This window comes from Chlorocebus sabaeus, chromosome 2 (genome assembly GCF_047675955.1).
Source record: "Chlorocebus sabaeus isolate Y175 chromosome 2, mChlSab1.0.hap1, whole genome shotgun sequence".
Lineage (NCBI taxonomy): Eukaryota > Metazoa > Chordata > Mammalia > Primates > Cercopithecidae > Chlorocebus > Chlorocebus sabaeus.
The window spans coordinates 32,665,101-32,952,146 of NC_132905.1; the positions used below are offsets into that span (position 1 = coordinate 32,665,101).

General features: G+C 42.3%; 6 protein-coding genes, 1 long non-coding RNA gene, 1 other non-coding gene and 2 pseudogenes across 13 annotated transcripts; 5 read left to right on the forward strand and 5 right to left on the reverse strand.

Annotated features, from left to right (window-relative positions):
- The first annotated feature begins 22,007 nt into the window (after positions 1–22,007).
- On the forward strand, positions 22,008–75,575 carry FERMT1 (FERM domain containing kindlin 1). Of its 3 annotated transcripts, none has more exons than XM_008018604.3 (16): positions 22,008–22,378; positions 24,653–24,787; positions 25,898–26,066; positions 29,323–29,556; positions 33,073–33,219; positions 35,155–35,368; positions 38,047–38,149; positions 50,552–50,659; positions 51,151–51,282; positions 53,208–53,257; positions 62,163–62,287; positions 63,357–63,463; positions 66,094–66,315; positions 67,215–67,339; positions 70,957–71,098; positions 73,145–75,575. In XM_008018604.3, exons 3-16 carry the CDS (start codon positions 25,916–25,918, stop codon positions 73,316–73,318), a joined length of 2,034 nt encoding a protein of 677 aa, XP_008016795.1. In that variant the 5' UTR covers positions 22,008–22,378; positions 24,653–24,787; positions 25,898–25,915; the 3' UTR covers positions 73,319–75,575. The 3 variants fall into 3 exon arrangements, with proteins under 3 accessions (XP_008016795.1, XP_008016785.1, XP_037846622.1); XM_008018594.3 differs by having other exon boundaries at positions 22,009–22,378; positions 25,895–26,066; XM_037990694.2 differs by lacking the exons at positions 22,008–22,378; positions 24,653–24,787 and having other exon boundaries at positions 25,966–26,049.
- A 20,448-nt stretch (positions 75,576–96,023) lies between these two features.
- LRRN4 (leucine rich repeat neuronal 4) lies at positions 96,024–107,818 on the forward strand. The gene is made up of 5 exons (XM_008018652.3): positions 96,024–96,397; positions 97,445–98,101; positions 99,272–99,476; positions 101,825–101,962; positions 104,577–107,818. The coding sequence occupies exons 2-5, from the start codon at positions 97,450–97,452 to the stop codon at positions 105,793–105,795; spliced, it is 2,214 nt and encodes a 737-aa protein (XP_008016843.3). The 5' UTR covers positions 96,024–96,397; positions 97,445–97,449; the 3' UTR covers positions 105,796–107,818.
- Positions 107,819–108,751: 933 nt separating this feature from the next.
- On the reverse strand, positions 108,752–141,413 carry CRLS1 (cardiolipin synthase 1). 2 transcript variants are annotated; one of them, XM_008018673.3, is made up of 7 exons: positions 140,969–141,413; positions 137,647–137,784; positions 131,814–131,943; positions 116,027–116,112; positions 115,337–115,405; positions 112,781–112,872; positions 108,752–109,720 (listed from the first exon to the last, which is right to left on the reverse strand). In XM_008018673.3, exons 1-7 carry the CDS (start codon positions 141,272–141,274, stop codon positions 109,636–109,638), a joined length of 906 nt encoding a protein of 301 aa, XP_008016864.2. In that variant the 5' UTR covers positions 141,275–141,413; the 3' UTR covers positions 108,752–109,635. The 2 variants fall into 2 exon arrangements, with proteins under 2 accessions (XP_008016864.2, XP_072863092.1); XM_073006991.1 differs by lacking the exon at positions 140,969–141,413 and adding an exon at positions 139,611–139,629.
- A 139-nt stretch (positions 141,414–141,552) lies between these two features.
- On the forward strand, positions 141,553–147,247 carry LOC140709144 (uncharacterized). Its single transcript, XR_012089535.1, has 3 exons — positions 141,553–141,660; positions 146,374–146,488; positions 147,094–147,247. It is a non-coding gene; the product is annotated as an uncharacterized lncRNA (long non-coding RNA).
- Positions 147,248–152,207: 4,960 nt separating this feature from the next.
- On the reverse strand, positions 152,208–201,540 carry MCM8 (minichromosome maintenance 8 homologous recombination repair factor). Of its 2 annotated transcripts, XM_008018729.3 has the most exons (19): positions 201,208–201,540; positions 194,073–194,225; positions 193,704–193,808; positions 191,908–191,990; positions 191,343–191,492; positions 189,336–189,439; positions 187,841–188,039; positions 183,575–183,660; positions 179,332–179,483; positions 178,893–179,088; positions 174,879–174,909; positions 173,694–173,834; positions 169,512–169,653; positions 164,057–164,252; positions 162,091–162,310; positions 160,956–161,165; positions 159,728–159,804; positions 153,101–153,290; positions 152,208–152,494 (listed from the first exon to the last, which is right to left on the reverse strand). In XM_008018729.3, the coding sequence occupies exons 2-19, from the start codon at positions 194,218–194,220 to the stop codon at positions 152,402–152,404; spliced, it is 2,523 nt and encodes an 840-aa protein (XP_008016920.2). In that variant the 5' UTR covers positions 194,221–194,225; positions 201,208–201,540; the 3' UTR covers positions 152,208–152,401. The 2 variants fall into 2 exon arrangements, with proteins under 2 accessions (XP_008016920.2, XP_008016930.2); XM_008018739.3 differs by lacking the exon at positions 173,694–173,834.
- Positions 201,541–201,695: 155 nt separating this feature from the next.
- On the forward strand, positions 201,696–214,908 carry TRMT6 (tRNA methyltransferase 6 non-catalytic subunit). Of its 2 annotated transcripts, XM_008018698.3 has the most exons (11): positions 201,696–201,949; positions 206,251–206,378; positions 207,937–208,046; positions 208,588–208,679; positions 208,811–208,894; positions 209,159–209,283; positions 210,051–210,409; positions 210,799–210,884; positions 211,483–211,585; positions 211,689–211,775; positions 214,014–214,908. In XM_008018698.3, the coding sequence occupies exons 1-11, from the start codon at positions 201,822–201,824 to the stop codon at positions 214,203–214,205; spliced, it is 1,494 nt and encodes a 497-aa protein (XP_008016889.3). In that variant the 5' UTR covers positions 201,696–201,821; the 3' UTR covers positions 214,206–214,908. The 2 variants fall into 2 exon arrangements, with proteins under 2 accessions (XP_008016889.3, XP_072863083.1); XM_073006982.1 differs by lacking the exon at positions 207,937–208,046.
- A 3,239-nt stretch (positions 214,909–218,147) lies between these two features.
- LOC103246824 (exosome complex component RRP4 pseudogene) lies at positions 218,148–219,457 on the reverse strand (annotated as a pseudogene).
- A 6,197-nt stretch (positions 219,458–225,654) lies between these two features.
- On the forward strand, positions 225,655–227,264 carry LOC103214254 (KN motif and ankyrin repeat domain-containing protein 1 pseudogene; annotated as a pseudogene).
- Positions 227,265–230,021: 2,757 nt separating this feature from the next.
- Positions 230,022–244,017, reverse strand: CHGB (chromogranin B). The gene is made up of 5 exons (XM_008018771.3): positions 243,716–244,017; positions 239,003–239,049; positions 238,456–238,549; positions 231,278–233,040; positions 230,022–230,412 (listed from the first exon to the last, which is right to left on the reverse strand). Exons 1-5 carry the CDS (start codon positions 243,762–243,764, stop codon positions 230,335–230,337), a joined length of 2,031 nt encoding a protein of 676 aa, XP_008016962.3. The 5' UTR covers positions 243,765–244,017; the 3' UTR covers positions 230,022–230,334.
- Positions 244,018–262,778: 18,761 nt separating this feature from the next.
- Positions 262,779–262,940, reverse strand: LOC119621515 (U1 spliceosomal RNA). The gene has a single exon (XR_005238072.2). It is a non-coding gene; the product is annotated as a U1 spliceosomal RNA (small nuclear RNA).
- Positions 262,941–287,046: the final 24,106 nt, after the last annotated feature.

Sequence of the window (287,046 nt, forward strand, 5' to 3'; positions counted from 1 at the left end):
ATAAGGCTGCATACCTACAACTGTCTGACCTTTGACAAGCCTGACAAAAGCAAGCAATGGGGATAGGACTCCCTATTTAATAAATGGTGCTGCAACTGGCTAGCCATATGCAGAAAACTGAAACTGGACCCCTTCCTTACACCATATACAAAAATTAAGTCAAGATGCATTAAAGACTTAGATGTAAAACCAAAAGGTATAAAAACCCTGGAAGATGACCGAGGCAATACCATTCAGGATATAGGAATGGGCAAAGATTTCATGATGAAGACACCAAAAGCTATTGTAACAAAGCAAAAATTGACAAATGGGATCTAATTAAACTAAAGAATTTCTGCACATCAAAGGAAACTATCAACAGAGTAAACAGACAGCCTACAGAATGGGACAAAATGTTTGCAAACAATGCATCTGATAAAGGTCTGATATCCAGCATCTATAAAGAGCTTAAACTTACAAAAAGAAAGAAAGAAAGAAGGAAAGAAGGAAAGAAAGAAAGAGAGAGAGAGAAAGACATCAAAAAACAGGCAAAGGACATGAACAGACACTTCTCAAAAGACTATATTCATGCGGCCAGCAATCATATGAAAAAAAGGTCCAGGTCACTGATCATTAAAGAAATGCAAATCAAAACCACAATGAGATACCATCTCACACCAGTCAGAATGGCTATTACTAAAAAGTCAAAAAATAACAGATGCTGGTGAGGTTGTGGAGAAAAAGGAACTAAAAGAGTTGGTGGGAGTGTAAATTTGTTCAACCATTGTTGAAGACAGTGTGGGGATTTCTCCAAGACCTAAAAACAGAGATACCATTTGACCCAGCAATCACATTACTGGGTATATATTCAAAGGAATATAAATCATTCTATTATAAAAACACATGCACACGTATGTTTACTGCAGCACAATTCACAATAGCAAAGACATGGAATCAACCTAAATGCCCATCAGTGACAAACTGGATAAAGAAAACGTGGTACATATATACCATGGAATACTATGCAGCCATAAAAGCAAACGAGATCATGTCCTTTGCAGGAACATGGGTGAAGGTAGAGGTCATTACCCTTCACAAACTAATGCAGGAACAGAAAACAAAATACCGCATGTTCTCACTTATAAATGGGAGTTAAATGATGAGAACACATGGACACAGAGGGGAACAACACACACTGGGGCCTGTGGAGGGTAGAAGGAGAGAGAGAATCAGGAAGAATAACTACTGGATACTAGGCTTAATACCTGGGTAACAAAATAATCTGTACAACAAACCCCCATGGTACAAGTTTACCTATATAATGAACCTGCACATGTACTCCTGAACTTAAAAGTTTAGAAGATTGTTTACAATAATGTAATATAAAAATCTGAGATTTCTATCGCCAGCATAGTCCCAGGTACTACTGTTACTGTGTTTGTTGCCTGCATTTACAATCAAAGGAAATACTAATTTTCTGTTAGAGGCTAGTGATTTTTCCCCAGGTGAAGTCACACTGAGTTTGGCTTAAGACCTTACTTAAAACCCTGTAATCAAGGCACTTACTTAATTTTTAAAACATAACAGCCAGGTGTGGTGGCTCACACCTGTAATCCCAGCATTTTGGGAGGCCAAGGTGGATGGCTCTCTTGAACCCAGGAGTTCGAGACCAGCCTAGGCAACATAGGGAAACTCTGTCTCGAAAGAGAAAAGAAAAGAAAGAGCCAGGCGTGGTAGTGTATGCCTGGAGCCCAGCTACTTGGGAGGCCAAGACAGGAGGATTGCTTGAGCCGGAGACGTTAAGGCTGCTGTAAGTTGAGATGGCACCACTGCACTCCAGCCTGGGCCACAGAGCGAGACTCTGTCTCCAATAAATAAATAAATAACTTATACTCCAGCAAGTTAAAATGAAAGGGCACTATCCTTCTCAAATCCATAGAAACTCCCCTTTTTCAACTCAATTCAAACGTTACTAAGCACCTACTGTGTACAGACCTTTGTATGCTCAAAAGGGGCAAGAAAAAAAAACAAAAGTAATGGGAAGTCGGTGGCAACATAAAATAAAGCAAGGATTCTAAGAATTTATATAGGAAAATCTGTCCTCCAACTTAAAAATGGACATATTTATGTTCTAAATCTAATGAAATTAAACCAAGGTGGAAGATAAGGAGGGTTATAGATTTACAAACGTGACCACAGCGACATCTAGTGGGAGCCATTGATAAAGCACCTCTAGTGTTTTACTGCAAAGAAGCGCGCACAGACAGCCACGTTCATGAAATATTTACTACACCTATTGTAAATTAATATCGAGTCAGGCCCTGGCCGGCAGCCCATCCATGTTCTTTTCTCCTCGGGCTGCATCCCACATCATGAGTGGTCTCATGCACACGCACCTCAGCCAAGTCCCAGATAGAAAGAAGGTAAAGAAAATGATTCTGGCTCTTTTCTTTAACACAGACTAATTGGAGATTCCGTGCCAAAGTAAAAAGTCATGCAGGTATTAAATGACCAAACCTAGGCAAGGGATATTTTTCCATCAGAACAAAGAAAAACATGTGTATTGAAGTAGGCTATGATATTGGAGACCCAGGGTAGGGTCATTCAGTTCCACAAACTGCTTCCACGTTCTCTTTCTCTTGGATTATTCGTTTTCCTTCCTTCACCAAATCCAGAGTGCTTTACAGGTAGTGTAAGAGCAGTGAGAGAATGGGGGAGAGGCGAAAGGAGCACGGATCGTGTTTGAAGGAAAGTGAGGCCCCCTTGGCCACCCATCAGACCCAAAAGTACACACATTTGTGTCCTACTCCTAAGGGCAGGTTGAAATCTCGGTGGTCAGAGTCAAATGGCCGGAGAAGATCCCGTGCAGTTCCTGGAAACATGCTCAGGGTCATTTGCACAGGGAATTCCTGAGTCCCAGGTACCCAAAGTGAGGTTTAGAAGAGCAGAGGTAGACTCCAGGTGAACACTGTCCTCTGCCTGATGGACTCCCTAGTCAGTGGCACAGATGTGGCCAGAAGAAGGCCATGGAAAGGGGCCTCTACATTGTGGGTTCTTGCCAAAATCTAAGGGTAGTACTGCTCTTATCTGTCCTGCCTTTTTGCACATTTCCTGGTTGGAACCATTTTTATGACGGCAGCCAACTGTTTAAACATGTACGTAGTGTGTGTGGAATAATAATGAGAGAGACGGACAAACCACACACGTCTTTCTAAAAGCCCTCTGTCAGCCAACATATCTTAGACTTCATTATGCACAGCAATCCCCTGGGACCTTCTCGGAATGCAGATTCTGGCTCACTGGGTCTGGGGATGGGGCACCAAAACCTTCATTTCTAACAGATCCCAGGTGATGCTGCTCAGGGACCAGTAGCAAGGCTTCAGTAGACATGATTTTTGTCTACTCAGCATCCTTTTTTTTTTTTTTTTTTTTAGAACTCAGTCCTCTCCTATTCTACAGAAAGTCCACTCAGTCTATGTGGTTCATTTGAGGCTGGTTCCATCTCCCCAAGAGCAGGCACGTGCTCAGGCCAGGCTGTGAGAAGCCTTCCCAGGACATTGCAGAACCATTGTCTCCAGCTGTGCGGTTTTACTGGGCTGGAGCTGCTGTAGGTCATCCTTTCCACCAGGTGGAGCCAGCCTGAGAATGATGCCACCACAGAGAAGAGAACCAAAGATGGCAAGAAAGAGGCAGGTCTTGGGTGAATCCCTGGATCCAGTCATGCCTCCAGACTTCCCAGCTATGGCCAATAAACTCCCTTTCTTCCTGAGCTAGTTTGAAATGGGTCTCTTCACTTGCAATGAACATTCTTCCTGATTTCACTCTTGATCTAATGAAAGATGAGGATGGCAGCTGATTTCCAAGTGGAGAAGCTCCCTGCCCCCATTCTAAGGTCCACCATTCCCAGGAGCCTCCCCAAGCCCTTGCATCAGAAGTGAGCCCTCTGCACTGAAGCCGGTCCCTCTTGCTGCTTAGTCCCCTTGTTTGGAACTTTTCATTTACACCAATAACAAATCATAACCCCACTTACATAGCATTTTCCAGTTTCAAAACCTTTTTCAAATATATAGTCCAGACAAGAGCTAAGCTGCCTGGGTTTAAATTTCATCTTCGCCCCTTCTTTTTAATTTTTTTAATGTTTATGGCTACATAGGAGGTCCATATATTTATGGGGTACATGAGATGCTTTAATAAAGGCATGCAATGTATAATAATTACATCATAGACAATGGAGTATCTGTCCCAAGCACTTATCTTCTCTATTACAAATAATCCAATTATACTCTTTGTTCTTTTTAAATGTACAATTAAATTATTATTGGCTATAGCCAGCCTGACACTTCTTAGCTGTACAATGTTGAGCCAGTTATTTGGCTTCTCTGTGCCCGCACTGCCTCATCTGTAAAATGGGGATAATTGTGGCTCCTGACTCATGGGGCTGCCATAATGTTAGGTTAGTTAATATGTGTTACAATCTTAGAACAGTTACCAGCTCATGGTAAGATCTATACAAGTGCCACTATTACTATACCTATCATTATAGTTATTATTTTATCCCCAAAACAAGCCCTCAATATCAGCATTATTTTTATCCTCATTCCTATTTTGTAGATGAGCAGACTAAAAATGATTGTGTGACAAACTCATATAGTGAACAATATCACTGAGATAATTTCAAGTCATCTGAGTCTATATCCCTATCAACAATCTTCCCCAAGCTGTAATATGTAGACTCTTATTATGCTATCTTGTGTTATTTTATTGCTATACCAATTTAAATGTGTATGCCCTCTTGTTAGCTAACTTACAATCTTAACACTAGGAACTCTGATAAACACGTCTTTAACTTGGAACCAACCCAAATGCCCATGAATGATAGACTGGATAAATATGGCACATATACACCATGGAATACTATGCAGCCATAAAAAAAGAGTCCATGTCCTTTTCAGGGACATGGATGAAGCTGGAAGCCGTCATTCTCAACAAACTAACATAGGAACAGAAAACCAAACATCGCATGTTCTCACTCATAAGTGGGAGTTGAACGATGAGAACACATGGACACAGGGAGGGGGACATCACACACCGGGGCGTCAGAGGCTGGGGGGCAAAGGCAGGGAGAGCATTAAGACAAATACCTAATGCATGTGGGGCTCAAAGCCTAGATGATGGATTGATGGGTGCAGCAAACCACTATGGCACATGTATACCTGTGTAACAAACCTGCACATTCTGCACATGTATCCCAGAACTTAAAGTCAAAAGATCTTTAAAATTCCTTAGCAAGTACCATAACACTAGAGAGTAAGCAGATACCCATTGACTGATAATATTTAATAGGATAGAAATGTGTACATTAGCCCTTTACATAGAGCAGTTTACAAAACAATATAAACATGACACTCCATTATTGTCAAAAATACTTTTCTATGTATGTTTGTCTACATGTAGACAGGAAAAAATAACTGAAAGAATTTATATCAAAATATTAGCAAGGTTATCATTTCTGGGTAGGGAGAAATGGATAACTTGTTTCTGTATGTCAGGGACTTTAAGAGGCTTCCGAAGACTCAACAACTGGAAAGTGTGGGGTGTGAGGTTGCTTTGACCTCCACCCTCCCCACTGCTACCTGAGGGCTGTCTGATTCCCAGCAATCACATTACCTGGGAAGACTGAGGGAATCTTCTTGAAGCTACAGTCTGTATTTGTTCATATCCTCCACACATGCCCACCTGCCCCAGTGTCTCTCAGTTGGGTTCTAAACTGCTGGACTGAACGTCTCACCTTCTAGACGTGTCATAAAACTGCCTTTCATTTCCCTCTGGTGTCTTCTCAATAATGGATGGTTGGAAGGCCATAGAAACAACTTGGGGCTCCTTTGGGAGCTCTCCCAAAAAGTGGGTAGAAGAATCCATGTGGTCCCCTGAGGAGAGGGGAATGGGTTTCCACACAGGTCTCTCTCATTGGGTATTCTTCATCTTCCACCACCAACACACCAGTTTTTTGTTGTTTTGAGATGGGGTCTCACTCTGTCTCACAGGCTAGAGTGCAATGGTGCCATCACAGCTCACTGCTTGTCCTCCCCGGGCCAAGCAATCCTCCTGCCTCAGCCTCCCAGATAGCTGGGACTATAGGTGTGCACCACTGTGCCAGGCTGATTTATTTTTTTGTAGAGGTGGAGGTCTCACTATATCACTTAGGCTGGTCTCGAACTCCTGGGCTCAAGTGATCCTCCCACCACAGCCTCCCAAAGTGCTGGGATTATAGGCATAAGCCACCACACTCAGCCAACATGCATCTTATAATACAAGAAAATACATTTGTAAAGCAAATATTTATTTAATACTTGCTTTAAAACGTTGCCAGGCAGGTTGTAGGTGCTCATTTGTGGGTAGTTGGAAAATATACTCCGAATTGTTTGTCTCCATCCTGCCAAGCTTGGAGGTGTTGAGAATATTCTTTTCCTAGTATTTGTTTCTTATATACTAGTATTTCTTATATCCTTTCCTGGTATTTGTACATATTTCTTTGGGAGTCCTTAAAACTCAATCAGTTCTAAATTACCAATTCTGGATCCTTCAGTCCACACATCCTCTATGTTTCCTGGGATGATTTCCTACCTCTGCTATGGCTGGCATAGAACAGCTAGCTGCAAGAATCTGTAAAAATAGTACTTATGGTCTTAATTTCTTTTTTTTTTTTTTTGAGATCAAGTCTCGCTCTGCCACCCAGGCTGAAGTGCAGTGGCACAAACTCAGATCACTGCAGCCTCCATTTCTGGCTTGAATTTTCCCAGGAGTGAGAAGTCTCCCGGGAGAATTGAAGTGATTCTCCTGCCTCAACCTCCTGAGTGGCTGAGACTACAGGCACTCTCCACTATGCAAACTAATTTTTGTATTTTTTTTTAGTAGAGTCGGGGTTTCACGATGTTAGCCAGGCTGGTCTCGAACTCCTGACTTCAAGTGATCCTCCTGCCTCGGCCTCCCAAAGTGCTGGGATTATAGGGATGAGCCACTGCACCTGGTCCTTAACTTCTTTTTAAAAATGATTTTCCATAAACATTTCAATGAGTCAAAACACAGAAAATGACAGAGTGATTCTGACCCCTCTTGATCATTTAGCAAACATTTGTTTTGTGCCTAGTGGGTAACGGGCTCTGGGGATAAAGTGATGAATTGAAACATACACTCTTTGTGCCCTCCAGGATTTTAGAATCTAATGGACATAAATCCCACTCACCTCTGGAAGTGATGTTCTTTTTCTCCGATCCAGTTATCTTTATACGCTAAGTGCTTTGTACATTTTCCAAAATCAAAGCTTTCAAGTACACCAAATAGAGAGGGATTTCAGGAAAAAGCACATTAGGAGAGAGGGAGAAGAAGCCTTGCCTTTTATCTTCCTAATTATTGGTCTAATGTCTGCTTTCACACATGCATTGCAAAGTTCATAGGGCAATTTGTCATTTTATCCCCACTTTTATCCATCACTTTTATCTCCAGCACCTAGAAAAGTGTTTGGCACTTAGAAGACACTCAGCAAATATTGATTGATTGAACAAATTAGTGAATGAGCCTAGGAATATTGCTAGGCAGGCCATAGGTGTTCGTTTGTGGATAGTTAGGTAGATGAACAGGTAATATAATAGATAAGTGGATAAGCGCAGAGGCAGATGAATTGTGAATGGGAGAGTAGAAGGGTAAATAGGGCAATGGGTGGGTGATGGGTAGGTGAGTAGATGGATGGTTGGATTGATATGTGTGGAGGGGGTGATTTTAAAAGTGGAAAGACTCAGAATAGTGATCTGGATCCTTGTGACAATGTTCATTTTGTAAAGAAATGTTCATTTTCTCCAGTGAAAGAAATCACAGACGCACCACCAGGGTTTGGACGTATTTATGGCATAGTCCCTGGCACACAGGAGGTATGGAATGTTTTCTGAATGAATGGTGAATGAGAGCAAATGAATAAATGAAGGAAGAATTAGCTGGATCATGAGACTTCTTTCTCTGTGTTTCTTCTTTAATCCATTTTCTTAACTATGAATAAGATTGAGGAGGAGAGAAGGGAATAATTAAGGCAGTTGTGTCCTTAATAGCAGATTATCATAGAAACCACCAACCAGCTGCACCCTCATGATTATTGCAGTGCTTTCCACAATAACTAAGACATGGAATCAGCCTGGGTATCTAACAACCGATGAATGGGTTTTTTAAAACGTGGTATATATACACAATGGAGTACTATTCGGCCACAAAAAAAGAATGAAATCCTCTCATTCACAGCAACATGGATAGAACTGGAGGATATAACGTTAAGTGGAAATAAGCCAGGCACAAAACAGAGGATACTAGAGGCTGGGAAGGGGAAGGAAAGGATAGGGAGAGATTTGTTAGAGAATACAAAATTGCAGCTAGTTATTAGATGGATGCAAAAGTAATTGTGGGTTTTGTTATTAAAAGTAATGGCAAAATGAGCAATTACTTTTGCGCCACCTAACAGATGGAATAAGTGTTAGTGTCATATAGCACTGTAGAACGGTCTTCAGCGACATTTTTAAAAACAAAAAAAGTAACTATAAAGACAAGAATATATTCTATAATTTCAAATAGCTATAAGACAGATATTGAATGTTCCCAACACAAAGATATGATGTGTTTGTGATTATGGATATGCTAATTACACTGATCTGATCACTATATATTATACATATCAAAACATCACTATGTACCTCAGAAATATGTACAATTATTGTATGTCAACTTAAAAATTAAAACTTTTTAAATAAAAAGAATCCACCAATTGCCAGATCACACACACACACACCCCCCACTGTCATAAACACCGACTGCAGCCTGCCCAGGCTCCCTTCACCAGGATGACGTGCCCTTCCCTTCCGCTTTTTATGCTTCTGTGTCCTTTCTGAGCTGCGTCTTTTCAGAGCTGCATCCTTTCTCCAACAAGACCCCTTGACAGATGGGCACCACCTCCCCCAAAAGGCTGTAACTTTCCTCTCTCCTGGAGGTGGCACACAACCACTGACTGATGCAGGGGTCCAGAAGGCCAGCCCGTTCATCTCAAGGAGAGATTGCTCCACAAGCCCAACCTAGACTTTACAGGAGTCACACCCTGGCTTGGTTCCTTCCCCTGCCTGTCCTGCTCTCCTTGCCCACTCTCCCTTGAGAGCCATCAATAAACCAGGTGCTCTTGGATCCCTGTCTCAAGCTCTGCCTCTAGGGAGCCTGACCTAAGGCAGTCTCTAACCCCGTTATCATGACCTGCATAACGTTTTCCAGACATAGAGTAAAGTTCATGGCTTTGTTGCTTTCCTTATGCTCTAACCAGGGACCCCATTTCTCTCTCCTGTGACAGCAACATCACCAACTGTTCCAAGGCGGGATGTTTTCAGGAGGGGTGTAACAAAATGATACAGCAAAGGTTGCTGCCTGGGCATTAGAAGTAGAAAACCACACCCAGATGGCCCAAGCCAGTAGCTGGGGATACAAACCTCACCATGTCTTTCCCACCTACCAGAATAGACTCCCCGCTTTCCTGCTACTTCCATTAAATGGACCATTCAGACATTTGCCTGTGAATTTCAAGTGAGCCACGTCCTATTCCCTAATAGATATTGTTAATTGCTGCGTGTGCTCACTCACTCTCTCTTTCTCTATCTCTTTCTGCCTGACTCTTCCTCTTCATTTCTGCCTCTCATGACCCAAGGATGGAGGGCCATCAGGGCCAGTAAGTAATAAATCTTCAGATTTATTTCCTATCACGATGGTGTACTGAATTTGCATCTTCCATCTGAATCAGGGGCTACTCCAGGCCGGGTTTTTCCTGGGATGCCAGGGAGAACATGAGGGCAGGCTCCCAGGCCACAGCAATCGTCAGTCAGGCAGAAACTGGATACAGGTCAGCAAGAGCTGCAAGGACACCTGCCAGTATACACAACTTTCTCATGTGAAACACACCCTGGTCACAGTCAACACAACTAAGCATTAGGTTATCGGCCGTGTAAAAGAAGTATCCAGTGCACAGCACGTGTAGACACCCATGCTCAGCTCCCCTCCATTTCCTGGCAGGGCTGCTAGCTGCTCTGGTATTGGAACCCCAATTTAGCTGGGGGCTGTTAAAATAAAGGGTCCATGCTACCTCATATCCAGCACCATAGTTATGTTGGCCTATCTCTTGGAAAAGTCAGTGTGAGGGATGTGGAGGCGGCAGGGCGTTCTGAAGCCCTTACTGGGCACATTCATACAGGCGAGTACTTTCTCTGTGCTTTTCAGCAGTTGTGGCAAAGCACATCAGCACCACTGCAGGGTTACTGGGTGGTAGACCACCCATACACAGACCCTGAGGCAAGAATTCAAAGCGTATTTGGGAGGTGACTCATCCCAGGGTGTATTAGTTCATTTTCATACTGCTATAAAGAACTGCCCAAGGCTGGGTAATTTACAAAGGAAAGAGGCTTAATTGACTCACGGTTCAATATGGCCGGGGAAGCCTCAGCAAACTTACCATCACCGCAGAAGATGAAGGGGAAGCAAGGCACCTTCTTCACAACGCAGCAGGAAAGGTGCTGAGTGAAGGTGAAAAGCTCCTTATAAAACCACCAGATCTCGTGAAAACTCACTCACTATCACGAGAACAGCAGCGAGGAAAACGCCCCCATGATTCAATTACGTCCCACCTGGTCTCTCCCACACACGTGGGGATTGTGAGGATTACAATTCAAGAGGAGATTGGGATAGGGACTCAAAGCCTAACCATATCACAGGGAGCACCTGAAGCAGGTGGGAAACTGAGATAGGGAAAGGAAGAAGCCAGTCACAGGTGTGTTCATGAGCAGGTTATTGCAGTGGACCGTTGGAGTCCAGTCTCCAGGAAACTCTGGGGAACTGTGAAGAATTAATCTCAAAGTTGTTCCCCCTGTGGACAAGGATGCTAGGTATTGATTCACCAACTGCTGTATCTCATTGGCTAAGGGCTGCTCCTGGGAGTGTTAATTTCCCCAGTATTTTGGCCTGCTCTGCCTTTAAGCCAAGAAACTTCCTAGCTAGAGACCCCATCAGACAAAGAGCTGCAAATATTCGCCATTGACAGCCGTGGGCATGAGGGAACGGTGGCACCATGGGAACGTGGTCTGCCACACTGGCCCACGTATCCCTGCAGGTGCCACACCACGCTATCTTCTTCATTCAAACACCTTAGTTGGTGACACAGGTGCAGGAAGAGAGGGATCCAGGAGTCAGGATGAGGAGTCGGGGAGGGAAAGCTCCTCGTTATAGAGCAGGCCTGAGTCAGGGCAGTTGAAAAGGAGCCAGAAAGGGCTTCAAAGGCACAGAACAACCACTCACCCACTGGAACTTCCAGTCATACGGGACTTGAACCAAAGAGTACCCCATGGAGCAGAAAGAGCCTGTGTATTTCCCAATCATCATTCCAGGTCGTGAGACTCCAGCAGCACACGTGGGTTGGTGGGTTGGTGCTGGGGCATCTCCTGTTCTTGCTGCCTTCACCTATTCTCCCTAATCCTGGCCACAGCCTCTCTTTACCCTGTGGAGAACCACTCACTCCTGCAAATATGATCCCGTGCGTGAGAACAAGCTGGGCCCCTCAGATGTCTGCTCCTTGGAATTTGAACCTGGAGCAGAGGGATACTGTTTGTCTCCAGAGATGCTGTAACAAAGACCACAGATTGGGTGGCTCCAAACAACAGAAACTTCAGGAGGCTGGAACTGCAAGATGGAGTTGTCAGCAGGGCCCTGCTCTCTCTGAAACCTGTAGGGGAAAATTCTTCTCTTAGCGACCGAATGTTTGCTGTCATGTGTTGAAATATAATCCCTAATGGGATAGTATTTGGAAATGAGAGGTAATGTGGGCAGATCCTTTATGAATGGGATCAGTACCTTTATAAAAAGAATCCAGGCTGGGTGTGGTGGCTCACACCTGTAATCCCAGGTATTTGAGAGGCCAAGGTGGGTGGATCACCTGAGGTCAGGAGTTCGAGACCAGCCTAGCCAACATGGTGAAACCCCCATCTCTACTAAAAATACAAAAATCAGCCAAGCATGGTAGTGCATGCCTCAGGTCCCAGCTACTCAGGAGGCTGAGGCAGGAGAATCACTTGAACCTGGGAGGCAGAGATTGTAGTAAGTTGAGATTGCGCCCCTGCACTCCAGCCTGAGCAACAGAGGGAGACTCCATCTCAAAAAAGAAGAATCCAGAGACCTAACTCACTGCCTTTCCACCGTGTGAAAATGCAGCAAAAAGGCAGTGTCTGCAACCTGGAAGAGGGCCCTCACCAGAACCCAGCCCTGCTGGCACCCTGATCTTGGACTTCTCAGTCTCCAGAAATGTGAGAAATAAATTTCTGTTGCTTACAAGCCATCCAGTTTATGATATTTTTTACACCAGCCCAAGCTGCCTAAAACACCTTCCTCCATCTTGTAGCTTCTGATGTTTGTAGCCAGTCCCTGGAGTTACTTGAGTTACAGAGGTATCACCCCAGTCTCTGCCTCTGTCACCATGTGGCCAGCTTTGCCCTGTGTGTCTCAATCTCTTCTCCTCTCATAAGGATGCCAGTCATATTGGACTGGGGTTCACCTTACTCCAGTACGACCTCATCTTAACCTGATTATATCTGCACAGACCCTATTTCCAAATAAGGTCTTATTCACAGGTACTGGGGGTTAAGATTTCAACATATCTTTTTGTGGGACGAAATTCAACCGATAACAGACATGAATCCTGAAACCATATGGAGCCCCTTCATCCCCAAAGAGGTGCCTGGAGGGGACTCCCTGGATTTTCAACTTGCCTTGGTTCCTGTGCTTTTCAAAGTCTACTTGGAAGGTTTTCCTTGATTCTGTGAGCTATATCTCCATATCCTTATTATAAGCTCCTTTTCATTTTGTTTTTTTACCCTCTTAAGACAGAGTTGGCCGCATAAACCTATAAAAAAAAAAAAAAGAAAAAAAAAACTCCCCCAGGGCTTCGTATGCACATTATAGTTTGAAAAGCCTTGAACTATGGTACCTGAAAATGTTTTGTAAGCTGTAAAGCAATAAACACATACATTATCAATACTTTATTTTCAATTGTTTGCTATGTCTTCCTGCCCAATTTCACTTACGTGTCAAAAGCAGTATCCCAAGGGCCTGGTAGAGCACTTGGCACAGTCCAAATATTTAATACAACGCAGCGTCTGCTAACAATATATACCGATCTTAGAGGAGGAGCTCTGACCCGTGGCTGGAGAGAATATTAATAGGTACAATCTTTTCAGCAAGAAATGTGGCAATTATACCAAAACTTCTTAAATACACATAATCTTTAACCAAGTAATTCCACTCCTAAGAATTTGTTTTAAGGAAGTAATTAAGCACATGCACAAAGATTTAGCACAGCCTTATATTGGAGGAAAAAATGGAGATAATTCAAAAAAATAGGCTCAATGGAAGTAAGATAAATCATTTATATCCAAACAAGACAAAGCTCCACATTACATTAGGTATTATGGAAATATATTTATCACCAGTACACTGACCAAGGAACACTCCTGCCGTGTTATTAAAAAAAAAAAAAAAAAAAAAGCTATTTTGCTTACCCTTCTGCCTTTTGAGACAGGAGAAGGGGTATTTATTTTCCGCTCCTTGGATGAAAACCAGGGGTAGCTTTCATGAGACATCTGGGCTCTCTTAGATCATGAAAAGTGCTCCGGACACTGCTGGTCATTAAAAAAAAGAAAGAAAAAAGAAAAAAATCTCAGTTTGGTAATGGTTAGTCCAGTTCAATGTAATCATTAAAATGTCAATCTTTACTCAAAGTTAAAATTTCTTCTACCTCCAGCTGTTGTTGCCATAGCCTCCCTGCAGTGCTAGTTCCTAAAGGATGGGTAGGAATTCTACAAGAGGAAAGGAAGGGGGAGGGCAGTCCAGATGGAAGGAACAGTCCAAACAAAGAGGAAGACAACAAAGGGCACACCATCCTTGGTGATGCTGAGAGGAAAGGATGCCCTCACAATAGCAACACCATTTCAGAAGCTGCCAGAAACTCAACCTATTAAAACTAAATAGAATTAGAAATATGCAAAAGAGACTGTGTGTGTGTAAACAATCTTGTGAGCCATTGAGGACAATGGTTTGGAAGTTAAATGGGGGCAAATTCAAATCCTAACTTTACCATTTAGTAACTGGGTGCCCTTGGGCAATTTCCTCAAATTCCCTAAGCTTCAGTTTCCTCATCTGTCAGATGAGGAATGACTCTTAGGTTATGAGGATTAAATGAGATAATGTATGCAAAGAACTAGGCACTATACCCGGGACATAGAGAGTGCTTACAAGCGGTAATTGCTGAAGGCTGCCTGGGTGAGCTAGAAAACTCTAGGTTTGAGCTCATGCCCCTCTGCCCCCCACCCCCACCTCCACCCCTACACCCACCCCCTGGGATGCCACAGTTGGAAGCAACTGTGCCATCTGCAATTTCTACTACACAGTTGATATGGCCCCATGCCAGGAACCATCCCCTTCCCAGAACCATGATGAGAGGGAGGTGGCCTTGGGAGCCACAATGCAAGACTCAGGCCCAAACTGGGATCAGAAGGAAAAACAGACACTTCCTTCAAGTAAGCGCTTAGAAAAGACGAAGACTTTCAGAGACCAGTGGGAACTGGAGTCCACAGACCCCTTCCAGAAAGCTCTGACTTTTCTAAAGTAAAATTGGGATCTTCCTGAGATGCTAGAGATTGGGAAAGCGAGACCCAATAATGACAAATTACATTTCTCACCAGCCCACTGGGAGGAGGGGAGGAGGGCTGGGAGAGGGAGTGGATATCAAATATTTTTGAAAAATTATTTCATTCTAAACAGTCCCACACCCCTCTCCTTCCCATCCAGCCTCCCATTCCCCAGAGGCAACTATTTCTAATTCTTTTCGCTCTTTCTTCTGGGTGTTAAATCTGTATCTCCATAAAGTCCGTCCTCGTTACTCAAAATTTCATATTTGTGAATTTACCTACTAGGTAAAATTTATTTGTAGCTCCAAAATCAGTACTCACTGTGCTTTTGTAGTTGGTAGCAAAAACACTGAGTCACCTCTAATGTTGTGCCCAGCGGAGATGGAGCAAGGCAACATTTCGTCTTCTTGTTCCTGCTCTCGCACAGAGATGTCCGGAGGATGGAGACTGTGGGCAGCATAGTGCGAGAAGCTCCAGCGCGGGAGCCACTAGGCAGGGTTTGAATCTCAAATCTGGCATCTGTTAGCGGGGTGGCCTCAAACCAGTTACTTAACATTTCTAAACTTGGAAAAAAATGTTTAATAAAACCTAGCTGGGATCCCATTTTTGTTTATGGTAGGGGGGCTGGTGAATATTTATTCTATTCTATGGGCTATAATCCATTACTGCCATTAAATATTTTGCTGCTCCCATTGTCCCAGACTGGCCCTTAGGAGCTCCTTGCAGGTGCCTCCCGTGTCCTTCTGACATGCCTCTGTGGGTTTTCAAGGGCATCTTCATTGACTGGCATCACAAGGTGTTCCAGACTCATCTTGTGCTTTTCCATCCCACCTCCGGAATCAACCATCTCCTCAAGGCAGAGCAATCTTCCCGTGGTGAAAGGCTGAGTATGGAAGAGCAAACCAAAACCACGAGCAAATCCTTCAAGCCTCTGCTTGTATCACACCTGCTCATTGGCCAAACCAAAAGACATGGCCAAGACCAAAATCAAGGTGCAGGGAAGTGCACTCCACTCCAATGGGAGGAACTACAGAGTCCCATGGTGAAAGGTATGAATGTGTAATTCCAGTGTAGACGGCATGTCAAAGTGGGGAACAACATTCCAATCTCTCACTTTCCCCTTACTTCCTGGCCTTTATTTAAAGCATACTGAACTATTTGCTGGGCTACAAAAAGTATAAACCTGAGTTGCCCTCAAAGCAACCATGCTAGCAGTTGTATCCATATTCTAAACCCAGTAGTCAGGTAGAAATATAGACAGCAGCAGACACCCATAATAATTATAATAATGTATTACTATAAATCACAATAGCATTTTGAAGGCATGCTACACATACACGGGCTCTTTCATTTACTCTCATAATATTGCTATTATAATAAGGGTTTTATTCATTTGCCTTCGATAGCTACTTATGCCAGCTTTGGTTTGAATAAAGTGGTAGTTTGTTTTCTCAGCCCAAATTATGGGCTCTCGGTCAACTTGGACCTCCAGCTGCAGCAGACGGCCTCTCCTGGCAAAGCAGTTTCTCTCCTTACCTCTCTTGTCAGCTGGCGGACTCTGGTCTGGGTAGAGCTGCTCTATCAAGACTGCTGAAAGAGCAAGAAGTCATCAATGTAAACCAACATTCTGAATGCTCCCCACTATTTCCCCTCTTATCACAGCCTCACCCAGCTTGCAGTGTGCATCTTCAAGTATTGTATATAGTAGTTGAAGCAAAATTTTGTAGTTGAAGCAAAATTTTGCCACGGCATAACAAGAGTCACCAGCTTTCCAGCCTGTAATGTGTGTCCCCTCCTTGCTCAAATCCCTGCCTGCTGCACTTAGTCAATTCTACTTTTAGTGTTGTTCCTTGTAGCATCCCACTTCTGGTACCACATTCTTTGTCAGTAAGAGCTCTTAGGCACAAATAACAGAATCCACGATGGCTAGCTTAAACAGAAAAATAATTAGGCAAGTCATCATCATCATCACAGATGACAGGGTCTTGCTCCGTCCTCGTGGACATAACCTGACAGGCCAGCAGGAGAAAGGGGCTTGGAGCTAAGCACCAAGAACAGAGTCTGAAATGATGCCATAGGACTAACACGAGAAGGGAATCACCATTGAAGAATCTGAACTTGACTTTACTGCCCCTACTACTGCCACCCACCAGCACTGACATCACTTCTGACTTGGGACTTTAACCTTGCAGCCTCCAGAAAACCATCGCCACTGCCACTACCACCACCATAGTCATTCCTGACACCACTCACACCAGAAAAGATGGAAGCTCCAAGTACATCCTGTCTCTGCACCTCACTCACTCCCAAATTAAAGTCATGCCTGAGTGCATCTGAATGACACAGCCTAGGTCATAGGCCTGAGCCCTGGCTGCAAGCAAGGTTGGGAATTTGAGTTCTGACTTCTAGACTGGGATTAAAACATAAAGATTTCCACAAATATTAAGGAGGCCATTCCAGGGATGATGGGCAGCCATGAATATGACTGATAGTTGCTACAATCATCAAGATACTTTCAAGTTAGAAAACCAAAATGCAGAACAATATGTATAGACTACTATCACTTGCATAAGAAGCAGAAATTGTCTACATGCACAGACTATCTCTGGAAGGTTTCAGGGGAAACAGGTAACTATTATCTCCAGGGAAGGGAACTCAGTAATCAAGGATGGGAGGAAGATGTAATTATCACTGTATACTCCCTTGTACCCTTTGATTAAGGATGCAATGTAAGGAAGAACAGGGGATGGAGGAGAAGAGGGAAGGAAGGAGAGAGGCACTGTGTTTCTTGCTTCTCTCATTCTTACAGGTGGGCTCCAGCACGGCCCCCAGCAAAGCCATTTTTACTCATCTTTGCTCTTTCTCATTCAGCCCTGTAAGTACATTGAGACACACCCTTTTCACCCTGGCAAGGAGAAAACTTTAGAACTTGCCTGGGCATAGAAAGTGCTCATTATCCATCCAGTTGGGGAGGAGGGTGTAGCAGTAATAGGCACATTCTGCTTCTTTGCACTGAGCAAAATGTGTTCTCTGCACATGTGAACACAGCTGCCATTTTGTATGTGCCAAAGACTCAATGCAAATAAAGATATATTTTAGGTGTCTGTTGCCATTTCTAAGTCATCAGACATCTAGCAGGTTTATAAGTTGAAAACTTAATAGAGAACTTTATATTGAGTAAATGTTTATCAAAACCATCAATCAGGAAAAAAAAATCCACTTCTCTTCTCCTTCAAGCAGCTTTCTTATTCCACCTAAATTAACTCTATAGAATTTTTAGTGAAAAGGTGCTAGAGGAAAAAATCACTTGTGCTTAACAAGTTAAAGTAGCCGAGACTTTCAAAGGCCTCTACTCATTTATTTCCCTTTTGTGTTCAGTAAATATGGAATATGGCCACATCTCTCATTCAGTCTAATCTACCCATATCCCAGACATGATGTGACTTACTTTTTTTTTATTTAAACTGAGACAGGGTCTTGCTCTGTTACCCAGGTTAGAGTGCAGTGGTGCAATCATGGCTTACTGCAGCCTTGATCTCCCAGGCTCAAGCTATCCTCCCACCTCAGCCTCCCAAGTAGCTAGGATCACAGGCATACACCACCACACCCAGCTAATTTCTATTATTTTTTAAATTTTTTTTCTTCAACTTTTATTTTAAGTTCAGGGGTACATGTGCAGGATGTGCAGGTTTGTTACATAGTAAACATGTACCGTGGTATTTGCTGCACAGATCATTGCATACTTTTTTTTATTATTATTATTATTGGTGGAGATGTGCATCTCCTTATGCTGCCTGACCTGGTCTTAAACTCCTGGGCTCAAGCAATCCTCCTGTCTTGGCCTCCTAGGTGTTGGGATTACGGGCCTGAACCAACACACCCAGTTGATTTACCTTTTTGAAGGTACTAGTTCAAAGGTGAGTTTATCAGTGTATGGGTAATTGATAACAGGTCTCTTTTTTTTTCAATATTTGCACCTTGAATGTATAAGATTTCAAAGTCAAGAGATAGAGCTTCTCTTTGTCTTCCACCCTTTTGTTTCCTGAAGCACAACTATCTGCTAACTAAATATATATACATATATATATGTATATATAAATGCCTTAAAACAGTTCTCTGGAAACTTCAGGTTATTATGAGCAACTATGAAGCTCTTATCCAATGTTTCAAATTCCATCTCAAACATCATCTCCTTTCTGAAGCCTTTTTTCATATTTCCTACCACTCCAAACACCTGGTAGAAGTAGACACCTTCTTCAGTATTCCTTAGCATCCCTCCTACCATTCGAAGATAAAGTGCGTGCCCAGTTAATCTGAGTATTTTCAACATATATTATGGTGTCTAGTTCACAGTAATACAGTGACTAGTGAATAAATAATCCATTGGTGATTAATATGCATGAATGAATTAAACAACAGACTCAGTGAACGCTTGTTTTTTAAGGGGGCAAAGGGTGTGCATTTTTTTAATATATATGTATAAAATTTTGAAGTTTGAAATACACTTTTTAACCCACTTCTAACCCAGGATCTTAGGGGATGGGTTGGACCTGTGTCACACCAACGACAGTAACCGTGTAATAAGTAAAACATAAAATTAAATTGAAAGCCTAGGACAGCCGGGCATGGTGACTCACGCCATGGTGACTCACGCCTGCAATCCCAACAGCTTAAGAGGCTAAGATACGAGAATGGCTTGAGTCCAAGAGTTCAAGACCAGCCTGGGCAACAAAGTGAGACTCTGTCTCCCCAAAAGATAAATTTAAAAATTAGCCAGGCATGGTGGTGCACACCTATAGTCCCAGCTTTGGAGGCTGAGGCAAGAGAATCACTTGAGCCTGAGACATCAAAGCTGCAGTGTGCCATGATAGTGCCACTGCACTCCGACCTGGGGGAGAGCAAGACCCTTTCTCAAAAAAAAAAAGCCTAGGACACATAATACGGATGAAACTCACAAACATAATGTTGAACACAGGAAGCCAGACACGAAATAATGCACATGGTCTGATTCCATTTATATAAAGTACAAAGACCAGCAAAACCCCTCTAAGGAGTTAGAAGACAGGATAATGGTTATCCTGGGCCTGGGGTAGCGGGATGGGCCGGCAGCGGTGATCAAAACTGAAAGGAATAACTAAAAGGGGTCACTAAGGGGCTTCCGAGGACTGGCGATGTCCTGTTTCTTCAACTGGGCACTCTTTATACACTACTGTCTTTATATACTCTGTACACAGGTGTGTTCAGTTTGCGAAAACTCATCAGCTATACATTCATGATTTGTGCTCTTATCTATATATAATGTGTATATGTATGGGTGTGTGTATATATAATACACATTTATATACACACAAGTCACTACATATAATTAAAAGTTTAAAAATTAACCTAGGCCAAAAAGAAAGCTTAAAACCAGTTGAATTCTTCAGCACAATGCAGATATTTTCAACTGAAAAGAGAAAAGCCCATATTAGTATAAATAGATAGAGCCATAATTCAAGGTCACACATAAAATCTTGACCACAGGCTGGGCGCGCTGGCTCACACCTGTAAGCTCAACACTTTAGGAGGCCGAGGCAAGTGGATCTCAAGGTCAAGAGATCAAGACCATCCTGGCCAACATGATGAAACCTCGTCTCTACTAAAAATACAAAAATTGTAGTCCCAACTACTTGGGAGACTGAGGCAGGAGAATCACTTGAACCCGGGAGGCGGAGGTTGCAGCAGTGAGCCGAGATCGCGCCACTGCGCTCCAGCCTGGGGACAGAGCAAGACTCCACCTCAAAACAACAATATATATGTGTGTGTGTGTGTGTGTATTTGTGTGCATGTGTGTGTGTGTGTATTGACCACAGTCTAAGTTCTAATGAGCCATGAGCAGGGTTTCCAGAGAGCAAACGTTAAATACTTTCTACCCAGGATGAGAGCAGATTTGCTCATGGTGTTAAGAGGTAGGGAAGTGGGACCAGATGACACTTCCCGTCATCGACAAACTCTACCAAATGAAGACTTTCTGTTTCAAGTTTTTAATGATTTTATTTTAATTATAATATCCTATATTTGCCAACAGTGTTCAACTAACCTTTTTAAATGTACTTTCAGGCCGGGCGCGGTGGCTCAAGCCTGTAATCCCAGCACTTTGGGAGGCCGAGACGGGCGGATCACGAGGTCAAGAGATCGAGACCATCCTGGTTAACACGGTGAAACCCCGTCTCTACTAAAAAATACAAAAAACTAGCCGGGCGAGGTGGCGGGCACCTGTAGTCCCAGCTACTCGGGAGGCTGAGGCCGGAGAATGGCGTGAACCCGGGAGGCGGAGCTTGCAGTGAGCTGAGATCCGGCCACTGCACTCCAGCCTGGGCGACAGAGCTACACTCCGCCTCAAAAAAAAAAAAAAAAAAAAATGTACTTTCAAACCATAATAATTCCTGAATGTGGTAATGTTTAAGCAAAAACAGATTCAACTTTCACATTTTATAACTTTTTTCACAAGGCTTTTCACAAGCCTTTTAATGCAAATCGCTGAAGCCTGTATTATATTGCGTGAAATTCCTCCGTGGGATGGCAGGCATTCTATCTCTCTACCTATTTCACAGATGAGGAAACTGACGTTTCCATGTCTGTTCTATTAACCACAGTATTCTGGGAGCCCAGGCCCATCCGGAGGCCTGTAGAGCAGTAAGCACTCAACAAATGTGCATTAAATGAACAAAGGAAGCTTGGGGAGGTTGTGTAAACTGCCCAGGTCACCCACCCTTCCTGGGTGGCCCCAGCCCTCTTTGAAAATAAATCCAACAACAGGAAGGCGACCGGCGGGACCGGTGGTGATCCTGAGGTGAGCCACACCAGGTGTGCCCCAGACTTCCGCATGCAGCCTGCCCTTGGGTCTCCTGGAGTCTTCCCGGGTCGGGAGCCTCAGCCTTCTGGAGACTGACATCACCCTCTTACTCAGAGACGAATCTTTTTGTTGTTGTCACACCTCGCAGACCACAGGTGCTCCGGGGCTCTTTCTAAGGGAGACAAGCTGTTCTAGCCGGGAGGCTGGAGTCTCCTGCGCCTGGACGCACCCCGGGGTGTGAGGGATGGGTATGCCTGAAAGGAGGGGAAGTGGCGCGGCTTTAATCATCTGGGCTAGTCCCCGGCGGGCCTGGGGTAACAGTGAAACTGGAGGCTGCCTTAAAGAGGCAGGATGAGACATCGCAAGAGGAGCTGCAGATAGTGAGCGTGCGCCCCGGGTTCTCGCCGCCTTCTCACCGCAGAGCAGCCCTTCGGCCACCCTTTGCCCTTAAAAATCTGCAGACTGCGCCTCCTCTCCGCGGGAGCTAGACCTAGCAGGCCCGCGCTGGGCGTGCCCTCGCCTGCCCCGCGGCGCGCTGCCCTCAGCCGGGCCGCTGGGGGCCGTGCAGTGCACCGGGCGCGCGGCGCCAGGCTGGGGGCCGGCACTGAGCCTCCGCGGGCGGTCCCAAGGCAGCTTTGCCTGCGCGCCCTGGCTCCAGCCGTCACCTGCCTCAGCCTTAGCTGAGCAACCGCCGCCACCGAGCGCCCCCCGCTCCCCACTTCGCCAGCGCCCGCTCCTCGGTTTGGCTCGGGGTAGTTTGTAGGGACGCAGCTCTCCACGTGCGCGACTGCGAGGCCGGACGCTACAGGCTCCTGGAAAGGAGGTGGGTGCTCCGGGGCTAGGGCTGGGGAGCTGGAGGTTGGGAGGCTTTGATGGGCACCAGTGGCTCCTGAGCCCCCTTACCCCCTTTCTTTCTGCAGCCTCTTGTACTCAAATGGCTATTGATTGAAAATAATTTCGTCTGGATGTGACCACCTTCTCCGGCCCTCTGCATCTGGCCGCAAAATAAATTTTCAGTTCAGCCGCAGGTGCTGCCTTAATGGGAGTAAGGGGCAGGCTTATCCACCCAACATCCTCCCCAGGATCCTGCAGAGCTGGCAAAAGACAGGTTCAGTGGCCTTCGAACACCAAGCACCTTCAGATCTTCCAGGGGAAGGGTCGGGGACTGTTTCCCCCTCATCTTTCCTCCTTCCTGCTCTCCATCCCTCCAGCCCTCCTTCCCTGCTTTCCTTTCTTTGATTTTCGGTGAAGGGCTGTTGAGTTGCACTCTGCCGGTAGCTTTGCTTCTTGTTTTGGTCTCCTTAGATGCGTTTTCCCGGCTGAAGTTTGCTGCTATCCTTAACAAGTAACAGCTTGCTGCAGACTAGACATTCACTCAAAAATGAAGGCGCAGAAAGATAGGAAAGGAATGCAGGAAAACCTGCTTGGCTAATTTTAGCCCGCATTTTGTTGTAAGGGGAATCAGCATCTATAGCCTAAATGAGTAGTGTTTTGATCACCCAGGTTAGGAAAAGAAAAGACCTTATATGGGATTGCCCCGTAAGGAATCACCTTTAAAAGTTATTTTCTTTATATACAAAACATTTTAAATAACTAGACCTCATAATCATAGTATTTGAGAAATTGTAAGGATCTTAAAGTCGAACAGTTCAATGCCGAGTTATGAGTCTGACGATGAAAGGGTCTCTTTTTTGTCTCCTCACTGCGCAAGATTTGTGTTGATAGAAATGCTTAGTAAAGGCTACTGAGAATTGAGTTCATGTAGTTTGAGGAGTGTTCTTTCATGTTGGCATTGCAACATTATCAAAATGGTTTCCCAGTGTGGTGGATAAGAGTTTGAAATAGAAAGACTTGGATTTCCGTCTGGGATCCAGCATCTAACTTGCTTTGTGACCTCGGGCAAGTTGCTTCATCTCTCTGAGGCTGAGTTTCCTCATTTCTAAATGAGATTGCTGGGAAGATGATAAAGGGATAACAGAAGACAGGAGTTAACACAGAGCACATCATACAGTCAGTAGGTAATAAATGATACCTGAAGTTGATAATGACAGAGGCAGGCAGTTAGGCCTAATGCAGTCACTGAATGGCACTCCTCATGCAGAGGGTTCTGTGTGTATCTCTGTGCACAGGGAGGAGACGCATTGCATCGTTGCATGCTTCTGACTATAAAAACATAAGGAGCAGCCGGGCGCGGTGGCCTACGCCTGTAATCCCAGCACTTTGGGAGGCCAAGGCGGGTGGATCACAAGGTCAGGAGTTCAAGACCAGCCTGGCCAGCATGGCGAAACCCCGTCTCTACTAAAAATACAAAAATTAGCTGGGCATCGTGGCACACGCCTGTAATCCCCGCTACTTGGGAGGCTGAGACAGAGAATTGCTCGAACCCGGGAGGCAGAGGTTGCAGTGAGCCAAGATCGTGCCACTGTACTCCAGCCTAGGCGACAGAGCAAGACCACCACAAAAAAAAAAAAAAAAAAAAACATAAGGAGCTATTTCTGAACTCTTACATTTGATCCTCACCCATAAAATCTGTCCTAAATCTGTTCAGATTTGCAGTATTCAATTTATCTGTGTGGCGTATTTTGAGATTCTTTTATGCTTACAAATGAGTTGTTTCACATGAACACTCAGAACAGATATGACACTGGTTGTTTAATTATTATTAAAAGTAATGTTCCTCGGATATTACCGTCATCCCTGGTTTAATATTGTTCTAAATAGGTTGAAGGGAGGAACTGAGTATAGCCACAGACCAGCAACATCTGGAGTCTGTTAAGAAATGTATGGCCCGTCCCTATAGACCTGCTGAATAGAATCTGCATTTTAATAGGATCCCTGGGGGAATCCTATTAAATGAGATAAATGGGGATACACCCTCAAAGGAGCCCTTTCTTAGGAGTTTGAGTGCATTAAATGTTTCTCAAAAATAGGCCTTATGAAAACATGAATTTCTCACAAGCTGGATTTACATAGTAAAGTAAAAAAGACTCATTATCATTTAAATAATTTTTACTTTAAATGTTTAAAACGGCCAGGAGCAGTAGCATTATTTCTGTTTAAAAATAAGAGAGAACTGACATCTCAAGTTTTATTTCAGTGCTGCCAATTTTGGATTCCAGTGTTCCTGTTACCCCCTGAAACATTTCAGTTGTAAACATTCTTTCCTGCTGGCTTCTCCAATGAGGGGAAAACTACGGCTTTGAAGTTCACACCTCCATCTGCACTTTGAAGAGTGAGCTTTTTATATCTATTACTCCTGTTTTTAAATATTTTGCCAAAGATGTATCCGAATACGTCCTGGCGCGGTGGCTCACGCCTGTAATCCCAGCACTTTGGGAGGCAAAAAGCAGACAGATCACGAGATCATCCTGGCTAACACAGTGAAACCCTGTCTCTGCTAAAAATACAAAAAAATTAGCCTGGCTTGGTGGCAGGCGCCTGTAGCCCCAGCTACTCGGGAGGCTGAGGCAGAAGAATGGCGTGAACCTGGGAGGCGAAGCTTGCAGTGAGCCAAGATCACGCCACTGCATTCCAGCCTGGGCAACAGAACGAGACTCCGCCTCAAAAAAAAAAAAAAAAATGTATCCAAATACTTAATTGGCAAATTTAGATAATCAATTTTTACATGATATAGAACAATAAGTAAATCAAATACATGGCAATAATTATTAATGACCTGTATCTATATACATTTAAGGTAAAACTATATATTATAATGAATGAAATAGGAATTATTTTGTTTTTTTTATTTTTTGAGCTTTATTATGGGAAGATATAAATTTTTGTAGGAGGAATATAATAATATACATGTGTTAAAGATATTAAAGATAAGAGGCTTTAATGACATCCTTTTTAAACATCAACTTTATTGAAGTATAATTTGCATACAACAAAACATGTTGAACTATAGTATATAAAATCTGCGCATTTTATTACATGCAAATTATACCTTAATAAAATTGATTTTTTAAAAGGCAACATAGAAGATTGCCTATTGCCAGAATAGTTGAGAGAAGGGCAAAAAAAGTCAACAGAGAGAAAATGAAGATTGAAACATTGAGTGGGCAAAGAAAATACATAGCCAAGTAGTCTTGGGGGAGTGGGTGAGTGGAAAATAAAGTATATAAATTCAGATGGTTTGAGATCATTTTTATAAAACTTTTTGTCTTTAAAGTTAAGATGCTGAATTTAATATCTGGAGCACCGGGAACCTTGCAGAGTGTTTTGAAGAGGAGGTTACAATGAAAAAACAAAACAAAAAAGAAATTTGGCTCTGCTAGTCTACTGACACATCCCGTTTCCTTCCCATATTCCAATCTATGTCTGTCTTTGTGTTCAGCAGACACCAGCGTTTGCCACAATGCTGTCATCCACTGACTTTACATCTGCTTCCTGGGAGCTTGTGGTCCGCGTTGATCATCCCAATGAAGAGCAGCAGAAAGACGTCACACTGAGAGTATCTGGAGACCTTCATGTCGGGGGAGTGATGCTCAAGTTAGTAGAACAGATCAGTAAGTTACTCTTGCTTTATGATTTCGCTGTATTTGAAACCCTGTCTGTTGCCTCACCATTAATCGCTGGTCTAGGTTTTTCTGATCATTTATCTTATAATGGCCTGGAGAGCAATCCCCCACGCCTCATCCCAGAGGAGCGAAAGAAATAGCCCAGGCCGGGTGCCGTGGCTCACACCTATAATCCCAGCACTTTGGGAGGCCGAGGTGGGAGGATCACCTGAGGTCAGGAGTTCAAGAACAGGCTGGCCAACATGGCAAAATCCCATCTCTACTAAAAATACACAAATTAGCCGGGCGTGGCGGTGGATGCATGTAATCCCAGCTACTTGGAAGCCTGAGGCGGGACAATCGCTTGAACCCAGGAGGCAGAGGTTGCAGTAGGCCAAGATCACGCCACTGCACTCCAGCTTGGGTGACAGAGCAAGACTCGGTCTCGGGGGGGAAAAAAAACCTGAGTCTTTGGTGGCAAGCTAAAGTTCCCAGTAGCTACAATGCTGGACTTCAACAGGGATGGGACCCAATCCACTGGTGACATCTAATGTGACTTTACGTAGCTTGGCATTAGACTACTGTGTTAATTCTCTGTAAATACTTGATAGCTTAGTGATGAATTGGTGCTGAGGAGTCTTTTAACACTTATCCACCATTTATTATGTTCACTGTTTAAACAAAGAAATCTTCAGCGTTACACTCTTCACATCAGGAGTCAATATTGTCAACCTAGAATTTAATAACATTCTATTTTCTTTGTGCTTCTTTTCCCTTCTATTTAAGGCCTTAGATGCTGGCTTTTCATTTGCTCTAGCGAGATAGTTTTTTGTTGTTTGTTTTTTTCAATAAGTCCTTATTGACATATAATATACATACAGAAAAATTCACTTATCATAAACAAGGCTTCACTTATTATAAACAGTTAAATGGATTTTACAAAGTCTTGTAACCACTCAGATCAAGAAGTAGAACATCAACTGTTCCCCACCCAAGCCGCATACCCTGACCCCTCCCAGTCACTACCACCAAGGATAACCACTATCCTGATGTCTAACACCACAGGAATCATTGCTTGATTTTGAACTTTAGACAAATGAAATTACAAAGGATATACTCTTACACATCGACTTTCTTTCACTCAACATTATGTCTGTGAGATTTATCCATACTGTTGCATATTGTTTTGGTTCATTTTCATTGCCATATAATAGTCCATTGTACGGATGTGCCACAATTATTTATCCATTTACCTCTTAATGGACATTTGGGTTGTTTCCATTTTCATGCACTTACAGACAGAGCTGCTATAACACCTGTCTTTCAGTGATCATTTCTGTTGGGTGGTATAGCTCAGAGAAAAAAATGCTGATTAATAAGGTTTTCCAAAATAGTTGTGCCAATTTATGCTTCTACTAACAGCATTAAGAGGAGCGTTTTCTGGCCGGGTGCGGTGGCTCACGCCTATAATCCCAGCACTTTGGGAGGCCAAGGTGGGTGAATCACCTGAGGTCAGGAGTTCAAGACCAGCCTGGCCAACATGGTAAAACCCCATCTCTACTAAAAATACAAAAATTTCCTGTAATCCCAGCACTTTGGAAAGCCGAGGCGGGTGGATCACGAGGTCAGGAGTTCGAGACCAGCCTGACCAACATGGTGAACCCCTGTCTCTACAAAAAATACAAAAATTAGCTGGGTGTGGTGGTGCATGCCTGTAATCCCAGCTACTCAGGAGGCTGAGGCAGGAGAATCGCTTGAACCCGGGAGGCAGAGGTTGCAGTGAGCTGAGATTACACCACTACACTCCAGACTGGGTGACAGAGTGAGACTCCGTCTCAAAAAAATATTAGCCTGACACAGTGGCGCGCGTCTGTAATCCCAGCTACTTGGGAGGCTGAGGCAGGAGAATCACTTGAACCCAGGAGGCGGAGGTTGCTGTGGGCTGAGATCATGCCACTGCACTCCAGCCTGGGCAACAGAGGGAGGCTCCATCTCAAAAAAAAAAAAAAAGAGAGAGAGTTTCTAATTTGAAAAGAGAAAGAAAAAACATTTAAAGAAAAATAAGAAAACAAAGATACTGGTAGCTCTTCATTTTGCAAAATAAAAGACTAAAAATTGACTCCAATATTGATGAAGGGGAAAGATTCTATTTTAATACCAACGTTAAAGGAGGGGAAAGATAGACATTGATGCTAACACTGAGAGGGAGAAAATACTTTAACTCTGACTTCAATTTAGACACTTTGGATATGGCGGTGCTGATAAAGAGTTGGACATGACTGAGAAGAATGAAATGTCAGTTGTACCATACTTCTGTGTGGACTTTGATTGGAGGCTATTGCTACTCCCTTGTGACACAGTGGTATAAGGATACATTTCTATAACAGAAATAATCTTGATTAAACAAAGTCAGATGCTTTCAGCCTTCTCAGAAAGGGCCATGGCACAGAGAGATTTTAGCGAAGAGAACCTAAGCATTCATTGTGAACACATGTTTATTTTTCTTTTCCTCCACAGTATCTAAACGTAAATGATGGTAAGGTTTAGTCCCTGTTTTTTTTTTTTTTTTTTTTTTTTTGAGACACAGTGACAGAGTTTTGCTCTTGTTGCCCAGGCTGTAGTGCAATGGTATGACCTCGGCTCACTGCAACCTCCGCCTCCTGGTTTCAAGTGATTCTCCTGTCTCAGCCTCTGGAGTAGCTGGGATTACAGGCGCCCGCCACCACACCTGGCTAAGTTTTGTATTTGTAGTAGAGACAGGGTTTTGCCATGTTGGCCAGGCTGGTGTCGAACTCCTGACCTCAGGTGATCGCCTGCATCAGCCTCCCAAAGTGCTGAGATTACAGATGTGAGCCACAGCACCCAGCCCTATCATTTTTTTTCTTTTTAAATTATTTTATCTTTAAATTTTTTATTTGATTTGATTATTTAAGTGTTTTTTATTTTACTTCAAGTTCTGGGATACATGTGCAGAACATACAGGTTTGTTACATAGGTATACACATGTCATGATGGTTTGCTGTCCCATCAACCCTGTCATCTACAGTAGGTATTTCTCTTAATGCTATCCCAGTCCCTATGTTTTCCCTAGAGACTTTGGAAAGAAGCCAAAAGTTGTTAAGCCTTGGATCGTAAAAGGCCATGGGGAACTGAAGATCAGTTGTTGGTTTACATTTTCGCACACAATGAAATTGACTCTGCAACTCCAGAACCCTCCAAGCTGGGCTCTCTCTCATTTTACTTAGTTGTGTTTTCATTTTTGCAGACATATCCCAAGACTGGTCAGACTTTGCTCTTTGGTGGGAACAGAAGCATTGCTGGCTTCTGAAAACCCACTGGACCCTGGACAAATATGGGGTCCAGGCAGATGCAAAGCTTCTCTTCACCCCTCAGCATAAAATGCTGCGCCTTCGCCTGCCGAATTTGAAGATGGTGAGGTTGCGAGTCAGCTTCTCAGCTGTGGTTTTTAAAGCTGTCAGTGATATCTGCAAAATCCTGAGTAAGTACCCAGGAAGGGCCCCTGTGCCCTGTAGACTCTTGTAAAGGAAGACAGGAAAATTATGTGTGCATTCTGCCTACTTCAAGCAATTGGCTAGAGAACATTCACCTATTAGGAAGCACATGCTTAAGCCCTTCTGGGTATTGCAGCCATTTAAGTGTAGTTAAGCCAAGTAGAACATTATTGACATAAATCAGGTGCATCTCCACAAAGCTTAAAACTATTCCAAAAGAGATTTGTAAATAGACAAGATAAACCATTAAGATTGCCCTCCCCATTTATTGATCCAAGCTATACTCAAACATTTTGTACAGTATTTAAGATTAAAAAGAATTGTATTAAATACTTAATCACCATAGAGTTATGTGTCTTTATTGTTTTTGAGATAATGGTGTTCCAAAGTCTTAATTGCTTAAGACCTGGCTCAAGTAAATAACTCTGTCCACAAAAATCACTTATGAAGTGATTAAGCAGAAAAGTATACTTAATTGTGAACTTAAATCTAATTATTTACAGATTTGGTATCCTATAATTTAATAGTCAAAAAGACAACACTACCCAAACCAATTTTTCTTTATAAAACTCCATAAAGAGAGGGAAACACACCATAAAGGTATTCTCATTTTATAATTTTTGAAAGTATTATAGGCATATTCATTGGTCCCAAAATCAAAAATCAACATTTGAACCCAGAATAGATAATATATAGTGATATATAGTGAGTAATCTATTTTTCCCATTAAACCATAAACTATTCACTCATTCAGCAAATATTTATTGAGCACCTACTGTGTCCCAGGCATTGTGGTGAGAGCTAGGGATATAGTAGCAATACAGAGCTAAAATCCCTGCTACCTGGAGCTTGCATTTTAGCAGGCAGAGACAGACACTAACCAATAAATGTAAATGTAACAAATTTTAACATATAAATGTAACAAGTTAAAAAAGAATATAAGAGGTTAAAAGGGGATGGATAGTACCCCAAAAAAAGAGAAAAAGCATCAGCAGGATTGGGAATGCCAGGGTTGGGCAGTGGGGACTGGTATGGTAGATGAAATAGGGTGAGGGCAGAAACTATTTCCTGAGCATTTCTGCATTCCTCACTCCAGTCACAATGCCTGGCACACAATAACTATTGAGTGAACAAATGAATGGAACCTTTCATTACAGAATGTAAGTTGCAATCTTGTCCCTGGTGTGCAAATGGCAAGCATGAGGACACTTTGTGTTTTTGGTAATATTCTAATGAGGATTTGAAAACAAAGTAAATGATTAAATAAAATACTATATTCCACACACCACAGTGGACTTGGAAGCACACATCATAGCTGAAACTAAAAACGTAAAGTTTTTTTTTTTTTTTTTTTTTTTTGAGGTGGAGTCTGGCTCTGTCGCCCAGGCTGGAGTGCAGTGGCCGGATCTCAGCTCACTGGAAGCTCCGCCTCCCGGGGTTACGCCATTCTCCTGCCTCAGCCTCCGGAGTAGCTGGGACTACAGGCGCCCGCCACGTTGCCCGGCTAGTTTTTTGTATTTTTTTTAGTACAGACGGGGTTTCAACGTGTTAGCCAGGATGGTCTTGATCTCCTGACCTCGTGATCCGCCCATCTCGGCCTCCCAAAGTGCTGGGATTACAGGCTTGAGCCACCACGACCGGCCAAGTTTTCAAATAAACAGAAGCAATCAGATGTTCTCTTTTCCTGATTATCTCTTTGTAATAGTTTTAAAGGCTCAACTTGGCATTTCTAATCATTGCATTTTATATCTTATCAACTGAAGTGAAATCAAATGCAGCAGTTTCGTGGCTTTTCCCTTGAAGAACAGAAAAGACACAAATCTTGACCTTGAAGATAAGGTGTTTCTGTTTCATTGTTTTGCTTTTTGTGCTCACAGTGAAATTTTTTATTCATGACCGGGTTTGTGTATAAATTATGCATTTGGAATGGTCACAGGTGTGTTGCAACCTGACAGTCCTTGGCTACTGGGGAGAGTCAAGTTAAACTGCTAGGTTCAGTCTCAGCACCGAGCAGTATATGAATGAAACGATGACAGAACTTAATGGAATCAGTGCACTTACCTTCAGCAAAGCTGCTCAGAGACTAAAAGTCCAAATTAATTGACTTTTACCTGGAATGATAGCCACTAGTGCAGTTAAAGGTTATCAGCAATTCTGATCAGCAATTATAAATATATTCGATTAATGGGGGAAATGGGGATTATCATAGTTTCAGTTCCCAGAAGCAGACCCTGAGATAAGGATTCAAGTACAGATAGTTCATTTGGGAAGTGATGCCAGGAAATACTGTTGGGGACAGGGAAGTAAGACTGAAAAGAGAAGTGTGTCACCAATCAGGTTACACTGCAGCAGCTGGCGACCTCTGGGAGACAGTGTAGACACAGCCTCGGGGTAAGGATGCTTATGCAGCATCCTGGACAGTCACCGAAGGCCGCTCTTGGGGAGTGTTAATTCCCTGAATGTGTAGGCTGTTGCAGTGCAGACCCTGGCAAGCCATCAGAGCAAAGCCTCTGGCAGAAAGACGCATGGTCTAGATTCCACCAGAACCCAGGTGTGCTGAAATGGTGAGGACCAAGAAGAAATGGGCAGGGCATGAGGGCATCGCCACAGGGATGAAATGAGCTGATGGGCAGTGTGTAAAAGAAAGACTTTCAAGATCTGTGGTCTATAAAGAAAAAAGGAAGCAGGACCCTTGTTGGTTGTTTAAAAAACTGGAAAAAGGAAAGGGAGAGGGAGCAACAAAGGCAAGTCTATTAGTTTGTTTTCATGCTGCTCATAAAGACATACCTGAGACTGGGCAATTTACAAAAGAAAGAGGTTTAATGGACTTACATTAAAGTCCCCTCCACATGGCTGGGGAGGCCTCACAATGATGGTGGAAGGCAAGGAGGAGCAAGTCACGTCTTAACATGGATGGCAGCAAGCAAAGAGAGAGCTTGTGCAGGGAAACTCCTTATAAAACCATCAGATCTCATGAGACTTATTCACTATCACGAGAACAGCACAGGAAAGACCTGCCCACATGGTTCAGTTACCTCCCACTGGGCCCCTCCCACAACACATGGGAATTCAAGATGAGATTTGGGTGAAGACACGTCCAAACCATATCAGGAAAAACGGGGAGAGGGAGGTAAAGTTGGTGGTAAATAGGTAACAAGAATAGCATAATGCTAACTAATAATGACTGAAGCTGGGGAACACATGAAGGGGACATTATACCATTCCTTTTGTTTTAGATACATTTGAAATATTTTTATAATAATTTTTCTAACTAGAAATTTCACTAGACTTAATCTCCCTCCACTATTTTCTCCCCCCACCTACTTTGGAGGTCTCCGTTCCCCTTTCCCCTTCTATTTCTTCAAAAGGGATGCAGTTTAGTCCCATTTACTTTTCAGAAATTTCCTTAGAAATGATTTCAAATGCACAAAATGACTCTGAGTCTTAGAAGGATTTTTCTTTTTACTTTTTCTTTTTCTTCATTTAAAAAAAATTATTTCTAGATATTAGAAGATCAGAAGAGCTTTCCTTGTTAAAGCCTTCTGGTGACTATTTTAAGAAGAAGAAGAAAAAAGATAAAAATAATAAGGAACCCATAATTGAAGATGTTCTAAACCTGGAGAGTTCTCCAACAGCTTCAGGTTCATCAGGTAAGATTTGTGACAGGTGTTTTGTTGTTTGAACATACAGTAAAACTCAAGAGAGAAATATACCTCTCCTCCCACGCCCACCAAACAAAGGAGAAATAAAATTGCAGAACTGATGTGATGAGGAAAGTCTATCTAGTCAAGTTTAGAATGGACAGAAATGTGTTTCAGACTTTTTTCCAAGCATGTTTAATAACTCATTATTTGAATTGTATATCTGATGTTGCCGATGAATGCAAAATTTTAGTACCACTGACCACAAATTTGGGATAAAAGAGTGATATTTAGAAAAAAGGTAAGTGGCTGGGTACAGTGCCTCATGCCTGTAATCCCAGCACTTTGGGAGGCTGAGGTGGGTGGATCACTTGAGCTCAGAAGTTTGAGACAAGCCTGGGCAACATGGTGAGATCCCATCTCTATTAAAAATACAAAAAATAAATAAATAAATAACCTGGGCATGGTGGTGCATGCTCGTGGTCCTAGCTACTCAGAAGGCTGAGATGGGAGGATTGCTTGAGCCCTGAGGGTGGAAGTTGCAGTGAGTCAAGATTGTGCCACTGCACTCAGCCTGGGTGACAGAGCAAGACCCTGTCCCAAAAAAAGAAAATAAAAGAAAAAAGTTAAATCACTTAAATACACTTCTCTCTTCATGATTCTATCATTGTGTGATTCTTTACTGAATCCGATTTTTTTTATGGGGTGTGTAAGAGGAGGGCAGGTGAAAATTCTGGAGAAGAAGTATCCTTTTCTTTTTATATCAAAACAATCAAATCTCTAGCTTGCTTGCAAGATTGAGGGCTTTCTTTCTTCCTTTTTTTTTTTTTAGAGTCTTGCTCTGTCACCCAAGCTGGAGAGCAGTGGCACAATCTCGGCTCACTGCAGCCTCTGCCTCCTGGGCTCAAGCGATTCTTGTGCCTCAGCCTCCTGAGTAGCTGGAATTACAGGTGTGCACCATCACACTTGAGTAATTTTTGTGTTTCTAGTAGAGACGGGGTTTTGCCATGTTGGCCAGGCTGGTCTCAAACTCCTGGCCTCAAGTGTTATCTGCCTGCCTCGGACTCCCAAAATGCTGGGATTACAGACATGAGCCACCATACCCGGCCAAGACTGAGGGCTTTCTTGCATAGTATATTCTAATGAAAAGGACAAATTGTACAAATTAGAGCCAGCTGATTTGTAAATCATCAGCCTACTGGATTGTTAAAAGTGGCGAGTCCTGCTGTTTGTTTATGGGGCCATCTGAAACATACTGGGTACGTGCATTCTGTGAGGCCTCCAGTTCTCTAATAGTACCAAGACTCCTACTGAAGTAGGAAAACTTTGAATTATTAGAAAAGAGGTGGTCTCCATTAGCCGGGTGTGGTGGCAGGTGCCTGTAACCCCAGCTACTCAGGAGGCTGAGACTGGAGAATCACTTGAACCCAGGAGGTGAAGGTTGCAGTGAGCCAAGATCACACCACAGCCCTCCAACCTGGGCGACAGAGTGAGACCCCATCTCAAAAAAAAAAAAAAGGAAGAAAGAAAGAAAAGAGGTGGTCCCCAACATTTGTCTGATTTTTGTAGGCTTTTATATATTTGTGTTCCAAAGCTTTTGAGAGCTGAATTTACAGATAAGACCATTACCTGTGTATTACTAATCTCTCTACCATCATGATCCGTATTATTTTGCAGGGTTTTTTTGGTTTGTTTTTTGAGATGAAGTCTTGCTATGTTGCCCTGTCTGATCTCAAACTCCTAGGCTCAAGCAGTCTTCTGACCTCAGCCTCCCAAGTAGCTAGGATTAGATGTGGGCCACAGTGCCCAGCTTGACTTATATTATTTTAAATGGTGCCAAATTTAAAGTCAAAACTCATTTTAGTGTAAGTAATGTTAATATTTTCCTGAAGATTTCTATCCCTGGATTCTCATATCATAGTTCATACTCCCCTTGCCTTGCAGTAAGTCCTGGTTTATACAGTAAAACCATGACTCCTATATACGACCCCATCAATGGAACACCAGCGTCATCCACCATGACTTGGTTCAGTGACAGCCCTTTGACGGAACAAAACTGCAGCATCCTCGCATTCAGCCAGACCCCCCAGTCTCCGGAAGCACTGGCGGATATGTACCAGCCTCGGTCTCTGGTTGATAAAGCCAAGCTCAATGCAGGGTAAGGACACAGCTCCATTTAGTTCTCCCTGAGCTAGTGCCGACACAGTAAGAGATGGGGTGTCATGTTTCATTTTCAAGTTGGTAGGCCTAGGGATTGTACTTTATTTGCAAAAGTTAGTGCTGATTTTAGCAACAAAGGGGAAAAATTCAGCCTTTGGTCATTTCAGTATACTTAAAGTGTGCCTAAATTTACATGTTTGGGTAACTCAGTAGATTTACTATCTGTGAATACTAATTCTTTGCCACTACAGATATGCAAAGTATATTTTATGGGATGTAGGGTAGTTAATAAGTGTGTTGGTCCCCATGGGCCAGTGGGGGAGATCCAAGGTGACCCACCAGGCTTACATTGTCTTTTGTAGAATGTCACTCTTTTCTCTCTCTCTCTCTTTTTTTTTTTTTTTTTTGAGATGGAGTTTTGCTCTTATTGCCCAGGCTGGAGTGCAATGGTGCAATCTCAGCTCACCACAACCTCTGCCCCCCAGGTTCAAGCAATTCTCCTGCCTCAGCTTTCCAAGTAGCTGGGACTACAGGCATGCGCCACCATGCCCAGCTAAATTTGTATTTTTTTTAGTAGAGATTGGGTTTCTCCATGTTGGTCAGGCTGGTCTCAAACTCCCAACCTCAGGTAATCTGCCCGCCTCGGCCTCCCAAAGTGCTGGGATTACAGGCATGAGCCACCGCGCCCAGCTGTTGCTCTTCTCTTTAGGCATTCTAATGAGCAAGTCCTTGAGTTCTGTTCGAAAATACACCCAAACAATTTCTGAAACTACCATTTCTGTTATTCCCCATTGCCCACCAGATAAAGTCAAACTTGTCAACAGCATTCAACTCCCTAGAAGATCTGGCCCCAACAGGTGTCTCCATGTCCTCCCGTGTTCTCATGGCCCCATGCCGCCCAGGTGCACACTCACTCTTTCTGTCACTGCCTCACCTCCAGGACCATTCCCCTTTACTGACTGGTCAGTCCCTACCTGCCCTTTAAGGCCCAATCACATGCCGTCTCCTGCTCAAGTATTACCTTCAAGATCGGCCCCCTCCTTGTAGCTCTGTCCCGACACACTTTGCTCACTCCAACATCACATCGTCCCTTTGTTATGGGGCTTGGTCTCCCCCAACAGACTGTCAGCTCCTTTAGGATGGTGATTTCATGTTGGTCATCCTCTTTCCCCGGTTTTTATTTCTCAACTCCAGAACTCTACTATGGACTGTACAGGAACCCCTAGCCACATGTGGATGTCTAAATGTGGACTGGATTTTAAATTAATTAAAATTAAAATGTGGCACTAACAGCCACATTCAGCTGGGACCGATGCATCAGACAGCACAGATATGAATATGTCCCACATTGCAGAAAGTTCTAGACAGTAATACAGAGCTGGCACTGGGGTGAACCATCTGGTAAAAGGAGAAGTGGTGTGGGCAGTCAGGACATATGGATTCTCAAGCTGGCCCCATCACCAGGCCTGTGAACTTTTTTGTTTGTTTGTTTTTTGTTTTTTTGAGACAGAGTCTCACTCTGTCACCTAGGCTGGAGTGCAATGGCATGATCTCAGCTCACTGCAGCCTCCACCTTCCAGGTTCAAGCAATTCTCCGGCCTGCCTCAGCCTCCCAAGTAGCTGAGACTACAGGCATGTGCCACAACACCTGGCTAATTTTTGCATTTTCAGTAGAGACGGGATTTCACCATGTTGCCCAGGCTGGTCTCAAACTCTTGACCTCAGGTGATTCGCCCACCTTGGCCTCCCAAAGTGCTGGAATTACAGGTATGAGCCCCTGCACCCGGCTGAGGCCTGTGACCTTTAAGGATGATCTAATGTCACTCAGACTAAGTCTCTTTGTCTACAAAGATGAGGTAGTAAGAACTGCCCCAGCCCCTTCATTGGATTACTTTAGAGTATCCATGAGAAAAAAATTCTATAAAGCACTTTGAAAACTATAAGACAAAATGCATATATAAGCTATTATTATGTGCTTACTGATTTTTGGTTATACAGGTTGAGTATCCCTTATCCAAAATGCTTGAGACTAGAAGTGTTTTGGATTTCAGAATTTATTTTTTACATTTTTTAAAGTTTGGGGATATTTGCATTATACTCACCAGTTGAGCATCCCTAATCCAAAATCCTGAAATTCAAAATGCTTCAGCAAGGCCGGGCGCAGTGGCCCACGCCTGTAATCCTAGCACTTTTGGGAGGCCGAGGCAGGCAGATCACCTGAGGTCAGGAGTTCGAGACTAGCCTGGCCAACATGGTGAAACCCCCTCTCTACTGAAAATACAAAACTTAGCTGGGCATGGTGGCATGCACCTGTAGTCCCAGCTACTCGTGAGGCTGAGGCAAGAGAATCGCTTGAACCCGGGAGGCAGAGGCTGCAATGAGCTGAGATTGCACCACTGCACTCCAGCCTAGGCGACAGAGCAAGACTCTGGCTTAAAAACAAAACAAAACAAAAATGCTTCAGTGAGCATTTCCTTTGAGCATCAGGTGTCAGATTTTGGAGCATTTCAGATTTCCAAATTAGGGATACTCAGTCTGTATTGCATACCCTGATTTTGTTCAAGGATATATATATATATAGAGAGAGAGAGAGAGTAGAATATATGACATAATAATATAACGTGTATATATATGTAAAATTGATTGGCTTCTAAAACTCATGCTGTCGTTTTCTAGTTGGCTAGACTCCTCGCGCTCCCTTATGGAACAAGGCATCCAAGAGGATGAGCAGCTGCTGTTACGATTTAAATACTACTCTTTCTTCGACTTGAATCCTAAAGTAAGCAACTTTTTCTCTTTTGTCTTTCTCTTTTTAATATGAATGCATGGAAGTATAAAATTGAGGCGTTTGGTTATGAAAATGAGGATGAATTTATTTGTGTGATCACCTGTTTAGCCCTGCAGGGTGAGACTGATACATGGACCCTGGTCTCTGAATTTTTATCCTTTGGTTTCTACTGGGCACAGTAAGCTGCTACGTAGTTAGCCGGAGTCTCTGGGGATCTTTGCACCTAGCGTGGCATGCACTGCCCACTCCATTCACAGGAATGGTCAAACAAGATGAGAGCGACTCACAGAGCTGGAGTTCTTTTTTTTTTAATTGAGACAGAGTCTTGCTCTGTCACCCAGGTTGGAGTGCAGTGGCACGATCTCGGCTCACTGCAACCTCCACCTCCCGGGTTCAAGCAATTATTTTGCCTCAGCCTCCCGAGTAGCTGGAACTACAGGCTCATGCAACCACGCCCAGCTAATTTTTGTATTTTTAGTAAAGATGGGGTTTCACTATATTGGCCAGGTTGGTCTCGAACTCCTGACCACATGATCCTCCTGCCTCGGCCTCCCAAAGTGCTGGGATTACAGGCATGAGCCAACGCATCCGGCCAGAGTTGGAGCTCTTAATGCTGAGGAAGGAAAGGAGTTGTCAGAGGTCAGGATTAAAGGCAGGTTCCCATGAACAAGCTAGGACCACATGATGGTGCACACAGGACTGCACTCCAGTGCTTGCTTACTCTTTGGAATTGAGGAAAAGGGATCATCTATGTAATCCCTTTTTCTTACCTGGTCACCCAGCTGGTCGCCAATTCCATTTTCACTGCACATCTCCCCCTGGAGGCTATTAGAATAACTAATGAGGGGTGAAATAAGTTCTTTGAACTTCTGCCTCGTCCTTGCTCCTGATGAGCCCGCTTGCAGAGCTGAGAGTCAGTGGTACAATGGCCCAGTGTCGACAATATGAACTGGATGACTGGTCCTTTGAGTGCGCAGGGTCCCCATGTGGCAGCTCCCATCACTGTTTTGTGCTTGTTGCTCTTTTCCATTCACTGCCAGACACTTGGAGGAGCTTATCTCGGTCGGCCTTTCTGTACAGACCCTTTCTCATCTACAGCAGCGTTTCCACTTCTTGTAAGAGGCACTGTCTTCTCCTTCATCCTGACTTTAGGTCTGGTCTGCAAAGGCTCACCTCAGCTTTCACTGGTTCCCCAGCTGGCATCTTCAAAACAAACCTTGTTCCTTATCATTTCTAAGGAGAAGTTCCTGCTCAGTCCTTGATTTTTATCCCGTGGACCAAGCTTGTGTCTGTAATGCATAAGTGAATCATGACAAAAGCACAAATTTTGGCTTTCCTTCGATAAAATCTTCAGGAGAAATTACTGTACTGCTTCTTCTACACAATTGGCTTAGCTTTTTTTTTAAGTGTACTGTGAATTATGCAACTGTCCAGGTTTTTTTGTTTTTGTTTTTGTTTTTGCATTGTCTGCTAAAACCAAGTCCATACTTTTATGTGATTTTATTTTTAAGCCTCATTCATGACTCAACTTTAGTGTTTCCTTGCTTAACTCTTAATTTAAGCTATCCTGTTGTATGCCATCTGTTCTAATAAGCTGCCTTACATGTTTTTTGAAAATAGGTAATACATAAATAAAATATGCCCATGCATTTTCCAATTACTAAGTCAGTAATTTGGTCCTGTCTTATCTATTCAAATCTGTGCCCCATCTGTTGTTTGTTTATGTGTTTATTTATTGAGCAACTACTGTAGACCAAGAACTAAGCTGGGTACTGAGAACTCAAAACCGTTGTATATTAAAATGATGTTTTCAAATTAATAAGATAAAATACATAGGACTACAAAATGAAACAGTTATATTAAACTGCAGTGGCCAAACCCTTTTTGAAAATGTATATAGTAATATATTTTTAGTTAATTGAATAAAGAAGATCTGGTGGTAGTTCTTATAACTACCGTAATTTCAAAGTAGTGATGTGGGTGAGCATTGCTTGAAGACAGAAGCAACAACTGGCATACAGAAGGAAAAAAAGTCTTGATTCTGGTGGTCACAGAGTGACAAGTCCTCTGCAATGCTGTGGATTATGGCTCACGCTCATCCTGAGAGGAAATGCTATATTTCCATTAGAAGTCTGTGCAATTGGAGAGGTTGTGTTTCCTCATACGAGCTCGTGGACCACCTGGTAATCAAACTTCCAAGTCCAAGAACTCCAGAATCAGAACCCCTGCTCTGAGGCCACATTCAGGTTCCACTCTTTCCAGAAAGGAGCTTTCCTCTCTACTCTCGGTCACATGGGCCTTTGCCTTCTCTGAGCCACAGCTGAATACCATACAATTTCAGTACTCACGCCGTGTCTGTGGATTTTTTTCTCCAAATAGACAACCAAGTCCTTGGAGACAGAGACCGCATCTGGTACTTTCTTTGCCCCTCACTCCACATGCTGTGAGTCAAGTTTTCCTAGTTCAGGCACCTGATCGATGATAGGATCACTCAGCCCAAGGACTCATAGGGTCCTTGGGGACCCTTCCAGCAGTTTCTTTGCCAAGAGACTCCCTCATTCAATCCCCTGTCTCAGAACTAAGCTTGAGCTAAAAAGAATGCAGCTGAGTCATCTGCCCCCTGAAAAACTGTCAGGAACATGTAAGTGACTTCATAGTCAAATAAGCCAGATAATGGCAGACTATTAGCATAAATGTAGAGGAGCAGGGTTAAATATGTATTTGTCTAAAAAGTGGAAGAAATCAAATGAATTATACTTCAGAAGGGGACAAGGACACGAAGCTGAGGGTCACAAGGGCTGTTGTCTCTGGCTCTTTGGCCTCTACCCTCTGCTTGCTTAATTGGTGAGGAGCTCCCTCTTCATAGCCTAAAAAGTGAAACCTATTTGAATCTAACAGCCACACAGAAACTGTCAACCCAAAGGTGACAGGAAGACTTAGGATAGCAGGACATGGTTTTGGGGGACCCTGTGATCCTCAACCACTTTAGTACTTATGGCGATATTCCCTTCCCCGTCTCTTACAATTATGCGTACTATAGATAAAATCCAGTTTAAGACTCCTACTGTGTGCTGCATAAATATAGAGGGATATAGAAATTTAAGATGTAATTCGGGTTCTCGTGGGAGCTATAATCAAATCTAAGAAGAGGAATGAGCACCCATGAAGCCCCTGCAAATTTACAAGGCACCCGACGAGTAGGAACTAAAATCTACAGTGAGGACTAGGGAGCTTCTCTGGCTTTCAGAGAGATTTGTACTGGCCACAGGTCCTTAGTAACAGGTGCTGATTAAAATCTCAGATATATAAAATGCTAGAATTCAACATTTCAAAAATAATAGACTCACTGGGAGTAGGTGCTTATGCCTGTAATCACAGTACTTTGGGAGGCCAAGGTGGGTGCATCGCCTGAGGTTAGAAGTTCGAGACCAGCCTGGCCAACATGATGAAAACCCATCTCTACTAAAAATACAAAAAATAGCCAGGCATGGTGGCATGTGCCTGTAATCCCAGCTACTTGGGAGACCAAGGCAGGAGAATCACTTGAACCCGGGAGGCAGAGGTTGCAGTGAGCAGAGATCACGCCATTGTACTACAGCCTGGGTAACAAGAGCAAAACTCTGTCTCCCAAAATAAATAAAATAATAACAATAATAATAATAGACTCAAAAAATGAAAAATCCAGAAAAGAAAAGATTGGTACATTTTAATAAAAAATGAAAATTTTACACCTGGCCAAAAAAGAAAAAAAAAAAACTATAACAAAGTAAAAGTCTTTACAACACATGCTACAAACAACAGACGAAATTCTCTAATATGTAAAGAGCTCCTAAAAATCAATAATAAGACGACCAACAACCCAGTAGACTAATGAGCAAAATGTAAATATATAGTTCATAGAAAAGGAACTATAATGCTTTATAGTGGCAAAGATCAAAAAGTTTCACATACTTTCTTGGCAAGAGTGTCAGGAAATGTGCTCTCTCATAAAATGCTTGTAGGTCAAAGTAGAAATTAGTCTATGGAGTGCAATTTGGCAGTATCAGAATTACAATTCTATATAGCTTTGATTCAGCAAATCCACTCCTAGGTGTTTATAGCACAGCTATACTCACACATGCAAACTGATATGTGGGTATACAAGGGCGGTTATTATATTGTTTTAGGAAAAGATTGGAAACCACCTAAATGTCCATAGCTAGAGAATTGGTTAAATACATTATGATACATTCATACCATATTGTTTTTAAAAATAATGAATCAGTTCTTTTTTGATGTGAAACAGACTCCAGGTGTATTATTAAAAGATGCAAAACAGCCCATAGAGAAGTTGCCATTTCTGGAGGACAAAGTAGAGAGGGGGACTAACTTTTTATTGAACACTCTTTTGTCCCTTTCAAATTCATTCATAATGAATTCATTTATCATATACTCTTTTGCCCCTTTTTAAATGTGTTCAAAATTTGTGAATTAAAAAAACACATTTTAGAACTCTGATAGTTTATAGTATTTTAGTGCTCAGTACAGGAAAAGCACATCTGTTTTAATAAGAGGCCTGGAGGATACTGAAAGCTGCTCCTGGGCCAATAGACAATCTTAAGTAATTAGATCTAAATAGTAACCCCTTCTTAAGAAAGAGCAGGAAAACTATGACAAGTAGGTTTTATTATTTGCTCTTATTGTTGGTTGTTGGAATGACGGACAAGGGTGGAGGGTTTACTGAACTGACTAGACCGGGAGAAACAGGGATTCAAGGAGTGGAGAGGGGGCAGAACCCATGTGGTTCCAGCTTGGGGTTTCTATTTTCTATTTTTTTGTTTTGTTTTGTTTTGTTTTGTTTTTTGAGACACAGTTTCACTCTGTCACCCAGGCTGGGGTGCAGTGGCACAATCTCGACTCACTGCAACCTCTGCCTCCCAGGTTCAAGCGATTCTCCTGCCTCAGCCTCCCGAGTAGTGGGACTACAGGCATGCACCACCACACCCGGCTAATTTTTGCATTTTTAGTAGAGATGGGGTTTCACCATGTTGGCCAGGCTGGTCTCAAATTCCTGACCTCAAGAGATCCTCCCACCTTGGCCTCCCAAAGTGCTGGGATTACAGTCGTGAGCCACCATGCCTGCTCTATTTTCAATTAAGCAAAGAAAAGGGCCAAGGAGAGGGTATGAGTAGCCAACCCCACCAAGGAAAAAAATGTGTTTCTAAGTCACTGGAGAACCCACTGAAAGAGTTCTCGGGTGGGAGTGTCGGGGGGAAGTCCTATAGGATGCCTGTTAATGACCTGTGAAAGATCTGGAACCTTGTGATGCAGCATTGTCTGCATCACAGACAGAGAAATGGGAACAGGCTTCCAGAGAGCAAACTCCAGAGCTTTGCTGGATGCGTCAGAGAAATCCTGTTACTTGGCAAGAGACAGAGCTCATCCTGTAGCTGGTTAAGACATCTTATCCCAGACCCTGTTTTTCTGTAAATGTAGATAACTTTTATGTAATTCATGTTCTTTCAAAGAATTGTTTTATTTGGCTTGTAGAGGGGTGTTAGGATGTTCAGGTATGGAAGATTTTATTAATTTTTTAAATTTTTTATTCACTGCATTGAGAGAAGCCTTACTGAGTAACTTAACTTCCCACTGAGACTCCTACAGCATTAGCATTGTAAACACTGGGGCTGAGTGACTGACAGACAGCTAGATATGACAGTATGTCAATTCCATTCAGATTTTAGTGGCTCCACCTGCTATTTAGATTCCATCTGTAAACTGAATTATAGCAGGGGTCTTTTGGGGAGAGATTGGCTGCATTGGTTTTTTGGTATGTGGTTTTTTAGTTGTTTTATGTCTTGATTGCACTATAATTTACATGCCATAAATTCACCCATTAAGTATACGCTACAATGATTTTTTATCAGTTTATACGGGTGTGTAACCTTCACCCCAATCCAATTTTAAAACCACTTCTGGCTGGGTGTGGTGGCTCACGCCTGTAATCCCAGCACTTTGGGAGGCCAAGGCAGGCGGATCACCTGAGGTCAGGAGTTCAAAACCAGCTTGGCCAACATGGCAAAACCCCGTCTCTACTAAAAGTACAAAAAATTAGCCAGGTGTGGTGGGCAGTCGCCTATAGTCCCAGTTGCTTGGGAGGCTGAGGCAGGAGAATCACTTGAACCCGGGCAGTGGAGGTTGCAGTGAGCCGAGATCACACCACTGCCCTCCAGCCTGGACGACAGAGCAAGACTCCGTCTCAAATAAAAATAAATGAATGAATTAATTAATTAATTAAAATAAAATGAAACACCTCTTCCCCACAACCATTTTTGGTCAGTCCCTGGCCTCAGCCTCAGCCCCAGATGACCACTGGTCTGCTTTGTGTCTTGAATTTTGCCTTTTCTAGAAATTTCATACAGATGGCCTCATACCACATGCAATCTTATGTCTGGATTCCTGCACGAGGCATCATGTCTTCGTGCTGTATATGTTGTTGTGTGCATTCATAGTGCATTCCTTTTTATTGCTGAGTGGTAGCCCATTGTATGAATGGCACCACATTTTATTTATTTGTTCACTAGCTGAGGGACATTGAACTGTTTACAGCTTGGGGCTATGACGAATAAGGCTGCCATGAATATTCTCATGTATGTTTTGTTTTCATTCGTTTTTGGAAGATTCTGCACCAACTCCTCAGGTGTTCCATGACACCTGGCAAAGTTTGTAAAACATGACAGACTTTAAGATTTTTACCATTTAAGTGCCCTAAATCCCACACACTTGGTTCTGCATTTGTCTTCCTTTCCCTGAAGCCTTAGAAGTGCTGAGAAGGGCTGGGCGTGGTGGTTCACGCCTATAATCCCAGCACTTTGGGAGGCCGAGGCGGTCAGATCACCTGAGGTCAGGAGTTCAAGACCAGCCTGGCCAAATAGTGAAACCCTATTTCTACTAAAAATACAAAAAAATGAGCCGAATGTGGTGGGGCCCATCTGCAATCCCAGCTACTCGGGAGGCTGAAGCATAAGAATCACTTGAACCCATGAGGCGGAGGTTGCAGTAAGCCAAGATCACGCCACTGCACTCCAGTCTGGGTGACAGAGCACAACTCTATCTTTAAAAAAAAAAAAAGTGCTGAGAAGGAGCATGCCTGTGCAACAGGTCATATTTCCCCTTTATCTGATAGCAACACTGTTGGCTGGTTTTGGCTTACCTCAGATTTTCACATTGCTTATCACCCTTTTTCTTAGAATGCATAAGGTTAATACGAAAGGTAAAACAAACCAATGCTAATCAACTCACGATAAATCTGCTTAGGTACTCAGAGTATCTTTCTAGTCCTCTTCCATGTTTTCTTCAACATTAGTATTTTTTTCCAAAGGATAGGTTAGGTTGGTACAAAATTAATTGCGGTTTTTGCCATTGAAAGTAATGGCAAAAACCGCAATTAATTTTGTACCAACCTCATATTAAAATGTATATTCACAGTAAAAAAAAAAAAAAAAAAAAAAAGGGGGGGGAGTTTAATGGGTCTACAGTTTCAGTTGTGCAAGATGAAAAAGCTTCTATAGATGGATGGTGACGACGGTTGTACAACAGTGTGAATATGCTTAATGCCACTGAACTTTACACTTAAAAATAGTTAAGATCAGGCCTGGCATGGTGGCTCACACCTATAATTCCAGCACTTTGGGAGGCCAACATGTAAGGATGGCTTGAGGCCAGGAGTTCCACATCAGCCTGGGCAACATAGTGAGACCCTGTCTCTACAAAAAAAAAGAAAAAGAAAAAATTTGCCAAGTGTGGTGGCTCACGCCTGTAGTCCCAACTGCTGGGGAGGCTGAAGCAGGAGTATTGCTGGAGCCCAGGAGTTCGAGGCTGCAGTGAGCTATGATTGCACCACTGCACTACACCCTGCATGACAGAGTGAGACCCTGCCTCTAAAAAACAGTGGCGGGATGGTTAAGATGGTAAATATTATGTTGCGTATGTTTTACTACAACTAAATTATTTTTTAAAAATCAAACATAGGGTGGGCACAGTGGTTCATGCCTGTAATCCCAGCACTTTGGGAGGCCGAGGCAGGTGGATCACCTGAGGTTGGGAGTTTGAGACCAGCATTGCCAGCATGGTGAAATCCTGTGTCTACTAAAAATACAAAAAAAAACAATTAGCGGAGCATGGTGGCGGGCACCTGTAATCCCCGCTACTCAGGAAGCTGAGGCAGGAGAATCACTGGAACCTGGGAGGCAGAGGTTGCAGTGAGCTGAGATTGCGCCATTGCACTCCAGCCTGGGCAACAGAGCAAGACTCCATCTCAAAAATATACAAACAAACAAACATAATAAGAAAGAAATTTTTTAGAGTAAAAATGGAAAACAGTTCTGTACCATGACCATTCTCCTAAGAGGCAGCCACAGTTAACAACTTCGTGACCAACCATCCTTGCAGACTTTTGTAGACATGTTTACAAACATATTTTTGAACAGATTTTCAAGACTTTGTGTTCCCTAGATAAGCAGGATCACCTGTTTGCTCTGTAGCTTGTTTCTTGTTTCTTCATAACATATCATGGCTATCTTTCATGTCAGTATAAATAAGTCGGACTCACTTTCTTTAACCAATGAAAAATAATCAAAGGAAAGGCTAAACTGTAGTTTATCAGGACTTAAATGTGCTGAACATTCTTGTAAAAGTATCTCACAAGTGCTTGCATTTCTTTGGAACGGTAACACTGGATGTGCTTATCAAAGGGCAAAATGATACTAAAACCTTTATATCACCAAATTACCTTTCTACTAACAGCATCTGTGAAAGGGCTGATATCCCCATATCCTCACCAACATCAAACATTATCAGTATTTGTAATGTAGGTAGATGTGATAGGAAAATGGAAATTAGGTCATCTTGCTTTAATTTGAATTCTCTAGTAATTAGTAAGATTGAGTATCTTTTCTAATGTTTTTGTGGCCATTTTGCTTCTGTGAATTGCCTGTTTATATATTTGCCACAAACTCTATTGAATTATTTATACTTTTCATATGATTTGTAGGAGTACTTTGTATATGATGGACATCATTTTTTATATTTATTACAAATTTTTAAAATTATTCAAATATTTCAAATATTTTTTTCAATCTCTATCCTACATTTTATACATTTATAACCTTCTTTAGGATTTTGTTTACCATTAAAAATGTTTAATTTTAGGTTGTCAGGGCAGCCTTATGCATCATAACTTTTAGGCCTCTTGTCTTGCTTGGAATAGACTTCCGCATTTAAAGATTACAGAAAGTATTCCCTCATGTGTCTATCTAATAATAGTCATGGTTTTTCTGTTTAGCTGTTTTCTAATAGCTTTTTGAGATGCAATTTACATGCCACACATTTACCTGTTTAATATGTACAATTCAGTGGTTTTTAGTATATTCATAGAGTTGTGCAACCATTAACCACCATCTAATTTCAGAACATTTTCATCACCGCAGTAAGAAACTCCATACCCATTGGCGATCACTCCCCAGTTCCCTCCTACCCTCCCAGCCCTGGGCAATCATCCGTCTGTTTTCTGTCTCTGTGGATTTGCCTATTCTGGAAACCTCCTATAAGTGGAATTACACAAAATGTGGTACTTTATGAATAATTTTTTTCACTTAGCATAGTATTTTCGGAATTCATTCATTCATTCCTATTATAGTATGTATTATATTTTATGTCTTTTTAATGCTAATATTTCCTTGTTTATGTATACTACACTCATTCATCAATCAATGAACATTTGGATTGTTTTCACTGTTTGACTATTATGGATAATACTGCCATGAACATTCATGTATTCGTTTGGAATTTTTTCTTTGATTTTTTATTGTAAAATATACATAATATTTACCATTTTAACCATTTTTAGATGCACAATTTAGTAGCATTAAGGATATTCACAGTGTTGTGAAACTATCACCACTATCTATTTTCTCTCTCTCTCTCTCTCTTTTTTTTCCTGAGATAGAGTCTCTCTCTGTCACCCAGGCTGTGATCATAGCTCACTGCACCCTCAAACTCCTGGGCTCAAGCAATCCTCCAACCTCAGCCTCCTGAGTAGCTGGAACAGGTGCATGCCACCATGCCTGGATAATTTATTTTATTTTATTTTTTTGTAGAAACAGGGACTCATCATGTTGCCTAGGGTGATCTTGAATTCCTGGCCTCAAGCAATCCTCCTGCCTCAACCTCCCAAGTATCTGGGACTATAGGCACAAGCCACTTTTTTAAAAAAATAGAGACAAGAGTCTTGCTATGTTGCCCAGGTTGGGCCACTGTCCATTTTCAAAACTTTCTTATCATCCCAAAAAGAAACTCTGTACCCAATAAACAATAATTCTTCATTGCCTTCTCTCCCTTGCCCCTGGTAACTTCTATTCTACTTTCTGTCTCTATGAATTTGCCTATTCTAGATAGTTTTATAAGTGAAGTCATCCAGTATTTGATTTTTTGTATTTGGCTTATTTCACTTAGCACAGTATCTTCAAGCTCATTCATATTGTATCATGTATCAGAATTTCATTCCTCTTTTTTTTCTTTCTTTTTTCTTCTTTTTTTTTTTTTTTCTGAGACAGTCTCACTCTCATTGCCCAAGCTGGAGTGCAGTGGTACAATCTCAGCTCATTGCAACCTCTGCCTCCCAGGTTCAAGTAATTCTTCCACCTCAGCCTCCCACGTAGGTGGGATTACATGCGCCTGCCACCATGCCCGGCTAATTTTTGTATTTTTAGTAGAGTCAGGGTTTCACCATGTTGGCCAGGTGGGTCTCAAACTCCTGACCTCAAGTGATCTGCCCACCTCTGCCTCTCAAAGTGCTAGGATTACAGGTGTGAGCCACCGTGCCCAGCCAGAATTCCATTCCTTTTTAACGCTGAATAGTGTTCTATTGTATGTGTACAGCATTTTATTTATCCATTCAGCTGTTGATGTACATCTGGGCTGTTTCTACCTTTTGGCTATTATGATTATTGCTGTAAACGTTGTTGTACAAGTATGTGTTTGGATGCCACTTTCAGTTTGTTTGGGTGTACATGTAGGAGTAGGACTGATGGATTATATTCTATGTTTAACTTTTTAAAGAACTGCCAAACTTTCTACAGAGGCTGCATCATTTTACACCTAGCAGTGCACAAGGGTTCCAATTTCTTCACAGCCTCACCAACACTGGTTTTTACCTGTCTTTTAGATGAGAGCCATTCTAGTAGGTGTGAAGTAGTATCTTATTGTGGTTTTATATGTTTAAATTATTTAATCCATCTGTAATTTATTTTTGGATAGTGTAAAGTTATTTTTTTGTTTCGATTTGTGTTCCAAGTGGCTAGGCATTTTCAACACTGTTTATAGTGTTGAATTCTTCCTTCCCCTGCTGTTATAAAATGTCATTTTTATATTTTAATATAAAATTAATATTTTATATTAAATTTATATACATACCTAAGTCTGCTTCTAGGTAAGGTTTTATTGACACTTTACCAATCGCTATACTAGTACCATATCATTTTATTTACTGCAACTTTATAATAGGTTTTAATGTGTGGGAGGACAAGTGCTTTACTCAACATTGTTCTTTTTCAATTTCTTGGCAATATTTGAACATTGTGTCTTTCAACCTAACTTGAGAATCAGCTTGTATAAAGTTTCATTTAAAAATTCCCATAAGATTCTGCTTGGGATTGCACTGGGCTTGCGGATCAGCATGGGGATCCCTTCTGTTACACTGTTTATCTACTACACTGTTTATCATATGAACCATTTTTACTATCTATTACTACCAATATGTAGTAATAAAAGAGAGAGAAAATAATGGAATCAAAGTTAGGTTGTGAAGAAGCAGCAGCAGCTCTGGAAAATGTTTGAAGAAAGTCAGTTCTGAATTCAGAAGTAAAATGGGCTGGAGGGCCAGGCGCAGTGGCTCACACCGGTAATCCCGGCACTTTGTGGAACTGAGACGGGTAGATTGTTTGAGCACAGGAGTTCGAGACCACCCTGGGCAACATGGCAAAACTCTGTCTCTACAAAAAAATACAAACATTAGCCAGGTGTGGTGGCACATGCCTGTAGTCCCAGCTACTTGGGAGGCTGGGGCACAAGAATTGTATGAACCCAGGAGGCGGATGTTGCAGTGAGCCAAGATTGCACCACTGCACTCCAGCCTAGGTGACAGAGTCCCCTGTCTCAAAAAAAATAAAAAATTAAAAAAAAAAAATTTTTATAAAAAGGCTGAGTATTTGGCACAATAGAAGTATTCCTTTCAGTTACCTGAGCTGAAATTTGCTGCATCTGATTAACAGAGAATGGCCTCAGTTGTTTCAGAATTTCTGTATTGTGGGATGTAAATATACCTCGTTACACACACACCTCTGTTTTTATCTCTAGTACGATGCTGTCCGAATAAACCAACTCTACGAACAAGCCAGGTGGGCCATTCTCTTAGAAGAAATTGATTGCACAGAGGAAGAAATGTTGATCTTTGCAGCTCTACAGGTATGGGGACTTCAGTACCTTTTCTCTGGAAGGAGACAAACCAAGTTTGTTCTGCTTAAAGTTTCATATGCTTCATACTAGTTTTTTTTTCTTTGAAGAAATATCTGAAAATAAAGAGAGCAATTTTTTTTCTGTATTTTTTATTTTGCTTTCTTCTTCAGAGCAGAACAAATTTTTAATTTAAAATGTTCCTCATCATCTACACACGCTCACATCCTATGTAAGACACTGGTCTTGCAATTATTATCTCTTCCCTACTGTAAGCACAGTCAGTGATGAGAAAGAACCAGTTGTAACATGACTAACCATGAACCTTAGAATGATTCAGGTTAAAATGTCATTTTCCCCACACGGGAAGGAGATCTCCTCTTAGAAAATGTTCAGTATTCCAAGGGAATAGTCCTCAAAGGAAAAAAAAATGGCTAATGGATTCATTTATATGTATAACATTTCTGTTTACGACATTTCTAAAACTTCTGTCTTCATTTTAGTACCACATTAGCAAACTGTCGTTGTCTGCTGAAACACAGGATTTTACAAGCGAGTCCGAGGTTGACGAAATAGAAGCAGCGCTTTCTAATTTGGAAGTAACCCTAGAAGGTGGAAAAGCAGACAGCCTTTTGGTATGAACTCTTTCCGATCACCCAGAACTGTGGCTTTCTTCTAACTGATTGACAAGTATAAATGAACTTTTCTTTATTAGAAGTAAGAGAATATTTCATCTGATTTTGAAAAAAAAGATTCTCTTCATCTAACAAGCTTCAACCTAGCAAGAACTAACTAAGTTTTCACGGGTTAGCTCTGTAAGGGACTATATTTTCATTTCTACTAAAGACAATACTTTGGTGTTGTATTTCTTCCTAGGGATAAGTTGGCATGGTGTGAAGGAGCCACTGCCGAGGGCTCCACTTCACTAGCATGGAATGTGGAATTAGTCCCTAAACTTAAGTCTAGAAAATACCACCCTGTCTATTGCATGGGGCAACTGTGAGAATAGAATAGAGAAAATTGTTTCTTTTTTTCTTTCTTCTGAGATAAACTGAAGTACAGTAGTGCAATCAAGGCTCACTGCAGCCTCAGCCTCCTGGGCTCAAGTAGTCCTCCCATCTCAGCCTCCTGAGTAGCTGGGACTACAGGCACACACTACCAGGCCTGGCTAATTTTTGTATTTTTTGTGGAGACAAGGTTTGCCATATTCCCCAGGCTGGTCTCTAACTCCAGGACTCAAGTGACTTTCCCGCCTCAGCCTCCTAAAGTGCTGAGATAACAGGCATGAGCCACTGTGACTGGCCAAGAAAATTCTTTACAGATAAAAACCTTATTTGTATTTACTTTGTCATCCATTTCAACTAGACAAGCTTGACAGAAGTTGTGGCCTTTTTCCGGAACATTGCAAAAAGTTTCTGAATGCTTTTGACTTCAGGAGATAAACAAAAACCCTCCAATAAAACAAAGATAACTGTTCTGTCATCTCTTTCTCCTCACCCATGAAAGGTGAATGTCAGCTTTATAACTGAAAATTCCCCTCCTGTTTAATTCACTCATGAGGTGCCACCCTTTTATTTAACTTCAGCCATGGGAATAATTATTAATCACATTGAATCAGAGAGGTGGGTCCACCATAATTGGATGTAAACAGTAATCATGGATTAGATTGTGTTACTATATTCTTCTGCATTGAATGTATGTTCTCTTATCATTAAATGTCCTAAAATAAGAAATTGGTCTCATTCAGGAGCAAATACTTAATGCAAACTAAATGCCAATATTCTTTAGAGATGCAGGGCCCTGTCTCATGCTTACAGAAGACACAGGCCCCATGAACTTGGAGTTCTCTGTTGTCTACTTTCTCCACTGAATAAATACAACCGGAAAGTAATTCTTTTTAGAATAAATAAAAAGTTATGTCCTCCCTCCCTTAATAGTTTTACACAATGCTAACAATAGGCTTTTCAGTTTGAAAACAGGCACCAGCCTACATTCCAGAATGAACTTTGAACTAGGTTCACTTTGAAAGTTTAATCAGTGATTAGGTGTAGCAGGAGTTACCCACTCTAATATAAAAATTATAAAGTCTTCTGTTTGCATATAAAAGTAGTCATTTCTAATTTAGATTTTTAACTTGAATGACAGTTATAGGGAGTACTTTATCCATTTTTTCATTTTTTTCATCTCTCGCTTTTCATTTTTGTAATCTATGACACAAACAGAAAAGTGAAAAATACACATATGCGCAGCTTAACAAATGAGTATTCAATTGTCACCCAAGTCACCACCAAAATCAAGAAATACAATTTTGCCAGCCACCTAGGGGACCTCAACAGGGCCCCCATTCTCCTCCCAGCCCTCCTCACTCCCACGCCCAGTTAACTATTGGAAATGTGGCGAGTGTAACTGAAGAACTGAGTTTTTCATTTTATTTAATGTGAATTAATTCAAATTTAAATAGCCACATGTAGCAAGGGATTGCCATATTAGACAATGCAGGTTGAGTTTCAGCATCACTTATGAAGTTCCTGCTTTTGAAACATTATTTGTTTTTTCTTAGGAGGACATTACTGATATCCCTAAACTTGCAGATAATCTCAAATTATTTAGGTAAGTAACCTTTAATGGAGAAAAGGAGTTACTCATAACAAAGTCTTGAAGATAAAGAGTACAGAGGTTTAAATTGTATATCCCTGAGGCAGGTTCATGGTTGAAAGGTAAAATGTGGGCTTTGCCATCAGACAGACAATGGATTGAGTGCTAGCTCTACCACACACACCAGCTAGGTGACCTTGGGCAATATATTATGTCTCTGAGCCTCCATTTTCCAATCTATAAAATGGGAATATACCTCCCCTTGGGCTTGTTGGGAGGATTCGATGAAATAATGCATATGAAGCATTGAGCGTGGTACATGGTGCATAGTACATGCTCAGTGAATGGTGGCGTGAACCCTCAGTGAATGGCTGGGTTCACGTCAGCAATAATAAACACATCTGCCAGACTAGAGCTTCTGGTAGGATCCACCTGGGAGACTCAGTACTCTGATACCATTTGGAGGCTCTCTTATAGTTTAAAAGTCATTTCTCTCTAGAACTTTGATCCCGGGCTTACAGAGAGTAGTCACCTTAGTTTATCTACCTGTTTAAGTACTTCTAATAAACTCCCCCATCACCTCAGGTTGACGTGAAACTGCTAAAAAGGCAGAGAAGGAGTTTTTGTTTTCATGGAAATAATGGACTGCCACCTCTACGATGATGCCAAGGTGTGTCAGTATGAAAGAAACAAGGCTCTTTGAAGTCCTATCAGTTCCTTATTTCCCTTTATGGTTTGTTGACTTTTCTTAACCAACTGGCACTTCACTGGGGCAGTTGGCTTTAAAGGAAACACAAGTTGCTTTTGATAGCACATGATGCAAAGAAAGACTTAGAAAAAATGAACAGTGAAGCAGGTATCAATGAAATACAAGTGTCCAAAGGTAACAATATTTGTCACTGGGTTTCTGCAGGTTTGGTTTTCGGGGTTTTTTACTGTGATTATAGGGTGTGGTCGCAAACAATAGGGTCATTCTTTTTTTTTTTTTTTCTTTTCTTCCTTTTTTGAGACAGAGTCTCACTCTGCCTCCCAAGCTGGAGTGCAACGGTGCAATGTCGGCTCACTACAACCTCCGCCTCCTGGGTTCAAGCGAATCTCCCGCCTCAGCCTCCCGAGTAGCTGGGAGTACAGGCGCCCATCATCATGCCCAGCTAATTTTTGCATTTTTGTAGAGACGGGGTTTCACCATGTTGGCCAGGCTTGTTTTGAACTCCTGACCTCAGGTAATGCACCCGCCTCGGCCTCCCAAAGTTCTGGGATTACAGGCGTGAGCCACCACGCCCAGCCAGGGACATTCATTCAACTTCCCTGGCATAAATGGTTGTAACCACATTTCACTCATATTGTTATAGTCAGAGCTACAGGAAAAAAGTAACCATTTGAATCCACAAATACATCTTAATAAAGTATTCATAATTGTTCCACAAAAAAATGAGTTGCCATATTCTCTGTAGAGGGCAAATCAAGCCCTTCACAAACCAAATGGTGACTGTAGCCTTCCTATGGACATTTCTGATGAAGAAGGTGATAATTCTGGAGTTGAACCCACATCACTATGCTACCCTGAACTGTCACAGGCTTTTGGTGTGACTTAAACTCTCAAAATTGCCCTCATATTTGGCCAGTGGATACTATCTAAGTTCTCAAGATGTCGCATTGAATATAGAATATAGTTCATGGAAGGAAGAAACAAATGAAGGAAGGAGAGAGAGCTCGTAGGAGGGAAGAGGGGAGGGAGATAGGAGAGTGGAACTCTATTCTGGTAGGGTGGGGCCTCTGACAGGCCCTTCATCTCCTAGACCTCCTTTCCTCATCAGTACGAGAGCATTGGACTAATCCTTTGATTTTTAAGTTTTTTCTTTTACAGTGAAGCTCTTTAAAAAAAAAAAAATCTATTAAATGTATTATGTAAATAGTGGACTTCAGTGTCTAGCAACAGGCTATCAGCTCTAATGCAAACTCTAATCTTGCTATGAATACATATGCATGCTAGATAAAATAAAAGAATTATAAATACAGAATTAATCATGAAGTGAAACAGAAACGCCAACTTACAGGAAATGAGGCAGGAATCTAGTTCTACAAATGCAGCATCAGCCACACAGAGGGATTTAGGGAATAGAGACAGGTTGTCATGGTTTGAGGCTAGGATTGTGATTCCCATGTAGGGATAGAAGATGAAACTTTCAGTCCTGTGTAAAGCAGGAAGTGAAGCGCCTGCCTAAAGGTGGAAACGTGCAAAGGCTGCCCTTCTGTTGAATGAAAAACAGAAAAACTACTCATTAGCCAAAGAAAGCAGTAAGGAAGTTCATCCTTGCATGGGCTTCTGTGTGGAAATGAAAGTATCTCTTGAGAAATCAGAGCCAAGGCTGTGTCACACACAGATGTAGATATAATTTTTTTTTTTTTTTTTGAGACAAAGTCTCGCTCTGTCACCCAAGATGGAGTGCGGTGACATGATCACAGCTCACTGCAGCCTCAACCTTACAGGCTCCAGCAATCCTCCCACCTCAGCCCTCTTAGTGGCTGGGACTACAGGCATGTGCCACCACGTCTGGTTAATTTTTGCATTTTTTGTAGAGACAGAGTTTCACCATGTTGCCCAAGCTGGTCTCAAATTCCTGGACTCAAGGTCTGCCCTTCTTGGCCTCCCAAAGTCCTGGGATTACAAGCATGAGCCACCATGCCGAACCTAGATACAAATTTAAATGTTTTATGTGTTTATGTAATAAAGGAATCCTGAAAACATAAAATAGAAACAGATCCGGGATGACAAAACCTATGAAGCCCTAACATGTAGTTGCAAAAATACCTAGAGGGGAATATCCACAACCAAGCAGGCATGGGCCTTCCATAGAAAACAGCAACCTCCTGGCCGGGCATGGTAGCTCACACCTGTAATCCAGCACTTTGAGAGGCCGAGAGGGGTGGACCACAAGATCAGGAGATCAAGACCATCCTGGCTAACACGGTGAAACCCCGTCTCCACTGAAAATACAAAAAAATTAGCCGGGAGAGGTGGCAGTAGCCTGTAGTCCCAGCTACTCGGGAGGCTGAGGCAGGAGAATGGCGTGAACCTGGGAGGCGGAGCTTGCAGTGAGCCGAGATCGCGCCACTGCACTCCAGGCTGGGCGACAGAGCGAGACTCCACCTCAAAAAAACAAAAACAAAACAAAACAAAAAAAAACAATAACCTCCTAAAAAATAAACAAACCTCTAATAAAAATTACTAATCATGTGAGTTAATAAACCACCATGAAAGACATAGACCCGACAGGCAAGAGGATTAGCAGTTTCAATAATTTCAGGTAATAGAACAATCTGAAGAAACCATAAAATGAGTACGTTTAGAATCATTAAGTAAATTACAAAGTAGAAATTATAATAAAAGAGAACAGGCAGTATTGAAAAAGAACCAAAAGAAATTCCAGAAATAAAAAATATAATCATAGAAATTTAAAATTGATGAGGTGTATTAAAAACATCAAGTTAAAAAGCACAGTTGAAGAGATGACTCAGAAGTGATTTCAACAGAAGGAGAAGGTTCAACAAACATCTACTAGGAGTTCCAGAAGAAAAAATGAAGGAGAAGTAAGCATTCAGAAGAGAAGGCTAGAGAATTTTCCATATTTGTTAAAAATAAAAATCTGTAAATTTAGGAATCACAGATCTCAAAATAAATTTACTATAAATATGCATCTTGGTAATGCCAACCATTAATAAGACAAAGAAAAAAAAGACAAAATTCTTACAGAGGAGCAACAATGCTGTGAGCAGCAGACTTCTCATTGGCAATAAATGTAGGCTGGGAGATACGCAGAAAGTGCTAAGAGAAGAGAACCATCAATCTAAAATTTTATGCCCAATCAATCTTTCAAGAGTCTTTTTTTTTTTTTTTTTTTGAGACGGAGTCTCGCTTTGTTGCCCAGGCTGGAGTGCAGTGGCGGGATCTCGGCTCACCGCAAGTTCCGCCTCCCAGGTTCACGCCATTCTCCTGCCTCAGCCTCCGAGTAGCTGGGACTACAGGCGCCCGCCACTACGCCCGGCTAATTTTTTGTATTTTTAGTAGAGACAGGGTTTCACCGTGTTAGCCAGGATGGTCTCGATCTCCTGACCTCGTGATCCGCCCGCCTCGGCCTCCCAAGTGCTGGGATTACAGGCGTGAGCCACCGCGACCCGCCCAAGAGTCTGCTTTTTGCACACCCCTAGGTATGAACCAGACAAGATACAATCCTACTAGCAAATTACATATTTAATATCAACAATCATTTATGCCAAAACTGTAAGGTAACCACTATTGGAGAAACTACTTTGAAATAAACAAAATGACTTCGCCACAAGGTTATAGAGAGAGACCACACATAATGTCCATTCATTGAGTCATTTATAGGCAAGTTACTGTTTCAGTCAGACTTACACAGTGGGCTACAGGAGATATCAGAGTGATTCATTTTATGGAAACAAGAGTCTTAAAATATACTAGAATCTTTATAATAAATAAAAAGATGGTGAGGGATCATGAAAATCTTTGGCCTCACAGTAAGGATCACTGGTTTTCATATGGAAAATCACCTGTAAGGAGGGTTATACATTTTTGTTATTCCAAAAAAATGAGGCCGGGAGCAGTGACTCATGCCTCTAATCCCCAGCACTTTGGGAGGCTGAGGCAGGACTCGTCTGAGCCCAGTTTCCCTACCCCTAGCCCCTAGTAACCACTATTCAACTCTCTACTTCTGTAAGTTTGTGTGGTGACCCGTGCCTATAGGCCCAGCTATTTGGGAGGCTGAAGTGGGAGAATCACTTAGGCCCAGGAGTTTGAGACTGCAGTGACCCTGATCGCTCCACTGCACTGCACCCTGGGCAACAGGGCGAGACTCTGTCAGAAAGGAAAAGAAAGGGAAGGGGAGGGGAGGGGAGGGGAGGGGGCAGGGAAGGGGAAGGGAAGGGGAGGGGAGGGGAGGGAAAAGAAAAAGGAAGAAGGCAGGAAGGAAATAGAAAAGAAAAAAAGAAAATACATAAAAAACAAGTGTTTCAAATTGATGACCTTTCTGTGATGATATGTGGCCATCAGTAGTAAGACCCTTGATGTTTTCAAAATAATAAACACATTAATCTCTCCTTTAAGAAAAGGTTACTATAAAGTAAGTGAGAACGTAACTGGTTTTTGAAAGATTAATTCTGTACACACACTAAGGCTGTGAAGAGAGCCTTTTGAAAAGTTATTTGGAAATGTTTCTGTGGTTACATGCCTTCTGGGGAAGGGATGCTTAAAGGGTAGAAAGTTTCGGTTATGCAAGATAAATGAACTCTGAGCTCTGCATACTGGCTTGCACCTGTAATCCCAGCTATTCAGGAGGCTGAGGCAAGAGGATCACTGGAGGCCAGGAGTTTAAGACCAGCCTGGGCAACATAGTGAGATCCCCGTCTCTAAAAAAAATCATAATAATAAATTTTTTTTTTTTTTTTGAGTCTCGTTCTGTCGCCCAGGCTGGAGTGCAGTGGCACAATCTCGTCTCACTGAAAGCTCCGCCTCCCGTGTTCACACCATTCTCCTGCCTCGGCCTCTCAAGTAGCTGGGCCTACAGGCGCCCGCCACTTCACCTGGCTAATTTTTTGTACTTTTAGTAGAGACAGGGTTTCACCATGTTAGCCAGGATGGTCTCGATCTCCTGACCTCGTGATCCACCTGCCTCAGCCTCCCAAAGTGCTGGGATTACAGGCATGAGCCACCACACCCGGCCTATAATAAAATTTTAAAAGATAAGTAAGTTCTAGATATCTACTGTACTGCATAGGGCAGTTTACTAAACGGGTAGATCTTATGTTAAGTGTTCTTATCACAAAAAATAAGAAGAAAGGAAGTGGGAGGAAACTTAGAGCTGTGTTGGCTGTCTATGGTCTTAATGGTGGTGATGGTTTTACAAGTGTATACTTATTCCCAAACTCATCGAGATACACACATTAAGTATGTACAACTCTTTATATGCCAATCACACCTCAATACAATGCCTTTTTTTTTTTTAAATCTACACTTTTAAAACTTGGAGACAGAACTTTTCTGTGTTAAATATCATCCAAATTAAGAGTTCTGGCCGGGCACAGTGGCTCATACCTGTAATCCCAGCAATTTGGGAGGCCGAGGAGGGTGGATCATTTGAGGTCAGGAGATCGAGACCAGCCTGGCCAACATGTTGAAACCTGTCTCTACTCAAACTACAAAAATTAGCCACATGGTAGTGGCGTGCGCCTGTTATCCCAGCTACTGGGGAGGCTGAGGCAGAAGAATCACTTGAGCCTGGGAAGTAGAGGTTGCAATGAGCCAAGATTGCACCACAGCACTCCATCTAGTCTGGGCAACAGAGCGAAGCCCTGTCTCAAAAAAAAAAAAACAAAAAGAAAATTTCTAATGAGAGCCTGTCTCGCTCGTTCTTAAGCACATCATTCACCACTCAGCATCTCCTCCACTCCCCCTTCCCCTACCCTGCCCAGGCTTTGATGCATAGAACAGCAGCAGTGATTAGCTTTGTTAATGTGTCAGAAGCATCCTGAAAGATGAACCAAACTTCCAGGCAGGAGACAGGAGGAGGAACTTGAGATCGCTTGATACTCTTAAGGCCCAGTTAAAACAGAGAAGTAGGGCCTCATTCTTACGCCCAAAGAAAAATATGTAGCTGCCCAAAATTAAACCAAGACCTTATTACCTGTATCTTTTGGTTAAAGGTTGTGTCTTTATTATTCTGAAAACACTATTCATTTTGGAGAATCTGAGTATTAAACAACCTTCTAAATATGTTCCTTAGAACTGCTTGGGCATGGAGGCTTACCCCTGTAATCCCAGCACTTTGAGAGGCCGAGGCAGGAGGATCACTTGAGCTCAGGAGTTCAAGACCAGTCTGGCCAATATGATGAAACCCCAGCTCTACTAAAAATACAAAAATTAGCCGGCCATGGTGGTATATACCTGTAGTCCCAGCTACCCAGGAGACTGAGGCATAAGGATCACTTGAACCCAGGAGAAGGAGGCTGTAGTGAGCCAAGATTGTACCACTGCACTCCAGCCTGGGTGACAGAGCAAGACCCCATCTCAAAAAAGAAAAAAAAAGAACTGTCTTAACTACAGCCCACAACATGATAAATACTAGTTTTTTGTTGTCGTTTTGTTATTTGTTTTTTGGATTTTTTTTGAGATGGAGTCTTGCTCTGTCACCCAGGCTGGAGTGCGCGATCTTGGCTCACTGCAGCCTCCGCCTCCTGGATTCAAGTAATCCTCATGCCTCAGCCTCCCTGGTAGCTGGGACTACAGGCTCACGCCACCACAGCTGGCTAATTTTTGTATTTTTAGTAGAGCCAGGATTTCATCATGTTGGCCAGACTGGTCTGAGACTCCTGAGCTCAAGTGATCCACCTGCCTCGGCCTCCCAAAGTGCTGGGATTGCAGACATGAGCCACCGCACCCAGCAAATAAATGCTATTTTAATAGTGTTTTTTCTTAATCCTGGAAATGTTAACTTCATATAATGTTTTACAACTTTATTTTATAACTTGTAATATTCTTCTGTAATACACTGAAGGGATTTTGTTGGGTTTTTTGTTTATTTATTTTTTAGAAACAAGTCCTCACTCTGTCACCCAGTGTGATCATAGCTCACTGCAGCCTCAACCTCTCAGGCTTAAGCAATCCTCCCACAAAGCTGGGACTATAGACACACCACCACGCCTGGCTAATTTTTCTTTTTTTATAGAGATGTGATCTTGCTGTGTTGCCCGGGCTGGTCCTGAACTCCTGACCTCAAGCAATTCTCTCACTTCAGCTTCCCCCAAAGTGCTGAGGTGATGACACTGCACCCGGCATATACTTTTTTTTCTTTTTTAATGTGCACCTTCTTTCATATCTTTGTGTTAAGGATAACATACGTTTAGCTAAGGAAAGACTAGTACTGACATGTTAAAAAAAAATTGCCCCAAATTACGTATGAATGGTTCCTCTCTTCTCCCATTCTTGATGCAGAAACCCACCCCTCTGGCATGAGATACCCTGATCTGCCCCTAGGCTGGATTTCTTCCACGGAACCGCATACTAATAATTGCTTTTCTCTGCCTATCTCCAACCCCTGTCCTCCCCCTAGCTCATTCTCACATTTCCTATTTTGAATGACCCAACCTTTAGGCCTGCCATTGGCACCACCAACCTTGTCTAGTCTGCTGTATAAAGTTTTCCGGCCCCAACAGATACCAATACCACTGTTGGATACCTTCCCCCAAAATAGTTTTTAATAACAGTAGAGTCTGTATTGACTAGCTGTAGATACCACTGATTTCCGTGGCTCACTGAGAATTCTCTCATAGTTTCTCTTTGTCAAAAGGACACTACAGAAAATGCTGCTCATGTTTGTATCTGACTTGTATGCATGATAACTTGAAGTTTGGGCTGTCCATATGGACAGCTTTTTCAAATGTAAAAAGTATGCCGAGATTCCACATGTCACCAGATTCATGTCGGTTTCTCACATACACCATCACAGTTTAGCACTTCAGCTGCGTCAGGCGCTGTGATAAGCTCTTCATGTAAATGACCTCATTCTGTCCTCACAAAAGCTCTGGGTTCCCAGACTACAGCTGTCCCCACCACACAGAGGCAGTGCATGCAGCCCAGGTAAGTGCAGGATCTTTCCCAGGGCACACGTGTAGACAGCAGCAGAGCCAGGTGTGGCCCCAGGTGGAGCCTTGGTGTTAAAACCTACATCTCATATCAGCATTTCATTTCTAGTAATCAGAAATTAGCAACTTGAAAATTATTTTTGGAAAAACAAAGTGTGTTTTGTTTGACAGGACCTCCAGAGCATGTGATCTGCTTGAAATTTGCAATGTGTCCTACATTTCTGGATGGTGGTTTAAATGTTTACTATCCTTTAATTTGCAGGCCCAAGAAGTTACTACTAAAAGCTTTCAAACAATACTGGTTTGTCTTTAAAGACACATCCATAGCCTACTTTAAAAATAAGGAACTTGAACAAGGAGAACCAGTAGAAAAACTAAATCTTAGAGGTAAGAGTACCCTATATCTTGCTGTGGCTCATCGTAAGTCAGGGCAGACGCCGTGGCTCAAACCTGTAATCCCAGCACTTTGGGAGGCCGAGGCGGGTGGATCATCGGAGGTCAGGAGTTCAAGACCAGCCTGGCCAACATGGTGAAACCCTATCTCTACTAAAAATACAAAAATTAGCCAGGCATAGTGGCGCATAGTCCCAGCTACTTGGGAGGCTGAGGCAGGAGGATCACTTGAATCTGGGAGGCGAAGGTTGCAGTGAGCCGAGATCGTGCCACTGCACTCCAGCCTGGGTGATAGAGTGAGACTCCATCTCAAAAAAAAAAAAAAAAAAAAGGAGCAGATTAAAGGCAGGGTTCCTACACAGTGAGGCACGGGTTACTTCTAGAGGAACCACCATAACCATGTCACTGTTTTCCAAATGACAACCTGGCTGCAGCTGCTCTTCAGAGCATAGGCCTTGAATGCAGTCTAGTAAACATGGTTATTTGCATTTTGCTGTTCCATCTTTCCCGGTACGTCTAGAGTTTATGATGTGGTGGTAATTCATCTGCAAGAGTATAGCACATGAGGTGCTGCAAGATCCTGAAAAGCCTTCTGTATTCCAGAACAGTTATATTTAATTCAGTGTCACTTTAATGCCTATTCTAATTTCTGAAGGTCACTGTGAGCGTCCTGATGACCATCTATGAATTGAAATATTTAATTAACCAGTACACTCAACTCTCATTATTGTGGCAATCAGAGAATTCCTTCTGCTTTGATTTAAAGTTCATATACATAATTTTTTCTATGAGTTTGGAGAGCCAACATTAACCTGAAAATGAACTAAATTGACTTTTTGATTTAAGAAAACCATAAAAGAAAAGCATTTTTCTTTATCTGTTAATTGTTCATAAGATTTATCTAGTTATCCATTAATTAATGTTATCAGCTTGCTCCTCCATTTTTCAAAACCGAACCACATCTGAGGGGCTTATATTCAAAGTCTTTATTTCAGATACACACCTGATGTTTATCTAACAGACGCCTCAGAACTCAGTTTTTTCCCTGATCTTTGTCCTTCAGGCTGCGAAGTTGTGCCCGATGTAAATGTAGCAGGGAGAAAATTTGGAATCAAGTTACTAATCCCTGTTGCCGATGGTATGAATGAAATGTATTTGAGATGTGACCATGTGAGTAAAACCCCAAGAATGTTAAGTCACTTCACCTCTACTAAGCCTAAGAGCAAAACCTAAAAATGTTTTCACAAATTTAGAGCACTATTGTGTCAGTCAGCTATTGCTTTATAACAAACAATCACAATGTAACAAAATCACAATGACATTCAACAGTAAACATTTGCCATGCAGTGGCTCACGCCTGTAATCTCAGCACTTTGAGAGGCCAAGGCGGGCAGATCACCTGTGGTCAGGAGTTCAAGACCAGCCTGGCCAACATGGTGAAACCCCATCTCTACTAAAAATACAAAAATTAGCCGGGCATGGTGGCAGATGCCTATAATCCCAGCTACTTGGGAGGCTGAGGCAGGAGAATTGCTTGAACCTGGGAGGCAGAAGTTGCAGTGGTAGCGGGTATGGCAGCACGCATCTGTAGTCCCAGCTGCTTGGGAGGCTGAGGCAGGAGAATCACTTGAACCCAGGATGCAGAGTTTGCAGTGAGCCAAGATGGCACCACTACACTCCAGCCTGGGTGACAGAGCGAGACTCTGTCCCCCCCAAAAAATAAAAACAATAAACATTGTTTTCTGAAAGATGTGCTGAAAGGTAGGCTGGGGATTGGATGATCCAGGGTGGTGTCAGCTCGTCATATGGGTTTGGAGACACAGGTTTGGCAGGACTGTGCCTCTGGTTGAGCTGATTTTATTTATTCTGGGTCCCAGGCTGCCTGGGGAAGATCTCCTCTTGATGAGGGCAGATGTGTGAGAGAGCACATGGCAACACATGCACCTCCTAAAGCTTAGGCCTGAAGTTGGCACACTGTCACTTCCACCCACATTCCACTGGCCAAAGCAGATGACATGACTAGCCGGCAGTCAAGGGATGGGAATTGCACTGTCCCTGGTGGGAGGAACTGTAAAATTATATAGCGAAGGTTATGGATGGCAGTGCAGGTGTGTATTAGTCCATTCTCACATTGCTATAAAGAACTAACTGAGACTGGGGGAGAAAAGAGGCTTAATTGAGTCCTAGTTTCACAGGCTATACAGGAGGCATGGCTGGGAATGCCTCAGGAAACTTACAATCTTAGCAGAAGGTGAAGGGGAAGCAAGCACATCTTCACATTGTGACAGGAGAGGGAGAGAGTGAAGGGGGAAGTGCCACACACTTTTAAACCATCAGATCTCATGAGAACTCATTCAATATCACGAGAACAACAAGAGGTAAATCCGCCCCCATGATCCAATCACTTCCCACCAGGTCCCTCCCCCAAAACTGGGAATTACAATTCAACATGCGATTTGGATGGGGACACAGAACCAAACCATATCCGCGGCAGTAAAGATTGAGGCCAGTAATTCAATGTTCCTCACCCACTGTCGCACTGAAGAACGCCCATCTTTAACTGCATCCCCTGCACTTCTGAGGACCACTCCTGTTTACTCCCTGAAGTCAGAAATAAAACACAGACATTAAACAACAATAGAAGCCACCACTGACTTGTTAAGATCCCATAATGGCCATGATTCTAACCTTAGACTCTAACCTTAGAGTTAGAGTCTTTACCAAGGACAGACAAGGGTACAAATAATATAGGAAATCAGCTAATTTTTTTCATCATTTTCTTTTGTCATAGAGATCAGATGTGATATGAAGATGGAAATACATATCAAGGAAAGTTCTCTGATAGTTTACAGTTTCACCACCTATCTGTGCCCCATGGCACTTCTTTGTGTCCTTGGATCTTTTTTTTCCTTTCTTTTTTTTTTTTTTTTGAGATGGAGTCCCGCTCTGAAACCAGGCTGGAGTGCAGTGGTGCGATCTCGGCTCACTGAAACCTCCACCTCCTGGGTTCAAGCGATTCTCCTGCCTCAGCCTCTCGAGTAGCTGGGACTACAAGTGCCCACCACCACGCCTGGCTAATTTTTTGTATTTTTTAGTAGTGACGGGGTTTCACCATGTTAACCAGGATGGTCTTGATCTCCTGACATCGTGATCCACCTGCCTTGGCCTCCCAAAGTGCTGGAATTACAAGTGTAAGCCACCACACCCAGCCTTTTTTTTTTTTTTTTTTTTTTGAAGACAAACTATTGTTCTGTCGCCTAGGCTTGAGTGCAATGGTGCAATCTTTGCTAACTGCACCCTCCATCCCCTGAGTTCAAGGGATTCTCCTGCTTCAGCCTCCTGAGTAACTGGGATTACAGGCATCTGCCACTATGCACAGCTAATTTTTGTATTTTTAGTAGACACAGGGTTTCACTATGTTGGCCAGGCTGGTCTCAAACTCCTGACCTCAAGTGATCCACCCACCTCAACCTCCCAAAGTGCTGGGATTACAGGCATGAACCACCGCACCCGGCCCTTGGATCATCTTTAATGCAAAATTCCCTGCATGCAATTTATCAAAGTTGACATTCCTATCCTCTAGCCTCCCAGCATCTAGAAACTCAATGCAGGACTCAAAAGCCACTGTCAGGTGTTACATTAGGTGATGAGCAGTCACTCAAAACGTGTGCCACTTCACTTCTTGCTTGGAAGGTGATGGTTTTGCAATGTAACGGGGAAGAAAGCCCAGGTCCCCCGCTGTGTGCAGCAGGGGGCTTTGCACTTGAGCGTGCTTCTCAACCTTCTGCTGTTTGTTGCAGGAGAATCAATACGCCCAATGGATGGCGGCCTGTATGTTGGCATCGAAGGGCAAAACCATGGCAGACAGCTCCTACCAGCCAGAGGTCCTCAACATCCTTTCCTTTCTGAGGATGAAAAACAGGAACTCTGCATCTCAGGTGGCTTCCAGTCTCGAAAACATGGATATGAACCCAGAATGTTTTGTGTCACCACGGTGTGCAAAAAAACACAAATCTAAACAGGTACTGTTCATCGTGTTAGGGCAATTGTTTGCAGTAAATTCTTTATGCAAACAAAAATAAAAGGAGGATTTCCAGCTGGGCATGGTGGCTCACGCCTGTAATCCCAGCACTTGGGAGGCCAAGGTGGGCGGATCACTTGAAGTCAGGAGTTCAAGACCAGCCTGGCCAACATGGTAAAATCTCTTCTATCCTGAACATACAAAGTTAGTGAGATGTGGTGGTGCACACCTGTAATCCCAGCTACTTGGGAGGCTAAGGCAGGAGAATTGCTCTAGCCCAGGAAGTGGAGGCTACAGTGAGCTGAGATTGCACCACTGCACTTTAGCCAGGGTGACAAAGCAAGACTCTGTCTCCAAAAAAAAAAAGGAGTAATTCCATCTGATTAAGAGTATCATCATGAAAAAATCAGTTGATGGTGAAATTTGACTATGTCCTGAATATGAGATGATGTTATGAAATTATTGTTAATTTTGTTAGAGGTGACTGTACTGCTGACTAAACATGCAGGTATTCCCAGATTGAACTTAATGCTTTAGTTCTCACAAATTAATAAATCAAATTATGCTTCTATAGGAATGGGTTAAAAGTTGCACAGATGAGCTGATTCATGTAGAACCATTGTCTGTGGCCACTCCGCGGACCTCAGAAAGAGGGATCCCAGAGCTCTCCAACTGCACCAACTTTAGAAGTTTATGTGTCGGGTGATCCTTTTCCTGCTTCTCCCAGTGATTGTTGTATCTTGTAGAAAAAGAGAGAGAACGAATGGATGAGAATGGATTGTCTTTGTAGAGCACAATCGGGCCTTGAGTGTATGGTTCTTACGGGGGATCCGGAGCTAACAGGGTGATTACAGAGCAGCCGGTGCCTGTGAGGAGAGGTTCATGTCTGTTTCTGTTCAGCTGGCTGCCCGGATCCTGGAGGCGCACCAGAATGTGGCCCAGATGCCCCTGGTCGAAGCCAAGCTGCGGTTCATCCAGGCATGGCAGTCACTGCCTGAGTTCGGCCTCACCTACTACCTTGTCAGGTGATTACAATGTTCACTTGTTTCTCACACTTTCCATTCAATTTTAAGTGGCTTTTGGGGAGCCCCAGTTTTCTTATTTAGTGTAGAATATAGAACGCTTTTTATTTGAGAATATTGCCCTTTTACAAATAGCCCTGATACTTTGGGCTGCTCATAAACATTTTCCATACCTTCTAAGTGCCAACACCCCTGAAACTCAGCTAGATGTGGGAAAGGAAATTTTAAAAGGAGGTTCTTTTAGGATAACTACATTTCCAACACCAGACGGTAAACATCACATACTGATTTTATGAAATCTGTAACTTCTTTTCTTTTTTTTTTTTCCCCCAAGAGATCCAGGTTGGGGGTGTCTCACTTTGCCACCCAGGGTGGCCTCGAACTCTTGATCTCAAGCAGTCCTCCCACCTCAGCCTCCCAAAGCGCTGAGTTTACAGGCATGAGCCACCACACCTGGCTATGACTTTCTTTCATGTCAGCTTTCTCATTTTTGTATCTCATACTGTGTCTCGTGGTGTGGCTTTGCAGAATTTTTAGGTTTTTAGAGAGGCCCCAGCAAGCTCTGTCTTATTTCTACCTAGCTTTATCAGGTAGCAACCCTGTTCCCCCTGGTCTCTGAAGATTTCTGGATCTGAAGGATGCATACGAGGCCCATCTATTGCCCCCAGAAAGACAGCTTAAGTGACTTGTCCAAGTTCACCCCCTAGTCCAGGGCACACCTTGGCATAAAGCCCTGTGTCCTCATTTGTTATCCCTGCCCAGCACTATGGCTCTGCCCCACTGTATACAATGGATGGTTTCCCAAAACATATCCACAAGCATGCTTGTAAATCAGATTACATTTTTCAGTTCAGTAAAGAAGACTGATGCTTAAGCAAAATCTACACCCAATCCTGCAGTACAGCAAATACTGTCACTTTCTCATCTTATAATTTGGGGGTGGGAAAATTGGTTTGTATTTTTAAGTGTTGACAGTTTTTGTTTTCTTGGCCCTTTCCAAAGACTCCATTTCTCCATTACTTCTAACAGGGGAGTCTATTCAGAATTTCCAGCCGGGCGCGGCGGCTCACACCTGTAATCCTAGCACTTTGGGAGGCCAAAGTGAGCGGATTGCCTGAGCTCAAGAGTTCAAGACCACCCTGGGCAACATGGTGAAACCCATCTCTACTAAAAACACAAACAAATTAGCTGGGCGTGGTGGTGTGCAGCTGTAGTCCCAGCTACTCAGGAGGCTGAGGCACTAGAATGACTTGAACCTGGGAGGTGGAGGTTGCAGTAAGCTGAGATCGTGCCACTGTACTCCAGCCTAGGTGACACAGTGAGACTGTCTCTAAAACAAAAACAAAACAACAAGAAAAAATGGACTTTCCTATTCACTGAAATATCTCATTTAACATCAGTCCCCAACGTTTGTCCCAAACAAGCAACTCCTTCTGCTTTACTTACTCCAACAAAGGAGTGAGGAAGGGCAGAGTTCTACTGGATCCCCACTATGTGTGTGCATACATGTCCATGTGCAGACACACACACACACACACACCCCTACCTGTAACTCTGAAGTCAAGTCAAGCCCGCATAGTGAAAACCACAAAAATACTTGAACTGACCAGGCCCAGCTTTCAGTCGCACCTCTGCCTCTGCTAGTTCTGTGGCCTGGGCATTTTTGTTGCCCTCCCCAAGCCACAGCTTCTCCATGTGTTCGATGGGCATTCCAAACCTACTGTGTTGAGAGAATCCAGCGCAGCCTGCAAGCAAAGTGCCTGATATGTAGTGAAGCGTGGTGTGGGCCTGAACAAGTTTCTGGTGACAACTCCTCCTTTACCAGCTATTTCCCCCCTGTGCCTCCCTCTATCTCTAACACCTGTTTATGGAGGTGAGGCTTTGAGGCAGTGGCCCTGGGTATGGCAAAGATCTGCTTTTTCCAAGGCCAGAGTCAAAGGCTGGAGCAGCCCTGCTATGTATAAGATGACTGGCAGAATCAGGATCTGCTGATACCCAAGAAACCTAGGTCTTTGCTTCACCGCTCCCTGGATAATGGGGAGCAGCCCAGGGAATTCCCATAGGTTAGAGAGAAGCAGGTGGAGTAAGAAGTGGGTTAACTTCTGATATTAAGCATTAAGGTGGTGAAATGAAGGAAAAAAGTGGAGTAAATTTTAATCAAGGGTGACATGCAGAAGATAAGAATGATCTGAAAAGTGACATATTCAGCTAGGATTTTTTTTTTTAATTATGCTTTTCTGTCTCCTGCAACATCAATTTTCACATCAGTATCCCCTTCTTGCATCCCTCTCCAGCTGCCGTCCCCATTCACTGCCCTACTTTACAGTAAAACTTCTTGAATGTATTGTACTTACCCACTACCTCCAATTCCTTTCTTCCATTCTCTCAATCATGGCTCACTATAATCTCAAACTCCTGGGCTCACTTGGTCCTCTCACCTCAGCCTCCCAAGTAGCTGTGACTTGTGAGCCACCACACCTAGCTAACTTTCTTTTAGGAGATGGGATCTCACTATGTTACCCAGGCTGCTCTCAATCTCTCAGCCTCAAGTAATCCTCTTGCCTCAGCCTCCCAGAGTGCTGGGATCTCAGGTGTGAACCACCGCACCCAGCCAGGCCTCAGTTCTTAAAGCATTCTTGGTCTTCCTGCCTCGACCCTGGTCCCCCTAAGTTTTCAACTTAGCAGCCACAGGGATCCTTTTAAAATCTTAAATCAGATTTTGTGAAGTCTCTGCTCAAAACCATCTGGGACAGGTGTGGCGGCTCATGCCTGTAATCCCAGCACTTTGGGAGGCAAAGGCAGGAGGACTGCCTGAGTTCGGGAGTTCAAGACTACCCTGGGCAACATAACAAGACCCTGTCTCTAAAACACACACATACACGAAATCTGAAGGATTTCTTATCTCACTCAGAGTAAAAGCCAGATCCTTACAGTGGCTTACAAGACCTTTGCTCTTGAACTCACATTTCTCTCCCCTCCTTCACTGTGTCAGCCACATGGGCCTCCTGGCCAGTCCCTAAGCACATTAAAAAAAAAAAAATTTTTTTTTAAAGTGGCTGTGCCCTCTGCCTGGAATACTCTTTCCCCAGATATCCACATGTCTCACATTCTCATGCATATCCATTTTTGATCAAATGTCACCTTTTCACTGACCTTGCTGTTTTAAACTGTAGCCACCTCATTGCCAGTGTTCCCTGTAGCCCTTCCAACTTTATTTTCCTTCATCTTATCTGGCATATGTACCTCCTACTCATGATCTTCTCCCTCCCACAGTCAGAAATTTTCCATCCATTTAGTTCACTACGATATCTCCCATGCCTAGAAGAGTGCCCTACACAGAGTCAGTAATCATTTTGAATGAATTTATTTGATTCCGTCTTATTTTATTTTTCTCTGATGTCAGTTTTACTTAAAGACCATCTGCAGGGTAGCCTTCATTCTTTTTTCATGTTCCCTATATCACAATAAAAATGCCCCCCTGCAGAAAGTTAATTCTTCATTTTCCATTCCTCTGAAATGATTTAGAAATACTGGTAGTATTTTTAAGAAGTTATATGTGAATGAACATTGTATTATAGGAAGCAGTTGCTTCTCTTAACTAATATTATGATTCTTTTCAGATTTAAAGGAAGCAAAAAAGATGACATTCTGGGAGTTTCATATAACAGGTTGATTAAAATTGATGCAGCCACCGGGATTCCAGTGACAACATGGAGATTCACAAATATCAAACAGTGGAATGTAAACTGGGAAACCCGTCAGGTAAAGTGAAAGTTTTGCTCTTCAGTGTTGAGCCTATAATGTGTGTTCCCTCAGAATTGCAGATTATTCTGATTTTTGAAAGGTATTCTTCTATTTGAGCTAAGAAACCACAAGTATGTGGTAATTGTCTGCTAAAATAATCATATGCAATTCTGGGCAGCTTCCTAACAAGCACAGGCCAAATGCTCTTGCATTAGCACTGCAAGTTGGCGTAGTCTCCACGCAGACTGTCAATACAGACAGGTTCTAAAATTACTGAGCAATTGCATTAATTTTCATTGACTCAGCATAGGATTATATAGGATTTAGGTTGATGATTACTTACCAGAAACTACTGGAGATGTAACTGCTACACAAAATAAATCCAGAAAAGCCCTCATCTGACTGGCTGCCAAGAAACCCGATTGAGGACTTGAAGATTCAATTGCTCACCTGGAGAGCATTCCAGGCTCAAAAGGGAAAAACTGCTGAAGCAGCAAGTGAGGTCCATAGTGATGACTGAGAAAAGCTTCACCTTTTAAAACCAGGAGCCCTCAAACCCTTAGCCTGTGTTACAGCCTCCCATTATCTCCCATCCTAGGAGCTAAGTTCAGGAGCTATCATGGAAAATTCTAGATGAAGTTAGAGGCGCCTTAGCATCCTGCCGCTAATTTAAAACATTCTGCCCAGTGCTTTGGGAGGCCAAGGTGAGAGGATCACTTGAGGCCAAGAGTTCGAGACCAGCCTGGGCAACATATTGAGACCCTGTCTCTACAGAAAATTGAAAAATAAAAAATAAAAAAAGGCGAACTAGCGGTGTGATGGCGTGCACCTGTAGTTTCAGCTACTTAGCCAGGGAGGATCACTTGAGGTTCGAGGTTACAGTGAGCTATGATTGTGCCACTGCACTCCAGCCTGGGTGACAAAGCAAGACCCTGTTTCATTCATTCTTGAATTAATTAAAACAGTCCAATGGTGCTGATATAGACTCAATCTTCCCTCATTCCTTTGGCATTCTCATTTTCCAATAGAAAGTAGAGGGATGGTAAGAGACTCACACATTTGCTAAGAACCCTGACTTCCTCTCAGCAGTATTGATAACCATCTGGGTGCTTATTTGTAAAATCAAGTTCAGAGATTAGATGCCCTCTAAGGCAGTAGCTCTAAAGCCTTGATGCATATAAGGATCACCTGGGGAGCTTTAAAATACCACTGCCCAGAACACACCCAAGGCCAGTTAAATCTGAATCTCTGGGAAGAAGAGCGAGGTATTAACAATTTTTAAAGGTCCACAAGTGATTTCAATGGGCAGCCAAGGTTGAGAACCAGCAAAGTCTCTAAGTCTTTCTTCTAGTGCTTAGAGTTTATGACTTTCAGCTAGGAAGGGGTTCGGGGCGGTGGCTATAAGAAAATTCAGGCAGCCTTTTATTATTCATTAAAGAGCCTGCAGGCCGGTGCAGTGGCTCACGCCTGTAATCCCAACACTTTGGGAGTCCGAGGCGTGAATCACTTGAGGTCAGGAGTTCAAGACCAGCCTGGCTAACATGGTGAAATCGCGCCTCTGCTGAAAATGCAAAAATTAGCCAGGTGTGGTGGCACACACCTGTAATCTCAACTAATTGGGAGGCTGAGGCATGAGAATCGCTTGAACCTGGAAGGCAGAGGTTGCAGTGGCCTGAGATCGTGCCACTGTACTCCAGCCTATGTGACAGAGAGAGACTCCATCTCAAAAATAAATAAATAAAAATAAAGTGCCTGCGAAGCACCCTGCTCCCCAACATAGGGGGTGCTTGGGCAAAATCCTTATATCTAAACTATAGACAGAAAATGTGCTGGGAGTTTTTAAAACCAGATGTGCAGCAAAGTCAACACCACCAGAGGGCGCAAAGAGAGCAAAGATATTTCTGGAAGTGTTTAATGGAAGTGATGGTTTTCTGTGCGTTTTAGGGGGATAGCCATCTGTCATCTACCTCAGCAGCCCTCAGCTCCAGGGGCCAGTCCAACAAAGCGCCTCTTTCTCATCATTCCTTGTCAGAGTTTAAGCTTCTCTGTGCCTTCCTCTTCCAGGTGGTCATCGAGTTTGACCAAAACGTCTTTACTGCATTCACCTGCCTGAGTGCAGATTGCAAGATTGTGCATGAGTACATTGGCGGCTACATTTTCTTGTCTACCCGCTCCAAGGACCAGAATGAAACACTCGACGAGGACTTATTCCACAAATTGACCGGCGGTCAGGATTGAAGCAAGCATGCATGCTCAGCTCACACCAACAGGGCAAGCCAAAGGTGCCCCTCCCCGGAGGGATGGGATCCATAACTTGCCCAGCATGTAGATACTGGACTAACAGACAACATACGTTCGCCGCTGGTCACCCAAGTCCTCACCTCATTCAAACCCACTGCTGGCACATCCCTTTCCTTACTTTGCCCTGTGCTGCCAGCCATGGAAGGAGCCTCTCATTTTTTTCTAGAAAATGGGTGAGCAGGAGAAAAGGAGGTGCCCTAAGGTTGCTCTAAGGCCCAGTATGTGGTTACAGTTCTGTGACTTGCAGAACCTGCCAGGTGGATGGCTACAAGTATCCTTGTCCTGATCTGTCTCATTACTAAGTCAGTGGAGAAGACAGAAAGGTAAAAATCACGTGAAGAAAGAACAACTCTTATTTCACAAACTCAGGTATGAAACTAAATGCCTGTCCTTCATGGAACTGCTTTTAGCTCTTGTCTTTTCAAAATGGCAGAGGGAGTTCCTACACACACTTTTTCCCTGGAGGTGAAGGTCTAGGGGTAGAAAGGAGAGGGATGGGGCAAGCAGGTAGCAGTTGACGACCCAAGGTCAGAGCAGTGGCCCTCAGTGTCATCTGTCCACAGTGATACCTGCCAAGATGACCACTGACCCACATCTGGTCTTAGTCATTGGTCTCCTCAGGTTTCTTGGGCCACCTGCAATCCCCATTCCATTCCTACAGATCTCTCAGCCACCTGTAAGTCCTTTGTGAAGACGTGGGTGACACAGGGGGACAGGAAAACCCATTTCTCAACCCAGATCCATGTCTCAACTGCTTCTACTCTGGGTTGGGATTCAGGAAGACAGGCACAGTCCTCTCTGTCCGTAGACACACCTATCAGCGTCAAGGATTCCAGTCAAGTCTCTATCCCAACTGGTCAGGGAGAGAAGGGCAGACCTATTCTCAAAGACCACCATGTCCAAGGTCTGACGGGAAGCGTCCCTCTTACTGCTGGTCTGTGTTCTCCTGGATTTGGGATCTGTGTTGGTATGACTCCTGGCCTTTTCTCTAAAGGCCTTTGGCTTTTGTAAATCATGAGCCAATAATAGACTTTTTTCTCCCCCCCTGTTTTTTGCTGTGTCATTTCTGCCTTGAGACAGCGCTTGCCTTGAGCGAGTGAGCCAATTAACAGCTGCCTGAATTGTCATTTTCCATTTTGGTTTGTTAGAGGTGGGAGGGGTGGGTTTTGAGGTTAAAAGCAATACCAGAAGTACAGGGAAATATCAGACAATATTTGATTATTTTTTCATAGATGTTCAGCCACACAAAGAACTTGGGTTGCAAGGATAAGGCAAAAGCTCCAATCCCATTTTTCAGTTCTCCTAGGATGTATCCCCTCAGGGGGCCTGGCCAGAGTGCCGAGGCCCACGAGTGTCAGTTGTTGCTTTATTTTCCAGTGAAGCCCTCTGAGAAATGAGCCCTCAGCAATTCCGGGAGCCACACAGAGACAGACTGGGCAAGGGACCCCCTGGTTCTGAGCCAGTAGCTGCCTTCTGGAAATTCCTCTTTTAGCCTCTCCTTAGAGGCGAATGTGAATGAAGCCTCCCAGGAACCCGCTGAATTTCTGAGGCCTTGCTTAAAGCTCAGAAGTGGTTTAGGCATTTGGAAAATCTGGTTCACATCATAAAGAACTTGATTTGAAATGTTTTCTATAGAAACAAGTGCTGAGTGTACTGTGTTATACTTGGTGTTGGTCATTTCTCAGTCCTATTTCTCAGTTCTATTATTTTAGAACCTAGTCAGTTCTTTAAGATTATAACCGGCCCTACATTAAAATAATGCTTCTTGATGTCAGATTTTACCTGTTTGCTGCTGAAAACATCTCTGCCTAATTTACCAAAGCCAGACCTTCCATTCAACGCGCTTCCTTAGCTTTCATAGTTGTCTGACATTTCCATGAAAACAAAGGAACTAACTGGTTTTAACCAAACTTTGTTTGGTTACAATTTTCAGGGGCACATTTCTTCCGTGACACACACAGCATCCCAAAGAAATAAACAAGCGTGACAAAAAAAAAAACCCCTAAATGCTACTGTTCCAAAGAGCAACTTAACAGTTTTTTTAATATTGAGTGCAAAAGGTCACCCAGCTTCCTATGATGAAATTTTAAATTAATGGGCACCTTTCAACATCATTTGCTTCCTTATCTACACTGGATTCCGAAATCTGCATTTTTTATTCTTTTATATGACTTTTAAGTAAAAGATTTGTACGGACTTGAGTACAGTCCTGTTGTGTCCTCTCCAACCTACTGTCTCCAAAAAGGTGACTGTTTCCTCTATTATGAAAAGGGATTGCAACTCTGAGGTCTAACATGTATCTCTCCTCACAGCGCCAAAAGTCCAGGTCATTCCCTCCCGTGGTTTGGGGAGTGGCAGATTCTGGGGGTCCTCAGAGAGCCACTTAGAAACCTCACTTACCCGCTGGTTTCAACTCCTTTCTCACTGACTTGGTCACAGATTTCCTGGCATATCCTGCCTTATCGTGAGCGCTTTTGTCTCCTTCCAGATCCATATTAAAACACACACACACACACACACCAGCAAGCAAAGAAATATCCCCAGCAGCAATAGAACAGCAGAAGCCTCTGATTCCGATGGCTGAATGTTGAGGGCACTTTGCTTTAGTGACACGCAGTTTATAGATATCCCGTTGTGCAATTCTCATGTCAGCCCATAGAGGGTAGAAGAAAGGCTCAGAAGGTGAACTTGCCCAGGGTCACACCGCCTCATAATGAGCAGTGTTTGTCTTGACTCCAGAAGCCACTAAGCTTAACCCGGCAAACCCCACCCTTCCTTCCCTAGCCTTGCCCAGCCTTGAAATGCCCCTTACCCCAGCTCCAGAGCAGGCGTTCCCAAGCTCAGGCTCAGACCGGTAAAAGAGAACCAAGGGCATTAACAGCAGTTAGCTATGGGAGGAGAGGCTAGACCGAAAACGTCTGGGAGCCAGAGAAATGAGGTGCTTAGAGTGTTGGGGTTTTTTTCTTTGTTTTGTTTTTTGTTTTTAGTTTTGTTTTTTGAGATGGAGTTTCACTCTTGTTGCCCAGGCTGGAGTGCAGTGGCATGATCTTGGCTCACCACAACTTCCGCCTCCCGGGTTCAAGTGATTCTCCTGCCTCAGCCTCCCAAGTAGCTGGGACTATAGGCATGCACCACCACACCTGGCTAATTTTGTATATTTTTTAGTAGAGGCGGGATTTCTCCATGTTGGTCAGGCTAGTCTCAAACTCCTGACCTCAGGTGATCCGCCCACCTCAGCCTCCCAAAGTGCTGCAATTACAGGCGTGAGCCACCACACTTAATTCTGGGAAAGTTTCATTTTTAGTCCCAAGGTCAGAAAAGTAAGCAAATGAGGAACTTTAATTTGAAAACTCATTTAACACAGGAAGTCAAGATATTTTGTAATATCTGTCTTTTAAAGTCACTTAAAAATTTTTTTTTAACTCACAAGGTTTCTTTTTTTGGGGCTGGGCATAGTGGCTCACCTTGTAATCCCAGCACTTTGGGAGGCCAAGACAGAGGCTCACCTGAGCCCAGGAGTTCAAGAATAGCTTGGGCAACATGACGAGACCACATCTCTACAAAGACTTTAAAATTAGCTGGGCGTGGTGGCACATGCCTGTAGCCCCAGCTACTTGGGAGGCTGAGATGAGAGGATCCCTTGAGCCCCAGGAGTTCAAGGTGGCAGTGAGCTATGATCATGCCATCACACTCCAGCCTCAGTGACCCTGTCTCAAAAAAAAAAAAGAAAAAATTGGCTTCTACATTTAGTATCTCTATATTCATTTTTATTATTTTCTCACATAGCGTGACTTTCCTGCCTCCTCCCCTTCCACCGCTGTCACCCCAGAATCTCTCAGGGGTAGGAGAAAGAAGGGGAGCGTTCCTCTTTGTTATTTCACTCATCTTTCCTTCTCATGCACCCTACATCCAAGGACTCTTGAAGTCCGGGAAATCATAACTGGAAAATCTGAAAAGGTGAAGCCCTTGGCCTTCACTTGCATTAAAGTTTTTCCAATTCCTTGAACCTCACTGGAGTTGTGTGGAAATATTGAGTGCTATCAGAAAGAGGGGAGGCCGGGCGCAGTGGTTCATGACTGTAATCCCAGCACTTTAGGAGGCCGAGGCGAGCGGATCACCTGAGGTCGGGAGTTCAAGACCAACCTGACCAACATGGAGAAACCCCATCTCTACTAAAAATACAAAATTAGCCAGGCATGCCCATAATCCCAGCTACTCGGGAGGCTGAGGCAGGAGAATCACTTGAACCCAGGAGGCAGAGGTTGCGGTGAGCCGAGATCATACCATTGTACTCCAGCCTGGGTGAAAGAGCAAGACTCCATCTCAAAAAATAAAATAAAAATAAATAAATAACTATAGAAAAGAAAAAGCTACCCTGACATTTGCCCACATATTTCATGTTGCATCAAGACTCAGTGATTGGCCGGGTGTGGTGGCTCACATCTGTAATCCCAGCATTTGGGGAAGCCAAGGCGGGAGGATTGCTTGAGCCTAGGAGTTCAAGACCAGCCTGGGCAAAACCAAGACCCTGTCTCTATTTAAAATAATCATGATAATTTTTGTAAAGGCTCAGTTATCTCAGAGGAGTCCCAATTTTTTAAAAACCTGAATGAGAATGCTCCTGACACCTGTGGGGAAGATACTTTCCGCTATAACGATTTATCCCCTTTCTCCAACTCACTGTGTGAGTTCCAAAAACACCCATAATTCCCCATATGCCTCAGTATCTTCAGTCATTACAGAGGAAAAAATCCTATAACCACTTCTCCCCAGCCACTGCAAATGACATACGCTGTGTGGGGTCTTAACAGGAGAGTGTCTCTCTTCTTCACCCCTGGAAGTTGGGCAGGGAGGCCTCTGGCTGCTCTCTGACATACCTCAGATGGAAAAGTGGACCATGGAGAGAAAGCAGAGACCTGTGTAAGAGAAGCAGAGGACCTGGGGGAGGGAGGGCCCAATGCCCCAAGCCTGTGCCCTCTGACTCAAGAGATATGTTGATGGACATAAATGGGGCCAGTAACAGGGAAGACAAATGAGGTTCAAAAATATAGACACCTATGACTGCACCACTGGACTCCAGCCTGGGCAACAAAGCACAACTCTGTCTCTAAAAATAAAACTTTTAAATAAGTATATAAATATATACTTATAAAGATATATATATATATATATATATATATATATATATATATATATATATGTCTTTAAGGAAAGAGTAAGGCTTGCAACAAGGCCTGGGGTCAGGGCTCAGTGCATAGGCTCTATAGGTTCTATTGCTGGTGATGGGGTAGCTGGTTTGGGCCCAGCCCCTGGCTGGTAGAGGAGGCTATTGGAAGAGAGCAAAGACCACTTCCAGGCAGTGCTACAAAAGTCAGGAGGCAGAACTAACGGTGAGATATTCTGGGAACCCAGGAGGGTTGGGGATGAAGGTCTGACCAGGTGCTTACAAAGGGGCCCTGAATCTCTGTGCTACCAACTTAATTTCCTGAAATGTTACTAAAGAACCAACATTACTGGTATCCAGCCCAGCCCATGTGATCCAATGTTATTTTTTTTAAAAAAAAAAAAAGAAAAATGTAGCAGAACCACTGCTTCCTTTCTAGGAGTTACAGACATCCAACTTCAAAATGGAAACACCCTCATTACTATTGAGGGTGAGACACCAAGCATTAAACCCACGCGGACTGCAACTCAAAGTGTGGTCCTTGGCCCAGCAGCACTTGTTAGAAACGCAGAATCTCACAGGGCCAGGACTAGGGTGGCACAGGTGAGGCACCCCAGGCACAGCATTTAAGGAAGTTCTCACTGTCAGAGTCATACAGGGCACCTCCTCAGCTCACCCTAGTCCCAGCACCAAGGTCCACTCAGACCTTTCTGAGTCAGAGTCTGCCTTTTAACAAGACTCTCAGCGATATCTATGCCCAGAGAAGTTTAAGAAGCTCTGGCCTTAGAGATGTGGCATGGATTTGGCAGGGAGGATGCCAGACACCAGAGGAATTGTCAAGAAAGAGTATAGATGCCATAAATTCTGCCAGCCAGTGTACTGAGTTAATGGTGTCCCCCTGAATTCACATCTACACAGAACCTGTGAATGTGACCTTATTTGAAAATAGGGTCTTTGCAGATGTAATCAAGTAAAGATGAGGTCATACTGGATGAGGGTGAGTCCTAAATTCAATATGACTGGTTTCCTTAAGAAAAGGAAAAGATAGGCTGGGCGCGGTGGCTCACGCCTGTAATCTCAGCACTTTGGGAGGCCGAGGTAGGCGGAGCACCTGAGGTCAGGAGTTCGAGGCCAGCCTGATCAACATGGTGAAACCCCATCTCTACTAAAAATAGAAAAATTAGCCAGGCTTGGTGTTGGGCGCCTGTAATCCCAGCTACTGGGAGGCTGAGGCAGGGGAATCGCTTGAACCTGGGAGGCAGAGGTTGCAGTGAGCCAAGACCGTGCCATTGCAATCCAGCCTGGGCAACAAGAGCAAAACTCCGTCTTAAAAAAAAAAAAAAAAGAAAGAAAAGAGGTACAGAGCAGGAAAGGCCATGTGATGATGGAGGCAGAGACGGGGTGATGCAGGTGCAGGTCAAGGAGTCCCAAAGACTGCCAGCAAACACCATTCCTCCCTGCGCCCTTCAGAGACAGCATGGCCCTGCCGCCATCTTGATTTTGGACTTCTAGGCTCCAGAACTGTGAGAGAATAAATTTCTGTTTCAAGCCACAAGGCTTATGGGAATTTGTTACACCAGTTCTAGGAAAATAATACAGCCAGAATCTTCACATCTTTAAAAATGGGGATGCTGCCTTTCCACTCTGTCACTAGAAGGAATATGTGAGAGAATGATGCAAATATGCTTTTAAAACCATAATATGCAATACAAATGTAAAGTGTTATTTTTAACAACATATTTTTAACTAGAAAAGTACTTTATCAGCTTATTTTCAAATAAGTGTGATGGTTTGTGTGACAGTTTGGATCACTGTTGAGCAAATATTTGCTCCCCTCTCCTCTTCCACCGTGGGTAGCATGTACTACCTGCCCGCTTGCTGTTGGGCTTGGCCATTTGACTTCCTTTGGCCAACGGGATGTTAGTGGGCGTGATGTGAGCAGGGGCCTCCCCTGTGCTTTTGCAATCCTTTCGTACTCCTGCCTCCACTGTGAGAACAGCATTCCCCAGGTCATCACCTGAGCCACTGAATGGAATCCATGCAGCAGATCTAAATGGAGTCCACAGCCTGGAGCCAAGCGAAGCTAGATCAGTTGGCCCACAGACAATTTGTGTTGGAACAAATTCTCATTATTGTAAGCCACTGAGTTCTGGAGTAGTGTGTTAAGTAGCATCATTGTGGAATAGCTGACTAATGCAGGATGAGATATCCCCAAAAAGGAGAATAAGAAATCGATCCCATTCTAGCATAGCAGTATCCTAAGACACACCTGATGGCATTTCAGAGTGTGTCTTTCTCATCTTTATACCATCCTGTCTCCTGGTTTTTGTGTTTGTATTTGCATAAGCTATCTATTAAGCCATTTGAAATTCATGGAAATTGGCCGGGCACAGTGGCTCACACCTGTAACACCAGCACTTTAGGAGGCCAAGGCAGGTGGATCACCTGAGGTCAGGAGTTCGAGACCAGCCTGACCAACATGGAGAAACCCCATCTCTACTAAAAATACAAAAATTAGCCGGGTGAGGTAGAGTGCGCCTGTGATCCCAGCTACTTAGGAGGCTGAGACAGGAGAATCACTTGAACCCGGGAGGCAGATGTTGCAGTGAGCTGAGATCACGCCATTGTACTTCTCCATCGATTACAGTGCATCTACACCACAATCAGGTCAAGATATATCCCCCACTCAGGTGTAATAATCTGGGACCTTTGTACCATGCATGTGTTTTCTTTAGAGACTCCGGTGTCTCTCTGCCAACACAACCCCATTATTCCGGCCAGGCCATGAAGTTAAGCAATTTGCCAAATTTCAGCGTGGGTTGACAGATTGCCATGGCAGTCAAATAGGTCCCAGGAGCAACAGGGATACCAAAAGGGTAACCGGCTTTGCAAACCAATGACAGAGCAAGTGAAATTAGCTCCCACCTCTCCAAAAAGCAGTCTCAACAATAATATAGCAAACATTTACATGGCTAAAAGAATTAGAAAGCTCATAGGTATTAAGGGCTATCACTTTTTTCTCCTATGAGTTCTCTCAATTCATCCCCTAGGTAAGGTAAGTATTATCAGCCCACTGTACAAAGTAGGAAACATGCAGTGGTACACCAGTAAATGTTTACAACTCTGTGGGCTAGGGGAACACTGATTTGCCAGTTCCCATGGTGTAAAGATTCCCACCACAGCCAACATGATGTCAGTGGACACAGAGTTGGGAAGAGATGCAAACATCCGTCTCTCCAGTGGGGATAAACCAGCTCTGGCACACATTGGAACTGTGCACAGAGAGGTCAAGCAACTTGTCAAAGTCACTCAGCTACTATGTGGGAATCAAGGATTTGTATGAAAATCTTCTGACTTGAGCGTGCTCCTCAGCACTACTCTTGATTTCCCATGAGAATGGCAAGGCCTCCCGAGCCAAGGACCCTAGATAACCTTTACTCGTGACAATGTCCTTGAGTTGGTTTTTCTCAGAACATGTTTGAGAAAGACCTACAGAACTCCATAGACACTTTTTTCTTCCAGTTACTTTACACTAGGTTTCAAATGCCAAAATAGTGAAAATTTCTGCTAAAAAGTTCTCCAATTCCCACTGGGTTGGTCCAATCTGACATTTGCTTGCAAATCTGGGTGAAAGGTGGAGTTAAGAAGGGGAGGGAAGAGTTCTACCTTTTTCCTGACAGAGACAACAGACAACACCAAACCAGAGACCTTTCCACCCCTACAACTGGTTGGCCCAACTCTTACTAGTGCATGGCAATCGTTGGTGCCAAGGCCCACCAGAGAGAGGTGACTTTTCCTTAGGGACTGAGTTCTGTTTCTAGAGGCTGCATGAAATGCTTTTACCCTGACCTTTTCCTCCTTTTATAAGGTTCTTTTAATCAGGTAGACATCAGGAGAGCAAACAGGCAGCCAACACTTGGCAAGAAGCTGCGGAACCCATTGCATGTAACTCAACCAAAGTTCACCCTTTTAAGATAAGGGGCTGCACACGTTACTGTGTGTGGGGGTAAGAAATATATGTGGGCACAGTTGGTCAGATATGAGACCACAGGGATTTGTGAGGCTCGCCCTTAGTATTTGCGACTTTGGGTTTTGTTTTGTTTTGTTTTGTTTGAGATGGGGTCTCTGTCACCTACGCTGGAGTGGAGTAGTGCCATCTCAGCTCACTGCAACCTCCACCTCCTAGGCTCAAGCAATCCTCCCACCTCAGCCTCCCAAGTAACTGAGACCACAGGCACTCACCACCACACCCGGCTAATTTTTTGTATTTTTGGTAGAGACAGGGTTTTGCCATGTTACCCAGGCTGGTCTTGAACTCCTGAGCTCAGGCGATCCACTGGCCTCAGTCTCCCAAGGTGCTAGGATTACAGGCATGAGCCACCACACCTGGCCATTTATATATGGCATGAGCCAATATGCCATACCTAAAATCAGCTGCCTCAGAACTAAAATGAGCAGATTGCAACTGTGGCCAACACCATTTTTACCTGAAACCATCTTCCCATCTTCCTTGCTAACAGAACTTGATTTCGGCTGAATCAATGTGTCCAGATCAGTGATCTATACTGGTCTATGCCAATTATCACAATCGTGTTCCCTAACTTATTGGCTTCCTTTGCAGGTTGGTGGGGCCGGGGAGGGGCTGTGGGATCCAATTCTGACCAATGAGGCCTAAGGGGAAGTACACTGTGGAGATTTCTTGGAAAGCTTTTTCTATTCTAACAAAAGGGAAAGTCAGCTGGCTTCACCCTTCCCCTTCCTATTCTTCCTGCCTTGAATGTGGATGTGACTTTTTGTTATGTAAGAAAAATAAACGAATGTATTTAAGCCATTGTTAGGTGGGGTTTCTGTACCTTATAGCTGAACTCATTTCTAACTGGTCGTCGTGAGCAATGAAACAAATGAATTTTAGAGTAATGGAGCAGAGGGTCAACTTGACCCTACAATCTTTAGTTTGACTAATTGAATGAATGGAAACCCAATTGGTAGATAAATATAAAGAGTGTCAGAAGGAGGAGAGGTCAGAGGACATAGATAAGTTTTATTTGGGTGACTCTAAGACCTCAGTCATGCCTGACGTAATGGGATTCTGTGATGTATGTGTGGACCTTTGCAATGGAGCTGCTCAGAACATCCTTGGAACCCCCCTTTGGAAATTCTCAGCAAAGCCTGATTCACCTTCTCCATAATTTCCTCACTGTTGATGATTTTTCAGTACTTTCATAAGGGTTTGATTTTTTGAAATATCTGAGACTAAGTAAGGTGAATTGTGAGATTAGGATAAATAAAATATTTGGGTGAGTGATTTAATAAATAAACATAATCCTGATAATTGTGGAGTGTGTGTGTGCGTGCGTGTATCAGAAACTCCTCCTGAAAGCAATTCCAGAACATAAATTACAAACATGATTTTAACACTGGAGGCGTCATATGCAAGAAGATTTCACCTACTAAGTAATTTTGCTGAAGACTAACTTTTGCCAGATAATCTTTTTTATCTCCTTAAGAGTTGGCAATCCAAACATTCTCTCAAGTAAAACAAGCAAGTATTCTCCATGTTCTCAACACTCCTCCCTCAAAAATGTTCTCAGAGTTCTAATCTTGGGTCCTTTATCAGATTTGCTTTATGAAATTGAATATAATTTCTGCAGCAATAAAATGGAAATAATAGCATTTGCCTCCCTCCTAAAAGAAGTGTGGTAAACAAGACTTGGTCAGCAACACCTAGAATGTGGAGTATATCTCATGGGTTCCATAAATACTTGACATAATAATTGCTAGTAAAGAGATTGTGTTAATATATTATTAAGGATTAATAATCATGTATTATAATCTTTTCGGAAGTGACAAAATGTCATCACTATTAAAATCTGCTTCAAAAAAATACCTAATGTTCCAATTCTCCGAGATTACTGTCCTACCCTCTTTTCTTCTCAACCCTTCACATCCACCCATCAGCTGTTGAGCTCACCTGCACATTATCGAGCAGCGTGAAGTCATCCTATGGGAACAGCCTCATCTTTTCACTGTGCACCTGTCCTCACCATATCTTATTTCCTCCTGTCCCAGTGAGGAGTGCCTTCGGAGTATTGTCCCCTTGTGGCCTCTGAAGGACTTTATTCCTGCAGTTTCCTCTTCTCTCTTCTGCATCATTCACCTCTCCCCGCTCCCTGGTGCCTTCTTATGTAATTTGTAAATATGTTCTGTATCTGTGGGGGGTTTAAGCACGGCTGCAAATTCCTTGACAGTCTTCCCATCAAGAGGGAAGATCTGGCCGGGCACGGTGGCTCACTCCTGTAAAGCCAGCACTTTGGGAATCCGAGGTGGGTGGATCACTTGAGTTCAGGAGTTTGAGACCAGCCTCGCCAACATGGCAAAACCCCATCTCTACTAAAAATACAAAAAATTAGCACCTGTAATCCCAGCTACTGGGAAAGTTTAGGTGGGAGAATTGTTTGAACCCGGGAGGCGGAGGTTGCAGTGAGCTGAGATTGCATCCCCATCAAGGTGCCAGGCATGTGAGTGAAGCCACCTTGAGCCCTCAAAACCAGCCCTTTCAACCGCTGAATACCACCAATGACCCCAGTCCATGCTGCATGGAGCAAAACAATCATCTAGGGGGTCGCTAACCAAATTCCTAACCCACAAAATCGTGGAATCGAATACAGCAGGTCCTCAAATCATATTGTTGTATTCAATATCATTTTCTTATAATGTTGATGAGAAAACAAAATTGGTCCACTGTCTCTGTGAAGTTTGCAGGTTGTCCCCAGGTCTACCTGGATTTTCTCCAGACATTCTGGTTTCCTTCCACATACTCAAAGCTGTACATATCAAGTTCATTGGTGTGTCTACATGGTTCAAGGTTGAGTGAGTATGTATGTGTGTGTGAGTGCACCCTGCAATGGGATGGCATCCTGCCCAGGGCTGGTTCCAGCCTTGCACCCTGAGTTGCTAGGATAGGCTCTGGCCACCTGCTACCCTGAACTGGAATAAGCAGGTAAATAATTATCTTACTTGTTTTTATTAATCTTTCTTAAATAATTATCTTACTTGTTTTTATTAATCTTTCTTAAATATAAAATATATGTATAACTCACATTTATTTTATTTTATTTATCATTTTGAGATGGAGTCTCGCCGTCACCCGGGCTGGAGTGCAACGGCACAATCTTGGCTCACTGCAACCTCCACCTCCCAGGTTCAAGTGATTCTCCTGCCTCAGCCTCCCAAGTAGCCAGGATTACAGGCGCATGCCACCAAGCCCAGGTAATTTCTTGTATTTTTAGTAGAGACGGAGTTTCACTATGTTGACGGGGCTGGTCTCAAACTCCTGACCTCGTGATCTGCCCGCCTCGGCCTCCCAAAGTGCTAGAATTACAGGCGTGAGCCACCGCACTGGGCCATTTATTTTAATATTTAACATTAGAAGTGTTTTGGTCTTTATTTATACATTTGGTGACCACAGGAACTTAACTCTTGTTTATATCAATTCACCTATAGTAAAATTGGTTTCATTACACATAGCTTCATTTAAAGTCACAGTTTCCAAGAACCTATCAACAACATTAAGTGACGACATACTGAATAATGACTTGTTTTAAGCCACTAAGTTTTGGGATACTTGTTAGCAAGAAATAACCACAACAATGTCCCCCACCTTAAGCAGTTTTTAAACTCTACCATGTCCTATTTTTCTGCTCCATCTCACTGCAGAACTTCTCCAGAGAGTTAAGAAGGCTAACACACTTTCCCATGTTCTAACTCACTCCCCTCCTGCTTCCGCCTCAACCCCTCAGTAGACCCTGCCCTTGTCCAGGTCATAAATGTCTCCTCTTATTTAGTCTGTAAAAACCTCATCAGCCATGCTCTCCTCAGTGAAACACAGGCCTCTCCCCTTTCACGATACCAAACTTTCCTGAGTTTTCTTCCACCTCCCTGACTGCTCCTTCTCATCCCCCTCAGCTCATTCCTCCCCCTCTGCCCACCTTCAAAGGATAGAATGATAGCTTAATCTCCTTCTCTTCTGTCTCTATTCACGTTCCCTAGATGACCTCAACCCGTCTATTGGCTCTAAGCACCACCTCACGCTGATGCCTCCCAAATGTAGTCCCAGCTCTCCCCTGAATTCCAGAACTGGAAGGCCGATTGTCTCCTCAACATTTCCTTTGGAGACCTGACAGACATCTCAAAACTTCACATGGCCAAAACGAGCCTGTGGCTTCCCTACCCCTCATAGGTTGCTCTCTCGGATTCCTCTATCCCAGGAAATGGCATCTCAATCCAGCCAGTTCTCAGCCAAAAGCCCAAGGATCCTCCTTCATGCCTTCTTTCCTCTCATCCCTCATGTATTAGTTTCTTGCAGCTGCTTTAACAAATTATCACAAATTTGGTGGCTGAAACCAACCCACAATATTTGATATGGTTTGGATTTGTGTCCCCATCCGAATCCCATGTTAAGTTGTAATCCTCAATATTGGAGGTGGGACCTGGTGGGAGGTGATTGGATCATGGGGGCGGATTTCCCCCTTTGGTGCTGTTCTCACGATGGAGTTCTCACGAGATCTGGTTGTTTGGACGTGTGCGGCACCTCCACACTCTCTCGCGTCCTCCTTCTCCAGCGTTGCGAAGAAGCTTGCTCTGCCTTTGCCTTCCGCCTTGAGTAAAAGCTCCCTGAGGCCTCCTCAGTCATGCTTCCTGTACAGCCTGTGGAACCATAAGCCAACTAAACCTCTTTTCTTTGTAAATTACCCAGTCTCAGGTATGTCTTTATAGCAGTGTGAGAATGAACCAACACAATACTGTTCAGCGGTAAAAAGAATAACATCTTGATACGTGCTGCAACATGGATCAACCCTGAAAATTATGCTTAGTCAAGCCAGAGACCAAAGGACAAATATTGTATGATACTACTTATAGGAGGTACTTAGTATAGGCGAATATAGAGACAAAGTAGAACAGAGGTTACCGAGGGTTGGGGGAAAGAGGGAGTTATTGTTTCATGAGTACAGAGTTTTCGCTGGGGATGATGAAAATGTTTCAGGTATAGATAGTGGTGATGGTTACCTAATATCATGGTGAATATATTTAATGCCACTGGAGTGCACACCTGGCAGATGGTTTAAATGATAAATATTATGTCATATATATTTTGCCACAATAAAAGTAAAAACAACGACATACACATTCATCGTCTCAAAGTTCTGGAGGGGAGAATCCTGAAATCAGTTTCAGTGGGCCAAAGTCAACGTGTCACCAGGGCCACACATCCTCTAGAGGACCCCGTCCACTTCCTTGCTTTTTCCAGTTTGAGAACGGCATTCCTTGCATTCCGTGGTCCCTTTCTCTATCTTCAAAGTCATCCATGTAGTGTCTTCCTTTGATTTTTGTTGTTGTTGTTTTACTTTTCTGAGAAAGGGTCTCGCACCATCACCCAGGCTGGGAGTGCAGTGCAATCACAGCTAGCTGCAGCCTCAGCCTCCCACCTCAGCCTCCCAAGTAGCTGGAACCACCATGCCTGGCTAATTTTTGATTTTTTTATACAGACAGGGTCTCTCTCTGTTACCCAGGCTAGTCTTAAACTCCTGGGCTCAAGTGATCCTCCCACCTTAGCCTCCCAAAGTATTGGGATTGCAGGCATGAGCCACCATGCCCCCGCCTTCCTTCTGTCTTCACATTGCCTTCTCTGTAGTAAGATCTCCCTCTTCCTCCCTCTTATAAAAATAGTAGTGATTACAGGACAGACGGGGTGGCTCACACCTATAATCCCAGCACTTTGGGAGGCTGATATGGGCGGATCACCTGAGGTCTCGAGACCAGCCTGACCAACATGGAGAAACCCTGTCTCTATTAAAAATACAAAATTAGCTGGGCGTGGTGGTGCATGCCTGTAATCCCAGCCACTCCGGAGGCTAAGGCAGGAGAATCGCTTGAACCTGGAAGGTGGAGGTTATGGTGAGCCGAGATTGCGCCGTTGCACTCCAGCCTGGGCAACAAGAGCAAAATGCTGTCTCAAAAAAAAAAAAAAAAAAAAAAAAAAAAAAAGGAGGGGACCGGAGTGATTACATTCAGGGCCCACAGGGATAATCCAGGATAATCACCTCATTCAGGGTCTTTAATCATATACACAAAGTTCCTTTTGCTATATAACATTTACATGTTCCAGGGGCTAACACATGGATATCTTTGGGGATTATTTATTCAGCCTAACATACCTCACTTCCAATTCACCAATGGATCCTATTGGTTCTACTTTCAAACCGTATTTCAAATCTGTGTACTTGTCTTCGCTGTCACTGTTATTACTCTCAGGGCAACATCATCACCTCCCCATGGGCATTTTCAGCAACCTAAAACCACAAAGGTTTATTTCTCATACTATATATGCATTGTGATCAGCCCTGGGGGAGCTCGGGTCTTCCTTGGGATCCAGGCTGATGGAGCAGCCACCATCAAATAGTGGCGACTGGCATGCCAGTGAGGCAGAAAGAGCTCTGGAGGGCCTCATACTAACAACTGGATGGCATTGTCTGGAAGTGACACACATCGCTTCCTGTTGCAAATCATTGGCTAGAACAAAACATGGAAACGTGGCCCCACCCAACCACAAAGGGCCAGGCAGTACAATCCTACCAGTAGCCAAAACAGGGAAAACCTGAACTATATGCTCAATAGCCTTAATGACTACCATAGAGCCTTTCACAAAATGATCCCAAATAACCTTTCCAATCTCTCCTCCCTACACTCCTCCTCCATGGCCCCTACCATCCTTCCACCCTCCCACCATATTGAGCTAGCTGTTTGCTCAACACACCATGCCTTGTCAAGCCTCCATTTCTTTCACATACTGGGCCCTCTGCCTGGGATGCTGTTAAGACGTAACCATTATTCTGACCATTGATTTGTTTTGCCTGTTCTTGAATGTCATAAAAATAAACCCAAATAGTATGTACTCTTTTGTGTTTGGCTATGAGAGTCATCTGTGTTGTTAAGCATGGCAGAGTTCATTCTTTTTTGTGGCTATATAGTAACTCATTGTATGGCTATACCATGATTTACGTATCAGTTTTTCTATTGATAGCCTTTTATGTTGTTTCCGTTTTGGAGCATTTACAAAGTTGCTATAAACATTCTTTTGGTAGCTATACACACTCATTTATCTTGAGTGTAAACCCAGGAGTGTAATTGCTGAGTAATCGGTTAGACATATGCTTAGCATTCGTGGAATCTGCCAAGCAGTTTTCCAAAGTAGCTATACCATTTGACATTCCCACCAGCAGTGTATGAGTTCTAGCCAGGCATCATTTGAGCCTAGGAGTTTGAGCTTAGCCTGGACAGCATAGTGAGCCCCCCCCTCAAAAAAAAGTTACATTTGCTCCACACCCTTGGCAACACTTGATATTGTCAATCTTTTGAATTTTGGCCATTCTGGTGGGTGTACAATAGTATCTCATTGTGGTTTAAATTTGCATTTCCATGATAAATAATGATGTTGAGCACATGCTCCTATACTTATTGAACAGCATGTATTTTTTCATTCAACAAATGTTACTGAACATCCATGCTGCATCTGCATGTTTCTATAGCAATGGGGAATAAATAACACTCGAGCTCCACAAGATTCCAAATCATTGCTTTGTTTGTCAAGCACTTTTATTTTTGAAAGAATTTTCGTTAACATATTAGAAATCTAAATAAATGCACAGACAAACCCTGACTGCTCTTCTGAGGAAAATTCCAAATAAGGGAATGTAACTGATCAGAAACAGGAGAAGGACAGGGCACAGTCACAGTCATTCATTCAGTAAATCTCTCTCTCTCTCTCTCTCTCTCTCTCTCTCTTTATTCCTGTATGAGACGGAGTTTCGCTCCTGTTGCCCAGGCTGGAGTGCAACAGTGCAATCTCAGCTCACTGCAACTTCTGCCTCCTGGGTTCAAGCAATTCTCCTTCCTCAGCCTCCTGAGTAGCTGGGATTACAGGCACATGCCACCACACCCAGCTAATTGTTTGTATTTTAGTAGAGATGAGGTTTCACCATGTTGGCCAGGCTGGTCTCCAACTCCTGGCCTCAGGTGATCTGCCTGCCTCGGCCTCCCAAAGTGCTAGGATTGCAGGTGTGAGTCACTGTGCCCAGCCCAGTAAATCTCTCTTAAGCATCTATTGTGTGCACGTGCTGCCAGATACTCAGATACAGCAGTGAACAAGCTGGACACACTTCCAGGACGAACAGAGCTCACAATTCAACTTTTTGTGATGTGATAGTGTGCTCACACTCTGCATGATTTCTTTCTCTCTTCCACCCCTTCTAGGCTGGGAACTGCTTGAGGGCAAGGTCCAAGCCTTGTTCATCTCTGACCCCCCGTGTTATATAGTGAGCACCAGGGTCACTTATTAGCATGGTCTCAAGATACATGTGCTGAACTGCTAAGCCAATTCATTTACTTTACAAATGAAAAATATGAGATAGACAGAAGCTTAAGAACATAGACAGAAAGCTTAAGAACACTACCAGAAAGATGGTAGTGGTGTTGGAATGAGAATCCAGCATCTTGTGTTAAGGTCCTTTCCCTTAGTAGGCTGCCTCTGGCTGTGGTAAATTCCAGAATATAATTTATAAATGTTCCTATCTACTATCCCATCCCACTTTCTACAGTGACATGCAAAATAAAAGTGGCAGGTTAGAGTCTGACCTCACATTTCTGTTTGAATCTTTTCCACTATGGATTTTAAAAGGATCTGAAGGGGTATTTTCTAAAATTCTAAGCATTCTGTCCATCCTCATGCTGAAACCTGACTTGGTGAGTGACACTTCAAAAAGAAAAGAAACGTGAGTCTCAACCCATTACTACCTTATTTCCTCCAGATCATTTCCTCACAGGCAGGTCAGCCACGTCAGTGACCCCACTCAGATGTCTTGGTTTCTACCCCTTGGAAACTTTGTCTCTACATTCCATTTCGGGAGAGCTGGTTCTTCCCGGAGACTTGACAACCTGGTACCGTCTCCTCCCACCATCACCCTCCCATTCTTCTGGCTTATCTCTGGTGTCAGAGAAGAATGTAATCTTTAGGCTTGTACATTCTGACTCCCGTATTTTGGGGAAAACCTCTCAGCGTAGCTGACTGGCATCTGGAGGGCAGGGCAGGGCAGGGGCAGCTGGTTGAGCAGTCACCTGTCACCTGGGTCAGCCCTCATCACCCCATTGCAGGCTGCAAGAGTTGTAAAGAGAGCTGGACAGGACCCACTTAGAAGATACCAATTCTGGGTCTCTGGGGCAGTCTGTGTTGGGAGTATTTATTCCTGGAGTTCTGGGGGTAAGATGGGAACAGCTGGAGTCAGAGCCCTTGAAACTGCTCAGTGGCTTGATGCTTACCAGGTGTGTTTACTTAGCCATACCTTCAGGGGAAGACTCACATTGCTAATATCAGGGCAGGTGAGACCTGGTCAGCTGTGCAAATAAGCCCAGAGCCAGAGTGGAACAGTGAGAATTAGATCACCCTTCGTTTTCACCGGGTAATTAGGAACTCAACACTGGGTGACCTCAGACAAGCCAATTTCCCCCTCTGGGGCTCATTTTCTCCTAAAGTGGACAAGGAGGGATGGGACCAGACAAGTTCTAAAGTTCCTTCTAAGGCCAAAGATCCATGACTCTGATTTTTATCTAAATCCATAAAAGTGTGGCCAAGTATATAATTACTGGCTCTTTCCCGCCCTCCCTCCCCGCCAACCAGCTGCTGTAGGTTTACTGTCAGTCTAACCTTGTAATCTTCTTCCAAGAGATTTTTTTTCTCTCAAAGATCCTAACAGTGTAGGGAATCTGAATTGGAAGGTTTTCTGGGACTCAGTTTTCTTCCTCCACTTCTGCTCACTCCTCCGTCTCAACTCTCACCTTCGCCCTTCTCAATGCTGGGATGCTGGAAGACTTGAGCTGCGAATTTCAGGAACTTGAATTTGATTTTTACTGTTTTGAGTCCTGCCCCAACCACTGCTGGGCGCTGTGGAGAACACCATGATCCTCCATGTACACTGTCGTGCCTTTTCCCATTCATTGGTCAGAACATTTCTCCTGTGTGCCAGACGCCACCCCAGGCACCGGGGCTAGGAAATAAATCACGTGACCCAGTTATCAGGAAGTTGAGTCCTAAATTACAGAAGAGCCACGTCACTCTGCTTGATGGCAGGTAGCCAATGTTCCCTAGGAAAAAACACCAAGGCAGGCACTTAATTTGCTTGGGGGCATCTGCTTGGGTGAAATCTTGAAGGGTGCTCTAGCAGGTGCTGTCAGTGCCCTGCCTGTCCCCTTAGCCCTCCGTGGAGTTGCTTGATCTGTGTGCCAGGAAGTTAAAGCCACAGGAAGAACCCTCCAACCAACAAAAAGCAGAAGCTGGCGGAAAGATATCCCCTCTTCCTTGCCACTTGATGGAACAATCCTGAGGTATGCTCTGTACGGTCTCGCAGAGGCCCCCAGCAAGATGGAGCCCCAGTAGTCCACAGCAGTCTCTGCTCATCAACACATCATTAGCACCTTTCCTTCCCTGTCTCACATCCTTATTCCATCTGCGTACTCCTTGAGATGGCCTCCCAAATAAATTACCTGCATGGCACCTGGGTCTGTATCTTAGGGTCTCCTTTCAAGGGGACCCACACTAGTAATCAAATAAATTAGCTGAAATGGAGACTAAGGCAATCTAGGGGGGCATCCAGGCAGAGGAAAAGCTACAGTAAAGCCATGGAGGGCAAGCATGGCACAGCACTTGGTGTGGCAATTGAAGGATGCATATTTGTTGGTTCCAGGATTGTGATGCAAGACCTTAGCATTCTTCTCTGGAGAGGACAAACACTTTAGTCCTCTTGTCCTGATCTCCAAGAAGTGCTAGAAGAGGAGAAAAGGCTGGAAAAGAGGGCTGAGCTTCTCTGAGAGGTGCGTGGTGGACCCTACCCAGTCATCCTCCTCAGTCTTGGGCCCACAGTGACCCAAGAAGTCAGCTCTGTGTATTTTGAGAATGAGCTGCTCAACTATGGAGGAAAATTTCCCAGTGTGTTGCCTTCTCACACAATTTGGGTCTAAGTATTTGGAAAAGATTCTCTTGTGCTTAAGGGCATATTATAGTATCAGATGCTGAGGTCTATGGACGGCAATATAAGACAGTGGTTTGGCTGGGCACGGTGGTTCGTGCCTATAATCCCAGCACTTTGGGAGGCCAAGGTGGGTGGATCACTTGAGGCCAGGAGTTCAAGACCAGCCTGGTCAGCATAGTGAACTCCTGTCTCTACTAAAAATACCCTCCAAAAATTAGGCAGGCATGATGACACATGCCTGCAATCCCAGCTACTTGGGAGGCTGAGGCATGAGAATCGGTTGAACCTGGGAGGTGGAGGTTGCAGTGAGCCACGACTGTGCCACTGCAGTCCAGCCTGGGTGACAGAGGGAGACTGTCTCAAAAAGAAAAAAAAATAAAGAAAGTGGTTAAATCACATAGCTCACTCCATATGTTCTCCAGAATCTAGAGCAAACCTTTGTGAGCCTCAGTTTCTTCACCTGTAATATAAGTATAATAGTAAGTACCTGGGGAGGATTAGATGAGACCATGCATATGGCATTAGGCTCTGACTATAGTAAGTGCTCAATTTTTAAAAAGGGGATGATGATGCACACAGAGGGTACTACCCACTGAGGCAAGGTCAACCCTCTGTCCCAGAAAGACCGATAAGCAAACCCTGCCATGCAGACTCTGCCATCAGCCTCCCCAGCTCAGAAGCTGAACGGGACAGCCTGCCAAGGATGTGTGTGCTAGGGTTGGATACAACCAGGGCAACAGGGCAGTCCAGAGGGCCAACCTCAGGTCAGCCTGGCCAGGCCAGGCCCTTGCCACCACTGGCAAACTGGCCAGCAAGCAGCAATGGCAAGAAGTTGGCTCAGAGGGCCTGGGCCACACAGGATGGGCCACTCCAGGCAACCACAGGATGATGCCTTCAGGGGGATTCCTCAGCCAGGGCCACTCCAGAACCCTCGCCTATTGGTACACAGAGGAGTAGCACCCCGACATGGCTCCCCAAGGTCCTGTTTCATAGGCCTCCGTGGTGAACCAGCTTCCTTCCTCCTCAGGGTCTCTGTTCAATCCAGGCATGTTTCCATGGATTAGGCTCCCTCTCATCTGGGAAAGCCCTGCCTGGACTCCCCACACCCCTGCTGACCTCAGCGTGGTCAGTCGCCTCACATGGGTGGACCTAGCTGGTTTAACTCTGAGGGAAACATGGTGTTCTAATTCTTTTTGTTTGTTTGTTTGATAGAGACAAGGTCTTGCTATGTCGCCCTGACCTGTCTTGAACTCCTGCCCTCCTGCCTCAGTCTCCCAACATGCTGGGATTACAGGCGTAAGCCACCATGCCTGGCTTAATGTTTTAATTCTTGGGCATGGAGCTCTCCATGCAAAGGCAAAGAGGAAGCAGGCTGCCCACTGGTCTGCATGCTGACTCCACCTCTAAGTTGAACCCACTTCTTCCTGACTTCTTCCCACCTGGCCTCCTGTGTCTCCATGGCATGTATTTCTACCTCTGGGGCCGGGGCCCAGGCTCCCTGGGAGGTGACTGCATGAGCCTCAGGCTGGGGAGCACACAGCGGCCTCTGCCTGCCCTGCTCGGGCGGAGGAGCAATGCTTCTGAGCAGCAGGGTCCTAGCTGGCACTGAGACCAAAGGATCTTCTTCAGGCTGTGGCTGGAGAAGGCCTCAATGGAGATCCTCAGGAACTTCCAATTAACCTATCAACCCTAATAGGCAAGTTTCTGAGGTATCCTGGAGTTCCTCAGGGCTGTCCAGATAAGGAATGACAGGAGGAAAAATACGTAAAGTTCTGGTCTCAGTGTCTATCACACAAAGCTGCGGCTCATTAACCCTGATGAACTCTCAGACCGGGCTAGGCGGGATTGGGGGAGGATGCAGATCGAAGGCCCTCAGAGGAAATGACCAGGCTCTGCCTTGGGACTTTGGGGGAGAGAAGTGCTGTCTGCTCTAAACAAAAGCGCTCTAAACAAAGCTCACTCAAGCATCACATCTTCGGGAGACCTGGGGCTGGTAATCAGGACCCAACCTCCCAGGCATGGAGCGGGAATGTTCTTTCTGCGTTTCCGCCCTCTGTTTATTCTCACTCCTTGTGAGAGACAAACGTCCACATTGTCACTGAGCGGGCTCCCAGAGCCACCAAGCAGACTGTCCGCGGGGCCTCTTGGGTCTGGTTTGAGCCTGCTCCTGCCCCAGACCCTTCTGAGGATCCTCTCTCCTGCCACTTTTTCCTGGAAATCCCTGCAAGCTTCCTCTAGACTCGGATGCCTTCCCTCTGGGAGAAGTGGCTTGCTCCCCTCGCTAGCTCACCATTTAGCCTCCAGCCAGCCCGGGAAATGGGAGCCACGAGCAGGAAGGATCAAATTCCTGAGAGGTGACAGCGCTGCTCTGCCTCACTGCACTCCACTAGCCCTCATCGCTGACTCCTTTCATTTCTCCAGCCTGGGAAAGGTGGTGTTCAGAGAGGTGAAGATGGGGAGGGCTGGGGGAGGTGCCAGGCCTGGAAAGGGGCAGGCGTGGGCCCTAGTGGGAGAGGAGGGAGCTGAGCAATGAAGGTGTTGGCTAAAAACAACAGTGTCTTGATGGGAAAGGAGGAGCGATGGGAAAGACTGGAGTGTCTCAGGCCCTCTCAGTGGATGGGTGTTGTGGGAGAGAGGAGGCTGGGAGACAGGTCTCCCTCTGGAGTTCAGAGCTGAGTTGCTGTCCAAATCAGTGGTCCTTGGAATCTATAAAACAAAACTGAGGACTTCAGAGGTGCATCCAGAGGAGCCACACTCCAAAAGGACCACTTCCAGGTAAGCATGACACACTGCTGGATGCACACGCTCCTGGCTTCAGGTTCCAGGATCTTTCTCACTGCCTTCATCCCCAGCTAGCAATAGGGAGACCCTTCGCCTGGCCCCTGCGTGGTGGCTGGGAGATCTACTGGTCAGCACAGAGAGCTGGGAAAGGAATACACATCTGCAGTCATGAGGGATATTGAGCAGTGACCTCATGGCCAGGGCCTGGTTAACAGTATCTTTGCCACTGCCAAGCTAGCCCATGGCCGCTGGATCTTCCTCCGCTTGATCTCCTAGCTGACCTGTGCAACCCTAAGTACTCCAGAAATTCCACAACTAGCAGCTCTCAGCCATCTGTCCTGGGCAGGGCTAATACTGGGGGCTCTGGTTTTGTTGGAACCTACATGGGACCAGGAAATGTTTGACTCCAGGGTTCACAGGGCTTTGTTCTTCTGCTGAAGGCAACCCCGGGCATGCTCCCAAGAAATGGACTCCAGGACTTATTTTAGGCAAACTAGGATTCCCCTGTGGCTGGGCAGGTCTAACGGGGAAAAGCGGGGTAACCGAGAGTCGTGGAACTGACAAAATCTTCCTAGAGTACATGTTTCTATCCCAGCAGAGGTTCTTCCTAACTGAGGGCATTCACGTTTATGGAGCAGTGACTGTTTACCTGGGGAGAGTTTGCAGCAATAAAGGGGACATCCCTTTCCTGTAGAAGCTCACAGGATAGGGGCACATAAACGGAGGGAGTTATTGAGAGATTCAGGCCCAGACTGGACAGATGAGGAAGGCGTCCCTCTCACAAGAAGAGGGAAAGGCGTCCCTGAGGGGAGGAAGAACAGGGGGTACCACGGTGCTCCTGGGGGAGACGATAGGGCAAAAGCAGATAGGGGCGAGGTCACTGCACACCAGGCGACTCTGGGAACGTCTCCCTGCCCTTCAGGGAACATCCAGGACCTGTGCGTCTCCTCAGAGCCCTGCAGGTGGGTTTGGGACGCGCATCTGCCCCTTTGTTCGGAGGTTCCTGTGGATTTGATGGGCATCCTGCTGTTCTCTCTCCAGACGCCATGCGGCAAACCCTGCTGCTGCTGCTGCTGATGGTGCTGCGCCCTAGCTGGGCAGATCTTCTCCAGAAGGTCCCGCTCTTCCGGGTCACTCAGCAGGGCCCCTGGGGGAGCAGTGGCAGCAATGCCACCGACTCGCCCTGCGAGGGGCTGCCCGCCGCGGGTGCGACGGCCTTGACCCTGGCAAACCGCAACCTGGAGCGCCTGCCCGGCTGCCTACCGCGCACACTGCGCAGCCTCAACGCCAGCCACAACCTGCTGCGCGCACTGAGCGCATCCGAACTTGGCCACCTGGAGCAGCTGCAGGTGCTGACCCTGAGCCACAACCGCATCGCCGAGCTGCGCTGGGGCCCGGGCGGGCCGGCGGGGCTGCACACCCTGGACCTCAACTACAACCAGCTGGCCGCTCTGACGCCGTGTGCCGGTCCCGCACTGAGCAGCCTCCGCGCCCTGGCGCTCGCCGGGAATCCGCTGCAGGCGCTACAGCCCCGGGCCTTCGCCTGCTTCCCCGCGCTGCAGCTCCTCAACCTCTCCTGCACCGCGCTGGGTCGCGGCGCACAGGGGGGCATCGCCGAGGCGGCGTTCGCTGGAGAGGATGGCGCGCCTCTGGCCACGCTCGAAGTCCTGGATCTCAGCGGCACGTTCCTCGAGCGGGGTGAGTCCGGGCGCCCCGCGTTTTCAGCAGACCTGAGCGCAGAGCCAGGCTGCGCGTGCGCTCCTGAGGGCAGGGCTGCATTCTTCCTCGAGAGGTGACCCAGGTGCCCAGCTCGCAGCAGGGTTCAAAAAAACACCAGCTACATTTTTCGAGCAAGCGGGCCCAGTTTGAAGCTCCACACAGGAGTCACTTTCTTGAATCCTAAGAGATGGGAACTGTTACCATCTCCGTTTTACATACGAAGGAACCAAAGCACAGAAAGGTGAAACTTGGTCACACATTAAGCAAATCTGAACTCAGGCATTCTGGGTCCAGAGCCCAAAACTTTAACCACTCTGTTCTACTGCTTCCCAGCATGACTGGATAAGTGTTTGTGGAATGGGGAAGTGAGTGCATGCTTTGGGGCTGATGAATGGAAAAAACTGAGCCGCAAATATGCAGTTAGCTGAAGTGACTGAGGCTTCCAGGATGAATTCACTGATTTCTCTACCTGGTTGGGCAAAATAGTTTCTGTGAATGTTGAATCACTCAAACAAGCCACAGGAGAGTGGCGAGGATAACCGGTCTCCTGTTCCTGGTGTTCTTTGATTCACAAGGTTGGTTTTACTATTTTTTAAAAAACACTTCACGTGTCTCCAACCACCTGTTTCATCAAAGACAAAGAGGAAAAACAGCTAGAATGGGGAATACCAAAGGGAAGGGGCACGTTCTCCATGTATCGGGAGAGCCACAAAATTAGGTTTCTGGGGCCGCCTCGCCTCCTTAATTACATTCCACAGAAGTTCCCCACTCCTGACAGACATCAGAGCAAAGTCTGGTTATTTTTTGTGTGGACTTTAATGAGAAGGTGAGGCAGCAACAGACTTGGAGACAGTGTCCTGGGTTCAAGCCTTGTCTCTGCCCCTTTCCAGCTATATGGCCTTAGGCCAATCAATCCTCTCTCTGGCCTTGGCCGACTCAGATTGGAAGAAAGGAAGGACTGGTTATCCCCGAGCACCCTTCCAGCTCAAATGACCACAATTCTGAGATTCCCAGAGCTGCTAACTGTGCCCATGCCCAGCAATGACCTTCACCATTCACCTTGCCACTCTCGTTCTTTCCTTCATGCCGTGCTGGCCTCCTGGGTTGGTGCGTTCTGGAGTGGTGGGCAGTTTCCCTTCTGTGTTTCAGTTGAGTCAGGGTGGATCAGAGACCTGCCGAAGCTCACATCCCTCTACCTGAGGAAGATGCCTCGGCTGATGACCCTGGAGGGAGACATTTTCAAGATGACTCCCAACTTGCAGCAGCTGGACTGTCAGGACTCCCCAGCACTTGCTTCTGTCGCCACGCACATCTTTCAAGACACTCCACATCTACAGGTCCTTCTGTTCCAGAAGTAAGTGCTGCTGAGGCACATCTGAATCATGTGACTGATTTTTGCCCATTACGCTATGTTGAATTTTATAGAACAAACCAGACCATAATTTTTCTTCCACTGCTCTTCCGAATCTTCTCTGGGGCTTGGTTTTCCCCCACCCTTTGGGTGATATCTTGGGTAGGTCCCAGATAGTCCACCCACCCATCTAACCTTGCAACTCAGTCCGGTTCAGAGTAGTATTAGAATGCCAAACTCCTATGCCTTTAAAGTTTATTTTAAGCCACACTTAGAAATGTACAGTGGGAAGAAGTGAGGAGGACCTCGGGTCTACTCTCTGTCTGGATCTGCTTTCTTCCCCACATGTCATGCAAGTTCAGTCCCTTCCAGAATTTGAGTGGGTCTGGGGATGAAAGTATTGATATTGTTAGAAAATCCCTTGGAAGTCTAGGGGCAGGCCCTGTTAGTCCTGTTTTACTCAATGCAGTCACTAAAGATGGAATTATTCTTCTAAAAGGATAAACAACTTTTCAAAGCAAAGGCAGAACCATTCACTCATTCTTTCCTTTATTCAATAAATAGCTATTGAGCACACAATGTTGTGAGGCGAAATGCTTTGTATCTCTGGCTCAGACTCCTTTGAGCTCGATAAAAACCCAAGAACTGTGTAAAATGCCAGGATACAAATATCAAGTAGTTTCTTTATCTGTAAAATAGAGCTATGACAATAAAACCTCGCTTTGGGGTTTTTCATGAGAAAAAAGCATATGGTTTATGTAGACCACTTAGCTCAGTGCCTGGCTTATGGTATTTGTCCTCTAAAATTAGCGAAGATGATGGTGGTGGTGATAATGGAGATGCTGATGGTGATGACAGTGATGGTGATGGTGTTGATGCTGATTGATGTCAGTGATGGGGATGACATTGGTAGTGATGGTGATGGTGATGATGATGGGTGATGGTGCTAATTATAATGGTGAGGATAGTGATGATTGTATGATAAAATAGTGGTGGTGAGGCCAGGCATGATGGCTCATGCCTGTAACCCCAGCACGTTGGGAGGCCGAGGTGGGTGGATCACCTGAGGTCAGGAGTTCGAGACCAGCCTGGCCAACATGGTGAAACCCCATCTCTACTAAAAGAAATACAAAATTAGCCGGGCGTGGTGGCACGTGCCTGTAGTCCCAGCTACTTGGGAGGCTGAGGCAGGATAATCGCTTGAATCTGGGAAGTGGAGGTTGCAGTGAGCTGAGATTGCACCATTGCACTCCAGCCTGGGTTTGGCCTTGTGATTTGCTTGGGCCAGTGGGTCATTAGCAAATGTGATGTAAGAAGCTAGGAAAGCAATTGAGCACTGAGACCCGCCCTCTCCTGCTGTTGGGGATCCCTCCACTACCATGTGGATAAGCCCAGGTTAGCCTCCTGGGTGATGACAGACACATGGAGAGCAGTCCCAGCACACCTGGTTGAGCCTTATCCATGAGGCCATCCCAGATCGTCTGGCCCCAGCTGAGCTAATCCAGACCACAAGAACCACTGAGCTAACCCACAGAATCATGCCAAAGAATAAATATTTATTGTTTTAAGTTACTAAGTTTGGGAGTTATTCTCTACTTATCAAGAGTTCACTGATGCACTTAAATGAGGCATCTTCCAAAGGACTGGCGTTGAGTGTCACCAGCCATAGTGCAATAACACTGGTCCATAATAACAATATCTGCTTGTATTTAGAGATTTGCATTTACAAACACTTTTATCATCATGTACTCTTTTTTGTTTCTGTTTGTTTGTTTGTTTTGTTTTGTTTTTTGAGACAGGGTCTCACTCTCCTGCCTATCCTGGAGGGTAGTGGTGTGATCTTGGCTCACCGCAACCTCTGCCTCCCAGGCTCAAGTGATTCTCCTGCCTCAGCCTCCCGAGTAGCTGGGATTATAGGTCCACCACTACTGCCCGACTAATTTTTGTATTTGTAGTACAGACAGAGTTTCACCATGTTGGCCAGGCTGGTCTCGAACTCCTAACCTCAAATAATCCACCTGCCGCGGTCTCCCAAAGTGCTGGGATTATAGGTGTGAGCCACCGTGCCCAGCCAACACACACTCTTTGATACAACCATCGGTCATGGGAATATTGTCCCCAGTTGATATGAAGTATAATATTTCCTGTTAGGTTGGTATTTCCGTTTTACAACAGAGGACAAAAAATGAAGTTTGAGGTCATTAAGAGTTTTGCCCAAAGCAGTATTCTCCAACCCCTATCAGAATGCTTCTGATACCATGGGCATGGTTCTGACACCATGCCTCTCTGGGAATATCTTTGATCCAATTGTAAAAACCTGACTTAATTCATTTTTTGTGTGTGTATTTCAGCTGCAACTTGAGTTCCTTCCCTGCTTGGACCCTGGATTCCTCCCAGGTCCTATCGATCAACCTTTTTGGCAACCCCCTCACTTGTAGCTGTGACTTGTCTTGGCTCCTCATGGATGCAAAGAGAACTGTCCTAAGCAGGTAACACATTTACAAAGCATATGGCTGAGGGGTGAGGCTCGGCCTTCAGGAGCTGAAGTTCTCCAGCTTAAATCTTGCTCACGTGACTGTGGTTGGTACTTTGGCCATGTTGGGCTGGGCAGCCTTCCCCATGTAGTCACACTCAGGGATCCAGGTGATGGAAGCTACCTCCATTCCAGCCAGCCAGAAGGGGCAAAGAACATGGAGGAGCAGACATGGGAGGTTTTTAGTGAGCCAGGCTGGGAGGTGATACTCCTCACTTCCACTCACATTCATTGGCCAGGAGCCACACCTACCTGCAAGGGAGGCTGGGAAGCATGGTCTGGTTTAACCACTGGGTTCTACTGAATCCGCAAGATGGAACCTAGCCTCTGCTCCCGGGTTATCCAGTCCTAGGCCCATGGGCTTACAGAGCTCTTCTGGGAAATTCCTATGAAGGCTATTGGCTAGAAGAGCTGTTTTTGCAGTGGGGAGCCACATTTAGGCTGGCCACCAGGAGACAGTGGGAGCTGGGGGGCTGGGAACACCCCCAGTCTTGAGCACTTTCAAACCAGTTCCACCAGGTAAACACTACACCTTGGGAGGCAACCCTCCATCACCACCATTCTGCAGAATTATTTCTGTTTGTTTGGAGACAGGGTCTTGCTCTTTTGTCCAGGCTGGAGTGCAGTGGTGCGATCATGTCTCATTACAGCCTCAACCTCCTGGGCTCAGCGATCATCCTACCTCAGCTTCTAGAGTAGCTGGGACCCCAGGTGCAAGCCACCACACCAGGCTAATTTTTTAAAATCTTTTTGTAGAGATGGAGTCTCATCATGTTACCCAGGCTGGTCTCAAACTCCCAGACTCAAGGGATCCTCCCATCTGGGCCTCCCAAAGAGTTGGGATTCCAGGCGTGAACCACCATGCCCAGCCAATATTCTTTTCTCATCTCCCACCTAAGCTGAGCTGTGAAGTGGGGCTCAGTCTGCCCCCCAACCCCACATTCCCTCCAAAGAAAAGCACCTAGGCCCTTTGCAGTCGAGGGTCTCATCATGGTATTAATGATGAAGCTGAGAGTACAGGCTCTGAAGCCAGAGAGTCCAGCTTCATCCTACTTACTACTATTTTATTACTTTTTTTTTAGAGACAAGGTCTTGCTCTGTAACCCAAGCTGGAGTGCAGTGGCATGATCACGGCTCACTGCAGCCTCAGACTCCTGGGCTCAAGCAATCCTCCTGCCTCACCCTCCCAAGTAGCTGGGACCACAGCCATGCACCACCATACCTGGCTAAGTTTTTGTTTGTTTGTTTTGTTTTGTTTGTTTTGGTAGAGACGAGGTCTCACTATGTTGACCAGGCTGGTCTCCAACTCCTAGCCTCAAGTAATCCTCCTACCTGGGCCTCCCAAAGTGTTGGGACTCCAGGCATGAGCCACTGTACCTGGCCTACTTACTGCTGTTGATTTGAGCTGAGTTATTTCATCTCTCTGAGTTACTTCGGCCTCTACCTTCTCATCTGTAAAATGGGGTAATAGAGTCTACTGCATAAGTAGTGCAGACTAAATTAGTTGACACAGTAGAGTGTGAAGAATAGCCCCTAGCACGTGGGAAGCATCAGAAATGGTAGCTAGTATGAGTACTTTTTTTTTTTTTTTTGAGACAGTCTCCCTCTGTTGCCAAGGCTGGAGTGCAGTGGCACAATCTCTGCTCACTGCAACCTCCGCCTCCCAGGTTCAAGCAATTCTCCTGCCTCAGCCTCCAGAGTAGCTGGGACTACAGACATCCGCCACCATGCCCGGCTAATTTTTGTATTTTTAGTAGAGACGGGGTTTCACCTTGTTAGCCAGGATGGTCTCGATCTCCTGACCTTGCGATCCGCCCACCTCAGCCTCCCAAAGTGCTGAGATTACAAGCCTGAGCCACCACACCAGGCCCGAATGTTTTTGTTGTTGTTGTTGTTGTTTTAGACGGAGTCTCGCTCTATCACCCAGGCTGGAGTGCAGTGGTGTGATCTTGGCTCACTGCAAGCTCTGCCTCCTGGGTTCACACCATTCTCCTGCCTCAGCCTCCTGAGTAGCTGGGACTACATGTGCCCGCCACCACGCTTGGCTAATTTTTTGTATTTTTAGTAGAGATAGGGTTTCACTGTGTTAGCCAGGATAGTCTCGGTCTCCTGACCTCGTGATCCACCTGCCTCGGCCTCCCAAAGTGCTGGGATTACAGGCATGAGCCACTGCGCCCGGCCGACTATGGTTTTTATTACTAGTGCTCTCTTGCCAGGAAGCAGACAGGTGAGAACAAAATGGCAAATGACAGTCAGAGAATCTGGACTCCTTCTCACAGTGCTTGCCCGGGGATAGGCTCTGCTATTGCTAGCTATGGTGTCTTGGCCAATTAGTTCCTCCTTCTAAACTTCCGTTTGCTTCTCTGCCCAATGGGAGTGAGGACAGGAGCTTCCTCCAAAGTTTCCCCAGAATCAATTAGGTGATGTGTGCAGCGTGTGTGCCCTGGGGTGTCTGGCAGAGATGCGTTGATGGGCTTGGTAGGGGGTGACGTTGGCAGTGAGGATTCAAAGCTCTGCCCAGAAGCGTCCCTAAAGCCAGACGTCTTCTAACTGGTTGGCCTCCCCTCCAGGGCAGCAGACACTGTGTGCACGCCAGCTGCAGGATCCAGCGGCCCCTTCTCAGCCTCCCTGTCACTCTCCCAGCTGCCCGGAGTGTGCCAGTCGGACCAAAGCACTACTCTCCGAGCTTCACAACCACCCGGCTTCAACCACCCCACCTACGCACAGGGTCCCACCGTGGCGCCCAGCGCAGCCCCTGCCACCCGGCTTGCGGGAGGCCAGCAGAGTGTCTCCAAGGCCCCTAACGTGGGCTCCGGCACGAGAGCTGCATGGCCGCACAGCGATGCACAGGAGGGGACTGCCTCTTCCACGACCAACTCTGTAGCAGGTCACAGCAACTCCAGCGTTTTCCCCAGGGCTGCCAGCGCCACCGCATCCCAGCACAGAGGAGAACATGCCCCCGGGCTTGTCGTTGAGCCTAGTATCTCAGCTGCCTCCACTCCACTGGCGAGCAAGCTCCTGGACCCCTTCCCTACCTCGTGGAACCGCATAAGCTCGCCTCAGCCCGGCCAGAGGACACAGGCCACACCCCAAGCCCCCAACCCGAGTCCTTCTGAGGGCGGGATTCCAGTCTTGCTGCTGGACGACTACAGTGAGGAGGAGGAGGGGAGGAAGGAGGAGGTGGGAATGCCTCACCAGGACGTCCCCTGTGATTACCATCCCTGCAAGCACCTACAGACCCCGTGCGCTGAGCTGCAGAGGCAGTCGCGGTGCCGTTGCCCCGGCCTCAGCGGAGAAGACACCATCCCAGACCCGCCCAGGCTGCAGGGGGTGACGGAGACTACGGACACGTCGGCTCTGGTCCACTGGTGTGCCCCCAACTCGGTAGTGCACGGGTACCAGATCCGCTACTCTGCGGAGGGCTGGGCGGGGAACCAGTCAGTGGTGGGGGTCATCTACGCCACGGCCCGGCAGCACCCTCTGTACGGGTTGTCGCCGGGCACCACCTACCGCGTGTGCGTGCTGGCGGCCAACAGGGCAGGCCTGAGCCAGCCGCGGTCCTCGGGCTGGAGGAGCCCGTGCACCGCCTTCACCACCAAGCCCAGCTTCGCGCTCCTGCTCTCCGGGCTGTGCGCAGCCAGCGGCCTGCTGCTCGCCAGCACCTTGGTGCTGTCCGCGTGTCTCTGCAGGCGGAGCCAGACGCTACGCCTGCAGCGCTGCGACACGCACCTAGTGGCCTGCAAAAACCCGGCCTTTGATTACCCGCTGGAGCTCCAGACCGTCAGTTAGCCCAGCTTCTGGGCAAACGCCTCTAACCGAACTGGATCTGAGCGCAGAAAGGTACAGAAGGTCAAAAACGACCCCATCTGCTCGTAGGGTTTCTAATTCCCGTGAAGCCAGAATGCCCTGGGCATACACGGAACTTGCCACACTGAGTGTCTCAGTCCAAGGAACGACTGCCCTCCCTTCCTTCTACTTTACTCTCTGTTCCCAGAAACCTGATGGTCAATGCCAGATCGCTCCCCACTGCCATCAGGCCTTCTTGTGTGTTGTTTCGTTTGGGGTTTTCAGCAGTCAGTGCCCTTCTATACAGTAGAATAGTGCATGGAAGTAGGAAGGGATGAAACAGGGAAATTGCATAACCCAGCCTCTTGGATCGTTAGAAATGACATCCTCAGGTCTTTCCAGCGGAAGCTCCTTCATGGTCAAGCTCTAAGGCATAATGAGCTCTGTTATTCAAGAAATCAATTCCAGTGGATTTCCAGTTCCAATTCCTGAGAACCCAGGTTAGGGGGAGAGCTAATTAATGGTTGCTTCGTAAGGCCTTCTGGGTTTATTAGTTCCATTTCAGGACATGACAAGAAAATACACTTCCCGCTTTACAGTTCAAACCAGTTTTCTGGGAACATTTGTCAAACACAGGGAAAAGCTGTCCTTTGAAGTTAGTGTTTACTGTATTTCACCTAAGACTAAGTGGACAAATGAATTATAAATTCATTTTTTAGGAAGCATAATAAACTTTGGAAATCTTTTTTCTTAATTAGAGGGGAGAAATGAGCTAAAGAGAACCCAAGACTCTAGCTAGAAGCCCAAGTGTTTCTCTGCCCTAATTGCATCAAACAATGCCTTAAAATCTGTCTTCATGTGGGAGGCATCTACTCTGCCCTCTACTTTTTCACTTTTATACAAACGCAGGGGAAACTCAGGGGAAAAAATGATTCTATGAAATTATAATTAGAGCCATATTTCTAGATTTTAATTTTCAACATTAGCATTAATTTCCTGCAGCTGCCGTAACAAGTTAGTAAAACTGGCTTCAAAGAACATAAATTTATTTTCCTACAGTCCAAGTCAGAAATCCCAAATCAAAGCATCAGTGGAGTTGGTTCTTCTTGCAGGCTCCAAGGGAGTTGTTCCATCTTCTCTCCCAGCTTTGGATGGTTGGCAGCAATCCTCAGTATTCCTTAGCTTGCAGACATCATTCCAATCTATCCCTCTATCATCTCACGGCATTCTCTGTCTCTCTGTTCACATTTTCTTTTTTTTTAACAAAAAAACCTAGTTATTTGGTTAAGGCCCATTGTAATCCAGTATGACCTAATTCTAACTTGATTGCATCTAAAAAGACCCTATTTCCAAATAAGGTCACATGTACAGTACTGGGGGTTTGAATGTGAACATATCTTCCTTGGAAGATGCAATTCAACCCACAAGAGCATTTACTTCTACTGTAAGAAGAAAACAAATCAAGTTTAAATCCCATGTATCTTGTTTCCAAACCATGCTGCAGAAACTAAAACTGAATTGCACTATATATTTCTAGGTGTTTGAAGTTTTGAAAGAGCTTCCCAAAATTTTAAGGTAGATCCCTAGTTTCATCATAAATGTAACTAAGAGAATTGGATAAATTGGTTTCAAAGATCTCCACCAGCTCCTGGTTAAAAACTGCAAAGCTATGATGTGTGTGCTTGTAAAAAAAAAAAAAAAAAAAAAAATACACACACACACACGAAACTGCAAAGCACGGCTGGTGTGCACCTGTAATCCCAGCTACTCAGGAAACTGAGGTGAAAGGGTCACTTGGGCTCAGGAATGAGGCCCCTACTAAAATGCATTGCAAAAGCCCAAAATCTAATTAGTATAAAATCCTCAGACATGTACCTAAATGACACTAATGCTTTATTTTTAAGCTTACTGTCAAGGTTAAGCCTATTCTGTGAAGACACTGAAATGAATTTTCATCATGTTTTGAGTCTATAAACAAGTATGTACTCAGACATGTCTAAATACAATTCCAATGTTTTATAAACTGGCAGAATTGATGTGTTTTATAACAATTCAGTATCCAAAAGCCTGAGGAGACTTGGATCATTTCTCTAACGGTTGAAGTGGAAAAAGTTTATTAACGAGAGCCAGATTGAGACCTTAATAATAAAAAGATTATGGGTCCAAGCCCTAAGTCACTCCAAATGGCATCAACATTAAACCATAAATAAGCATAACAAGGTGCAAAGTTCTAAATTTTCCCATAGCTACTTCAAGTCCTCCCTTTTTAAAACATTATTCTTATGAGGCTCACCCATTACTAATGCAGAGACGCACTCAGTGTGCCTCTTGGGTAGTTCAGCAGTGGGAAGTCCACCTTCAGCATTACTCCTAACAATGAAGCTGTTCTCCAGAGAGCAAGAATAGCCAGCCACATGCCCCCTTCTCTGCCTCTTCAACCCCCTCCATCTGATTCAATGGTGTTGTCCCTGGCTGCAGGCTTCAGTACGCTCCAAGCCAAGTGCAGCTCAGCCGCCGGTCTGAGAACAAAGAAGCCAGGACCAGCAAGCCACAGAGGGACACACTGGTGCAGAATGCCTGGCCAAGAGGCATGAGTTTTACTTATAGCCTCCCATTCTAATTTAATGCAGCTCAATAGGCTGAGAATGGATAATCTCACTGCAGTATTCTGTAATAGGCTTGGATTAAAACCAGGGACAATGGGCAACAATAGGCCTCTACTGTTAAGCAGCAACAACCGGTTACCCCTGGACTGTTGTCTTCTCTCATTCCCCATATCCCACATTCTCCTAAATATGATGTATTTGTAGCAAGACTCTTTTAAAGTCAGATGGTCAGACTAATTATTTTTACAATTTAAGTGTAAGTGACGTACATGAATGGACTTTGTGAACTGGAAAACTTACGTAACAGCAGAGAGTAAGTATGTTACATGGAACAACCCGAGTTGAAGGTACAATTGTTTTTCCAGCTCTTTTATTCCTTTAACTTCTTAACAAAAGAAGAGTCTCCAAAGTTTAAAAAACCTTTGAAAAATATACAGCTTGATATTATTTACATAATACATGAATCCAGGTTCCAATATCAAACATTGCTATGTCAGAAACACAGTGGAAGGCAGGAATGTAACTCACTGCCTTTTAGACGCAAAGACTAATAGACATGTTGTCGTATCTCGACTATCTTTGTTACCTGTTATCCTCATACATAAATTATTAGGCACCTGAGAGGTTGGAAGACTACGGAAAATGAACTTCATACCTTCTATTCTGTTTGATTATTATCTTAAAAACTTACTGCATTTTAAATCTCTTTTATAACTTTACTTCATCTACAACTAACTTCACTTTCATTATCCCAAATGATCAGGTATTAACTACATGAACTGTTAATGTATACACAGACCTAAAAATCAAACAAAAATGTATTGCCCAGTTGTGTAGGATATATATTTGAACCCCACGACATTTCCTAGTGCTTTGTGAGTAATCCAAATTTCACTTAAGAGAGGTGTCAATTCTGCCCATGCTCTGGACTATGTTTGTAGAAAACATATAAAAAAGACTGACAATAATTGATCTCTTATAAATTAATCAAGAAACCTAAGATTAAAAATTCTAAATTATAGTTTTATTTGTATTTAAAAATACATTGGAAATTCTGCATATTCCCATGATCAACCTTATTTTCAATGCACATTACTTAAATTTTGATGACATGGTTGGTTCTGACAAGTCCTTTTTCAAGCTGAACACCAAAATAGGGGAACTCCTGTAGATTTCCACGGGCCCTGTTCCCATTGATGTATACTGCTTCCTTATTACCGGTGATAGATGGCTTTCATCAGTCTTTTATCACCTGAACAGTCTTCCGACCATAATGATAATAACTGTAAGCTGATGCAGCTGTGGTGAAAGCTGTAAAACACCTTTTATGGAAGAAAAGAAATAAAATTTAGTTGTCAAGTCTAAAAAACAGTAGCAATGGGAATCATAATGAATACATGCAAAAGATCTATTTAAAAAGCAAAAAGGCTGGGTGCAGTGGCTCACGCCTGTAATCCCAGCACTTTGGGAGGCCGAGGCGAGCGGATCACGAGGTCAGGAGATAGAGACCATCCTGGCTAATACGGTGAAACATCATCTCTACTAAAAAAATACAAAAAATTAGCCGGGCGTGGTGGCGGGTGCCTCTAGTCTCAGCTACACAGGAGGCTGAGGCAGGAGAATGGCATGAACCGGGAGGCGGAGCCTGCAGTCAGCTAAGATGTGCCACTGCACTCCAGCCTGGGCGACAGAGCGAGACTCCGTCTAAAAAAAAGTAAAAAGGGCTCTGTGGTGTAATTTTTCTTAACTACAAGAGTCTAAATACACTGCTTTTCTTTAAGACTTCATTTTAATTAGTAATGTCAAACAAAATTATTCTAGGTAATGAGCCCTACAAATAAATACTACTAGCAACTGTCATTTTTTACTCAGGCATCCTCTAGGTGTCTTACATTCTCATTTTATTCTTACAACAAACTTATCCTCCAGAAGGGGGAAATGGAAGACCCGGAGAACTTGCTCAGGGCTTATCAAAGAACTATGTCTGAGCCTGACTTGGTTTCAACTCTAAAGCCCACATGCTCCTTCTACTGCTCCATGCTGCTCAGGGTACCAGACTCTATTTCCTGTAGCTTTTGAGAATTCTAAAGTTATCCGAGTAATTTTAAATAAATTTCAGCTTTCTTTACTAAATTACCCTTAACTGGATTCTCCTTGAAATGACATCAACTGACGCCCGTGGCATGCTGAATGCCCACAGCTAGGAGATTACTTTTTAGTGCACCCACGCACTTTTGCTTTTATTAGGTGAGGCAGAATCAAGATTCCCTTTTGTTGGATCTTGAATCTGTTCATGCCACTTTGATATACTAAATTCATAAACCAATGAAATCTATGTGTTAGAAAAATTGCTATTTCTAGCTGGATGCAGAGGCTCATGACTATAATCCTACCACTTTGGGAGCCTGAGGCAAGAGGATTGCTCGAAGCCAAGAGTTTGAGACCAGGTTGGGCAACAGAGTGAGACCCTGTTTCTACAAAAAATAATAATATAAAAAATTAGTGGCTGGGCGCAGTGGCTCACACCTGTAATCCTAGCACTTTGAGGCCGAGGCAGGTGGATCGAGGCCAGGAGTGCGAGACTGGCCTGACCAACATGGTGAAATCCTGCCTCTACTATATAAAAATTGGCCAGGTATGGTGGTGGGTGCCTGTAATCCCAGCTACTCAGGAAGTTGAGGCAGGAGAATGACTTGAACCCGTGAGGTAGAGGTTGCAGTGAGCTGAGATCAGGCCATTACACTCCAGCCTGGGCAACAGAGCGAGAACCCATCTCAAAAAAAAAAAGAAAAACAAAATTAATTAAATTTAAAAAAACCAAAATAGCTAGGTGTGGTGGCACATGCCTGTAATCCCAGTTACTCAGGAGGTTGAAGTGGGAGGATCGCTTGAGGCCAGCAATTCAAGGTTACTGTGAGCTATGATCATGCCACTGCACTACAGCCTGGGGACAGAGCAAGACCCTGTCTCAAAAAAAAAAAAAAAAAATTTTTTTTTTTTTAAATTGCTATTTCTGAAAACTACATTGGATGCTTTATAAAAGACTCAATAAAGGTGACTTGATTTAAAAAAAAAAAATACTGTCTCTGCTTTCATGGGTTCCTAGGGAAAAAAAGTACTGTCAAAATAAATAGGCAAGATGATTGTGAAAAGACTAGGGAAAAAATCTGAACAGTTCTTAGACTGCTTTATAAATGTTTTAAGTTCTTGCATCACCTTAAAGAAGTAAAAAATGAAAATCAGAGAGGTTGTATTATGGATGTAGTTTATCCAAGAAAGGAAAAACTCCCACTGATGGACCTACATTCAAAAAGTCTTCATCCTATATCAGAAGGTATAAGATGAATTGGGATAAATATACACTTAAATATTTTAAATTAAAAAGTTTAGAGTAGTTGTCATTTTAAAAAATTTTTTTTTTAATTTTTTGAGACGGAGTCTCACTGTGTCGCCCAGGCTGGAGTACAGTGGCACGATCTTGGCTCACTGCAAGCTCCGCCTTCCGGGTTCACGCCATTCTCCTGCCTCAGCCTCCCCAGTAGCTGGGACTACAGGCACCCGCCACCACGCCTGGCTTTTTTGTATTTTTAGTAGAGACGGGGTTTCACCCTGTTAGCCAGGATGGTCTCAATCTCCTGACCTTGTGATCCGCCCGCCTCAGTCTCCCAGAGTGCTGGGATTACAGGCATGAGCCACTGTGCCCGGCCGAGTAGTTGTCATTTTCTAAAAGCTTCCCTGGCTTAACTGACTGTGATTAGCCACCACTTTCTGGTCCAGACTGTACCAAGCAAGATAATTTTAATTCTAGTTAAAATTGTGCCAAAATATAATACTCCAATATCAATGTGACATATTTTGAACTCTGAAAGCATGAATTTGACACACTTTTAAGATGATAAATAAGCAATTAGTATAATAAAATTCAAACTCCTTTCTCCAGTTTTCCCTCCTACAACAACCCTTTCAACAGGCTGGACTCAGCTTCCCTACCCTCTCTCCAACACTCTGTCACTTGGCTTAGGCCCTGTCTTTCACCTAGTGGCCTCCTCTCAGTCTCTTCCTACACACAATCCACCTATACTTCATGCATCAAACACCACCTCCTCCCTGAAACTGTCCCTCTTATTCCTATGAAGTTATCTCTTCCTCCAAAACCCTAACACATGATCAGTACCTTTTATCCCTTTTAATTTGTATGAAAGCTAACTTCTACATCTCATACTTGGCAGGAAGTGTCTTAACAATGGTATCAATCACAAAATATAGCCACAGCTTTATCCAGTCAGTGCTCAATAAATGCTGTAAGAACAAGGTCATTCTAGGGCTATTACAATAAGTCATTCTGTTGACATTCTAAGACAGTGATTCTAAATTTAGCTTACCACAGTATCTGAAGATAAATGCTGTCAGCATAGTTGAAAACTGGAGCTGCCAAAGAAGCTGCCACCAAGATTAACTGGACTGCTGTATTTACCTAAATAAAAAAAGAAAAAGTTCTAAGTGAATAGTGCTAACTGGATCCTATTTCAAGCGTTCAAGACAAAAGCACAGCCCATCACACTATAACGTGACATACCCTCAGCATGCTTGCGGTTCATCTACACTATCCCTGCCCAAGAAGCTTGCATTCACAGGTGAGCACACACAAAAGGGTCAACTTCACTAACTGACCCATCTGTCTGCACAGCTGCCCTTAAGAGTGAGAATAATGACAACTGTCAGAAAATACCACTACCTTGAATTCCCACAGCAACTCAAAAATGTTACAAAATTATTTGCCTTTTTTCCAACTGCCCATTAAAATAGAATATGAAAATAACTAGGCTACCTCCTCATGGGTAAAAGAGTAAGGAGTTAGGTGACTTGCCAGCAGTCACAGCAGACAACAGAACCAAAACTGGAACCTAGATTTCCTAGGGCCTTATCATAGGATGTTCCTTTCTTGCCTAACTGTCAAACCTTGTGAGGTCAGAAAATTAAAATGCACTCATCTCAGGACAGATGCAGCGGTTCATGCCTGCAATCCCAACACTTTTGGACGCTGAGGCAGAAGGACTACTTGAGCCCAGGAGTTCAAGACCAGCTAGTTAAAAACCAGTCAAGCATGGTGGTGTGCACCTGTACTCTCAGCTACTTGGGAGGCTGATGTGGGAGGATATTTTGAGCCTGGGAAGTCAAGGCTGCAGTGAGCTATGATTGCGCCACTGCGCTCAAGGCTGGGCGGACAGAGCAAGACCCTATTTCAAAGAAAAAGCACTCATCTCCATAAAAGAACCTCTCTAAAGGAGGAAATCAGTAGGCTTCCCTACACTAAAAGACAGCACTGGGGAGAAAAAAAAAATAGAACAAGAAACACACTGGACACTCCCTCTATCATCATGAGAAGCATTCCATGGAAGAGTCTGTGAAGTATGAAAAAGGGAGTGAAGCAGACAAGCACCTCTGTTCTATCACCCGTTCTCCAGCCAAATGACACTTCATTTTAAAAAATAAATAATAGCCGGGTGCAGTGGCTCATGCCTGTAATCCCAGCACTTTGGGAGGCCAAGGTGGGTGGATTACCTGAGGTCAGGAGTTTGAGACCAGCCTGACCAACATGGTGAAACCCCATCTCTACTAAAGAATACAAAAAAATTAGCTGGGTGTGGTGGCGCATGCCTGTAATCACAACTGCTTGGGAGACTGAGGTAGGAGAATTGCTTGAACCCGGGAGGTGGAGACTTCAGTGAGCCGAGATCGCATCACTGCACTCCAGCCTGGGCAACAAGAGCGAAAAATCCATCGAAAGAAAAGAAAAGAAAAGAAAAGAAAGGAGAGGAGAGGGGAGGGGAGGGGAGGGGAGGGGAGGGGAGGGGAGGGGAGGGGAGGGGAGAGGAGAGGAGAGGAGAGGAGAGGAGAGGAGAGGAGAGGAGAGGAGAGGAGAGAAAATATAAATTTTATCTGAAGGACTTCCTATAAGGGTTTAAGGCACTTGTCCCTGCACCTCTTTAAGCCACTTTCCATGTAGTGCTACACTCAAATTGCCATACAATATAAATACAAGTCACCTGAAGCCAAACAAACAAAAAACAACAACCAAAAAACCCAAACCCTATGCATGTATGTAAAAGTCCACCCCAGGGAGTTCTGTATAAAAGCCACCACCCTTCACTCCCAAAAAGGATGGGCATTCTTAACCTGTTAAATCCTTGACATTAAAGATGGGACAAAAGAATGAACTGAGAAAACTTACCAAAACTACTAGAAAAACAAATATGGTTTGAGAGGCATTAACAGTATCATTTTTGTGTGCAGACTGGCATATACTTACTGCCCTGAATGCTCAGGAAAACAGAATGGACAACTTAAGAGTAGCAGTTGTTTATCAGTGAACAAAACTTTTTCCTACTTTCCTATGCCTTTCCACTTAACTGTCAATCCTGAAAATGAACGGCCATTTGGTGTTTTCACCACAGGGAGGAGGGGAGTGAAACCACAAGGGACTCTTCATAATCTGAGAAACTCAATCAAGAAGCAATTATAGCCAAGCTTGGTGGCTCACTCCTATAATCCCAATAATTTGGGAGCCCAAGGCAGGAGGACTGCTTGAAGCCAGGAGTTCCATACCAGCCTGGGCAACAAAGTAAGACCTTGTCTCAAAAAAAAAAAAAAAGGAACAATTACATTTCAATTCCCTTTCCCTGAACAGTGGCCCAATGACCTCATTCAGAGCTTAAACTCTCAGACCACCAACTCAAGGTACAACATGTAAAGGATGATCCAAAAAACACAGAGGACAAAAGAACTGGGTTAAAGTTGCCTGCCTAATGCCACTCTCTAGCTTCTATACTCTATGCATTTAAATTTGTCTCATTTTCAGCGGTTCTTGACTGAGGTTTATATCCCATATAATAAAAATTTACAAAGGGATAACTTAAAAGAACATTGCATTTTCTTACCTTGCTGATGAATGTTGGTTTTAACCTAGCTGTGGCATAGCAAGGATTGAAATACTTGGCAAGTGTTCGCTGGCAGAGGACCAAAAAAGATAAATTAATTTATTGTTTAAAATAGACATTTTTATTTAAAATAGACATTTTGTTATTATAGTTAGGGAACAACATAATTTTATAAATCATACATTCAATATATACTGAAAACTGAGTTTTAAAAAATTTATAGATTTCTCAATTGCTGTAAAATTCAAACACAATACCTATAAAGTTGCTTTATAAAATTTTACTAAACTCAAAATTCCCTTATTCATTATTTTCTTTTTTGAATTAAAAAATAAAATGAACGAAATACTGCTCTATTTTCAGTAGACTGGAAGCCAAAAGAGGTTAATTGCCACGCGTCTGTGCTCAAATATTTATAGAGCTCATGAATAAATATGCAAACAAATCGTTCCATGTTCATACAACTGTGATTTTTAAAACCAATTCTAGACTATCCTTGGTAGAGGTTAGACAATATGTCTCAGACCTATGTGAAACACCTTTAAAGAATATGCTTCTAGGGATATGGGCTGGCTGGTCTGGGTTTCACGTGCCATCAATTTAAAAGAGGTTGACTTTAAAAAATGTCTTTTTGTTTTTTCCTTAAATCATATACAATGCTAAAAGAATACTTTTTGGAAACAAACTCACTGGTGTTGGAAGAGTTCGGTATCTGACATAAAAAACAGCAGCAATCAACATTACATCTCTTGAAATGATCATATAAGTAAGCGGAACTGAAAATCAAACATAAAATAATTTTAACTGGGATTCTGAAAATTACTAACATATATTATGAATATAATAATATGTCATTCAGCCTTACCACAAACTGCTGTTTTCAATGAACACCTATTGATGGTTTAGGGTTCCCTATAGCAAACTACTGATTTTTATATTCTTCTTTAACCCGCCCTCAAAACAAAGTGAAGTACAGACTATAGCTTTGAAGTCTGTATCTGCATTTCAGTATGCCGATCTTCTCATCTGATTATGTTTTTTTCTTGCATGTTTTTAAGCTGTTGGTCTGAAGTTGTCAGCATCAGCTCTACTCAGCACTCTCTCCTCCTTTGCTACTTCTTAGCTCTGCACATTTGAAAAAAAAGATCACCATACTCAGAATTACATGGAAAGAGATGATAAAGGGGTGGCGAAGGATGTGGGAGGCCTCAAACTCTTCTGGAATCTCAGGAGCTTTGATTGCTTGTTCTGCATTTTAGACTATTCTTTGAAGAGTAAAATTTGCTGTTATGTGCAACTAGTAGAGGAAACAGAATTTTTTTTGTTTTTGTTTTGTTTTTTTCTTGACAGGGCCTTGCTTTGTTGCCTAGGCTGGAGTGCAGTGGCACGGTAATGACTCACTACAGCCTTGACCTCCTGGACTCAAGGCAATCCTCTCACCTCACCCTCCCAAGTAGCTGGGAACACAGGTACATGCCACCATGCCTAATTTTTTTTTTTTTTGGTAGAGAAGGGATTTCACCATGTTATCCCAGCTGGTCTAAAACTCCTGAGTTCAAGTGATCTGCCCGCCTCAGCCTCCCAAAATGCAGGGATTACATGCATGAGCCACCGTGCCCAGCCTGAAATATTTTATACTTATCCAGCCAGTTCCTTTCCAGGGATTGCTGTTTTTCTCCTTGTCCATTCAATGAATTCAGCTTATCAACAGTTCCGTCATCATTCCTCAGATTTTACACTATGGTCCCAGAGCCATAGCCAATAGAAGGATATTTTCAAATAAATAACTAAGGAATCCCTATTTCCTTATTGAATGGGAATGAGATGGCAAAGAACTTGCTTCACTTTATATCCTTCTGCACCGCAGAAAGTTTTTAACTGTGACTATATCTTTTATAAGAAAAAAATTATTATTTTTAAAAAGGGGGGAAAAACCCCTGAGTTCACTCGGTTCAAACACTATTCAAACTATTTCAAATAAATAAAGATAAAAATAAAAAGGATCATGAATATCCCTTCCGTAATACTTTCAAACAAATCTTTTATGAATTATTGGAGGCTGTACTTATGGTCCTCTCCAGTTTTGACATTCAACTGGCTCTGCAATTTGAAGAAAATCTCTAATTAATTACAGATTTAAAATTTAAATCTCTGCTGGTTATAGCTATGATGTAAGTGTTGATCCTTGGCCGAGTCCTTGATGGATAACACTATTCCAAAGAAAAAGTGCATATCCACTCAAGTCATAGCATTTGGAGTAAACAAGATACAGCTATATGAGCCAAGCATGAAAACAGTAAGTCATAATTTTTAGGAACATTTTTGTACCTGTAAAACAAACTTTTCTGTAGCAATCATTAGCTGGCAAAATCTAACAACGATCATACTTTTAAAATGCAGCAAACCTGCGCGGTGGATCAAGCTTGTAATCCCAGCACTTTGGGAGGCCGAGGCAGACAGATCACCTGAGGTCAGGAGTTCGAGACCAACCTGACCAACGTGGAGAAACTCCATCTCTACTAAAAATACAAAATTAGCCAGGCGTGGTGGCGCATGCCTGTAATCCCAGTTACTCAGGAGTCTGAGGCAGGAGAATCACTTGAACCCAGGAGGCTGAGGTTGCAGCGAGCCAAGATCACGCCATTGCACTCCAGCCTGGGCAACAGGAGCAAAACTCCGTCTCAAAAAAAAAAAAAAAAAAAAAAGCAGTAAATCCATGCAAATTAAAATCTATGTATGCATGGAAGAACATGCAAGATTGCATTCAACCAGGAATGTAGGCCTATGGAATTCAGACTATGCTTGGGCCAGCGCACTAGGTTCCAACCCAACAGTGTGACCTAACAATTAGCATCTCTGGACTCAGTTTACCATCTGTAACCATCTGGTAGGGGAAAGAGCTATTACAAAAACAAAAAACAAAAAACAAGGGTTCCCCAAACTGACTGTCCATCCAAAAGTCACCTTGAGAGAGTTCAGTAAAAGCCCAGATGAAACTCTCTTCAGGGTGAAAGCTCTCTTCTGGGTGACTCCTATGCACAGCAAGGCTGGAACATTTCTGCACCAGATGGTCTTGAAGGCCTCAGCCAACTGAAAGATACGGGCTCCTACTGTGGTTAAAAAATTTTATCCTATTTCCTGGCTTTCCCTCTTGGCCTTCTCTTCTCTTCTACAGTTAAAACAGCTTTCATTTTGCCTACTAGAGTAAGAAAATGATGGGTAGGACAGTGTAAAATGTGTCAAGGATTTCTCCAGGTTTTTCTCCCTACTTGCTAACTCTGAAACATGAGTAATATTTGCAACGATATTTCCAGTGTCTGTAAGTAAAATGTTATTAGAACACATTCTATACTCACTAATTTAAATATTTTCTGTGGCTGCTTTCACACTATAACAGCAGAGCTGAGTAGCTGTGACTGAGATCACATAGCCCACAAAGCTAGACATCATGGTCAAGTTTTATTAGCATTAAAGGGAAATATTTCATAAAATCGTTTACATATTAAAAATGGTTAACATCTACACCATAGGTTTTTACACTGAAAACAATAAATTTAACAGAACATTCTAGAAATTGACTTAAGCCAGAAATAATAATTTAACATATGGTAAACCAGAAACAATATAATAATACAAAAATATGGCAGAACAAATACACACAGACCTAAGTTCAGTGGATATAAATCTAAGTAGAAATTAACTTGGATTTGCCTTCCACTCTCTAATCAACATATAAGCCAAAGAATTTGTTTTCATCCTTCTCCCCCTCCCAAAAAAGACCAAAAAGAATAGCAGAATGATTTATTATTCTAGCAAAAAAGGAAAGCAAGAAGTTTCTTGACCTCCAATCCTGCAGAAGATATTTCTTACTCTCAGAGAAACAAAGGTATTAAAATGAAGGTAGATGTGACTTTTAAAAAATGCAGCATAAAAGTAGGAACATGCAAGACTGCATATATGCATCATTCTACTTTCCAAAACTCTCCTAAAATGACAGTAAAGAAATGAAAGGATATAAAAACACAAAGAGAATGAGTAGAGGAGACAGATTTCAAAGTTTTAACCAAGCTTATTAGTAATAAGGTGGGAAGAGCTGAAACCTAAGTTCTTCAGAAACGAATTCCCACGAGAAGCAACTCCACAAGAGAAACTCAAGAAGTCCATATAAAGAGCAGTCAGATCCCTGCCCCAAGCCTTCCCTAACACCTTACTGCTAGGGCTGTGGCTCCCTGTGGCTAAGAGTGATTTTTACATTTTTTAATGGTTGGGGGAAAAAAGTCAGAAGACCAGTATTTCAAGACACATGAAAATGCTATGAAATTCAATTTCTAGGCTGGGCAGGGTGGCTCATGCCTATAATCCTAGCACTTTGGGAGGCTGAGACAGGCGGATCACTTGAGGCCAAGAGTTTAAGACCAGCCTGGCCAACATGGCAAAACCCCATCTCTACTAAAAACACAAAAATTAGCTGGGCCTCGTGGTGCATGCCTGTAATCCCAGCTACTCAGGAGGTTGAAGCACGAGAATCAGTTCTTGAAAGTGACTGGGAGGCAGAGGTTGTAGTGAGCCAAGACTGTGCCACTGCATTCCAGCCTAAGTGACAGAGCAAGACCCTGTCTAAAAAACAAACAAAAAACAAAAACAAACAAAAAAACAGGCATGGTGGCCCATGCCTGTAATCCCAGCACTTTGGGAGGCCGAGGCAGGTGAATCACCTGAGGTCAGGAGTTCGAGACCAGCCTGGTCAACATAGTAAAACCCCGCCTCTACTAAAAATACAAACAATTAGCCAGGCGTGGTGGGTGGCTGTAATCCCAGGTACTCGCGAAAATGAAGCAGGAGAATCACTTGAACCTGGGAGGCGGGGGTTGCAGTGAGCCGAGATAGTGCCACTGCAAGCCAGCCTAGGCGACAGAGCGAGACTCTGTCTCAAAAATAAATAAATAAATAAATAAAATAAAATAAAATAAATTTCCAGTGTCCATAAGTAAAATTTTATTGGAATACATTCACATTCACTCATCTATATATTTTCTATGGCTGCTTTCACGCTACAATAGCAAAGCTGAGTGGTTGTGACAGAGATCACATTACCCACAAAGCAGGAAATATTTATTATCTGGTCCTTTGCAGGAAAAGTTACCAACCCCCACTCTCTGAACCAAGGGGCACTGGAGTGCAGTAGGGATCAAGCGAAGGTCTACATACTGAACAATGAGACCCCAGCCTCCTCCCACAGCTTAGCTCCCAAAACCCTGATGGGAAGGCCTTTATAATTCCCAAGCAGCAGATGGAGAGCTAGGATCTACAGAATAGGCTTAAAGATACTGAGAATTCAGGCCCTGCACCCCAGTGCCTAGGGAGCTCCCAATGAACTTTTCATGCCGCATTCAAATATAAGTTAGCAGCCAAGGATCACCACACATTTCAATAAAGTCTCCACCATAAAAGAGAGGCCAAAACAAACAAAAACTAGAATCTGAAGGAAAGAGACCCAATAACAGAGGTTTTTTAAAAAATAAATAAATAAATAAATACAAGTATACCTCAGAGATATTGAAGGCTCTGTTCCAGACCACTGCAACAAAGCTAATACTGCAGTAAAGTGAGTCGCACGAATTTTTCAGTTTCCCAGTGCACATGAAAGTTATGTCTACACTACAATCCATTTTGTGTACGGTAGTAGCACTAAATATATATATATACACATACACACACACAAACACACACACCTTAATTTAAAAATACTTTACTGCTAAATCATGCTAATGATCATCTGAGCCTTTAACGAGTCATAATCTTTTTGCTAGTAGAGGGTCTTACCTCAATGTTGACAGCTGCTGACTGATCAGAGTGGTGGTTGCTGAAAGCTGGTGTGGCTGTGGCAATTTCTTAAAATAAGACAACAATCAAGTTTGCCACATAAATTGACTCTGCCTTTCACAAAAGATTTCTCTGTACCATGCAATGCTATTTGATAGCATTTGCCCACAGAACTTCCTTCAAAATTGAAGTTAAGGCCGGGCGCAGTGGCTCACACCTATAATCCCAGCACTTTGGGAGGCCAAGGAGGGTGGATCACGAGGTCAGGAGATCGAGACCATCCAGCTAACATGGTGAAATCCCGTCTCTACTAAAACTACAAAAAAATTAGCCGGGCGTGGTGGTGGGCGCCTGTAGTCCCAGGTACTTGGGAGGCTGAGGCAGGAGAATGGCATGAACCCGGGAGGCGGAGCTTGCAGTGAGCCGAGATCATGCCACTGCACACCAGCCTGGGTGACAGAGCAAGACTCTGTCTCAAAAAAAAAAGTTGAGGTTAATTCTCCCAAGTCCTGCAGCGGCCTTATCCACTAAGTCTGTGTAATATTTTAAATCCTTTTTTGTCATTTCAACAGTGTTCACAACATCTTCACCAGGAGTATATTTCATCTCTAAAAACCTCTTTGTTTAAGAAGCAACTCAGGAAATTTTTATCATGAGATTGCAGCAATTCACTCATCCTCAGGCTCCACTCTAATTCTAGCTATCTTGCTATTTCTACCACATCTGCAGTGACTTCCTCCACTAGTCTTGAACCTCTCAAATCATCCATGTGGGTTGGAATCAACTTCTTCCAAAAATCCAGTTAATGGTGATATTTTGACTTTCTCCCATGAATCATCAATATTCTTAATGGCATCTAGAATGGTGAATCCTTTCTAGAAGGTTTTCAATTTACTTTGCCCAGATCCATCAGAGGAATCACTATCTATGGCACTTATAGCCTTGGGGAATGTATTTCTTAAATAATAAGACTTGAAAGTCAAAATAACAAGGACTGAAAAATGGATGTGTTAGTAGGTATGAAAACAACATTAATTTTCTTGTTTATCTCCATCAGAGTTCTTGGGTGACCAGGTGTGTTGTCAATGAGCAGTAATATTTTAAACTGAATCTTTTTTTTCTGAGCAGTAGGTCTCAACTGTAGGCTTAAAACATTCAGTACATCATGTTGTAAACAGACATGCTGTCATTCATGCTTTGCTATTCCATTTCTAGAGCACAGGTAAGAGGAGATTTAGCATAATGCTTAAGGGCCCTACCATATTCAGAATGATAATGAGCACTGGCTTCAACTTAAACTCACTGGCTTCATTGGCCTCTAGCAAGAGAATCAGCCTGTTCTTTGAAGCCCATGCACTGACCTCTCTCTAGCTATGAAAGCTTTAGATAGCATCTTCTTCCAATAGAAGGGTGTTTTGTCTCCATTGAAAATCTGTTGTTTATTGTATCCACCCTCATCATTAGCCAGATTTTCTGGATAACTTGCTGCAGCTTCCCCACTAGTGCTTGCTGCTTCACCTTGCACTTCCATGTTATGGAGATGGCTTTTTTCCTTAAACTGCACAAACCAAGGTCAGCTAGCTTCCAACTTTTCTGCTGCAACTTCTTCACCTCTCTGTGCCTTCACAGAATTGAAGAGAGTTAGGGCCTTCATCTATTATAGATTAGGCTTTGGCTTAAGGGCATGTTTTGGCTGACTTGATCTTCTATTCAGACCATTCAGACTTTCTTTCCATAAGCAATAAGGCTGTTTTGCTTACTTAACATTTACATGTTCACTGGAGTAACAATTTTAATTTCTTTCAAGAACTTTTCCTATGCATTCACAACTTGGCTAGCTATTTGGCACAAGAGGCCTAGCTTTCAGCCTCAGTTTTTGAAATGCCCTCCTCACTAAGCTTAATAATTTCTAGCTTTTGATTTAAAGTGAGAGACATGTAACTTCTTCCTTTCACATTGTAGGGTTATTAATTGGTCTATTCTCAATATTATTGTGTCTCAGAGAATAGGGAGGCCTGAGGAGAGGGAGAGAGATAGGGGACCCACAGACTGGTGGAGCAGTCAGAAGATACACAACATTACTCGATAAAGTTCACTCTGGATTAACAGGATTTTGGAAAAAGTTGATTCCAACCCTCATGGATGACTCTCACGGGTTCACTGCATCCCAAAGCAATTAGACAGTAACATCAGGGATCACTGATCACAGATCACCATAACAGATTTAATAATGACAAAGTCTGGAATATTGGCAGAATTATTATAACGTGACAGAGACCAGGTGCTGTGGCTCATGCCTGTAATCCCAGCATTTTGAAAGGCTGAGGTGGGAGGATCACTTAAGCCCAGGAGTTCGAGAGCAGCTTGGGCAACATAGGGAAACCCCATCTCTATAAAAAATTTTAAAATTAGCTGGGTGTGTGGTGGCGCACATCTGCAGTCTCAGCTACTCAAGAAACTGAGACAAGAGGATCCCTTGAGCCCAAGAGGTCAAGGCCACAGTGAGGCATAATTATACCACTGCATTCCAGCCTGGGTGACAGAGCAAGACCCTGTCTCAGGAGAAAAAAAAAAGTGACAGAGAGGCAAAATGGGCACATATGTTAGAAAAATGGTGCTGATAGACTTGTGGACATAGGGTTGCCAAACTCTGAATTTGTAAAAAATGTCACTTTGCAAAGTGCAATAAAGTGAAATGCAATAAAAATGAGGTATGCGCATGTATGTATAGATATCCTGAATGACATTCATCCACGATATAAGAATTTTTTTTTTAAACGAAGATAGAGAACATGAACTCCTGAAAATTCAAAATGAGAGCCAAAAAAAGTCAACAGAAGGGGGGAATGGTAATGTTGGGGGAATCTTTCAGAAGAAAAAAAAAGACAAAGATTTTTAAAAGAAAATCTGAAAGAAAAGAATCAATCCATGAAGCTCAGTTATGATGGGGTAACAGTAGCCAAAGCCCAGAGCCCTCGAGGTTGGGCTCTGATAAACCATCTCCTAGCTTGCAGCTAGGATCTGAATGACTATTCCTACAGGGTTGAGAGAAAAGATGGCCCAAAGTAAAACAGGACTCCCAGGACTGTCTCATCACCTGGTGGTCTATGTGGTCCCAGACTGTTAGCATTCCTAGGCACCTGGTAGAACAAAAAAATCTTCTCTGGTGAGTAATGCCATGTTCATAAGAATCAAATATTCCTCCAAATTATTTTTCAAAGAATATATCTAAACAGAAAAAAAAAATAACAAATAATTAAAATACCATGAGTAAGAATCAACAGAAACAGTGGACAAATGAAAGAGACTACCAAAAGATGTAAGATTTTTGAATCACCAGAGTCTATAAAAACAACTAAGCTTAGCATGTACAAGGGGATAAAAGTCAATATTGAAAACTTCAGCATGGAACTGAAAACTATAAAAGATGACTTAGCAAGTCCAAAAAAGAATAAAATAGGAGTTCTATAGTTAGAGAATACAATAGAAGTTAAGATTAAATAGATTTGGCATGGTTAAAGAGAGGTAATGAAATGAAAAATAGTAAACCTATTAGTACAGCCAGAATGGAGCTCAAAAAGATAAAATGAGCGAACACAGAAAAAACCCACTGAGATGTAATGGATACAGAGAGAACGTCTAACATAGGTATATTGCAGTCCCAAAAGAAAAGAAAGAATACACAACAACATTTAAAGAGATTGTGGCTGAGAATTTTCTAGCACTAACTTCAAGATATAATCCACAGACTTAAAAGTCCAATAAATCCCAAGCAGAATAAAAAAGAAACTTGTAACAAGAAATATTATTGTGAAACTGAGAAAAACAAAAGACAAAGAAAATCTTAAAAACAGCCACAAGAAAACAAAATTGCCTTCAAAAAAAGCAATATGGCCAGGTGCAGTGGCTCTTGCCTGTAATCAGAGCTCTTTGGAAGGCCAAGGTGGGTAGATTGCTTGAGCTCAAAAGTTCAGCCTGGGCAACAGGCGAAACTCCATCTCTAAAAACCATATAAAAATGAGATGGGCACACACCTGTAGTCCCAGCTACTCAGGAGGCTGAGGTAGGAGGACTGCTTGAGCCCAGGAAGCAGAGAATGCAGTGAGCTAAGATCATACCACTGCACTCCAGCCTGGGTGACAGAGCGAGACCTTGCCTTGGGAAAAAAAAAAAAAAAAATGGATTAACAGCTGATTTCTTATTATCAACAATGGAAGAGGATGACTGAGTTAACATCTTAAACATGCTAAGAAAAACTAACACCAACCTGGAATTCTATATACAACAAAAATATTCTTCAAGAATAAAGACAAAATGAAAACATTTTCAGAGAAAAAGAATTTACCAGTAAACCTACAATAAAAAGAATTCCAAAAGAACATACTTCAGACAAAAGGAAAATGATCTCACATGGGAGGTCTGAAATACATCAAACAATACAGACTAACAAAAAGTAATAAATATGAAGATAAATTTAAATGAACATTATATAAACATATCTGTGAGTTTAAGGAACATATAAAAGTATGACAACAGTAACCTAAGCTGAGAGAATAATTGGAGTTCAAGTATTCTAAGGTGCCTCCCATGCCCAGACTGAGTACAGAATTATTAAGATCATATTTTTATAAAGATAAATGTTTTAATCTGGAGGAAAACCGAATGGAAACCCTGTAAAACTTTCAAACTAGTAGAGTGAAAGAAAATACAATTTAAAAATACTAAAAAGGACAAAACATATGTGTCAAATAAAATACTTCAAGTAAAATAAAAGACTGAATGAAACATCTATCAATCACAATAAATATTAATGGGTTAAATGCTTCTGTTAAAAGACGATATGGGTTAAGAGAAAATGGGTTTTATTTTAAATATGTTATTTACATATATATTTACATAAATATATGTTATTTACAAGTGATATCTAAAAAGATGCAGAACTGTAGAAGGTAAAATATTTATCAAGCAAACACTACCAAAAGCAAGCCAGCTGAGCTTAAGTAATAGCCCACAAAATATATTTTAAGGTAAAAATCATTACTAGAGCTATAGAGGGTCACTTCATAATAAAACATTCAATTCACCAAGAAGACATAACAATTTCTAATTCATACTCACTTTAACAACATAACTTCAAGACATACAAAGCAGGCCAGGTGTGGAGGCTCACACCCGTAATTCTAGCACTTTGGGAGGCCGAGGTGGGCAGATCACTTGAGGTCTGGAGTTCAAGACCAGTGTGGCCAACATGGTGAAACCCCGTCACTACTAAAAATGCAAAAATTAGCAGGGCATGGTGGCATGCACCCGTAATTCCAGCTAGTGAGGAGGCTGAGGTAGGAGAATCGCTTGGACCCAGGTGGCGGAGGCTGCAGTGAGCCGAGATGGTGCCATTACACACTAGCCTGAGGGACAGAGCGAGACTCCGTCTCAAAAAAAAAAAAAAAAAAAAAAGATACAAAACAAAATCACAACTACAAGACAAATACTGGAAAACTAGGCACACAGTAGGAAACTCTAACTGCCGAACAAACCAAAAGCAAAAGAACATTCAGTGAAGAAACAGAAGACTTAAAGAGCAGGATTAAAAACTTGATCTAATAGACCTATGAAGAACATCATACCCAAGAACTGTAGAATATACATTCATTTCAAGTATTCAAGGAATATTTATAAAATCTGACCGTACTAGGCTGAAAGGCTGAAATCACAGAGCATGTTCTCTGAACACAAGGTTATTACAATTGAAATTGTAACAAAAAGATAATTTAAAAAATCCCCCCCAAAATGGCAACAAATTAAGATATATTTATTTTTAACCTAACAGGTCAATGAAAGAATAATAATAGAAATAGGAAAATATTGTATACTGGACAATGACACACTAAAACCAACATAGGAGATGCAATTAAAGTGGTAATTAGAGGAAAATATATAGTCTTATATGCAATCTTTAGAAAAGCTGAATAACAAGTAGCCACCTATAGCTGCACAGTTCAAAATACACACTAGACTTTGAAGGTGTGATAGGAAAAAATTCTCATTAATTTACTGATTTAGGTTAAAATGATAATATTTTTGATAGTGGATTACATAAAATATATCAATTTTCATGTTTCCTTTTTTAAAAAAAGTTACTAAAAATTTTTAATTACATAAGAATCTCCATTTTATTTCTAGACAGAATCGATTAAAAGAATTTAGAGCCAGGCATGGTGGCTCACACCTGTAATCCCAGCACTTTGAGAGGCAGAGGCACCTGAGGTCAGGATCACTTCAGGATCACCTGAGGTCAGGAGTTTGAGGCCAGCCTGGCCAACATGGTGAAACCCCACCTCTACTAAAAATACAAAAAAACTAGCCGAGTATGGTGGCATAGGACTGTAATCGTAGCTACGCACGAGGCTGAGGCGGGAGAATAGCATGAACCCAGAAGGCAGAGGTTGCAGTGAGCCGAGATCAGGCCACTGCACTCAAAAAAAAAAAAAAGAAAAAAAGAAAAAAAAATTAGAAAAGGAACAGCAAAGAAAACCTGAAGAAGAAAAAATAAAACAGCAAGATTTAATGAAGCAGTAAACAGCATATCAGAGAGGCTTGACAAAACCCAAACTTAGTTCTTTTTAAAGATTCATAAAACTGACAAACCTCTGGCAAAAAAAGATTAAAAAAATAAAAAAAGGGATAAAAAATAATCAAGAGGAAAAGAAGGACATTACTACATATCCTATAGACAACAAAAGGTTAATGAGAGCTATTCTGGGCACACTACCTATGGGGTAGCCCTGCTCCACAAGGAGTAGAAAGTCAATAAAGTTAATGAGAATACCATAAATACCATATGATAAATTTTTTATAATGTAGATCAAATGGACAAATTCCGAGAAAAACATCACAACTTAAAAACTGGTCAAAAGATACAATATGGAGTGAGTTGGCTGAAGGTTAAAAAAAAAAAAAGATATACTTTAAACCTGAATCATCCTGTTAACAATTAAAGAAAATGAATTAGCTATTTCAAAATTTTTCCCTAAAGAAAACTCCAGGCCTCAATGGCTTTAACAAATTCTACCAAACTTTTAAGTAGAAATATTCATAATGAAACATCTTCCAAGAACAGAAGAAAAAAAAAAGTTCCCAGTTCATTTTATGAGGCTAATTATAAATCTGATATGAAAACTTAACAAGAATATATGAAGAATTCCAAACCAATCTCATGAATTAAAATTTGAAATCTTCCACAAAATATTAGCAAGACAAATCCAGCAATTTTTTCATAATATATCATGGCAATGTTGGATTTATAACAGGAATTGCAGGTTGTTTTAACATTAGAACTAATATTGCATTAACATGTGTAATTCACCACACATGAACAGCTAAAGGGAAAAACAATACGACCATAGTAATACACAAAAGGAGTTTGACAAAATTTATATCCAGGCCAGGGGTGGTGGCTTATGCCTATAATCCCAGAACTCTGGGAGGCCAAGAGTTCAAGATCAGCATGAGCAACATAGCAAAACCGCATCTCTGCAAAAAACACAAAAAAATTCAGTACTCAATTGTGAGAAAAACTCTTAAACTCCCAACAGAAGTGAACTTCTTAACTTGAAAAAGGATACTTACAAAAACCAACAGCAAACATCATCTTTAATAGTGAAACACTAAAGGCTTTTCTATGAGATTGGGAACAAGACATTGACACTACTCCTTGCCAACACTGTACCACTCAGTGCAGTAAGGCAAGTAAAAGAAACAAAAAGTAAAAGGATTGGAAAAGAAGAAATACATTGTCATTAATTACATATAAGACATAATTAAGCATGTAAAAAATCCAAGCGAATTTATATGTATATTGTTAGAATACCAGTTAGCAAGTTTCACTAGACACAACAATCAACATTAGAAATAGTACCGACTTTTTCATATGAACATGGAGTTATTAGAAAATAAATTTTTTTTTTTTTTTTTGAGGACGGAGTCTCACTTTGTCACTCAGGCTGGAGTGCAGACATGTTATCTCGGCTCATTGCAACCTCTGCCTCCGAGGTTCAAGACATTCCCGTGCCTCACCCTCCTGAGTAGCTGGGATTACAGGCACATGCCACTACACACGGTTAATTTTTGTATTTTTAGTAGACGGGGTTTCGCCATGCTGGCCAGGCTACTCTTGAAGTCCTGATCTCCGCCTACCTCAGCCCCACAAAGTGCTGGCTTACAAGGTGGGTAAGCCATTGTGCCTGGCCAGAAAATGAAATTTAAAAGCTACCATTCATAAAAGCACCAAGAACTATCATGTACTTAGGAGTAAGTCTAACAAAAATGTTTATTATCTTTCTGGAGAGAACTATAAAACTTTGACAGATACTAAAGAAGACCTAAATAGAGTAGATACAGCATGTCTGTGGACTGGAAGACTTAAAACTGTAAAGATGCAAATTCCTCCAAACAGATAAGTTCATTGCAATCCCAATCAAAATCCGAACAGATTTTTCTCTGGAAAATTGCTGATTCTTGGAAAAGTTGATTCTAAAATTTATAACAAATGGAAAGGGCTAAGAATATCCAAAGTGGAAAGGACTTGCTCTACCAGATAGCAAGATTTTTAGCAAAGCAGTAAGAAGGGTGCCACTGATGCAAAGACAGACAAATTAATGGAGAAGAAAACAATTTAGAAATGACTTTGCTCTGAGTCTGAAAATACCTATTTTTCTATAAAATATGCTGGGATAACTAGGTAGCGATATAAACATTAGAAAATGAATTAAGAGAGATAACTTTTTAAAGAAAACATCAATTGGGAATCACATTTTCTTAAAATCCTAAAAGCTTTCCAATATAAAACACGATCAGATGTAAAGGAAAACGTATCAGAATGATAAGAGACTGCTCCATAGCAAGTTGGAATCTCCAAGTCTATGGAAGAGGGTCTTCACAATTCCAAATTAAAATCATCTGCAATTTAAAAATTATGCCTCCAGCCTGGGCAATGTGGCAAAACCCTCTCTCTACAAAAAATAGAAAAATTAGTCAGGTGTGGTGGTGCATGTGGTGGTAAGTTCTTGGGAGGCTCAAGTGGGAGAATTGCTTGAGCTGGGAGGTCAAGGCTGCAATGAGCTGAGACTGTGCCACTGCACTCCAGCCTGGGTCACAGAGTGAGACCCTGTCTCAAAAAGAAAGAAAAGAAAAAGAAAAAAGATTAAAAAAAGTAATGTCTACTTCAACTGTCAATCATGTATGGAAGACAAAATACAGACATTGAGATGTCTAAGACCTCTAAAAATCTGGCTGCCACACTCCATCCTTCTACAGAGTAACTTAATGCAAAGGAAGACAAGGGAGCCTGGAAAAATAGACTCAACACAGAAGAAAGAAAATGGAAACTCTAAGATTCCCAGTGAAGGGAAGTCTCAGCTTGGAAAGCAACCTACACCAATTATATAAGTAAAACTCACAGCAACGTTACTCATAATTCCAAAAAACCTGGAAACAATTTCTATGTTCAATAGAAAAATAACTGGCCAACCTTTGTAAAACAATACATCAAAATACAACGTAACTATGAAAAAATGGGAGGGGCCAAGCAAGGTGATTCAAGCCTGTAATCCAGTCACTTTGGGAGGCTGAGGTGGGAGGATCGCTTGAGCCCAGAAGTTCGAGACCAGCCGAGGCAAGAAAACTTACACACACCCCAATCACATACACACTTCAATCTAACTTTCAAAGAAGCACATAAAAGTAAACATTAGTCCAATTTATTTTTTATTTTGGTACGAGAACTTAGAAGACTAAAAGCAAGAAAGAAAAATAATTTCAGTTGGAGGGGACTACACTAGACTGAAACGCCACTATACTTCTTTCTACCAAGTGTCAATAACAACATGATACCGAGGGACCATGTGGCAGCTTCTTTGTTCTAAGATACGATTTCTTTCTTTCTTCCTTTTTTTTCTTTTCCTAAACCTCAAAAATGCAAACACTTAGACTGACAGTGAAGGGAAGTCCCAGTGTGATCAGATATGATTCCTAGCTCTTGGGGAAAAAAACAGTTTAACTTCGTCTGAGGGAGAACAACTGAGAAATACAACTGAAGTAGAAAATGAACAATCAGAAAAGCACATGCAAAATACAAAGCAAAAAATCATAAAATCTTATGAGAAAAAGTATTCATATAATGTACAAACTATATGTATGATTTAAAAATTGCCTAATAGGGTCTACATAATGTGAAATTTTATAGACATCTTCAGGATTTCAGAGTTCTCACTTATTATGATTAAATGATATTAATAAAGATAATAAACATAAGAAAACTAAATTGCTTTCAAAAAGCTAGGCACTAAAAATATATAATATAGCACCAAAAAATTTCAGAGTAATATGAATTGGCACTGTGAAATATTTGTTCGATTTTAATTTTAAACAATCCTACTAGGAAAGCAACTGATTTTACTAGTAAAACAAGGACATAAATTCTAAAATCCATAAGTAGTTTGACAAATAAAACAGTTCAACAGTTTAAAATTAGGAAAACAGTTTAAAGTTGAAAACTATATTTTTGGAACAAAAATTATTTGTGTCTCAAGAGAAATCCTAAGCTGACTAATGTCATTCTTCCCTGTACTATTCAAAAGTACGCATGACGCGTTCTTACCTGGAATAAGATCTGCATAGGTCAAGCTAACATATAAGATACTGATAAGTATTTTATCAGCAAGTGGATCAAGAGCACTTCCCAAAGCTGATTTTTGATTGGCCCAGTTTCGAGCAATAAATCCATCCAACTGAAAATAGAAGTTTTTTTTTTATATAAATGTCATAACAGGAACAGAGTAGATATTCTGAAGCTTAAGATATGCCAGAATAACAATTATAACCTCATAAAATGTTAACAAAATCTCTTCTGTTTCTTACCCCCAAACATTCTCATTCTTTCACTGGTATACATTTTGCTTTTAAATTAGCAACTGGTCTTAAAAGAAATGCACATTTATTTTCTTTCCCCCTCAAGGCCTTCTGGTTATTTCTCAGTATTTTCACAAGGCCCCTTTGGTGGATGAACCCAACACACATTTAAAGATATGGTTAGTGATGTATTTAAAGCTATAAAGAACCCAAAGAAAACTCAAAGAAAGCATGCATGGCAGAACCTGGACTAGAGTAATATAATTCAACTCTGTTAAAACTTACCATTTTTCTGTTTTTCAATTTATTTTGCTCAATACCACTGTTTATTCCTTATTCTGACTGTATCAGCATTACCCACATTTGAGTAGAAAACTCAATCCTCTTTACCTGACCTAGTTAAAATTCTGATACTTAAATTATTTATTTTTATATTATTGTGATAAAAATAAACTATATTTAAAGGATAAGTCACATCTAGTTGCTAGTGGGCCAAATGGGGCCTGCAAGCTGGTTCTGTTTGATCTACCAGAGCTTTTAAAAACTGTAATTAGTTATCTACATTTAAGTATTCAATTCTTCCCATAAAAACCCAGATCTCCATCCTAACTTGAGAAGGGAGGGGTCTGGCCACTCTGGGGCCACAAAATGGACTGAAAAGTATTGTCTATCCACATTAAACAAGGCACGTATTTTCTGGTTTATCCAAGTCCCTTCCTGGCTTTTACTCATTTAACTTCAAGTTTCAACAAATGTTTGAGTTCCCTAATACTATTTCTAAGGGGGAAAAAAGATTAATTTAGACATAATTAATCATGGTTCATTTTAAAGAACAAATAAGTTGTCCATATCTCAAGTACTCCAATGAGTTGGAGGAGACAGCAGGAGTTCAGGACCATGGTAAAAAAAATGTGGTCTTTGTAGCAGAACAAAAGCTGTTCAAGTCCTGGCTCTGCCACTTACTAGCTGTGTGATCTTGTATAAGTTATTTGACCTGACTAAGCCTTAGTTTCCTCATCTGTAAAACAGAGATAAATTAACTACCTCAAAAGGGTGGTTGTCTTCAGCACATAATGTGATTAATACTTGTTCAGCACTCAACACTTAGTAAATCCTCAAAAAAAGCAGTTACTAGCTATTACCATCGCAACTGAAAAAAATCTATTTTCTTCTTAAGCATACGAACAGAAAAGTACCTAGCCTGAGGAGCTGGGACCTTGGAAGATCAGGTTTAGTTCAGTTTCTGACCTCAGGGAACTTAACCTTTCACTTTTTCACCATCATCACCCTCTCATCTTCACTATTCCTCTAACCCACACTAGATTACAAGGACATCAACATCATTCCTTTACAAACATCTGTAACTCCCCTTCACCCCACTCTCCTTCAACCCTGCTTAAAAACAACTCTCCATGTACTCTGGGCCTGCACCTAAGAGCTGAACAGTGCTTAAGGAAAACACACAAATGGGAAGACTGGTCTCACTTCAAACTGGGGACCACAAATCTCCCATGGGCACCCAATACTGCCTAGCAATCCCACATTTGCTTACTATATTTACCCTCTCTTTTCACATTGTCTCTTTCACACTGTCTCTGCTCTCACCTCAGACCTAACTCCATCTCTTTCGCACAAGGTCATGTCTGTATTTTCCTTAAGAAAAAAGAAAAATGTAGTCAGCCCGTCCTCATATTCCCATCATCAAATCCTCCACCTACCTGCCTCTATTCATTCTCTCTGCTTTCCTTCATCCGTTACCATGCCCTGTCACCTTCTGTGACCTGCCTCCCTTCTTCCCCATCTCGCCTTGCATCATCAATCTCTCCCTTTCATTTAATCTCTCTACCTGATCATTTAATTAATCACTTAACTAACAACAAAAATTCACTGGGCACAGTGGCACACCTATAGTTCCAACTACTTGGAAGGCTAAGGTGGGAGGATTGTTTGAAGCCAGGAGTTCAAGGCCAACCTGGGCAACACAACGAGACTTATCTCAAAAAAAAAAAAAAAAAAAAAAGACCAAAGAAAAATTTCCCTGTATATACATATACTCCAACATATATATTTTTACATACAGGATTAGATACATAGATAGATAGATAGATAGATAGATAGATAGATAGATAGATAGATAGATAGAATTCCCCAATACATATCTTTTTAAAAGACCCTTCTGTGATCCTATTTCTGTATTTCCCTACAAGGCAAAACTGCTTCAAAGGAACATCCAATGTCATTACCATCTCACATCTGTTCATCAACCCACTCCAATAATCCCCACCCCTCCAGAGGTGAAGCTCATAAAGGTCACCAACGAATTCCGCATTTTTAGAGTAACGACCTCGACACAACTGAAGCACTTTCTCCACTTCCTGGGAAATCTCACTGCCTAATTTTATTCCTTCCTCGCCAGCTATTCCTTCCCAAGGTTCCTGACTGGCTTCTTTTCTGGTGCTCTACTTGTTGCTCATTTCTCTGACCCTTCATTTCTGTTACCTCAGTCTGGATGATTTTACCCAGATCCAACCATCTATATCTGACAGCTCCCAAATTTCTCTCTATAACGATGACTTCCTCCAACTCCAAACTACTAAACTGCCCAAATGATACTTCTATGTGGATAAGCAACAGAATTCTTAGTATTTTCCCTTAAACTCTGCCCTATTCCAGTGTTGCCCATCACAGAAAATGTCATTTCCATGAACCTGGTTTTAGAAGAGAATTTTTTTTTAAAGTAACACCCTAGTATTCATATTTGACTCTTCCTACTGTCACTCCACATCTAATCCATCAACATATTACTTCCGTCTTTAAAATATATCTCAAACCCACATACTTCTCTCCAACTCCAAACTCCAACCACAGTCTAAGTTCCTACCACTGCTGCCATGGATCACGGTCAGCCCCTAACCAGTTACTTTCCTTCCACTCTTGCAAGATCACAGTCAGCCCCTAACCAGTTACTCTGCTTCCACTCTTGCTAGATCACAGTGAACCCCTAACCAATTACTCTGCTTCCACTCTTGCTAGACTACAGTGAGCCCCTAATCAGTTCTCTGCTTCCACTCTTGCTAGATCACAGTGAGCCCCTAATCAGTTGCTCTGCTTCCACTCTTGCTAGACTACAGTGAGCCCCTAATCAGTTACTCTGCTTCCACTCTTGCTAGACCACAGTGAGCCCCTAATCAGTTACTCTGCTTCTACTCTTACCTGTCTATAATCCATTTTCCATGCACAATGCAATCAGACTTTGTCATTCTCCGGCTTAAATTGATGAGTCTGGCCACCTCCCAGTGGCCAATCGAAAGGCACTAAAATCTCCATGGAACCAATGTGAAATGTGGCACCAGTTAACTCAGGTTTCCATAAACATCATGTTATATATTTAGAAAAATGTTAATGGGGCCTCTCTAACATTCCATTAATACTGCAATCTCATGTGGCAGCTTAAAAGAAAAAAAAAAAAAAAACGGAGCAGACAAAAAAGGAGACTACAGTAACTGAAAAAGATCTTGTCTGTTACGTTAAAAAAAAAAAAAAACTGTTACCAGTGTAACGGCCTTTGACAGACTTGGAGACAATATTGAAAATGAGTGGAGGCTTTGAGAGAAAAGAAGGGACAGGCCGGGTGCAGTGGCTCATGCCTGTAATCCCAGCACTTTGGGAGGCCGAGGCAGGTGGATCACCTGAGGTCAGGAGCTTGAGACCAGCCTGGCCAACATGGTGAAACCCCGTCTCTACTAAAAACACAAAAATTAGCCAGGCGTGGTAGTGCGTGCCTATAATCCCAGCTACCCGGGAGGCTGAGGCAGAACTGCTGGAACCTGAGAGGCAGGGGCTGCAGTGAGACAAAATCACGCCACTGCACTCCAGCCTGGGCGACAGAGTGAGACTCCCGTCTCCAAAAAAAAAAAAAAAAAAAAAAAAGGGAGAGACAAAAGGAGAAGGATTGTGAGAATGGGAAGAGGCGGTGACAAATATTAGTAGAAGCTAAACTCTGGAAAAAGAGAGGTAAAGCCAATTTGAGAGACTACGTTTGAAGCAGGTTTGGAAATGCCATGTAACAGTGCAAATGCTCTCTTCTGTCTGCACTCCAAAATCTTCAGTTAATTCTATGTTGCCTACCAATGCTTCTGCTACTAGGCACGTGGAATTTTGTTTCTATGAACCTCAAAGACAACGGCTGATGTTACAAAGAAAGATGCCATGCAACTTTTATTAATATAAAACTAGTTTTTCTCAAATCTCACTCAATAAATATTGAGCAAAATTGATCAAAGCTTTTCAAACATAAATTAGTTTGAAGAGGCACCAAAGCACCGCCTGTCTGGATGCTCATATAGATCTCAGACCAACCTTGTACCTGAATATAATGTATCTATTTCTCCTAACTTCGCCCTGGTTTAAAATTATTCCCTCATCTTTTCCACACTTCCCTCAACTACATTTTTATACAGCATGAAGTTTTCCCTTTTTTTTTTGTTTTTTTAACAGACAAGGTCTTGCTCTGTCACCCAGACTACAGCACAGTGGTGAGATCACAGCTCATTGCAGCCTTGAACTCCTGAGCTCAAGCAATCCTCCTGCCTCAGCCTCCTGAGTACCTAGGGCTGCAGGCGTGTGCAACCATGCCAATTTTTAAATTTTTTGTAGAGATAGGCTCTTGCTATGTTGTGCAGGTTGGTCTCAAACTCCTGACCTCTCAAAGCACTGGAATTACAAGTGTAAGCCACTGTGTCCAGCCAGTTTTATAAGGCATTTCAAAACTTTCATGAAATAAAGTTGGTAATACAAATAATGTCATACATGATGATGGCTAGCCAGTCCACAAAAGCCTATTTAACGTAGCCTTTTGTTATAAAATTATTTTCCAGTTCTAATTTGAGATCATTTGAATAAATTCTCCTCTCCTCTATCAAAACTAACATTGTGGTATCAAGGAGAGTTTCTCTTCTTTGTCCATCTGCTGAGGGAGGAGAAGAAGGAAGGATGTTCAATTGTCAGCCCAGAGCATTCTGCAGGGCAGCCAGAGGGGAGTAGAGCAGAGATCAGAAAATAAATCTGTGGGGGTACCTACAGCCTCCTGCTAGCATGAAACCTGAGCAAAGCTATGAGTTCTACATGCTCCCTGGTTACATCCTAGTTCCCGGGGTCCTAACAACTGGTCCAGTTTCCCTCTCCGCTAGGAAAACCAATTGCAGATCAGAGTACTCCTCTTTATCACAATACATAGAAAAGTCATCTCAGATCTCCTCTCCCTTATTTCTATCCCTAAAGCAAGCACTCAGCTCTTTGGAAATTTCTAAGGGTGTTTCTTTCACTCTTAAAAACCAAGAGTGCAAAGTATCCCCTCTTTTACTTCCCTACAACCTTCGCTTCCTCCCTGAAATCATATGAAAAAAAAAAAAAAAAAATCCCATATAGATGCTAAAGACAAAGTCCTCACAAAAAGTACTACATCAAATTCATCTTGAGGATTTCCTCCCAAGGAAAAGCAAGCTAAGGCTATACTATTTCAACTTAGTAGTACAGATGAGCATTTGGAAGGACAGCAAACTGGGAGTGCATTTACAACTTACCAAATCTGTTAGCCCAGCTAAAGCAAAAACTCCTAGTGCAATATTAAAATCTTCTTCAATAATCAAATAGCCCAGAACTGGGGCCAAGCCAATTCTCGTCATTGACAACATGTTTGGGATTGTCCATGGGTTTTCATACTGAAACACAAAGACAACAAAATTTAAATAAAATACTATGAATTCATACTTTGAATAACTATATACATTAGAAAAATATACTTCATCAGCTTCAGTCAGAAGCTGCATAAACTTTAAATTTAGTACATTAAATTGAATTTTAAAATCCATTCAGTTCTTTTTACAGATATCTCCCTAAAATCTTCTTTCAAAAATACAGAAGATGGCTGGGCATGGTGGCTGATGCCTGTAATCCCAGCACTTCAGGAGGCCAAGGCAGGAGGATCCCTTGAGCCTAGGAATTACAGACCAGCCTGGGAAACATGGAGAGAATCCCATCTCAATTTTTTTTAAAAAAAAGAAAAAAAAAAAGAATACAAAAGATGAAGATGTATCATGTACCCAAACACGGAGTAAGGCATCTTACATATTACAGGTTTCCTTTTCTCTTTTCTTTTTTTTGAGACGGAGTCTAGTTCTGTCACCCAGGCTGTAGTGCAGGGGCATGATCTCAGCTCACTGCAACCTCCACCTCCCGGGTTCAAGTGATTCTCCTGCCTCAGCCTCCCGAGTAGCTGGGATTACAGGCACCTGCCACCACACCCAGCTAATTTTTGTATTTTTAGTAGAGACGGAGTTTCACTGTGTTGGCCAGGCTGGTCTCGAACTCCTGACCTTGTGATCCGCCAGCCTTGGCCGACCAAAGTGCTAGGATTACAGGCGTGAGCCACCACACCTGGCCTATTATAGGTTTTCTTAAGAGAGGGAAGACAGAACACATGCATTATCTGCCATATAAGCTAAGCTTTTCACATATAACTTCATTGGAAGAACTCGGAACTTTTAATACTCTGCTTTTAAAGGTGAAACTTCAGGAAGATCTTCTAAGTAGACAAATAGTGTCTACTTACAAGTAAAAGTGTCAGGAAAAAAAGCCAAATTATCAACTCCAGGCATTCACCTTGAAATATTAACTGCAAAGAATCTCCCTCACTCCCTTACACATATCTAAAGAACGCTAATACAGTGTATGGAGGTATGAACGAAGAGAACAAAAAAAGATTGAATTCTATAACCTCATCACTAAGTCAGAGAACCGCTAGAAGAAAATGGAGATAGGAATAGAGATTGTGATATTTGGAAATGGAGAAATTTTGTAAATTTGTTCAAAACAGTCATGGAAATGTTAAGATCCTCAACTAAAAACCAAGGGCTTTCACAGTTCCCATCTGGGGGCTTTGCGATTCCTTGACACTTCTTTTGGAGCCAAGCTGGCTGAAGTTGGCACTAACAAAAGAGCTCTTCGGCAGCTGTCTGAAGAACATCCCCTTCTTGCCAAACAGAATCTGACTCATGAGAGGGTATTTGAGCTTTGAAAAGCATCAGCCCCGTGGAGCTAAGACAACCTGCACAACAGGGTACAGAAATAAAGACAAGAAAACGCCTTTCCCTAAAGCCTAGATTTTTTTTCTCCACTGAGTCAAGCCTGCCAATTCTACCCCATGGGATTTTCTCTTCACTAGAACCCCATTTAACCTCTTTCTTAATCAGTACTAGCCAACTTGCCTGAATCTTAATTTTGGTTGTAAAAAAGTTGGCAAAGTCCATTTCTAAAGATATCTTTTAAAATTCTATGAACTATCCTGTTAAAAAAAAAAAAAAAAAAAGGATTCTCTAAAGACACTATGTCTGTGTTTATAAAAGAAACCCAGCAAGAAAGCACCTTAGCTTGGAGGGATAATTAAGTAGTTATCCCTGGGGTGAGGTGGCAGACTACTGTCATTGAAAGCTACAGAAAAACTTCACATTATCAGAAGAGCAATCACAAAACAAGAAGCAATACAAACCTCTATTCTGAGATCTTTTACTGAAAGTAATCCACATTATACAACGAAAACATTCTTGGAATACATCCCAAATTCAAGTTCAAATATCAGAGTGTTTCAGAGTCCAGAGAAAAAAGGTAAGTCTGTTGACCAGACTATGGTAGAGAATAAGTCAAATACTGATCAAAGGTTACAGCAACTCAAAGGGAAGAGTGGGAGGGGAGAAGGTTGCACATGGTTGCGAAAAAGCAGTAAGCAAAAGATCAGAAAAAAGGGCCCCAAATTAACTTCAGAAATTATCCACAGGGCAAAATTAAAAACAAAGTTGTAAACAGAAACATCATTTCATTTGGCGAATTAACAAACAGAACCGAATGTTGCTGGAACAGTGGAGTTCTTTTTAGCTCCACATAGAATATTTCAGTTAAAGTGTCTCATTAATTTGTAATCATTAAATTTGTAAAAGTTTCAAAGTTAACATTAGGAGAGCTAATCTCAGATTACTCAACCAGATAACCTGTGGCATAGTCGACCAACTACTGCCGTTCTGGGAAGGTCTTCAGTCAGGATATGGCAACTTCAAAGTATCCAGCATTCAAACCCCAACATGCTTTAGCTATTAGTGGAGTTGAGACCCCTGCCAGGATCTGGCCACCTCAACCCATGCTGTACAACTGATGAAAGCAGTACAGGGGCCACTGAAGACATAACAATTGAAGATGTAATAATTGCATGAGTCTTGCTAACATGACATCAAAAGCTCTCCCACACTCATGCTCGGGTGTCTTCTGTCTGGGCAGCATATCAACAGGTAAGTGGACAAATACTTCCCTCCGTTACTTCAAGAATAGTTTAAATCTTTTTCTATAATTAAAGGTTAAAAGATCTTTTAATTACGACCTAAATTGTTTAATTAGCCTTCATCCTATAATGTGTAAGGTTACCAAAGGTCAAATGATGGTGAACGAAGCTTGCACAAGCAAACAGAAAGGCCTGTATACCTTCCTAAAGATTCCCAGAGACTTGGCCTAAACACTGGGGATTCACTTCAAAAGAATTAAAAATAGTCTTTTTAATAAGACAAGCGAAGGCCACCTTTACCAATGCAATATGCAGAGGCGGCCCTTCCAGCAACGGGTGCAGACAGAAGGGGGATGAGAGATGATTTCTAACTTGGCCACAGAGATCGTAGGTGGACCCCGCTGGTGACCCTGAAATTCATCCCGACCGAATGACCTGCCAGTAACTTCTCTTCAGGGAACAGTCTAAAAGTTAGGAAACGGAAGCGTCCGAGCTGCACCACCCAGAGCATGTTACTCGAGTTCAGGGGCGGCGACCCCAGCCCAGGGCCGGCCCGCCGCCGCCTCATCGGTACGTACCAGGCTGGGGGTGCTCGCCGGGCCCCACTGGCCGCCCGGGGCTTCGGCGGCGGCGCCCGCTCCGGCCGCTGGCCTGGGGGCCGCCTTCCCCGCGCCCGAGCAGTGGTTCCGCTGGCCGATCCCGGGCAGCCGCAAGCCAAGCGCGGCCGGACGCAGCCTCCAGCGTTCGGCCAGGCAGCCCAAGCAGCATGGCACGGGCGGCAGCAGGGCCCAGCAGGCGCGCCCCTTACTCGGCCGCGTCCCCGGAGCCCAAGCGGCGCCGCGCAGGGCCCCCCACGAGCCGCGCGCCACGCGCAAAGCTAGCATGGCCCTGCGGCCGCGCCGCGGGGACTCGGGCGGCGAGAGCTTAGCAGCCTGGGACACTGGCGAGCCGCTTCTCCATGGAGACCCAGCAACCACACAGAAACTCTGCCACCGCTGCCTCCATACTACTTTTCACAACCCAGCACGCTCCACTTATACAGGTGGCAGGGAGCCGCCAAGGGCGGACGCCTTCGCGACGCTTTTACGACACCGTCGCCGTCGGGCTTCCCGGCGCCCCTGGCAAGCCAAGGCCAGCGGGGAGGGAAGGAGAGAAACGAACAAGGTGGGATGACTGCGCAGCCGACGAAGCTGCGAGGAGGCATGAGCCACATCAGGCCCTGGCCTGAAACCCTCCGAGGCGGGTGGCCGGCAGAAGGGCCCCCTCCAAGGTGCGTGCGGCGCCCTACCGTTCTTGTGGGTGGTTTACAGTATCTGGTGCAGAAGAAATGATTAATAAATATTGGTTCCATAATCCTCTCCTTTTTGAGCATTGAAGGAAGATGCATATGCCAAAAATATAAGCATTAGAAAATGTTAATAGCAATGGCTAATTGTTTTGCTGAAAACAGTAATATATTATCCAGAATCAATGTTAACCTATGAGAATTGTGCTTTTAAATAGTTTTTAAATTATCTTAGATGTTTACATTGCTAGTACAAAAGTTTCAATTATACTATATAACCAGGCTATAGTGCATCATCAGGTTTAATCCTCCCAACCACTGCAAGGTGAGGGTTCCATTATTACTTTACAGATAAGGAAACTTAAGTGTAGAAAGGTTAAGAAACTTGCCTATAATACTCCAGATAGTTATGAATCAGTTCACCATTAATTAGCTGATTAATATATTCAGATTAGTATATTAAATATATTGATATATCAGTATTAATTTGCAATGTTACAGTTTTTTCTTGTTCAGTGTTGAACTGAATTTGAATGGTTCTTGCCGCCTCTCCACTATCCCCCCCACTAACCCCATCTATGATGGCTGAACTACCTTACAGTTGAGTTTAAAGTCTTAACTCGGGTAGTTAGGAAAGGGAAAGGCCAACTGAAAGTGAGCAACATGGTAGATGAAGCAGCGGGTATTTATCCAAAAATCATTTTATCAAAACAAAAATCTATTTCTTACATTGAAATCCTGACACTGACGGAAAAATGGAAACTTTTGTACCAGCAATGTAAAAATTTTTTAAAATTTAAAAACTATTTAAAAACACAATTCTCATAGGTAAACATTGATTCTGGATAACCCTGGCAAGAGGGAGTGGGCAGGATTACAGTTTCTCCCTTCCTTTCATGAGATTGCCTTTATTCACTCTCCGCTTCCTGATTTAAGACACTCATTGTCTCTTGGGACTTCTTAGTATTCCCTCTATTCAGTCAGTACTTCATCTGCCTCTAATCCTTGGCACTGAGGACACAAACTTGCTTTTGTGTGTTTTTTCCGTTTGTTGCTCTGATAGGTTTTATTTCTATTACTTATGGTATATGTCCAACCTTTTCTTAATTTTTTCTAAATTAATTCTAGTTACTGTGTTGATTTCTTCAACTTCTATACTATTTATGGTAATCTAGTTTTATCCAGGCTTTGTGTCCTCAAGAATAACACCATTACCTGAGCTCTTCACTTATTTGCCTTATTGTTTGGAGCGAGCACTCATAGGTTTCTGTTTTAGATACCATTTTAGTTGTATATATTTTTATATATTTCAAAATATGGAATTAAATTATACTGTTATCAATGTTTAAAATAGAACATCTCCAAAATTATCTATGTAGCAAATTTTATGTTCTTCCTATTTTTCACTTCAATATAAAATTAGAGAAAAACACTCCAAGATACAATAGAGCCTGCCAATTAAAAAATAATAAACTGTTTTGTATTAAGAAAGCCAGCTCTACTACAAACTGCTGATGGCTAATTAAGTCTTTAAAAAGTAGGGAAATAAAGTGGCTGGCATTTTGGCCTGAGGGACAATGACTGCTCAATACTTAGGACTAAAGAGTAACATGCTTTTAACAAACTGTTTCCCTAACATTTTAAGATAGGAGAACATCCAGCTATCAGTCTTTGATCTCATTTTCTAGAACTTGACAGAAGTCAATAAATGAACAGGTTAATCTGGGAAAAAGGATGGAGAAAATGCAGAAACCCAGTGAAGTAGGGTTTAGAGCAGGGCAGGGGGCAGAGGAAACCAAAATATTCTACAGTTAGTAACTGGTTTATAATGCTCATTTCCTGTTTTATGAATTCTGTAATAATTTCTATCTAAGCAGATAAACTAAACACACAGGCACCTCATATGTGTGAAGGGACTGGGAATTTCTGTCATTGAACTTTTTTCCCAAAATGGGGAAAAAATTAGAATAGTAAGTCTGTAATAAAAATAGAAATAAAAATCCATATATAAATTCTAAGTTTTATGAAGTTCATTTCAAATTTTTATCTCTCCACCCTTGTATCAGAATTATTTTCATAAGTAACCAAAATGTACTGGTCAGGTGTCTTTCCCAGCTTCTGTAGTCAATCATGTAAGTGCTTACACCAAGAGAATGTGGAAAGAGAAAGGATTGTTCAATCTTGAATAATTAGCCTGCTATTAACTGTTTAGTTCATCCTTTCATTCATCCTTTGCTGAGAAGTTGTGAAAATAAAAATTCTGCCCCTAGAGGGTAGTATTGTCTTGCCACGTTTAACGTTTTCCTTGGTAAGTTGCAAAGTGCTGTGTATGACTGTGCTGTATATTGGAACAAACTACCTCTTTGCTACAACTTCTTGGAATCTGTTTTTAGGCTTTCTGGGTTTTTTTGTTTTGTTTTGTTTGAGATGAAGTCTCGCCCTGTTCTCGCCCAGGCTGGAGTGCAGTGGTGCTATCTCGGCTCATTGCAACTTCCGCCTCCCAGGTTCAAGCGATTCTCCTGCCTCAGCCTCCCAAGTAGCTGGGATTACAGGCAGATGCCACCACACCCGGCTAGTTATTGTGTTTTTAGTAGAGACAGGGTTTCACCATGTTGGTCAGGCTGGTCTCAAACTCCCAACCTCAAGTGATTTGCCCACCTCGGCCCCCCAAAGTGCTGGGATTACAGGTGTGAGCCACCATGCCCAGGCTCTTTTTAGGCTTTTGAAAATTCTGCAACCCAATCATTCTTTCTCATTTATCACTTCTATTTGAAGTTTAAGCTTTTTGAGAAGGAAATTTTATTCCAAATCTATTATGAGTATTTTCTGCCTAGGGATAAATGAACAAAGTCTAGAAATATGTGTACTGCGTTTTTATATCAGATATGCAGTGTAATGTAGTGTTAGCTACTTGTGTTATTTAGTCTAGGACACAATAAACTTGAGCTACTTTTTGTTTCCTAAAACCAAAAGAAGATAATGTAAAGAAGGTAGTTTTGCAAATGGGTCTTATGTAAATATTAATGATTGGAAGTTAAATCAAGTTAAAACAGCTGGATATGGTGGCTCATACCTGTAATTCCAGCACTTTGGGAGGCCGAGGTGGGTGGACTGCTTGAGCTCAGGAGTTCAACACCAGCCTGGGCACCGTGAGGACACTCCCCCCGCTGACCCCCGTACCCCACCTGCTCCCCCCGTCCCCCCCTCAAGCACCCCGCCATCTCTACCAAAAATACAAAAAAAATAGCTGGGCATGATGGTGGGTGCCTGTGGTACCAGCTACTCAGGAGGCTGAGGTGGGAGGATTGCTTGAGCCCAGCGGGGCAGAAGTTGCAGTGAGCCGAGATTGTGCCTCTGCACTCCATCCAGCCTGGATGACAGACCAAGACCGTATCAAAAACAATTCTCTAGGAATCAATGAGAGTTAAGTCTTACAGGAGTACGCTGTACTTACAGGAGTACTGTACCGGGCACTAAACCCAAAAGTGTGTTTTGAATAACTAGTAATTCAAATAAGGCACAGGTTTCAATCATTGTAATAAACACACCATCCCACAGCCTAAATAGGAAAAAACTAAATGATGGGATTTAGATTTGAAACACATGTAAGCAAGAGTGCATTCCTGGTAGGGCCAAGCACCTTGGGTATAGCGCCTCAGGACTTGCAGAGATTAACTCCACCTAAACCCTATAATTTAGATTACTGTTTAAATTATCAAGAGATCTAAACTAATTCTCTTTTTCATTTTTATTATTTTATTTTTTATTTATTTATTTATTTTTGTTGTTGAGACAGAGTCTCGCTTTGTCACCCAGAATGGAGTGCAGTGGCCGGATCTCAGCTCACTGCAAGCTCCGCCTCCCGGGTTCACGCCATTCTCCTGCCTCAGCCTCCTGAGTAGCTGGGACTACAGGCACCCGCCACCTCGCCCGGCTAGGTTTTTGTATTTTTTAGTAGAGACGGGGTTTCACCCTGTTAGCCAGGATGGTCTCGATCTCCTGACCTTGTGATCCGCCCATCTCGGCCTCCCAAAGTGCTGGGATTACAGGCTTGAGCCACCGCGCCCGGCCTATTTTATTTTTTATGTGAGACAGGGTCTTACTATGTTGCCCAGGCTAGAGTGCTGTGGCTCTTCACAGGGGCGATAACACTACTGACCAGGACGGGAATTTTGACCTGCTCCATTTCTGGCCTGAGCAGGTCCACCACTCCCAGGAGATCAACATGTTGATACCGAACTTAGTGTAGACACCCTATCAGCAGAGCACACTATAATAGCCCAGAATTCCTGGCTTCAAGCAATCCTCTTGCCTCAGCCTCCTGTGAGCTGGGACTACAGGCATGTGCCACTGCACCTGGCTAAACTAATTCTTATGTCAACTTCTAGTGCCAACCTTTCCACATTATTTCCTGAAAAAGTACTGATGTCACTAGAATATGTGAACAATTAAGTCATTACTAAGTTTTTATATGGTTCTTTTGGAATCTTTAAAAGAAACAACATTCTCATAAGGCAGGCATTATCTACAAATAAGAAAGTAAAATGGTTGGTTTTAATATTTTTTTCCTCTCTGCTTGCAATATTTTAAAGGTGACAAAGGGATTTTTAACATCATTTAGTATACAACTTGCTTTATTTTCCATTCCATTCCTCCTTCCTGTAAAGATTTAAGAATCTTGTTTTCCTTTCGTTACAGGAGTCCCCAAACCCTGGACCAGTACCAATCCATGGCCTGTTAGGAACCAGGCCACATAGCAAGAGGCGAGCGGCAGGCAAGCGAGCATCACCACCTGAGCTCTGCCTCCTGCCAGGTCAGCAGCGCATTAGATCCTCATAGGAGTGTGAACCCTATTGTGAACTGCACATGCGAGGAATCTAGGTTGTGCGTTCCTTATGAGAATCTTAACTAATGATGACTTGAGGTGGAAGTTTCATCCCGAAACATCCCCCCACCCAACTCCGTGGAAAATTGTCTCCCTTGAAACCAGTCTCTGATGCCAAAAAGGTTGGGGATTACTGCTTCAGAAAGCCTTGTTTTAATGTCACATGCAACTGTCCTTTCTATTCAGAACATGTGACTGAATTTTGAAAGGTGGTAGACCACCTGTTTCCCTCTGTCCCTACCAGAAAAAAATTATACCAGTACTGTGGTCTCTTTAAATGGTTTATTTCTGAGAGGAACCTTCAAATGTGAGCACGAGATAATTTTTCCCTCCAAATCCTAGGCATTTTAGTTAATTTAAAATGGGTTTATGTAATACCTGCAAATGGAATGCAAACATACCATTTTTTTCTTCTCTCAGCCACATGAAGAATTTTGTTTTTGAACATGGTAAAATATTCTTCAGCTATTAATATCCTATACATACCTCATAGTCCTTACTGTTTATATTTTGGGTTTTTTGTTTTGTTTTAGAGACGCTGCACTCCAGATAGACTCGCTGTTACCCAGTCTGGAATGCAGTGGTGTGATCATAGCTCACTGCAGCCTCAAACTCCTGGACTCAAGTAATTCTACTGCCTCAGCCTCCTGAGTAGCTGGAACTACAGGCACATGCTGCCATGCCCAGGTATTTTTTTTTTAGAGATAGGGTCTCCTTGTATATTCCCTGGGCTGGTTGGTCTCCAATTCCAGACCTTAAACAGTTCTCTTGCCTCAGCTTCCCAAAGTGCTGAGATTACAGATGTGAGCCACTATGCCCAGCCCTGTTTACATTTTTACAAACCATGTCACCACACAACCCAGCATTTTGTATTCAGTTAAATCAGATTGTTTAATAACCTTAACTGTGAGGCCGGGCAAAGTGGCTCACATCTGTAATCCTAGCACTTTGGGAGGCCGAGGTGGGCAGATCACCTGAGGTCAGCAGTTCAAGACCAGCCTGATCAATATGGTGAAACCTCGTCTCTACTAAAGATACAAAAATTAGCCGGGGGTGGTGGCGCACACCTATCGTCTCAGCTACTCAGGCTGAGACGGGAGAATTGCTTGAACCCAGGTGGCAGAAGTTGCAGTGAGTCGAGATCTCACCATTGCACTCCAGCCTGGATGACAGAGCACAACTCCATCTCAAAAATAAAAAAACAAAAACAAAAACCTTAACTGTGGTGTACATACTGAGATGTAAAAAAAGATTCTAGAGCCACCCACAGTCCTTGGCTGAAGGCCTCCTTCCGTCATCTGCAAAGCCAGTAATGCTGCATCTGTGCCTTCTTCTGTAGTCACATCTTCCTCTGGCTCTCTTTGGCCTCCCTCTTCCACTTTAAAGGTTCTTTCTAATTATATTAGACCCATGCAGATAATACAAGATAATCTCCCTGTTTTAAGGTCATCTGATTAGCAATCTTAATTTCCCTTTGCTATGTAACCTAAGACATTCACAAGTTCTGGGCATTAGGATGTGATGTCTTGCAGGATGGGTGCTATTCTGCCTAGCAAACATGTGAATGCATGAATGCAGTGTTCTGAGGTGCTTCTCAGGACTTAGAAGAGTCATTTTAATACTAAAGATAATACACATTCTCTAAGGAAGAGGAGTTTGCAGACTATCCAGTGTTTTCAATATATCTAGATGTTTCAACCTGAGGAAGCTGATTACTATATACTATATATAGTATATATAGTGTGTATATACTATATACATAGTATATATAGTATACTATATAGTGTAGAGTATACTGTATAGTATATATACTCTATACTACAGAGTATATATAGAGTGTATATAGTTATACTCTATATAGAGTATATATACTATAAAATATATATAGATATATACTATATCTGTATAACTATAAAGTTATATATACACTATATATCAGTGGAACCCAATTCACATCTGGAAATCTACCTGCAAAGGGAGTCTGGGAAATGTGGTTATTTTCTCACCTTCCAGCCTCTGCATTATAGGAAGGCACACTGGAGAGCAGAATGAACCCTGAATACCAAATCACCGTATCATTGTATCTACATTTATCTACCTCTTTAGCTAGTCAGTATCCATACAGTTGTTTATGAATTCAATGCATTCATAAATAATATACGAATATTGTTTAATATTCTTCTGTATAACAGCAGCAACTATGTTAATGGAAGTACAGTATTTCCCTTTATCAAAGAGGAGCTATAAAGATCCATCAGTCACAGGGTGGTGTTTATTCCTCTCCTCGTTCAGTTATACTTTCACCTTGATATCCTCTAGCCTAAAAATGAAATGACCAAGTTGATTACCACCAGTACAATTTACTTAACACAATATTGGAAAAGAGAGGAGGCTGGGCATGGTGCCTCATACCTGTAGTCTCAGCTACTCCGGAAGCCCTGGAGTTTGAGACCAGCTTGGGCAACAAAGGAAGACCTCATCTCTACTAAAAATCAAAATTAGCTGGGCATGGTGTTGCATTCCTGTAGTTCTAGCTATTCAGGAGGCTGAGGTGGGAGGATTGCTTGAGCCCAGGAGATCAAGGCTTCATCATGTCACTGCACTCCAGCCTGAGTGACAGAACAAGACCCCCATCTCTTAAAATTTCATCTCGCAGCTAGGCGTAGTGGTGCATGCCTGTAGTCTCAGCTATTCAACAGGCTGAGGTGGGAGGGCTGCTTGGGTTGAGGAGTTCAAGTCCATCCTGGACAACATGGCAAGACCACCATCTCTTAAAAAAGAAACTTTCGGCCCGGCACGATGGCTCATGCCTGTAATCCCAGCACTTTGGGAGGCCGAGGCAGGCAGATCACCTGAGGTCGGGAGTTCAAGATCAGCCTGACCAACATGGAGAAACCCCGTCTCTACTAAAAATACAAAATTAGCCCGGCATGGTAGCACATGCCTGTAATCCCAGCTACTTGGGAGGTGGAGGCAGGAGAAACACTTGAACCCAGGAGGTGGAGGTTGCGGTGAGCCGAGATCGCACCACTGTACTCTAGCCCGAGCAAAAAGAGTGAAACTCTGTCTCAAAAAAAAAAAAAAAAAAAACAAGAAAAAGAAACTTTCATGATGTCATGTTTTCTTGTTTTGCATGTTTCTGTTCTGACATTTGTACTTAGGATTTGTTTTAATCAGCAACGGTGACACAGAAACAATTGCCTATAGAAAATTACTTTCGTCTCCCAAGAGGGCATGCCACACCACACCAGGCCACATTAGGAAACACCACAGTCAGTCAGGCAGTACAGAAGCAAGTGAAAAGCCTAGGCCAGAGCTTTGTTGCTACAGTGGTTGAAAGGTGTGGGGACACACCCTATCGGGCAGGAAGTGAAATACTATATATTGGGGTTTGTGGTTGGAGGGACTGTAATGTGATGTTTGCATACCCACAAAAGCTGGATGGTAAGGGAAAGCTAAACAGCATTTGTTAGTTTGGCCCTGTGATTAATGGATGCTAAATACAGAATCTAAGGAAACATGGAACAATTTCTTCTGAAAATGTACATTTATGTCTTTTAAAAAATAAATGTATATAATATCCTTAACCTTTGAGACTTATTTTCCTCTTTGAACAATAAATTAGTACATTTCCTCTTCTGTCTACCACTTTATTTTGGTTGATATTATTTATATGTTGACTTTCGTGAAAAGTTTTAAATTCTATTAATAGATTTTTTTTAGCTTTAAATATCTCTTATTTAGTTTGGAGAAAGAGTCTTACTCTATTGCCCAGGCTGGAGTACAGTGGTGTGATCTTGGCTCACTGCAACCTCTGCCTCCCGGGTTCAAGCGATTCTCCTGCCTCAGCCTCCCTAGTAGCTGGGACTACAGGCGCGTGCCACCATTCCTGAGTTATTTGCTTTAAATATCTTTTAACCCCTAGCTTTTAAAGACTTCACTATATTTATGCTACTATCTACTTTCTCCTTTTTTTTTTTTTTTTCCCCTGTAAGAGACAAGGTCTTGCTCTCTTGCCCAGGCTGGAGTACAGTGGTATAATCATAGCTCACTGTAACCTCAAACTCTTGGGCTCAAGTGATTGTCCTACTTCAGCCTGCACGGTAGCTAGGATAATAGGCATGCACCACCATGCCCAGCTAATCTATTTTTTGTAGAGATAGGGTCTCAATGTGTTGCACAGGCTGTTCTCAAAACTGGCTTCAAGTGATCCTCCTGCCTCAACCTCCCAAAGCTCTGGGATTATAGATGTAAGCCACTGCGCCTAGCCCCTCTTTTTATTCCTGATTTCTTCTTCCTCACTTAGAAAAAAAATTTACATTGTGGTCTGTAACAATAGTCTCCACATCTTAGTTTTGGTCCTACAGTTAAACATCTGATATATACTGCCAGTTCTTTTTATTTACATTTTCCATTCATCTTCTGGTTTGCTGGAAGCTGTATTTCAGTAGATTCTCCAACAATGGTTATTTCCTGAGTTCTTGTATGTTACAAAGTGTTGGTTGGATTTATACATGATTGATAGTTTGGCTGGCAACCCTGTAACATTTGAATCCTCTAACAACATATGAGAAATTCTGGTCTTATTGATCCCACCACCCAAAAGTAGAACCAGGAAAACTCCCTAGCAGCCTATGAAAGGGGCATATAACATAACCTTTTTCAGTCAGATGTCTTTGGATGAGACTTCTTTTTTGAATTCAGCAATTTAGGGAGGCGCCTCATGGAGAATCCTTTTGTTGCTGTTCTGGTGTGGGTGGGGGCATTCTTCTATTCTTGCTGCAGAAGTGGCAAAGGTAGGGCATGGTGGCAGTGTAGCACTTTCTTCCAGTGCCCTGTGTGGCAGCAGTGTCAGCAGCTTCTTCCTTGGTCTAATTCTAAGGCATGGTTTTACAAATTGCTGCTGTAAGCTTACCCTCCTGGTTCACCTGCCTTCTAATAATTCCATGAGCTAACCAAAATTCTTTCAAAAAACTTCTCCTGCTTAATCAGTCTGTTTCTATTGTTTGCAAGCAAGACTCTATTATAAACTACAGCCTGTAGAATAAATGAGGCCTATTATTAAATGGCTAAAATCAAAAATCGGGGATTTTGTATTCTTGACATGGGAAAACTATGAAATTCAAATTTTAGTGTCCATAAATATTTATTGGAACGCAGAATACGTAAATGTTCATTGGTTTATGTATTTGTCTGAATGCCTACATTTGATATGCAAAACTATGAAATACACATATAAAAGGCAGGTCAAAAATATAACTATAAAAAATTTATAAGTAATTTTAGCCTTTTGGAGAATTTATTTAACAATTAACACATGGCTACCACTACAATTTTTTTTTATTTTTTTGAGTCAAGAGTTACTCTATTGCCCAGGCTGGAGTGCAGTGAATGGTGTGTTCGTGGCTCACTGTAAGCTCAAACTCCTGGGCTCAAATAATCCTCCTGCCTCAGCCTCACAAGTAGCTGAGACCACAGGGATGTGCCACCACACCCAGCTAAGTTTAAATTTTTTTTTTTTTTTATAAAAGAAATGGGGTCTTGCTATGTTGCCCAAGGTTGGTCTCAAACCCTGGTCTCCAGCAATCCTCTCACCTCAGCCTCCTGAATCGCCGTGATTACAGTGTGAGCTACTGCATCTGGAAACTTTATCACTTCTTAAATTAGTTTATTATATTTAACGCTTTTTTCTTATAATACTTTCGGGACATCATTTTTCAGAGAACAGTATTTGAGTATGTGTATGTGTGTGTGTGTGTGTCTGTGCGTGCACACATATTTTCACTGAAATGGCTTTAATATGCTAATAAACCCAGAAGGCCCTAACTTGGTGAAGTCCTTTTACATAGTTTGAAGCTGGTAAACTTTTGGGCCTTTTTTCAAGAGGTAACCCTGGTCATTTAGTGATCCAATAAAGTTTTCAAAATCAGCAACCTGGAAGAAAACATCAAAAGGTTTAGCCCATTAAGTAACATGTCAAAATATTACTTTTAAAATAAATCTCTCAAACAATAATATGTAACTGTAAAGTTTCGTTGCCAAATAAAATTATATTTACTTCTTACAGAGCAAACTGCCTATATTTGAGCTCTGGATTCTATAAAGCCTAGATAAATAAAAAATAAAAATTCCAATAGGCAGAGAATATTTTACATTTGTTTCAGGTTAGCTGAAAAACAAAAATCAAACTAATTTTGAAATTAAGAAGTTAATTTTCCATAATGTGTAATAGCATGTTTGAAGTGCTATTACGTTGATTTTCACAAGAACTTTGAAGTAGGAATAGCAGGTATAATCATGTCCATTTAACAGATGAGGGAACTGAGGTTAAAAGATACTGAAATGACTTATCCACAAGAAACTGTCAAAAAAACATACAGACTGTGTCTTACTACAATGTTTACCTCTATCAAGATGCTGAAAAGCCTTTGAGAAGAAGCAGGTATGAATTTTAAATAAGTAAAAACTGTTTCTGTTCTACTATATATTAATAAGGACCTCCTGAAATTATTACAAAAGAGATTAACTAGTTTAACATACCTGAATGTTTAGTTCTTTGGCAATCTGCCGAAGTTGGTGAAATTGAAATATATTATTATAAGTTCTTTCAGCAATGTTGTTGAGAGCAGAAATAAATCTTTTTGCTGTTGACCTGTTGCTCATTCCAGAACCATGCTGGGATCGCTCAAAATCTAGGTTCCCAAATTCATCAGAGTAAGTTCCTAGCATGCTTAAAAAGAAAGGAAGAAAAAATTACCCAATGTGGCACTGCCATAGAAATTGTTGTCCTGGGCTTTGAGGTTACAGAAGAAAAATTTGGAAGTAGCCATTAGGCTCACTTAGTAAACATTTCAACATGTGTTGATTGAGCGGCCACTTTGAAATTCACTATAATAAGGATTGATAAGGAATAAAAATATTTTGGACACAATTACTGCTTTTAAGAAACTTCTAAATTTGAAGAGAGAAATGCATAAAAACACAAAATTGATAAACTACAATATAAATACCTGGGACATTCTTTTTGATTCACGAAGAAAAGAAATTCTAAATATAATTTAGACTTTACTGAGTAAAAATGCATCCTATCACCTGGAGCAACATCTGGCGGCACCAGTATTTTAAATAAAAGGTATGTAAAATACTATAGGAATGAACTAGAAAGGTTATGGTGAGTTGCAGTGATAATGGTTAGATATTAAAGGATGCACCTATTACTGCCAGATTTCTTCTGCTTCCTCTTATTTTCCCAATATCACCAAGGAAAGAAATACGTACTTGATAGTGCATTTTAGCTAGAAGTCTGAAAACACCAGTTAGAAACACAATTAACCATCCTATTTAATCCAACTCTATTGCTGATTCCCTGCTTGAACAATGGAATAGCTGTATTTCACAGCCAGAATAACTGACAAAACTGTTATTTAACCAGGAATTAATTAATTAGTCAAATACATACTGGTCACCTGCTGGGCAATAGGCTTATAGTGGTGAACAAAACAGGTATAATCCCTCCCCTTAAGGAGCGTGCAGGAATGATTTTAATGGGTTATAAACAATAAAGCTTCCCTTTGTTCCTTTAGTAGTTAAAAGCCTACATTATACATAAAAGCCTACATAGGAATGAGTCATTCAAATAAGACTATTAAAAATGATAAAACAGTAAGATGGTGTTTTCCTCTGAAATACAGCATAATCTCTTGTATGATGAACCTCCCATATGCTTGTTTCTCATAAGAAAGTTGTTAAAAATGCTTTTGGTTAATAAGAAGAAGTAAAATTTATCTTAATTATATTTATTTACCATAGGCTATCCCACTTAATCCTCCCAGCAATCCTGTGATTTAGGAACTATTTTTATTCCCATTTTATGGATGAAAAAACATTCTTATTAGGTTGGTGCAAGAGTAATAGTGGTTTTTGAAATTTTTTTTTCTTATGGCGAAAACTGCAACTACTTTTGCACCAATCTACACTAAGATTAAAGTGACTCACCAGAAGTTACACAACTAGTAAGTGGCATATCTCAGATTTGAATTTGCTACACTGCTTCAGATTTTAAAAAGCTATGTAGGCTGGGCGCAGTGGCTCAAGCCTGTAATCCCAGCACTTTGGGAGGCCGAGGTGGGCAGATCACAAGGTCAGGAGATCGAGACCGTCCTGGCTAACACGGTGAAACCTCGTCTCTACTAAAAAATACAAAAAAACTAGCCGGGCGAGGTGGCGGGCGCCTGTAGTCCCAGCTACTCAGGAGGCTAAAGCAGGAGAATGGCGTGAACCCAGGAGGCGGAGCTTGCAGTGAGCTGAGATCCAGCCACTGCACTCCAGCCTGGGCGACAGAGCCAGACTCCGTCTCAAAAAAAAAAAAAAAAAAAAGCTATGTAAAATATTTGAGCTAGTTTCCTGAAACAGAAAAAACTCACAGTGATCTCTCACCTTTGAAGGTGGCTGTGTTCTCTTCTGCTACCTAGTATATTTTCAATTTTAGGAGAAAGCTTACGTGAACTGTTTACTAAATATAAGCATTTAGTTTTTAAAATAAAGCTAAGTGCTCTGGTAACTCAGACAAGCTATGTCACAGTTTAAGAATTTTCTTATTCAACTGTCGGCTTCCCAGTTAAAATGTAATCTTAAAATGTTTAAAACCACATTAAGGGCAAAAATTGAACAAAGCTGAAGAGATGAAAACCCTGAAATGGAAGACTTAATGAATGAATGAATGATTACTAAGGTCAATTTTACAATCAATGCAGGACATTTACTGAGGGCCTACTTTATGGCAGGCTTGATTCTGGGCCCTGGGAATATACTGGTAAATGAGTCACATAAGGTCCCTGCTCTCATGAACTAAGGACAGAATGCATGTTAAGCATAACAAACAGGTAATACATAATCTAATTTCATTGTGTTTCACTGGATCTTGATCTCTACCATGGAAGTAGTGTCAGGTAATTCCAATGAAACTATTTTCTTTTTCCTGAAAATTTTTATGAATGCCAGTAAACATACTGAGACAATTCAGGGAAACAATCTGGTAATGTCATGTGGGTACGCGGTACCGTTTACACTTAATTATAAGACCTCTTTTTTTCAGGGGCCCAGATGTAAACTGATCTGAAACTTGTTCAAATTTACCACCAAAGCAACTCTGGGAAGCAGTACGAATACAGAGTTCCATGAGACAACACTTAAGAGTTCCTCCTGGATAGGAAAGCACATGCAAACACTGTCCAACATGAGTATTCAGACACGCAGAGAAATCTTATACCAAGTATAAGCCAACCAAAAATGGGCAACATAGCATTTTTATTGAAAAGGTAATTATAGCCTAATTTACTCTGCTTAAGCATGATGCTCAGGAGAACTAATCTACCGTGTCCACAGATCAGTGAATTTATTGTGGAGAGACACTAGACAGTTGAGGTGATGTCTGTGGTCTAAGGCCTGCAGAAACTGAGCAATGATAAAGCCTCAAAAGGAGAATGTTAATTCTAGTAAGAGAGAAAAGGAGCAGGGTAGTGTACCCCTTAATTTGCTCAACAGATGAACAGTCTACAAAGTAGAAACGTGATATTCAGGAGAGCCAGGCACCAGAAGACCCAGAGGTCATTAAAAGGAAAAGGAAATCAGGAGTGGGAATCTCAGCCACACTCCCAAAGGTGGAGTGTTCAAGTGCAGGAAGCAGAGAAAGCAAGATGCACACATCCTAGACTGTAATCACCTTCTCATCATTAAATAAGAAGTACCTATTTTTAGTCTTTGTTTTTGTTATAGGAAAAAAAGTTAAAATAAAAAAAATTCTGAAATTTTGGTTGGGTTGTGACTTACTTTCCTAATGGGAAAAAATCTCTCTGCTAGGTCAGTCTCTAGTCTGGTCTCTCAGAAAGCCATACCCACAAGAAGTCAGGCAGACAACTAGATTTTGTGGCCATTCTTTTACTTCATATGCTAGCACGCCATACCCCTAGCAGCAAGTTGTATGAGAAAGTCTAGTAAATTTCTAGACTATCTGGTTGCTTATAAATGGCAACTGAAGGGTCTCCAACATATATTGAGATCAACTGGAGAGGGACTAAAGCCAGGCTGGCAAAATTTCCAGCTACAAGATCCCTCAAACCCTAGTACTGAATCACATAAAGAGAAAATTGATGGATCAAGCACTGTGTGATGCCAGGCGCAGTGGCTCCCGCCTGTAATCCCAGCATTTTGGGAGGCCAAGGTGGGCAGATCACCTGAGGTCAGGAGTTCAAGACTAGCCTGGCCAACTTGGCAAAACCCCATCTCTACTAAAAATACAAAAAAAATTAGCTGGGCATGGTGGCAGATGCCTATAATCCTAGTTACTCAGGAGGCTGAGGCAGAAGAATCGATTGAACCCGGAGGCAGAAGTTGCAGTAAGCTGAGATCATGCCACTGTACTCTCTAGCCTGGATGACAGAGCGAGACTCTGTCTTAAATTAAAAAAAAAAAAAAAAAAGCACTGTGTGATGCCATACCAATAGGATACTTAGACACAGAAGGTGAGTTGTTAGAAATTAGCTGAAAGGGGTCGGGAGTCAATAATTATTAATTTTTCTTATTATGAGGCAGTTACTTTGGTGCCACCAATAAAAAATTAAGACCTGTCAATTCTAGAATCTTTAAAGCTTTCAAAGACAGCCAGTAGAACCTCACTGCTGCTTACAAACTGAGACTGAATTAAGGAGAAAGGTTCCTCTTCTTCCATGGACTCCCTATAAGGGCAGGAAACAAGCTGCAGATGATTGCACGTTCAGGAGGTGACATGGGTGCCCTTCTACCCATATGCATACTTCCAGAGGCAGCAGAGAGAAGACAGCAGCCTCCAGGGATGGGCCAGTACCAGGCTGGGGTCAAAGAGACAACTAGGTAAAGTGTCTCCCTATGAGGAAAAGACAAGAAGAAAAGGATCTGCAGCTAAGACATACTGCATAATTTAGATGGAGGGCATTGAGGACTAGAACATAAAAATTCTTTGAAAAGGATAATTTTAGAAACTTCTTATCTAGGATGAGATCTGCCAGTTTTTGAGGCCTTCAGTTTATGGTATAACTCAGAGAAAAGGGGATCTGCTCAGTCTCATCTGAATATCAACAAAACTTGCACTATCAGGCCAGGCGTGGTGACTCACACCTGTAATCCCAGCACTTTGGGAGGACGAGGCAGGCAGATCACTTAAGGCCAGGAGATGGAGACCATCCTGGTCAACATGGTGTAACCCCGTCTCTACTAAAAATACAAAAATCAGCCAGGTGTGGTGGCATGCACCTGTAGTCCCAGCTACTTGGGAGGCTCAGGTAGGAGAATCGCTTGAACCCAGGAGGCGCAGGTTGCAGTGAGCCAACATGCACTCCAGCCTGGGCCACAGAGCCAGACTCTTGTCTCAAAAAAAAAAAAGACTTGCGCTATTGATAGTAAACAGTGTTTACTGAGTGTCCTCTAATGTATCAGAACCCTATTTATCACTTTATAGAGCATCACTGCATGACACCTCAGAGCACAATCCTTTGTGGTGTGTTTTACAGCAGAGGAAACTGAGAAGCAGTGTGTAACTTGCCATGGCAGCTCCAGGTTGGACTCCAGAGCCCTTGCTCTTCCAGCTATGCTGCACTTTTGTTCACAGCCAAAGGGGAATAGCTGGGCAAAACCACCTGGTTCTGACACCACGCAAGCCCCTGAATCAGCAGCTACTAGGACAAAAGAATTCATCTACCTTAGAAGAATCAGAAATTACTTAACAAAGTAAGATAAATAATTTCATCTTCAATATATTTTTTGGTCTTGGAAAAGTAGATTCCTAACAGATATGTATTTTCATTGCTATGAGAGGATATTAAAAACGCATTTTAAATGAAAAAAACAAGGTATAGTATGTATATGGTATGTTGTTATAGTTACCATTTGTCTACAAAGAGGAAAAAAGAATATATAGATACATAGTCACACAAAAAACTGCTAATAATTGCCACTGGCTAGCAGGAAGAACAGGGTAGCTATTAAATAAGCAGAGTAGGAGGAAACTTTTTCCACTATATACTTTTTTTTTTTTGCTCAGTCACCCAGGCTCGAGTACAGTGGCACAATCTCAGCTCACTGCAACCTCCGCCTCCCAGGTTCAAGCAATTCTCCTGCCTCAGCCTCCCAAGTAATTGGGATTACAGGCGCACACCACCATGCCTGGCTAATTTTTTGTATTTTTAGTAGAGACAGGGTTTCACCATGTTGCCCAGGCTGTTCTCGAACTCCTGACCTCAGGTGATCTACCTGCCTCAGCCTCCCAAAGTGCTGGGATTACAGGTGTGAGCCACTGTGTCCGACCTATACTTTTTGAACTTTGGATTTTTGAAGCTTATGAAAGTATGGACCTATTAAAAAATTTTTTAGCTGGAATAAAAAACCTACCTAAAATAATATTTCTGATTTTTAAAAGTCTATGTCTAAGGTAAACATATATGCTCAATTAATTTTTCTTTTCTACCTTCTAGCAATCATTATCTACTAAATGATATAAAATGCAAAGGATACAATTTACCAATATTTATCAAAAACCTATAGTATTTACTGTTGAACCCAGAAATATCACTTCTGAGAATTTATCATGTAGGTGTACAACTTACCCATGTATATAGTATCTTACATAGAACATTACTCATTGTAGCATTATTTAAAAGCACAAGAATGGAAAATATCTATGTGTCAATAGGGAACTGATCAAATATACTATATAGTATATCTACACTATAGAATACTCTGTAGCTATAAAAAAAGAATCTCTAATAAGAAAAGATCTCTGAATATATTGTTAAAATTCAAAACTGATACAGAAGAGTGTAATCAGTAGACTATTTATGGAAAAGCAATGGGTTTCTGGGTGAAGGGCGAGTAGGTGGTAAATAGCACAGGAGCTAGCTCTTCTCCAATAGGTTTTGGAACTGATTATAGCACTATGTAAATGTATTACTCATTCAAAAAACATTTTAAAGATTATTTACACAGTGAGAAATATTTTAAACTAAGAAATGATACTCTGTTCAGGAAGAAAGTAAGTGACCCAATGGGCTAAATAAAAGCAGCCTTGGCCTATTGCCTAATTTGAGATGGGAAGATAACTGGTATTTCATTTAAAACTACTTGATATTTTTATCTTACCTATATTTCATAATTTCCACTATATCCTCAGCATCTTCTTTGGTTGCTTCCTCTCTCAATTCCAACCTTGCTCGTGCCTTTAAAAGAAAACACCATTTTCAGATGACAAAAGATGAATATATTGACCATAATATGTCTAAGCTTTACTTCATTTACTAATTTTACACAAAAACTGACCTTTAGATGAGGAAGATCATAACATCAGAAGTCAAAATATGAAAATAATTCTCTGGGCTGGCGGTGGTGGCTCATGCCTATAATCCCAGCACTTTGGGAGGCCAAGGTGGGAAGACCACTTGAGCCCAGGAGCTCGAGACCAGCCTGGGCAACAAAGTGAGGACCTGTCTCTACAAAAAAATTTTAAAATTAGCTGGGTGCGGTGGTGTACGCCTGTAGTCCCAGCTACTTGGGAGGCTGAGGTGGGAGGATCGCTTGAGTCTGGGAGGAGAGGCTGCAATAAGCCTTGATCATGCCACTGCACTCCAGCCTAGGTGACAGAGGGAGACCCTGACTCAGGGCCAAAAAAATAAAATAAAATAAAATCTGAAACCTTGACTATGAAAATTACAACTCACTTAAAATAAGGATAAAACTCGTTTTCACTTATTAATGTATCTTTCTCAGTATTCATTTCAGGAGATTGGATGATAAAATACACTTGGTTTTCCCTTGCCTTTTACTTTTAGGAAATCATGCCCAACCAATATGGTAAAACAACAAAGAGGAGCTAATCAGATTTTAGGAGCTAAAAGTCCAAACTCTAAGCTAGCTAATCTTAACTGCTGGAGTTCTCTTAGTATTTCACAACTGTGAATAGATATTACTGCTGTTAAAAACACAGGCACTATCCTTGTGAACCTGTCATGTAATAAAATAAAATACTCAAGATATGCGACACCTTCCATGTTCCCATATACTCAACTTGGGATCTCAGAATCCTAGTTAACCTAATCACTTTTCAGACATTCCAGGAGTCTCCTAAGAGTCAGTCAAAGAAAAACAAAAGTTGCATGCTAAGTAATTGATTGTATGACTAGAAAGAAGTAGCTATACTTTGATATGTTACAGACATGACAAAATCTTTTTAAAAGCTTTCATCCATCCATTTCTAATGTCTCTCAATAGAAAGAAAAACGGAGTCACTTATGCAGACAATATTTCAAAAGAGAAGTCAAGGCACACCCTTCCCCTTTAAGCCAAAAAAGCATGACCATAAAAAGAAACAAACCTCTGTCAGACGAATCAAAGATTCCAGCTGCCTGGTAGTGATTGGTGAGCTATTTAACCTCTGGCTCTGTTTCCGGAGCTCAAGGTAAAAATCTTGAAGAACTTGAGCAGCTTCTTTGGATAGCCTTGGGTACACATATTGTCGAGCATAGCCAATGTACTTTCTCAATAGCTGGTGGGGAATGGGATCTATTGTTTCTCCAGGAACCACCTGAAGCATGATTAAAAGGCCCAAGATAACAAAGATAAGTGGCAAATAAAATCCTTCTGCTAAAATAACTTGTTTAGGCCAGGTGCAGTGGCTCACAACTGTAGTCCCTGTACTTTGGGAGGCCAAGGAAGACACATCACCTGAGGTCAGGAGTTCAAGACCAGCCTGGCCAACACAGCAAAATCCCGTCTCTACTAAAAATACAAAAATTAGCTGGGCGTGGTGGCACGTGCCTGTAGTCCCAGCTACTTGGGAGACTGAGGCAGGAGAATCTCTTGAACCCGGGAGATGAAGGTTGCAGTGAGCTGAGATCACACCACTGCACTCCAGCCTGGGCGACAGAGTGAGACTACGTCTCAAAATAAATAAGTAACTTGTTTAGATAAATACATAATTCTAAAAGACTCTCCAAATCAACCAAACACTTTATCTGTAGCTTTCATCTTAGCTGACTTAGATTCCTTTTTCTTTTTTTTTTTTTTTTTTTGAGACGGAGTCTCTCTCTGTCACTGAGGCTGGAGTGCAGTGGTGTGACCTCAGTTCACTGCACCCTCTGCCTACTAGGTTCAAGCAATTCTTCTGCCTCAGCCTCCTGAGTAGCTGGGATTACAGGCACACGCCACTATGCCCAGCTGATTTTTGTATTTTTAGTAGAGACGGGGTTTCATCATGTTGGCCAGGATGGTCTCAATCTCTTGACCTCGTGATCTGCCTGCCTTGGCCTCCCACAGTGCTGGGATTACAGGCATGAGCCACCACGCCAGGCCGACTTAGATTATTTCAAATGAAGTTTACATAAACTCTAGTATTGAAATATTAAAAAGTTCTGATAAAAAAAGTTTATATCCTGCTCTACAATAAGCCACACACTGAACTTTGACTTTCAAACAGAACCAAACTGAACAAGGAGAAGAAACATTTATACCTTTAGTCTTTCTGATAATGGTTTCTCAGAAACTACTTCAAGTACCGAAGTATTTGAATCTTGACTATTCATACGAGCTACTGTGACACTGCTAATGGTTCTCTGCTTTCCAGCTCTTATTGCAATCACATGTTCAGAGAGTAAGTGATCATGATGCTCATTTGGAGTATCTAACAGGATAAAGACCAAATCAAATCTGGATAGTAGTGCACTCCCCATTCTACGAAGCATGAAAGAAAGAAGAAACAATGATTGGAATCAAAAGGAAAAACTAGAAAATTGTTTACTCACTTGTTTACTACTCAAGTTCCATGTAGAACTTGAAAAACCAAGATTTAGGTTAAAGAAATAAGCAAATAGCTTCCTGGATTTGATATATCCACCCACTGCAACATGGGCACAAGAATTACACGTATCTACCCTGGGTAGGTTGAGGACATGGCCCTTTCTCACACCACCAAACCCACTGAATTCTTCTTTATGTCCTATTATCACTAATTAGCAATACTGCTACATGACATATCAGAGGTTAGCTAGTTCAGTATTTTGTTCATGATACCATTAAAAAACAGAATCTAAGTCCCCTGGATTTTTGTTCAATAGATCTTTCTGATTTTTCTAATATAGCACTTTGTCATTTTACTAAAGAAAAACTACTAGTAGGTCGACTTTTTTGGTGGTGGTGGTAAATACCCTAAATCTCCAAGTACAAATTGTGTATTTCACTATGTATCAAAGACTGTTTCTATATTGATACATTATTAAACAACAGGAAATTAACTCCACCCCTACTAGGCTTAAGGCTCTAATTTTTTAGGAGGCACTCTTTTGTCTTTTTCTCACTTTTGTATCACTTATTTTTCCTTTTCCACACATTTTGTCCAAGGGGTACAGAATGAATTAGAAGAGAAAACACAGATATAAACATTGTTTTTGAAAAAAGCGGGATCACACCACATATTTAAGTATGTTAATGTGCTCTTCTCACTTAATAGTACAGCACAGACATGTTCCCCCATTAGTACATACAAAGCCATTTTTGTTCTCATAATCACTACAGTCTTACTATAGTTTTAAGGTGTTTCCAATTTTTGGCAGCAATAATGCTGCAATACCATGCTATAAACCTGTCATTGTGCACTTGTATGACTATTTCTGTGAACAGTAGTCCTAAAAGTAGAGTGGCTATAACAAACAGAATGTGCATTTAGAATTGTGATTAACATACCAAGGGGTCCTTCAAAATAATAAATTGTGTATGTGAGAAACAATTTCTTTTTTTTTCTTTGACATGGAGTCTCACTCTTGTCACCCATGGGGGCTGGAGTGTGGTAGCACAATCTCAGCTCACTGCAACCTCCACCTCCCGGGTTCAAGCAATTCTGCCTCAGCCTCCCAAGTAGCTGAGATTACAGGCGGCTGCCATCACGACTGGCTAATTTTTGTATTTTTACTAGAGACGGGGTTTTGCCATGTTGGCCAGGCTGGTCTCAAACTCCTGACTTCAGGTGATCCAACCGCCTCAGCCTCCCAAAGTGCTGGAATTACAGGCGTGAGTCACCCGCCCAGCCAGTGAAAAACCATTTCCACACTACTTTGCCAATAATGATTAATATTTAAAATGTTTGCCAATCTGGTGGATCTCATTGGTACTTCATTGTTTTCCAGCCTCCCAAAGTGCTGGGATTGCAGGCATGAGCCACTCGCCCAGCCATAGAGAAACCATTTCCACACTACTTTGCCAATAATGATTAATATTTAAAATGTTTGCCAATCTGGTGGATCTCACTGGTACTTCATTGTTTTACTTTGCAGTGTTTAAGCACATTTTTGTGCATTTATTGGACATCTGTAACTACTGTGAACTATCCATGTATTTCCCATATAGTTCTGTGAACTATTTCTTTTTCTTATTGAATTAGAGTGATTCAATATATTAAAGGTATAAATATTTGAAGAGACTTACTTTAAATTCTCAGAAACTGTTTTGGCTTTATTGTAATGTCCTCCAACTGGATTTGCAGCAGCAATAATGGAAGTTCTTGCAGGAAGGCTACAAACCACACCAGCCTTAGCCAGACTAATACTTTGCTGCTCCATGGCTTCCAACAAGGCTTGATATTGATTCCCCATCTTATCAAATTCATCGATTCCACAAATACCTACAATCAAAATAGAATAATGCAGACAAAAACATTTTTTCTTTGGTCGAGTTCCAAATTTTATAGGATAGAAATTGTTTGACAATAATTATTGCCATTTGTTTCAGCAGTTAAAATTATAAAATGTCATACAATGGAGAATTACTGTTTGTTTCACCACAAGTAATGCATTTGTCTTATTTAACTAAGTTTTCTGTAATAGTTATTCCTTTAGCATTTTTCATACGCAAGGCACTGTGTTGTGAGGATTACAAAAATGAAGAGGAGGTAAGAGTAACCCTCAAAACGTTTAAGTACTTAAATTCAAACAGGTGAGATTTTACACACACACACACTTTATTAAGTATACTTCAAAACACATATAAGTTTATTATGTTTAATAAGTATATTTCAAAACCTATACCAGGTATTGTCTATACACTTCTATGCACTTATAGGGAAATCACTTAACCTCTTTAAACGTAACACAATGCACCACCACTAACTAAAGGCACTGTATGTACCAGGAATGTCATGTCTATTGCATTAAGTTATTGGAGATTCTCTAACATTACCTTGTAATATTTGGCTTCCTTTCTCCCCACACCAGTTAGGTTAGTATCTGGGGGTCACATCTGAAGGGCTTTGCTGTGGTTTAACCCCTCCATATCTACTCTACACCCAAGTAAGCCTTGCTAGCACAGAGGAGTATATGGAAAATAACTGCTGATTAGTCTTTTTGACCCCCAGCTGCTAACCTAACTGGTATGAGGAGCAAGGAAGACAAATAATACAAGGTAATGTTAGAGAGTCCCCAATAACTTGTGCAATAGACATGACATTCTTGGTACATTCAGTGCCTTTAGTTTATTTCAACAGATTTTATTCTATCCTTGAATCCATTTCTGGTTTCATGTTTGGGTTTTCTACTTCACGGAACCAATTATGTTGAATTTCCTTTGTTCTCTCTGTTACTTCCCCTCTAATTGCATTAAGCTTTGTTCTTTTGCATTCACTGTGATTATCTCAAGCCTCTACTCTTTATAATTTCTCATTCAGCAGTGTCAATTTTACATATTAGTTTAATAACATTGTTAGTCATCAATTTGTCTCTCATATCCTTATCTTTTTGTTTTGAGCTATTTCATTAAATTTATGTTCTTATCAAACATAAAACACTCACGGGAAATTTTCATTTGTTCCTTAGATTATAATTTTGTCTAGAATGAGGTCTTTTATTGGGCATATTAAATGTCTTTCTTTCTTCCTACATTATTTCTTCATAGCTGCTATGCTGTCTCTTTATCTTGCTCGTGTATAACAATGGCTGCTCTGTCCAAACCTATTTTTTCCGACACAGTATACAAGAATTCTCGTCAATACTCTTTTCCCAATGTAATTTCGTCCCATTTTTTCCTTTCCAGCTACAGTTTGCACTTTTCGGTAACCTAAATGATTTAGGAGGGGGAAGCAAGGGGGGGCTTTGTTGAACTTTGTGCCACTTTTCTTGCTGACCTCTCTTCTGAGGGTTTACCCCCCTCTATTGGGAATGTGTCCCATATTCATGGCAGGGGATCCCAGTGCATTAGCCTGTTCCTGCTGTTCAATGTGGAGCTCTGGGACATAGTGAGCCTACCCTGCCTGTGCTAAGATCCTAGCAGTGGTATACTCATAGGCTTTATCTCCACCTTTCCCTAGGCTGTCTATTGCTCTGTCTGCCTATACCTCTCTGGATTCACGGTATTAATGGAAATTATCAAGATTGCTAATACAGTTCCTCAGAGATGGGGATGGGGTAGGAACAAAGTCAAGCTACTCCCTACTCTGGCTGTCACTGTTCAAAGTGGAAAGCAGGAGCTGGCAAGCCTTTTCTGCAAAGATGCAGAAGTACATATTTTAAGTTTCACAGGCCATGCACAATCTTACATATTCTTGGGCTTTTCTGTTTGTTTGTTTGTACTTTACAATCTTTTAAAAATATAAAAGCCAGTTTTAGCTTGTGGACTGTACTAAAACAGGCTGCTGGCTGGTTTGACCTATAGACCAAAGTTTACTGACCCCTTGTTTTAAAGCATAAAACATAAACTTTGAACCTTTTTTTTCTTTTGAGAGACAGTTTCGTTCTGTTACCAAGGCTGGAGTACAGTGGCACCATCATGTCTCACTGCAACCTCCATGTCCTTGGTTCAAGCGATTCTTGTGCCTCAGCCACCTGAGCAGCAGGGATTACGGGCATGTGCCACTTCACCCAGCTAATTTTTGTATTTTTAGTATTTTAGTAGAGATGGGATTTTGCCATGTTGGCCAGGCTGGTCTCAAACTCATGGTCTCAAGTGCTCCGCCCGCCTTGGCCTCCCAAAGTACTGGCATTAAAATTTTTTTTAAAAACCTCCAAATCACCTTCTACTTCTAGTTAATGAAAAGTTGCATGGTTTCATGAGTATCATCTTTTTATTACTATATTTTACCTGGTACTTAGCAAAGATATTCTCACTTCTGATGAGCTATATAATAACCAGATACATGTTTTTGGTATTTATTTATTCAGCAAATATTTACTGGATATAAATGCAATAAATGTATAAATTCAATAAACTGAATGCCTTCTATATAAAAGTACTATGTTCTAGGCATGCCGGGTATGGCAGTGAAAAGATAAAATTCCCTGCTCCTGTGAAGCTTACGTTCTACTCAGCCAATATGGGGGTAGGCAATAAAAAAGTAAATAATATAGAAGGTAAAAAGTGCTATGGAAGGAAAAAGTAGATTAGGGTAAGGAAAATAAGGTCTGCTAAGGTGGCAGCAGGGCAGGAGAGGTTATAAGTTAAAATACAGTATTTAGGGAAGGCCTCACTGGGATCAGGACAGTTGAGCAAAACATGAAGGGGGAAAGAAAACAAGCCTTTGCAGCTCTATCTGGGGTAAGAACATTCCAGGCAAACGGAACAGCAAGTACAAAGGCCCTTATGAGGAAATGTGACCTGCCTGGTGTGCTGGTGGTGTCCAAGGTAGAGCCGCCAGTGGAGCTAGAGAAGAGGAAACACGGGAAGCAGCAGATAAGGAGGCAAAAGAGGTGAAACACCAGAACATGAATGGCCCTGGGCCACTCTCAAGACTTGGCTTTTACTCTGAGCGAGACGGGCAGTTACTGGAGGGTTGTGAGCAAAAGAGTAACATAATCTAATTTTTAATGAGATTACTGTATTAAAAATAACAGGAAGGGGTAAGGGTGGTTGCAGGTATGCCAATTAGGAGATTACAGTAATAATCCACGTGAGACATGATGGTGCCATGGACCAGGGTAATGAAGAAGTGGTTAGATAGCGGATATATTTTGACAGTAGAGTCAACAAGATTTGCTGACAGATTAATATGGGGTATGAGAAAAAGTCAAGGATGGCTCCATGTTCTCTGATTTGAGCAATTAGAATGAGAGTTGTCATTTACTGAGATGAGGAAGACTATGAAAATAGATTTGAAAGGCGAAATCAGGATTTTAATTTTAGACATGTTAAGTTTGAGAAATTTGTGGAGATACTGTGTAGACAGTAAGAAGTATGTGCCTGATATTTAAGGGAAAAGAGATTATAAATTTAGAATTTTTCACAGATAGTTAGGTAAAGCCAATGAAACAATACAAGATCACCAACAAGGTAAATACAGATCTAGAAGACAAAAGGTCCAAGAACTACACCTAAGTTAACAACAGGTAAGAGGGTGTGGAGATCAAGAACCAGTAAAGACTGCGAAAGAAGTAAAGAATGAAGTAAAGTGGCCTGGAAACCAACGAGAGTTAAGGGTCTCAAGTAGGAGGGAGTGATTAACTGTGTCAAATGTGGCTACTAGGTCCTGGGTTCAGAAAAGTGGAAGTCACTGGAAAACCAGAAGGAGTGAACAACCTTAACTTGACTGGAATCTGGGCACTGCCTGACAGGAACATGTTTTTCCAGTAAGATGAAGGCATCACAAAGAGAAACTTAGGTGGCAAAGCCCAGTGTAGAGGTTTCTTCTTGCTGGGCCCTATGCCTGGATTTCTTATCACCTATCACTCAAATCCTCAAAAAAAAACAATGAGTTGGTTTACAATACAGCAAAACTATTCATTCTGAAGTAGGCCATGTGCGGTGGCTCATGCCTGTAGCCTGTAATCTCAGCACTTTGGGTGGTGAGGTGGGCGGATCACTTGAGGCCAGGAGTTTAAGACCAGCCTGGCCAACATGGTGAAACCCCGTCTCTACTAAAAATACAAAAATTAGCTGGATGTGGTCATGCACACCTGTAATCCCAGCTACTCAGGAGGCTGAGGCACCAGAATGGCTTGAACCTGGAAGGCAGAGGTTGCAGAAAGCTGAGATTGCACCACTGCACTCCAGCCTGGGTGACACAGCGAGACTCTGTCTCATAAAAAGAACAAAACATCTAAAGTAACAGCTCTAATCTTTTTTTTTTTTTTTTTTTTTTGAGACGAGTCTCTCTCTGTCTCCCAGACTAGAGTGCAGCAGCCCGATCTCGGCTCACTGCAAGCTTCGCCACCTGGGTTCATGCCATTCTCCTGCCTCAACCTCCCGAGTAGCTGGGACTACAGGCGCCCGCCACCACGCCCGGCTAATTTTTTTGTATTTTTAATAGAGACGGGGTTTCACCGTGTTAGCCAGGATGGTCTCGATCTCCTGACCTCATGATCCGCCCGCCTCGGCCTCCCAAAGTGCTGGGATTACAGGCGTGAGCCATCGCGCCTGGCCGCCAACAGCTCTAATCTCTTATTGCAAGTCCTCTGTGAGCCAGGGATGACATCCACCTTTTTGTCAGTGCCAAGATTTTTAAACTATTTAGAGCTAAATAATAGTAATGCATTCAACAAGTATTTACTATGCCCCTATGTACTAGGCAATGGGAACATGGCAGTCAACAAGACATCCAAATCCCATCCTACAGGGAGCTTACTATAAAGCTTCAAAATAGGCTTTAGAAAAAAAGATCACAAACGTGACAAGTGGTATGAAATGGGATGTGTAGGGAACTACACATATTTATTTGATTTTTACATATACTGTATCTGCTATAAGATTCTGAAAATGAATGACATTAAGTACAGTTTCAATTCTGTAGTATAAAAATGATGATACTGCATTTCCAATGATTATTTCTGACAGTGTCAACTTACTGGTTAGGACTGTGCTATCTAAATGTCTCTTAAACAGAATGTAAAGAAATTAACTGAAAAGGAAAAAGCTTTTTAAAAAGTCCCAGAATCACTAGTTATTCCCTTTGGTTTCTCACCTTGATCACCAAGTACCAGGGCACCAGCTTCCAAAGCAAAATCTCCAGAGGAACTATCTTTTGAAAGAGTTACCGTCAGACCAGAGGTGGTCGTGGTGTTACCACAAACATACACGCCACGTGGAGCAACATTGCACGCTGCCTAAGGAAACAAAAAGTTTAAGAGAATCATCCAAAGTAAAAGGGAAGTAATAGCTAACAGGAGTTGCTCACAAATGTTAGGTACATGCTAGGTATTCTTTTAAGAGCTTTACTGTACAAGGTGCACCATCACCATCAGAGGAAGGTATTATTATATCCTGATTTACTGATGTCAAAACCAAGGCCAACAAAGAGTGAATGAGGAACTACACAGCTATGAAAGTGGAAAGTCAGGATTCAGTCAAACCCAGGCAGTCAGATTCTGAAGTCTGTGGTCATATAAATACTCAACACAATTCTAATTTATCCTTCATTTTCTAGTTCGAAAAGCAAAAACATGAGTACCAATTTTAATTTTGAAGGTTCCAATGCTGCTTTAAACATCAGTTAATAAAATGGCTTAATACATGCTCACCTTCTGAGCAAACATGCTATAACAGGCCAGAAAAGTAAACAGCATAAGAGTTAAAAGCATAGCTCTCTGGAGTCATGCAGATGTGTTTAAATCGTGGCTCCACCATGCACCAGCTGTGTGGCTCTCAGACCTCTCTGAGCCTCAGCTTCCTTATGTTTTATCACAGCATTGCCCTGAACAATAAATGAAATCATGTATGCAAGGCACTTGATTTGGTACCTGGCACATAAGGCTTGAATGGCTTGAACCTGGAAGGCAGAGGTTGCAGAAAGCTGAGATAGTATTCACATCTCAAACACCCACTGTTATCTTATGCTGCTGGCTCAATAAATAGTAATTACCATTATTTTTGTTACTTATATAGTCTTTTTGAGAAACCTTATAACACACAGAGTATGATGATTTACTAGGTCAGAAGAAAACACAATTAAAAATACAAAGTAAATGGTTCACAACGGTTGGTGTTAGCCTAATTTTTATTTTGTTTTGTTACATTTATTTATTTATTTATAATTTTTGAGACAGGGTCTTACTCTGTTGTCCAGGCTGGAGTGCAGTGGCACAATCCTAGCTCACAGCAACCTTGAACTCCGAGTCTCAAGTGATCGTCCTGCCTCAACTTCCCTAGTAGCTGGGACTATAAGAGCATGCCACCATGACTGACTAATTCATTTTTTGTAGAAACAAGGTCTCACTATGTTGCCCAGGCTGGTCTAAAACTTCTAGGCTCAAGTGATTCTCCCACTTCAGCCTCCTGAGTAGCTGGGACTATAGGCACATGCCATCACACCTAATTTTTTTAAATTGTTTTTAGAGACGGGATCTCACTATATTGTCCAGCTTGGTCCTCCTGCCTCAGCCTCCCAAAGTGTTGGGATTACAGGCATGAGCCACTGCACCCAGCCTGTTAGTCTCGTTTTTAAAAACCCTGGCTTTGTGTGGCTTAGATGTCATACTCTATGCTATTCAGAATGTTTAATTTCCACTAATATTACAGATTCTATTTTTAAATTGAGCCAAAAGCATTATTCCAGGTCTGAAAAACAAGAAAAACTGCCAGTGTAACTTCTTGGTATTAACACTTTCAATACCACTACATATATTTTAGAACAACTATCTGCCAAGAAACATTGGAAAAAAAAAAAAGAGCAAAAAAAGGAAGTTTTATATACTGCAAACAATATGTATAAATTATGAGATGTGTACAGATAAGACACTCCAGGGGTTAAAGCAGGCTCCCACCTATAATTCACTAATTCCAAAGTTACACACATACGTGTACACCACCACAAAAGACAGAAAAAAAAGTTGTAACAATTCAGATCCCCACATGCATCTTTTCCGACATATTCTAAATATACTATTTTCTTTTCTTTTTTTTTTGAAAAGGAGTCTTGCTCTGTTTCCCAGGCTGGAGCACAGTGGCAGAGTCTGGGCTCACTGCAGCCTCCACCTCTCGGGTTCAAGTGATTCTCCTGCCTCAGCCTCCTGAGGAGCTGGGATTACAGGCGCCCGCCACCACACCCAGCTAGTTTTTGTGTTTTTAGTAGAGACGGGATTTCACCATGTTGGTCAGGCTGGTCTCGAACTCCTGACCTTGTGATCCACCCCCCCCCCCCTTTTTTTTTAAGACAAGGTCTTGCTCTATTGCCCAGGCTGGGGTGCAGTTGCACAACCACGGCTCCCGGCATTCTCCAACTCCTAGGCTCAAGCAATCTTCCTGCTGCAGCCTCCGGAGTAGCAGGGGCTACAGGTGTGCGCCACCATGCCCAGCTAATTATTTTATTTTTTGTAGAGATAGGGTCTCACTTTGTTGCCCAGGCTGGTCTTGAACTCCAGGCCTCAAGTAATCCTTCCGACTCGGCCTCCTAAAGTGTTAGGATTATAGGCGTAAGCCACTGCACCCAGATTCTTGTTCATTATGAGCTTTGTTTCACCTATAAGGGGTACCCTGAGCCTCTGTTGTCAGGCTACATTGTAGCGAGGTCTCAGAGCAGAATTTGTTTTTTAAAAAGTAGCCCCAGCTGGCCAAAAGGAACCAAACATAGATGAAATGTCTTAATAGGAATTAAAATGACTGGTTTAACACTCAACCACAGGCAATAAAGGATAACTCAGATATGAAGGACAGTGGGTTTATAGTGTAATGACAAGATCAAAGCAGTTCGCAAGTCTGGCTACATATTAGAATCATCTGTGGACTGTTGTACACACATAGACACTAGGACTCTAACATGGAAACTCTGAACTCAATTGGCTTGCAGTGGGCTATGGTATTTTCAAAGAGCTCCAAAGGTAATTAAGATGTACAGCCAGGTCCCAATCCTCGGACAAAGATTTAGGAGACACAATACTACAACTTACAAAAGGGCCAGAGAAGCCCTGGTCAATTTTCCACATCGAGTGAAGAAGGGGGTCACAGGCATTTTTAGAAAGTACACTGGCTGAGCGCAGTGGCTCACACCTGTAATCCCAGCACTTTGGAAGGCTGAGGCAGGCAGATCTGCTTGAGCCCAGGAGTTCGAGACCAGCCTGGGCAACATGGCAAAACCCCATCTCTACAAAAAAAGCATTAGCCAAGCATGGTGGCGCATGCCTGTAGTCCCAGCTACTTGAAAGGCTGAGTTGGAAGGATTGCCTAAGCCCAAGGTGGAGGCTGCGGTAAGCAAAACTACACCACTGCACTTCAGTCTGGGCAAAAGAGGGAGCCCTTGTCTCAAAAAAATAAAAGTAGAAAGCACATTACGGCTGGCTTACTGGGTGTCACTTTAAGGAAACTACAAGCATACCAATAAGCAGCACCTTCTAGAGCCATCATAAAACCCAGGAAAGGAAAACCATTAGGCTCTGACTGGCAGAGGCAGAATCTTCTTGGGGATCTACAAATGACTGGTCACAGCAGTTGCCTTGCTTTGGGCTGGGCGTGGTGGCTCACACCTATAATCCCAGCACTTTGGGAGGTTGAGGTGGGTGGATCACTTGAGGCCGGGAGTTCAAGACCAGCCTAGCCAACAGAGCAAAACTCCGTCTCTTCTGAAAATACAAAAATTAGCTGGGCGTGGTGGTGCACACCTATAATCCCAGCTACTCAGGAGGCTGTGGCACAGGGATTGCTTGAAAGTGGGAGGCGGAGGTTGTAGTGAGCCCAGATCACACCATTGCACTCCAGCCTGGGCAACAGAGTATGACTCTGTCTCTTAAAAAAAAAAAAAAAAAAAAAAAAGTTGCTTAGCAGACTGTTCTTAAAGCCCAATACAGTGTTTATGTACTTGTACGAGGGAGAATAGGTGACCCTGTTTTAACTCCCTTGAACTATTCTGTTCATAGGTGAGGTCACATAACGATGACAAAGACTAGCAAAACAATGGTTAGAGAAATGGTTAATATTTCCTAATAGTTGATGTCTCAACAGACCAGGATGTTTGTACAGCCTATGTAACAGGAGACTGGCTCAATTCAAAAATATGGTCAGATATAAGTTACATATTACACAAATTCCAATTCACTTATGCCACCTAACCATGTCCTCTGGAACACACACAGTACACGCTTTGAGAAAATCCACTTGTGAATTATTAATGCATTTTACAAGCAAAAGAACAAACACTAAATGACTGATTTTCTACCTGTAGCATCTGACTTTTTCCTAGGCCTGGATCTCCAACAACAAGGATGTGTGGGTCTCCTCGAATTGGAATTCTGTTTTTGTCATCTGCAAATTTCTGGCTTCCTCCAAAGAGTGCTAATGCCAAACCTGCTTTAACAAGCTCAAGTGCAAAAAAAAGAACAAAAAACAAAAGTAAGGAAAACATAAAGGTGACTAGTAAAGAGGGTACTCCCCTCCTTCTATAACATTGATTTGTTTGGGGATTGCTTTAAAAGCCTGATTGAATGTTAATTTTTTTCTAAGAAAAGGAAGTCTAAAAACAAACTTCTATCATGTAAATGATTAAAAAGTAAAAACTTGAAAGCATACAAAATCAGAGAGGTATTTTAGAAATTGCTAAGACCTACCTTGCAAGGCATAAATCCATTCCACAAAAACGAGAAATATTTTTTTTCTGCTTTAATACTGGCAGTGTCTAGTCACTTTAAAAGCCCATTTCTTACCAAAAGTAGCTGGGTGTGGTGGCACGTGCCTGTAGTCCCAGCTACTCAGCAGGCTGAGGTGGGAGAACTGTTTGAACTTGGGAGATGGAGGTTGCAGTGAACCGAGATCACACCACTGCACTCCAGCCTGGGCGACAGAGCAAGACTCCGTCTCAAAATAAATAAATAAACAAATAAAATAAAAGTCCATTTATATTTACTCTAGTTGGTAAAAGTTTTTTTCTTAAAAGGAGCTATATGGCTGACACCTATAATCCCAGTACTTTGGAGGCTAAATTGGGTGGATCACTTGAGGCCAGGACTTAAGAGACCAGCCTGGGCAACATGGCAAAACCCCATCTCTACAAAAAATACAAAAAAAGTAGTTGCACATGGTGGAGGATGCCTGTAGTCCCAGCTACTAAGGAGGCTGAGGTCAGGAGGATGACCTGAGCCCCAAAGCTCGAGGCTGCAGTGAGCTACGACTGCGCCATCACACTCTAGCCTGGGTCACAAAGCGAAACCCTGTCTCAAAAAATAAAAAAATAAAAATAAAGGAGCTATAGTTTGTTTGCCTCCCATATTATTAGTTTACAAATAAAGATTCATATTAAAATATAAATAACTGGCCAATAGAAATTTGCTACTTTCTGGAAAGTCTTTATATGTTATTTTTGCTAACTTTATATACTTTTTGAGTAAAAACGAAGTAAAATACTTACTTCATGACCAAAAATGACAGGGCAAAGCGAGCTGAAAAACAGAACACAACTTATAAATTCAATTTATACTTCATTGATCCATTAGATCTCCTTTACAATTTGTTTAACTTGCTTAATATCAACAAAGACAAATGTAAAAAATTTACATCCCCTCAACTCAAATTTTATTCTTACAGTAAATTTCTCAAAATTCTTGGTTAATCTATAAAGGTTAGAATGTTTTAAAAAAACTCTGCCTGGATAAGGAAAAGAGGATACTTGCAAAGCATCTTAAAGTAACCAAATACAATGCTGTTCTTCTTGTACAACTGGCCTTAAAATGCATCACAATCATGGTCTTCCATTTTAGGATACAGGATTATATTGTATTTTATGTGAATAGACATATTGAGACTGTGAAGCCAAGACATTGACTGGAGACTAAGAAGTGAACTCAGTATATAATAGTGTAAGATGTGATAAAATTTCCTTTTTTTCAATTCAAGTCAAAAGGTCAAATTAAATAAGAAAATGAGGCGGGGTGCAGTGATTCGTAGAACCAGAAAGTTCAGAAAGGTGGGATAACTCAAAGCATGGGCCTCCAGGCTACAGGTAAATCTAAACATTTTCTGGTTGACAATTGGTTGAGTTTGTCTAAAGACCTGGGATCAACAGAAAGGAATGTTTGGGTTGCAAGAGGTTGTAGAGACCAAAGTTTTACCATGCAGATGAAGCTTTTAGCTAGCAGGTTTGAGAGAGAACAGGCTGTAAAATGTTTCTTATCAGACTTAAAATCTGTGTTGATGTTAATGCCAGAGAGGTATAAGGCATGTCGGACCCCCACTTCCCTTCGTGGTCTGAATCAGTCTTTCAGGTTATATCTTGAAAGCCCTGGCTGAGGAGGAAGTCTGCTGAAATGGGTGGGGGGCCTTAGAATTTTATTTTTGGTTTACAGGTTCATGCCTGTAATCCCAGCATGCATTCTGGGAGGCCAAGGTGGGAGGACTGCTTCAGCCCAAAAGTGCAAACTAGCCTGTGCAACAAAGTGAGACCCCAATATCTACAAAAAAAATTTAAAAACTGGCCAGGCGTGGTGGCACACACCTTTAGTCCCAGCTACTTGTGAGGCTGAGGTGGGAGAATAACTTGAGGCCAGGAGTTTGAAGCTACAGTGAGCTATGATTGTGCCACTGCAATCCAGCCTAGGCAACACAGCAAGACCCTGTCTCTAAAAAAAAAAATTTAAAAAGAAAAAGAGTATAAAGCAGTACATTTATATTTGTCAATTTATAAACAAGGAACAAACAAAAATAGGGTGGGAGAGAAAATCAGGAGTAAAATGTGAGTCTTCATTCCCTTTTAATATATGTAAACACAGAAGGAGGTGGTGGTGTGCTCGTATCCCCTTGGCACTCACTGTTCAGTATGTTCCGACTTCCTACTGGCACCTGCACCTGTCTGCCAAAGACCTTTCTATGGCCACACAAGCATCATCAGCAGGCAGGATGGACAGGCCAGAAGTGCTGAGGTGTTTAATACTCCTGGGGGCAGTCCCAAATGTAGGCCCTTAAATGGAGAAATATTGAGGCTGGCTTTCCACAGTGGAGTGTTCCACTGGCCCAGGAGGATTATGTCCCAGATGCTAGTGGGTCACCTGTTCGTTAAGGCACCTACACTGGCTGCAATCACTTCCCCATTTCCCTACCAGTAACTCCAGAATCACCTCCCAAGTAAACTATGTTGACCCAAATCATTGCTTCTGAAGGAATCTAAACTAAAACATAAACTTCCACTGTCACCTAGGCTGGGCTGACAAACTTTTTCTTAAAGGGCCAGGAAGTATTTTCAGCTTCGCAGGCTATACTGTCTCAGTCACAACTACTCAACTTGTAAACCTGCAAGCAACTATGAACAGTAAGGTAAGTAAACAGGGTGGGGCTGTATTTTAATAAAACTTGACTTACAAAAACAGGCAGCCTGCCTAGTTTGCCAATCTCTGCTAGACTGATAATGGAGGACCATGTTTTGATGCTGAAATCACAAACATGGGGGTGGGGGAAGCAAACTGTGGGAAGAAAACTAAAGTTTTCCATACTTTTCTATAAATATGGGAGAAGAGGGACCACTAAAAAGGTTGTTTTAATTTAATTTATAACCATTAAAACGAACCAAAGATGTTTGGATTCTCAACCAGGTTGCTTCCTTGGCCACCTGCTCAAAGGACTCACTCCCAGACTACCCCAGCAACCCTAGATTAGAGCAGCCTCTCTTCCAGGGTGGGCTGGATGGCTATTTATTCAGAGGGAAGTAGGATTTAGGGACAAAAAGCCCCTGTGGAGCACTATTCTTTACTCAGTCGGCTAATTAACATATTAAAGCCAGAAAGAAAAAGCATCAACTCCTCTTACAGACCTGAGCCTACTGAACAGCAAAGCATGACAAAATCACTATTTTTTAATTTTATTTTATTTTATGAGACAGAGTCTTGCTCTGTCACTAGGCTGGAGTGCAGTGGCACGATCTCAGATCACTGCAACCTCCACCTCTCAGGTTCAAGAGATTCTCCTGTCTCAGCCTCCCAAGAAGCTAGGATTACAGGTGCCCGCCATCATGCCCAGCTAATTTTTCCATTTTCAGTAGAGACAGGGTTTCACCATATTGGTCCGGTTGGTCTCAAACTCCTGACCTCAGGTGATCCACCCGCCTCAGCCTACCGAAGTGCTGGGAATACAGGCGTGAGCCACCGTGCCTGGCTAAGATCACTTTTTATAATACAATGTATTTCAAAACATTCTCAGTTTTTCACCTCTCTTAGATATATCTATTATTCAGTCTCTCTCATTTTCTCCTATTTCTTCAAAATTACCCCACAATTGTCAAAAAATTATCAAAAGTAACAGTATGTTGCAGTAATTAAGTACATTATAAAATCCCACTTAATCTTTAGAGCAACCTTCTGAGGTAAGTCTTACTATTTCCATTTTAAGGTGATACAAATAAAGGGGAAATTAAGTAAGGTGTCCCAGATCACACTGGAAGTAAATGCCCAAAGCAGGAGTCTAACTTAGGTTTGTCTCCAAAGAAAAGCTCTTAACCACTAAAGCAAAAAATGCCTATACTTTGCCTTCTTCTCCACGGCATGGCAATAGCATGGAAATAAAATTATCAAATATTTATTGAATATATATTACTTCTATTTGAATCCCTATGAACACCAACCTACATAGAACTAATTGAAGTGGCTTTGGAATTCACTGTCACCTCACTCTTCTGTTGAGCAACAAACTTCTTGTGTAAGATAGTAAACACTACGTACTGTTTAAACTAGAGATCAGCAAATTTTTTCTATAAAAGGACAATGCAAAAATATGTGAGCCATGTATATGTTCTCTGTCACAACTATTCAACTCTGCCACTGCAGCACAAAAGCAGCACACTATGTAAATGAATGAGTGTGGCTGTGTTCCAATAAAACTTTACTTATGGACACTAAAATCTGATTTTCCTTTTTTTTAAAGACAGAGTTTCACTCTTGTTGCCCAGGCTGAAGTGCAATGGTGCGATCTTGGCTCACTGCAATCTCCATCTCCCAGGTTTAAGTGATTCTCCTGCTTCAGCCTCTCAAGTAGCTGGGATTACAGGTGCCTGCCACCACGCCCGGCCAATTTTTGTATTTTTAGTAAAGACAGGGTTTCACCATGTTGGCCAGGCTGGTCTCAAACTCCTGGCCTCAAGTGATCCGCCCACCTCGGCCTCCCAAAGTGCTGGGATTACAGGCATGAGCCACCACATTCGGATGAAATCTGAATTTCATATAAGTTCATGTGTTGTGAAATATTCTTTTAAATTTTTTCAACAATTAAAAAATATAAAAACCATTCTCAGTTCAAAGGCCACACTCAAGTGGATGGTGCACTGGATTTGGTACACAGACTGTAGTTTGCCAACCATTTTGACTAGTTTTTTGTTACCTGTAGCCAAGAGAACCCCCAACATGCATGTATGTAGTAAAATTTCAAATGACAGCGTACATACTTGACAATGAGTTTAAACAGGTTTTCTTCAGCTTGAATCTCTTGGATGGCATAAAGGTCTTTAAGTGAGAACTCCATCAACATTCCATGCTTACACCCATCCTCAGAACTCTTTGTTTTCTGTCCTTTGCTATTACTAATAGAATTTGCTTCAATGTACAAAAGGAACATACACTTGTCATTCTTATTTCGAGAACCTGTAAATTAAAAGTTTTAAATGCAATAGTTGGTATTTTCATTTTCCCTATAATGACTCAACTAGAATATAAAACAAAGTCATAGTGAGCTACAAATAAATGTTTTTTTTTAAAGGGAATGTTTTATCTTATGTAAGCAACAAGAAATTCCTCAAATTATTTGAGATTCAGGAGCATCTTAGAAAAGATGAATGTTGACAAATCATTATTGAGAGACAAATAATGAAAAGAGTTGTACCATACCTTCTTCTGCATTTGAGACTTTGACAATTCCAGTAACAGTTACTGTGTCTCCCGGGACACAGCTATCCACAAGATCGTGAACAAGCTCACATTCTATTGTTCGTGGAATCCGACCTGCTTCTCTCTGATCATCAGACATCAACTCCTGAATTCTAAAAAGTTTAAATAGTTTTCAGTTAGAATACTTACTTTGGATGGTTTCTGCAAGACATTAACTATTCAGAGTTCACATGATGCTGAGCAAGATAAAGGCAGATTTGTTTATTAACAGTTTAATGGTGTATCTAAAATTACTTCAGCAGTTTCCAATTCAAGATAGCGGAATGAGTGTATGTATTTGCCTAGCCTCCCTCTAAAATGTCCATCAAAATGAGTCACTAAAAATTTGGGGGTATGTAGAGGTATCATCAGAAAATGAGATATTAATGAAATTTTTGAAAACAGCAAATGGTAAAGTATTGATGGATAAAACAAAATGAAGTTCGGAATACACATAGGCAAAAGCTACAAGTGTACAAGAAAAGTGGGACCCAGTGTTCTTAGCAGAGCCCCAGAGGAGCTTCCAAGTTGGATGTGGCAGGAATGGAGAGCAGGAGTGGATGGCTGGAAGAAAACAGGGTTATCAATTGAAAGACAATAGTTGTTGAGAATTTTTGGAGAAGGTGAGTGGACAGTGGGTAGGGGAAGAATGAGTACTTTATCATCTGGCAAAAACCAGAGCACTGTTCTAAGGAAACAAACCCATCTCCTCTGTGAAGGGAGCTAAAGTGTGCAGTGAGAATATCAGAGCTTCAGAACAAAGACTCTTCATTCTACCATTTGAGAAACCCAATTCCAATTCAAAAACACATTCATAAAGCAAAATCTGACAGCCCAAACCCCTATCTTTGTATTCAGAGGTGAAGTCTTATGAGAAAAACTACCTCAAAAATTGCAAAGGAAACCTATCCTACCTACTTCAAATGCTTTCTCATTCCTCATCAGATATTTGAAAACTAAATGGCAATAATTCAGGAGCATTAAAAACAAAACTGCCTAAGAGTTTTGAGAAAATATTGCCATCATAAAACAGGAATAAGCTGCTATAAAGAGGGAACCATGGGAATACAAGTACAAAATCAAGAAAATTTAAAGTATGTATATAAAAATCAAACATTTGTAGAGAAGATATAAGAAAAAGCCAAAGAAATCTAGAAAACAGCACAAAGAAAATGAAAGAATGAGGAAAAAGTTAAAACAAATGAATAATCCAAGGACTGCCTCTGATAGGAAGCTGAGAAAACAGTCAGATATTCTAGAGTTGAAGACAAAAGACCCTGCTAATCAAGCAGCATAGAGACAACTAGATACACTTTCACTGTTTCAGAGCATGACAGATAAAATGGTTACAAAGAGGAGGAAAAGTCCAGTCTTCAAAGGAATGGGAATCAGACCAGCACCAGACCTCTCATAAACAGCAGAGAAAATTAAAACCAAATAGACTTCAATAGGTGGCAAACTCTTAGCCAGACTAAGATCCAAATAAAGACATTTTCAGACATGCAAGGGCTTAGAACTTTTTACCTGTCATGTATACTTTCTGAAAATTTACTTGAGAATACTCCTTAGAAAAACAAAATGTGCAATGAAGCAACATCCCAGGATGAAGCAGGAATGCAGGCCTGGAGAACTACTGATCCAGACTCAAGCAGAAGGAAGGTGTGTTTTTTTGTTTTTGTTTTTTAAGAATAAAAGGTGGATTCCATGTATTCCATAGTATATTTAAGAGAGAATGGAAAATTATGGTGAAATGGCACAGGCATACTCTAAAGAAGTAAAACCAGCACTTAGAAGCCTTAGGAAAAATAAAGTACTAAACAGCAAAGTTACAGTCCAAATATGATGCACACTAAAATGTGGGATAATTCCAAATAACTAGCAGAGTATAAGAAAAGATAATTTGATGCTTGGGTTATTTTCATTTAAGGGGTAAAAACCAACAAAACAAAACTACAAAACCCAGTGACATAAATTACATCTCCTTTGCTTGGCATTTGATCACCTCACTTGGTTCTTTGTTGAGCTATATTTACATTTTTTATGTTAATAAAATGGCAAGGGAAAGGAGTAGAAGGACCGCCATAATGAGGACTTATCAGACGAAAAGGGGTGTTCAATATTGGGACAAAGCTGGAGGTTTTATGTTAATTATTGTGGTAATAAAGTTATTGGCCCCTAAAATGGAAGAGACACCTGCCAAGTGGAGCGTGAAGATGGTCAGATCCACAGAGGCTTCTGCATGTGCTAGGTTTCTTGCTAAAGGGTTAACTGTACAGCCAGATCCAGCACCAGCTTCGACTACTGAGGACGCAAGTAGGAGTAGAAATGATGGTGGGATAAGTCAGAGGCTCATATTATTTATCTGGGGGAATGCCATATCGGGCATTTTTATTAACATAAAAATGCAAATGCCTGTTTATTGTTGTTGTTAGACATGACCTATAAATAAAGTCTGGAAGACAATTATAATTAGAAGACAAAAGGTAAACCTTGACAATTTAAAGCAATGTCGAAACTGAGAAAGTCTAGAAGTGGAAGATAAAAGAACAAGTATGTTTCTAAAGTCCTCAGCTCACATAGAATGAATGCAGTAAAGCGAAGGATGAAAGACATGCAAGAATGGTATCTAAAGTTATGTATAATGTAACAGCAAGCTGTGGGGACTGTGCCTTTCCACAATGACTGAATTTTTAAAAACATGTACATGTTATCACATTAAAGCATTTTTTACTTAATAATTAATGTAAGTACAATCATTGAACATTAAAATAATAACTTTGGAATACATTCATCATACATCTAGATTACCTCTCAATGTTTTTCAGGTCATGGGCCAGGTGCTGACATCCACCTAACCTGCACGACTTCAAAACCTGCTCCAAGTTCACTCACCACCTTCACCATCAATTCACCCCCCAAAACCCACTTTTTAAAGATAAGTCATGTGCAGTAGTGAGAAGGAAGGAAAGAGTAGAACAAGGAGTTTGATCTGTAAGTGACTGTGAATAACCAATGGAAATAACTCACTACCTCCAGACTAACCCTTTGTCCCTCTTAAGTGGTAAAAGTCCCACAGACTGGGTTGGAAATCAGGCTCTACTATACTCACAGGCTACACGATCATACTCAAGAGTCTTAAACATTTCCTCTCATAAAACAGGGTGTTTGTAAAGATCTCACTATAGTACAATTATTACACAAGTTGGTCTTAATTTTTCAGGGAAGAAGGGGGTGAAGCAGTTAGTAGCAGACCATCTTATCTTTTCCCTAGGTTCTTAGTTTTTAGGACCATCTCATTTCAGCCAGGTTTCCTAGAGAGCACTGACTTCAAAACCATTCATTATTTTATATTTAGGGATGAGCTATAGGTCTACAGCTAGAAAAAACGGAATCAATTACAGGATGAAAAATACATACACAAAACTCTGACTTGCAAAAATAAAAAAAGCTATTAAAAAAAAACCTATAGTAAAATGCCCCATTGCAACATTGAGAACATAAAATGAAACATGCCATTTCAAAGGAAGTCTTCATCTGAAAACTTCAAAACAATATTATTTCTATCACAGCTTATTATGGAATGAATCATACAACTTTGCTTATGGCCTATATCCAGTTCAATTAATCACATAATTGAGATATATAATCAACTATTTCTCAGTAGGACACAATATTTGCATAATGAATCCTTTCTGGAATCTGACAGACAATAAATTTCAAATAAAGACAATTATTTCAGCCAGGAGTGGTGGCTCATGCCTGTAATCCCAGCACTTTGGGAGGCTGAAGCGGAACGATCACAAGGTCAGGAGATCAAGACCATCCTGGCTAACACGGTGAAACCTCTAAACTAAATCTCTACTAAAAGTACAAAAAAATTAGCCAGGTGTGGTGGCGGGCGCCTGTAGTCCCAGCTACTCGGGAGGCTGAGGCAGGAGAACGGTGTGAACCCGGGAGGTGGAGCTTGCAGTGAGCCAAGATCGTGCCACTGCACTGCAGCCTGGGCAACAGAGCAAGACTCCTTCTTGAAAAAAAAAGACAATTATTTTAACATACAAACTCTTCATCAAATAAACCGTCTACTATACACTATTATACACTTTGTCATTGTTTAGATAAAACGTACAATATAATACAGCAAAATTAAGGATTTACTCAACAGTGTGACATCTAAAGCCTGCCATTTACATAACAGATTGCTTACTTGATTGACTGCCAGTCCATTGTAACTGTGAGAGGAGAGCTGCGGAGAGCAGTAAATGACCTGCCTCGACATGCAGGCACAGGACACTGAATGAAACAAAAGTAATTCACATTCAGATTTTGATAAACTATAATCACACCTCAGGAAAATTCAGTTAAAACATTTCATTTAACATTGTTTTGAAAGTTGGTCTCACGATGCTAGTAAAGCAAAATCCAAGGACTATTTTCTCCTGCAACAATTTAATATCAAGAGCTTTTGAGGCACTTTCCAACTGATCCTTCTCGCTTCCTGTTCTTATCCTGCTATGGGTATGCAAGGTGCTTTCCTTGCCTCCCACAGGAAGCACTTACTGCTTCCTCTGTGCTCATGCCACCTCTCGCTCCTTGAACACCCCCTCTCATTCTGTCCCACATGCCCAGTGCCAATCCTCTCCTTTTCAAAAGGCTTTCCAGAGTTTTCTTTAATCCCCAGCTTTCTCATCTAGGCCCCTTTTGCACTTTCTGTATAGTGTAATACTTATTACACCACACAGGCACTTGTTTGGTGTTTGGATCTCAAGAAGCATTTATAAATTCAGACTGTGGCAGACTGTATTTGCCAAATATGATTGCAACAATATTTCTCTTCAACCTTTTTAGAACCTTGCTACTCCTCCATTAAGAAAGGGAAGCTAATTCCTTCTCCTGGAATTTGAGAAGGTTTGTGACTCACTTTGTAACCAACAGAATGTGACAGAGTGATGTTGCACAACTTCTGAGATTAGCTCACAAAAGGCAAGGCCATTTCTGCCTACAAACTGGACTTCTTGCCTTGAAGCTGTCAGCAGCCACATAAGCAGACTGAGCATCCTGAGCTGCTATACTGTGTGCAAGAAGCCCAAACTAGCCCACACAGCCACAGGGAGAAGAGGATGCCTGGCCAGTCCCCAGCCACCTTGCTGTACTCCAGCCACAATCTGACTGCAACTCCATGAGAGGCCTGGAGCTAGAACTAGCCAGTTGAGTAGTTCTTCCAAACTCCTGACCCACAGAAATCATAAGAATAAAATGATTGGCTTTATTTTCAGCCACTGAGTTTTGGGGTGATGTGTTATGCAGCAATAGTGGCTGGAATAGAGATCAACTGAAACAGCCATCTTTCTGTCACTTCAAATTCCTACAGTTCAGACAAATGAAGGACCTCTTCACGACATCACTCATGAGTCAATGCTACTACCTACTTTATTAGAGGGCATGAAAATACCCTGTACAAATGCTGTCTAGAAAATATCTGATTTAAGGAGGTCGAGGCTGCAGTGGGCTGTATTCATGTCACTGCACTCCAGCCTGGGTGACAGAGTGACAGACCATCTTCAAAATAAAAGGAAGAAAATATCTGGTTTAAATCAGGATTTAAATTCTGGCCTCTGAGCTCAAGGCTGTACCTTGAACCTTAAGCCAAGACAAACACCAGATGAAACCCATCTGTCAACACCACTGATTATTTAGAACCAATAGCTGAATCTCACATACCCTCTTCTTCCAGTAAGAGAAAGAAGCCTTAGGAATTTCAAACATCTTACATTTCCCTTTTTAATTCTTCAAGGGATTATTTACCTCACTAAGGATTCAACCCTTTACGTGAGCAAAAATTTAGCAAATGTTAAATTTATGAAAGCCCAGTGGTAATAACGATGACTCAACCACCAAGAAAACATTATACATTCATGGTAATGAGGGCTTAATTAATAAATGGTGTCAGGACAAATAGCTTTTCACCGAAAAATTAGATCACTAGTTTGTTTTTTTAAGAGATGGGGGTCTCACTATGCTGCACAGGCTAGTCTCAAACTCCAGGGCTCAAGCGATCCTCCTGCCTCAGACTACTGAGTAGTTGGGACTACAGGCACATGCCCCCATGCCCAGCTTAAATTCCTAGTTTTATGCCATTCACCAATGCCTTAAATTCCAGATGGACAAAAGATCTAAAGATAAAAAACAAAACTTAGGATTATTAGAAGCAAATGTAGGAAATATGTTTATAATGCTTGAGTGAAAAGGGCTTATTTATTTATTTATTTATTTATTTCGCCCTTGTTGCCCATGCTGGAGTGCAATGGCGCGATCTAGGCTCACTGCAACCTCCACCTCCCAGCTTCAAGCGAGTCTCCTGCCTCAGCCTCCCGAGTAGCTGGGATTACAGACACGCGCCACCACGCCTGGCTAATTTTGTATTTTTGGTAGAGACAGGGTTTCTCCATGTTAGTCAGGCTGGTCTCAAACTCCTGACCTCAGGTGATCCACCCGCCTCGGCCTCCCAAAGTGCTGAGACTACAAGCATGAGCCACCACACCCAGCCGAAGAATGGCTTCTTAAGCAGGGCATAAAGTGTACAAGTTACGGAGGAAAAGATAACAATTTGATCATGTCAAAATGTAAAACTGTACAACAAAAAAACCCACAAAGTTAAAAGCCAAACCAAAGACAGGCAGAAAATATCTAATGTACATAATCAACAATAATTAGTATCTAGAATGTATAAAGAACTCCTATCAATAAACTAACAGAACCAGGCACAGTGGCTGGCACCTGTAGTCTCAACTACTTGGGAAGCTGCGATGGGAGGATCACTTGAGCCCAGGAGTTCAAGGTTGCAATGAGCTATGATCATGTCACTACACTCCAGCCTGGGCAACAGAATGAGACCCCATCTCTAAAAAACAAAATTAAAGAATAAACCAATAAACAGGAAAATGAACATGAGATATAAATAGAAAATTCAATAAAGAAAGAAACTGAACGGCCAGTAAAGATATGAAAAGATGCTCAACCACAACAGAAATCAGAAAAATTCACATTATAAATGCAGTATTATTTATACCTACCAAACTGTCAAAAATGTACAAGTCTAACAATACCAAGTGTTACTGAAAATATGGAGAAATGGTAACTGCTTAACCCTACCAGCAGGGATTTAAGCTGGGAACAATACTCTGGAAAGTAATTTGGTAACACCTAATACAGTTAAAAATAAGTACAGCCGGCCAATCCCAGCACTTTGGGAGGCTGAGGCAGGCGGATCACGAGGTCAGAAGTTTGAGACCAGCATGGCCAACATAGTGAAACCCCGTCTCTACTAAAAATACAAAAATTAGCCAGGCATGGTGGTGCGTGCCTGTAATCCCAGCTACTTGCGAGGCTGAGGTAGAATTGCTTGAACCCGGGAGGCGGAGGTTGCAGTGAGCTGAGATCGCACCACTGCATTCCAGCCCGGGAAACAGAGCAAGACTCCGTCTCAAAAAAAAAAAAAAAAGTGCAGGCTACAACTTAGTGTTCCTCGGCTAAGGAGACATGTACAAGAATGTTCTCTGCAGTATCATTTGTAATTATAAAAAACTGGAAAGAGCACAATTGTCTACCTCCAGGAAAATGGATGAATAGTGGCTATTTATTTAAAGCAACACTCCACAACAGTAAAAATGAAAGAATTCGATATGTATTAAAATAGGTAGAACTTCAAAATAACCAAGTAAAAAAACAGTTGCATGTTATATTCAGTATACCATTTATGTAAACACAATACAAAAAACTAACGCTACATACATAGTCAAGAATAAAAATGTACACTTGAAGAACACATGCCAATTTCAGAATAGTGGTTCCATCTGGGGAGCAAATAAAGGGACTAAAACTGAGGAGAACAGAGAGACTTCAACTTTATATAATCATATTTTTGTTACAAACTAAACTAAAGTAACAAAATATTAATATTTGCCAACTCATAGAGTAGATAAATGTTAATTACATTATTCTCTGTACTTTTCCATAGTTTTAAAATCTAGTTTAATAAAGGCTAATTAAAAAAACCCATCACTTCTAAATAGTAGAAGAAATGAAGGGAAAAAAAACTTGGTGTGTGTATCTAGAAGTCAACAGAAATATGAATAGAAGGGATGCATATTATAATAACTTCAGGATAATGATCATCCCTGGGAACGGTACAGGTAAAGGGTAAAAAACAGACACTAATTGTGCCAGTAATGCTTTATATCATTAAAAAATGTATGTGGAGCTGAAAAATGTAAATTTGGGGTGATGACTAGTGGAATGTTTTATTTATTTCTATATTTTTCTTACCCTGAAGTATTTCATAATATAAAAGCAGAAAATCAAAAATAAAAAATAAAAATAAGCTCTGTGTTCAGGAACATTGGGAAACGTTTTCTGTATTCTGATTTGCCTTCTTCACCAAGATAAATAAAGAAGCAGTTCAAGAACATATTACCTTTGTGGGAAGACTGTATTTTCCATCTGTAAGAGGAAAACTCTGAACTTCTCCACATGCAGCACAAAGAAAAGCCATCTTGGTGCAAAGAGGCTTTATATTACTGACACGAACCACTGTCCCTCTTAGAGCAATGTATTTTCCATAGTAATTTGCTCGGACATTCTTGAGCTGTGTCAAAGGCTCATAGTTGTACACCCTAAAGACAAAACAGGAAGTAACGAACAGAAACTTGATGTTTTTTACATTTTCACAAGTTCCTTTTAGGAGCAACTATGGAATTCTTAAACCAAATCATCCTTTTGATATATCAGAAATCTCACAAGAACTAAACCATTCTTGTTTTGTTTTCTCGAGACAAGAGTCTCGCTCTGTCACCAGGGTGGAGTGCAGTGGTGCGACCTCAGCTCACTGCAACCTCTGCCTCCCGGGTTCAAGCGATTCTCCTGCCTCAGTCTCTCGATTAGCTGTGACTACAGTTGCGTGCCACCACACCCAGCTAATTTTTGTATTTTTAGTAGAGATGGGGTTTCACTATGTTGGCCAAGATGGTCTCGATCTCTTGACCTAGTGATCTGCCTGCCTTGGACTCCCAGTGCTGGGATTATAGGCGTGAGCCACCATGCCCAGCCAAACCATTCTTAGAAAGAAACAACACTAAATCTTCCTTTTTCCTCTTATCTCACAGGCTGTTCTCAAGAAAAAAGAAAAAAAAATTTTAAGGAAAAAAATAATGCCAAAAGGAAAATCTATAGATTCAAAAACCTTTGGGTTTCTAAGTTCTTTTTAAAGAACTGCTAGGAGATTGCCTTCTATAAATTCTGGAAAAGAAAAACAAAACTCCGATGATTACCTTATAATGAATTCTGCTAATGAATTTAAAATCATAAGGATGAATTCAAGAAAAACAAAATAATTTCATTTATTCCCTTGTATCTAACAGAAACCTAATAATTGAACAAAATACACACCACTTTGTATATTACAGACTGAGTATATCCCTTATCCAAAATGTGTGGGACCAGAAGTATTTTGGATTTTTTGGACTTTCAAATATTTGCAATATTACTAGTTGAGTATCCCTAATTCAAAAATCTGAAATGCTCCAATGAACATTTCCTTTCAGTGTCGTGTCAGGGCTCAAAGTTTTGAATTTTGGAGCATTTCAGATTTCAGATTTTCAGATTAGGAATACTCAACCCATACATGGATTATTAAACTTACACAGCAGGGTCTTGATGAGTTCACATCCAAAATCAATGTTTACAAAAATTTGCAGGTTAGAAAATCAACATTTTCGTCCTTATTTAGGAAGTATCTGTCATGATGTCTTTGAATAATTTTCAACGAGTTTACTTCAGTGTGATCAGTGAGATGGCAAGGAACTCACGTCCTTTTTACCAATTTCTCTGTTCTTATAAAATGAGGATTCTCATTCTTAAATGGCCTTCAATGTCCCATTCTAAGTAATACTTTAATACAGCAAATTCCTCACCTTGCATGAATATGTGGCACATTTACCATTGTTTCTCCATCACTAGACAATCCTTCCTGGGCTTGTAACTCAGCTGCATGCCTTTCAAGGTCCTTAGTTAATACCTACACAGGACAGACATTTACTCTGAAGTTGGAAAACAAAATATCCTCTTTATACAGAACTCTATTTTTATACAGAATATAAAGTTTATGGACAGAAACAGAATAAAAACAGAAAACTTTAACAGCCCTTTAAAAATCTAATATTTAATTATGACTACTTACTTTATAGTGGATGTTTTACTTTGGATTTTGCTGTCCTTGGACTGAAAAACTCCAGCATCCCAGTCTGCTACTTTCTGTCCCAACTAAACCTAGCATTAAAAGCCCTTATAGCAGTCCCCAAAACCATCACCTCGATTCTAATTAAAAAAAAAAAAAATGCATTCCTATTTCTCTATATTCACTGATCAGTCAAGACAGAGAAAATAAAAATGGCCTTTAAAATATCTAATACTCACTCCCTTGGCATTTAACATTAAATAATATAAACAGGCTGGGCACGGTGGCTCACACCTGTCACCCCAGCACTTTGGGAGACCGAAGTGGGTGGATCACCTGAGGTCAGGAGTTTGAGACCAGCCCGACCAACATGGTGAAACCCCATCTCTACTAAAAATACAAAAATCAGCTGAGCGTGGTGGTGCATGCCTATAATCTCAGCTACTTGGGAGGCTGAGGCAGGAGACTCGCTTAAACCCAGGAGGCAGAGGTTGCAGTGAGCCAAGATGACACCATTGCACTCCAGCCTGGGCAACAAGAGCAAAACTCCATTTCAAAATAAATAAACAAATAAACATTTAATACCACTTGTGTACCGCAGTTTGCTGACAACCTAAGAGGCAAAATAAGATGCATATATATAGCTGTTAATTGTTATAAGGACCATAAAGATGTACAGACAAAATACCATGCAAGTTTTGAAAAGTTGTCACGAGAAAGGTTTTACAGAGAGACAACTGAGCTAGGCCCAAATAATCTGTCTATGTGAGGGGAAGGGGATTCTACGTTGAATGAATAGCACATGTAAGAGGTAGGAGAATGCCCCTCTGAATGCCCCAGCACTTTGTGTATGCCTGTCCTGAGATTTACTACACATTACCTTGAAGCATTTATCTGCTGGCTAGCCTCAAAAATGTTTTTGGCCGGGCACAGTGGCTCATGCCTGTAATCCTAGCACTCTGGGAGGCCGAGGCAGGTGGATCACAAGGTCAAGAGATCGAGACCATCCCTGGCCAACATGGTGAAATCCCATCTCTACTAAAAATCCAAAACTTATCTGGGCATGGTGGTGCACACCTGTAGTCCCAGCTACTTGGGAGGCTGAGGCAAAAGAATCACTTGAACCCGGGAGGCAGAGGTTGCAGTGAGCCGAAATCGTGCCACTGCACTCCAGCCTGGCAACAGAGCGAGACTCCACCTCAAAAAAATAAATAAAAAATAAATTTTAAAAATTTAAAAAATTTAAAATGTTTTCATATACGTTGTATTACCTGACCCTGAAAAAAACTCAGGCAGGCACAGTACAAATTGTTATTCACATTTGACATACAGGGACACTCAGTGGTTTGCCTCATGCCACAGAACCTAAATCTAAGGTTGCTCTTTTTTGCTCTAAGTTCATAACTGATAACACCATGATTCCTTGTCTTATCTTCCCTATGAGACTGTATAACTTCTTGAAAGGAGGTTTAATTTCTGCACAGTCTTTAGCAAGATTAAGCAAATCCAAATGAGTTAGAAGTAAATATTTCATTACATAAGCTGTTGTATATAGAATGAATGGTATCTTTCAGAATGGAATTGCAACCTCTCAATTCTAGCCAACATCTTTTCGTAAAAGCTAAGTATCTCCTATAGAAGGTACAGTCACTGTAAAATCTTCCTTTAAACTTAGACAAGGTGTGCATGTGTGTGCAAACGTTAAAAAAGTTTAGACAAAAGTATGCATAAGACATATAGTTACCTGATGTATTGCCAAACCCATGCAAGCCAAAGTTTTCTCAGGTGCATCTCTTAGTTCATTTGCTGTATCTGGTATCAAGTTAGTTACTTCATCATCTTTTATCAGTTCTTTAAAATCCACCAAAATACTTCCCTTTCTTTCTATTTCATCCTATAAAACAGAAAGTATGAAAACAATAATTGCTTTTCTGTAGTCAATTACCATTAACTGAGCATTCTGTTATACACTTTGAGAAAGCATACAAGGTTTATATGTGATAATGGTAAGTACCACAAAAGTATAAGCTTTGTGCCAAGCATGGTTCTGATATTTCAAATATATTAATGTATTGATGCCTCTCAACAATCCTTTAAGGTAGGTATCTATACCTCTATCTCCAAATGAAAGAAAAGCGAGGCACAGAGAAGTAACTGATTTAATCAAAGGCCATACTGCCGGTAAGTGGCAGAACTGAGGTTTGAACCAACGCAGTCTGACTCCAGTGCCTGTGACCATAATCACAAGTACCTCAAATACATTGATAAGATGTCACACGACTGGCAGCTTTGCTGTAGAGGAATCTTACCTTGTCATACAAATAAATATGCCTTGTGAAAAATTTTTCAAATGCTTGAATCTTCTCAATCAAAGGAGAGCTATCGCTGTAAACTAATCCAACAAATATGGCATTAGCACTATAATCACACATGTACATGCGTATTTTTCATGAGACAAAAGCAGCACTATATACATGGTAGATGATTTTTTTCTAATTGCTTTGTATTTTGATTGCATTCATATAAAAACTGGTATAGAATGTAAACTTAAGATTCTAAAACAAATTTAGGTTTGCATAACGTGAAATGCAGACAGAAACTCTTCTCTCTCTAAAAGCCCCACTATCTGAGAAACTTTGTTTTGCATCTTTGACACCTAACAGGACATGTTAGTTCAAATAATTTAGACAATAAGCTTAAACCAAAAATTACAATAAAGTCAAAGCCAGACACATAAACTAAGCTCTTATTCTGAAACAGAACTGAAGACAATCACAGTCTTTCCTGAGATCAGGAGACAGACCAACAACGCTTGGCCGTGGTGGCCAAACTGAAAAGCATTTTTTTTTTTTACACTCTAAAGTTCTACATTTTCAAATATGTCTCTCACAGAAGAACAGTACAATAAAGTAGCTTGGAAGAACAGATGGTGAAGGCTAAAGCACCACTTGAACTCCATCTTTAGGACTGTCCAAAAATCACTTATAGTGTTCTGAGCTACCTGCCAGGGGAACAATGTGAGTGCCGGTGATCACATGAAACAGATTCTACTGAAGGAAAAAAAAGAACAGGTTTCCAATAAAGAAAACACTTGTAAAGTATTCTATTCATTCACAAAATGACTACTGAGTGCCTGGTACGGGAGGGTCCTGGACCTCAACAATCTAGTGATTAAAAAAAAAGTATACACACACACACCCCTTATGAGACCTAAGAAACAAATGGGTATTTTAAGAGCACAGAAAAGACAGTTCCCTGCACCTATACAGACTGATGTAGGTTAACTGGTATTCTTAATTATCAAAGGGAGATTCCTTACCTGTGTTTCTACACAAAGCTCTATTTGTTATTGTTCCTTGATTTCAAGCCCAGTTCTTTCTGCTCTGTGATGCTATAATTCAGATCTGTACCCTATATGTCTCAGATTCTCTTTAAATTCTGCCAGTTGAAGGCACTTTAGAGTGTAGAAGGTGGCAGGAAGAGAGAAAGGAATTTATTATTGTTTGCAATTTTTTTCAGCATCTCTGCAGCTGCATAAGATAACGATAGTGCTAGCCTCCAGTTCCAAGCACCACTGAGTCATGCCCCCTCAGTTACCAGTGGCAAGCACCTTCATATGCCTTAGTGGTCTGAGTACAGCTCTGTAAGGTAGCCTTCAGAAGTCTAAGCATAGGTTTGTAGGGTGCCCCTCAAAAGTCAAAATAACAGCTATGCTGTGACCTCTCCAACCTTTGAATTCCCACATTCTGGTAACCTCAGAACTTCTTTTATTCTCTTAGCTATAAGGATGGTTGCTGCTTCCTCAAGTTACTACTTTCTGGGGGGTTACCTCAATATTTCCTTTCTACTCTTTCAGTCTTCCAATTTTGTATCCAATTTCTTGTATTAAGTCCCCTTTTTGAAATATCCCTATGGTTTCTGCTTTCCTGACTGATACAAAGTCTAAAATGCTTTTGAAACATAAACATCATTTAATTGTTTGGGTGAACTAAGATTAAAGCAGGTATATGTTAGTAAGTGAATTATAGTAATACAAGATATAGCATCCAAAGACAAGTTAAGAAAATATGATTTATGGTGCTTTTTAGCACTTTTTTAACCCTACCTTCAGAGAAATAAAGCTTCCAGCCTTTATATGGTATGAGCTGATCCAATGTTGACTGCATTGACTGTGGGGTCTTTGTTGAAAGCAAAGACTGTGGGGTTTGTTCTGAAAAAAATAAAATACTAGGTTGGTAGAAACAGAGTCAACATTTTTCCAATGTGCTTCTCTTTCCAAATGAGACTCTCATTAATAGAATATACAAATTAGAGGTTTGAGTAAGAATCTGGGACGTCGATGTTCAAATACTTACTAAGGAGTAGCATGAAATAAAAGACAAACCGAAGTATGAGATAAACCGCCTTGTATGATAGACACGAATTGCTTCCTTCATTAAGTGAAAAAAATTCATCAATCATTGACCTCACCTACCAGAAGTATGTTTTCCTGTGGTTTTACTCAGATCAGGTCTGTGTCCTCTTTCTCTCCATTTTCCTGAGAAGTTCCCGCCACCTCTTCCTCTTTTCCAGCTTTGAAATCTTCCTCGTCCAAATCCTCTGCCTCTATACTCTCTATTCATCTCTCCTAAAAGACAGATATTAAAAAGGTCTTCACCAAAACTATAAGGAAAAGTGCTCCTAAAAATGTATTAATGTAATAAAAAAGGAAAAATTAATGTATTCTAGGTTCAAGACTAGCAAACAGGCTTGCAAAGTTGTGCACCTGTGATACAAGATCCAAGTTAAGTTTCTAATCTCTATCGCTTTTTAAGGTATACCATAATAGTTTAATAACTATTAAATATGGTTTAAGTATACTAGACGCTCCTAGGTTAAAAATAAGGACAGGTGGGGGGCGGAGCAAGATGGCCGAATAGGAACAGCTCCAGTCTCCAACTCCCAGCACGAGCGACACAGAAGACCGGCGATTTTTGCATTTTCAACTGAGGTACTGGGTTCATCTCACTGGGGAGTGCCAGACGATCGGTGCTGGTCAGCTGCTGCAGCCCGACCAGCGAGAGCTGAAGCAGGGCGAGGCATTGCCTCACCTGGAAAGCGCAAGGGGGAAGGGAATCCCTTTTCCTAGCCAGGGGAACTGAGACACACAACACCTGGAAAATCGGGTAACTCCCACCCCAATACTGCGCTTTAAGCAGACAGGCACACCAGGAGATCATATCCCACACCTGGCCGGGAGTGTCCCACACCCACGGAGCCTCCCTCATTGCTAGCACAGCAGTCTGTGATCTACCGGCAAGGCAGCAGCGAGGCTGGGGGAGGGGCGCCCGCCATTGCTGAGGCTTAAGTAGGTAAACAAAGCTGCTGGGAAGCTCGAACTGGGTGGAGCTCACAGCAGCTCAAGGAAACCTGCCTGTCTCTGTAGACTCCACCTCTGGGGACAGGGCACAGTAAATAATAACAAACGCAGCAGCTCTGCAGACGCAAACGACTCTGTCTGACAGCTTTGAAGAGAGCAGTGGATCTCCCAACACGGAGGTTGAGATCTGAGAAGGGACAGACTCCCTGCTCAAGTGGGTCCCTGACCCCTGAGTAGCCTAACTGGGAGACATCCCCCACTAGGGGCAGTCTGACACCCCACACCTCACAGGGTGGAGTACACCCCTGAGAGGAAGATTCCAAAGCAAGAATCAGACAGGTACACTCGCTGTTCAGAAATATTCTATCTTCTGCAGCCTCTGCTGCTGATACCCAGGCAAACAGGGTCTGGAGTGGACCTCAAGCAATCTCCTACAGCTACAACCTACAGCTGAGGATCCTGACTGTTAGAAGGAAAGCTATCAAACAGGAAGGACACCTACACCAAAACCCCATCAGTACATCACCATCATCAAAGACCAGAGGCAGATAAAACCACAAAGATGGGGAAAAAGCAGGGCAGAAAAGCTGGAAATTCAAAAAATAAGAGCGCATCTCCCCCGGCAAAGGAGCGCAGCTCATCGCCAGCAACGGATCAAAGCTGGACGGAGAATGACTTCGACGAGATGAGAGAAGAAGGCTTCAGTCCATCAAATTTCTCAGAGCTAAAGGAGGAATTACGTACCCAGCGCAAAGAAACTAAAAATCTTGAAAAAAAAGTGGAAGAATTGATGGCTAGAGTAATTAATGCAGAGAAGCTCACAAACGAAATGAAAGAGACGAAAACCATGGCACGAGAAATACGTGACAAATGCACAAGTTTCAGTAACCGTCTCGATCAACTGGAAGAAAGAATGTCAGCGATGGAGGATCAAATGAATGAAATGAAGCGAGAAGAGAAACCTAAAGAAAAAAGAAGAAAAAGAAATGAACAAAGCCTGCAAGAAGTATGGGATTATGTAAAAAGACCAAATCTACGTCTGATTGGGGTGCCTGAAAGTGACGGGGAAAATGGAACCAAGTTGGAAAACACTCTTCAGGATATCATCCAGGAGAACTTCCCCAACCTAGTAGGGCAGGCCAACATTCAAATCCAGGAAATACAGAGAACGCCACAAAGATACTCCTCGAGAAGAGCAACTCCAAGACACATAATTGCCAGATTCACCAAAGTTGAAATGAAGGAAAAAATCTTAAGGGCAGCCAGAGAGAAAGGTCGGGTTACCCACAAAGGGAAGCCCATCAGACTAACAGCAGATCTCTCGGCAGAAACTCTTCAAGCCAGAAGAGAGTGGGGGCCAATATTCAACATTCTTAAAGAAAAGAATTTTAAACCCAGAATTTTATATCCAGCCAAACTAAGTTTCATCAGTGAAGGAGAAATAAAATCCTTTACAGATAAGCAAATGCTTAGTGATTTTGTCACCACTAGGCCTGCCTTACAAGAGACCCTGAAGGAAGCACTAAACATGGAAAGGAACAACCGGTACCAGCCATTGCAAAAACATGCCAAAATGTAAAGACCATCAAGGCTAGAAAGAAACTGCATCAACTAACGAGCAAAATAACCAGTTAATATCATAATGGCAGGATCAAGTTCACACATAACAATCTTAACCTTAAATGTAAATGGACTAAATGCTCCAATTAAAAGACACAGACTGGCAAACTGGATAAAGAGTCAAGACCCATCAGTCTGCTGTATTCAGGAGACCCATCTCACACGCAGAGACATACATAGGCTCAAAATAAAGGGATGGAGGAAGATTTACCAAGCAAATGGAGAACACAAAAAAGCGGGGGTTGCAATACTAGTCTCTGATAAAACAGACTTTAAACCATCAAAGATCAAAAGAGACAAAGAAGGACATTACATAATGGTAAAGGGATCAATTCAACAGGAAGAGCTAACTATCCTAAATATATATGCACCCAATACAGGAGCACCCAGATTCATAAAGCAAGTCCTTAGAGACTTACAAAGAGACTTAGACTCCCATACAATAATAATGGGAGACTTCAACACTCCACTGTCAACATTAGACAGATCAACGAGACAGAAAGTTAACAAGGATATCCAGGAATTGAACTCATCTCTGCAGCAAGCAGACCTAATAGACATCTATAGAACTCTCCACCCCAAATCAACAGAATATACATTCTTCTCAGCACCACATCGTACTTACTCCAAAATTGACCACGTAATCGGAAGTAAAGCACTCCTCAGCAAATGTACAAGAACAGAAATTATAACAAACTGTCTCTCAGACCACAGTGCAATCAAATTAGAACTCAGGACTAAGAAACTCAATCAAAACCGCTCAACTACATGGAAACTGAACAACCTGCTCCTGAATGACTACTGGGTACATAACGAAATGAAGGCAGAAATAAAGATGTTCTTTGAAACCAATGAGAACAAAGATACAACATACCAGAATCTCTGGGACACATTTAAAGCAGTGTGTAGAGGGAAATTTATAGCACTAAATGCCCACAAGAGAAAGCAGGAAAGATCTAAAATTGACACTCTAACATCGCAATTAAAAGAACTAGAGAAGCAAGAGCAAACACATTCGAAAGCTAGCAGAAGGCAAGAAATAACTAAGATCAGAGCAGAACTGAAGGAGATAGAGACACAAAAAACCCTCCAAAAAATCAATGAATCCAGGAGTTGGTTTTTTGAAAAGATCAACAAAATTGACAGACCACTAGCAAGACTAATAAAGAAGAAAAGAGAGAAGAATCAAATCGACGCAATTAAAAATGATAAAGGGGATATCACCACCGACCCCACAGAAATACAAACTACCATCAGAGAATACTATAAACACCTCTACGCAAATAAACTGGAAAATCTAGAAGAAATGGATAATTTCCTGGACACTTACACTCTTCCAAGACTAAACCAGGAAGAAGTTGAATCCCTGAATAGACCAATAGTAGGCTCTGAAATTGAGGCAATAATTAATAGCCTGCCAACCAAAAAAAGTCCAGGACCAGATGGATTCACAGCTGAATTCTACCAGAGGTACAAGGAGGAGCTGGTACCATTCCTTCTGAAACTATTCCAATCAATAGAAAAAGAGGGAATCCTCCCTAACTCATTTTATGAGGCCAACATCATCCTGATACCAAAGCCTGGCAGAGACACAACAAAAAAAGAGAATTTTAGACCAATATCCCTGATGAACATCGATGCAAAAATCCTCAATAAAATACTGGCAAACCGGATCCAGCAGCACATCAAAAAGCTTATCCACCATGATCAAGTGGGCTTCATCCCTGGGATGCAAGGCTGGTTCAACATTCGCAAATCAATAAACATAATCCAGCATATAAACAGAACCAAAGACAAGAACCACATCATTATCTCAATAGATGCAGAAAAGGCTTTTGACAAAATTCAACAGCCCTTCATGCTAAAAACGCTCAATAAATTCGGTATTGATGGAACGTACCTCAAAATAATAAGAGCTATTTATGACAAACCCACAGCCAATATCATACTGAATGGGCAAAAACTGGAAAAATTCCCTTTGAAAACTGGCACAAGACAGGGATGCCCTCTCTCACCACTCCTATTCAACATAGTGTTGGAAGTTCTGGCTAGGGCAATCAGGCAAGAGAAAGAAATCAAGGGGATTCAGTTAGGAAAAGAAGAAGTCAAATTGTCCCTGTTTGCAGATGACATGATTGTATATTTAGAAAACCCCATTGTCTCAGCCCAAAATCTCCTTAAGCTGATCAGCAACTTCAGCAAAGTCTCAGGATACAAAATTAATGTGCAAAAATCACAAGCATTCTTATACACCAGTGACAGTCAAACAGAGAGCCAAATCAGGAATGAACTTCCATTCACAATTGCTTCAAAGAGAATAAAATACCTAGGAATCCAACTTACAAGGGATGTAAAGGACCTCTTCAAGGAGAACTACAAACCACTGCTCAGTGAAATAAAAGAGGACACAAACAAATGGAAGAACATACCATGCTCATGGATAGGAAGAATCAATATCGTGAAAATGGCCATACTGCCCAAGGTAATTTATAGATTCAATGCCATCCCCATCAAGCTACCAATGAGCTTCTTCACAGAATTGGAAAAAACTGCTTTAAAGTTCATATGGAACCAAAAAAGAGCCCGCATCTCCAAGACAATCCTAAGTCAAAAGAACAAAGCTGGAGGCATCACGCTACCTGACTTCAAACTATACTACAAGGCTACAGTAACCAAAACAGCATGGTACTGGTACCAAAACAGAGATATAGACCAATGGAACAGAACAGAGTCCTCAGAAATAATACCACACATCTACAGCCATCTGATCTTTGACAAACCTGAGAGAAACAAGAAATTGGGAAAGGATTCCCTATTTAATAAATGGTGCTGGGAAAACTGGCTAGCCATAAGTAGAAAGCTGAAACTGGATCCTTTCCTTACTCCTTATACGAAAATTAATTCAAGATGGATTAGAGACTTAAATGTTAGACCTAATACCATAAAAATCCTAGAGGAAAACCTAGGTAGTACCATTCAGGACATAGGCATGGGCAAAGACTTCATGTCTAAAACACCAAAAGCAACGGCAGCAAAAGCCAAAATTGACAAATGGGATCTCATCAAACTAAAGAGCTTCTGCACAGCAAAAGAAACTACCATCAGAGTGAGCAGGCAACCTACAGAATGGGAGAAAATTTTTGCAATCTACTCATCTGACAAAGGGCTAATATCCAGAACCTACAAAGAACTCAAACAAATTTACAAGAAAAAAACAAACAACCCCATCCAAAAGTGGGCAAAGGATATGAACAGACATTTCTCAAAAGAAGACATTCATACAGCCAACAGACACATGAAAAAATGCTCATCATCACTGGCCATCAGAGAAATGCAAATCAAAACCACAATGAGATACCATCTCACACCAGTTAGAATGGCGATCATTCAAAAGTCAGGAAACAACAGGTGCTGGAGAGGATGTGGAGAAATAGGAACACTTTTACACTGTTGGTGGGAGTGTAAACTAGTTCAACCATTATGGAAAACAGTATGGCGATTCCTCAAGGATCTAGAACTAGATGTACCATATGACCCAGCCATCCCATTACTGGGTATATACCCAAAGGATTATAAATTATGCTGCTATAAGGACACATGCACACGTATGTTTATTGCAGCACTATTCACAATAGCAAAGACTTGGAATCAACCCAAATGTCCATCAGTGACAGATTGGATTAAGAAAATGTGGCACATATACACCATGGAATACTATGCAGCCATAAAAAAGGATGAGTTTGTGTCCTTTGTAGGGACATGGATGCAGCTGGAAACCATCATTCTTAGCAAACTATCACAAGAACAGAAAACCAAACACCGCATGTTCTCACTCGTAGGTGGGAACTGAACAATGAGATCACTTGGACTCTGGAAGGGGAACATCACACACCGGGGCCTATCATGGGGAGGGGGAAGGGGGGAGGGATTGCATTGGGAGTTATACCTGATGTAAATGACGAGTTGATGGGTGCAGCACACCAACATGGCACAAGTATACATATGTAGCAAACCTGCACGTTGTGCACATGTACCCTACAACTTGAAGTTTAATAATAATAAATAAATTAAAAAAAAAAAATAGGGACAGGTACTGTACCTGTTTACAAGTAGTACCCATCACAGAAATGAAAATAGGACAGGTAATTAACTCTACGAAAACTTATTCGCAGTATTTGAGACTTATTATTATAGGGCGGGACAGGATGAACATAATTCTGGCCTGTAAGACACTAGGAATACATCATCATAGCTTCTTACAGTCAATCCTGCAGTGTCACATCCACTTTTTGTGCAATTTTTCTGTAAAACCAAAATCGTTCTTTTAAAATACAAGTCTACTTAAAAATGATTCATACCCTAAGTATACAATAAAGATATACCTGTACACTGCACTGCAATTCATTATAAAATAACCTATCCAAATCCTTAGGTAAACTCTTTCAGGCTCCCAAGCTGAGGCGCTCCTTCAACAACGCTGCGTGCCATACCCTTCTCAAAAGAGACAATATGCTGAGAATTGTAACAAATTCAAAACACGTAAGAGGTAGGACCGGAGAACGAGTTAAAAATAACAGTTGGGTAGTTGTGCTTACTACTTTATTTACGTCTCCTAAGGCTAAGTTCTTACTTGCTTGGGACAGAGGTCCCAAACTTCTAGTTCACAACTGGGCCGGCTCCAGGATACGCGCAGATCTGTCCGGCCGGATTCTCCCTCACCCCGTCCCTTAGAGAAGCACAACGGGACTAAGAGTCTCCGAGATCTGAGCTCTTCAGGGGGCTCCTGCCAAGTCCGCGGTTCTCTTCAGCCGCAGCTTTCCTGTGGTCCCCGCGCGGTGCTGAATCCCATCTTTCTCAACGGCTCGGGAAACTCAGTTTCCCCACCGCAGCTTCCATAAAGTATCTGTAGCGTACAGCGCCGCAATCGTGCCTCAAGCGAAAATCAGGTTTCCTCTAAATTCTTTTTTGGCGCTTCAATGATCCAACTTCCGCTCAAAGAAGCGGCAAGACGGGAGGGGCGGGGCGGAGTGCAGCCAATCAAGGAGTTTGGCCCGACGGAAGCCGACAGGCTCCCGGAAGTGGTCTTGAGGTCTGGACCGGAAAGCGGAAGCGGCGTGTAACACGTGGGGGCGGTGCCGGTCGGCGGGCTCCTAGTGCGCCAGGTTGTGGGAAGTGAGGCTGGCGGTGGCTACAACCGAGGAGGAGGGGCGAGACGCCGTGGAGCACGGCGACCGGCTGAGCGTCATGGAGGGCTCAGGGGAGCAGCCGGGCCCACAGCCACAACATCCTGGAGACCACCGCATCCGCGACGGCGACTTCGTGGTGCTGAAACGTGAAGATGTGTTTAAAGCAGTACAAGTCCAGCGGAGAAAGTAAGTCAGATCACTGACTTTAGGGGTCTCCCGCCCCCACCTTGTAGATACCCCCTCCCTCCAGGTCTCTCCACAGACCTCTCCCGTCAGGGTGCAGTTCTTGGCTCTCTCGGTCCCCATTCCCCGCCCTCGTCTCCTCGGATCTTTCTGTCACAGAAGGCTTTTCCACCAGGATCCCGTCCTCGAACCTCATAATCTCCCCTAACCTTCCTGTTTTCCCAGAGCCCCCTCCATGGTTTCATATCTGGCTGTCCACCTTCAGCATCCTTTTCAGTCTTTCCACAGGGTTCCTTCCCCAGAATTCCATTCTTGGCCCTAGGGTGCCAAGGCCTCCCTCTCCACACCCCTAATCACCTGTCCTGAAGTTATTTCCCTAAGACCTTGGGATCTTCACTGTCTTTCCACAGACACTCCCTCCTTTCTTCACTCTGGGATCTCATCCTTGTCTCCCAGAGTCTCCTTCAGGTTCCCCCTTTTTTCCCACCATAGATCCTCCTTCCTCCTTAATCCTTCAGTCAGGGTCTATCCCACAAAAAAATGAAACCTCTCCTACCTAGTCTGGCTTTCCATCCTCTTCTCTACCCAAACAGGATACACAGAATAGATGAAAGAGACAATTCACCATAGAGTGTGGAATTGCTTTGAGTTTCCCTCGTTTTACTCACCAAAGGATTCAAAGCTGGGAAAATTGCTAAAAAGCAATTTGCTCAAGGCCTCGGAACTCGAAATTAGGTTTGGTTTGTGCACTCGCTGACTAGTATCACTGTTTTATAATAGTAGAGAAGTGGGATTTTGAAAACTTTCCAAAAGGGCTGGTGAGGTTGCTAAGTCCTAAGAGCTTATTAATGGTGAAAATTTATTGGGATATTTGGATTAATTTATCTGAGAAATATAACCACAGTTTTTTTGTGTTTTTGAGACGGAGTCTCGCTCTGTCACCCAGGCTGGAGTGCAGTAGTGCAGTCTCAGCTCATTGCAGCCTCTGCCTCCTGGGTTCAAGCGATTCTCCTGCCTCAGCCTCCCTAGTGGCTGGGACTCGGGCACCATCACGCCCGGCTAATTTTTGTATGTTTAGTAGAGACAGAGTTTCACCATGTTAGCCATGCTGGTCTCAAACTCCTGACCTGAAGTGATCCGCTCACCCTCCCAAAGTGCTGGGATTATAGGCAGGAGCCACAGCACCTGGCTAACCACAGTTTCTTATTCTTTTTTCTTTTCTCTTTTTTTGAGGGGGGGAAGGAATTTCGCTGTTGTCACCCAGGCTGGAGTGCAATGGTGCGATCTCGGTTCACTGCAACCTCTGCCTCCTGGGTTCAAGCGATTCTCCTGCTTCAGCCTCCCAGGTAGCTGGGATTACAGGCTCCCACCACCATGCCCGGCTATTTTTTTTTTTTTTTTTTGTATTTTTAGTAGAGATGGAGTTTCACCATGTTGGCCAGGCTGATCTCGAACTCCTGACCTCAGGTGATCCACCTGCCTCGGCCTCCCAAAGTGCTGGGATTACAGATGTGAGCCACAACGCCCGGCCACAGTTTCTTTTGAGCTAGGTTATTGTATTACTTTTGACAGAGATAAGTTGAATGCAATGTCAGGAGAACAGCTTTCTGCAGACTAGGAAGTATGAGATTTGGAATTTCTGATAAGTACTTACTTCAGATGAACTCATTTACTCCTGGTTTAAGCAAACCGTTAATTGGTATTTAAGGTGAAACAGGCATCATAAAATAGTGAAGAAACTAGTCTCCAGAGCACTAAGCTGGTGATAACCAAGCTTTTTGCACAGGCACTAATTTAGTAAAGAAAAAATGTTTCTTTTATGAGGGGTGTGGTTTTTTTTTTAGTCCAGAGATGTAATTCCTGCACCAACCTTTAACTATTTTTAAATTCTTCTTCTTTTTTTTCTTTTTTAAACTAATTAATTAATTTTGTTTGTAGAGACAGAGTTTCACTATGTTATCTAGGCTAGTCTCCAGTTCCTGGGCTCAAGTAATTCTGGCCACCTTGGCCTCCCAGAGTGCTGGGATTACAGGCATGAACCAGTGCGTCTGACCTTCCCCTTTTGTGGTGCCAAAAGGGTTGGGGACCACTGCCCTAAACATTTATTTGGAAATACTTTTCATCAGGCCCTCTTCTTCGCAGAAGTCATAGTGGCAGTTTCCATTTTATTTAGAAAATGACTCTCTAAGCTCAACTGCATCCCAGGTCAGACTCCCTCATCACCCTTGGGGTACACTCATCTGGTTGGGCAAAAAACAGTCCAGACTCTCAGAAAAGTAGACTCTGCAAATCCTACTCCTTCCCAGTGAAGACGTGGCCTCCTCATCCCTCTTACTGGGCCGCACATTCCTGACAAGGGGCAGTGACCTGACCTGTCAAACCAGCCAGTTTTAAGTGATACTCATCATCCCCTCTGTGTATCACATAGGCTTGCAGAGAGGTAAACCCACCTATCTCAGATCCAGTGTTTTTGTTTGGTTTGTTTGTTTGTTTGTTTGTTTTTTGAGACGGGATCTCACTCTGGTCACCCAGGCTAGAGTGTAGTGGTGTGATCTTGGCTCACTGCAACTGCTGCCTCTTGGGCTCAAGCAATCCTTCCACCTCAAGCAATCCTTCCACCTTAGCGTCCTCAGTAACTAATTTGTGTACTTTTTGTAGAGAAACTCCTGAACCCAAGTGACACTCCTGCCTCAGCCTCCTAAGTAGCTGGGATTACAAGTGTATGCCACTACACCCAGCTGATTTTTGCATTTTTTGTAGAGACGAAGTTTTTCCCGTCAGCCAGGCTGGTCTCAAACTCCTGGACTCAAGTGACCCACCCGCCTCGGCCTCCCACAGTTCTGGGATTCCAAGTGTGACCCACCACACCTAGCCAGATCCGGTGTTTCAGTAGCACCTGGGTGACTGAAGGATGAGGGTAGGGGTGCACATCTGGGCTGAGCTGAATTGCAACATCTGAGGAGGTTTACATTAGCAAATATTTTGAGTGTCTGTTACATTCTGTCATATGTAAGTATCTAGGGATCTAGCAAATAACAAGAATTGGCCATATCTGAATCACTTATGATCTTGCAGGATTTCCCTCAGATGGTTTGAGTAAGCTTTAATGAAGATGTGACGCAAAAGTGTGGCAGGATTTAGGGAACCAATAAAGGTGATACACCCAGAGACCAGCAATGATGGTAAGCCTCTGACACGGAAGCATGGGTGATGTGGCAGTATATTCTGTCAGAGTCAGCTTCCTGGCGGCACAGAGAGAGGAAGAGAAGGAGTGGGATGGGGCACAAACAGAATTAACCACTACATGATTCCCAGAATTCAGTGTTCTGTGCACATGGGCACACATGTCCTGAAGCTAGGTGGACTTTCTAAGGTCCTTAGGTCTTTGCTGGAGTAGACCGTGTGGTATAGTGGAAAGAATGAGGCTTGGGTTTAGACACAGATTTGGATTTGAATCCCAGCTCCAACAACACCTTGCAACTGTGAATCTTGGACAAGATACTTCTCCCTGGGCCTCGGATTGCTCTTCTGGAAAGAGCTATGTCCCAGAATTACCACGAGAATGAAATCAAAAAGTGTGAATCACACCTAGCACACACTGCCTGGCCTCTGATTGACACTCAGTAGATGTTAGTTTTCTTCTTTTGAGAAGAAAAGATTGTGTTCCTGTGGGATTTCCCTTTTAAATTGCAAGAAAATAAAAAATCTGTGTCATAGGAAAACCTCAAGTTGCCTGGTCCTCAGTAGAGCGTTGTCAGTGTTAAGCACCATTTCCAAGTGTGTAGATTGTCAGTGTTAATTTGCAAGTATAAGTTGCTTTTATTAGATAATTTTCAAATAAAATGGCCAATCAGACCAAGCCCAGGAAATTTGTTAAATCCTTGTTACTTCAATGATTGTTCAGTTTTGAGATTTTCTGGGGTAAGTTGCAAGAGTTGTCACAGTGTATGTCCAGGCCTGGCAATCTTGGGGATCCTGTCTACCATTCAGGCTATCTGCAGAGCCTGCAAGTTTGGACATTCTAGTAGACGTGCAAACTGGGGTCAGCCCAGTGCACCAGAAGAGGAATGTCTTCTGTCTTTGAAGCAACCCTTTCCAAAATTCAGTGTTCTTGTGGCTTATTCATTAATTGTATGTCTCTATCCCAACCAGGTTCTCCCTAGTTCCTTTGTTGCTTTATGTTCAGAGATAATGCTGCTGAGCCTCCATTGTGGAGACCACTTTTGAAATAAACTGTAGTGAACATGTCTTTTCTGTACTGAATACAAAAGATATTCAGTTAATTGATTGCTTTTTTTCCCTAGAAAAGTAACTTTCGAAAAACAGTGGTTCTACCTGGATAACGTCATTGGCCATAGTTATGGAACCACATTTGAAGTGACCAGTGGAGGAAGTCTACAGCCCAAGAAGAAGAGGGAAGAGCCTACTGCAGGTGCACATTTTGGATGCGTGAAATAGATGCTGTCCAACTGACTAGTCAGAAACATCTCAACCTCCACCTAATTCCCAAGTGCTAGACAATGCTACCCCAAAAGAAATCTTAACTCATAATCTAAGAACTGCAGCTTAGTGGAGTGAAGCAAGTACTACCTTTGGCCCTGAGATAACCTGGATTCTGTCTCCAGCCCACCATTAAATGGTTCTCTGCTCTTGGGCTAGGCATTTAATCCTATGAGTTGTTGTGCTGCATCATTGCAAGAACATATGTGGAGTTCTCTGACCTTGGACCAGGCATTTAATCCTATGAGTCGTTTCTGTGTCATTGCAAGAACACATGTAAAGTTCTTTCAGTGCCCAGAAGTTATGTAACAGCTGTAAGGTGGTTAGTGTGTGGTGTAGAGGTTAAGAGATCTGGTTTTGGATCCAACTAAGTTCAATTTCTACCTTCATCACTCGCCTTGTACCATTGGGCAACTTACTTGAGTTCTGTGAGTGTTACATCCTTATATATGTAAAATTGGGTCATAAACATATTTAATGCCTAGGTTGTATTGAGTGCTCAATGATATGGCTCATAGGAAGTTCTCCATAGTGTCTTGCTTTTACTAAGGGCCCATAATTTTAGCTATTACTATTATTATTTCTTAACCTCTTATCCAAAAGCTGTTATTAATTAAAATTAAATATTTATTAAAATGAACATTGAGAATATCTTATTAATTAAAACACAAGTAATTATTTGAAGTTAAATACTATAAAGTTTTTTGAGTCAAACCAGTTATTTAGATACATTTAAGTTAATATCTATATTTTTGCTAAGCACCAAATATATGCCAGGTATAATTTGGCACTGCAGTTATAGCAGTTCATAAGATAGACTGTCGTATAAAATGTACTTACCATTTGGAACACCAAAAATAATCAAGTAGACAAGCAAACAGCGTGATTTCTTATGGTGAAGCGACACATACTATGAAGATAATAAGGCAGGGGCATGTGCTAATTTGGTAAAGCAAGAGAATGAGCTCAGCCTCAAGTGATAGAAAGGATCCAGCCACTCAGACATCTGTCATAGAACCTTCCAGGCAGAGGAAGCAGCAGATGCCAAAAGCCTGCTGTGGGACCTTGCTGGGTGTGTTCAAGGAACAGAAAGAAGGCCATTGTGACTGAAGCTAAGGTGTCAAGAGATCAGGCCAGGAACAGTAGGCAGGGGCCAGATCAATGATGGCCTTGCAGGTCATCTTTGGAATGTATTCTCATTGCTATGGGAAGCCACTGTATGGTTTTAAACATGGGATAGATAAGTCAAATTGCATTTAAACAGAGAGCACTCTGGCATCCAGGTGGATAGTAGGGGGGCAAGACTGGGAGTGGGAAGATGACTTAGAGGCTTGGAGTAGTTTTGGCAGGAAAGGATGGTGTGATGGGAGCAGTGCAGCCGGGAGGCCAGACTTCAGTGGCTGATGGACTGGATGTGGATATGAACTCAAAAAAGAAAGTGTCAAATAATTTCAGACCATAAATGTCAATAGAGCAATTTCTTTCCTTAGAGACTAAAGAAGCGGGCACTGATAATCGAAATATAGTTGATGATGGGAAATCTCAGAAACTTACTCAAGATGACATAAAAGCTTTGAAGGACAAGGGCATTAAAGGAGAGGTAATATTCAAAGGATTTTTAGTTTTGTTTTTGTCTGTTTGGCATTTAGGAAACTGGTTTTTAAAGCAGACTACCTAAGTTAAAAAAAAAAAAGTTATAGCTTTGATAGAAATAGGTTGAAATGTACGTGTAACTCAACATTTCAAAGATTTTATGTCTTACATACAGGAATATAAGTGAATGACATTACTAATATTAGTGGTAGAGAATGTAATAGCAGTGCATATCAGGATTTAACTTTGTTCATTTTCAGTAATGTTTTCAGCCAGTGTCTTCAGAAATTAGTTTCCTTTACCTCTCTTCTCCCTTTATTGGATATCTCTGTTCTTTTACGTTGGTTTAAATGGAGTTATAAAGTACTTGTATTTTATCATAAATTCCAAATAGAGTATAGAAATACAAAGTTCATCTATTTGGACTTCTGTGGAAAAGGGATTGGAGAATCAGACCATTGGATCCATTCTTGGGTAAGAAGCCTTTGGAAGTTACTTGTTTTGTGAAAGTAAAGTTTCAGAAAATCTACTTGCTCCTTTTCTTATAGGAAATAGTTCAGCAGTTAATTGAAAATAGTACAACATTCCGAGACAAGACAGAATTTGCTCAAGATAAATATATTAAAAAGAAGAAGAAAAAGTAAGTAGTTTTTATTTTCAAAGGCTGATAATATTAAACTTTTTTATGTGTTTATAAAACATACATTTTATTACAAATAAAATATTTTAAGTCATTTTTTCAAGTCAGTGTTCTGTTTTTTCTTCCCCCAGATATGAAGCCATCATTACTGTTGTGAAGCCATCCACCCGTATTCTTTCAATTATGTATTATGCAAGAGAACCTGGAAAAATTAAGTACGCTTTGTTTCCTTTCAAAAGTATAATTGGGGGAAATATGTCTTTAAGAAAGTCATGATTTTAAGTAAAATGAAAAAACTTGCTCACCTGCATAAAGTATCCTCCTACCTCATAAATTGTAAGTCCTTTCACTGTCGCCTCCAAAGCAATCAATAATCTTATCAACATAATTTTCATAAAGCAAAAAAAACTTGAAAAATGATGATTAAAATAGTAGGCTTCACTTAGCTAAAAATGAATGAATTGTTGTCTTTACTTTAGCCACATGAGATACGATACACTAGCCCAGATGTTGACGTTGGGAAATATCCGTGCTGGCAACAAAATGATTGTGATGGAAACGTGTGCAGGCTTGGTGCTGGGTGCAATGATGGAACGAATGGGAGGTAAGACTTAATATTTCCATTTTCAACAAAACTCCACCCTGATGTGAGTAAAGGCGGTCCAAAAATGTAAACTCGTGGAAAGCCAGATTGAATTACTTCAGGGTTAACGAAGTGACTTGGGTGAACCTGCACAGCTCCTAGCCTGGGGACCTTCTTACGCAGTCTCCATCACCAGCACCCCACCCATGGGTACCCCTGACCCATGGTGATTGTCCTTCCTAGCTTCACTGTCAGTGGGCGTGATGCTGGAGCCTGTGGCTTGCTAGGGCTTTCAGGACAGTGAGTTTAGTAAACTGGGTAGATGGTGCTCATTTCATTGGGCCTAAATTGAAGGGAGTGAGTGGGAAGATTACTAAGCGTGTATTCTCTCTGGAAGAATACAGCACAGCCTGATTTGTCTGTTTCTTTTCTGACCACATAGAAGATAAGAACCTGTAACTGCTCCATTTGAGGATTGGAGTGAGGGGAAGCAGAGTCAGTCACCAATCATGTAACAACCCAAGTTGCAGACACAGGGTTTTACAGTAGTATCAAGTGAGGCTAAGCTTCTTTGAGACTTCCTGCTATCTGCTTTAGAATTATATTACCTCCATTGGTAATACTCATAGACTCCAAACAGACTCCCTGAGGAGCTGCACCATTCTTCAGCCTGTGAATAAAGTATTAATAGAAAGACCTTCAGTCTCATTACTGTGGAGGACTCACTGAGGGTTTGCATAGTCTAGCGTCACTCCATGGGCAGATGTTTGTTTCTTTTATCTGTTCAGGTTTTGGCTCCATTATTCAGCTATACCCTGGAGGTGGACCTGTTCGGGCAGCAACAGCATGTTTTGGATTTCCCAAATCTTTTCTTAATGGTCTGTATGAATTCCCCCTCAACAAAGTGGACAGTCTTCTACATGGAACATTTTCTGCCGAGATGTTATCTTCAGAGCCAAAAGACAGTGCTTTGGTTGAAGAAAGTAATGGCACACTAGAGGAAAAACAGGCTTCTGAACAAGAGAATGAAGACAGTATGGCAGAGGCCCCAGAGAGCAACCACCCAGAAGACCAGGAAACAATGGAAACCATTTCTCAAGATCCAGAACATAAGGGGCCTAAAGAGAGGGGAAGCAAAAAAGATTATGTAAGGATGCCAAGAGTCCCCACCACCCCCGTAATCTCAGGCCCTCAGTTAACTTCAGTTAAGTCATGAGATTTGGTTTGGCTTTAGTGTATTAGCTCCCAAGACGATAACTATCAAAACAGAGAATAAGTGTGTGTACATGTACACAAGCTTGTGATTTCAGTCTTTGGGGTGGAGCTTTAGGTTACAGAAGCATTGCATAGATAGCTTAATAATGGTTTTTATAGTATATAGGCTTTCTTGTGTTTTTTCAGCTTCCTTATAAACAACCTCCTTCTATTGGTTTAGTCCAGGTTGATAAAATATTGTTGAAATGTTTTGACAGACCAGAGCATTTCCACAAATGTGACTGACCCCAGTACATTGGTTTCTTCTTTTTCTTTTTGAAGATTCAGGAAAAACAGAGGAGACAAGAAGAGCAGAGGAAAAGACAATTAGAGGCTGCCGCTCTGCTGAGTGAAAGAAACGCGGATGGGTGCGTTGATGGAAGCAGCAGGAGACTCCTCCGCGCGTGTGGGCTCTGCTTCAGACAGATTGGCATTCCCTTCTTGTCTGCTTTGATTTTAGTGGGACCCGAGATGAGGATTTTGTCTTGGGGGTTTTTTAAAGAAAGGAGGCTGAGGCTGGCAGGGGTGGGGAATTGATGATGCTGGTTTCAGGATTTCAGAAGAAATTGAACCTTCTCCATCACAGTGCATCAAAACAGGCTTTGTGGTCCTACTGGGCGCAGGGGATGGGGCACTCAAATGCTGCGATACAGGCCATAACACATGTCCACAAAGCAGCATATGCAGTGTTGGATTTGTTTCCAGGTGATTTTTTTTTTTTTAAATCAAGAATGTCATTAAATGCCACTTAGAGTTGCCAAGCACCGCAAGAGCTTCTAACCCAGTTTGTGTTTCCTAGAAAGAAATAGCTCATGATTGTATTCTGTTTTGGATTTCTAGAATGTTATATTTAAATCTCTTCTTTGTGTGAGTCATGCAAATTAAATACATGATCATTTTAAATGCATTTTAAAACCCGTGCTCCACTTTGGGAGAGAAGTAATTTTTCTGACATTTTCCTTCCAGTTTAATTGTAGCTAGTCGTTTCCACCCCACTCCCCTGCTGCTGTCTTTGCTGGACTTTGTGGCCCCTTCAAGGCCATTCGTCGTCTACTGTCAGTACAAAGAGGTAATACTGGAATGGAATGGGCAGGAATTCTTACATCTGAATGTTGATTCCTAAACTGCATCCCAGGAAGTAGCTCTTAACGGAATTCTGTTTTTGCCTGCAGCCTCTGTTGGAATGCTACACAAAGCTGCGGGAGAGGGGAGGGGTCATCAACCTCAGGCTGTCTGAGACCTGGCTCAGAAATTACCAGGTACGTGTTCTTACAGCCAGTCAAGAGCTGCCCTCCCGAGACTTGACTGTCCTTGTAGTAGTACTAGAAGTCATTAAATAGAGTTATCTCAGCCAGGCACAGTGGCTGATGCCTATAATCCCAGCACTTTGGGAGGCCAAGGCAGGCAGATCGCTTGAGTCCAGGAGTTCAATACCAGCCTGGGCAACATGGTGAAACCCTATCTCTATGAAAAATATATATATATAAATTGTCTGGGCATGACCCTGTATCTACAAAAAATATAAAAATTAGTCGAGCATGTTGGCAGGTGCCTGTAGTCCCAGCTGCTCAGGAGCTGAGGTGGAAAGATTGCTTGAACCGGGGAGGTCGAGGCTGCAGTTAGCTGAGATCCCACCACTGCACTCCAGCCTGGGTGACAGAGTAAGACCCTGTCTCAAAAACAAAATAAAAATAGAGATATCTCTGCTTCTGTCTACAGAGATGAAGATGTCTTGTGGCTGTTACTCAGAGAATGTGCCCCTTACTTTTTCTAACCCTTTTTTTCTCTTGTTATGTCAGAATATATTACTCTGTAACTCTGCCCTGAGGGCATTTAAAATGCAAACCGCTATGGTTCTTATTTCCCCAAGGCCTTGATATCACTGTGGATGATATAATTGACAATAGCAAAATTACCAGGTGGATGAGAAACTGTCCCTTTCCTCTCTGCCAGGATGTTTTTGTGGCAAGTTTTCAGGATTTACTGGTGGCCTCGGTGTCAGTTCAGGTCTTCTGGAAGACATATGCTAAGATGGAAGTCGAAGTGTAAGAGATGTATTGAGGGAAATGCCTTAGAGATATAAGGGGAGAGGGAGCAAGATCGGTGGTGCAGGTTGATGCCTGGGCAAGGAGCTGGTAGAGAAAGGAGGACGGGAGGAAGAGCCTGCAGTGCTGCGCTGAGAAAGTTTCCATGAGGCTGATGGCGAGCTCAGGTGCAAAGGTCGCCATTCAAGGAGCCCTGTGTTAAGCAGAAAGGCTCCAGCCCTGGTACACATGCTCAGTTACTGACCGTGAGCAACCCATGGCCTCCCTCAGCATGAATGCTGTAGTGGATCCCAAAGGAGCGGCAGCTGGAGGCGTTCTACTGCCTGAATGCCTCGCAGCCAGTTCCCTCATGAAGGGAGATCTGAGGGGAGCACCTCCATGCTGCCATAGGCCCCGTCTCATTGCTTGGTGTCTTATCCTAATGTAGTGGGGATGCTATTGAGCCTTGGGTAACCCTGCCCTTTGTAGAGGTTGTCTTACTTAGCTAAGGTTACAGGAGAAAGAGGAGAGTTTTCTTGGCAAAGTTAACAGGGTAGCGGGGGAGGGAGGTTTGGAGTGTATAGTACATTCAGTAGCAACTTCTCCATAGACCCAGGCTCCATTATTGGCCATGAAGCTTCCTGAAGCCAAGAGAAAGAAAGCTCTATGCACAGTTCTAGAGTACTGCCCAGACTATTACCCCTTCTCCACCAGAAACATGCTTCAGTTTCTAGAGAAACCTGGGCTGAACTGAAAACTGCTTTTTTTTTTTTTTTTTTTTTTTTTTTTGGAAACAGAGTCTCACTCTGTCGCCCAGGCTGGAGTACAGTGGCACTATCTTGGCTCACTGCAACCTCTGCCTTCCGGGTTCAAGCAATTCTCCTGCCTCAGCCTCCTGAGTAGCTGGCATTACAGGCGTGTGCCACCACGCCTGGCTAATTTTTGTATTTTTAGAAGAGACAGGGTTTCATCATGTTGACCAGGCTGATCTCAAACTCCTGACCTTGTGATCCGCCTGCCTCGGCCTCCCAAAGTGCTGGGATTACAGGCGTGAGCCACCATGCCTAGCCAGTTTTATTTTTCAAAAGCAAATCAATTAAACCAATTTCTGCACTTTTCTCTGCATTGTAATGTGAAGAAATGAGTTCCTTAGAAGTTGGTCCATTTAAAACCTGGTGCCGTGGCTCATGTCTGTAATCCCAGCACTTTGGAAAGCCAAGGAGGGAGGTTCACTTGAGACCAGGAGTTCGAGGTTACAGTGAGCCAAAATCTCACTACTGCACTCCAGCCTGAGGAACAGAGTGAGACCCTGCCTCTTAAAATAAAAAAGAAAAAAAAAAAAGAAAGAGAGTAACTGGTCCATTTAAATTATCAAGAGAACCTGTGTTTTTAAATTCTGATTTTTGGTATATTGTTGTTCAGATGGACTTTATTGTCTTGGGAAAGCTTGGATGTCTTTTCTGTCTCGATTAGGTTTTGCCAGATCGAAGTCATCCTAAACTGCTGATGAGTGGAGGTGGGGGTTACCTTCTCTCCGGCTTCACCGTTGCCATGGACAACCTTAAAGCAGACACCAGACTCAAATCTAATGCAAGCACTTTAGAATCACAGGAGACTGAGGAGCCTGCAGCTAAAAAACGGAAATGCCCGGAGTCTGACTCTTAACCCTTTGAGAATTGCTCTGAATTTTGTTCTCAGGCATTATACAGTTAGTAATTAAACTTTAAATGCCATTACTACTTGTTTTTTCATATCCCAAGAATAAGAACATGTCTGTATACCCGTTTCTGGGAAGGAGGAGTAAGCCTTTTGTCTGTTTCTGACACAGATGTGCTTGGTCTGTCAAAACTGCGACTGTGGTGTATGTAGTATGACCAACTGCATTTAACAAAACTCCTCTAAGTACTTCTAAATATTCTGTGCAAATATCTTGAGAACTTCAACATCCTAAAAATGTGTTTCTACAAGACTTTATATTTTAAGCTAAGTGGAATAATACAACATAACTAAAACATGGCGGGTACCGAAAGGAGGGTAATTCATGGAAGAAATTTCCTCTGTTCATTCCGTTCTCTTCAACCTAAGCAATATGGATGTGTGAGTGTGAGATTTATTATGGTACCAAAAAAGTCCACCCTCTTTCCTGCAGTGGAATAAGCTTTTTTGAAATGCTAAGGTTTTATTTTAATAGTTGACAACCTGGGAAAGTTCTGAGTATTTATTTTACTGCTCTTTTTTGTGCATAGAAAGGTTTAGTAGGGTACTTTTTTGCATTAGTTTGCCAATACTCTTATTCTTTGTTCTAAATAAAGTGACTAGAATTTTTGTGTACTATTCAATTAAAGGAAACAAATGTCTTTTCCCCCTCTGTGGTCTTATGGATACATATTTGCACACACACATATATGTATACAGATGTTGGTATACATACCCACATATATTTGTATATGCATAGATATATACATATACATGTGGAGACATAGATTGTACCACCTGTATGAATGTATATGTACACATAGAGACAGAGCATGCAATCTATTTGAACTATATCAGAGTTTTGTGCAGAACTTAGACCAGTTCTCATTGTATTAGTGTCATTCCTTGTCAAATGTCCCTAAAGTGCCTTTCTTGATGATTATTAATGCTGAAGAACTCTGGCATGATTAGATGGTTACTCTTTCTATGCTCTGATCATTTGATCATATGCTGTAGGAAAGAAAGTGTTTCGAATCAGCCAAGGCTCTTGTTCATTTGAGAGATTGAGTCTTGCTCACTGAAACATGGTCATTGTTTGTGTTGCTCCTGTCATCATAGAATAGGTGTATATCATACAGCAAGCAACATCTCAGAAAAAAAGAATTTTTTTTTCCAAATAGCATGTGCTATTTTGATAATGGCCAGTGTGATTACCAAGTACAATTTTGAGTCCTTTATCCTAATTGCTATTAAATAAAAATGTTGGCCGGGCACAGTAGCTAATACCTGTAATCCTAACACTTTGGAAGACCCAGGCAGGCGGATCACCCAAGGTCAGGAGTTCAAGACCAGCCAGACAAACATGTTGAAACCCCATCTCTACTAAAAATTCAAAAATTAGCCATGCATGGTGGCTAACACCTGTCATCCCAGCTACTCGGGAGGCTGAGGGAGGAGAACCACTTGAACCCAGGAGACGGAGGTTGCAGTGAGCCGAGATCACGCCATTGCAATCCAGCCTGGGCGACAAGCAAAACTCTGTCTGAAAAAATAAATAAAAATGTTTCCTACTGTGATTCGTCTGACCAACAGTGATGCAGTCAGTGATGCCATGTTGGCTTCCGGCTGATTGTGACATATGGTCTATTGTAGAGGACATGCCTGGATTGGCACCTCACGGAACATGTTGCAAGCTGTTGTCACACACATATAGTCAAGTTTGGACAAGGAGAACAGAAAACTGTGTGCATAGATTAGAATCAGTAGTGGCCAGTCTCCTGGTTACTGGTTTGCACATTGCATTCCACTCCCTAAATCTTTTCTCTGAGTTCCCTGAGTAAGGGGTCTGGGGTCTGAGCTACCAAGGCCCTGCATTCTCATGTTACCTTGTGAACTGATTTTACCAATGCCAACAGCATAAGTTAATCTGTATATATTTTTTTTCATTCATATAGTTTACTTCATCTGAGTACAGATGATTTAATTCTGTGGTTTGCAAACTTAGCATTGGAAAACTTAGAATCCCCTGGAGGGCTTTGGTAAGCAGAGGCCGTTGAACCCTCCAGTATTTACATTTCAAGTAGTTTCCAGGTGATGTTGGTGCTGTCGGTCCAGGAACGGCCCATTGGGAACCACTACTGTGTGCACGCACATCATGGGAACAGCTAAATACAGGATGTTTTTTCTTGTGTTTAAAATGGACATTCACCTTTGGAGCAGATGAATGGATCATTTTATGATTTTTGGACATCCAGCCACCAGCAGAGTTATGTAGAATAGCCCTTGAATGGCAATCAAAAAGTCAAAGACAAAAGTCATTTTGTAACATCCATCCTGTTCCTCCATTGGACTAGGGTACTTGGCAATATAGCATGGCACCCATCACAGGGCTGTGTTTAGCTTAAGGGTACACTAAAATTGTATGAAGCAAATACCGAGCAATCATTCCTGCACTGGTTGTATATTGAAAAGCCCAAACTACAGGCTTTTCTCAATACATAGTGAAGCTTCGAAAAAGTAATGGAGTGTTTGCATGTTGTTTTAAAGTGTTGATTGTAAATATTGCAAGAACTATACTAAATACTAAAACGCATGTCCTAAAAATCCATGATCAAGATTCGCTTTATCTGGGTTTTGTAATGCATTTAGATGCAGTGCTGGAAAGGAACAGAGTATATCTAATAACTTTACTTGAAATATAACGTTGCCTCTAGGCTAGTATTCATTTTTGTAAAAAGGATTATAGATTTTCTTTGAACTTAGCTATGTCGCACAGGTCAGATGGCGAGAGAGGTAAGTCCCTGAACAGATACTTAAAAAGCAACTAGGAACCTTTTAACTACCTTATTAACATTTACTAGGCACCCACAGCTATTTGAGTTTTTATGAGGAAGGGCAAAATCTTTGAAGCATCGGAAATGAGTATCATACTCTACCCACTCCTTATGGGAGGCCTGTTCCCCCCCCCCCCCCATTTTTCTTAGTTTATTTTCTTCATGTTTATCAGAGTACATGGACCCAGAACATTCACTCTATTATGAGTAGTTCAGCATCTTACAAGTCACCCTCCAAGCAGGACAGATTAAGGCAGCCTGGTGTGGACATAATCGCATCTATGGCTATAAGGAATACACAACAGAAAATCAGATTCCAACCAAGCAAAAGACTGCTCAGGTTTTTTTGTTTTTGTTTTTGTGTTTTTTTCAAACAGTCTCACTCTGTCACCAAGGCTGGAGTGCGGTACACGATTTCAGCTCACTGGAACCTCCACCTCCCAGGTTCAAGCTACTCTCCTGCCTCAGCCTCCCGAGCAGCTGGGACCACAGGTGCACACCACACCTGGCTAATTTTTTGTTTGTTTTTGTTTTGTTTTGTTTTGTTTTGTTTTTGAGACGGAGTCTCACTCTCTCACCCAGGCTGGAGTGCAGTGGCCGGATCTCAGCTCACTGCAAGCTCCGCCTCCCGGGTTTAGGCCATCCTCCTGCCTCAGCCTCCCGAGTAGCTGGGACTACAGGCACCCGCCACCTCGCCCGGCTAGTTTTTTGTATTTTTTAGTAGAGATGGGGTTTCACCGTGTTAGCCAGGATGATCTCGATCTCCTGACCCCATGATCCGCCTGCTTCGGCCTCCCAAAGTGCTGGGATTACAGGTGTGAGCCACCGTGCCTGGCCTGCTTGGTTAACTTTATTCTTCCAACTTTACCAGCTGCACTCTCAGTCATTTAAAAGATATAGGAATGGAGGCCAAAATAGACCATTTGGGGGTCAGGGATGCCATGTTTTCTATTGGGGCAATTTCATGGGGCACTGTGCCTTGTGAATGACAGTGAGTGGAAGACAAAGGATTCTCCGTATTATTCCAGGATGGGAGTCCATTCGACTGGAACACTGTGCACTTTGAAAGACCTGAAACTCTTCCCTAATGCTGGGACTCAGCTGACAACCCAAGGGAGCACTGTTCATCTGCCACCCAGGCTTGGTGTTAGGACAGGAGAAAGCAGGCCTGTGGGCTGGAGGCAGTCACAGGTCTGTCAATGCAGACAAAGTGATGATCTCTCGAGTCTTCACTGAGCCACATATGGGGACCACACATCACAGTCTTCACTCCTGCAAGGTCCACAGTCCTGTCCTTCTGGAGTACCTCCTTATCCCTCCTGTTCTAAAAGCCTCTGACATGTTTCCATCACAATCTCCTCCATTATTTCTGGCTTTAAGATGTCTTTGATCTGATGTGGAAGGGATGCTTCATAGCAGTACAGGATGCTGGTATCATACAGCATCATCCTCTGAGTTACCAGCAAGATGATGCAGTTCCGAAGCCGGGATGTCACCTTTCCATCAGCAAGAGAGACAGGCTCCAGGTTTGCAATGAAGCCCCCTGCTTCCTCTTCTTTGTGCTCAGGTGTTGGGTAAATCTAGATGAAGCCGTTGTTACCAAGAATCACTGAGGCACTACATGGCAAATCATGAAAGTGGGTCTTCTGCCGTTTCACCAGGGAGGGGGACACCTGGACCAAAACCCCCGACCTAGTTTTCCATATTTCAGGCTCCTCGTGTACAGAGAGACAGCTCCGTCATAGAACACTGCCTGGACCTCAGCACCGATGAGGTCCCCTTCCTGTAAGAAACCTGTCATTGCAAGCTCATCTTCTGCAGATCTTCTCTTCAGCTCTCCTCCAGGAAGGTTCATGGATGAGAACAGCAGGACCGAATCCAGCCTGGAGTTGGTCTCCACCTTCCACCTCTTCCGTTGAACCTCTGTGATTCTTCCCACTACAATGTCTCCTGCTTCACCAATGTATCTGGTTTTCAAAGCTTTCACACAGATCAACTTACCTCCGCAGAGCCGGCAACAGATACAGTGAGCTTCTCTTCATCCATATACATTCCATGGCCCCGCATGAATCCTGTGTCCGTAGTGATTGTGTCCCCTGGTACCACTAGATGTTTCTTAGTGTCTCGACCCAGTCTCTCGCTAAGAGGCTTGCAAGCCACCGGAAGCCTCATCTCCATCGCCATCTTGGCGCCAATCTTGGGAGGCCTTTTTACAGGTCTATTAATAACCTGGGTTTTTTGACCGGGCGCGGTGGCTCATGCCTGTAATCCCAGCACTTTGGGAGGCCGAGACGGGTGGATCACGAGGTCAGGAGATCGAGACCATCCTGGCTAACACGGTGAAACCCTGTCTCTACTAAAAAATACAAAAAACTAGCCGGGTGAGGTGGCGGGCACCTGTAGTCCCAACTACTCGGGAGGCTGAGGCAGGAGAATGGCGTGAACCTGGGAGGCGGAGCTTGCAGTGAGCTGAGATCCGGCCACTGCACTCCAGCCTGGGCGACAGAGCGAGACTCCGTCTCAAAAAATAAATAAATAAATAAATAACCTGGGTTTTTTTGTTTTTTGTTTTTTGTTTTTACTTTTAGCTGAGATGTCATTAAAACAAGACTGGAAAGATTTTGATATTTCATTTTTGCTTTGACAGGTAACAAGGTGCTATGGATATTTTGTTTTGAAAGAGAGGTAGGTCAATCTGTTGAATGTTTGGTCTACATAGTGTTATAATTCTAAGCCAACAAACTTCAAAAAGTGGAGAAATTAATCCAGAGGAAATGATAGCAGGCGTTCTTTAGCCTTTTGGGAATACTTTTCCTCCATCAAATGCTCAAGTGGGTAAAGTGACCTCTTTAGTTCTCTCCTGTAACCTGTGAGTGACACAAAATAGGGGCTATAAATTAGATTAAATTAAATAATTAAATTATATAAACCAGACTTGGTGGGTCACGCCTGTATTCCCAGCCCTTTGGGAGGCCAAGGGGGGTGGATCACTTGAGGTCAGGAGTTTGAGACCAGCCTGGCCAACATGGTGAAACCCCGTCTCTACCAAAAATACAAAAATTAGCCAGGCCTGGTGGTGGGCACCTGTAATCCCAGCTACTTGGGAGGCTGAGGCAGGAGAATCGCTTGAACCTAGGAGGTGGAGGTTGCAGTGAGCCAAGATCACGCCACTGCATTCCAGCCTGGGCACCAGAGTGAGACTCTGTCTTTCATAAATAAATAAATAAAAGTCATATGGTGACAGATTCAAGAAAGGAGATAAAAATAAGAGAGAATATGATTAATTTAAATCAGGATGCAGCAAATCTGGCCCACTACAAATTTTTTTGTATAGCCTGTAACAAAAGATTTTTACATTTTTAAGTGGTTGAAGCGGAAAAGTAAAAAAATAAAATAAATTTGTGACTTGGGAAAATTACATGAAATTCAAACTGAAATTTTATTGGAACGCAACCACTCTTAATTTGTTTATATATTGTCGATGGCTGCTTTCACACTATGGCAAAGTTGAATAATTGTGATAAAGCCCATATGGTCTCAAAGCCTAAAACATACGCTCTCTGGTCCTTTGTGAAAAACTTTGCTGATCACTGATTTCAGTGGCATGATGAGAAAGATTGTGGCACAGGTGGAAACAGGAGAGGAGCACTTTGGAGCAGCCACAGTGGGAAGCAGATTTGGTGTGAGCAGCAAGCAATGATGGACAGTAGTGTGACATCCAGAGCTCCTTCTCGGTCCACTGAACCCATCAGCAGTGTCTGACACTGTCCATCCCTGTCCTTGCCAGGCTTTTCCTCACTTGGCTTCTAGAATACCACTTTCTCCTGGTTTCCCTCCTACCTCTCCGGACTTTCTTTCTATATCTCTCTTACTGGTTCCTCCTCATCTCTGAAACGTCTAAACGTTGGCATGCCTCAGGACTCAGCACTTGCACTTCTTCCTTTTCTTGTCTACACTCACTCCCTAGGGTGTTCAAGGGATTTGGGGACTAATCAAAGAGTGACCATGAGATGGCAGTAGCACACACATATTTTATTGGGTGGTGGTGACACTCTGACAGTTTTGCATAGGGGTAGAGGGATGTCCCTTACAGCAAGAGTCTGTCCAAAGACCACACTACACGTATTGCTACTCAGAAGGAGAGGAGGAAAGGCAAGGATACCCCCGAGGGAGGGGAGGTTCAGAAACAAGGCTTTTGTGTCTAGGTGATGTTGCATAGCAGCACAGCGGGGAGTCTCTGAGTCAGAGAGCTCTGAAGGGCAGGGACGGCTTGAGGTTTGTGTTTTTGTTTTTGGCTTTATTTTTCTGAGACAGGGTCTCACTCTGTCACCCAGGCTGGAGATCAGTGGCAGGATCTCAGCTCACTGCAACCTCCACCTCCCAGGCTCAAGTGATCCTCCCACCTGAACCTCCCATGTAGCTGGGATTACAGGCGCATGCCACCACATATAGCTAATTTTTGTCTTTTTAGTAGAGACAGGGTTTCGTTATGTTGCCCAAGCTGGTCTCGAACTCCTGAGCTCAAGCGATCTGCCTGCCTCAGCCTCCCAAAGTGCTGGGATTACAGGTGTGAGCCACCACACTTGAGGTCTTATAACCACAAGCCTCTATGTTATCAATGGCCAACAGATGCTGGGTATAGTTTCACTGGGTATGTAGCAGGAAGGCCCTGAATGGCTAAAAATTGGGTTAAAATTTGTTTAAAATAATTGGATGTGTAAAAATTTGAGTTTGGCTTCTGCAGTAATCAGCGTTAGCCTACAATGAAGAAATAATAAACAATCTAAAAGCCAATACACAGAGGCCATCTTTGACTCATTTATATAACTCTAGGTGATCTCACCCAGTTTTAAGTCTTTAAATACCATCTCTCTGATGATGACTCCCACGTGCAATCTTCAACACAGGCCTTTTCCTCCAGCACTGGCTCATATACCCAGCTCAACACCTCTGCTGGGTATCTATTCACGTCTCAAACTTAACAAGTTCATATCTGAGCTCCCCATCTCTCTCCTCCCAAACCAGTCCCTCCTGCAGTCTCCCCATCTGTTTTCCCAGGTGCTCAGGCCTAAAGTTTTGGTATTCTCCTCTTGTTCCCTCATGCCACACCAAAACCAGTAGCCCTACCTGTCAGCTCTGTTTCCAGAACAGATCTAGAATTCTACCACTTCTCCCCATTCCCAGTGCCACCATCTTGGACCCTGCCATCACAATGACCCACTAGGGTCATTACAGTGTCCTCCTTATTGGTTTTGTGTTTCTGCCTTCACTTCCCCTACAGCCATCTCTCAACCCAGAAGCCAGTGTTATTATAAACATAAAGCAAATCCTATCAGTCATCCATTGAGAACTCTCCAATTGCAAAAGCAAAAGTCCTTACCAGGACCTACAAAGAGCCTTGTGTGACTTGGCCCCTGCTGCCTCTCTAAGCTCACCTCCTACAACAGTCTCCTACTCTGGCCTCTTGTTCTTCTTCAAACATGCCAAACACATTCCCAAACCAGGGCCTTTGCACCTACTATTCCCTCTGCCTGAAATGTCCTTCCCCCAGGTGTCCACATGGCTCACATCCTTTCTTTAGGTCTTGCATCAACAGATACTTACTCAGTGAGGCCTGTCGTGTATGTGAGTGTCAGGATCCTGGACTGCAGAATTATAATTACTGCAATTAATTAATGATTTCAGCACCTGAAATCTCCTGATTATATTATGTGTTTGTTTGTTTTTGTTTGTTGAGATGGAGTTTCGCTCTTGTTGCCCAGGCTGGAGTGCAGTGGCGCGATCTCGGCTCACTGCAACCTCCACCTCCTGGGTTCAAGTGATTCTCCTGCCTCAGTCTCCCGAGTAGCTTAGATTACAGGCAACTGCCACCATGCCAGCTTTTTTTTGTATTTTTAGTAGAGACAGGGTTTCACCATGTTGACCAGGCTGGTCTCCAACTCCTGACATCAGGTGATCTGTGCGCCTCAGCCTCCCAAAGTGCTGGGATTACAGTGGTGAGCCACCCAACCGGCCTTCTGATTATACTGTGTTTTACAGTGGCATGGTGTGTATTTTCATTATGTAATAATAGGACCCTTTCTCTCCTCCTGTCCCGTCTCTGTGTTATAACTCCTTCTCGATAAACTTGTCATGATATTAGAAATCAATGACAATTAATAATTCAAATAAGAAAAGAAATCTAAAATTTAAATTACAGGTGGCTGCATCTGCACAAGGATTTGGAGGATGGGGCACTGAGGCCATTGTTTCTCATTGTTAGATACCTAGGGCTGCCATAACAATGTACCACAAGCTGAGTGGCTTAAAACAACAGAAAAGTATTCTATTGCATATATGGAGACCAGAAGTCTGAAATCGAGTTGTTGGCAGACGCAGTGTTCCCTCTGACAGTTCTAGGGCAGAATCCTTCCTTGACCCTTCCAGGGTCTGATAATCCAGGCATTTCTTGGTTTGAAGAGGCATAGCTCCAATCTTTGCCTCTCTCTCCACATGGTATTTTCCTCTGTGTGTGTTTTTGTCTCTGAATTTCCGTCTTCTTGTTAGGACACCAATGATACTATAAACGAGCCCAGTCTAATGACCCCATGTTAACTGTGGAGACCCTATTTCCAAATAAGGTCAGATTCGTGGGTGCCAGCAGTTAAGACTTCTTCATTTTGGGGACAAAATTCAACCCATAATCCTCATTATAAGCCTTTCAGGACTACTTAATGTTTTTACAATGGACATAAATTATTTTGATTAAAAGTGGGAAAAGCAGTGGCCTAGATAGTTCTTGACTTCTTCCTGAAGAAATGGTGGCACCCCCAGAGATCCTAATTGCACCATCTGAGCAGCACATATTGGGTGGGATTCTCTTGGATGTCTCCTTCATCCTTAATAGATCATCTACACCTCCATGTTTCCCTCCCCTGGGGTGTTTGCAAACTCAAATGAAAAGATGTTCTAATGTGCAATGCCTCAACAAGGCGGATGCCAAGGGGAAGCTGGGGGGTGCCATACTGCATTGCACTCCAGCTTCCAGCAGCTTTCCTCGTGAGCAGTGCCCAGTGTGTGTGTGTCTCTGTGTGTGTGTGTGTGTGTGTGTGTGATTTGCCAGGCTGGCATTTGGTGCATTGCTGGGTTTTGTTTTCTCTCCTCCAGTGAGTAAATCACTTTTCACCTTGGGCCCCCCAATCTCTCTTTAGGAAAGTATTTTGTTTTCTGCTGGGCTGCAATAGGAAAAAAGGCAGAGACATTGTACTCTGTGCCTGTGAGTACATGTTGGGCATTTCCCAGTATCTTGTATCAGGATATGTTAAGACAAGGGGTTGCAACTGCAGGTATATTATTTGTCATAATATAAGCCTTGACTTTGGATGGTTTCTTAGATCATGGTCCCCCAGAAGCAAACCCTGAGACAAGTATTTGAGAAGCAGTATATATGAGAGGTGATCCCAGGAAACACCAGTAGGGTCACCAGTGGGCAGTGGAAAAGGTAAAGGCAGCCAATAAAGGCTGCATTATCACGCAGGTCACTACTGTGGCACCTGGGCATGATCCACGGAGGAAGTTTGGGAGGCAGTGCAGAATATGTGCCTCAGGGTCTGTCCACCGGAGGGGAGTGGGTGCTGGCCTGCTTCACTGTGAGTTGAATTGTGTCCCCAGAAAAAAATATGTTGAAATCTCAACCCCTAATACATGTAAATGTGACCTGATTGGAAAACAGGGTGGTTGCAGATGTAATTAGTTAAGACGAGGTCATACTGGAGTAGGATGGGTCCTTAATTCAGTATGACTGGTGTCCTGGTGAAGAACACCAGGTTAAGAGACAGACTCACAGGGAGAAAGCACCCATGTGCAGACAGAGGTGGCAGTGGGAGATCTGCTGCTACAAGCCAAGGAAGGCCTGGAAGAAGCAAGGAAGGAAGAAGCAAGGATGAGGCAAGAAACTAGGAAGAAGCAAGGAATGATCCTCCTTTACAGGCTTTGAAGGGAGCATGGCCTTGCTAACACCTTGATTTTGGACTTCTGGCCTCCAGAGCTGTAAGAGAATAAATTTCTGTTGTATTAGGCCATCCGGTTTGTGGTGACTTGTTATGGCAGCCCCAGAAAACTAGTACGATAGGTATTTCCCGACCTCCCTTGTCTGCTATAAGAGCTACCTCCTCCAGCAGCCTTCCCCTCCTCACACCCCCATCACCCACCCAAATCATTGTCCTTTGCAAACAGGCAGTCACGATCCAAGGGCCAGGAAAAAAAAAAAAAAAAAACTGCAGGCAGAGAGAAACCTGTGTGCCCATGTTTAGGAAAATTTGCCATCAGATTTATAGCACTGATGGGCTCCCCATATGACGAAGCAGCAATGCTCCTGGAAAAGTATGTCACAGAGGATTCATCTAAAAAGAATCTGGTTAAGTAGCACAGTCAGTTCTTCACTTAGCCAAGAGGAGGAGAACCAGGCCTTCCTTGACGGATAAAAGTCCTATGTGATTTTAAGTCTTATTTTTGCCATGGCTGGGGCTCAGTACACACCATCCCAAAATATGACTGGAGGAGACCATAATGTGTCACCCCAAAATATATCTCTTTGGCATATTTTGAGCTGGTTATTCAGAGAAACTGCAGACACAGGAATGGCTCTAAAAAGCTGTCCTTTTTTACACGGAAATTTACATCTAGAAAGGAAATCTACATTAGTAAAGTGTCTGCATCAGGAAGAAGGCTGCTCAGAGGTGAGGATCTCAGAAGGAAAGCTAATCAGCAGCCAGGGCGCCTTCCCTGCTCAGGAAAGCACACGGTCCCTAGTGAACCTGACAGACGACCAGATGGCCGCTGGCCTCTGTACGCACAAACAATGAAAGTGCACGAAAGCCCATCATGAAGAAGGAAGACGGTAACAAAGATTCAAATGGCACCAAACAGAATCTTCAGTTTGTTGGCATTAATGGAGGGTATGCAACAACTTCAAGTGATAATGTCAGCACAGATGAAAGCTATTCCTCTGAGTCAGATGATGAGTGTGATGTCACTGAGTAATATCCTCTTGAAGAAGAGGAGGTTGAAGACACTTGGGGAATGGCCGAAGGGCACCATGCCATTAACATTGAAGGTTTCAAGTCTGCCAGGGTGGAAGATGAAATGCAGTTTCAAGAACGCGAACCTGAGAAGGTGAAAATCAGAGAGAGGCATACATGAAGTGAAAAGATGTTGTCTGCTTGCAACTTACTGAAAAATAATATAAATGATCCCAGAGCTTTGACCAGCAAAGATATGAGGTTCTGTCTGAACACCCTCCAGCACAAGTGGTTCTGCGTGTCCCGTCAGAAGTCAGCCATTGCAGCCGCTCTGGGTGACCACAGAGCTACTTTTGAGGCTACCTCCCTGGATGTCCTCTACTAGGTCATCGTCTTGGCAGATGGAAACAGCAACACAGTCCTCTATTACAGCCTGTCCCACTCCAATTTTGAGATTGTGAAGCTGCTGTTGGACACCCGCATGTGTAACGTGGATCACCAGAACAAGGGACTATACCTTCATCATGCTGGCAGGCCTCACCGCTGTGGAAGCAGAGGACATGCAGGTTGGGGAAGAACTCTGGCTGAAAGGATGTGAGCCCCAAAGCCAGTCAGCTGGGGCAGATGGCCTTCATGCTGGCAGTCAGTTACTGGGCGGATCGGCATGGTGTAGGGTCTGCTGGCCAGTGGGGCTGAGGTCAACCTCCAGGAAGACAAGGGCTCCATGGCCCTCATTGTGCCAGCAGGCACGGGCACATGGAGATCATCATGCGCTGGCCCAGCTGGGCTGCAATGTCCACCTGGAGGACAACGATGGCAGTGCCATGCTCTGGATTGCTCTGGAAATGGGGCACAAGGGCATCACTGTTCTTCTGTATGCCCATATCAGCTCTGCAAAAGCCGCTGGGCATCCCCTAGGCTTGGAATGAAGCCACAGAGTTTCATTTGATTGATTGTATGCAAATAGCCCTCCATTTTCATGCCACCATTAAGCTGCTAACTGTTCCTGTTGGGGTGACAGACGCTGAATGTATAGGTATTGTGCCTGAGCTCACCAGCAAACAGAAGCATAAAGCCCAGGGCTAACAGCTGAAGCTTTCGCAGTGCAGATACTGCCAGCCTGGTCATGCATGCCTCCTTTCTGGCCATCTTCTCTCTGTGTAGGGTGCACTTTAACCTACTCTGTGTTGCTGTTGAGTCTCTGCTCTGTTATGTACAGTCATAGGGAATTGTGAGCTGACCTTACCCAAAAGTGCACCTTCTATTCCATCTCTCCACTCCCAGACCACTACCACAGAGAAGTGTCAGGTTCTCATTGGCATCATGTTTTAAAATTTTTCCACAAATATTTACATTTACCAAATGTGGCACCATTAGAAAGCTCTTCCAAAATTCCATCCCAGCACAGTTTTGTTGATTTTTCTTTTGTCTCTCATTATTTTAAAGTAAGAAAGTTGATCATCAGTAACTTCAGCCAGGGCTAGATAGAACTCTCAAAAAGTATGAAACTTTCAAAAGAAAATATTTTCATTTGGTTTTATTTAGGTAGATGTAAACATGACTTTTTTAAAAAAAAAGGATTATATGAAATTGGCACAGTATTTTCAACTTTTGTATTTCATACTAATTAAAGACATGAAGAACTACATGTAACATTATCATATTTTTGTTAATAATTGCACAGTTCCGTTTCTAACGATAAAGGTTGAATTGTGTTAGAGGAGTTGGCTATTTGCCTCTAGAGAAATATAGCATAGTTCTCTGTATTTATGGATTCCTTTATACTGTGTCACATTTACTTTGGTCCTACATGTATTTAAATGTTTGAAATGCCTTAGACTTTTGTCATATTTTCAGAAAAAAATTTCATTAAGATCTAAAAAAAAAAAAATCTGCTGGATCACTTTGATTATCTAAGAAATTTTATCTGCATAACAACACAACCTTTATTTATCATACAGTTCCTCCTGCTACCTTCTCATAACTGTGTCCCCCAGGAGCCACAAGCCTCCTATTCTCCTCTGTAGCTCAGGATGCTATAAAAACTTCAATCATCTGGCCCTTCTGAGTGTTATATTTTGTGGGACTTCTGGGCCTATGCATGTAATTAAAATGTTTTTTTCTCCTGTTCATCTGCCTACTGTCAGTTTATTTCATAGACTTAATTATCCAACCTTCAGAGAGTAAAGAGAAGGTCTTACTCTCCTCTGCACCACCTTACAGAGAATAATTCTTTACCAAACTGTCAAAACAGCAGAAATCAACCAAGAAGAAGCCACCAAGGGTGAGGAATTAAATGACGGGTAAAAAAAGGAAGAAGGGGAATTGTCCAACTGTCTTGTCGTAGCAAGCTGCAGGAATGATTTACAGCAGCAGCAAACATTTCCTGTGCCACTGATATATACCAGGCACTGCTCTGTTTTGCATCAACTCTGTCATCCTTGTAGCAACTCAATGAGACAAATATCTTATTTTATTGATGATCTTGAGGTTCAGAGATGAAAAGTAACTTGCCCAAAGTCAGAGCTACTTAGTAACAGAGTCAGCAGAGTAAGAGTTCTTTCTTTCTTTCTTTCTTTCTTTCTTTCTTTCTTTCTTTCTTTCTTTCTTTCTTTCTTTCTTTCTTTCTTTCTTTCTTTCTTTCTTTCTTTCTTTCTTTCTTTCTTTTTTTTGAGACAGGACCTTACTCTGTTGCCTAGGCTGGAGTGCAGTGGCACGATCTCAGCCCACTACAGCCTCAACTTCCAGGGCTCAAGTGATCCTCCCTCCTCAGCCTCCTGAGTAGGGAGGCACTATAGGCACACAATACCATGCCTGGCTAATTTTTAAATTTTTTGTAGAGATGCGGTTTCGCCATGTCACCCAGGCTGGTCTCAAACTCCTGAGCTCAAGCAAACCACCTTCCTTGGCCTCCCGAAGTACGGGGATTGCAAGTGTGAACCACCATGCCTAGCCTCTATTTTCTGAGAGAGAGTCTCACCCTGTCACCCAGGCTGGAGTGCAATGCCTGATCTCGGCTCACTGCAACCCAAGTAGCTGGGACCGCCACCATGCCTGGCTTTTTTTTTTTTGGATCTTTTTTTTTTTTTTTTTTTTTTTTGAGACGGAGTCTTGCTCTGTGCCCAGGCTGAAGTGCAGTGGCCGGATCTCAGCTCACTGCAAGCTCCGCCTCCCGGGCTCACGCCATTCTCCTGCCTCAGCCTCCCGAGTAGTTGGGACTACAGGCGCCCGCCACCATGCCCGGCTAGTTTTTTGTATTTTTTAGTAGAGACGGGGTTTCACCGTGTTAGCCAGGATGGTCTCGATCTCCTGACCTCGTGATCCGCCCGTCTCGGCCTCCCAAAGTGCTGGGATTACAGGCTTGAGCCACCGCGCCCGGCCTTTTTGGATCTTTATTAGAGACGGAGTTTCACCATATTAGCCAGGCTGGTCTCAAACTCCTGACCTCGTGATCTGCCTGCCTCAGCCTCCCAAAGTACTGGGATTACAGGTGTGAGCCACCACGTCCAGCCGCCTCTATATTCTTAAGGAGTAGAAATCCGACAAGATCTGAGGGGCCAGAGATCTGTCTGGACAGGCCAGATGTTTTCACTTCCACCCTGGAATTCTTCCCCTCATCCAAGCTTTCTTCTAAGCCCTGAAAAATGAACTTCGGTTGGCTACTTCTAGAGCTCTTTACATAACGGAAGTTTTTAAGTAATATCATATGATTGTTTTTGAAACAGGTTCTTCAAGCCCCTGTAATCTCTCTCAGCATAAGGGAGTAGATATCTTTTTCTAATCTATTTCTCTTTATATCCTGCACATTACTTCAAAAGGTTTGCTTTTTTATCCTGTTATGCATCCAAAACCCAACAAATCCTAGGGCCATCTTCTGCAATTTACTTCAAAGAATAGATTTGAAAAGTCACACTCCTCCCTCTTTGCCCAAAAGAAGCTGAGAACAATGAAGCTTTTGGTCTCAGGTGAATCTTTTATTATTTCCAACTGAGACAAACATTTTTCCAAAGACAGTAGCACAGTCATTGTCACAAGCATGTTAATATGTCTATTTTGTGGAAAAGAATATGCTACAAGTCATGCAATTCACATTTTCAATAGCATTCTGGCAAAAATTAAAGACATTTCCAATTGTGTCAAACATTTAACGAATAGTAAGTTCTACTTTCTGTCCTTGGATAGATAAATGGTGTCTTCTCAGTGAAGTGGTGAAAAACAGATCATGTGAGGGCTGCTTCTTAACAGTGCCCTCTGCTCCAATGACAGTCAGCCCCTTTGGCTGAATTTCTCAGCTATCTTCTGTAGTTCCAAATCCATTGCAGCCAAGTTTTCAAGTTCTTTTTTCTGGAAAATACAGAAAAGTGGAGGCATGAGGTCCCGAACCAATTTATTTTGCTATAGTTGGATGGAGTACGAATGGAAAGGGGAATTTTAGGCATGTTGGAAGCTACATTAGTCAACCTACATCAGTAACTCTCAAAGTGTGGTCCCCTGACCGGTGGCATCAGCCAGGAACTTGTCAGAAATGCAGACTTTGGGGTCTCACCTGCGACCTACTAAATGAGAAACTCTGGGGGCTAGGAATCCCTCATGATCCCGATGCACATTCAACTTTGAGAAGCACCAACCTACATAATCAATATTAGGAAAAAAACATTGCTTGGGTAGGTACAGCTCCAACAGAGTTACCTCTCCCAGATATAAATTTCTGACGGCAGTAGGGCATGAAATAACAAAGATAGCAAACTAAATAGCCAAGCAAGTAAACTTCTCTATCACCTATTCTCCCTACCTCAGGGAGAGAGTGGTGAACAGACAGATGACCAAGGGGAAGATACCAGAACAGTAGTTGTCAACCTTGGCTGAACGCTGCAATCATCTGGAAGCTTTAAAATATTATGATCAGGCAGCACCCCGGGCACTAAGTAGACAGAATCTCTAACAGTAAATTTTCATGCTCTCCAGGTGACCCCAGTGTGCAGACAAAGTTGAGAAGCAATGCGACCGAGTGAGGTGGGCAAGGATGTGGACGATGGCTAAAGGTAGGTGGAAACCGACCCCCAAGGTGGCCTCCACTCCGTTACTAGGTCACCATTTTCATAGTGATTAATTCCCACCAATTTCTCCCCGTTAATATCGGATAGTCTTGAACATAATGTGCTAACATTGACCAAAGTAAGTAATTTTAAGCAGAAGCCCCACACTGTACCTCGTCCTCTGTCAGGACTGTCTGGTCAGCCCTGTCCTTTTCATTTTCTGCCTCCTGGCGGGTGCTTATCGGCTCCTCAGAATCATAAAAGTCTGGAAACTCGGCTGACTTCTTCCTGTAGTGAAGGAGCTGGTCCAGTTGGGCCACCCTGTCATACTGCCTTTTCAGGTCCAGCTTGGGGACCCTGGCAAGGTTTCTCTTCTCATACCCCCAGTTCACATCCTCCGAGAAGGGCTTTTTCTCCCACCAGTCATAGTTGTATTCTGGGAAGAAATTCTTCTCATTCAAGGTCAGCTCATTTTCCTCTTCACCCTCGAGAAAATTGTCATCCATGTTGTCTCTTCTTTCAAAATGGCTGCTCTTCCACTGGAGAGGGTCGTAGTATGGGTTAAACAGCTCCCCTAATCTCTTCCTCTTTTCAGCTGTGTGATGGGAGCCATATTGTTTATCTTGAAACCTAGCTTCCTCCCTGTTTTCTTTAGTGTCCTGCAGGTCTCCCTGCTGCTGCCACTTCCCTTGGGCTCCTTCCTCACCATAGTTGAGATAATTTCTGTCCAGCTCTTTCCACGCACCTTGTGGACGTCTCCTTGCCTTGTCCATCAGGCTTTCTTGGACACGGTGGTGTCCTTCACCCAAGAACCTTTTCTCTTCTCTGGCGTCAGACATGAAATAGGCACGTGGCTCCCCTCCTCTGCCTCTGTGATGGCGTCCCTTTCCCCGCTCATGGCCCCCCTCTTCCTCACTTTCTTCACCATATCCATGTGCCATCTTATCAACCTCTAAGCTGGGGTAGTTTCTCTTGTCCTCCTCATCCCAACTCTCCTCACTCTGAGGTCTTGGAGCCCTGTATTCCTCACTTCCTCTGCCCCTATAGCGCTCCCCCTCCAGGTCCTCAGGGGCCTGGACGCCTGGATAACTCTTTATTTCTTCTCCATATTCGGGTTCTTCCTCTGAAGTCCTGTAGTGGGTTGAATGGTGGTCCCTCTTTTCCCCTAAACTGGCCATGCCCAGGTTTGACTCCTCAGATTCCTCCAGGGAGTGTCCGTTTTCCTCAGAGGGAAGACTCCCTCCTTGAGAGGACCTGTCAGGCCTGCTCCTCCCGTGGTGGTGTCTGGGCCTCGTGCGTCGTTTGTCCACCTCAGAGGTGGCATCTTCCTCACCTTCCTCAGATTCTTCCTGACTTCGGGGTTGGCCTTTAGACTCCTGGGGGTGTTTCTCCTGGCTCCTTGCCTCCTCTCCACTCTCCTGGCTGCTCTTCTCCCGGCTATGCGTCTTCTCCTCAGCGTGCCCGGCAGCATGTGTTTCAGATCTGGCCACTAACTCCTCTTTTTTTATAGCCTGGTTTCTTTCATTGAGGAAAGCGTTTTGTGTCTCTCCTGGCTCTTCAAGGTGTTTCTCTTCACTGCCATCTTCCCCTTGCTCCCCTTTTTGATAGTTCTCTCCCTCCTCCTCCTCCTCCTTATCCTCTCTCTCACTCTTCTCAGAATGGCGTGTCTTTGCTTCTTCGGAGACTTGGCTGTTGGAGGGATAGAGGCTCTGCTGGGGCTCATCTGCTCGCTCTCGGCTGTGCCCGCCTCCCTCTGCCCACTCCTCTATGTCTGCCTTGGTTGGGCCTTGGGTGTCCTCCTCCCCTGGAGCTCCTGCCTCCTCCCTGCTGGAGGACCCGTGGGCTTCCGAGGCATCATCTGGGTCTCTTAACAATCTTACTTCAAACTTTGTGTTTTCATTTTCAGTTGTCTCTTTGTCTTTGACGTCTTTTCTACCTATAATGAAAATGAAGAGTAGGTATAACTTCAGAATTGCTTGTGGTTCGACAAGCACCAGCCTCAGTAATCACTACACATCCTGATGACACTGAAAATTGCTTGGATAATTATTTAAATTAATGAAGAATCTACTCAGATTCCTTTTGAAAGTAAAGGCTATGAAAGCTCCTTGACTGTGTTTAAATTTAGTAATAAACTGTCTACATTTTTATGTCTTCATAATACCCAGCCAGCTTCTCTCATTGGTACTGCCAATGATCAAACTGAAATCCAGATATGGATTTATGAAATATTAGAATTTAGAGGCAGAAAACATCTTAGAATTCATCTAATCCAGTCCAGCCTCTTCTTTGTGCAGACATTGAGACTCAGCATGGTATAATCCAAGACCATTCTTTCCATATTTTCTTCACATAGGAGTTAAAAAGTTGGCAGTATGTGAATAGCTCTAACAATTATCCAGCTAGATAGCTAACTAGCCAAACTAAGAAATATCAAGATTCAAAGGAGGATTTAAACATTTGAAATGATTAGTTTATATCAGACTTTTATTATCCAATCAACTGTAGACTCAACCTAGCAATATGTGATCTATAACTTAGTAGTTGGTGATAAGGGTGTACATTTCTTGCCTGAGAAAACTACACATCAGTGGAAAGGGCCATTTCTTTTTTCACTCAGGTTCCATGTACTCAACATGTTCTCAGATGTTGGGAATAAACTTCAGCACAATGAGTTATCTTTGTGTTTCCTGAGTCAGAGTACATGGTATAACTGATATTTTAATTGAATGCTGTTCTCCTCCACCTTTTCCAAATATCAATAGCTCCTTTACTAAACCCTCCTTAATTCAAGGGCACCCCAGGAAAGGAGATAGGCAGTTAGCACTGTCTCAGTTGTTAGCTGGGAGGGCTTGGATTTCAAGCTATGTCACAGAGTTCAGATAAAATGCCTGAAGCCAAGGCCACTGACAACTCTGGGTCTACACTGCAGGCATCGTATGCCCAAGTGCTGTTGAGCACTTCAAATGTGGCTGGTTCGATCTGAGACATGCTATATATGTAAGATACACATCAGACTTCTGAGAATAAAGAATAATGTGAAATAATCTCAACAATTTTTATATCATTATATGTTGAAATAATATTTTGGATGTATTGGCTAATATATATTTCAAATAGATCAGATATATAAAATTATATATCGGAAAAAATTGGATAAAAATAAAATATATTATTGAAATTAATTTCCACCTGTCTCTTTTTACTTTTTAAATGTGGCTACTATAAAATTTGAAATTATATTTGTGGCTCACATTATATTTCTATTGGGTGGCACTGATAAGTCATTTTGAAATGATATTTGCAAAGTGGAAAAAAATTATTTGTTTTGTAAAAATGTCCAAGAAATAGTGGACTCTCCGTACCTCTCTGTTTAAAGCCCAGTCTGGCACGATAATAATATTCTCATGTTTATGAGGCAATGAAAATGTCCCTGGCCTTTTCCAGACATCTGAGGGAAGGCCCATCTGTCACCAGTCTCTTTGCCTCTTAAAAGCCAGTGGTGGTGTGTATGGCATTGGGGCATGGCTAGCCAGATGGGCACAGGGAAGCATGTGGTTCTGGGCAGTGCTATTGACTAAATGTTTGTGTGATTCCAAAATGTTGAAGCCCTCATCCTCAATGTGACAGCATGTGGAGGTGGGGCCTCTGACAGGTAATTAGGTCATCAAGGTACAGCCCTTACAATGGGATTAGTGCCCTAAGAAAGGAGATATGAGAAAGAGATGATTTCTGTCTCCACCAGATGAGGATATAGTGACAGAAGGCAGCCGTCTATAAGCCAGGAAGTGAGCCCTCATCAGACACTCTGACCTTGGACTTCAAACCACTCTAACTGTGAAAAATAAATGTTGGTTGTTTAAGCCATCCAATCTATGGTATTTGATATAGCAGCCCGAGTTGACTAAGACAGACAGATACTGATGTCATTCTGAGCGTCGGTTGAAATAGAGCTGATCAGACAAGATCTCAGCCTCCAGGGGCAGAGTCACTGTGGCCCCTTTCCTACTACCTACTGGTTTGTGAGTCTTAAGTGTCAGGAACAGAAGTATTTTTATTTTTTCCCAATTAAATATGTACTGCCTGAGCAGCCCGTGCCTAAGGCTTAGCTCTTCCTACTAAATTTAGCTTTAAGTCCCCGCAGGTGAGCCTGGAAGAGGGCTGTGATTAGCAGCACACACTCACTGTCAATCTGTAAAATCAAGGTGTGAAGCTCACGCTTACTTTCAAACAAAAACAGGGAAATGCATCTGTCATGCTGTAAGGATGACCAGATCAACCCTAGTCAAAGAGATTCTTGTACCTGTTAAGAAATTAGACTATGTGTTCCCTGAGGTCTCTTAAATCCATGAAACAATGATTCTGTCCTACTCCCCAAATACTCATTTGCTTAGTGAGTATATGCTGACTCAGAGACATGCAAGTAGGAGTGGGAGTGGAGATGGGCGTGGGGTGGAACAGAGGCTGTATAAAGGCAGTCACCTAACCAGTCGGGCAAAAGCTCCTCCAGTCTTCTGATCAGTTTAGGACACACCAACAAGAGAGAGAAAACTAGAATAGGATAAAAGTTGCAAACTGGTGCCTCAGAGGTGAATTCTGTTTGACCTAGACAGCAGTGTTAGTACATTTGAATTCAGAAGTGATACAAAAATACCAGCAGATGTCTTTTAAAAATCAAAATTTTAACTTCTTTTGAAAAATCCCAAGATCTGACAACACAGTCTGTATTTCTCCATAATGGGATTAGAGCTGAGAATTATCTGCTCCCCCTCAGAAAAGGCAGGTGCCCTCCAGTCTGTGAGTCACTTCCTGTCCTGCCTGACTCCTTTGTGTTATTTGTCTGTCTAGCCCTGGCTGGTGTTTAAGGCTCAACCACAGAGGAGCTCTTAAACCTTCCCCATCTCAGCATTCTGTCACTCTCTGGGTATAACATCTCCAGGATCCTTAGATACATGGGTCATTTGATTTTTCCCAGTTTCCCTACGTTTCTCTCAACAGACATCAAAAGACCTCAGGGCATAATCAGGGCTGGAGCAGAGGCTAGAGTTACTATGCCATAATCTAAGGGCTAAGATCTTGGCAGGCAGGCATAGGCAACTTTTCCTAAGCAATTGGGGTTCTTTGGTGACCTGATAGGACAGACCCCTCACTTTTGCATTGGTCTAGTAAACAAAGTAAGGGAAAGGGAGATACCAAGATGGGTTTGCCAAAAGGAGCGGCCTTTACTCTCTGCCTAGTGACCCACTCTGCTCTTACTCACTTCCTGTAACTTCTGGAAAAAAGAAGTTGGAAAGAAACTCAGAAAGAGGTATGTGGGATGGAAGTGGTAGGAAAGCTTCCAGCCACTGTTTCTGGGGTCCCTAAAGGCTCAGACCCCCATAGCTACCATTGTTACCCTGAAGCCCCCAAAGGCAGATTGAGTTAATTCAGGTTACTCTTCTTCCTCTTTTTTTTAGACAGAGTCTCTCTCTGTCACCCAGGCTGGAGTGCAGTTGGGCGATCTCGTCTCACTGCAACTTCCGCCTCCCAGGTTCAAGCAATTCTCCTGCCTCAGCCTCCGGAGTAGCTGGGACTACAGGCGCATGTCACCACACCCGGCTAATTTTTTGTATTTTTAGTAGAGACGGGGTTTCACCATGTTAGCCAGGATGGTCTCAATCTCCTGACCTCGTGATTTGCCCTGCCGCAGCCTCCCAAAGTGCTGGGATTACAGGTGTGAGCCACTGCACCCGGCCTCAGGTTACTCTTCTGGCCGATCGCTACTTGCTTTTTTACCATTTCATGCATGAGGGTTCATGTGTAGCTATAGCAAGAGAGTCTTGTCTGACAATGAAAGGTGGTTTTTTTGGTTTTGTTTTTTGTTTGTTTATTTTTGATGGAGTCTCACTCTGCCACCCAGGCTGCACCCAGGTTGGAGTGCAATGCTGTGATCTCAGTTCACTGCAACCTCTGCTTCCCAGGTTCTAGAGATTCTCCTTTCTCAGCCTCCTGAGTAGCTGGGATTACAGGTGCCCGCCACCACACCCGGCTAGTTGCTGTATTTTTAGTAGAGATGGGGTTTCACCATGTTGGCCAGGCTGGTGGCAATGAGAGACCTTTTTTTTTTTTTTTTAGACCGAGCCTTACTCTTGTTGCCCAGGCTGGAGGGCAATGGCGCAATCTTGCCTCACTGCAATTTCTGCCTCCCGGGTTCAAGCGATTCTCCTGTGTCGGCCTCCCAAGTAGTGGGATTACACGCACCTGCCACCATATCTGGTTTGTTTATTTATTTATTTATTTATTTGCATTTTTAGTGGAGACAGGGTTTCACCATGTTGGCCAGGCTGGTCTCGAACTCCTGACCTCAGGTGATCCACCTGCCTCAGCCTCCCAAAGTGCTGGGATTATAGGCGTGAGCCACTGCGCCCACCTGAAAGATTTTTAAAGGTGAAAAAATAAGATAAAATCTACTGTTCACAGCCTGACTAAAAGTTTAAAAGCAGAGGACAGTGTTGAAGAGGGCAGTGTTTTCTGGATTTGTTTGAATCAGTTTGGCTGCATGCATAATAAAGACTGCACAGTCTTGTAAAATTGACCTCATAATGTCAATTTCCAATGGGTACTGCTTATATCACTGTTCAAATTTTATTTTCAGCAGAAATGGTTTCATATTGAGAACACTTCACAGGCTGGACTCAGAAAGCCATTAGTCTGCCTCACTGGAATGCACTGCCTCTACGTGAAACCCTTCCAGTTCTCAGGCCTGGAACTTCTGGCACCATTTGGTGGTACCTTCTATTCTGGTAAGCTGTGCATTAAAATATCTTAGCTAATTTGTTGTGTAAATAGGCCAGAAGTTTTAAGTCACCTTTCTAAGATTCCTGCTTCTCAGCTTGTGCTTCTCAGTGTCAGAAGAGTAAAAGGCAAAGAGAAGAATGATTTTTAAATCTCCTTCTATCATCTTCCAACACTTCCAGAAACCCCCTCCTCATCTAATCACAAACCAGCATTTCCCACATTCCCTGCACACAAATGAAGTCCTGTTCTAAAAATCCAAACTATGGAACTAAGGAATTTAAGAATGGATAGACATCTGAAAGACTATCATTGAGTTCAACTCCTTCATTTTACTTTGAGGAAATACACCTAGAGAAACAAAGCGTCTTCCCCATAGTCACACAGCTGCGAAGTGGTAAAGCAGGAACTAGGAGTCATATCTTCTGTCTCCCAGATACTGGCCCAGTCAATCAACACTCTTCCTAGTGCTTTATGCCCCCAGGCCATTTGTAGATAAACAGGAAGGAGATGTGGAGGGAATAGGAACAAGGAGCACTGCAGCAACAAAGATCTGTCTGCAGTGCGGGACACTTACTCTTCTTCAGGACTTGGCGGCACTCAGGGGTGATGGGCGGAGCGCTGGACTTCGACAAGGCATTTGAGAGGACCTCAATGATGCAGCGAGTCACCTGGGGGAAAACCCGAAAGCAGGTTGGAGAAGCTGGTGTCACTGGATGACAGACTACTCAACCCAGAGCTGCTGTCAAGGAAGGCTTGACTACGTGACCTGCGCTGATGCAGTATTCTTAGGGCAGAGATACAGATTTACAGGAACAGAGTGAAATCTTCCAAACCTCTACACAGAACAATGCAAGAAGGCACTGATTAGGGATTATCTGGAGAAGGGAAATAAACATCTGTTTCTGAACCAATGGCACAGCTATCCTCAGGGGCGCTAAACCATCCTGACAGGAGATAGGAGCTTAGTGCAGGAGGGGCATCCCTTGCCCACATTCTGTCAGTGATGAAAACCTGGCTTTGTAAGATTATGTCATGCATGTGTTTGGTTTGGTGTAATAGGGACTGGGAGAATCTAGAGTCTAGATACAAGTCTAGATTCTAAGATTGACTTTGCAACTTACCATTTCTTCATTGTGGTTCCTGTTATCCACTGGCATGGAATTGACAGCTTTCAAGGAGAAAAAGAATGGAAAATGACTTGAGTTGGGTTTTGGAAGCTGTGTGACCCCAAACCCACAAAATCACCCCACATTAGTTGTTGTTTTTCCCCTGGCAATGTCTTAAATATATTTGGAAACAAATGTTATTTTAGATCCGGTATAAATCAAATCTAGACCACAGAAAAGGAGGGGTCTTCTGGGGTACCAGAAATGTCCCTTTTTAAAATCTCAATGCTGGTTACATAGGTGTGCTTATTAAGCTGTATACTCATGATCCGTTCAATTTTCTATATATTTTACTTCAATTAAAAGTTTAAACTAGGGCCAGGCGCGGTGGCTCACACCTGTAATCCCAGCACTTTGGGAGGCCAAGGCCAGTGGATCATGAGGTCAGGAGATCGAGACCATCCTGGCTAACACGGTGAAACCCCATCTCTACTAAAAATACAAAAAATTAGCCAGGCATGGTGGCATGCGCCTGTAGTCCCAGCTACTCGGGAGGCTGAGGCAGGAGAATTGCATGAACCCGGGAGGCGGAGGTTGCAGTGAGCCAAGATCGTGCCACTGCACTCCAGCCTGGGTGACAGGGCGAGACTCCGTTTCAAAAAGAAAAAAAAAAGTTTAAACCAAACTAAGTCTAATAAAACAAGAATGCCCTCCTCGATCTTCTCTGCCTACTCCAAATGGGTAAAGATCTGTGGCTCTCACTCCCTATCTCTGTTTCCAAAAATATATCCTCCCAAAACTTACTTCCTTGACAAAAACATGGTTATGGGTGTCTTCCATAATTAATTACCTCATTTTTTACCTGCAAGGCCTTTGCCTGAACAAGCTCGTTTGTGCATCCATATCAACATTGTGTTTCTCTTCCTCCACACTGTTTGCAACCATGTAAAGAACACAGCAGATATCTAACCCTCCTAGTTTAGCATCAAGTCCATAATATTATATGCAAATTGGTATTTAACCATTGGTTTATATGAATATTTTAAAAGAAAAATTTTAATTTATTTCAATAAAATGTCATGGGATTCTGCCTATCTTACAACAGTGTTTGAAGTTGCTTTGTCTTCTTAGAAAATGCTTCAGGTAATTTTAATTTTTCAGTGCCATTTTTTTTCTCTCTCAAAGCTGCTTTGATTATTTTTTCACTTTGACTTTGTTCTAAGCCCTTTCTATTAGAACAGCCCAAAGCATTTACATATAAGTCCATCTCCATAGTTCTCCTGGCATTCCCTGTAGCAGGCAGCTGAGCAGGAGAAGCTCAGTGCAGAAAATTATTTTAAGTCCCTGAGAAGAGAGTAGAGCTGGCTGGGGCAAGTTCTCAGACATCAGACATAAAAGCTATTCAAATGCAGCAACCTGACCTTTCCTTGCAGAATGCAAGGAAAGCCTCTTTAAACATTCCCCACCCCCTATCAATTACATATCATGGGGCTCAACCTGGAAATAAAACACCTATTCATTTACTTTACTAAATTTTTCTTTTCAAAGGATGATCTGGGATCACTTCAATTGTTTCAGGAAGCCCAAACTTATGCAGCCCATTAGAATCATTAAAATATATTTGAGAAGTAGCTAACGAGCTAAGACGACACCAAGTTTTTCCTGAAATGCTTATCAGGCAAGATCCAGTTGGCCCACTTTTGGTACCCAAGGTCCAATATACTCAACTGTTCTTTCATCCTCCAAATGGCTATTTGAGAACACACCCACTTCAGCACTTTCTCTTTCCACCGGAAATCTGTAATTTCCTCTGGAAATAAATGACTATGAGAGAAAATAACTCCCCTAATAAATCAGATGACTTTTAAAAAACCCTGCTTTACTAAGCCTTCTTGATAATGCAGTTTCTTGCTAATACTTTCCTTTTTTTTTTTTTTTTTTTTTTTTTTACAAATGTAAAATAGATGTTTTTATTAACTACTGGTATTGCCAAAGTATTAATAGTGACCAGATTTGGGGGCAGAGAAAGATTTTTCTTTTATTACTCTAGACAACTTGTAGCTTAGGTTTGTATTTATGAAACCGTTGTTTCTCTGACTGAGGCTCTTCAGATCGTTTTTGATGGAAAAAAAAACTAGGGTCTGCTTTGGAACATACGTTATACATCTTGGTGAGATATCTAGGTGCTTCTGTATTTTTCCAGTAAAATTTGTGACAACAAGGTAATAGCCGAAGGCGTGTTGTTATCCTTAAAGTAGTTCAGCTTACTTTTGTATGTAGTAAGATTCAGGTGGCACAACAGAAAACCTAATGCTCTCTGTCTGTAGGGATATAAGAAAAAAAAAGAAAACCTAATGCTCGTGTTAAAAGTAAAGCAATCAAATGGTACAAAAATTATCAAATAATGTGGTAAATCTGAGAGTAACTTCTGATGTATTAATATCTAAGATTATTAAGGTTTGATACCAGATTGAAAATATAGCTGTAAAATAAGTTCAACAAGCTCTTCTGAATTTAGAAATCATTTTCCCGGCCAGGTGCAGTGGCTTGTGCCTGTAATCCCAACACTTTGGGAATCTGAGGCGGGCGGATCACCTGAGGTCAGGAGATCGAGACCAGCCTGGCCAACATGGTGAAACCCCATCTCTACTGAATATACAAAAAGCTGGGTGTGGTGACACACACCTGTAATCCCAGCTACTCAGGAGGCTGAGGCAGGAGAACTGCTTGAGCCTGGGAGATGGAGGTTGCAGTGAGCTGAGCACTCTAGCCTGGCCAACAGAGCAAGACTGTCTAAAAATAATAAAATAAAATAAAATAAAAAAGATAAAGAAAGCATTTTACCTAGAATAATATGGATACCATTTTACTACTTCCCTTATATTAATTTTTAGAGTGCACAATAGCTTCCATAGGAGGTTATGCATCTCCTTTCAGAAGTTCTTAAGGATAAGTGAATGAGCTAGATGGTTTCTTGAGGCTTCCCCCAGCCCTGTAATTTTGCAAATAACCAGCTCTACTTGAAGGCTAACATGTCTCATTTCCAGAGGCTGCGGGGAGGTGGGAATGGAGAGGTACTTGCCAATGGGTTTGTGGTATCTTTCTGGGGTGATAAAAATGTTCTGAAATTTGATAGTGGTAATAGTTGCACAATCTGCAAATATACCAAAAACCACTGAATTATATACTTTAAAAGGGTGGATTATATGATATACAAATTATAGCTCAATTTTTAAAAAGATTATGTCTTCATTCTAGCTGCTATTAAAATATAAACTTTTATTTAAAATATTCTGTTACATAAGAGATCTGTAAGTATTGTACCACAATAGTTAAATCATTCCCACAAATGTCACTGTTTTTGTGGTCTACAGCCTCCCAAGCAAAGCAATTCTCTTCTAAAAGTATTTTGACCAGAAATAATTCTAAATATTCATTTGATTTTCTTTAATGAAATTGAGAACATTTATTGAGAATTTGTAGGAATGACAAGAATTTTAGCAAATTCTGAATGTATATAATTACGACTGGCTTTCATTTTGTCTCTGCCTTTTGGATCTAGTAATTGCTGCCAATAAAAGCTTCATATTCATGGATGCCAATATCTCAATTCTAGGTAGGAGTCTCAACCTCAGATATGAACAATTTCCTAAATCATTAAAACACCTGAAGAAAACCTGTAGTTTAATTTGGTGCTAGTATACTTACTTCTCAATAGTCTCAGTATCTCAACACCCATAGGTGACTCTACTTCAACACACACACACGCACACACACACACTTCAGATCTTCAGAGATCATTTGTTTGAGATTCAGGGTAGTTTGAAAGATTAATCCTACAATCTTCCATACAAAAAGGGAAACAGTCAAGTATCTACTACTTAAAATTCTATCCTCCTAAATTGACAAAGACATTTTGTTTTTTTTACTACTCCAAAGGTACTTTTGTGGTTATTTTGTACTCTAATAATTTTCCTGGAGTACAGAAGTCAAAATACTGCGGTTTCCATTCATAACTAAAAAATGAGGGGCACATGTTCTCAGGAATGCTGAGGCTTTCACAGGTTAAAAAAAATAATTCCTCTGAGTGTGAAATTAGAAATTACCTGTCCCTAGAGATGGAAATACAAAATAGAGAAACATATTAAACTTGTACATACATGAGCACACACACACACACACATTATATATGGACATGTTAAGAAAAGGGATATTTCTTACATACATGTGGGACTCACTTTTATCTCATCATACTTACATGACAATAACAATAATAAGGGAAATTATGCAGGCACTAAATAACATCATACATGTATTCCTGCCTCTCCGTAGTCGCCCGGCTTTAAAAAGCCAAACAGATACAGAATCAGACAACAGGGTCTCTCTAGACGGGCAGAGAGAGTGTGACATCTTAGAAGCGAATACAAAATGTGGGGTTTCCTTGGAGGTATGGCACGTTTTCTTCCTTCCTATCTAGAGGAAAACTCATATATAAAAAGAACGAGGCTCCCTTGGTTGGGCTAAGAAGCCCTCTAGCTTTTTCCAAGTCAAATGGGTGGGAGGAGTTGAAGGAAAACACCCAGGGAGGAGAAGAAACGAAGCGAGAGATAAACCTTCCCCTCAACCCCCCTCTCTCTCCCGGGATCCGCCAGCCTGGCTGCGGGAGCGGCGGGGAAGAGCGAGGCTGGCGCTGTCCGCGGTGCTGACCGGCCCGCCGCGCCCACTCACCCGCCAGCCCCACGGCTCCCAGGAGGCTGAGAAGCAGCGCTGGCTGCATGGCCCCGCTCGCCGGCCCCTGTGCGAAGAGGAAGATGGCGGCTGGACCGGAGAAGCGAGGCGCAGGAGGAAGGCGCGATGGAGCAGCCCCGGGAAACCAGCGTGCCTCCTGGTCCCCGCGGTGTGGTGCGGCTGGCGCAGGCCCCGCTCTTTTAAAGGGCAGGCGGGGGCCGCAGGGCCGGGAGGGGCGGGCAGCCAGGAGCGGGCGCCCCCTAGCTCAGCCCTGACGTCACGAAGCAGCACCCCCAGGCGGCGACGCAAATGGGCGGAAATTTACGCCAGTCCAGTCGCCTGGTGGGCAGGGTCTGGAGCGGGGGTGGGGGAAAAGGCGAGCCAAAGAATGGAGGGGCGAGGGGAGTAGTGCAGATCTGAGACGGTGGAGGTCCCGCTTAGATTGCCTCAGCCTGCTCCCCATCTTCCTCCACACACCTTCAAATCTAAAACTGTGTGTTTGAGACTGTATGCATGTGTGTGGTTGTGCTGAGATGTGTTCATGACGAAGTCTGTTTGTGTCTCCTCGACCTAGCTAAGGAAAAGACTCTTGCTAACGAGAGAGAACTAAACGGTTGGTCAGGGAAAATGGAAAAGACAGTGATAGTTTTAAAAGTTAAAAGTGCAGCCGGAGAATATGGGACCTGCTGTTCCCTCAAACTTTTCTTTTTTTCTTTATATCTATCTACCTATCCAAGATTCTATCTCCTATTCATGATTCTCTTTCTTCCTCCTCCCTCTCTGAATACATAACGTATACACGGTTAAAAAAAATCAGACGATACAAAAGGATTTACTATAAAAGTCTCCCTTCCCTCTTTGTTTCCAGTTCTCAGGTTCCTCAATTCCTCTTTCCGTCAACAAAACTTTACTACTCTCTATAATTTAGGTTTGACTTATTTTGGAACATATACAGTTGCATCTTCTTTTGAATGATGTATTACATTGAATTGATACAATAGAATGTATTTAAACAGCTCCTTTTCTAATGAGTATTTATTCAGGTTGTTACCCTTTGGTCTTTAATTACTCCTTTATAACATAGCCTTAGTCTCATGGGTGGGTCTTGTAATAACCTGCTGGTAAGAAATAGTCAATACTACAAACCCTGTGTGCATCCTCTCTTGCTTTCAAATTGAGACAGTAAAGTATTTTTGTTATTATGTGTGAGAAAAAGGTGAAAGCATCTTCCAGAATATTTTTGATGTGGGTTCCCTCAACCTAATGAGCAATCGGGAAGAAGCAGCAGGCAGGTGAGCTGCACAGAAGAGGAATAACACAGGCTTTGTGGAACGGAGTGAGACTTCACTGGGCTCTCTTCATTCAGGGAATGAAGATGTCTGCATGCACAGCCCAAGTGAGGTATCAGTTTAGTTTTCTTGAAAATTAATCAGGTTCAAATTCTTTTTGTATGTGCTGGGTGAATGGCTACATCTTCCTGAAAAAGCTGGAAAGTATTTCACCAAGATCACAGCCACAGAATAATTAAAAGAATAGTCTTAAAAAGGATATTAGTGGAACAATGGATAAATGTCAAATACGATCTATAGGTTACTGTATTGTATTGTGTTGTGTTGTGTTGTGTTGTATTGTATTGTATTAATGTTAATTTCCTGATTTTGAAAATTGTACTGTGGGCCAGGTGTGGAAGCTCACGCCTGTAATCCCAACACTTTGGGAGACCGAGGCGGGTGGATCACCTGAGCTCAGGAGTTCAAGACCAGCTTGAGAAACGTGGTGAAACCACATGTCTACCAAAAATACAAAAAAAAAAAAAAAGAAATAAAGAGAGAGAGAAAGAAAATTGTACTGTGATTATGTAAGAAAATATCCCTGTTTTTAGGAAGCACACCTTGAAGTATCTAGAGGTAAAATGGTATTGTATGTATAACTTCCTTTCACATTTTTAGAAAAAAATATAAAGATAGAGAAAAAGAGAATGCTAAGGTAAGTATGGCAAAATGTTAGCATTCAGGGAATTGAGGAGAAAGGTATATGGGAATTTTTGTACTTTTTTGCATTTTTCTGAAATCTGAAATACTTTTAAAATTGAAAAAACAATATTTGGGGCACAAAAGAGTCCATTTAAAACCTCTGTAGACCAGTAGGTACAGAAAAATAAGCTGTTGAGTGAGGGCCGTTCCTTGGCTGCAGATCTGCAGCAATTTTTCCTCTAGAGTTGAAATTATATAAGGGTTCTAATACTCTTTAAGATGCACTGATGGCCAACAATTCTCTACAGTTACCACCTTCCAGGAGCATCTGCATCTCAATTTTCCAGTGATTTCCTTCTCTTCTTGCTCCCTTGAAAAGCATGGAGTTAAACAATGTTAACGTCATTTTGTGGCTTCTCAGGCTGGAGGCTTGGTCTGAGTTCATTACTCATCAAGTCCTGACGTAGGAAAGATCTCTTCATTATTGTCAATTAGAATGAAGAAAAAAAAGGCAACCCTGGCCTACAGCCAGTTCCCACATTCAGACTTAGCTTTCTTTTTAAATTTTTCATCATTGTACAAACTTTTTATGATTTTTGCCTTTCACATTTAGATCTCTGTGTACAAGAGGAAAAAACAGCCATAAGGAGAAGCTTTTTTTTTTTTTTTTTTGAGACGGGGAGTCTCACTCTGTCACGCAGGCTGGAGTGCAGTGGCGCGATCTCGGCTTACCGCAAGCGCCGCCTCCCGGGTTCATGCCTTTCTTCTGCTTCAACCTCCCGAGTAGCTGGGACTACAGGCGCCCACCACCGCGCCCGGCTAATTTTTCTATTTTTAGTAGAGATGGGTTTTCAATGTGTTAGCCAGGATTGTCTCGATCTCCTGACCTCGTGATCCACCTGCCTCAGCCTCCCAAAGTACTGGGATTACAGGCATGAGCCACTGCGCCCAGCCAAGGAGAAGCATTTTTAAAGAATTCTCTCAAAAACAGGATGAAGGAGGAAAACCAAATTTTTTCTTAGGTACTAGGCCTTAGAATAAACATGGCATGAGATAGGGGTATAGTCTTTTTGTTTGTTTGTTTTTGTTTTTGAGACAAGGTCTTGATCTGTCACCAGGCTGGAGTAAAGTGGCATGATCATGGCTCACAGTAGCCTCCAACTTCTGGCCTCAAGCAATCCTTCCACCTCAACCTCCTGAGGAGGATTACAGATGTTTGCCACCACACTTTGCCAAATTCTATTTTTTTGTAGAGATGGGTTGCCCAGGCTGGTCTTAAACTCCTGACTTCAAGTGATCCTCTTGCCTTGGCCTCCTAAAGTGCTAGGATTATAGGCATGAACAACTGTCCCCAGCCACATTTTTTAGCATATTATCACCCAGTTGTCCTGGAAATTTTTATTGAAGTGACCATCCTCTCCCATCTGCTCTGCAATGTCACTTAGAAAAAAATATCTACAGTCCATAGGTATGTTGCCAGACTCTTCCAGAACGTTGTTCCATTCCGTATCACTGAACTATTTGTTCCTTGAAGCAGCACCACACTTTCTCTATCATCATATCTTCTTAATTTTAAATAAGTCTTTTTTTTTTTTTTTTTTTTTTTTTTTTTTGGAGACAGGATCTCACTCTGTCACCCAAGCTGCAGTGCGGTGGCCCAATCTCAGCTCACTGCAACCTCTGCCTCCCAGGCTCAAGTGATCCTCTCACCTCAGCTTCCAGAGTAGCTGGAACTACCCGCATCTGTCACTGTGCCTGGCTAATTTTTTCTATTTTTTGCAAAGACAAGATTTCATCATATTGCCCAGGCTGGTCTTGAATTCCTGTGCTCAAACAATCAGCCTGCCTCGGCCTCCTAAAGTGCTGGAATTACAGGTGTGAGACACTGTGTCCTGATGTCTGATGAAAAAGGTCTTCCCACCTTGTTTTTCCTTAGGATGGTATGGGCCGTTTTTGGCCCTTTGCGTTTTCATACGAATCTTATAATCAACTGTCTATTTTCATGAAAAAAAAAAAAAAAAAAACTGTTAGGATTTTGACAGGATAGATCAATTTAGGAACAGTTGGCGTCTCTCCAATATTGGGCAGTCTTAGTTTTTTTTTCTTTTTTCTTTTTTTTTTTTTTAAACATGGATTAAGTGATCCTCCTGCCTCACTTCCCATTGTGTTGTGATTATAGTTGTGAGCCACTGTGCCTGGCCTAGACTTAGCTTTTTGATTGCTGTTAATGTTCTGAATATAACCTTACCTCAAATAGTACAAAATACCAGGAAAATAAGACATAGGAAAGAGCATCTTTCAGAAAGACTCTCAAATAATTAAGGAGGAAAGCAAAGATACCTCCTCTAGGAACTAGGGCTTAGAATAAATCATGGTTTTGTACACGGCTCCTGAAAGAGATTTTCCATCAGAGTCCAGCTGGGAAAATGAAACCAACAGAGGGAATTTGATACAGGAAACAATACACAGAAATGTTGAAAAAGTGAAGAAAAGAAGAAAGGGAGAAAACCCAAAGATTAGCAACTGCAGGCAGCTGATATGCCCCTAGGGATGGAAGGATAAAGAAAGGATGTGCCTCCCTGGAGCCCAGAAACATTAGCCACTTAGTAGGAACCTCTGCCAGCTAGGTAGGTGGGATTTGGGGCCATGGGAAGGAGGGGCTGTATGATGGGAGCCGGAAGTACAGAAGAGAAGCAGCCACGGCTAGAGATGCATCCCCTTCCTCCCAATAAGAGAAAAGGGCAGAAATACGTTGGCTGCTTCTTTTTAGTGCTAGTGCCTTTTAGTGGCTGAACCTACCTGGAAACAATTGACAGGGAAGCCCGGGGAATACAGTTGGCAAAAGCCAGTCCCCTCAGTGATACAGAAAAGAGCAGGGGATGGAATTGAAAAGCAAACTGACAAATAAATGCCATGTAGATCAAAACCACCCAGGAGTAGAGGTATTGAATTTAGTTTTTCTCTTAATATTCACAAAGTCATTTTGTTTGCATATGTGAATGCTGATTAGGTATCAAGCACGGTAGTAAATACATATTTCTTTGGTCATAAGAAACTACATGATCAGTCTCAACATTAATGGTGCTCTACCTACTCTAGCAGAGTTCACCAGCCAGTCAGGGAGTAAAGCTGAGAGAGGTGTAGGTTGGACTCCTGCTCCAGAAATGGAGGGCAAGAGAGCAATGCAATGAAATGACATGCAATGAAACGGATACCACTCTGGAAACTGCTGACCTGCAAATGGACTTTTACAGAATTCCATGGGTTTGCGGCCAACAGGATAAATATTTATCTCTTGTGAATTTAAGTGTTTTCTTAATAAAGAGCACTATGTCAACAAGTAGTTTTCTCGGGTAGTTAGGTCCTAGAATACATTTAGTACCTGGTTTCTTAGGTCAGATTCCTGGTGCACTTGAACATAATCAAGAAATCAGAAACCAAACTTTCATCCTAAGAGAGGATAGAAATCATTTTTTTAAATCTACCAAATTATGGGTAAGATAACTCCATACGACTTGCATGCAGATACATATTAGTAAAAATTCACATTTCTCAAGGGAAGGCAACAGGTAGAGCCACAACCATTCAAGTGTGACAAAACAGGAGATGTTCCTCTAAAAGTCTGGAGTTTATATATAGTGGGATGGTCAGATGAACAGTCTCACTTCTTATAATTGGAGAAAAGTCAAGCAACTAAAATTGAGAAGTAGGATAACTATGCTTTGGTTCTGACGAATTGATAAGACCCAAATCTCTTGACAAATCTGTAGTTTGCCACATATCACTTGGAAAGGATCTAGAATGAAGGGTGCCTGCAGGTCTTTTTATGTCCCTCCCCGAAACTCACACTCAGTTCGTAGAACAATTTAAAGTCTCCAAAGCACTCTCACAGATGCTGCACATTGGATGTTTTTTAAAAAAATGTTATGACCCTGACTGCTCAGGCCTCTTAACACCCTCTTTACAAGTGAAGGATATGAGGTTAAAATTAAAAATTTGAAGTATTTTGTTTATGATCAAAACATTTGGTGGAAAGAAGCAGGCTGAGATTTGTTTTTGGTTCACTTCTTAAAATTAATTTTAAGACAATTTTTTTTCAAAAATTGAATGTGTTAATATAGAGTCAAGTGATGAAGTGCACACACCTAAAGTATATAGATCATTAGAGTTTTTCCCATGTATATACCCATGTAGTCAACACCCTGATCCAGAACATTCCCAGCACTCCAGAAAGCTCCCTTGTGCCTTCAGTCAACACTCCCTCCAGAGATAACCACTCCTCCGAAGTCTACCACCATAGATTATTTCGGCCTGTTTTAAAACTTTATGTAGGTGGAATCATGTATTAATAGTATATGCTCCTTTGTATCTGACTACTTTCACTCAATATTACATCTGTTGTGTATAGCAATAATTCATTCCTTTTCATTGCTATGTAGTATTCCATAGTATGAATGGTGAAACAATATATTTATATTCTATCATTGGTAGATATTTAAATTGTTTTCAGTTTGGAAATATGAATAAATATGCTATGAATACTTGTGTACTTGTGTCTTGGCAGACATAAGCACTTGTTTCTAATACACTCATTAGATGTGTATTAGATGTGTATGTGAAATTGTTGGGTCAGCTCTAGTAGATACTGTGTTTTTGTTTGTTTGTTTGTTTGTTCTTTTGTGACAGAATCTCACTCTGTTGCCCAGGCTGAAGTGCAGTGGCATGAATACAGCTCACTGCAGCCTCGACCTCCTGGAATCAAGCAATCCACCTCAGCTTCCTGTGTAACTGGCACCACAGGCACATGCCACCAGGCCCAGCTAATTTTATTTTTTCTGTAGAAATGGGAGTCTCACTTTGTTGCTCAGGTTAGTCTCCTGGGCCCAAGCAGTCCTCTCACCTTCACCTCCCAAAGTGCTGAGATTACACGTGTGAGCCACCATGCCCAGCAGATATTCTGAAATGTTTCTGAAATGGTCATACCAGGGACTGGGATTTGAATTTGGATTGTTTGGGTGTTGATGCTCTTGTGACATAACACTTCCTCCTAGTGCAACCCCCACTGCAGAGTTGGAGGGAGAATGGGCATCTCGATGCCAGGATGCTTTGGGTGGACGGCTGCTAGAAAAATACCAAACCATGCTTCACCTACTTCACACATTTGCTCAAGCGTTGGATCTAGGGCCAAAGGTTATTCTTACTTACTCAGTGGTAATGCACAGGTAAGGCAGAGAGAAAGAGTCTGAAACCCACTGGGAGAACACTTTATTCATTTTACTCATTTTCTTAATCCTTTAATTTAATATCTATTTATTAAATTAATAGCAGAAAGACTATGTTAGTGTGGCAGGATGAGAGCATGCTCCAGTCTCCTTTGATTTCAGGTTCCAGAGGAGACTACAGAGGTATTTCACACACATGTTCTCACACATGTGCATGTGCGTGCATGCACACACACACACACACACACACACACCCTGCAGCAGATGCTGCTGGTTCCTTGCCCATTTCCCTCATCCATATCACTTGGATAGGACTAATAAAAAAGATTGGGGGAGCTTTGGGGTTCCTCTGATCCTGAAAGCAGAAGGGAACCTGGGGGTAACCGAGGAGGAAACTGATGGGGCATCTGGTGGGAGTCCAGGCAGTGTGGCCCTTTCCTCCTCCAGCACTTGTGCAAAGCAGTGGGTCGCTGACATGTCAGGCCTGCATCCTTTTCTGTTGGGATTCTTTCCACCTCTTAGTAGCAACTTCTTTCCACTTCTGGTGCCTTGATATTCACAACTATTTTCTCCTCCTCCCCTGAAAAAGCCGTCTTCATATGGCACTCCTTCTAGGGACTTTTGAAGTTTGGTCTTATTACAAAATATGTACATAAATATGTATAATTTCCAGCACCAAGCCAGACATGGCGGCCATGACCCTGAAATCACACCACTTTCAGGCCAGAAAGGCTGATATTGAGAATCCAGAAATAGTCCTGTGCTATGTTTTGAGCTCTCCCTCCCCTTCTCTGCCTGGTGCATCTCCCTGGCCCTTCTCTCTGTGCTGATCCTCAGGAGTCATGAAATGTAAGTTGGTTCTGCTTCTGTGATTCTGAGAGATTTGGCTGACTTTGCTCTGAGAGGAGGCACTGTTCTGCAGATGCTGAATTTTTAATTATTTATAGTGAATCTTAGAGTGTACCAACTCCCAGGCAGACCTCTCCTCAACAAAAATGTATTCTATAGATGTAGCCTCCAGGAAAACTTTATGTAGGTTAATTTCAGTTTTACAACGATGAATATTTTATTTTTCAGTAATTCATAATGACCCTTGAGGAGTCATTATTTTTATGTAAATATGCGTATTCTAAAACCTCCCAAGATGTCATTGCCCATATTTTTGGTCTGGGTAACAAAGATATAACTCTATAGTGAACTACTTCTCATAAATCCTATTAAAGGATTGTCCTCCCTCTCTTTTTCTTTCTAGTTTAATTAAATCATTTTAGAGACAGGGTCTTACTCCATTGTCCAGACCAGAGTGCAGTGGTGTGATCATGGCTCACTATAGCACTGACCTCCTGGGCTCAAGCCATCCTCCCACTCAGCCTCTTGAGTAGCTGGGACTACAAGTGTGTGCCCCCATGCCCAGCTAATTTTTAAAATTTTCTGTAGGGATGGAGTCTCACTGTGTTACTCAGGCTGATCTCAAACTCCTAGCCTCAAGCAATCCTCTGGCCTCAGCCTCTCAAAGTGCTGGGATTACAGGTGTGAGCCACTGTGCCAGGCTCTGCTCTCCCTCTCTTTCTCCCGCTCCTCCAGCTGACTTTCCTTCCATGTATATTCACTCAATAACTCAGAAAGAGCACCAAATAATTTTATATTGCCATATAAACATGGTACTGTCTGAAACTGTAAACTACTAATGGATGAGCCAGTCTCACCTTAATCTTTTTGTCTTTTAGAAGGCATTTTATCCTACCAGGTATGAAAATAAATATTAGAAAACTTACTGGATTTGGTCTCACCCCTCGAAGTACTGTGGAGACAGAATACATAGTTTATTTTGGAAAAGACAAAGAACCTTTGCAGAAATATGACCCAAGGGGCAATGTGGTATTCCAGGTCCTACAGACAAAAGTAGAAACCTCAGGTACTATTAGGCCCCAGTCTACTGGAACATGGACCAGTTTCCAGCCTAGAGGTAAAAGAGGAAGTAAAGAGGCATCCAGAAGATCTACCCAATTACAGCCCAATGAGAGAGTGAAGAATGATCAGGTTGGCTGGGCACGTGGCTCATGCCTGTAATCCCAGCACTTTGGGAGGTGGGCAGATCACATGAGGCCAAGAGTTCGAGACCAGCCTGGCCAACATGGCGAAACCCCATCTCTACTTAAAATACAAAAATTAGCCGGGCATGGTGGTGCACATCTGTAATACCAGCTACTAGGGAGGCTGAGGCAGGAGAATCGCTTGAACCTGGGAGGCGGAGGTTGCAGTGAGCCAAGATCACCCACTTCACTCCAGCCTGGGTGACAGAGTGAGATTCTGTCTTAGAAAAAAAAAAAATAGAGAATGGTTAGGGCATCATGAAGGATGGGAGCTGCCTCCAGAGAAACAGCTTAGTCATTGCAAAGGGAAGCTGAACCCGTTGATTCTTGAATTTACCCAAAGACTTCATGAAATTGATAGCATTCTTCCAAAGCTAGAGTGGTGGTTTGTTTACATAATAATGTAGTGTTTTTATTGAAATGCTTAAACACAGTTTTGGCAGTGGGGCTGTGGAAGGAGAAAGAAACAGGGAGAGTACGTAAGAGGCAGAGTGTAACATGCAAGCTCCTGCCCTCTGCTCTGGGTAAACCCACATAGTGGTATTCATGGATGCTGCTGCTTCTTGCTTTGAGGAAAAAGGGTACACAGATGGTCATGCAAAGCTCAAAGCAGGCGTTGAAATACCAAGTCAGACAGTGGCCCCCAGTGCTTTCCTTTCCATAACCTCTTTTATACTTCTCCTGGTCCCTCTGGATGAAAGGAAGACACAAAAAAAACTTTGGGAGATAAGGAAGAAGTAACTCAGAGACCATGCTCTGTCTCCTTGTCATCCTGCTGTAAGCATCCAAATGACCCAGATTACATAATCTGCCTGCCCCATGAGTACCTAATTAACATCCTACCATACCAGATCCAAAAGGGAAAAGGTAGTTTGCACAAAATGTGCTATTACAATGTGCTAATGATGCTAGAAGGCTGCAAACCAATATTATTCCTGGAACCATTTCATAACTACTTGTTCCTGAAGACATCCAAGGGAACAGAGTCCATGATTAGAATTTCAGACCCAGTGCAGAGGTTCACCCAGGGACACTGTTTAATTAAGAACCTTCTCAAGATTCCTCAGTTTATAACCTGTGGGTTGTGGGCCCTAGTGGGCCAGTTCTGCTCTGGCTCCATCTGGAAACAACACCTCTCATGATAATATCGAAGTGGGCATTTCTGTGAGCACTGCATATTGGGGGTGGAGGGGGTGGAAGGCCTTCCAGAGGCCCTGGCAGGGGTCTTGTTTATCTCTGGACCCTGACAACATCTTCCCCAACCTCCATGATGATTCCCTGCATCAAGATGTCTGCATTTCAGCTGGTGAAGGATCTTGTGGCATCATTTGACTGCTTCTACAGTTCTCAACTGTCCAAAACTAACACGTTTTACCTCATTCCCATGGGCTCAGCCTTTGCCTGAGTCTCAGAACCTCCCTTTGGCTCTGTTAAGGGAGATACACAGAGTTCAGCATCAGGTCACATTTGTAGGTGGTCTGGCCGAGTCTGGAGTCTGAGTTCTTGTAACTAGTCTTATTTCTGATTCATTTCTGACCTGTCCCCAGCCACCTCCACTGTAGTCCAAGATTGTACAATGTATGGTGAAGAGTTTGAGACCTCAGATCAAATCCCATTTAGGCCACTTACCAACCGTGTGATTGTGGAACAAGTGACTTAACTATGAAACTTGCCTTCCTCATCTATAAAAGAAGGATAACAATGCCATCCTCAGAGGCCTGGCCTGTGCAGCAAATGAGCTAGTTTTTGTAACCCCCTACAACTGTGCCTGGCACGCAGTGGCATTCAAGACATGGCAGCTGCTATTGCAATTTCAAAAAATAGCAGCTTTATTTAGACATAATTTATACACAATGAAATTCTTCCCTTTAAAATGTAAAATTCAGTACTTTAGTATCTACATAGAGTTATACAACCATAGTCACTGTCTAATTTCAAAAAGTTTTTCATCACCCCAATAAGAAACTCCATATTTACTAGTAGTTACTCCCTATTCCTCCTCCCTTGGCCCCTGACAACCACTGATGAATTTCTGTCTCTATTGATTTGCCAATTCTGGACATTTTATATAAATAGAATCATATAATATGTGACTGTTTGTGTCTGGCTTCTTTCACTTAAAACAGTGTTTTCGATGTTCATGCCAGTCGTAGCCTGTGTCAGTACTTTATCATTTCTTTTCATAGCTGAGTACTATTTCATTATGTGGCTATACCACATTTTGTTTACCCATTCTTCTGTTGATGGACATTTGGGTTGTTTCTACTTTTGGGCTATTTTGAATGATGCTGCTAAAAATGTTTGTGTACAACTTTTGGGGCAACATATGTTTTCATTTCTCTTGAGTGTATACTTGGGAGTGGAATTGCCAGGTCATATGCCAACTTGTATGTTTCTCTTGAGTGTATACTTGCCAGTGGAATTGCCAGGTCATGTGCTAACTTGTATGTTTAACTTTTTCAGGAACTGCCAAGTGTTTATTACAGTGGTTACACCATTTTACAGTCCCATTGGCAACATATGAGGGTTCCAATTTCATTATATCCTCACTAATTATTCTTGTCTGACTTTTTGATTATAGCCATTCTAATGGATATGAAATTATACCTCATGGTGATTTATAATTCCCTAATAACTACTAAATTTTGCATCTTTTCACATGCTTGTTGGCCATTAGTATATCTTCTCTAAAAAAAATTCAAATCATTTTCTCATTTTTAAATTGAGTTATTTGTCTTTTTATTGCTAAGTTGTAAATTTTTTAAAATCTTTTGTTTATGTCTCTAATCTGATATATGATTTGCAAATATTTTCTCCCATTTTCTGGTTGTCTTTTCAATTTTTTGATGGTGTACTTTGAAGCACAAAGGTTTTAAATTTTGATGCCATCCAATTTATCTGCTTTTTCTTTGGTTGCTTTTGCTTTAGGTATTATATCTAAGAAATCATTTCTTAGTCTAAGGCTCAAGATTTTCTCCTATGTTTCCTTCTAAGGTTTTATACTTTGAGGTCTTACATTTATGCCTATGATCCATTTTGAGTTCATTTTGTATGTGATGTTAGGTAGGAATACAACTTCATTCTCTTTCATATGGATATCCAGGTGAGTCAGCATTATTGTTGAAAAGAATATTCTTTCCTCCTTGAATTGTCTTGGCACCTTTGTGCCAATTTTACATAAATATATGTTTTTATTTTTATATTCCAATTCTATTCTATTGACCTACATGTCTATTCTTATGCCAGTACCACACAATCTTAATTACAGTAGCTTTGTAGTAAGTTTTGAAATCAAGAAGTATGAGTCATTCAACTTTGTTCTTTTTTTTTTTTTAAGACTGTTTTGGCTATTCTGGGCCCCTTGAATCTCCATAAAAATTTTAGAATCAGTTTGCATATTACTGGAAAAAAAAAAAAAAGGCAGCTGGGATTTTAATACTGATTGCATTGGAACTGTAGATCAGTTTGGGGAAGACTGTCATCTAAACAATATTAAGTCATATGATCCATGAACACAGGATGTCTTTCCATTTATTTAGGTGTCATCTAATTTAACAATGTTTCGTAGTTTCCAGTGTAGAAGTCTTGCACTTCTTTTGTTAAATTTATTTTTAAGATTTTTTTTGATGTTATTATAAATGAAGTTGTTTTCTTAATTTCCTTTCATTGTTAGTATGTAGAAATGCAATTGACTTTTGTGTATTCTTCTTGTATCTTGCAACCTTTCTGAACTAGAACTTGTTTATCAGTTCTGATAGTTGCATGTGTGTGTCTGTGTGTGTGTTTGCATTTCTTAGGATTTTCTATATACACAATTGTGTCATATGCAAATAGGTATATTTTTACTTCTTTCTTTCCAACCTGGATGCCTTTCATTTATTTTTCTGGTCTAATTAGCCTACCTAGTACTGCCAGTAAAATGCTTAATAAAAATGGCGAGAGTGGATATTTTTCTCTTATTTTTGTTTTGTTCCTGGTCTTAGGGGGAAAACTTTCAGTCTTTTACCATTAAGTATGATGTTAGCCATGGGCTTTTTATAGACCTCCTTTGTCAGGTCAAGAAAATATCCTTAGATTTCTTGTTTGTTGACTTTTTGTTTTAATCACAAAAGACTGTTAGATTTTGTCAAATGCTTTTTCAGTATCTATGAGATGACCATGTGGTAGTTTTTTTCCTTTTATTCTCTTAATAAGGTATATGATGCTGATAGATTTTTAAATAGTGAATGAGCCCTGCATACCTTGGATAAATCCCACTTGTTAGTGACATCTAATGCCTTTTATATATTGTTGGCTTCAGTTTGCTAGTACTTTGCTTAAGATTTTTGCGTGTGTATCATAAGGTACACTGGCATTGTCTGGTTTGGTATTAGGTTATCATTGGCCTGCCAGGGTTGGGAAGTGTTCCTCTTCCTCTTCACTGCTGCTGCTTCTTTTTTTTTTTTTTTTTTTGAAAGAGTTTGTAAAGGATTAATCTTAATTTTACTTTAAATGTTTGATAGAATTCACCAATGAAGCTATCTGAAACTAGGCTTTTCTTTGGGGAAAGTTTTAAAATTACTAATTGAGTATTCTTTAATTGGTATAGATCTGTTCAGATTTTCTATTTCTTCTTCTTTTTTTTTCCCCAAGACGGAGTCTCGCTCTGTTGCCCAGGCTGTAGTGCAGTAGCGCAATCTCGGCTCACTGTAACCTCCGCCTCCCAGGTTCACGCTATTCTCCTGCCTCAGCCTCCCGAGTAGCTGGGACTACAGGTGCCTACCACCACACCCGGCTAGTTTTTTGTTTTTTTAGTAAAGATGGGGTTTCACTGTGTTAGCCAGGATGATCTCGATCTCCTGACCTTGTGATCTGCCGGCCTCGGCCTCCCAAAGTGCTGGGATTACAGGCTTGAGCCACCCTGCCCCTCTGCCCTTTTGTTTGTTTGTTTTTTGAGACGGGGTCTCACTCTGTCACTCAGGTTGGAGTACAGTGGTGTGATCACGGCTCACTGTGGTCTCAAACTCCTGGCCTCAAGTGATTCTCTCATCTCAACATCCCAAGTAGCTGGGACCACAGGCATGCACCACCATGCCCGGCTAATGTTTACTTTTTTTTTTTTTTTTTTTGTAGAGACATGGTTTTGCTTCTTGTCCAGGCTGATCTCGAACTATTCAGCTCAAGGGATCTGCCCACCTCAGCCTCCCAAAGTGCTGATATTACAGGCATGAGCCACCATGCACGGCCTAGGTTTTCTATTTCTTCTTGAGGCCAGTTAAGTAGTTTGTGTTTTTCTTTGAATTTGTCCATTTCATCTATGTTTTCCTATTTGTTGGCATACATTTGCTCAAAATATTGCCCTGTAGTCATCTTGCTTGACCTATTAGCAGCCTATGACACAGCTGAACATTCTCTCCACCTTGAAAGCCTTTTCTTACCTAGTTCCTGAAACACTGCACTCACCTGTTTCTCTGAGCTCTTCATCTCAGGTTCTTTTGTTGGCTCCTCATTCCCTCAATCTCTAAACATCAGAGTGTCCCAAGCCTCAGCACTGCACTTCTTCTCTTCTCTATCCATTCTTCCTTCTTGGTGCACTCATCCAATCTCTTGATTTTAAGTATCATCATTAATTAGGTGACATCTTCAAGATTTATAACTCCAATTCCAATTTCTCTTCTGAATTCTGGCTCAACTATGCAATTGCCTATCTGACATCTATAATTAGATGTTGCATATCCATTTCAGACCTCACCTGTCCAACACTAAACTTTTGATATTCCTGTGTGAATGTGCTGCTCCCTTAGGCTTCCTCATCCCAGTAAATGGTGTCTCCATAATTTCAGGTGCTTAGCCACACACCTTGGAGTCATTCTTAACTCCTCTGTCCTCTCATATCCAATAGCTAATCTTTTTAAGAATCCTGTAGACTCAACCTTTAAAATATGTCCAGAATCTGGTCACTGATTTCCACCTCCATTGACTACTACCACTGCCACAAGTCATCATCGACCCTCACCTACACAATGAATGGCCTCCTCATTGGTCTCCCTACTTCTGTCCTTGTCTCTTTACAATCCATCCTCCATATGATATCTAAATAGAGTACACTAACATCTTTAGTCACGTCATTCCTCTACTGAAAATGCCCTCAACAGCTCTCATGTCACTCATGAGACAGAGTCCTTACAGTGGCTACTGACCCTTTACAATTTGGCTCTCAGTGTGTCTCTCATGTCTCTTGCTTTCCCCCTCATGCACTCTTCTCCAGCAACACTGGCCTCTGTGCTGTTCCTCAGACATGCCAAGCATTCTTCTACCTCAGGTCCTTTGCACTTACTGTGACCTCATACAGGGCCAGAGATTCTCATGCTCCCTCCCTCCCTCCCTACTTCAGGAATTTGCTTCAATTCCACCTTTCAGTGTGGTCTTCTGAGATTTTCTCCCTCTCCCTTTGCCAGCGTGCTCTATCCTTTCTTCTGTTCCATTGTTCTCCAAAGCACTTACCACCACCAGTAGAACACCACGTATGTTTTGCTTGTTTGTTTCCTATCTCTCCCACTAGAATCTAAGCTCCCTGAGGGGAGGAGATTTCGCCTGTTTCATTGTGTACTCTATTCCAAGCACCTAGAACAGTACCTGGCTCATAGTGACTGTTATGATGGTTCCCATATCTGGTTGTGCTTCTTTCATTCATTCAACAATATGCATATTGCATGTGCATGACTGAATAATGCACAACCAGGTATGGAAACCACTATTAGGGAGGGCGTTCAAACAGTGTAATATAAGGGAACATTCCTAACATAGGTGCACTGGTTAAATGGAAGGAGCATGTAGTTATAAGTTTCTGAATTCCTCACCTTACTTTGTTTGCAAATACGTAGTCTACATATGGGATATGATTTTTCTCATCTGACTACTAAATTTATTGAAAGTCTAACATTAAAAAAAATGACATTTTACCTATTTTTTAAACTATGGTGGTTAGAATGTTTTAATCTGTGATTCTGACTCTCTGGGGTGTGAAGTTGGCTTAGCAACAAGAATTGGCTTCCATTAGGCCCATATCTCACTGGATATTCAACAGAGAGATCAAAAACACGTAGCCTGAGTGGTCGTCATTGAAGTGAGTTACATTTGGCTCTTACTGGTTGGTGGTTTTAAACATTTGAATTCAAATGCCTTTAGTTGAAGTTTGACCACATTCTGTCTCTACCACTCTTTATGGTCTCACGTCCAGCCCAGTGCCCATAATTTATCATCTAGGTGGCCCTTGAAAGCATTTTCTTCTGCTATTGTTGAAGGGAATGCTGTGTCGGACTATTTTTCCCACACTGGCAAAAATATTTCCGTTATTTTGGTTATGCTTGTAATTCCTACAAAAGGCATATTAGTTACTCATACTTCACGGTGAAATAGTTCAGTCGGATTGCTGTTCTCTTCAAGTCTGAAGTCCAGCTGGGAGAACCCTGGAGTTTTTCTGGTAGGGAGTGTGTATCCTTGAAGCTTAAACGACGAAGGGAAAAGGGTAAGTTGAGAGGGACCAGGCAGAAGGAAACTTCGGGCAGTCAGAGCACCAGGCCAGTGAAGAGGGAGTCCCCACTGATGACCTGATGAGTAGTGTGGCCATGAGAAAATTCCTTCCCAGCATTTCGTGGACAATTTATATACTTTTCCACATCCCCAATTCTGGGACAGATCAGTTGAGAAAATGGAAGAAAGGTATTGCAATTCTGTGAGAATTAAAGCTTAAAAATCAGCAGAGGCCCCACTGGTATGAGGGATTCATTGAGGGATCCATTGAAGGCAAGATCAGCTGACGCAGCAGTTGAAGGTTGAGGTCAGCATTTCTGAGAGCAAGGAGGGGAGCACATGTAGAGCAGATGCCATGGGCTGATCAGTCTGCCTTGCTTATAATTAATACCATGTTACAAGCGTGTATTCCTGGCCCTGTCTGCTGCTAATTGGGAGGCATTCTTGCAAATAAAATAAATATTAAGAACTTTACACTTTTTAGGTCAGGGGTGGTGGCTCATGCCCATATTCCAAGCACTTTGGGAAGCTGAGGCAGGTGGAGCACCTGAGGCCAGGAGTTTGAGACCAGCCTGGCCGATATGGTGAAACCCCGTCTCTACTAAAAGTATAAAAATTAGCTGGGCATGATCCGGGTGCCTGTAGTCCCAGCGACTCAGGAGGCCGAGGCAGGAGAATCACTTGAATACAGGAGGCAGAGGTTGCAGTGAGCCAAGATTGTGCCACTGCACTCCAGCCTGGGTGACAGAAAGAGACTCCATCTCAAAAAACAAAAAAAGAGAGAAAGTTTTAAAAATAAAATTGAAAAAAGAACTTTGCACTTTTTATAGCACACTTTACACAGACCCAAAGAGTGATGTTCCAAGAAATAACAACTTTTGGAAGCAAAAAAAATCTATGAATTGACGATTTTGAATTGTGATTTCTATGTAATTCTGTTAACTTTGCTGGGCTAGATTTGAACGTTAGATTATTCAGAAACTATTTAGTAATGTTTGCTAGCCTTTGACAAGGTTCGGATATTTGCTTATAGTTCCTTCTAAATACTACTAGACAGAATATTTCTTATTTATTAAAATATGTTAAATCTAGCAGGCACGGTGGCTCATGCCTGTAATCTCAGCACTTTGGGAGGGCGAGGCGAGTGGATCACTGGAGGTCAGGAGTTCGAGACCAGCCTGGTCAACATGGTGAAACCCTGTCTCTACTAAAAATACAAAAATTAGCCGGGTATGGTAGGGGGCATCTGTAATCCCAGCTACTTGGGAGTCTGAGGTATGAGAATCGCTTGAATCTGGGAGGTGGAGGTTGCAGTGAGCCGAGATTTTGCCACTGCACTCCAGCCTGGGCTATAGAGCCAGACTCAGTCTCAAAACAAACAAACAAACAAAAATGTTAAATCCGTAATAATGAGTAAATAACTTCTGATTTCTCATTTCCAAGTTCTAAGTATTAATATTTATTGAGAATTTGAAAACACTACAAAGAATGAGAATATAAAAAGGTGAGAAAGAGTCTGCTTTGAAACTTTGCCTCAGGCCAATCTTGTTCCTGGAGGAAAAATATTGGTCTCCAGGAGGCATGGGTTTCTACCAGGAGGCAAAGTTATTGAGTAAATGTCACAGGCTAAAGAAGCCACAGGGATTTGCTCTTGTTTGTCTATCCCCCGTGTTCTCAATTTCATCTAGAAACATCACTTGACTTTTGTCTTGGCTGACAAATCAGCTCATGTACCTAAGGAAGCTTAACTGAACGTGGCAACCCGAGCTGCTGTTTTGGTCATGGAATCAGATGTCTTTTGCTATTCTGAGACCCAAAGAGCCCAGCGTGAAATAACAGTATCTGCGGCTTCCCATGTGTCAACTGCATGTTTTCCAGCCCAGACCAGTTCCGGTGGAACAAGATGTGATCAACCATATCAGGTTCTCCAAGTGCAGTGATTGCTCTTTTAAGAAGAAACTATTCCTCATCACCATTGTGATGAATTTTGAGACAAGTGTCTCTGCATCTGATGCCCTCTCATCCTGAGAGGCTGGCAAGCAAAGACAGAGCAGGAATGAAATTTATCACACACATGTTTCACTTCTCACTTCAACCCAGATCAAAATGGAAGCCTCTTTGGTTGCTTATCAAAGCCCATAAGCCAACAATATTGAGGTGTTTGCAAGCAATAACAGAGTCAGAAAAGAGCTCGTGCCTCTTATACTTCAGGGAGTATAATAGACAAGGATTGGCCTCTGTTCTACTCCCTTTTTTAAAAAAACAGGGAATAGTGAGAACATAGTTCCCACTGCCACAAATTATGCAATTGAGTTTCCCACATTTGGGGAAATCACAGGGTCAGCACGTCTGGAGTGCAATGGATAAACCTCACCCTGGGAAAACTGCCTTCATGATCATGGTATCTCCCCTGCCAGGTAAGGATCTGTTCCACTTACGTTTTATGTGTGAGGCCAGGGGAGGGAAAAATTAAAATTAAAATTTCCTTCTAGTCTAAAAGGACCACTCATTTTGATATAACAAACATGTGTTGATTGTTATATCACATATATAATTAGATATAGATGTGCATGCAAAGTTTAGATCCTGTAGATGTGGATGATGTAGATGGAGTGGATGATGTCAATGTAGTTGACATAGATATTGTAGATGCTGTCGAGGTAGCCGTCGATTATGTAGATGCCAATGTAGGGTGGATGGTGTAGATATATACACAGATATAGATAGAGTAGATGCAAATATAGATGCAGATGTGCATGGCATAACTATAAATATGGATGCAGATGAGGAAGGTGACGTAGGTTAGGGTTTCTCAACCTCACCACTATTGATATTTTAGGTTGAATATATCTTTGTTGTCAAGGACTATCCTGTGCATTGCAGGATTTAGCAGCATCCCTGGGATCTAGCAGCATCCCTGGCCTACATGCTGAGGGCATTTCTTCCCCCAACCCTGAGCTGTAACAATAAGAAGTGTTTCTGGAAGTTGCCAAATGTCCCTGGGCAAAGCTGCCCCAGTTGAGAACCACTGGTACAGATGGTGTAGATCAAAATGTTGATGTAGATATTGATGTAATGTAAGCATAGGTATAGGTGATGCAGATAGTAAAGATGAAAATGGAGCTGGAGATGATAAAATTGTGAACACAGATGTAGGTGGAGTATGTGTAAATATAGAGGCAAATGATGTTAGAAGATATAGCCTATAGATAAATGATATAGCTGTAAACATAGATGTAGATGACATATTTGATATAAATAAGATAGATGCTATAACTTTATGATCTGGGCAGAAAAATATAGGTGCTGATAATGCAAATGGCATTTCTTTGACCCCTCTTTTGTTTTGTTTTGTTTTGTTTTGAGATGAAATCTCGCTCTGTCACCCAGGCTGGAGTGCAGTGGCACGATCTCAGCTCACTGCAACCGCTGCCTCCCGGGTTCAAGCAATTCTCCTGCCTCAGCCTCCCGAGTAGCTGGGATTACAGGTGTGTGCCACCATGCCTGGCTAATTTTTGTATTTTTAGTAGAGATAGGGTTTCACCATGTTGGCCAGGCTGGTCTGGCGTGAGCCACTGCACCCAGCATGACCCCACTTTTGGAAAAATGTCCAGACCATGGATAAGCAGTGTCCTGTTAGGAATAGTTTAAGCATGGTGCAGTCTGGAGACTGAGGGGCTACCCAGGTGACCTATTAAGGTCCTTTTTGATGAAACCACCTGATCCTGAGCTATCACAATTTCTATTAAAGGCCGATACTCAGGGTCAAAAAGAAAAAAGAAAATGAATGATGAAAACCAGCAAGACATGAGACTCAAATATATCCCTTCATTGATATAAGATCACATGGCAAACTCCAGATGGTCTTTCAATTCCTTCAATAAATCTTAGTAGGATGTTCATACACCAGACAAAACTAAGTCAGTGTTTCTGCTTTCACCAACGACCCAGCCTCTCACAGACACCCCCAAGTTGCAACTCACAGCTAGCTGACCCACAGTTTAAGCAAATTCTATCCATAGTGCTGAAGGAACCCGACCTATGTCCCAGAGAAGAGAAACGTTCTGTTCTCCCAAAGTCATGGTTCTCTACCAATCCCAGACTCAACACATTTAGCAAATTGTAAACCTCTCCAAATGATTTTTCAGGACCTGTTGAAAGTGCATTGGCTGTGAACTGTGGCGTTTCCAAATATCCAGGACATTTACTGAATAGAAGGACATGAGAGTTAGTCAATCGGTCAGCATTTATTCAGTTATGCCAGGGCTGTGGTCAGGCTCTGTGGGCTGCTGATGAGTTTTCCGGCAGGGCTGAAAGAAGATTAAACCCGAGTGACTCTGTAACACGGGTGGAGAGTTATTGAGCAGCAAATAGTGAAATAAGCAACCCGTACCAATTAGAAATCTGGTTTTGTGGATACTGGAGGATGTGCACTTCCCGATTGATTCTGGGAAGAATTTTTTTTTTTTTGAGACAGAGTTTGTTGCCCAGGCTGAAGTGTGATGGTACGATATTGGCTTACTGTAACGTCCGCCTCCCAACTTCAGGTGATTCTCCTGCCTCAGCCTCCAGAGTAGCTGGGATCAGGCATGCACCACCAAGCCAGGCTAATTTTGTGTTTTTAGTAGAGACGGGTTTTCTTCATGTTGATCAGGCTGGTCTCGAACTCCTGACCTCAGGTGATCCATCCACCTCGGCCTCCCAAAGTGCTGGGATTACAGGCGTGAGCTACCATGCCTGGATGATTCTGGGAAGATTTATGCTGCACTCTGAATGAGTGAACAGGAAGTTTGTCCACAGTCTGGAGGATGAGAGTGGGCACAGTACAGCAGATGCTTTGGGTACCCTGCCCATGCCCCCTCGGGCCTTAGCATTTTGTGGAACAGCACCTGACTTTTAACAGCCGGCATCTGCCTCTTTGCCCGAGGGCTTTGTCTGGTGACCAGAGCTTGCTTTGCCCATTCACACAGCAAGCTGGAAGCGCTGGGAAATTAGTGCCCTCCCAGTCTTAGCCTTCAACCAAAGACGGATGGGGACTGGTGTTTAAATACCCCAGCTGCCTTACTCCTTGTACAGGATAACCTTGAGGCTTACAGTCTGCGCTGGCTCCAGTAGGATTAAGTTCCAGGTGCCCACAGTGGTAACTTGCTTGATAACGTACCTTTTACTGCTTTTTTTCCCTCTCCTGTCTCAGTTCCTTGCTTTTCCACTCAAATAAACTCCTTGCACTTGAATTTGTGCCTGAGAGTCTATTTCTGGGGAGAACCTAAGACACACAGGCCATGGATAGATTCTCTGAAGGTCCTTCTGGCTCCTTATTTTCTATCTTGTAATCCATTAAGGCAATCAGAAAGCAGAGAAGGCAGGATCTGCCAAACTTTCTTACCTCCGCCCAGAAAATTCAAGGGCATCTTTTCCTGGCAACAAAGAAACTCTGTGCCTTTGGGAGCAGCTGCCACAGTGTCAGCTCTGGCTTCATGTTACTTAACCACACACATCAACACCTCCCCTTGTGGAATCTGAGAGGCATCAGAAGTACGCTGAAAGAACAATGGCAGAATCCTGGCTGTCACCTCAACACATCTCTCATGTTCCAGCTCATCTCTGTCCCAGTCTCATACGTGGCAGCATGACATACTTTAAAGTGCGCGTCTAATCACTAATGGAACCCTTGGAGAAGAAGTTTCAATGCCCCTGGAAGCTAATGTGCTGCACACTAAGCATCTGAGCAAAAGTCAAGTGGACGGATGGATCTTTAGTTTCCCCCAGATATTGGGCCAGAAGGAGGCAATCAGTGAACTAGTGAGACAGAAGAAATTCTTTCCCCTTCAGTGAGGTGAAAGCCTTTGCAAACTCAGCACTTAGAACAGTGCTTTTTGTGGGGGGTGTAACTCATTTGAGGAGTTACAGGAAATGCCTCTATATTTTGTAGAAATAAAGTAACTGCCGTGCACAGTGGCTCATGACTCTAATCCTAGAATTTTGGGAGGCCGAGGTAGGAGAATTGCTTGAGCCCAGGAGTCCAAGACTAGGCTGGGCAACATCACAAGAGCTCGTCTCTATGGGAAATTAAAAAAATAAAAAACTAGCCAAGTATAATGGCACATGCCTGTAGTCCCAGGTACTCAGGAGGCTGAGGCTGGAGGATTGCTTGTTCCCAGGAGGCCAGAGGCTGCAGTGAGCCATGATAATGCCACTGCACTCCAGCCTGGGTGACAGAGTGAGACCCTGTCTCAAGAAAAACAAAGCAAAGACAAAACTGTTGGTGATGTCTATATGCTCACAGAAGTCCAAATGGGGAGGTGAAATAGTCATTTGCGGTTGTGGGGGTTACTTAGCATCCTAATGCCCTTTCCTCTGTGATGTGATCATGAAGGCAGGCAGGATCTACTTCTTACTATAGAAAGGAGCCAAGCCAGATGCCCTTTCCCTGGTCCCTGGTCACTAGAGGACAGTCATATTATCTAGCCTCAGCAAATCAAATGCTCCCACCCAGGATGAAGGGGTGGCCAGTCTGCCCCTCCACACCTGTGGGTATGTCTCATCAGGTGGGACAAGAGACGGAGAAAAGAAATAAGACACAGAGCCAAAGTATACAGAAAGGACAGTGGGCCCAGGGGACTGGTGCTCAGCATATGGAGGACCTGCACCGGCACTGGTCTCTGAGTTCCCTCAGTTTTCATTGATTACTATTTCCACTATCTCAGCAAGAGGAATGCGATAGGAGAGCAGGGTGATAGTGGGGAGAAGGTCAGCAAGAAAACATGTGAGCAAAGGAATCTGTGTCACAAATAAGTTCAAGGGGAGGTCCTATGCCTGGATGTGCATGTAAGCCAGATTTATGCTTTTCTCCCCCCAAACATCTCAGTGGAGTAAAGAATAACAAAGCAGCATTGCTGCCAACATGTCTCACCTCCCGCCACAGGGCAGTTTTTCTCCTATCTCAGAATAGAACAAATGTACAATCGGGTTTAATACCGAGACATTCAGTTTCCAGGGGCAGGCAGGAGACTGTGGCCTTCCTCTATCTCAACTGCAAGAGGCTTTCCTCTTTCACTAATCCTTCTCAGCACAGACCCTTCACGGGTGTCAGGCTGGGGGACGGTCAGGTCTTTCCCATCCCATGAGGCCATATTTCAGACTATCACATGGGGGGAAACCTTGGACAATACCCGGCTTTCCAGGGCAGAGGTCCCTGTGGCTTTCCGCAGTGCATTGTGCCCCTGGTTTATCGAGACTGGAGAATGGCGATGACTTTTACCAAGCACACTGCCTGTAAACATTTTGTTGATAAGGCACATCCTGCACAGCCCTAGATCCCTTAAACCTTGATTCCATACAACACATGTTCCTGTGAGCTCAATGTTGGGGCAAAGTTACAGATTAACAGCATCTCAGGGCAAAACAATTGTTCAGGGTACAGGTCAAAATGCAGTTTCTTATGTGTTCCCTTTCTACATAGACACAGTAACAGTCTGATCTCTCTTTCTTTTCCCTACACCAGGAGTTTTAATTTAGACTCAGGGACAGTTTAGAATTTCAAGCAGCAGTGGCATCTGACTCCGGTGTTCAGCTGTGTTGATGTCCAGCAGCCAGAGTGGCAGCAGAGCCACAGTTAGGGGACATCCTACCCAGACTGCCCCTGAAGCGTGGCCTAGGCTGTGTCCTTGCTGCCCAGCCTCCCTCAGAGCCTGCCCAATTTCAAAACCTGGTTACCCATCCTGTCAATTCTGCTAGCCACCTACTATCCTCCTATTAAAGTCAGCCAGAATCCTTTTCTGTTATGTGCAACTGAGAACCCTGAGTGGCATAGAAATTGATATCCCATATACACAGAGCTTCCTCTGGAGGCCAGAGACCTGGGCTCTTGTCCAGGAGGCATCTACATAGCTGTGGGGGCCTTTGTCTCCATCCCTTCATGGGGCTTGACTGCCTAGTTCCCGAGATTATTTTTCTGTTCTATGATTTTTCTATGATTCTTCCTGAAGTGTTGGCCAATGAAGACCCAAAGCTACCTGAGCTTCCATAGCCTTAGTGGTGAGGGGTATGGAAAAAGATGTCATTGTGTGATAGCCACAGATGGATCTGGTCCAAATCAAATCACTTGAGTATCTCAAGTCACATTAAGCTCCTCACTTTCCCGCTAGGCCCACTATATGTCTGCATAGGTCCCCAAAGAAATGAATGTACCTGGTAAACACTGCTTTGGCACATCAAGGGCAAGAACACCCATGGTTCATTTAATAACATTCACAGTATCTGCTCTATGAATGGACCCATTGGAGACAAAGAGAACCAGAGATGATAAGACAGCGAGAGTGACCGGCACTTTTTTAATACACAGTAATCTAAATAATTCTGGTGCCCTGGCGAAAAGTCTGGGGAATGTGAATGTGCCTCTAATAGGCATAGATAATGGGTATCTTTAGGGGGAGGAAGTAATTTGTTTTTAAGTCACAGCAAATGCATGGAAAAACCGCTGGAAGCATGATGGGTCAGGAAATTTTTATAGTTAATGGTAAACCAATCTATTTGGAGAGTGGCTTAAAAACAGCTTTTAAAGGAGAGAGAGACTGCTATAGTTTGGCTTAAAAGGTATGTCAACCAAATGCAAAGTCCTTGTTTGAATCCTGATTCAAACAAACCAACTGTAAGAAGGCATTTTTGAGACAATTGGGGAAAATTGAACATGGACTAAATATTAGGTGATGTTCAGGAATTATTGATTGTTTTCTTGGGAGTATTATATTCTGGTTGTTTTTAAAAAGTGCAAGGCTGGGCACCGTGGCTCATGCCTATAATCCCAGCACTTTGGGAGGCCGAAGCAGGCGGATCACTTGAGCTCATGAGTTCAAGACCAGCCTGGGTAACAAGGTGAAATGCTTTCTCCACCAAAAATACAAAAAATTAGCTGGGCGTGGTGTTGCAGAACCTATAGTCTCAGCTACTCGGGAGGCTGAGGTGGGAGGATCACTTGAGCCTGGGAGGCAGAGGTTACAGTGAGCCAAGATCGCACCACTGCACTCCAGCCTGGGTGACACAACAACGACAAAAACGTACTTATCCATTAGAGATACATGCTGAATTTACAGATGCAATAAAATAATGCCTTAGATTTGATTTTAAAATACTCTAGTGCAGTACTACTCAAAGTCTGAGGATTGGGGCTAGTTTGCAAATTGTGTGCTCTTGGTCTAATAAGTGCAGAAATTGACAACAAGTATTTAGAAATGGCTATAGTACATTGACATTGCCAGGGTATCCAAGTAGTGATTGGTGGACTCTAATGAGAATAGAACTTAGTTTGGGTGTTGTTGAACCTACTTGGTGTGTTATGTGTGGCTTGGGTGTGAGCTGTGTGCTGGTATTGGTCCATGGTGGAATGGAGATCTAACAAAAGAGTCCTTAGCTTGAGGAGCAGTGTCTTGGCACACACATACACACACACACACACACGCACACACAGGGAGGTGATGCTGGGATCTGCTGAAAAAGAATGACAGAAAGCTGATGGCTGTTGAAGGTAAGTGATCAGTACATGGAGTTCATAATAAATTCTCTCTTTTTGTGTATATTTGAAAATTTACATTATTTGGTATGTTGAAAAGTTTTAAAAATCAGCCTGTTGATGGAGATATTTAAAATATATACATTTTAAATGCATATATTTACATTGAAACATACCATGTGTGTGTATTTCAAATAAAATAACATTGAAACGACACATAGAACACACAGCTCCCGGGGGATTATACGTAATGATTCAAGTAAAACTTTCTTATTTTACAAAAGAAGCCTTAGGTAAACAAACAATGCCATTTGCTGGATCATGAGCTTGGTGAGCTTTTATTATATAATAAACTCTAATTACATAATAAACTTTTTGAAGCTATGAATCCGGTGAGATACAACTTCTGTGTCCCCATAGCACTCCTTCCGTGATACTGCAGAATAAATAGTGCCTATTAAACATTGGTTGATAAACAAACTCAGGAAATGAACTGTTGTGGACAGCAGTTTAATTCTCCATGCAATAACTCCACACTGCTCAATTAATTTGAAAATTAGTTTCCCAAATCCACCCTCTTAGAGATTTGTCACAGAATGTTTAAGCCTGAGGAGGATTGGGAGCTTTGTTAATGTCCTCATGTGCAGACATGGAAATGAGATTCAGAGTAGGTAGTTGAGCCTCACTGTACATCCTGCTTGTTAATGGAGGTGCTTTAGCCTCTCACACCTGCAACTGGACTCTTCCTTCCACCATGATGTCTTTCAGAAGGTACAAACTCATCTCCCACACTGGCCCCTTGCTCTTGGTTTTACAATTACAGTTTCAGTTGTAGGAAAGAGAAAGATGTTGTCAAGCTGGCTCCACCAGGAAGCTTAAAAGGAAGTGTGAATACAGGAAAACATTATGTCTTGGTTAGTATTTACCCAGCACTAGTCCGTGCCTGGTATGGGTGGTATAAGCTCTCTAGCCTTCAAGAACTTTCTGTCTATTCAAGGAAGACAGATGTATACATGTTAACAGTTAAAGGACAGTCCTGCTATGCAGCAGTTAAAGTGCAAATGAGCAGTTGGGTAAAGCTGTGGGAGCTAGAGAAGGAATGGAATGGTTTGGCGGGTCCAGTCTCAGAAATGTGGAGAGGGCAGAACATCTGGGTTTGATCAGTGTGGACCTGTGGTGGGGCTTCCTTTTGTTGGCATTAAGGAGCTTTCTGTGGGGGATGAGATAGGATCCCCGTCAGTGATTTGGGGAAATCAACGTGGTAGCAACAATGCGTAGAAGAGGCTGAAAAGGGGAGAACCGGCAGCAGGGAGAACCTTGAGGAGGTCCTTAAGGAGATGAAAATGATGCAGGTGATGGTGTTGGGAAGAAAAAGAAAAGGCAGGTGTAAGAGGTTGTGAATCATGGCTCACTGCAACCTCTATCTCCCAGGTTCAGGTGATTCTCCTACCTCAGCCTCCCAAATAGCTTGAACTATAGGCACGCACCTCCATGCCCAGCTAATTTTTGTAGTAGGATTCAAACCGGCTGGGTGTGGTGGCTCACACCTGTAATCCCAGCACTTTGGGAGGCTGAGGTGGGCAGATCACCTGAGGTCAGGAGTTCAAGACCAGCCTGGACAACATGGAGAAACCCCGTTGCTACTTAAAATACAAAATTAGCTGGGCATGGTGGCGCATGCCTGTAATCCCAGCTACTCGGGAGGCTGAGGCAGGAGAATCGCTTGAACCCGGGAGGCGGAGGTTGCAGTGAGCCGAGATTGTGCCATTGCACTCCAGCCTGGGCAATAAGAGCAAAACCTCATCTCAGAACAAACAAACAAACCAGTTTAAAAGAAACACTATATGCTGTTCTGAATACTATGTAGATGTTCCTTGATTTAACATGAGGTTATATCCCGATAAACCCATCATAAATTGAAAATGTCTTAAGTCACTTGATTTAGAATATTTTCAATTTATGATAGGTTTATGAAGTTGTAATCCCATCAACGTTGAGGAGTGTACTGAATGATTTTATGCCATTGTTAAGGTTAAAAACCTTAAGTTGAGCCAAACGTCAGGAACTGTCTGTACAAATCTGAACTCATTTGTGCCTCCTGAACTAAGCATTATCGATACTCCTGCTTTACAGTTAAGGAAACTGAGACACAGTAAGGTTAAATAACAGGCCCAAGAACATCTCTAATAAATATCCAAGTCAAAATTCACACCCAGGCAGGCTGCCTCCCGTGTCTCAGCTCTTAACCACCACTTCTTGCTGTATACAGTGAGACATTTAGAAGTAAAAGTCATAATGAATCCACACTTCGTCAAGCTTGAGTGACTTAGAAAATGTTAGTGCCATGGATAGATTAGAGACATCAGATGAGAATATTAACTTGTGGGAAAGAGGATACATTTGATTTTCTATACATTTTCTTTAAAGTGACAAGGACACATATGAGTAGAATGTTCCATGGGAAATTATATAGGATAGAGACTTGGTAAAGACTTGAAAATTGGCAGATGGATAATAGTTGAAGTTTTGAGAAAAGATAAATTCAAAAGAATGATGATATGGTTTGGCTGTGTCCCCACCCAAATCTCGTCTTGAATTGTAGCTCCCACAAATCCCATGTGTAGTGAGAGGGACCAGGTGGAGATAATTTATTAATAGGGGTAGTTTCCCCCTTACTGTTCTCATGGTAGTGAATAAGTCTCTTGAGATCTGATGGTTTTACAAATGGGAGTTCCCCTGCACGAGCTCTCTTGCCTATCACCATGTAAGATGTGACTTTGCTCCTCATTTGCCTTCTGCCATGATTGTGAGGTCTCACCAACCATGTGGAACTGTGAGTCAATTAAACCTCTTTTCTTTATAAATTACCCAGTCTCAGGTATGTCTTCATTAGCAGATTGAGAACAGACTAATACAAATGGCAAGTGTGAAGTTGAAGACTATGGAATTGCTAGTTCTTGGCTATTTTGACCAACAAAAATAGTGGTTTCATATGGATCAAGCAGTGCTCAAGATTGTGCGTCAGGGAAAAATGAGAGGTTGAGGTCAGGAGGGAGAGGGACTGCTTGAGAGATAGACATTAAACAGGGATTGGGGAAGATTTAGATCACACCCTTTTACATCATTCATTTTTAAAATACATTCTTGTTTATTTTGAATAGGCAAGACCAATATATAACTGATAATTCAAAAAGAGATTTTTATCCACCAGCATTACCACCTGCAGACAACAGAATCCACTGTAAGGGTGAAGGGAATTTTTCTTCCCCCTGCTTCTGAAGGTTCAATAATTTGGGTCTATAAAACAAATGGACAATAGACAGATTAATAGGAGAAAAAGCATATAAATTTATTTACATGCCAATGCACAGAAGCCATACAAAATATGATACTCAAAGAAGAGCCAGATGACTGAAGTTCTTATACCATATGGAAAGAAATAGGAGTTTGGGGCTCCTGGGGGTAGGTGGTAACAGGCTATAGGAGGGTGAGGGGAAGAAAGGCAAGTCAAACAAAGCCTGTCTTACTATGCAGATGAAATCTCTCAGGTAGCAGTCCTGAGAACAAAATAGATGGCAGCCTGTGGTAAAGGTTTCTCTGTCAGACCTTTAAAAGTATCAGGCTGGGCATGGTGGCTCACACCTGTAATCCCAGTGCTTTGAGAGACTGAGGTGGGAGGATTGCTTGAGGCCAGATGTTCAAGACCAGCCTGGGCAACATAGCAAGACTCCATCTCTAAAAAATTTAAAAGAAAATTAGCTGGGTTTGGTGCTGTGTGCCTATGATCCAAGCTTCTCAGGAGGCTGAGGTGGAAGGATCACTTGAGCCTAGGAGTTCAAGGTTGCAGGGAGCCATGATCATGCCACTGCACTCTAGCCTGGATGAGAAAGTGAGACCCTAATTAAATAAACAAATAAACAACAAAAAAAGTGTCAGACCATCAGTCTCATTTTCCTGTGAGTTACTCTTTCCTACCTATGGATAAGAAAACCTCAGAGAAAGCCTGTGCCTGCATCTCCTGTTTGCTTTACTAATGTAGATAGATGTAAATTTCTTTTATAAGAGAATAGCTTTTTCAGAGCTATTCCCATCTGCAGCTTTTCTGAATAACCAACCTGAAGTATGCCAAAGAAGTATATTTTGGGATGGCATATTTTGGTTTCCCACACCACTCCAGATAATTTAAGGAAGAGGGATTTGCTAGAAATGCACCAAAATGTTGAAAGGGCTAGAAGAAAAAGCTGTAGGCTGGGATTATAGCAACAACTTTCCAGCTCACACCACAGAACTAGAATGGCAAGGGAGATATGGTTGCCTTTGACTTCTGTACGAGGCTTCCTTCACCCTGGTCAGGAAACCACCCTCGCCCTCACCGATCCTTGAATCACACTGCCTCTGCCACAGTCAAGAAGCTGCTGTTGCCACCCATCCAGAAATATGCTATTTCCAATGCTTCAGCTTCAACAAAATGGATGCCCAGATGCCCTGCCTGTTTCTTCACAGGTCATCTCTGAGCCTCACCCTTGTGTCTGGTTGGCAGAGCCAAGTCCTGTGTGTGCAGTACTTTGACAAGGGAAGCTGGGAAAGGTGTATTCCCAAGGCTGGGAAATATCTAAATGTGGAAAGGTGTTTAAAAATATGTGAGCAGGCTGGGCGCGATGGCCTGTAATCCCAGCACTTTGGGAGGCTGAGGCCGGCAGATCACCTGTGGTCGGGAGTTTAAGACCAGTCTGGCCAATGTGGCGAAACCCTGTCTCTACTAAAAAATACAAAAATTAGCTGGGCGTGGTGGCAGGCACCTGCAATCCCAGCTACTCAGGAGGCTAAGGTAGGGAGAATTGCTTGAACCTGGGAGGTAGAGGTTGCAGTGAGCCGAGATTGCGCCACTGCACTCCAGCCTGGGTGACAGAACAAGACTTCGTCTCAAAAAAAAAAAAAGAAAAAGAAAAAGAAAAAAGAAAAATATGTGAGCAGATCCAAGTGATAGATATCCATGAAGAAATATGATTGAAAAATATTCTCGGCCAGGAATGGTGGCTCATGTCTGTAATCCCAGCACTTTGGGAGGCCGAGGTGGGCAGATCACCTGAGGTCAGAAGTTCAAGACCAGCCTGACCAACATGGAGAAACCCCGTCTCTACTAAACATACAAAATTAGCTGGGAGTGCTGGTGCATGGCTGTAATCCCAGCTACTCGGGAGGCTGAGGCAGGAGAATCGCTTGAACCGGGAGGCGGAGGTTGCAGTGAGCCGAGATTGAGCCATTGTGCTCCAGCCTGGGCAACAAGACCAAAACTCTGTTTAAAAAAAAAAAAAAAAAAGAAAAGAAAAAAGAAAGAAAGAAAAACATTCTCACCCTTTATGGGAGATCATTTTAGAAATGGCTGCCGATGAATCATGTTTCTTGTGTTATGTGCCTGTGTGTAGTGATTTCCCATAATGACTCTGAGTATGGCCATGTGACTTGCTTTGGCCAATGGGGCATGTGATGTAAGTAGAGGCTTGAAGAGTGCTTGTGTGGTGGGATGTGCCCTCTAGGAACACTACCTCCATGTAATGCCCCAGTCAACACCAGCCCTAACTACCGGAAATGCAAACAAGGCCATCTTGGAGCATTCAGCACAAGGTGATATACCAGATGACTGAAGCTGCATGAGTGACCCCAACTGCTCAGATGAAACTCACCCAACTTGTTGACCCTCAACATTTTAAAATTAAACTTTTTATTTTGAGATAAATGTTGATAAATGTGCAGTTGTAAAAACTGGCAGAGATCTTGTTTATCCTTTACCCAGTTTCCTTCAATGATATCATTATGCAAAACTGTAGTATAATGTCTACAACCATGATATTGCCATTGATACTGATAGATCTTATGCCAGTTTCTCCATTTTGACTTGTACTCATTTGTGCATATTTAGTTCTATGCGATTTTGTCACATGGTAGTTTATGCATTCACTATCATACAGAATAGTGATATCGGTGATTTTTAGTTTCTCTGTTTTTGAAAAACCACCTTTTGGTTTCATTGATTTTCTTTTCTTTTTTATTCTTCTTCTTCTTCTTTTTTTTTTTTTTTTTTTTTTTTGAGACAGAGTCTCACACTGTTAGCCATGCTGGAGTATAGTGGTGCACATGTGGCTCACTGTAGCCTTGACCTCCTGAGTTCAAGCAATCCTCCCTCCTCCGCCTCTTACAGTGCGGAGATTACAGGTGTGAGCCATTTTGCCCTGCCTGATTTCCTATATTGTTTTCTTTTTCTCACATTTGTTGATTTCTGCTCTTATTTTTATTATTTCCTACTTTCTGCTTACTTTGGGTCTATTTTGCTCTGCTTTTTCTAATTTCTTGAACTAAGAACTTAAATTTGAATTTGTTTTCCTAATTTCTAATGCAAGCATTTAGTGTTATAAATTTCCTACTCAGCACTACTTTAGCTGCTCCCTTCTTTAATATGATGCATTTTTTCATTTCAATTCATTTCTGTGTGTCTCCCCTACAACCCTTTCAGACTTCACCTTTGACTCTTGGGTTTAGAAGTTTGTTCATTTGTTTAGAAATGTGTTATTTAATTTCCAAGTGTTTGAAGACATTCCTGTTATATTCTGTCATTGATTTCTATTTTGGTTCCATTATGGTTGAAGAAAATCTGTGTATGATTTCAACTATTTTAAATTTATTGAGGTTTGTTTTATCATTCAGGTTATTGTCTATCTTGCTGAATGCTTTTTGGAGACTTGTACAGAATGTATATTCTGCTACTGCTGGATAGAATATTCTATAAATATCAGTTAAATCTTGTTGATTGATGTTGTTGTTCATTTATTCTATATATTTGCTAATTTTATGTCAAGTAGTTATATTAATTGCTGAGAGTGGGGTGCTGAAGTTCCCAAACTGTAATTGTGGAGTGCTGTTGTTTGGCACACATACATTTAAGATTGCTTTGTCAGATTGATTGTTTCATAATTGTATAATACGTTTTCTTTGCTTTGAAGTTCATTGTATAAGATATCAATATAGCCACTCCTGCTTTTTAATTAATTATTTATTTATTTATTTAGAAATAGGGTCTCACTCTGCCTCTCAGGCTGGATTGCAGTGGTGCAATCATAGCTCACTGTAGCCTTGAGCTCCTGGGCCCAAACAACCTTTCACCTCAGCCTCCCTAGTAGCTAGGACTAACAGGCATATGCCACTATGCCCAGCTGATTAAAAAAAATGTATTTTTTAAGAGACAGAGTCTGGCTATGTTGCCCAGGCTAGTCTCAAACTCCTGGCTTCAAACGATTCTCTCATCTTGGCCCCCCAAAGCACTGGGGTTACAGGCACCACTCCCACTTTTTTACAGTGAGCCACTACTCCCATTTTTTTAAAAATTAATTAATGTTAGTATAATATGTATTTTTCTATTCCCTTAATTTAAACCATCCTGTTGTTATATTTCAAGTTAGTTTCTTTTAGACAGTATATCGTAGGGTCGTGGTTTTTTGTTTTTTGTGGGAGGGGATTATTCTGACAATATCTATACCGTAATTTACGTATTTGAACTGTATACATTTAATGTGATTATTGATATGTCAGGGCTTAAGTTTGCCATTTTAGTATTTCTTTAATCTGTTTTCTTTATTTGCCTTTCTAGGAGTCACTTGAACATTTTTAAGGGTGTCACCTTGGTGTTTTATTTATACGTGTTTGAATAAATCATTTTGTGTAGTTTTTTTTTAAGTTGTTGCTCTAGGTGTTAAAATATACACACATATCTTACTGCAGCCTACTATTTGACATTTTAATCACTCAGTGACATACTGAAACACTACTTCCATTTAGGTCCCTTTACCTGTGTGTTTGGGAGGAAAAAATAAACTGACTGCTTTCTCTTACTCTACTCTCATACTCAACACACTACACACTTCTGTGATCAGATATTAGAATGTTTTTCCTTATACCAAGCAGTTCTCCAGCAGACACCGAGTATGCTACAATTTAACTCAAATCTGACACGATTTACCTAGAGATATCATCAGATCCCATAGGTTAAGGGCCCAGTCACGCAACACTGACCGCCACTTCAGACACCAATCTCATGCCCCATGTTGTCACTTCTGGCTATGAATTGGGATTTCCAAAACCCCCTCTCTAGGTTTGATAATTTGGCAGCATCGCTCACAGAACTCAAGGAAACACTTTTATTTACTGGTTTATTATAAAGTATATGATAGACCGGGTGCAGTGGCTCATGCCTGTAAGTCCCAGCACTTTGGGAGGCCGAGGTGGGTGGATCACTTGAGGTCAGGAGTTTGAGACCAGCCTGGCCAACATGGTGAAACCCTGTCTTTACTAAAAATACAAAAATTGGCCGGGCATGGTGGTGCATGCCTGTAATCCCAGCGACTTGAGAGGCTGAGGCAGGACAATCGCTTGAATCCAGGAGGCAGAGGCTGCAGTGAGCTGAGATCATGTCACTGCACTCCAGCCTGAGGGACAGAGCGATACTCCATCTCAAAAAATAAAACAAAACAATATTAAATTAAATTAAAATAAGGTATATGATAAAGAATATAGATCAGCAGCCAGATAAAAGAATAATAGGGTGAAGTCTGTGAAAAGGGGTGCAGAGCTTCCCTGCCCGCTCTGGGTACATCACTTTCCTTGCACCACCATGTGTTCAGCAGCCCAGAAACTCTCTGAACCCTGTAGTTCGGGGATTTTTATGGAAGCTGCATCATGTCTACATGATCTATTATTAACCCAATCTCCAGTTCCCCTCTCTTTCCCAGAGAATGGGAGGTGGGACTGAAAGTTTCAAGCTTCTACTTATAGCTCTGTCGTGCTGGTCACCAGCCTCCATCTAGGAATCCACCGAGAGTTGCCTCAATAGAACAAAGGACCCTCCCATCCCCCAGGAAACTCCAAGGTATTAGGAGATCTGTATCAGGACCTGGGTTTAAAGACCAAATATTAGAACAAAAGATGCACTTAGCATCCCTTTTGCTCGGGACTTTACAATGGTTTTAGCAGCTCTGTGCAAGAAACTAGAGCCAGAGACAAAATATGTATTTTTTATTACATCGCCATATCATAACCTGCCTCTCATTTTAAGTATAATTGCCTCGAGTATTTCCTCTGCATCTATTAAGCACCACAATTGATGTTATAATTTTTGCCTCAACTGTTAAATATGAGTTAAGAAATTCATAAGGAAAAGAATAGTTTATTATATATTCTTTTGTGCCTTGTGTTGTTCTTTCTTTTCTGAACTTCCAACCTTCTTTTAGCATTTCTTTTCTGTTTGGAGAGCTTCCTTTAGGCATTCTTTAAGCGTAGGACTGCTGGCCACACATTCTCTTATTTCTCCTTCATTCTTAAAATACGGTTTCACTGTATGTAGAATTCATGGTTGACAGTTCTTCTCTTCCAGCACTTGAAAAATGTCGAGCCACTTCATTCTGTCCTTCCTGGTTTCAGTGAAAATCTGTTCTCATTCAAATTGGTGTTTGCCTGTAGATAATGTATTCCTCCTTGGTTGCTCTTAAGATTTTTTTCTTTCAGCTTCAGAAGTTTAATTATAATGTGTTTTGGTGAGGATTTCTTTTGATCGGTCGTATTTTGGGTTCACTCAGCTTTGTGAATCTGTAGGTTTCTGTCTTTCACCAAATTTGGGAAGTTTTCAGGTCTTATATTTTGAATACCTGTTTAGCCCTCAAATCTTTCTGGAGTCTTTCTGGGGCTCTGAATGTTAGGTCTTCTGTTATTGTCTTGTAGTTCCTTTTTTCTCACCCTCCCCCTCATCTCTCTTCTCCCTGTTGATCAAATTGAATAAAATTCAATGGAATTGCCCTCAAGGTCAGTGACTTTATCTTTTATCATCTCCACGCTACCATTGAGCCCGCCCAGTGAGTTTTTAAATTTTGTTGCTGCACATTTCAATTCTGTGATTCCTATTTGGTTTTTTTTGTAACTTCTATTTCTTTGCTGAGGTTTTCTATTTTTTCATATGTTTCAAAGGATTTTATAATTACTTACTGAAACTATGTTATGGTAGTTGTTTTAAAATCTTTGCCAGATAGTTCCACCATCTGATTCATCTCACTGTCAATGTCAGCTGATTGCCTTTTCTCACTCCAGTTGTGATTTTCCTGGTTCTTGGTATGACAAGTCATTTTCAGTTGTATCCTGGACATTTTGCACGTTATGTTACAAGACTCTTGATTCTATATAAAGCTTCTGTTTTAGCAGGTAGCCGCCCTGTTTAGGTTTATTGTGTCAGTTTTGCCTCCTTTTGTGGGCTGTAGTTTTAATGACAGTTGCGTTTTCTGAGCCTTCGCAATGCTATTCTGGTCTGCCTTGTTCTTGTGGCTCTGCTTAAGCTCCAACTGGGTTGCTACATATGGTGCCTACAGAGGCAGGAGGCACTTCTCTAGGTTGACTGGTGTCATTATGTGGGTGTGGGGGTTGCCCTAGGTCACCTTCTGCCTCTGCATGAACGGCTGAAAGATACCAGACCTGCTGGCACTGCTTGTGCAAGTGAAGGAGCCTACTGCTGTCACCTGGTGTGGAGCAGTAGATGACCTGGCCTGCATGTGTTTCACTGATACCACTGATACGGGCAGATTGAGCTCACTGCTGCTGGTGGGGATGGGATGTGAAGTGGGTTGGCCCGTTTGGATTCTTCTGTTGCCACTGCTGCAGGCATACTGGCCTGCTGCTGTCTGTGGCTGTGGAGTAGGGGTGTGGTTGGAAACTCATTTCTACTGGTGATAGTGCTGTGAGCAGATTGAGTCCACCATGCCACTGGGTGTGGGTCTCCCCACTGAGTTCTCCCTTCCTGGTCCTTTAGCCAGAGGAAGAAGACCTCTCTCTCTCTCTCTCTCTCTCTCTCTCTCCCCCCCACCCCCGTGTGTGTGTGCGCGCATGCGTGCGTGTCTCTCTCTCTCTTGCCTGCCTGCCTTCCTCCCTTCCTACCTTCTTTCTTGCCCCCTTCCCCTTCGCCTCCCCTCCCCTCCCCTCCCCTCCCCTCCCCTTCCCTCTCTTTCTCTCTCCTGTACCTGTCTGTGGTTTCAAGCTGGCTGGTGCCCAGGATATATGGAAGATAAAGAAAATCCAGAAAACCAACTGTTGTGTTATTCTTCGAGTCCTGAGTCCTTAGTCCGTCCGTCTTCTTTCTGCTGTTCAGAGTCGTTTTATGATTGCTGAATTCTTTCCATGGTACTTGGTTGTGTTTAAAGAGAAGAAGCCAGCAAAAGTGAATCTATATCATCTTCTCCTGAAACTGGAAGTTGCCTCAGCATTTTTACCAAATGCTTGTTGGTTTAAGCCAGAGATTCCCAACCTAGGTCTTCCCTGTCTCCAAATTCCAGCGGCTTCTTGTGTCTTGGCTGTGGGTCTAGAAGATGGGACCAAAGGGGAGAGGAGAAGTTGAACAGAAGTAAACCATGATTAAATCAAGTTTTTGTAAGTGCATGGATATGTGTGTGTGTGTATGTGTGTGTGTGTGTGCAATTTTTTTTTTTTTTTAAATAATAGGCCGGGCGCGGTGGCTCAAGCCTGTAATCCCAGCACTTTGGGAGGCCGAGACGGGCGGATCACGAGGTCAGGAGATCGAGAGCATCCTGGCTAACCGGTGAAACCCCGTCTCTACTAAAAATACCAAAAAAATCTAGCCGGGCGAGGTGGCAGGCGCCTGTAGTCCCAGCTACTCGGGAGGCTGAGGCAGGAGAATGGCGTGAACCCGGGAGGCGGAGCTTGCAGTGAGCTGAGATCCGGCCACTGCACTCCAGCCTGGGCGACAGAGCGAGACTCCGTCTCAAAAAAATAAAATAAAATAAAATAAAATAAAATAATGAAGACCTTTAAATATATGATGAAAAAGAGAGAGGAAAAAGGAGAGGGCTTGAGGATAAAAGACAGTGGGAAAATAATGTGAAAATCAGGAAAGGGTTAGGCATTTTTGCATCCAGGGATTCTAACCAGAGCAACTGACAGTTGCACATCTGACATCCTAATGGTCCTCACGCCTTCTAGAGAAACAATGTGACAATAATTAATCAGGATCCCAGGAGGAGCTTGTAAGGGCAACCAGAAAAGTCCCACAGTTTGAATACGCATGAATTACCTTCTCATGAAATAATAATGTGTGCTTAAGGCATCTGACATTCAGCTGCAAATGCTGAAGAAGAGGAGGAGAAAATAACAGAGGGCAGGAATGCTAAACCGTGTGCCTTCGTCAATGCACTGCCTACTGAGACAGCAGATGGAAAGGATTCACTTGGGAGGATTTGGAGAACTCTTGGTTCAGTTGCTGGTAAAACTGCTATCTCTGATGCACAGCTTTCAGGGATTTAAGAAAAAGGCAATGAGAGAATAAGGCCTTTGGGTGTTAAACAAGCAAACGGGCCTGGTCTGGTCCACAAGCATATTTGCAGACAGAATCATCTATCCCAAAGGGGCCATTACTCAGATGGCCTTAATATGTTCTTCCTCTGACTGTGACCTAGCTCATGAGGACTGAGTTCTCAGATACACAGGGAGGGCGATTTTCCACTAGAGAAAGAAAGCAAAGTGAGAGAGAGCCATGCACTGTGAATTGACCTGAGAGAATGGAAATGGAGAGGGGAAAAGGAATAAACAAGTATTTTGAGACAAAAGGCACATGCCTATAATCCCAGCACTGTGGGAGACCAAAGCAGGAAGATCACTTGAGGCCAGGAGTTCAAGACCAGCCAAGGCAACAAAGCAAGACCCTGTCTCTATTAAAAAAAAAAAAATTAAAAAATTAAAAAATTAGCAGGGTATGGTCGCACGTAGTTGTGGTCCCAGCTACTTGGGAGGCTGAGGCAGGAGGATTGCTTGGACCTGAGATCAAGGCTGTAGTGAGCTGTGATCATGCCACTGCACTCCAGTCTGGGCAACAGAGTGAGACCTTGTCTCTAAATAAATAGTTTGAAAATTTCATACGTAGAAAAGTGGAAAGAATAGTGACCCTTCATATACTCGTCATCTGGATGTGACAACTTGTTAACATTTTGTCATATCCACTTTATCTTGTTTCTGTTGAAATATATTTAAAGTAATTTACACATGTTAAGATACTTTAAATATTTCAGTATACATTTCTAAGAAATAAGGATATCTTCTCACAAAACCACAATGCTATTATCACATATTTATGATATCTTTCACTCTAAATTTTAAATTTTAGAATTTAGGTGCAGTGGCTCAGACCTATAATCCCAACACTTGGGAGGCTGAAGCAGGAGAATCACTTGAGCCCAGGAGTTCAAGACCAGCCTGAGCAACACAGTGAAACCCTGATCTATTAAAAAAATAAGTCTAAAATTTTTATGTAGTTAAAACTGTTGGCCGGGCACAGTGGCTCACGCTTGTGCAACCCCAGCATGTTGGGAGGTCGAGGTGGGTGAATCACCTGAGGTCAGGAGTTCAAGACCAGCCTGACCAATATGAGGAAACCCTGTCTCTACTATAAAAAAAAAAAAAAAAGCAAAAATTAGCCAGATGTGGTGGTATGCGCCTGTAATCCCGACTACTCAGGAGGCTGAGACAGGAGAATCAATTGAACCTGGGGAGGCAGAGGTTGCAGTGAGCTGAGATCTCACCACTGCACTCCAGCCTGGGCAGCAAGAGCGAAACTCCTTCTCAAAAAACAAAAAACTGTCAATCTTTTATTATTTTGCATTGCCATCTGTTTTAGGAAGGCCTTTCTCATGCAGGGCTATAAACACACTTAGGTATATTGTCATCTGTAACTTTTGTGGTGTTTTTACTTTTACATATATATTCTTAACCACCTGTTCATGTCCTTTGTCAATGTTTCCATTAGATTTTCTAATAATTTGTACAACTTGTTTCTTGAAAAAGTTCTCTCTGTTAGATGTGTTCTAAGTATTTTTCCTAGTTTTGATCTTGCGTATGGCTAGGCAATCATTTTCATCAAATTTGTCCTTTATGATTTTTAGGTTTTGTGTCAGTCTTAGAAAAATCTTCCCTGTTCCAATATATCTATACATAAATATCTCCATTTATATATCCATATCACCTGTGTTTTATTCTAGCATTTTTGTGATTTTTATCTTATTTTGAGTCTTTAATCCATCTAATATTCATTTTGATATGAAAAATAAGGTGGGGAATCCAGCCTTTTTCACTCTCCCTCCCCCAGTGTGGGGAGCCAGTGTCTAAGAGCAATTGCTAAAACCTCTACCTTTTCCTTATGGGTTTGCAATGTCACCTTTGCCATATACTCAATTTCCATAGGCATTTATATCTATTTATGGACTATACGCTTTTCTTTTGATTTGTCTATGCCTTTTTTGCTGCTTTAATTACTATAGAAATAAAAATGTTTTCACATTTGAGAACGCTACTTCCTTCTTTTAAATTTTTTGGCTATTCATGAATGTTTAGCTTTTTAAAAGAATTTGCTTTATGGTTCCAGGGTAAAGAGAGGCAAAGGTAGATATGGATTGACCAGAAGGAAGTTTCTTGCAGTATTCCAGGAGAGCAATGGTGGAGACTAATGGGGTATGATGGATCACCTATCCCACTTGATGTGGTTTGGCTGTGTATCCACTCACATCTTATCTTGAACTGTGGCTCCCATAATTCCCATGTGTCATGGGAGGATCCATGTGGGAGGTAATTGAATCACAGGGATGGGTCTTTCTCATGCTGTTCTCATGATAGTGAATAAGTCTCGCAAGATCTGATGGTTTTGTAAAGGTGAGTTCCTACACAAGCTCTCTTGCCTGCCACCATGTAAGATGTGACTTTGCTTCTCATTTGTTTTCAGCCATGATTATGAGGCCTCCCAGTCATGTGGAACTGTGAGTCAATTAAACATCTTTCCTTTATAAATTGCCCAGTCTCAGGTATGTCTTTATAAGCAACATGAGAACAGATTAATACACCACTTAATTCCAAACCTCAATCATTTTCAGGTATACCACTTTTATACATTTGGACATATATGTTACCTGCACTATTATTAAATTTTAAATTAATTCAGTCCAGTTTTAAATTTCAAATACTTATATTAGATTTGTTCTATGCAATACATCTGAAAGCATGGACCAGATGTAGTAGTTCTATTTTTCTAACATATTAAACTGAATAGATCACCAATTAAAATAAACATTGTTTTTCCTTGTAGTATCTAAAACTATTTGTGCTACCAGCAGTTTGAGAAACACTGGTCAGAGCAAACTGTTCTCATCAGTTCTCTACTTAAAAGGGGTTCTGGGCTGGTTGGTAATGTCTGTTGCTTGATCAGGATGCTGGCTACACAGGTCAGTGGTTTGTCAAGGTGTTCACTTGTATGATATATGCATGTTTCTGTGTAATTATTATTATCCAATAAAAAGTTTTAAAAGCTTTAAAAAGTTAAAAAAAAAAACTGGCCGGGCACAGTGGCTCACACCTGTAATCCTAGCACTTCGGGAGGCCGATGTGGGAGGACTGCTTGAGGTCAAGAACTCAAGATCAACCTGGCCACCATAGCAAGATCCCATCTCTATTTTTTAAAATAAATTATTTAAAAATAAAAAAAAGCATAGCCCTATTGTTTTGTGCTAATTACTGGTAATAAGATTTGTTACATGGGCTCTTACATAGGTTATGCAAAGAAATAGGCTAATGAAACGAGAAATAGCACACTAATTTAAGACATTGGTAGCAGTTCTCTTCTTTAGGGTTCTGATGTTTCTGCACTCTTAGTTCTGATGTCTCACAAAGACCTGAAAAGGGCCCCAGGTCTGAAACAGACCACAGACGATATCACAGGCCAGTCATAACATTCATGAGATGGTATAATGTTGGTTAATTTATCTGTAGGGCAGAATTAGACAATAATGCCAAAGGCCAGAGCCTCAATATCCTTATCTGTTAGTCTTTATTAAAGGTTCACAGAAATAAATGGAAAATGCCATCCTAACCTCACAGAGATCAAATTAAGCAGTGAGCTTGCAGGGAATCAAATATCTTGTATTGACCTGTCACAAACACTTATTCAGATGCAAGTAAACACATACCACACCCTTTTTAAACCTAAGGTGATTCTGGCTTTGAGACTTCTAAATTCTCTACTTTTGGGGTTAAACTCTTACTGGGCACCCTTGGCACACATATTAATAAAGGTTACGAAATGTTTGACACTAAAATCTCATTGCCAAATAGAGGCTGCTGCTTCCCAACATGAAGATTCAAACGGCTTGTATTTTTTGTCCTTTTAAAAACAACATAAAATAATCCAGTTTCCTTCTGTAGGTAGCCATGGAGACTAAGTGCGAACATTGCAGTGACTGAGTCATACTAAAAGTGATAGCATTCATCAAGGACATCTATTAATATGCTTTTCATTAAAAAACAATAAAGCTAACTACCTTAAAATTTAATTGTCAGGTTTTCAAGTATAAGTCCCCTTGGCTTCATGATTATTTGAGGGCCAGTTGAATAGGAAACGCCCACGGAGAAAGAAACAAATGATTGCTTGTCAGAGGAAAACCTGAAGTCTTATTTCCTCCAGTGTCTCTCAAAGACCTACTCATTTCCTGTTTCTACCATTTGGGTCTCCATCCGGGGGGTGCCCCTACACTTCAATCTGAAGCACTGTTTCTTACACCGAATCTCCCCAGCACTGGAAGTCTGAATGTGAGCGTGTCATTCCTAACCTTTAAAAGGCTTCTCTCTCCATTCAGGAGTCCCCGGGAGACCTTCCTGAGATGGCACACTCACTCTCAATGTATACTTTTAGGCCAACCCATTCGCATAATCTGCTTTCTGGAAAGCTTTTGGAATCTTAGGCCAATTAAATTGTACCTCAAGTGTCTCAAAATCTAATTGCTCAGGGCTGCCAGCTTCTTTTGTTTCCCCCCACCCAAAAGCAATATAACCCTTTCTACCAATGCAATTTGCTGAAAGCACTGCTGAGGTAGGGATTAGCATGAGGCTTCCAATTGCAGGTTCAGAGATCCCGGTGCCAGGTGATGTAATTCTACCAACTGAGTCT

Excerpts from the sequence above, each read along its gene's own strand:
- LRRN4 (XM_008018652.3), top strand. The coding sequence starts at position 97,450 with ATGCGGCAAACCCTGCTGCTGCTGCTGCTGATGGTGCTGCGCCCTAGC. Across the intron at positions 98,102-99,271 it reads CGGCACGTTCCTCGAGCGGG|TTGAGTCAGGGTGGATCAGA; the intron begins GTGAGTCCGGGC and ends TCTGTGTTTCAG. Across the intron at positions 99,477-101,824 it reads CAGGTCCTTCTGTTCCAGAA|CTGCAACTTGAGTTCCTTCC; the intron begins GTAAGTGCTGCT and ends TGTGTATTTCAG.
- MCM8 (XM_008018729.3), bottom strand. The coding sequence starts at position 194,220 with ATGAATAGAGAGTATAGAGGCAGAGGATTTGGACGAGGAAGATTTCAA. Across the intron at positions 174,910-178,892 it reads CTGTTTAAACTCATTGTCAA|CTCGCTTTGCCCTGTCATTT; the intron begins GTATGTACGCTG and ends TCTGTTTTTCAG. Across the intron at positions 159,805-160,955 it reads CTTTGATTCGTCTGACAGAG|GCACGAGCAAGGTTGGAATT; the intron begins GTTTGTTTCTTT and ends TTTCTTTTAAAG.
- CRLS1 (XM_008018673.3), bottom strand. The coding sequence starts at position 141,274 with ATGCTAGCTTTGCGCGTGGCGCGCGGCTCGTGGGGGGCCCTGCGCGGC. Across the intron at positions 137,785-140,968 it reads CGGCGAGCACCCCCAGCCTG|TATGAAAACCCATGGACAAT; the intron begins GTACGTACCGAT and ends TTTGTGTTTCAG. Across the intron at positions 112,873-115,336 it reads AACCAACATTCATCAGCAAG|GTAAATACAGCAGTCCAGTT; the intron begins GTAAGAAAATGC and ends TTTTTTATTTAG.
- TRMT6 (XM_008018698.3), top strand. The coding sequence starts at position 201,822 with ATGGAGGGCTCAGGGGAGCAGCCGGGCCCACAGCCACAACATCCTGGA. Across the intron at positions 208,895-209,158 it reads AGAGAACCTGGAAAAATTAA|CCACATGAGATACGATACAC; the intron begins GTACGCTTTGTT and ends TCTTTACTTTAG. Across the intron at positions 209,284-210,050 it reads AATGATGGAACGAATGGGAG|GTTTTGGCTCCATTATTCAG; the intron begins GTAAGACTTAAT and ends TTATCTGTTCAG.
- CHGB (XM_008018771.3), bottom strand. The coding sequence starts at position 243,764 with ATGCAGCCAGCGCTGCTTCTCAGCCTCCTGGGAGCCGTGGGGCTGGCG. Across the intron at positions 239,050-243,715 it reads GGGAGCCGTGGGGCTGGCGG|CTGTCAATTCCATGCCAGTG; the intron begins GTGAGTGGGCGC and ends TCTCCTTGAAAG. Across the intron at positions 238,550-239,002 it reads GGAACCACAATGAAGAAATG|GTGACTCGCTGCATCATTGA; the intron begins GTAAGTTGCAAA and ends GTTTTCCCCCAG.
- FERMT1 (XM_008018604.3), top strand. The coding sequence starts at position 25,916 with ATGCTGTCATCCACTGACTTTACATCTGCTTCCTGGGAGCTTGTGGTC. Across the intron at positions 33,220-35,154 it reads AACAGCTTCAGGTTCATCAG|TAAGTCCTGGTTTATACAGT; the intron begins GTAAGATTTGTG and ends CTTGCCTTGCAG. Across the intron at positions 63,464-66,093 it reads TGTATTTGAGATGTGACCAT|GAGAATCAATACGCCCAATG; the intron begins GTGAGTAAAACC and ends TGTTTGTTGCAG.